This window comes from Natrix helvetica (genome assembly GCF_964273705.1).
Source record: "Natrix helvetica genome assembly, chromosome: 14".
Lineage (NCBI taxonomy): Eukaryota > Metazoa > Chordata > Lepidosauria > Squamata > Natricidae > Natrix > Natrix helvetica.
Genome location: NC_138564.1, coordinates 648,493 through 911,026, shown reverse-complemented (window position 1 = coordinate 911,026; position 262,534 = coordinate 648,493). Strand labels below are relative to the sequence as shown.

Below are 262,534 nucleotides of genomic sequence, written 5' to 3'. Positions count from 1 at the left end.
AAAACCTCTCTTGGCTGAATGGGACACAATCAATGGTTAAAAGTCCCCAACCGAGCAAGCAGGTTTGGGTCATTATCAGCCATTCAGCCGTGCTAGGGGGCAAATGGTCTCTTCCCTCCTTGCAAGGCTTGGCGCTTGTGGCCCTTTGCTGCCTGGTAGCAGGTCAGATCCGAGGGAGGCCTGGCGGCTCTTTTGCAGCTTGGCTTGAGCTGCTTGCTCCTTCGCTCGGCCTGTTTCCCAGCCCCACAGAGGGCCCGAATGTGAACTCCAAAACTAACCGGTCTTAGTTGAGGCTGGTCCTTCTCCTTCATTAAGCACTAATGAGGAGATTAAAATGCCTGGACCATTTGGGCAGAACTGCTAAAAAACAAAGGGAAGAGAAACTCTTCTGTGAATCCCAAATCTCAGCACGTCCATTAAGCCCTAAAGGTTAGTATATAAACCTGGTTTCTGACAAAAGTGACAGACATTGTCACCCCGACAGCCATCCCCAAGACCTCCCACTGCAATTGCCAAATTACTATTTTTAATGTGATTGCCAGGTGACATTAACTCCACGTTCTGAAAGTATTTCACTAGACAATAGTTCTTACTATTCTCCGACTTTCATTTTGTGCACCTCAGTGTTTCCTCCTCCTGCTTTCCTACAAGACTCACCAGTGTGGTGGCTTGGGCTGCCCCCCCCCCAAAGTCCAGGGAAGCAAAGGGTAGTGTGCCGTCGCTTTCCCCACAATGCCACCTGTGGCTGCCTCCATTCTTCTCAAATGTGGCCTTGCCTCCTTGATCTCAAGTCCCATCATGCTGGCCTTGCCGGCTCTCCACTATGCCACAAGCCACAAGCTGACACTTCTGCCCCCACTTTGCCTGCAGTGCCTCCCCCGCCATCCACCAACTTAGGGGCCACAATGCCCCCAGGCCCAGCCACATGTATGATATCCTCCTGCCCTCCACAGCAGCACATCTTCTGAAGGGCCTGCTTAGGGTTTGGGGCAGCTGGAGACCCTCCTTCCCTCTCTCTCTGGGACTGTAAGGTGCCTGAACTGGGAACAGGGCAGACCGAGAGCTTCCAGCACCCAAAAGTCCTCCTCTATCGAGCCCTGGGGGCAGCTTCAGAGGGAGATGCGGGTAGAAGTAAAGGTATAGGCACAGGAACATTTCAGAGGAACCAGTCTCTCCAGCTGAGTCAGCTGGCTGCTCCCATTTTGGGGAAGTCGTCGGGGGGAGAGCCCAGAGTCATAGCTCCCAAGGAGGTCCCACAGGAGGGAAGATCGATGGGCTCCAACTTGGCCACCTTCCAGAAGCATCTGAAGATGGAGCTTTTCCAGAAGCCATTTGGATATCAGTGCCGGTTTTTAAGTTGCATTGGACACTGTTTGTACAGTTGATAAATTTTCTACCATTCATTCTGAGTGCTGATGGCCAAATATGGCTTTTTCAGTCTCGTGCCTCGGTGTGCACATTTTCCAATAAGACAAACCAAGGCTGCTCAGTTTGACTGCAACACCTAGAAAGTTTCTAGGGCTGATCATTAAACCCCCCTCCCCTCCCCTCCAACTAATAAGGACATGGGTGGAATTGTAATTACTAGAAGTCAGTGTCAGTTGTCAAGATGGAAAAACCTATTTTGTGGTCTTCTGCATCTGCCTGGAGGTCAGGCCAGGGAATGGGGGGTGGTGGTGGTCAGGGCCTCTCTCTCTGAAGTGGCAGCTGTGATTGCTTCTCTTCCATTGGGTCACAAGACAAGATAGAGGTCTGGTTGCCCATCACCTTATCTGGGGCTTGCTCTGGTAGAGCCCCCTTGCCAGCCTAGTGCCCTGAGGAGTTCCTTGGTCTACTGAGAGCCTCTGGGAGAGGAAGCAGCAGAAGGAATGGCAGAACCTGGCACAGCCAACTCGCCACAGGAGAACTTGCTGTGGGTCCATTGAACAATTCTATTTAATTATTTAAAGATAACAATTATTTTAATTTTTGCCATTCACTTTTCATTCCATCCCTCCTTTTGCATCCTGTAATGATTCTTTTTCACCATTTCTTTGATATTGGTGTAACTCTTGTCCCATAGCGAGTTGTCCATGGCGAGTTGACTGTGGCAAGTTGTCCTAGGTGCAACAAAGATGTCGTAGCCATCTTTCTGGACAGTTATAGGACAGGCAAGTTGGCCTGCAGTGAGTTGTCATCAGTCCAGTCGGCAGAAGCCACGCCTAGCACGATGGGGTGGGGGCAAACCCATCCCCCAACCAAGCAGGGCTGTGTGCTCTGTCCCTCTTCATCCTGCTTAGTTTTATTTTAATAGAATTTTAAACTTATAATCCTTATTTATTATTTTAATATTTTATAGTGCACTTCAACTGAATGTCAGTAAGCCACCTGGAGTTGCAAGATGGGCAGCGCACAAGTTGCGCCAATAAACAAAGAAGAGATTCCCACCATTGGAAAGGAGGAAAATGGCCAGAGAGCAACTTCTCCTCGACTGGGCTCTGCCTCCACTCCTGACTTTGTGGAGCTTTAATGTGAGGAAGAAGCGAAAGGGAGAAAGAAACATCCAAGCGAGGAAAGGCACAAAACCCTCAAGGCAAGCGGAGGCTGGCCACTCCCCTTCAGCCCTTCCTTGGAGGAGCCCGATTCACTCTTAGACTGGTTGCTCCAATGAGGCTCTGCTAAACCAAAGGGTGTTGCCACCAGAAATCAGGAAAGTGGGGCTGGCTGTCCCCCGTTGGCTGCAAATTTGGAAATTAGTTTTGGGATCATTCCATTCACTTTCTTTGGATTTGATTATAGAATCCTTAAAAGCTGACTTTTCAATTCTGCTGAACAAACAGTGGATGCTGTTGCCAATTCCTATTTATTTACCGCTCAGTCAGAACAGTCATATACAGATCAATGGCAATTTCTGAGGAGCAGAAAAATATTGTTACAGGAGGAGAACAGCAAGAGAAACAAGAAAGGTTGTGGTAGCTTTGCTCTGACACAGGTGACCAGGAGAGCAGAGAACCAACTGCCCAAATGAATTCAGAATGACCTTCTCCTGCATTGCACAGGACAAGAATTCTCGACCAAGAATGCTTTGCCACCTAAGCCAATTTGGCTAACAGGCCCTATGGTGGTGAGGGCACTGGAGAAACAAGCAAGCCATCTTCCCACCCTCTCTCGGGTTTTATGTTGACCTTGCAGAATATCAATTTCTCTCATGATGAAACTCTTCCCAGCAGATCACCCACCAAAAGACTTTGGATTAGAGGACTGGAGGCTAAAACATTTGAAGAACAATGGTAGGTACGTCTGGTTTAATGAAGAGAAGGACTAGGGGAGACGTGATAGCAGTCTTCCGCTATCCGAGGGGCTGCAACAAAGAAGAGGGAGTCCTGCCTTGCCCTTCCTTCAGAAGTGTCCGTGTATATAGTTCATGAACTGGGATAGACATGACAACAGGTCAGCCATTGGGGACTGATTGGAATAGGACATAGTAACAAGGTCAGCCAATGTATAGGCATAGCAACTAAGTTAGCCACGGAGGGCTGTTTGGAAACTGAAACAGTTTGGAGCCAGGGCATGGCTTAGCCCTGCAACTCTGAGTCTGTGCTGAGAACCAAAACTAGTCTAGTCTGCTCTCTGAACTGAAACTGAAAACTGTTCTCTGCCTGTTGGTATTGTATATTTACTTATGTGTTATTATCAGGGGTGGGTTCTGTCTTCTGTTACTGCCAGTTCACTCAGGGACACGCTTTGGGCGTGCATGCTTGATGTGCGCTATGCACCCATGTGCAGTAGTAAAAAATTGCTTCTGTGCATGCGTAGAAGCTAAAAAAGAAGATTGCACTGCCTATGCCACCATCGATAGAACCAGTTCCAGTGCGAACCGGTAGGAACCCACCTCTTGTTATTATGTATATAAAGAGAAGTTATGAATCCTGCTGAATCAATTACCTGTGTGTGCTTTCTGGATTTGATTGCTGCAACAAACTCTGACAAGAAGCAATAAATGGAAACTAATCAAGGGGAGAACTTCATTTTCTTCTTGTGCCATATCCATCATCGGACGATGGCGATCGTGTTGGTGATCCTATTTTTATCAACAGTTGCATGAAAAAGTGCTGCTGGTTTTTATCCAAACCAGTCCCTTAGGTTTTGAAGTTCTTCTTCTGCTTGGAACTAAACCTAGAACTAAAGAGAAATTTCCTGAAACAATTGACCAATGGAACTGCTTGCCTCCAGAAGTTGTGGGTGTTTTTAAGTAGAGATTGGACAGCCATTTATCCAGAATGGTATAGGGTCTCCTATTTGTGCAGGAGGTTGGACTAGAGGACCTCCCAGGTCTCTTCCAATTCTGTTATTCTGTTATTCTGATTATCTTCCACCAACTTACCATCTCGGTGCACCAACTATGAATGCCACCTTCTTTTTCAATATTTCCACAAAAGGGGCTTACAGAATTTCCCTATTAAACTTTTCCCTTGGCGAGATGCCTCTGCTTGCTCCTGCTCTGGGAAAGCAGCAAATTCAGCACTGCAAAGAGTTTCTCAACCTCTATGAGGAGACAAGGTGGGAGATAAGAAGCCACAAGAAGCCCTGCTGGGAAAGATAAGGTGCTCAGCCTTGAGAGGGCCATCTTTGCTGACTCATTAAGAGCCCTGCTGATTCATAACCTCGGAGAGCAGAGAAAGGTTTCTTCACATTAGCATGTGAGCATTTGGGGCTGCAGAGGTGCATCAACACGCTGCATCAAATACCTTGTGAAATGTCCAGCAAACTTGATGACTTTTAAAGAGCAGAATAATCCAGAAAATGTCACCATAGCAAAGGCGATGTCTTTTTAATCCCAGAACTCCAAGATTTATGAAGCAAGGAAGATCCTTCCTTGTCTTGGATGAGAGAAAACAACAACAGAATAAAGAGTTGGGAGGAATCTTGGAGATCTTCTAATCCAACCTCCTACTCAAGCAGGAGAACCTGTATCATGTCAGAACATTTTAGTTATATCAGGCAAGACTATTTGGCAGGCAGCAGGAGAAAGACGGATGGATCAGCAGATCCTCATGATCAGAACATGAGCCACTGCTCCTTCCTTCCTTCCTTCCTTCCTTCCTTCCTTCCTTCCTTCCTTCCTTCCTTCCTTCCTTCCTTCCTTCCAGGTTCGTTTAGGAGCCATCAGTTTTGGAAGGTCACCCCACCAATTCAAGCTTGCCAAGGACCTCAGGGCATCCCTTGGAGGAATGTTCTGTGGCTGCCAGTGACAAAAGATCAATCCCTCCCAAGATGGCTTTCTTCTGCAGAGCTTCCTGCATCCAAACCCTAGAGGTGGGTTGCTCCCAGTTTGGACCAGTTTGGGTGAACCAGTAGTGGTAATTGGGCCTGGGTCGCCAAACCAGTAGTGACAGCTAGCTGGCCACGGCCCCGAACTCACCCTGCCTCGCCTTCGCCATGTGCATCCACAGAACTGCCTCCTCCTGCCTACACACAGGTAAGCATTCGTGCTAGCCCAGCACCCCCCTCCCCGCCAGCCAGCGTCTCCTGAAGCTGCTGCCATTGCAGCTGCGGCGGGGATGGGAGGAGCATGATGGAGAGGGTGGTGGCAGCAGGAGAGGGCAGTGGCAGGAGAGGGCAGTGGCAGGAGAGGGCAGTGGCAGGAGAGGGCAGTGGCAGGAGAGGGCAGTGGCGAGGGAGGAGAGGGCAGCAGTGGGAGGAGAGGGTGGCATCCAAAGTGCTGGAGCAAGAAACCGAAAGAGATGCCTCCCTTGCGCTCCACTCACTCCCCGCTGGAAATGTCCAGGTTTAGTTTGGATCTGGGGCCCCCTGCGGAGTGCAGAGCCAGGATGCCGTGCAGGGCCCTCCCTCCCTCCCTGCTTGCACAGTCTAGTGCCTCCGCCTGCATTTGTTCCTATCTCCCATCCTTTCCTGTGCAGCATCCTGACTCTATGCTCCGCAACCCGCCTAGGCCCTGCTTGGCTGGACACCTCCCGTCACTACCGCTCAACTTACCCATTTCAGGAATTGGATGAAGCCGAGCGGCTCCTCTGCTCTACCCAGAGGCACAAAAACAGAAGGCAAAAGGAGGAACTCAGGGGTGGGGGGCCACGTGTGACTGCAGGGCACAGGTGCAATCCAGACTCTGCGATTTCCCAAGGTCCCCGCTGCACCTGGGGGTGTTTTGGGGGGTTGCAGCCACTTCCTCCTCCCCCCCTTGTCCCGAGCCAGGATCAGGTGAACTTTCCCCCCTCCCTCCCTCCCTGCTTGCACAGTCCAGTGCCTCCACCTGCATTTGTTCTTATCTCCCACCCTTTCCGTTCTTCTCTCCCCTCTAACTTGCCTGCTGGATTTATAAACAAACACAGGTGTGGCCTCCAAGCTGCAAAGTTGAATGCTTTGATTCCTTCTAGGAAACTTATGGCTTTTCCACACCCTAAATCCTCTGGTGGTCTATTTTGGGGAGGTTTTCCCTTCTCTCCCCCACCCCCCCTTCTCTCTGTCAGAGTCCCAAATTTTTTTGCCACCATTTCGGTGGCCGTGGCTTGTTGGTGGGGCCATGTGACTGAGTGTACGTGAGGTACGTCAAGTTGGCCACGCCCACTCAGCCACATGCCCCCACCTAGCCACGCCCACAGAACCGGTAGTAAACAAATTTTAGAACCCACCACTGCCGAACCCTCAGTGGAAATAGCATTCCAAAATAGAAAGAGGGAGGCTAGGAGGATGGCATGCAAGCAGTTGGTCACTGCAACCCTCTCCAAAAGTTCACCACTTTTCTGGCGCATGATTGCATCTCATTCACGGCAGAAGCACCTCGGTTCAATTCCTGCAGCAGTTTAGGAAGAAGAAGACCGGGCACTGTCAAGGATGAATCAGCCATTGTCACGTTAGATTTGGATGTGGGCTCTGCTCCAGGGGATCCAGGAAACAGGAAAAAAAACATCAGCCAGGAAAGGCAGCCTGTGATTCTGGCTTCAGTTTTTTTCCGTTCATTGACTGGGCCACCCGTGTTCCTAAAGTTGGGGGGAAGGGTAATAATATTTCAATATATTTCTCACAATTGTCTCACCTCAACAAAAGTGAAAGATAGCTGACTCCCCAAAACCAAATTCTTAGCCATCTTAAGTATCAGCTGTAAGTCAGATGCTGGACCTCCGTATGAACGATGACTCTGGAAGCCTTCTGCTAGTCTTACAATTTGGCTTTCACGAAGGCAGAAAAACCCCTCCAACCTAATCTACCTCTGTGTGGCATGAGTGTTGATTTTAGAACCACGTGAGAATGGCCTGTGATCAGCAGCTACGAGGGGTTTTGTCAGTTTTTGTTCTCCTCTGAATTTCGGTCACCTGAAATTAGGGAGACCAAAGATCTGGTAATTGAAGCTTTTACTCCTCTCAAGAGTGAGTTGCTTACAATCTGCCCCCCCCCTTTCCCTAAATAATCTTGCATGTTGTCTGCTATTATGCCTGTGATTAATTTAAGCCTTCTAGACGATAATGTTATCGTCCTATCGTTTCCTGGTATTGTCTTTTTGTAACAGATAAGATCTGCCAGTTATTAACCAGTTGCTCATATCTCTTTTATGAATACTTCATTAAGATGTTTAGCTATAATTGGATGTAACCCAGTCAGGTATTTGAGCCAAAAGCCATTGATCATTTCCAGGAAATTCCAATTTTTAATTCTTTTCACTCAATTTTTAATCATTTCTGCTATTATTCTAATATTAATATTATATTAATATTATTAAATATTTTTCTATTTGAGCTTACTAAATTCATCTTTAATCCAGCAGGTGTTTTTTTTATAGACCATTGAGTTTCCCATAGATCTTTCTAAAAAATCTATGTTTCCTTTTTGTTTGACTCTGGAGATTCTCAGTCATCCAGGTCATGGTTGTCTGAATGATGGGAGGAGAACATGAAGATTCAGCATCCCTTTTAACAGGCACATGTTTGATGTTGAAGCCCCCCCCCTCAAATCTCTGTACTGCAATAGTTCAAGGGGGGGATTAAGATATGATAGCATTTTCCTGTATTTGAGGAGCTGTCACAGCAAAGTCAACCTAAAACTAAGCTGGCAGGACTAGCCAACACCCTAGAAGATAGGCTCAAGATTCAGATGTATTTTTTTTTTATTATTAAATTTTTTAAATAAGTTTTAAAATTATTTTCCCCCTTTCCCCCCCTCTTCCCCCAGCCCTACCCCTCTTCCCTCCCTCCCTCCCTCCCTCCCCCCGACCTCCCAGAGCAAAATACAGGGTATAAACATTTAACAACCATACACTAACATCAGCTAACTAATTTTAACATGCTACCATTCTTGTGCTTTAACTCCCCCTTTATTAAACTAACTTTAAATAAATTGTAGCATTCCTTATGCCTTCATTCATAAGCTAACTGAAATTTTTTAGTCCGGTATTTGTTTTGAATATAGTCAAGCCATCTTCTCCAGTCCAGCTTGTACTTCTCATCTGAATGGTCCTTCAGATACGCTGAAATTTTGGCCATCTCTGCTAAGTTTACTACTTTTAACGTCCATTCTTGGATAGGGGGCAACTCTTCCTTCTTCCAATATTGCGCCACCAACAATCTTGCTGCCGTCGTTAGGTTCAAAATCAAATTAGTCTCTATAACAGTACAATCTGAAACTATACCTAACAGGAACAACTGGGGCGTGAACTTTATCCTCTTTTTCAAAATATTTTGAATAACCCACCATATTTTTATCCAAAATGCTTTAACTTTTTTACAAGTCCACCAAATATGGTAATACGTGGCACTAACACAGTCACATCTCCAACATTTAGATTGTAGATTAGGATACATACAGGCTAACTTTTTTGGATCTAAATGCCATCTGTACAGCATCTTGTAAAAATTCTCTCTCAAGTTCTGAGCTTGTGTAAATTTTGCATTTCTTACCCAGATCTCTTCCCATGTTTCCATCATTATTGGTTCTTCAAAATTTTGTGCCCATTTTATCATACAATCTTTAACTGATTCTGTTTCTGAGTCTATTTCTATCAATACATTATACAACCTTTTTATATGCATTTGACCCTGGTCCCTAATTTGTTTTACAAAATTATCCTCATTTTGGATAATACCAGTTTTCTGGTCTTTTTTCCATGTAGCCTGTAACTGTCCGTACTGAAACCAGGTTTGAGTTATCCTTTCCTCTCTTAGTACATTCAAAGATTTTAACTGTGGTACACCTCCATCCATATTAAGAAGTTCTGCATATGTAATTACATCTTGTTTTTGTTCTATACTTATGTTCTCTATAGCGTATCTGGGCACCCCCTCCCCACATAGGTATCTTATCATTTAACCTATTTTGATATTTTTTCCAGACACGCAATAAAGCATTCCTTAAAATATGACTTTTAAAAATCTTATCCACCTTCTTGTCATATATTAGATAAGCATGCCAACCATATACCAGATCATAACCCTCAATATTCAATATTCTATCCTCTGTTAGGTTACTCCAATCGCTAATTGTTGTTAAAACTACTGCTTCATAGTATAATTTTAAGTTGGGCATTTTTAAGCCTCCTCTTTCGCGTATATCTTGCATTATTTTAAGTTTTATTCTCGGTTTCTTCCCTGCCCAAACAAAGTTGTTAATACCTTTCTGCCATTCTTCCAAATTTGCGTCTTTTTTAAGTATTGGTATCATTTGAAAGAAGAATAGAAACTTAGGCAAAACATTCATTTTAACTGCTGCTATCCTTCCCAACAAAGACAATTGTAGTTTTTTCCATTTATTCATTTCTATCTGTATTTTATGCCATAATGGTTTATAATTATACTTATATAATTTCCCATTTGAAGTTGTAATATAAATTCCTAAATATTTAACCTTTTTTTACTATCTCACATCCTGTTACTCTTTCTAATTCTTCTTTTTGGTTTATAGTCATATTTTTAACTATCATCTTTGTCTTCCCTAGATTTACTTTAAACCCAGATACTTGACCATATGGATTAATTATATTCATTAAACCTGTAACTGATTCCCCCGGCTGGGTTAAAGTTACAACCAAATCTGTTGGTGACGTAGAAAAGCAGACGCAGACAGGAGTAAGGTTGTGCTGGGAAGGCCACCCGATGGAAGGCACCCCAAAGGGCACCCACCCAGAGCATTGTTCAGGGCTCCCTTTTATTGTCAAACTTCTCAGAATAGCAAAAGCTCATTGGACAGAGAATCTACTTGGCAACTATTGATTGGTTTACAGATGCATGCTTTCCTCATGGACACCTTATGGACACTTCATGATCACTTCATAGTATAGATAGTGACTCTAGTTAATATTTTGCTGCATGGAATGTGATGTCTACGTGTACATTCCATTGTCTCTTTTTGTAAGCATAAGAGATTAAGCGCCAAAGGATTAAGAGAGGAAGGAATGTGGATTTTGACTGATTTAATCAATGTGGTTTGCCAACTACTGATTAATCAATTAACCCTACACAAATCATCCACAAATGCTCTTACTCTGTATTCATAATGCCTAATCTTAATTCTTTCATCAGACCCACGTATTCTATTCAACAACAATTCCAAGGTTAAAATAAACAATAATGGAGACACCCCTGTCTTGTTCCTTTTTCAATTTTAAAAGATTCTGTTAAACCTCCATTAACTATGATTTGTGCTGTCTGTTTCTGATATATTGCCTTAATAGATTGCATGAAATGCTCTCCGAACTGCATCTTTTGTAATATTTTTATTAAAAATTGCCAATTGACTTGATCGAATGCTTTCTCCGCATCTAAAAATAAAAGCACTGCCAGGACTTGATTATTCTTTCCCAAATATTCCATTATATTGATAATTTGTCTTACATTACTTTTCATTTGTCTCCCCTGTATAAAACCAGACTGATCATTATGAATTGTTTGTTGCACAATTGGCATTAACCTGTTTACCAGTATTTTAGCAAAAAATTTATAATCTGTATTAAGTAATGAAATAGGCCTGTAGTTTTTTGGCTGGGTAGAATCCTGATCTTCTTTTGGAATCAAGGAAATAAAGGCTGTTTTCCAGGATGGTGGAACCCTGCCTTCCATTTGGATTTTATTAAATAATTCCCTAAGAGGTTCCACCATTTCTAGTTGTAACTTTTTATAATAAACTGTTGTCAAATCATCTGTGCCAGGAGCCTTGCCGATTTTTAACTGCTTAATTGCCAGGAAATTTTCCTCTGTAGTTACAAGTTGATTCAATCTTCCCCTTTGCTCATCTGTGACAGTGCTGGGTTCCAACCGGTTCGCACCGGATCGCGCGAACCGGTTCCAGACCGAACCCGGAAGTAACCGAACCCGGAAGTAACCGGCACCGGCCCCGTCGCTCGCCGTTAAGGCTAGCTCGCTCCCCCGCCCATCGCAGCTCGCTCGCTCCCCCGCCCGTCGCAACTCGCTCGCTCCCCCGCCCGTCCGCACTAGTCTAGCCCAGCCCACCGATCACTGATTGGCTGGAGACTCCAGCCTGGAGTCCAGCCAATCAGCGCTCGAGGCGACCTGTTTAAAAACGTGGCGCCAACGGCCAAAAGTCCTCTTTTGAAAAGAGTCTTTCTCTTTTGGAGACTTCTCTTTTCAAAAGAGTCTTTGCAAGTTGCGATAGAGCAAACGGTTATCAGGAGTTTCGTTTCTTCTTCCCTTCGCCTTCCAGGAGTTGCTTCCCTCAGGTAAGCAACTAAGGCGGGGCGGCGGGAGGCGGGCGGGCGGCGGCGGGCGAGTTTTGCGATGAAAGGCCTTTTTCAGGCCCGATAGAAGCCGCGGCCTCGTGCAGGCGCACGAGGCGGCGGGAGGGGGGCAGCTGCACTCGGGAGGCAGGCGGGCGGCGGGGGGGGCGAGCGGCGGCGTGGCAACCTAGTTTTGCTCGGGAGGCAGGCGGGCGGCGGGGGGGCGAGTGGCGGGGGGGCACGCGGCGGAAGGCGGGCAGGCGGCGGAGGCCTAACGCTCGAGCCATGGGCTCGCGTAGGCCACGCGGCCGAGGGCGGGCGGGGCGGCCTAACTTGCGCGAGCCATGGGCTCGCGTAGGCGATCTGGCCGAAGGCGGGCGGGCGGCGCCGGCGCCGGTGGCCTAGTTTTGCGCGGGAAGGCCTTTGGCCTTCCCTCGCAAAAGCCAGGACCTCGCGTGGCCGATCTGGCCGAAGGCGGGCGGGTGGCGGCGGCCGCAGCCTTTCCTCACGAAAACCGCGGCCTCGCATAGGCCACGCGGCCGCGGGCGGGCGGGGCGGCCTAACTTGCGCGAGCCATGGGCTCACGTAGGCGATCTGGCCGAAGGCGGGCGGCGGCAGCGGCCTAGTTTTGCACGGGAAGGCCTTTGGCCTTCCCTCGCAAAAGCCGGGACCTCGCGTGGCCGATCTGGCCGAAGGCGGGTGAGTGGCGGCGGCGGCGGCGGTGGCGGCCGCGGCCTTTCCTCACGAAAGCTGCAGACTTGCGTAGGCCACGCAGCCGCGGGCGGGCGGGGCGGCCTAACTTGCGCGAGCCATGGGCTCGCGTAGGCGATCTGGCCGAAGGCGGGCGGTGGTGGCCTAGTTTTGCGCGGGACCTCGCGTGGCCGATCTGGCCGAAGGCGGGCGAGCGGCGGCGGCGGCCTTTCCTAACGAAAGCCGCGGCTTCGCATACGCCCCGTGGCCAAAAGCCCCCCCCCCCTTCTCCAACGTCGCCTGGCTAGCTAGCTAAGCCTGCCAGGCGATGTCTTTACTAAAATTTACTCTATTTCTTCTCCAGGTGTCTTACCTTTCCTGCTGCCAGCCAGTCTCGCCATCCATCGCATCGGAGTCCGGAGTCTGATCCATCGCATCGGAGTGCTGCTGATTCTGCCTGCTGGTAAGTGACCTGGTTTTTTTTTCTTTTTTTAAAATGTATTTAAAAATATATTTTATTTAAGAATTGTTTTAAAATAGTTTTACTTAAAAGTATTTAGCATAGAATATTTAAAAATGGTCTACTTCAATTTATTGTGTGTGGATCTTTTTTTAAATTGTCTTAGACTATTTAAAAAAAGAATCTTTCCCCAATAAATTAAAGTAAACAATTTAAAAATATTATATACTCAATGCTTTAAAATGTATTGTGCATAGATTTTTTAAAAATAGTTTTATTGCAATTTTTGGTGTATGGACTATTTTTAAAATGGTTCCCTTTTAATTTTATGTGGCAGATCCTTTTTTTAAATTGTCTTAGACTATTTAAAAAAAGAATCTTTCCCCAATAAATTAAAGTAAACAATTTAAAAATATTATATACTCAATGCTTTAAAATGTATTGTGCATAGATTTTTTAAAAATAGTTTTATTGCAATTTTTGGTGAATGGAATATTTTTAAAATGGTTCCCTTTTAATTTTATGTGGCAGATCCTTTTTTTAAATTGTCTTAGACTATTTAAAAAAAGAATCTTTCCCCAATAAATTAAAGTAAACAATTTAAAAATATTATATACTCAATGCTTTAAAATGTATTGTGCATAGATTTTTTAAAAATAGTTTTATTGCAATTTTTGGTGAATGGAATATTTTTAAAATGGTTCCCTTTTAATTGTATGTGGAATAGTTTGAAATGGTTAAAATCTAAAACATTGTTGGTGAAATAACAGTAACAGTATAACTTAAAATAGTTACAGTATAAGTTATTGCTGGTGGAATTATGGTAACAGTATACCTTGGCTGATACACTACCTTGCAGTATAAATTTTTGCTGGTGGAATACTTAACAAAAGATTTTTTTTATTTATAGATTTTTTTTTCTAATTATTTTTTGGGAATTTTTATTTTTTATTGTTTATAAGTTGAAATTACTGTAATAATTTATTTATTTGTTTGGAGTTTTTCCAAATGTTTTCTTTGTGATGCACTATGTTGGAGTTTTTCCAAATGTTTTCTTTGTGATGCACTATGTTGGAGTTTTTCCAAATGTTTTCTTTGTGATGCACTATGTTGGAGTTTTTCCAAATGTTTTCTTTGTGATGCACTATGTTGGAGTTTTTCCAAATGTTTTCTTTGTGATGCACTATGTTGCTTAAAAGTGTTCAGACCAGGTTCATGTGCCTCAAAGTGGCTGCTTTTCTATGGGCAGGCCAGGTGCAAGGCAGATTTAGTGTGTTTCACCCTCCTTGTAAGGTAATTCTGAGGTGGTTGATGGCTCTGTGAGCTTCATGGCACTGTCCTTTATAATTTCCCACAATGTCTTGATAATATTTATTCCAGTGGCTTTGTCTTTCCTGTCCTTAGGGTTAGGGAAAAAATAGCTGGTTTCATTTGCAGTCTTTTTTTTTGGGGGGGGGATATTATTTTTTGGATTTTCCTGGCACTGTCATAGTTTGTATGGGTGTGGGTGTGTAATGCTGCGAGAGTAGGCTTAATTATTGTTTTCTTTCATACTTTTTTCTGTTTCCGTTAATTAGCAATTGCTAAAACAAATCCCATGTGACAAAGTATTCTAAGACTTCTTGATTTTAATTGTCAATTTATTTATTCCTGCACATTGTAATATTTATTCATTTTCATAACTCTGTTTTTCCACTGTTGTGCAAACACAATTCCAGCAGCTGCTAACATGTGTAAAATTAAATATATATTGTACTCCCTTTCAAATAGCCAACAAAATATTTCTGGTTTTAATTCCATATCTTGCTTTACCATTGCTTCTAACCACTAACTTCTGAATAGCTACTTGCATATATTCTTGTTTTTTGGAACTGAGAACTAAATCTACCTATGACATTCATTCTTGAACTGAAGACTATATCTTTCCTGTTTCTCATCCTTCCTGAAAAGACTATACATTGTTGGTTGAAATCAGAGGTCCCTTCTGTTACCTGTAGTCCTCAGCTTACAACCCTCAGTCCAATATTGTTTTATTTCTTTGGCAGGCAGTTAGTATTACTTATCATAATGAAGAGGCAACAGAGTTTGACTGCTTTCTTCTCCAAAAAACCAAGAGTTGAGGAATCAGCTGATCCAAAACAGGCACCACCAGCAGCGCCAGCACCAGCGCCAGCACCACCAGCAGCGCCACCAGCGCCAGCACCAGCGCCAGCACCACCAGCAGCGCCAGCGCCACCAGCAGCACCAGCACCAGCGCCAGCACCACCAGCACGACCACTACCACCAGTTGAGGTCGGCGAAAGCAGCAAGTCCATCGACTCCACTGTAGTTCCACAACTTCCTGATTGCTGGAATTTGCAGCAATACAGTAACTTCAAGGACAAGTATGATGGACTGGCAGTATCCGACAAGAAGCTGGGTTGTGAGTACTGTGCAAAACCCATGTTCTCGTTAGAGCAAGGTATTCATGTTTCCAAAGAGTGGAAACATTTCCAGGTGGCACCAGCAGGGAAAAGCAAGGATGTACAACAAGCATCACTCCGAAAAAAATTAAAGGAACATTTTCAATCAAAAGCCCACCTTATTTGCGTGGAGACCAGTAAGCAACGGGAGCAGGAGGCTTTGACCAAATCCGTGGATAAGTCAACTGAGAAACATTTATCCACTACTTGCACAATATTTACCACCGTTTACGATCTGGCGCAAAGATGTAATCCCTTCTCAGACATCGAAGCGCAAGTAAATTTGCTCAATACAGTTGGAGTGGATGTGGGAGTTGGCTTGCATTCACGGAGATCTGCAGTGAAAATCGTTGAATTCATTGCAAACCAAATCAAGACCACCGTGTTTTCAAGGATTATTGCAAATAATTATTGATGAAGCCTCAACACTTTCAATGAGAGCAGTGCTGATAGTTTTCGTTAAAGTTGAGGATCCAGAGTGCCCAGCAACCATCTTCGTTGAGCTTCTGGAATTACAGAGACAAGATGCAGAGACCATATTTTCTGCAGCAATGGAAAGCTTGCATAGAGTTGGATTTACCACCGGATATCTACGCAAGAATTTAATCGCTTTCTGCTCCGATGGTGCCAACGTTATGCTTGGAAGAAAATCTGGAGTCAGCGCCAGAATAGCTCAAGAGTTCCCAAACATCATCATCTGGCACTGCCTGAACCACCGCCTGCAACTTGTGCTGGATGATGCAATAAGAGAAGTGAAGCAGATCAACCATTTCAAGATCTTCCTGGACAAAGTACACACCACCTTCCACAAATCCTGCAAGAGCCAGAATGAGCTCTTCCAAATCTCTGAACAATTGGGCATAGAAATTGTGAAGATTGGCAGAGTTTTGGGACCAAGATGGGCTGCCTGTAGTTTAAGGGCAACCATGGCTGTGTGGCGTGCTTATCCAGCGCTACATCAATTTTTTCAGGGAAATGAAAGGTTCCCGGGCATGGCTTCCCGTTTTGAAAATTTAAACTTTTTGCAGGATTTGGCCCTGATGATCGACATCCTAACTGAGATTTCTTGGCTGTCAAATACTCTACAGGGGAGAGAGACAAATATCGTCATGGCCCAAAAGTTAGTATTGCGGTCAATCGATTCTTTGGAAAACCTTAGACGGGGTAAGGGCAAATGTGAAAACGAACTTGTGGAATTGCTAAAAACAGAAGCCTTCCAAAACATCAAGTTAGCTCCAAATCACCGATTTGTTGCCCTTCCTCGTGGAATACTTGTGGAAAGCATCATCACCAATTTAAAGAAAAGGCTGATGGATTGCGACCATCTAAGAACAGGTAGCCTATTGCCAACACCAAACAAATTGCACTTTATCACTTATCTGGAGCCAGATTACTGGCACATTGAAGATGTAGTCGTTCCATGGGCTGAGGCAGAGCAAGCATTGGATGCATTTGGCAATATTTTTAATCACAACATTAACATTAACGACTACAGAGATTTCTTGGAAAATGTAAAGAAAAATCCACAGAAGTACAAAGTTCCTGGCAATATCCGGAAAGCTAGAGATATTGTCAGAACAATTGCTGTTAGTTCAGCAGAGGCGGAAAGGGGGTTCTCAAAAATGAACCTCATATGTTCGGAACAAAGAACACGCCTAACTGTACAAAACATAAGTAATCTGATGGTGATAAGTGTTGTTGACATACCTGTTGAGAGATGGGACCCAATTCCGACAGTGAAAGCTTGGCTCAGAGCGCACCACCACACAGCTGATGATCCACGGGTGAAGACGAAGAAAGCTGCAACAGAAGAATCTGGAAGCCTAAGGACACTATGGAGATATCAACAACCAGAAAAGCAATAAAACAAGTAAGTACTTGAGTGTATCTCTTTCATTGTGCTATTCTTATGTAAGGTGCAAGTGCAAGCAATTAAGGTCTTGCTTCCTGTGTCTTTCTTTATGCAGGTATTTCAATACGCTTCCATTGAAAAGGTGGTGTGCAGAAGACGGGCAAGCTGGTCATCTCTCCTCTGTAAGTAGCTGAGTTTATTGCTGGCTGAGTGGTGTGGTCTGTGCTGTGTTCATGCTTGAGATGGTGAAGTGCAAGCAATTAAGGTCTTGCTTTCTGTGTCTTTCTTTATGCAGGTATTTTGGGCTTCTATTGAAAAGGTGGTGTGCAGAAGACGGGCAAGCTGGTCATCTCTCCTCTGTAAGTAGCTGAGTTTATTGCTGGCTGAGTGGTGTGGTCTGTGCTGTGTTCATGCTTGAGATGGTGAAGTGCCAGCAATTAAGGTCTTGCTTCCTGTGTCTTTCTTTATGCAGGTATTTCAATACGCTTCCATTGAAAAGGTGGTGTGCAGAAGACGGGCAAGCTGGTCATCTCTCCTCTGTAAGTAGCTGAGTTTATTGCTGGCTGAGTGGTGTGGTCTGTGCTGTGTTCATGCTTGAGATGGTGAAGTGCAAGCAATTAAGGTCTTGCTTCCTGTGTCTGTCTTTATGCAGGTATTTCAATACGCTTCCATTGAAAAGGTGGTGTGCAGAAGACGGGCAAGCTGGTCATCTCTCCTCTGTAAGTAGCTGAGTTTAATGCTGGCTGAGTGGTGTGGTCTGTGCTGTGTTCATGCTTGAGATGGTGAAGTGCAAGCAATTAAGGTCTTGCTTCCTGTGTCTTTCTTTATGCAGGTATTTTGGGCTTCCATTGAAAAGGTGGTGTGCAGAAGACGGGCAAGCTGGTCATCTCTCCTCTGTAAGTAGCTGAGTTTATTGCTGGCTGAGTGGTGTGGTCTGTGCTGTGTTCATGCTTGAGATGGTGAAGTGCAAGCAATTAAGGTCTTGCTTCCTGTGTCTTTCTTTATGCAGGTATTTCAATACGCTTCCATTGAAAAGGTGGTGTGCAGAAGACGGGCAAGCTGGTCATCTCTCCTCTGTAAGTAGCTGAGTTTATTGCTGGCTGAGTGGTGTGGTCTGTGCTGTGTTCATGCTTGAGATGGTGAAGTGCAAGCAATTAAGGTCTTGCTTCCTGTGTCTGTCTTTATGCAGATATTTCAATACGCTTCCATTGAAAAGGTGGTGTGCAGAAGATGGGCAAGCTGGTCATCTCTCCTCTGTAAGTAGCTGAGTTTAATGCTGGCTGAGTGGTGTGGTCTGTGCTGTGTTCATGCTTGAGATGGTGAAGTGCAAGCAATTAAGGTCTTGCTTCCTGTGCCTTTCTTTATGCAGGTATTTTGGGCTTCCATTGAAAAGGTGGTGTGCAGAAGACGGGCAAGCTGGTCATCTCTCCTCTGTAAGTAGCTGAGTTTATTGCTGGCTGAGTGGTGTGGTCTGTGCTGTGTTCATCCTTGAGATGGTGAAGTGCAAGCAATTAAGGTCTTGCTTCCTGTGTCTTTCTTTATGCAGGTATTTTGGGCTTCCATTGAAAAGGTGGTGTGCAGAAGACGGGCAAGCTGGTCATCTCTCCTCTGTAAGTAGCTGAGTTTATTGCTGGCTGAGTGGTGTGGTCTGTGCTGTGTTCATGCTTGAGATGGTGAAGTGCAAGCAATTAAGGTCTTGCTTCCTGTGTCTTTCTTTATGCAGGTATTTCAATACGCTTCCATTGAAAAGGTGGTGTGCAGAAGACGGGCAAGCTGGTCATCTCTCCTCTGTAAGTAGCTGAGTTTATTGCTGGCTGAGTGGTGTGGTCTGTGCTGTGTTCATGCTTGAGATGGTGAAGTGCAAGCAATTAAGGTCTTGCTTCCTGTGTCTGTCTTTATGCAGGTATTTCAATACGCTTCCATTGAAAAGGTGGTGTGCAGAAGATGGGCAAGCTGGTCATCTCTCCTCTGTAAGTAGCTGAGTTTAATGCTGGCTGAGTGGTGTGGTCTGTGCTGTGTTCATGCTTGAGATGGTGAAGTGCAAGCAATTAAGGTCTTGCTTCCTGTGCCTTTCTTTATGCAGGTATTTTGGGCTTCCATTGAAAAGGTGGTGTGCAGAAGACGGGCAAGCTGGTCATCTCTCCTCTGTAAGTAGCTGAGTTTATTGCTGGCTGAGTGGTGTGGTCTGTGCTGTGTTCATCCTTGAGATGGTGAAGTGCAAGCAATTAAGGTCTTGCTTCCTGTGTCTTTCTTTATGCAGGTATTTTGGGCTTCCATTGAAAAGGTGGTGTGCAGAAGACGGGCAAGCTGGTCATCTCTCCTCTGTAAGTAGCTGAGTTTATTGCTGGCTGAGTGGTGTGGTCTGTGCTGTGTTCATGCTTGAGATGGTGAAGTGCAAGCAATTAAGGTCTTGCTTCCTGTGTCTTTCTTTATGCAGGTATTTTGGGCTTCCATTGAAAAGGTGGTGTGCAGAAGACGGGCAAGCTGGTCATCTCTCCTCTGTAAGTAGCTGAGTTTATTGCTGGCTGAGTGGTGTGGTCTGTGCTGTGTTCATGCTTGAGATGGTGAAGTGCAAGCAATTAAGGTCTTGCTTCCTGTGTCTTTCTTTATGCAGGTATTTTGGGCTTCCATTGAAAAGGTGGTGTGCAGAAGACGGGCAAGCTGGTCATCTCTCCTCTGTAAGTAGCTGAGTTTATTGCTGGCTGAGTGGTGTGGTCTGTGCTGTGTTCATGCTTGAGATGGTGAAGTGCAAGCAATTAAGGTCTTGCTTCCTGTGTCTGTCTTTATGCAGGTATTTTGGGCTTCCATTGAAAAGGTGTTGTGCAGAAGACGGGCAAGCTGGTCATCTCTCCTCTGTAAGTAGCTGAGTTTATTGCTGGCTGAGTGGTGTGGTCTGTGCTGTGTTCATCCTTGAGATGGTGAAGTGCAAGCAATTAAGGTCTTGCATCCTGTGTCTTTCTTTATGCAGGTATTTTGGGCTTCCATTGAAAAGGTGGTGTGCAGAAGATGGGCAAGCTGGTCATCTCTCCTCTGTAAGTAGCTGAGTTTATTGCTGGCTGAGTGGTGTGGTCTGTGCTGTGTTCATGCTTGAGATGGTGAAGTGCAAGCAATTAAGGTCTTGCTTCCTGTGTCTTTCTTTATGCAGGTATTTTGGGCTTCCATTGAAAAGGTGGTGTGCAGAAGACAGGCAAGCTGGTCATCTCTCCTCTGTAAGTAGCTGAGTTTATTGCTGGCTGAGTGGTGTGGTCTGTGCTGTGTTCATGCTTGAGATGGTGAAGTGCAAGCAATTAAGGTCTTGCTTCCTGTGTCTTTCTTTATGCAGGTATTTTGGGCTTCCATTGAAAAGGTGGTGTGCAGAAGACGGGCAAGCTGGTCATCTCTCCTCTGTAAGTAGCTGAGTTTATTGCTGGCTGAGTGGTGTGGTCTGTGCTGTGTTCAGGCTTGAGATGATGAAGTGCAAGCAATTAAGGTCTTGCTTCCTGTGTCTGTCTTTATGCAGGTATTTTGGGCTTCCATTGAAAAGGTGTTGTGCAGAAGACTGGCAAGCTGGTCATCTCTCCTCTGTAAGTAGCTGAGTTTATTGCTGGCTGAGTGGTGTGGTCTGTGCTGTGTTCATCCTTGAGATGGTGAAGTGCAAGCAATTAAGGTCTTGCTTCCTGTGTCTTTCTTTATGCAGGTATTTCAATACGCTTCCATTGAAAAGGTGGTGTGCAGAAGACGGGCAAGCTGGTCATCTCTCCTCTGTAAGTAGCTGAGTTTATTGCTGGCTGAGTGGTGTGGTCTGTGCTGTGTTCATGCTTGAGATGGTGAAGTGCAAGCAATTAAGGTCTTGCTTCCTGTGTCTTTCTTTATGCAGGTATTTTGGGCTTCCATTGAAAAGGTGGTGTGCAGAAGACGGGCAAGCTGGTCATCTCTCCTCTGTAAGTAGCTGAGTTTATTGCTGGCTGAGTGGTGTGGTCTGTGCTGTGTTCATGCTTGAGATGGTGAAGTGCAAGCAATTAAGGTCTTGCTTCCTGTGTCTTTCTTTATGCAGGTATTTCAATACGCTTCCATTGAAAAGGTGGTGTGCAGAAGACGGGCAAGCTGGTCATCTCTCCTCTGTAAGTAGCTGAGTTTATTGCTGGCTGAGTGGTATGGTCTGTGCTGTGTTCATGCTTGAGATGGTGAAGTGCAAGTAATTAAGGTCTTGCTTCCTGTGTCTTTCTTTATGCAGGTATTTTGGGCTTCCATTGAAAAGGTGGTGTGCAGAAGACGGGCAAGCTGGTCATCTCTCCTCTGTAAGTAGCTGAGTTTATTGCTGGCTGAGTGGTGTGGTCTGTGCTGTGTTCATCCTTGAGATGGTGAAGTGCAAGCCCTTCATGCTTCCTGTGTCTGTCATTATGCAGGTTGTTGGAGCAAGGTGGTGCAGAAGACGCAAAAAAGGACAGTAATTTTCCTTTTCTATTCTTTTGTGTGCTTGTTTCATCCTAATGCAGTGCATGCAATTAAGGTCTTGCTTTCTCTGTCTGTCTTTATGCAGGTTGTTGGAGCAAGGTGGTGCAGAAGACGCAAAAAAGGACAGTAATTTTCCTTTTCTATTCTTTTGTGTGCTTGTTTCATCCTAATGCAGTGCATGCAATTAAGGTCTTGCTTTCTCTGTCTGTCTTTATGCAGGTTGTTGGAGCAAGGTGGTGCAGAAGATGCAAAAAAGGACAGTAATTTTCCTTTTCTATTCTTTTGTGTGCTTGTTTCATCCTAATGCAGTGCATGCAATTAAGGTCTTGCTTTCTCTGTCTGTCTTTATGCAGGTTGTTGGAGCAAGGTGGTGCAGAAGACGCAAAAAAGGACAGTAATTTTCCTTTTCTATTCTTTTGTGTGCTTGTTTCATCCCAAACTGGCAATGAAAGAGTTCATTTCTGTGTGTTTTCTTTGTGCAGCCCATTCACTGGAGTCTGTGATACTGAAGACTGGCAAGAACAGTCATCCTCCTTCTGTAAGTAGCTCTTTTATTGTTTTTGTGCTTATTTTAGTCTTATTGTAGTTCACCCATTGTGGCAAAGAATTCAGTGACATCATCTTGACCACTCCCACCAGGTCACATGGTCGGCAAGCCACTCCCACCAGGTCACATGGTCGGCAAGCCACTCCCACCAGGTCACATGGTCGGCAAGCCACTCCCACCAGGTCACATGGTTGGCAAGCCACTCCCACCAGGTCACATGGTCGGCAAGCCACTCCCACCAGGTCACATGGTCGGCAAGCCACTCCCACCAGGTCACATGGTCGGCAAGCCACTCCCACAAAGGAGGCCACACCCACAGAGTAGGTTCCAAAAAAATTTGAAACCCACCACTGATCTGTGAGTATAGGAATTTTCTCTTTCTCCAAATATTTGTCTATGTCTGAACCTTGTATTTTATCACCAGCATACAATCTAGTGTAAAATTCTAAAAAAGTCTTTTTAATCATATCCTGTTGAAAAACTTCTTTACCTTTGTATTCTACTTTCTTTATAATATGAGACTTTTGTTTTTTCCTTAACATGTATGCTAACCATCTACCTGGTTTATAGGCATTGCATCCAGTTTTGGTCACCAAACTATAAAAAAGTTGTTGAGACTCTAGAAACAGTGCAGAGAAGAGCGACCAGGATGATGAGGGGACTGGAGGCTAAAACATACAATGAACGATTGCAGGAACTGGGCATGGCTAGTCTAGTGAAGAGAAGGAGCAGGGGAGACAGGATAGCAGTCTTCCAATATTTGAGGGGCTGCCCCAGAAAGGAGGAAAGGGGTCAAGCTATTCTCCATAGCACCCAAAGGCCAGAAAAGGAAGAATGGATGGAAACTGACCAAGGAGAGATTCAACCTAGAAATAAGGAGGAATTTTTTGACAGTGAGAATAATCAATCAAGAAGCTGCCTTCAGAAGTTGTGGGAGCTTCATCCCTGGAGGCTTTCAAGAAGAGACTGGACTGCCATTTGTCAGAAATAGTGTAGGGTCTCCTGCTTGGGTGGGAGGTTGGACTAGATGACCTACAAGGTCCCTTCCAACTCTCTTAATCTAATCTAATATCCAAAGCACTTGCAGGCAGGACAAAAAGTAACGGATGGACATTTATCAAGGAGAAATCCAACATAGAACTAAGGAGAAATTTCCTGACAGTGAGAACAATTCATCAGTGTGTCAGTTGCCTCTGGGACTTGTGGGTGCTCCATCCCTGGGGGTTTTTAAGAAGAGGCTCCACAGCCATTTTCCCAGAATGGTATCCTGATGCTTTGGTAATGCTTAGGCAGGGGGTTGGACTAGAAAACTTCCAAGGTCCATTTCACCTTTGTTATTCTGTATTCTAGTTCCAGGGAAGCAAATTTATTTGGATTTTAACTTCAGGCTGTGCAGATCTTTCTATAACACTAATCACTCAATCGGTAAGCTGTGGAAAAGGTAGTTGTAGCTTACTGATTTAAATCCCCTCATTTACTCTTCTGGGCTCTTCTAGGCCTAGTAAGTGAGCATCTGGTCCTTGAGGCAGCATAAAAACAGCTCAGCTGCTGGCAGCCCTAAAAGGTAGATTTCAACTCAACCTTCTTGTAAGTAAGTCTGCCTGTCTTTTTCCTCGTATGGCTGTGAAAGTTGGACCATAAGGAAGGCTGAGCACCAAAGAATTGAGGCCTTTGAACTCTGAAGCTGGAGAAGACTCCTGCGAGTCTCTTGGATTGCAAGGCAATCCAACTGGTCAGTTTTAGAGGAAATCAACTCTGACTGCTCTTCAGAAGGCCAGATCCTGAAGAGGAAACTCAAATCCGTTGGCCACCTAATGAGAAGGAAGGACTCACTGGAGAAGAGCCTAATGCTGGGAAATATGGAGGGCAAAAGAAGAAAGGGATGGCAGAGAATAAGGTGGCTGGATGAAGTCACTGAAGCAGTAGGACTCCAGAGGATGGTAGAGGACAGGAAGACCTGGAGGAATGTTGTCCATGGGGTCACAATGGGTTGGACATGACTTTGCAAGTAACAACAACAACCTCTCTCAGTGGTCATGGAGGAGCCAGTTTCATCCTTTTCCAACATTCTCCTGTCCCCCTCCCACTTCTCAATCTTCTTCTACACCTACCTGTGGATGCCTTCTCCATGGTTGCCTCCTTGCCTCTGGGGACCAGTGAGGGGCAGCTTTGATATGGGCCCTTTCAAGGCAGTGGTGGGAAGATTCCCTTCCTGCCTAGCATTAGCATCCAGTGGAAAAGCAGCACTAGGGTGGGGGTGGGGAGGGCAGAATATTGGCATTCCCCAGGTGCTCTGGGAAAGTACCCGATCGCTTAGCTAATTCTCCCAATGAGCTGGAGTTTCATACTGATGACTGGCTAGAAGAGAATGTGTTGATTGCACATAAGAACTTCCTTCCTTCCTTCCTTCCTTCCTTCCTTCCTTCCTTCCTTCCTTCCTTCCCTCCCTCCTTCCTTCCTTCCCAATTCAACAGCTTAGAAAATGCGGTCTCACATAGCCCCCTCCCCTAGCCCCCCCTTGATTTCTTTGTTTTTTAAGGGCTTTTTTGCATTTATATATACTATTATGTATACATTATATATAGTTATCATTCTAGATATTTTTACGTTTTTGTAACATCTTATTGTTATATACTAGGGTGGAAAGTTATGACCCAGCCCTCTCCCAGAAAAATGAAATATCCTAGGAAATATTGAAATGGCAGAATATTATATTTCCCTGGATGTGAAAAGGAAGAAACATGTTTTAAAAAGACAGAGTAGCTCCCTGCAGCTTCCTGCCCCCACTCCCTTTGTCAATGAGCCATTAAAGCCTGAGTTAGTCCACTTTACATAATAAAGGTAGTATCAGCTTTTCACAGAAACTCACCACATGGCATCTGAGAATTCAACCAAACTTGGGATTCAAAACACAGCCTAAAGAGTTGCTCCTGCACAGCCCCATGGGAGTTTGACAACCAATCAGAATACAAGCTCAAGATCAAAGGCCAGAGAGGGCATAAAACCAGGGACTTTCAGCATCTCAGCCCTTCCTTCTCTTCTTCTCCACCAACATTGAAGCATGTGGTCACCTTTTCTGTTCAGGACTCAAGCCGTGTGGTCCTGTCCACCATTAAACCATCTTTCCAAGCAGCCTCCATGTCTCCAGTGTCTTTTCCCCCACTTGGATCCGAACCCAGAAGAAATTTCTCTCGACACTACTCTATATAATACCCCTCAGTTTCCTTGGTCTGCTCATAAACTTGTCATTGAAAAAAACCCCGTTCTTAATGTGTTGATGTCTCAAGACAAAACCGTTCTCCCATTCAGAAACATGCCCTTGTGTGGCCAATCTGAGGACCTTTTCAGCCAGAATGAGGCACATCCATAGCTCCTTTGAGGCCAAGCTGAAGACTTGGCTTCCTCCCAGCCCTCCTGCCTTTGATGCTTAACTGCCCTTGCAGGAGGCCCAGAGAGGCTGCAACCTGCACCGGTGCGCTCTCCCAGTTTTTGCCCCTGTCTGTCAGGGACTCGAAGCTCCTCCTTGCCTTCCCCCTCCCCTCCCCCCCACCCGTTGTCCTTGGTAGTGGTGGCGGCAGCTGCTTCGTTGCCACCAGGAGCTTCCAGGCTGTTTCCTCATCCATGTTCCCTTGGATGGCCGCTGCTGGAACCTGGCTGGATTCCTGCCCTCTTAATCTGCTTCTGGAGAGAGATGAATTGTCTTCTTTTCCTGTCTGCCTTGTCCAGAATGTCTCTGTGCGTGCCTTGTGACTTTCTCTTCTGAAGTTATTTTCACACTGGACACACTGCCAAGACTGATGATCTGTTTAGCATGTGTGGATAAAGAGTGACAAAGCTGACAAAACGTATATCAGTTTTGTGTTCCTGGAACAGCCACCGCACCCCACCCCTGTCCTATTGCACAAGCAATGCATCTGGGAGCAATTGTGCAAGCCTCCCAAATGGTGTCAGAAATCCTGAACTCTTCTGGTAAAACGTCTGACTTATTAGAGCTGCCTGCCAGTGGCTGCCAAAGAAATCTGATTAGCATCTGGCATCATGGCAGCTCCCTGGCTGAAGTGGGGAGAATTCATGACTTATCTTTCTTGAAGACAGAAGAAGATGAAACGAGCAGAGATTCCAACTTAACTTAACTTAACTTTATTCAATTTCTAGACCGCCCCTCTCTCAAAAGAGACTCGGGGCGGTGTACAGTCATATTGAAATAATTGAACAATAAATATACATGGTATAAATACAAAGTAAATAAATTAAATATAGGACTGGAGGAGGTAGTAATGATTCACTGTACAATTTAGTTAAGTTAGATTAAAATTTTAAAAATTATAAAAACATTTACCCTAAAAACTATCCCAAAATAAAATATCCGCCAGGAGGTAAGAGTAGAACTATAAGTGGGCCAGGCCGGCTAATCGGAACAGGTGAGTCTTAAGTTTTTGTCGGAAGGAACGGAAGTCGGTAGTAGTTCTAATATCGGGGGGGAGGTCATTCCAGAGGGTTGGGCCCATCACAGAGAAGGCTCTACTCCTAGGCGCCGCCCGTTGGCATTGCTTGATGGACGGCACCCGGAGGAGTCCCTCCCTGTGAGAGCGAATTGGTCGCAGGGATGTATGTGGTAGGATGCGATCCCGCAGGTAGCTAGGTCCTGTGCCATGGAGCACTTTGAAGATGGTAATCAGCACCTTGAAACGCACCCGAAAAACCACAGGCAGCCAGTGCAGCTCGCACAGGAGAGGTGTTATGTGGGAGTACCTGGTACTCCCCATGATGGCCCGTGCGGCCGCATTCTGAACTAGCAGACAGAAGCACCAAACACCAAAGCAGTTTAGCAGACGCCTTCGGATTTCCCCATTGAGGTAATCCACCCTCCTTTGTTTCCTGCCGGTCTCTCACCCAAGAACAAATAAACCTTCTTGCAGCAACAGGAAACCCTTCAATGAAGGTGCTGATTCAGGAGGCATCTGCTGTCAGAAACAAACCTCCAACCCCCGCATGGGAGGGAGAAGGAGCAGGGCTCCAAACGGAGAGGCCAGCCTCACAATGCCCTCGCATGGATCCCTGCAACGGTGTGTGCGGTTGTGGTTGCCGCACCTCAGAAGGGGATCTGGTAGAGCTAGAGAAGGCCAAGAGGAGCAGAACTAAGGAGACCAAGAGGTGGAGCGGCTTCCCTGGGAGAAAAGGCTGTGGCATTTGGGCTTTTGAGTCGAATGAGAGGAGTGATGGTGGAGGTGTGTCGCTGCAAGGTTTGCGACACACTCAAGTCCGGATTCGCCTGTTTGGGTCTTCAGGGTTCTCCCATGGGAGGGAGAACGAGCCCCGGTCCTCACCGGGAATTTGGAGGGTCCACGCGTGGACGAAAGCCGCAATTCAAGACATCACACAAAGAGTTTTCTCGAGGGAGGCAAGCACGGAATGCTCGGAGAATGTGAAAGCTACATTTCTCCTGACGTGTTCTGCACAAACCCATTTATTGCATAGTTTTACAAAGGCTGGGAGATAGGCACGTACAAGAAAAGTACACTCAGTAATTTTCCCACAAATAACAAGAAAACAGTTATCAAATATTATAACAAGCAAACAGCTATAGTTAAATGTTGCAGTTAGCCAACATCCTATGCAAGCACTTTTTAAGGTCATTTTCTCACGGCCTACTTGCGTTTCAGCTTCAGCAAAGCCTGAACCAATCTACTATTACTGTTATACACTCACATCTCCTCTGTTTTTGTTTTTTAAGAAAGGTCAGTATCCCTCTAAGGCTAGGCATTCCTCTAACGACCCACCCTCCGGTAGGCAGCGAGAAGGACCACTCACCTTATCCGGGAACTGAAGATCACTTTCTGTGTCAAAGTTTAAATCTGAAAATGTCAACAATGGTTGTTTGCAAGTATCATATGAGGAGGGTAGCAAGTTTTGCAGTAAGTTTAAATCTTTTTGAGTAGCACTAACTTCTCGATCTATATCACCAAGACGAATGCGTAAAAAGTGAAGCAATTTTCCCATTATACAAGGGCCAATGGCACAAGCAAGCAAGATTAAAATCAAGGGACCCATGAGTGCTGAAAGCAAAGTTATAAGCCATGGGGTGGGGACGTTTCTACAGTCATAGTAAGGCGGATTGTAAAAGTATTACCTGGGTGACTGTGTCTAGAGTTATCATTTGACCTTCCCCCCCCATTTTTTCCCTGCAAACCATTCAGTGATTGGATCCTGATGGGAAAGGTCCGTGGGATGTCCAGGGCAAATATACAGGCCTGGACCAGTCTTCCAAACACCTCGGGGGGAAGGATCACATTTAGTCTTGTATTTAAACCCATGAGCGCCGACCAGCATTTCAGCAAAGTCAAAGGAAAGCACAGGGAACCAAGGCCACAGAGTTCGATTAGAAATGGAATGAAGGATGTTTCCTTGAAAGTCCAAAATAGTCCAGGTGTAGTTTACAGGACGATGCCGATTGATAGGGCGTTCCTGCAGGGCACGCCGGTGGCGGACATGGGAGATCTCAGAGGGGTGCAAGAGAGAAACATCCATTCCAAAATCTCGTCTTAGTTTTGGAAAATCTAAAGCACACCTATAGGTACCATAGTCCTGAAAAGAAATATTAAGGAGAAAAAGAGAAGTAGAACAAGGAGAAGACACAATATGGGTAATATCAGAAGAGTGGATAGTTCTTCCTTCTTTAAACCAGTACCAGTTAGCCGGATGTATTACTGGATATCGCTGTTTGCAGGTCAGTTCAGCTTTGCCTCCTAGTGGTGCAGCAACTCTGCAGTGAGGCACACGAATGTATGCGCTGAGCCGTTCAAGGAAGGTGGGAGAAGGAAAGGAAGAGTCAGAAAATTTTGAAAATGATGGGTCAGAAAAAAGAGGAAGAAAGAAACAGCTGAGTGAGAGAAAAAGCCGAATCGTCTTCATCCTCGTTGACTGGAGATTCCTCCTTTTTTTATTTTTGGGGGGTCAGGTGACATGGACGGACACAGCGAGCCGGAACCCAGAGGACTCGATCCTGCAATTGTACTGCAGCGTATCCTTTTCCCCAGGTGATGAGTGGAACAGGACCCTTCCAGGCAGGATCAGGTAGATGCCTATAATAGACAAGTGGACGAAAAGAGGGGAGGGGAGGGGAAGAAAAGTGTCGAGAGGCCGCAGTAGAAGCAGGAGATCCAGTCAAGTTGAGAAAATTCAAAGAATATAAACAAACATTCAACACATTCTGTAACGCCGGGAGAGATGGGGGGCTAAGGCCCTTTTTCCCCAAATGTCTGTCCAGAGCTTGCTTCAAGGTACCGTGAGTTCTTTCAACAATTCCTTGAGCTCTGCTATTAAATGGTATGCCAAATTTATGAACGATCGACCAACGGTGGCAAAATTGTGCAAAGGCAGAACTAGTGTAGGCCGGGCCGTTGTCAGTTTTCAATGTTTTTGGAGCTCCCAACGTCACAAAGGTCCGAATACTATGGTTGATAACATTTTTTGAGGCTTCCCCCCTTTGCAAGGTAGCCATAATAAAACCCGAATAGGTATCCACCGAAACATGGATATATTTCCAAGGGGCAAAGGATGAATATTGAGTCACATCCATTTGCCATGTCTCACAGGCCGAGGTACCCCTGGGGTTCACGCCCTGTGGGATAGCAGCAGCCTGGAGACTACAGGTCGGGCATTGTTGAATAATTGCAGTGGCTTCTTGATGTGTAATGCCAAACTGCTTGACAAGTGCTTTTTTGTTCTGATGAAAATAGTCATGGCTTTCCCCAGCCGTCAGAGTTAACAGACAGACTGGTGAAGCATGCTTACAGGCTTCATCTGCCATATGGTTCCCTTCAGAGAGGAAACCAGGTAAATTTTGATGACTTCTGATATGTGCCACAAACAGATGATGGGCGCGGAGGTGTAACAAATCCTGGAGCTGTAAAAAAAGCTTCATTAATGGGGCAGGGGTGGAAGGAGAAATATATGCATCATAGATGCAAGACACCAAATGAAAAACATATAAACTGTCAGTAATGATGTTAAGAGGTTGGTTCGGGAATACTGACAGAGCCAAATTAAAAGCGGACAGCTCCGCCTGCTGGGCAGAGGGCTGTAAGGAAGTTTGGCGAGTCTGCCATTGGTTAGCAGAATCTTGCCATGCACAAGCGCCCACTGATTTTGAGCCATCAGTGAACACAGTAAGAGCCTCCTTGATAGGAGAAGAAGCGACCGGGGTAGTAAAGAGAATAGGAACAGTCTTAAGGACTTGAATTCTTGGATCTGGAGGGAGATGGCAGGAGACATTGCCATTCCAGTCCTCCAGAGCACTTTGCAAAGCATGTGAAGATTGAAACAAAAATTCCCACTGGCTTAATTTAAAAGGTACATAAAGGGAACAAAACTCTATTCCCATCAGTGCCCTAGTGCGGCGCCTCCCCTTTTCAATAAGGAGAGCCATTTGTAGGGCTTTGGTAGTAATAGAAGCCCTAGGGGTGTGAGCCAAATGTAGCCATTCTAAAATGTAAAGTTTAGGTTTTGAGATTAAACATGTAAAAAGCAAATTTTCCATATATGTCCCAAGTAATTAAAGGAATCGGTGTTTTGTCTGGTAAAAATATACCAGAGGGAGAGGCAAACTTGTTTTTTTGTTGAAAATGCCTCTGATAAGTGGTCAGATTAGAAAGTGAAAAAATTCAATTGATTGAAAGTAAATAAACAAGGATTGGGTTTGGTTTTGCAAGGCTGGGAGGCCGAGGCATTTTTCCTCTTTTGATTTATTCAGGGCATGTTAGTGAGTCTAATTAGCTCGCTCTGCAATTCCCTGGCCATGAGAACCGCAGGGCAAGCCAATTGTGTGTGTGTTGGACCACTTGTCACAAAGGTCTGCAAAGACAGTACAGATGTAAACAGGGCCATTGTCTGTTTTCAGTTCAATTGGGCGTCCCAACATTGCAAAGGTACAAATACAGTGGTTGATCACACCCCTTTGCGGGGTGCCATAATAAATCCTGAATAAATATCCATGGAAATATTTCCATGGGGCAAAGAAAAGGTATTGAATCATCCATATGCCAGAGTTCACAAGTCCTCACATACACAAGTCCTCACATATTCATAGCTATGACTTTCTGAAAAAACATATCTCTGACTTTCTTTCACTTACTGAAATCCTTACAAAAACATATCTCTGACTGTCTGAAAAAACATTTCTCTAACTTTCTTTCACTTACTGAAATCCTTTAAAATGCACATTGATTCGGTTCCAAAATGACCTCATCAACTGCCAAGCTTCAACTTGCTTTTCTTCCTCTCATTTGTTTCTGCAACATCTCCAGTCCATTCAACAAAGCACATCTTTTTCAGATGCCTTTTACAACATTCTCTTCCCATCTATATACAAAGTAACCTTTTTCTGGCTCCAATATCTGATCTAAATGTCCGTGTGAAACTGATCTGGATTCTAGCAAAAATGTTACTCATTCTTTCTGACTGCATTTTGTATTTCGTTAGGTTATCTCTGTTAAAATTCTAAAAGGGACAGCAACCGGTGCTACTAACAAACAATTAAACAAACAGAGTGACATCTGTTAAGCATACAAAGTGCGCGCAAACATAAAAACATAAAAGAAAAAAAAAACACAGCTTCAAAAATAAAACAAGCAATTAAGATAGTTTGAATATACTCTGAAATATGCAGGCATCAGATATCACCCTTAACCCCGCCTTGCTGATGCTCGCAGGGAGAGGAGAAAAAAAAATGGTGAAAAGAACACAGCCCCCCCCTTCCTCCTGCCTTCTCACCAGAGGCAAAGAGGGGGGGGGTGAGAGGAAAGGGAAAAAATGTTTTGTTAAAACGACAGGCTCTTTTTTCCTAGGAATACAGGGAGAAAATATTTATCATTCATTCAAAAACACCTTTTTTAGCACCACACACGCTCTGTTTTTTCAGCCAACAAACCTTACATTTCAAGCATCCAATACTAACTACATACACACCCATTCACACTTATAGGTACATTTCTTTTACCACATTAATTTTACACACTATCATTATAAATGCAAAAAACGGTAAGTCAAAGGAAATTAAATGCACAGCGGGGGAGGATTGCAAAAGCAAAAGTCAGGAAAGGGAAAGCGAGAGTTGTATCTTTTTTCCAAGGCAATGTACAATCCATAGACACATAAATCATTTTATACTAGGGTTTTGATCCCTGATGAAAGAGAGGGCGAGATGTTACAGACACTCCCTTGTAAAATAACACTTTCCTTGAGGTTTGCTGCCTTGTAATAAAGCAGCTACTAACAAATTAGTTTTATGAGAAGATGTTCTTATGTCCTGACACACTTTAATCATATCTACCAAATATATTTTAAGGTAAATCAAATTCTTTTTTGATATCACTGGCAGGACTTTCCCATTATTTTTAAAATCAGCCAATTGTTTTAGTTTATTAGTGAGTTTGCCATGATTAAGACAGAAGGCCAATTAATTCCTTGTTTTTCAAATGGGGAAGTGTTTTTCCCCCATTAGAAGAGATTTTAAGGCAGGAGGCAGTTAACTCTCTCATTGCCTTTAGGTGTGAGACCCGATACTGAGAGAGTTTTCCACCTATAATCACGATTATCCAACCGTGTTTCAGGCAGGACGAAATGCACATGTTTGTAGATTCTTTTAAAACACGCAGTTCAATGTTGGTATGGACAGGGGGGCCGGGGACGCCCGGCACAAAGGTAAAAGGATAGGCGACAGGGAGATCGGAGGAGTCAAGGGAAAAGGAATGAGAATGGAGAAGGGAGGAACGTGACCACCCTGGGAGGGAGAGGGGAGGCAAGAGGCAGAAGAAGGAGAAGGAGGAGGAGGGGGGTTGAGGCTTCTGATTCAAGAGAAAGTGTGGATTTGGCAGAAGCAACAAAAGCAGAAAAGGAGCCAGCCCGCGAATCCACATCGGGCAATTCAACAGGAAATTCAGAGGGGGGAGAAGCAAAGGGCTCCGCAGGGGGAGCGGAGGAAGCGACTGAAAGTTTAGGAGCCTCATAGGGAGGTGGAGACACCTTCGGAGTTACGTTCGAAGGGGAAGAGTTAGGAACGGAAGAAGAAAAGGAATTTTCAGAAGGAGGGTTAGGATAGAGAGTTTCTAAAGCAAACATAGGACAGAAAGGAAGCGATAGATTTGCGAGAAAGCGGGTAGACAGTATTGCCATTAATCTTTTGGATACAATTTGCACTTTTCACAAGAGCTAAAAGCTCCTCTCGATGGTGAGCAGAAGCTTTAGAGCACGGGGTGCCCATGACTTACGTGTGCACAGTGGCGCGTCCGGCCGGGTAAGGTCACAGGAGTGAAAGAGAGCACACCGCTAGACAACGATCGTGCCCATGAAGACGCCAAGACAGGACCGGACGAGCCCCCAGATGTCGCTGCAAGGTTTGCGACACACTCAAGTCCGGATTCGCCTGTTTGGGTCTTCAGGGTTCTCCCATGGGAGGGAGAACGAGCCCCGGTCCTCACCGGGAATTTGGAGGGTCCACGCGTGGACGAAAGCCGCAATTCAAGACATCACACAAAGAGTTTTCTCGAGGGAGGCAAGCACGGAATGCTCGGAGAATGTGAAAGCTACATTTCTCCTGACGTGTTCTGCACAAACCCATTTATTGCATAGTTTTACAAAGGCTGGGAGATAGGCACGTACAAGAAAAGTACACTCAGTAATTTTCCCACAAATAACAAGAAAACAGTTATCAAGTATTATAACAAGCAAACAGCTATAGTTAAATGTTGCAGTTAGCCAACATCCTATGCAAGCACTTTTTAAGGTCATTTTCTCACGGCCTACTTGCGTTTCAGCTTCAGCAAAGCCTGAACCAATCTACTATTACTGTTATACACTCACAGAGGTGTACATGGTGTGGATAAAGGGGAGAAATGGGTTCCCTTCCCAGAGGTCAACCAATGACAGGGAAGAAGTAGGACGGACAAGAACATCCTTTTACACAATATGTCATTCAATTTGGAATTCACTACCACAAGATGCCGTGCTGATAATCAGCTTGGCTGGCTTCAAAGAAGCGCCAAGTCAATTCTGGGAAGTCCTGGGGGTCGAGGGTCCTTATCCTTGGAGGCCAAAGGGCTGCCTCTGAAGGCCAACTGCTGGGAGAGGAATGGGCTTCCTAGGGGTGAGCTGCAGGAGAACAAATGGCTGGACTGGATGGGCCAGGGGTCTGATCTAGCAGTCGACATACCAATATGTTCTTAGTTATTGCTGTGCTGGTGTGAGGTCTGACAATCAATCAGAAGTAAATATTTATATTTATGGATCTTCCAACCTGACACCCTCCAAATGCACCAGGAGAGCTGCCGGTGGGGAGAGGGGGTGCAGAAACACATCCAGAAGGGACATAAAATGTTACTTGCAAACTCCCCCATCCATGTCTTTTTCATATATTCGCAGAGTTGCCGGATCATTTACAAAACAAATCTTGATGAAGGAGAAGTTGGATATTTATTTGTCTGTCTGTCTGTTTGTGTAAATTTATTTTAGACCTTCTCACGACCATTTGTCTCTTGTTTGGAAGACCGCAACGCGTTCTGCGTGGGTCTGCACTCACATGTGGCTGGTTCAGAAGATGGCAGAGGGGACACTTGGGCACCCATCTTGTGTGCCCGCTGGCTTCCCAGTGTGATTGCAGATGCTGGGTGTCCTTCAGAGGCCTTTTGGCTCGGGGCTGGCAACCGCCTCTCTTGGTTGCTTCTGGACATCTGGCAGGGCCTGGCGTGGTCCAGCTCCCATCAGCAAAATGGGTTGTCCCATCTCTCCAGCCTTGGGGTGACCCTTCCTGGCTGCTGTTTAAGGAGAGCTTTAAACTTGGGCCAGGGTGGGTGGGCATTTTCCTGGTCTGCGTGGGAGGGAGGGAGGGAGGGAGGGAGGGAGGGAGGGAAGGAAGGGAGGGAGGGGTAGTGTTAAGTTTTTTGAGTTGATTGCAGTTATGTGGGACTGAAAGAGAAGTGGGGGGAGGGGGCTAGCAGAAGTGGGGGGAGGGGGCTAGCAGAGGGGGCCATCTGGGTGTTTCGGACAGCCTCCGTCCTCCACAGGTGCTTCTGCTTCACTAGGCAGCCCCTCCTGCCCTCTGCACCAGAGGGTCTAGTTATCTGCAACCTTTCCCTCCCCAACTCATATTAGGGAGGGGATGGGGGATTGATTCCCCATCCCAGTCTGCAAAACCAGCCATTGCTTTCCTTAGCAGGACCCTCCCCAAAGCTCTCAGTCTTGCTGGCCTCCTTACTGAGATGGATTCGAGCTTTGCTGTTGGCACAGAGCAAACAAACTCTGAGCATGGTTGGGGCCACATTGCAGCATGCAGAAATCATTTCTACAGCTGTCTGGATGGGCTCAGTGAGCTCTATAGTAATCCTCAGCAGGCCACCTTCACCTCCCCCCACACTTGCAGACCGCAGCTGAAAGAGACCAGGCTGCATTCAGATTATTGCAAGCTGGTTTTACAGTGCAAACAAAGATTTCATTCTTCCTAGAATGGGGAAAGTAGGGAAAAGGATGGTTTGTAGTTTGGGGGACGGGGGATCACTTTCCTTCTCTTAGGCTTTTCTCCCATTTTTGCCACAATACAGCATAACAGAGTTGGAAAGGACCTCAGATGTCTCCCAGTTCAACATCCTGCAACATTCTGGACAAATGGCTGTCTAGTCTTTTCTTAAAGGCCTTCAGTATTGGAGCACCCACAACTTCTGAAGGTAAGTTCTTCTACTGAGGAATTGTTCTCTCTGTCAGGGAATTGCCCTTGTTCTAGGTTGGATCTCTCCTTGATCAATTTCCATCCATTACTTCTTGTCCTGCCTTCAGCTGCTTTGGAGAATAGCTTGATCCCCTCTTCTTTGGGACAACCCTTCAAATATTGGAGCACTAATATCATGTCACCTCTACTCCCAGTGGCGTAGCGTGGGGGGTGCAGGGGGGGCCGGCCGCACCGGGCGCAACATCTGGGGGGGGGGCGCGCTCTGGATATATTTCCCTCCTGCTGCGGGCAGAGCCTTACCCGACCTCCCGCTTCGGCAGCCAGTGCATGCAGCCGAACAACATTATGGGCATCGAGAACATTTGTGAGTTGGCCGCTCGGATGCTTTTCAGCGCCGTGGAATGGGCTCGGAACATTCCTTTCTTCCCAGACCTCCAGATCACCGACCAGGTGGCCCTGCTGAGGCTCACCTGGAGTGAGTTGTTTGTCCTCAACGCCGCCCAGTGCTCCATGCCTCTCCACGTTGCCCCGCTCTTGGCAGCCGCCGGCCTCCACGCGTCGCCCATGTCCGCTGCCCGCGTGGTCGCCTTTATGGACCACATACGCATTTTCCAGGAGCAGGTGGAGAAGCTGAAAGCCCTACACGTGGATTCGGCGGAATACAGCTGCTTGAAAGCGATTGTCCTCTTCACCTCAGATAGGTGGGGGGCGGCCTCTGCTGGGGTGGTGGGGCTCTTCCAGCACTTGCTGGGAAGTGGGATTCGGGCCTCAGAAACCAGCCTTCCTTCCGTCCGTCCTCCCCAGCCCATCCCCCTTCCTCTTTCCCTTCTTCTCAATTTTCCTGGAAGAAATGGAAAAAGGCGAAGTGGGGGGGGGCGAGAGAGAGAGCTCTCTGGGGCGTTTTGTTGTCGGCTGAGGGGCAAGAGATTGTGGTTTGACTGGGAGGCACGTCCTGCTGTATCTGTGTCAGCTGTGCAGACCTAAGGTTAAAGTTTGGAAAGTTATCTTCTCTTTCATTAGAAGAGGATTTAAAAAAAAAGAAGTCGAGGAAGTATATATTGGGAAGAGTGGGAGAAGGGGACAAATTGTAGGTACATAGGGTCTACACAAGGCCCCGGTTTTTGTTTTCATGGAGCCCCTCTGAATCGCTGTGAATGAGAAGTGTGTGTGTGTGTGTGTGTGTGTGTGTGTGTGTGTGTGTGTGTGGACATTACTCCCCAGAGTTGTCCCACTGAGCACAGAAAGAGGCAGCCTTTTGTGTCAGTAGGCAGAACATCACAGCTTCATATTTTGAGACCATTGAAAGGCTGCAAGCTGCTCAGTGACAATGGCCAGCTGAATGGGGGGAGGGAGGAATAAACGGGTTAGGGGGCGCAAATTACTTGCCTTGCCCCGGGTGCTGACAACCCACGCTACGCCACTGTCTACTCCTTCTCTTATTTAGATTAGACATACTCAGTTACTGCAACTGTTCAATCACATTTTAGCCTCCAGCCCCTTAATCATCTTTCTTGCTCTTTTCTTCTTTGTAGCGTTTCAGTGTCTGTTTTGTATTTTGGTGACCACAACTGGATGCAGTATTGCAAGTTTGATCTACTGCATTGAGTTCAGTTCTCCATGATACAAAAAAATGTGTGTGGTACATGAATAATGTGGCATCTGAGTATCGTTAGTTTTTTTTTTTTGTATAAAGTTTTATTTTTTCCTTTCATGCACATTCACAAATATACATTCTTATAAATACTCTTAACATTTATCTATTAAGTATTGACATTTTGAACCTTCCTGAAGCTGGGATTGGAGCTGCTGGATAGAAGGGGGGTGAGTCACAGAGACAAAGAAACTGAGGTGGGGGCCTGTGTGCCTAACGGCGCGCGAATCATATATCTATAAACCAAAATAGCAATAATACATTCTGGATTAGTGTGCTTGAGATTGTGATTTTATTTTATTTCAAAATGACCGCCTTAGTTCAATGTAATAGCTGTTTTGCACCTGTCTTTCGCAATACTCTTTTCAAATTTGGATACTGTCCCCTTTATAAACAAATTACTAGTCTACATAGACAGATTACCTATCTAGAATCTGTAATCTGTGCTCTCCAAGCAGAAACTAGGTGTCTACTTCAGCCATTCCACTCTATGGAGAAGCCATGCTATCAGCCCCCTCTGCCACAAAGATCTTGCAGGAGAAGAGCAGTCTGGAAAACCGTGGGATGTGGCAGGTTGAGAGCTGTGAACCATAAACACAAAGCTTTTGCTGTGACCCAGCAAAACAGATATAGTGCCCTTGCTGACCTTAATGGGGACACTAAAGAGATAGGTCAAGGTAGTTGTGATAATGATGACTCAAATAAGCAGGGGATCGTGGTCCAAAATGAAGAACTTTCTTCGGAAAGGCGAAATGGGGAACCAGGTATCATACATCAGTCGCAGAAGAAGAGCAAGGTATACAAAAAGAGAAGCCACCTTCTGGTTGGTGATTCAATTGTAAGGGATGTAAATTTAGGAGAGGATATGGAGGTTTTAAAAGAGGTCAGGTGTCTGCCAGGTGTTACTGCCAGCAGAGATAAGGCGTATTCTTAAGATAGTCAAGAATGTAAGTAAGGACTGTGACGTTGATGCTATTATACATCTTGGCACTAATGATCTGTCCCAGAAAGATGTACTTTCTGTGCAGAATGATTTCCAGAACTTGGGGTATGAACTTAATAGTATAGGTTGTAGGCTTATCTTTTCAGAGGTTTTACCAGTATATAAGGAACAAAAAGGGAAGGGCCAGCGTTTAGCAGAGTTTAATGTGTGGCTAAAGGAATGGTGTAAAAGGGAAGGCTTTGGTTTTATTAGTCATGATGCCTGTAGCTGGTCCAATGAAAAACTGTACAAAAGAGATGGGTTGCACCCATCCAAGAAAGGGACTGAGTTACTTGGCATTAAATTCACAGATTTTCTTGATAAACATTTAAACTGAAGAGCGGGGACAGAGAATTAATAGATACAGAACATTTCTGTCCCCAGCAAATGAAAATTCATAGGGTTATAAGTGCATGTAACATAGATGTGTGTGTGGGTAAGATTATCACTTATCACAAAACCAAGCATTTAATAGTGATTGCCATACCATGTGCATGAATCACACAAGTGGCAAGAAAATAGGGGCAGTCAGGCATAACACAGGTTATGTAGACAGTAAACACAAGGTCAGTCAAAATGGACTCAAATGTCTATACACCAATGCACAGAGTATGAGGAATAAACAGGGCGAATTAGAAATTCAAGTAAAAGAGGGCAGATACGATATTATTACCATTACAGTAACTTGGTGGGATGAAACCGACAAATGGAACATACAGCTAGAAGGATTTAAATTATTTAAAAGAAATAGACCAAATAAAAGAGGAGGTGGAGTTGCACTATATATAAGAAATAATTACGTCTCTTCAGAAATAGAGCACAACAATAATGAAAACTATCTTGAATGCATTTGGGTCAATATTAAAGATTGTGGGGGAAATGACATTGCTATAGGTCTATACTACAGGCCACCGTCCAAGCAGAGGAAGTAGATGAACTTTTTGCTAGACAGCTAACTAAGGTATGTAGGAAGCACACCACAATAGTAATGGGAGATTTTAACTACCCTGACATCAACTGGGAAACAAACTCTGCATCAAGTGGAAGATCCAACAGGTTCCTAACAAACCTAGCAGACAACTTTGTTTTCCAAAAGGTAGAGAAGGGAACAAGGGGATCAGCCATATTGGACTTAATTCTCACTACAGAGAGGAAATGATAGAAGGTGTTGAAGCCATAGGAATCCTGGGGGCAAGTGACCATGCAATATTGGAATTCAACATTATGCAAACACAAGTAGTAGAACAAAGTCAAACTAGAGTCTTGGACTTTAAGAAAGCTAATTTCAATAAACTTAGAGAGAGCTTGGGAAAGATTCCATGGATGAGAATCCTCAAGGGGAAAACAACTCAAGAATCTTGGGAAATTTTGAAAAATGAGATTACAAAAGCCCAGTCTAGCACAATACCAATGAAGAAGAAAAATAACAGCTCCCAAAAGAAACCAGCATGGCTGCATAAAGAACTATCTGACAAACTGAAAGACAAAAAAGGTAAGTATAAAAAGTGGAAGGAGGGGGACATAACTAAGGCAGAATATCAGCAAATAGCCCGAGCCTGTAAAGATGAAGTGAGGAAAGCTAAGGCTCACAATGAAGAAAGGCTTGCCACAAAAGTAAAAATTAACAAAAAAAGCTTCTTCCAACATGTTAAAAACAAGAAAAAGGTTAAGGAAACAATTGGTCCATTGCTAGGAGAAAGTGGCAAGAAGGTGACAAGCAACAGGGAGAAAGCAGAACTATTTAACTCATGTTTTGCATCTGTCTTTACACAAAGGGATAAAACAGTCCAAACTATCAAAAGCAGCACCACAAAAATCAGATTAGGAACACAAATTGAAATTGGGAAGAAAATGGTAAGTGAGCACCTATCTACCCTAGACGAGTTCAAATCAACAGGACCGGATGGATTACACTCCAGGGTTCTGAAGGAACTAGCAGATGAGATCTCAGAACCACTGAGATCCTGGAACACCGGGAAACTACCAGAGGACTGGAATAGAGCTGATGTGATTCTCATCTTCAAAAAAGGGAAAAAATAGATCCAGGAAACTACAGACCTATCAGCCTGACCTCAATACCAGGAAAGATTCTGGAAAAAATAATCAAGCAACGAATTTGCGAACACCTAGAAGCAAACAAAGAAATAGCCAAAAGCCAACATGGATTTGTCAAAAACAGATCATGCCAGACTAATCTTATTGCATTCTTTGATAATGTGACAAAATTAGTGGACCAGAGGAATGCTGTCAATATAGTTTACTTGGACTTCAGTAAGACTTTTGATAAGGTAGACCATACCCTACTACTAGATAAAGTAGAAGAATGTGGGTTAGACAGCATCACCACCAGATGGATTCGTAACTGACTGACCAACCGCACTCAACGTGTAGTCCTCAATGGAACTGCATCTACATTCTACATTTATGCAACAAAAACAGAATGCACAGGTACAGTATAGATGATACCTTGCTCAGTAGTAGTAACTGTGAAAGAGATCTTGGAGTCCTAGTGGACAACCATTTAAATATGAGCCAGCCATGTGCAGCAGCTGCCAAAAAAGCCAACACAGTTCTAGGCTGCATAAATAGAGGAATAGAATCAAGATCAGGTGAAGTGTTAATACCACTTTATAATGCCTTGGTAAGGCCACACTTGGAATACTGCATTCAGTTCTGGTCACCACGATGTAAAAAAGATGTGGAGACTCTAGAAAGAGTGCAGAGAAGAGCAACAAAGATGATTAGAGGACTGGAGATTAGGGGATATGAAGAACAGTTGCAGGAACTGGGTATGTTTAGCTTAAGAGAAAGAAGGACTTATTTTCAGGGAAACAGGGTAACAGTATTAACATATTTCATTTTCTACTAATACATCTCTTCCTTCCCTTCCTCCTTTCCCAACCATTTTCTCTTAACTCATCTCTTGCTCTCTTTGATGTTTCATTTTTCATCAGTTTTCTGTTTGTCCTTCTATCCCCTACTCTTGAATTCTCTTTTCCCCTTTTATATGTATTATATCTTTTCTTCTGGATTTTCCCTATCATTCGTCTATGCATTATTTGAGTAACCCTCCCTAGGATTTCTCTGTTTTGCTTCCCACTGTTTCTTTCTTAATTTCTGAGTTGCTTTTTTGGGGGGATAGGATTTCCCCTTTTCCCTCTCTACTCTTTTTGTGTCTTTATAAATCTCAATAGAGTTATCTAACTGGTTTTTATTTTCAGCTTTTTTTCACCCATGTTAACGTCTTGCCTCTCATTTGTGTTTGTCAGTTCCTCTCCTACTTCCTGTTCTATATATTTCAATGATTTTTCTGATTCTTTAATACATTGTACGTGCATCTTTTAACATTTCGAGTAACACTTCATACTCCCACACTCCATGTTCAAATATAACAAGTTTTTAATGTTTTTATATTTTACCACGCTTAATTAAGTATCTCTTTTATTTCCAAATTTTTCCAGCTCTAGTATCCAATCCCAAAGTAAAGCAGTTCGTTTTAAGGTTTTTAACTTTCTTTATCAGCCATGACAAAATAAAGTCAAACAACAGGAAATGGCCAAACAGTCCTTAGAAAATCTTCTACTTATCTTTCCTGCATTCAAGGTTGAGTTTTTCCGCTGTACTTTTTTTCCAGATGTTGCTGTACTGTCTTTCCTCTAGTAGATGGCTTTTACAATCCCACCGACAGTCAAATCAATTAGTTACATTAATTCTACTCACATAATTATATTATAAATATTAAAATTAAACTTATTGACATATTAGTATTTGCTCCATGTATTTCCTTTAGCATTTAATTATTCAATATTTTAATACCCAATACTAATAACCATAGTAATATTATTTAAGTATACATAATAAAATCATCTTTCAACTTCTGATCTTTACATCTACATATTCATTTTAAAATATTATATAGGAATATGCATAATAATATTTACCCCCTTTCTAGTTTCCACCTTTATTCTAATTTTTAATAGAGCAAATTTTATATTAGGAAGGCAACTCTTGCCCATTTTAGTGTTTCAGTTCTTGTTGATTTTTTGGCATGTTTCCCATACTTCTCCGTTGGGATTTTGTATCTCTATGCATCATTCATATTTGATGTAAATATTTTCTCTGTCTCTACATCTACCTTTCACTGCTTCAATATGCCTATCAGTGCCTCTATCCTCTCTTCAGGAATATCTTCCTGTTAGTCCAGTTCTGTTTCTTGGTCTCTTAATTCATAATCTGCCTGATCAGTTTCAGAAGTTTTTATTATCTCTTTTTGTTTCTTGTCTTCTTGTTTCATTTGTTGTTTTATCTGCTCTGTTCTTTCCTCTGTTTTTTCTCTCCTCTATTTCCTGGGTGTCTTGTTCAGTTTTCATTGTCATTTGAGGAGCTTTTTCTGGTCTCACAACTATATCATGTATCAGATCCTTTATCTCCCTGTGGTTCTTTGTTATAGCTTCATGAATACTTTGAAACATCAATAATATTTCTTTTTGAAATACACTTATTTGTCCCTGTTCAAGCATTTTGCCTTATTTTGACGAGTCAAAAAGTTACTCAGTGATCTACCAAGATCCCAAAATCTCAGTTATCTATAACCAAAAAGCCAATATTGAAACAGTTTACTCAGTCCCAAAATTATTCCTCAGGATTCACAATATTTATAGTTCTTTATAGTCCTCAACAGGTCAGTTTACTTCTTCCAAGTTCTCCAAAAGGTCTTTTCTTTTTCTTCTTTCAGCTCTTAAGTAGTTATCAGACAACATTTATAATCCTAGGTGATCCATCAGATTTCCCCATGTCCTCTTAAACCACATAGTCAACTCCTTAATGTCAATGATAATTCCAGGTATTTGTAATCCACTCTACTTAGAAATCTTCAAAAGTCTCAGAATGTGTCCCTCCTCGACTGTGAAGCAAATAGATGTAAAACAATATGCAAGAAGGCAGTTTTCCAAGTGTTATTTGTTCTCCATTCTCTTTTCTGTTTATTCAATCCTCAGATTATTTCAAGGTTATTCTCAGCCTTGTAAAAATATAGTATATATTATTTCACCAGTAGATGGCACCATTTGCTTACAATTTCAACATTACACAAAATCTAACAGCTGATTTCTGTTCCAATTTTCTTCAAGCAATTCCTTCCAATAATCAACCAAATATTCCCAGCATTTTAAAATGCCTTTTCAAAATATTATCATTAAAATATTCAAGTCCAATCTTTCTATATTTTAAAACTGTGTTCTCTCTTAGGTTTCACTTTTTTCAGGTCTTTATCTCAGTGTTTATTTGCTGCTTTTTCACCACTTCAGAGAGTCTTTCTTTTGGAATTTCTTTTCTTTGGGATTAGATCTCTAGTATAGAAGTTGAAAATCACCTCATCCAGTTCCAGTCCACTGTTCACAAAATGCGCTCCAGCACATTTCTTTCTCCAGTTGTCCCAGCTTCATGGTGGCCATAAGGCCACCTCTCCTCTCTGTTTCGGATGGGAGGGAGCCTCGGATTGAGCAGAAGAGCCGCTGCTCTCTGTGATCTGCAAGGCGCCCCTTCTTTCTTTGTCACCCCTTCAGGGTGACTTTAGCTCCTCCAACAATGAGGATTCCGCATGGGTTCATGGAGCCCCAATACCCACGACAGTCTCACAGCAACGTCAAATCGGACGTGATACAAAAAAGATGCTGAGGCTCTGGAAAAAGTGCAGAGAAGAGCAACAAATATGATTAGTGGGCTGGAGGCTAAAAGATGAAGAATGGTTGAGGGAACTGGATATGTTTTATGAAAAGAAGGACTGGGCTGACATGATAGCAGCCTTCCAAAGATGCCAATCCTTAGTGGTTCACAGACCCTGCAGGTTGGCAGCAAGGACAATTGCCTTTGGTCAGCTTTTTATCAGCAAGCACCTGTGTGCTCTCCAGAAGGGGATGGGCCTTCACTCTGTCGTCATCCAAGGACAAGAATGGAGATCTCACATCATTCATCTACCCCTGTGTGGACTTTTTCCTGGACAAAATCAAGGCTAGTCAGACTTAATTCCAACTGACACTCATCCTGTGATGGATCTGCTGGCATGAAATATCCAGATTCTTTCACCATCAAATCTGGGATGAAATTCCCTCTAATCCAGTGGTGGGTTGCAGGCGGTATGCCCCGGTATGGGCGTACTGGTGTCTCCCGGGAGCACCGGGTACCGTTCCGATACGGTGCTCCGGAGGGCCCACCTGGCCGCCCGCCTTATCTGTATTGGCCCTCCTGGGATTTGTGGAGCTCCAGAGACCAAATTAGTCAGGAATTGTACCCTGGGGGTGAAGCTCTCGTTGAAGCCATTAATCTTGTGCAGCTGCACTCTCGTATTATGACACCCACCCACCTGATGAAGAGAGACTTACATTGAACCGAAAAGGGCCATTCAGGAGGCAAACTGATGTTTCTACAGGGAGAACTGAGTTCTTCCCTGAGTTAACAATTACATGGTTACACCAACATTGTGCAACAAGGGAAAGTGGAGATGTTGCTTGAGTTCACCTTGGAGCTGATCCCTTTCTTAGTAGGAGACCAAAGACATCAGCAAGATGAGCTAATGTCCCTTCGGGGAGAGGGGACGGTCTATAAATCTAATAAAACTTCAAACTTATTCCTCCTCCTGGCTCTTAATCCCATTCCCCAACTCTTGCGTAAAGAAAACAATCATGTCAAGCCATCCAGGACTATCCAGGATCTTTGCCAAACAAAAGCTTGAATATCATCAGCCTCCCATTTGGACATCAATGCCAGAGAGCCTGGCAGATATTTTGCTCTGGCTCTAAAGATGGGACAAGATATGGTCCTTTAAAATAGCACAAGGGGGAGAAACGGAGCTTCCCTCAGCCAGCCGGGCGGGCGGCCTAACTCTACCCCTGAAGGAGCTGCTAACCTCACAGTGGGGCACGAGGTTGGGATCTGGGGTGGAATCTAAGGTTGGGCTCACTGGGCCCTTGCAGTGATACTGGGAAGTCAGTCAACAGCCAGAGGAGAAGCTCTGGAGGTGGGGGGGGGGGGTAAAGGGCAGAATCCAAAGAGATGCTCCTTCTGATCTGGAAAGAAAGAGCAGAGTTGGTCTCCACAGGGGGTGCCTGGCCCTTGGCTGCCAAGGGGCCCATCCACTCCTGCCCCATTGCTAGGATGCTCTTGACCACCCAGGGACACACCTCTCTTTCCTGGGCGGGCAGTCTCCTTCCTCAACAGGTCTTTGGCCTGCAGCCACCTCCCATTTTTATTTTTCACAAAGGATTTCTTGTTAAAAGGGAATTCTGGAGGCTGGATTTGGGGTTTGCTTTGCTCTTTCCATTGGGACCGTTTTAGATTTTTCTTTTTTTTAAAGAACTTAGGTCCATAATGTGCAAAACAACATGTTGTGATAAGAGTTGATCTCAAGAGGCTTAACTTCCAAAAGTCATAGACATCCCAGAGTCAGTAGTGCTGATAGCCAGGACTCTAAACCCTAAAAAGTGGTTTGAAATTTAGTTTTAAAAAATATTTTGGTTAAAGCAAATGGCTCTCATGCCTTTAATGATCCCCCCCCCCCTTTGTTGGCGTAAGAAGTGACTGTGATAGCATCTTCCAAAGGAGCTTAAGGGCTCACGGAGGACTTCAAGCACAGCAGGAAGCTTGCATGGTTCTGGTTTCAGCAGCTGGACCAACTGCAAAGCCCCAGGAAGAACAGGTGGCCTCGCCCATCCTTTGCTGCTCTGGTAGTCCCTCAGTTGGGCAGCTTTCACTGTGGCAGCCCTGAACAGTGGAGAACCCTCAGATGGAGAGGCTGAAGGTGCTGAGAAGCTCATGGCATCAAAGAGGTTGACAGGCAACTCTCAAGAGGAGGAGAGGGAGCAAACATTGAGTGGTCAGGAAAGCTCTAGTTCCGTGTGTGAAGTTCCCAGAATTAATTAATTTACGAGCCTCGAGACAAAGTTCAAAAGAAATCCAATCATTTATTAGGATCGACATTCTGGCGTGAACTCCTGTGGAGCCAAAACTGCTTTCGCTTAATTGCGTTTGAACTTTACCCCTGTATACCCCCCCCCCCTTCTGTCCTGCGTCATAACTCATATTCTCCAACTAGGCTGTAGACATGAGATCCGACTCCGGCCGAAGGCTTGCATGGAATTTCCCCCTTCATGACAGCCTGATAATAGTCATGGCAACGCTTTAGAAGTCGACACCGTGATGGTGAACCTATGGCGCATGGGTACCATCTCTGCGGACATGTGAGCTGTCGCCCACGTCAGTTTTATTGCGCATGCGCACACGCCTCCCACCCGCCAGCTGATTTTTGGATCTTTGCTAGGAGAAGCACATGCATGTGCGGGATGGGAGTGGTCATGCATGCATGCATGGGAGTGGGGGGGAGATGCACATACATGGGGGGGGCACACCCCATTTTTGGTTCCAGGCGGCTTCAGGGAGTCCTATTAGCACCACAATGGTCGCACATGCACACGGGAGGCGGGGGGAGCACGCGGGTCACACAGGCCTGTGCAAGGGGTGGAGCCTGTGGGAGGTTTGTGGGTGTAGCACACGCATGCATTCCTTTCCCCAAATACCTTTCACAGTGCGGTGTGTGATGCTCAGAACTGGGCAAAGAGCTTGATCAATGCAGACTAAAATGGATCTATTACTCATAATTTGAAATTCTGCTGCAGCTCAACACAAGCTTTGGCTTTCTGGCCATTGTGCGACGCTGACTCAGAGGCATTCTGAATTTAAGTGCAGACTGTAAAAAGTTTGGGAAAAGATGGATGGATAGTGCAGAAAACCTCCTGTTTTTGTAAATCCATGCTCTTGGAGTGAGGACTGGCACTTGCTACTGTGGGGAGGAGACACTGCAAATAAAGCAGCAGAACAGAAGCCCACAGTTCTTGCAGCCCACACCTCTTGATGGGCACAAGGGAGAGCAGAAGATAGAAGTTTCTTCAAATGAAATTCCAAGTTCCGGGAGTGTGAGAGCCCAAACGGGCCATGCCAAGGTCAGAGCAGAAGCCAGCTCAGCAGCAATCCTGACTTTTCCCTACACCCCCTAGAGCTAAAGCCTTTCAGGAAAAGCGATTGACACAGCTACTCTATAGAGCCTAGGTCTCATTCTGGCCTCCATGCTGTCAGCGTTCCAAATAGCCTCCAAAATTAAATCAGAGTCCGAGGCAAAGGATTCCTCAAAGTTCCAATTTATGAAGAGAGCCATGTTGGCATATCTGGGAAAACCCGAATCCAAAAGCTTCCCAGTTTTCCCACCCAGTTGAAAGTTCAAGATCCTGCCCCCCCAACACCCACAAGTCCATCCCATGGTCCAATCTTCCACTGCCACAATGACAGATTCCACCCATCCAGTTCCAGCCAGGTGCAGAGATAAAGATGACCATGGCTTTCTAGATAGAATGTTATTATGGCTACATATTACATATCATAAAATCCCCCCTCCCATTTCCCCACAATAGAAAGTAGACAGTAGAAGTGTGACAAGTCCAAAAGAAAAGGTGGCTTGCGGGCATGACAGGCAGCCTCCCCTCGGGAGAAAAGGGTGTCCTGTAAAAAGAATAATGCAGGGGGTTAACATTTACTAACTAACCACCTCTTCTCCCCCCCCTCCTCCCCACCGGCCTTTGTCTTATCTGGAAACTTGTCATGGAGCTGCTTCACTACTTTGTCAGCTTTCACACTCCAACTTTTCACCCACGTAGCTTCAGACAAAGGGTGTACCCCTTCCAATGCACTAAATATTGCAAGTGATACAATCTAGAGTCTCCTATTTTTTTCACTTCGTACGGAGTTTCTCCTTGTATCACCACAGGAGGAGTCAAATAATGGCTGCTCCTGCAACCTCCTTCTCCTTCTGTCACACTAATGGCCCTTGCAAAAAGAGCACAACACAGCAGCAGTCAGGAGGTGACCATACTCTCCACAGCCTGCACCTCAAAACTAATAAGACCTTCCCCAAAATAAGGCCAAGCGCTTATTTTTTGGGGGGGGGCAAAAGAAAATAAGACCTTGCCTTATTTGGGGGGAAACACGGTAGGAGTGCAATCCCCAGTTCTCCCTCCTCTGCATGTTCCTCACCCTTTCCTTACTGCAGGAAGGAGAAAGCAGCATTTGGCCATAAGCCTTCTCTTGAGCATCCCAAGGGGAGCAGGAAGAAGGAGCTGGGAGTCTGCAGAGGAAGGCTCTGGCCAGTGGAAATGAAGCTGCTATGCTGTGGAAGTGAACAGGAAATCAGCCCCCACCCTGACTGGTCTGGGGAAGGAAAGCTGGGAGCCCGTAGACAGGGGAATGACCCAGAGGCCCTCCGTTTCAGCTGTACAAGTAGAGAGGAATAATGACTTCACTTTTCTTTGACACAACCCAGCTTGTAGTCAAAGATCATAGCCAAGTCTTTCTTTCAATCCTAGTTTGGACTGCAATCTCATTCTGCCATATGTGTTGGCCAAACATCCCAGGTTTTTATCATTTGCAACATATAAATAGACCATCCATCTGATTATTAATAAAAATATTGAACAATACTGGCTGAAAGACTAATTCCCATAGAACCCATGGAATAGTTGACTATACTCCAACAATGTAAAATAATTTGTGTTGATTTTGTAAGTGTTGTAAACCCAGCTTACTGTAGTGTGATCCAAAATACTCCTTTTTTTTGTTTGTTTGTTAAGGAAAATGTCATTTGGAACTTTGTCAAAACCTTTGTTGAAATCAAGGGAGAATACATCTTTGTCTACCACAATCAAAGGAGCAAAAATTGTCTCCCGTGATTTGTTTTTGGCCAAGTCAGACTGACTATTTGAAGTTGAGACATTGTTTTCAGTATCCTTACAAATGTCCTGTTTCATTATCTGCTAGAACATCTTTCCTGGAATTGAAGTTTGGCTCAAAGGTCAAGAATTATCAGGATCCTGTTTTTTCAAAGCAAGAAATTTGCCACTTTTGTTCTTCTTCATCCTTTGGCATATCTCCAGTTCTCTAGGACTCCGTGTTTCCAGGTCTTGCAATTTTCTGGAGATTTAGATTGCAATTCTAATACATTAGACTGGGAAAAAGTGAAAGGATTTAGAGATATTTTACAATGGTCAGAAGAAAATTGCAAAATTATTTCTCCAGAAATCGGAGGGTTGGGCAGAGCGAAATTCCATCTTTGCAAGACTGGTGCTAGCTGTGCAAGCTCCTCCAGTGAGGTGCAGTGAAGTAAAGTCCCAAAGCAGCATAAAGAAATGGTGCTGGGAGAATGACCCAAAGGAAGGGGAAGGGATTAAAGAAGTGGAGGGGGTGATTTGGGAGGGATGCTACACACCCTGAGACCGCAACAGTTGAGAGAGGGTGCTTTGCCAAAGAGTCCATCATTGCAAGCAGGGCCGGATTTAGATGAAAAGAGGCCCTAGGCTATTCCACTTATGGGGCCCTTTCACCTCCCATTTTTAAGTTTGCAAATTACATGAGAGATAATAAAATACATCATTGCTGTGATATATATCAATATATTAAATGAAACATGTTGTAATTGGTACTAACCTTTATAAAAAATGTGGCACGGATAATAAATAAAAATAAAAGGCCCCTCTTGATCTTGAGGCCCTAGGCTGAAGCCTAGTTAGCCTATAGGAAAATCCGGCCCTGATTGCAAGTAGCAAACAAGGAGGTTGTTCCTTAGAAATGAAACTGTGAGGAGCAGAAGGCAGAGATGCCCTGGGTATACTGGGAGCAAGTGGTGGGCGAGAGCAAGAGTCTGGAGGCAGAGGAAGTGGGGAGAAACTAGGGATGGAAAAGCCCTCCCTCTAGACACCCCCTCCAAATCCCATAATCATGGCAGGCAAGAATTACAGGGGAGTCATCGGTCTTCGCTCCTGCTTATAAGCACCCTAGAAGCACCTGGATAGCTGCTGTGAAGAACAAAGCACCGGGCTTTGGACTGAACGGCAGCCCATTGTCTCCTTGATAGTGTGGAGAAATTAGTTACTCAGTAGCTGGCAAACCATGCTGAAAACTAACTTCTTCCTCTAATCTCTTCCCTTATCAGAAGGAATGACAGATTTTGCACGTAGGCATAAGCACGTAGCAGGAACAGGAATTCAGTGAGTAAACATGTGAGTCACGTAGCTATACTATGAGTTGTTCATGAGGATAGCATGCTTTTATGTACCAATCAGCTTTTGCCAAATGTATTATGTTGTCCAATGAGCTTTTGCTGTGTGGAGAAGAATTACAATAAATGGGAGCTCCTGGAGTGTTCAGGTGTGCCTTTTCCCATCAACCTTATTCCTGTCTGTTTCCTGATTTCTACGTCACCAACAGATAGAGCCCACTGTGCCTGTTGTTTTGGCAGCAATAGACATTAGACTTGTGAGATTTTTCTTTAAACCAACCAGAATATGCTTCTGTCTCATACAGCCAGCAATGGCTTCCTTTGTGCATTGAAAGTCTTTGCCTACAGAGGGCCACATTGTTCAGCTCATTTCAGAACTTATGGTTGTTAAGCAATGCACAATTGCAACATATTAACTTCCATTAGAGAACAAAATGTACAGATTACAGATGCCAAAGAAGGCTATGTCTCCAACTCATTACAGCTGTTTTTCATTTAATTAATTAATTAATTTATTAAATTTCTAGACCGCCCCCTCTCTCCGAAGGGACTCGTACAGGCATAAATTTAAAACATATCAAACACATAAGTAAAACCAGATTAAACAGCCCCTGTACAATTTATAAAAATTAAAAAACAGACCTTAAAACCAATCTTAAAAAATTTAGAAATAGGACTGAGGTGGGATAGGTGGAATTAGGCCAAGCCGGCTAGCTGAAACAGGTGGGTTTTGAGTTTCTGACGGAAGGAGCGGAGATCCGTAGTCATTCTAATGTCGGGGGGGAGGTCATTCCAGAGGGTCGGGCCCATCACAGAGAAGGCCCTTCCCCTAGGCGTCGTCCGCTGGCAGAGCCTAGTGGATGGCACCCGGAGGAGTCCCTCTCTGTGTGAGCGAATCGGCCGGAGGGATGTATGGGGCAGGATACGATCCCGCAAATAACTAGGTCCTGCGCCATGGAGCACCTTAAAAATGATGGTCAGCACCTTGAAGCGCACCCGAAAAGCCACAGGTAGCCAGTGTAGCCCGCGCAGGAGATTGATTGCAACCACTGGAGAGCTCTGCCAGCTCCTCATGTTCACCATGCACTTTTGGGGGATGTTCTCTCCTTACTGTTGGACCAGAGTGGCATTAAGATAGTGTTGGCATTGTGCCAGGATCTTGAGAAGGGCAAACAGTGCACCATTCTACCGGGGTCCTGCGGCATCTCATCTGGCACTTTCTGTCTTTCCCCCTGCCAGCCTTCTTTCCTTTGTCTGCACCCAATCAGAGCTACATGGTGAAGGGGTGATGGATGGGGCTCTCTTCTTCTGTGATCAGCTGCCAGGCAGCTGGGGAACAACATCAGCAGCTGACTCCTTGTAATAAACCCAATGTTTGACACAGGCTGCTGTAGAGTAGAATAAAATATGAATTAAAATATAAGAATGAAGACGTGGCATGAAAGGGACAGTTAGAAGCTTGCTTAAAGGGAGAGGGAAATGTCATCAGCCTCTAACCACAAGATGTTCCAGCCAACCTCCCTATGTCAAAAGTCCAAAACCACAAGGTTCAAGTAAAGTTCGTTAAAGACACGTAGTCCATATCTGTGTCCCAAGAACAAAAGGAGAAGACCCCCATCTACTTATAAGGCTTTCCCCCCAAAATAACCAATAAGAAATGAGTGAAGTATTTTCGTGTTGCGCTGCTTTTGAGAATGTATAAGAACACGTGCTTCGATAATGAAGGTTGTTCAGAATTTCCAATGCTAGCTACGTGCTAGCTTTCTGAACCTTGCTGCCAAATAAACCTTTCCTGTATCCTGAGAAGTCTAAGCCTATCATTTTCTGCAAAGGCTGCTTGAGCTGTCCATTTTAAAACTGTGTGTGCCCTTCCTTTCCTTCTGGAGCAAAAGACAGCATTTTACATTTAGGTTCGGCATCCAGCTGCATCTCACCCCTTTCAACACCAGAACAGCCACTTTCTGGCAATATTTCAGTAGCAAAGGAGGAATATAGGAACAAGACAGAAGAGTAAGGGATTTCCCTCATAACATGGCAATCACGCTCAAATCTTGTTCAGTGTCTGTGTGTGCTTTTCTGTCATTCCCCTGCTCTCCTCTGAGATTTTGAATGGTATTGCTATGGAGCTATCACAGATATGTCAGTTGTAATGGATCCCCTCTTGCCAGATACCTGTAAAGTGTAAAGGCTCAATTGCAGAAGTGGGGGAAATGCTAGCCTGTTAATTGGTACAAGTAAAAACCCTTTAAAGAATGGTCACTTTCTTTACCTGGCCATCTTGATTTCCCTTCCTTTAAGAGAAGAAGTGTTGCAATTTCACCCCTACCGGTGACACAGACCTGCTGGATATTGGGGAAATGATTCTCTGGAGTGCAAGAGGGAGCAGAGAGAAACCCCAGAACAATAGATTTCCGGTAATTTGTGGGGTGATGGTCTGACACAAGCTTTTAACAAGGAACGTGTCCAAAATTGCCTGTATATTTTATGCTTCTATTTCTTTGCTACAAGATGCCCCCTTTTAATTACTCCAGCCCTGGCCTCTCTCAAAGGCATTGTGGCACTGAAGCTTAGGCAGCCCAAGTTAGGATCTATTCCCTGAATTTGGGAGAAAGACTTTTACACCGTTGCAAAGGTGTTTTTTTTTAACCAATCCAAAATTAAAAATCAAGTAATCCAGGCAAAGCAAGAAGAGTTTATTAATGGGGTTCATTTTACAGGGTAGAGAAACAAATGATACAGACATTTGGTATGCACGATAGGCCAAAAAGCGAATCATTCAGGCACTGAGCAACAGAAAACCCCCATTCCACTCCATAGCCTCTTTCTTCAAGTGTGTTGTCAGTGTATTCAGGGACTTCCGGAACACGCCCCCTACTGTTGCTGAACGGAGACTTTCCCATTTGTAAAAAGGGCTTTGATTAGTTACCAGTGGTTCTCAACCTCCGCGACTTGAAGCCAGCTGGGGGATTCTGGGAGTTGAAGTCCACAGGACTTCAAGTCGCCAAGGTTGATGTAAGATACTCGCTCTAACTGCAGTGGTTTCCACCAAGGTCCTCTCTTCCGGCGGGAACAGAGGTTTAATCCTATTGGTCGAAGGGTCGGAGAGCTCCCTATAAAAGGGCTTCGCTGGATTGTTCTCACTTGATGTACTTAATAAAGAGCGGTTGTTACCGTTGAACCTATGGGTGCCCATCCATGACCCAACTATCCAAACAGTTGAGAAACACTCGAAAGGAAGATGCCCCGAAGTTCAGAAGGAAACGCGGCCGCCTGGCTGAAGCGCCAACAGCTCCCTGAAGGGAAAAGGACCAGGCGGGCGGAGGCCCCTCCCCACACTGGGAAGCCCCCTCCCCTCCAGGCAACGGAAGCGGAGCGCGCGGGAAATGACGTCACCGGGGCGCGCGGGCAGTGACGTTTCTCCAGCACGCCGCAGAGGGCCGGGCGCCGTTCCTCCGCCATGAGGGTCGCGCCGAGCCGCGCCAAGAGCCCCGAGCTGACCGCGCCGCCTTTCCCTCTGCCCAGCTACCTGCTGGTAAGCCCCAAGAGGCCCGGGGAGGCTCGCGGGCCTCTCCTCGCGGAGCCCCGGCCTCTCTTCGGCCGCGCCGCCGGTCCCGCCAGGCTGGCTTTGGTGGTGGTGGGGGCTTATGGAATGCAGGCTGGAGCCGGGAGAGCTGCCCGGGGAAGGAGGCTGTTGCAGGCCGCTCTTGTCGCCCCCAGTTGTGTCTCCGCCAGCCGTTTCGGGCCTGCCCTCCTGGCCAAGAAAGGAATCCTCTGGCGTCTCCTCTCCGAGAAGGGCTCCTTCGCCGCCTCTTCCTCGGGCCGGAGGGAGCCAGTTCCCTCCGCTGCTCTCCCCGCGGCTCGGCGTTTGCTCTTTCCAGCAGAGACCAGTAGCCTCTTTCTCATTCACCCCAGTAGACCCGCCGCCTGGGATCCGCAAAAATATCCTTTAAAAAATCAGACATTAAAAATGAAGCAAGAAGCGCCGTTCCTTCTCCGCCTTAAAAATGCACCCAATAGAATTCATACACATAAAATACTAATAAAACATACATGCAAAATAAAAGTTACCAGCTCATTCATTTCTTCTCTCAAGATATTGACAGCCTCTTTCCTTTTGTTTCTGATGCACCCCCAAAAATACTTTCTCACAAACCTTGGCTAATACAATCCCTACAACTTCTGGTAACCGCCTTGTGTTTTTCTTTTGTTATTCAGGCTGCCTTCTGTTGACATTTAGGTCTAGGATCTTGTAAATGAAGTTGTTAGCAGGAGAGTAGAAAACTTCCTCAAACCTCAGACTTTTGGAATCGGAACTTGAAAGGAAACTTTCCGCTTTCTAGTCCAACCTCCTGCTCAAGCAGGAGACCATATACCATTTGGCAGAATTGGATTCCCAGCAGATGGTAGGAATATTGCAATCTAATTACATTTGGAGAATATTTGTAGCTCAGGGCTGAAATTAGGGGTCCTTGGTGTACTCTGAGCTAGATTGTTCTCATGTAGATGTTTAATTACCCAGGCTAGGTAACACCATCAGTGCTAGTCCCAGAGAGCAAACCTCACTCCCTTTTACCACTGATGATGTTACCTAGTTTGGGTAATGAAACGTCTGCAAGAAAACAGCCAAGCTCAGAGAGAAGGAGTCCTCATACTGGAACACCCCCCCCCCCCATCTCTTTGAAGGCTGATCATCCAAGAAAGGCCTTGCTTTCTATGGGCATTGCAACCCTGCCCCCTTCCCTCTATCTAGTGAAATTGGGGGAGCACTTGCTGATCCAGAATACTTTTCTGGTCTTTGTGAAGTGCAGCCTGTCGCTTCGTGTAAGTAACACTATCCATAGTGAAGATGCAACCATTCTTGGCTGCATTGAGAAGTAATGCAACTATGCAACCAGTTGTTCACTTTCAAGATCTGGTCCTTCATAACATATTATTCACAACTGAAAGGATTGACAAAAACTGTCCTTGCCCTCTCAGTTCCCCCTCCTTGCCCAGGGCCTTGTTGTCTCTAAAGTTCTGTGTGAGTCACCAGGAAGGTTTGAAGAGTTGGGGCAGCCTCTTACATCCTGGATGCAGACTTGAAAGACATGATTTCTCCAGTCAGGTCAGGTCTACAAGCGGTGGCATCATCTTGAGCAGATTTCCCCCCTGAATTATATGCAGCTTTTTATTTGACATCTAGATAAGCTAGCTCAGTGATGGCGACCCTATGGCACGTATGGCCAAGCCTCCGGACGGTCCCTGAAGCCTTCAGAACGCTTAAAACGACCTTCCGAGCAAACCGGAAGTGACTTCCGGTTTGCTCGGAGGGTCGTTTTAAACGCTCCGAAGGCGTCAGGGAAGTCTCTGGACGGTCCCTGAAGCCTTCGGAACACTTAAAACAACCCTCCGAGCAAACCGGAAGTCACTTCTGGTTTGCTCGGAGGGTCGTTTTAAGCGTTCCGAAGGCTTCAGGGAAGCCTCCGGACGGTCCCTGAAGCCTCTGGAGAGCTTCCGGGGGGGGGGGGCTCTTTTCGCCCTCCCCAGTCTCCTATAAAGCCTCTGGAGCCTGGGGAGGGTGAAAAAAGCATGTAAAAATGGGGGGGGGTCGCGCCTGTTGTGCGCGCATGCGCACTGGGGGGGTCACGTGCATTGCATAATGGGTGCGGCACGCCTGCACACGACCCCCCTGCGCTCCCCCCACTTGGGGCACGTGAGCCAAAAAAGGTTCGCCATCGCTGAGCTAGCGTATAAGCACTGCTTCTAGCAAAAGTTGTCTTGGGTCTCTGGCATAATATTAGGTCGCACTTCTTCCTTTACTTTCAGGCAAAGTAAGCAGCACACTTTTCTCTGATGTCAAGTGTTTCTTTTCTACTGTGTAAAAAGGGGAGGCAGTTTATGAATTTGCTGGCTCACAAGGAAAGTGGACATGGGTCTCGGGCAGAGGATTATCAGCAGGAAATGTTGAGGTTTATGGTGCCCCCTGCCCCTTTGCCAAGCTGTAGGTATGACTGCCTTAAATCCGCCCTGATTCTGCTATAAGGAACTAGCAATGGAGGTTTTGTTTAAAAAAAAAAGCCTCAGTTGGAAACCTCAGTTAAGACTTATGTTGTATTCCAACAGCATATTTAGGGCTTGTTTACCAGAGCTTAAGTGTTTTTTTGAAGAAAAGTGGAATTAAAATATAATTCTGTGCAAAATTCTGTTTCAATTAAGAGAAACAGAATTGCTGCTACAGTTCTCAGTTGCAGTTTGCTTGAATGTTGAAATCAATATAGTAATTGTGTTGATATGAATGAAACCTTTACCAAAGATTTTAATAGTTTCATTGCTTTATCTTAGAAAAGTGAATTGAGTCTCCTGCTTCAGCAAGAGGTTGGATTAGAAGACCTCCAAAGTCCCTTCTAGCTCTATTTTGATTGATTGATACTCCTTTCTGTTCGAAACAGGCTAATTTAAAGGCTGACTGTCTGAACAAGCCTTTTGCTCAGAGGTGCCATGATCTCACGACAATCATTGAAGATTTTCCTGCCAAGGTAGGAAACTTGCTCCTAGTCACTGGCTCTGATAATATGTTTTTTCTTCTTTCAAGGGAAAGGGCCCTATTGCTTTCGGACTAAGGCAAGGTATGAATAGGGAGAACTAAAAGGACAGTGGCTGGAAAGTCCAGAGAGGGAATTTAAGAGGAGACCCTTTCATATTTTACCTTGAAATCAACATTTTTAACCAGGCTAATTAGACTGAGAAAGGATTAGAAGGAGAAACAAAACCAGGGCTCTAAATTAAAAAAGTAATGATGAACAGACAGGAATCTCTAAGGATGACCTGCAGTGCTTGTGCCATGTTTGTTTTCCTACTTGAAAAAAAACCAGCATCTTTTTCTAAGAAGCACAAACTTTCAGCAGTTCTGGAAGCCGCAGTGAGTGGCGGTGCTTCAGTCAGCAGGAAAGGGCAATTGTTCATTAGGTGTAAGACTATCATTGTGTGTGGAAAGGAGCTTGGACACCAGAGGCAGAACTGCAGACTAGACAGTGGTCAGGTAAGAGGCAGCTGAATCTGCAGAAGTAGGGGAGGGGGGGCATGGCAGACATCTCAATGATACTGCAAAGAATCAGAAATAAGCTCAAGAGCCTGTGGGCCTAAGTGGCATTTTCATCCACCCTTCCAGGCCATGAAAAAGAACCAGAAAGGGATTTTTTTTAAAAAAAAAAACCTGTTACAATTCTGTAAATCATGGTTCCCTTGAATAGCTGTTGAGGGGGCTTTCCAGAGGGCTGAGGAAATCACAAGGATCCTTCAAGTGATACTAAGGGGAAAGTTTCTGGTAGTGGAAGTAGCGGGAACTTTGAAGAAAATGACCTCCGTGGTGCTTTAGATCTTGCTTGTCAAAACAAATGGGAACAATATAAGCAGGTGAATTGGACTTCAAAAGAGTGGATTTTAGCCAACTCAGAGCAGTAGGATCCTAGGGGAAAAGGGGCCCAGGGGATTCTCAGAGAAGGGGAGAAGAGGGAGGGCAGCAGAAAAAGCCTAGAAAGAGCCTAGTGAAGCTCTGAAGACAAACATGGTCACATGCAGGGAGTCCTCATTGTAATTTCCATCACTAAGCAACGTGGTTGTAAAGCGTGACATGTTGTAACATATCGCTTAGCAACAGCAATCCCAGCAGTCACTGTTGCTGTGAACCAAATCCTGCCTGTCATTAAGTGAGGACCTTGCATGTGTGTGTGATTATAATTATAAAGAAAAATGAAGCCAGAGTTTGAAGCGACTGTCAGGATTTGTCTGCCTTCTGCAATTGCTTTCCTGTCCACTAGCAAGGAGAGCCTGGCTCTCCCCGGCGCAGGAAATGGTTCAGGGTAGCCATCGTTCTTCTTCTGGTTTCAGCGGTGGCTTTTCTGACGGCTTTTCTCTTCCACAAAGGAACTGCATGCCGTCTTCCCTTGGCTGGTGGAGAACATTTTTGGCAGTTTAGATGGCGTCATTTCCGGGTGGAACCTCCGCTGCCTGCAAGGCAGAACAAACTACACCGAGTACAATGTGGCCCTGGATTTCCTGTCCCCCGGGTGAGTGGGCTGTCAGCCCGTGTGCCGCTTGGAGCCCCTTCTGGAGAATTGGGCACTAATTTATGACATCTGACCGAAATCATCCACTGGTTTGATTAGGTGACAATGGTCATTGAAAAGACACAAATGTCCATGTGGAACAGTAACGACATAAAAGGAAAAGTCATTGTGGGAGATCCCCAGGGATCCATTTGGCTTTCTTCTTTCCTTTCTTTGCAGAGGCCCCATGATGAATTTGGTCTACAAGCTCCAAGCGGAGGAATACAGATACGAGTTCCCCGTCTCCCACCTTCCTGTTAGTGTCTGGAAAGGAGGTGATGTTAGAGGGAGGCTGAGCTCAGTACAGCCAGTCCTCGGCTTACTACCCCAATTGAGCCCAAAGTTTCTGTTGCTAAGTGAGGCATTTGTTAAGTGTGTTTTGCCCCACTTTACGACTTTTCCTGCCGCAGATGTTAAGTGGATCACTGCAGTCGTTAAGTTAGTACCACGGTTCTTAAGTGAATCTGGCTTCCCTGTTGACTCTGCTTGTCGGAAGGTCGCAAAACTGGGAAACTGTCGTAAATGTGAGTCAGTTGCCAACTATCTCAATTTGGATCACATGACCATGGGGATGCTGCAAAGGTTGTAAGTGTGAAAAATGGTCATGTGCCACATTTTTCAGTAATGTAACTTTGAATAGTCACTGAATGAACTGTTGTAAGTCGAGGACTAGCTGTACAGAGGTTTGAGCTTGGCAGTCTTGAGTTCTTAATGCCTTGCATGGACTTTCCATTTGTCAGTGAACTTTCTGAGCTGCTCTTCAACTCCCCCCCCCTCACCTACTTATCTCCCATCCCCCTTTTGGCCACCCTGCGCAGTGCCACTGGGCAACAGTGGTGATGCCAGCAGTACTGAAGTAGCAGCCCGGAGCCTTCAGCAGCTTCAGCCAGCCACTGCCCCCCCTGGGCTGCTATTCCAGCGCTGGCACAGCCACCGCTGCTGAAGAGAGAGGCTGTGCAGGGCAGGCCAAAGGGCAGAGATAAGGCAAGTCGGGGAATTCAAGAGGGGGCATCCCCATCCCAAGGCTCGGAGGGACCACACCAGGAACGGTAGGATCAGAGCTGGTCCTCCCCTAACAGCCAGTGCCATAGGATTAATAACAGGAAGTGCTGGGATTGCCGTCATTAAGTGATGGGGTCACATGACCTTGTGCTTTGTGACTGCTTTGCTTAGTAGAAATACTGGCCCCAAGTGCCACCGTTAACTGGAGACTACCAGCCCAACTAAGGGCGATCCTTAGCCTATTTGTTATGCATTTTCATTACGTTGTGTCTTTGGAGGCCTGTGTGTAATTGTTTACCCTTTCAGGGCCCAGTGAAAACTTCAATTCAAGAACGGATTTTACCAGAATGTTCGTTATATCACAACAAAGTCCAGTTCCCTCCCACTGGGGGCCTGAATTTGAACCTGATTCTTAGTATCCTTTGGCCTTGTGAGTGTGGAGCAGTTTCCCTGCACGGCAGTGAGTGAGCAAGGGTGGTGATGGGTTGGAAGGGGCAGCGGCTGCTGCCAGTAAGAGCGGAGGAACCATCTCCTTTCTCCCTGGACGCCTAAACTTTGCTGGCACCACCCGGTTGTGCGCCATGCTTCTCTCGCTGCTGTTTGACCCCGGAGCTTAGCAGCCACTTGGCTCTTGCAAGGATGTAACTTGCAGACAAGAGAGTTGCATGCTGGGACTAGGAAGACAATTGGCAGCTGCTTTTAACCACAAAGCAGGTTCCCTCGAGGTCTTTAAGGGAAAGGGGATTATCCTACAGCAATCTTGCAACTCTTTAGCACTTAATTCTTTCAAAGCTTATAATGTTGATGAGTTGTGACACTTCCTTGATGCTAACTACCTGCCAATGCATTGGGGTGATGGCTGCCTGCTTTTCTGATGAAGGAAGACTGTCCTGGGTTTGCAACAACCGGCAGAGCCCTGTGCTGTTCCCGCTTTAGGGAAGGCCATTGTGTTGCGTTGCCTGCTATGAGGCCACTAGCGCTCTCTCCCCTCCGGATAGGCGGAGAGCCTTGCCCCTCCCCTGCTTTCATGGGGAAGGGAGTTCTTTGGGTGGGTACAACTTGCAAGCCACAAACTTTCCTGCGGGTCAAGGTGTGGCAAGCAAGATCAGCTCTCTTGGAGGTTCCTCCTGCTACTTAAGTTGCGTGTGAATCTTTTGATCTGAAGGACTGTGTAAAACTGGGGTCCGTCAAATAAAATAGCAGCTGCCTGCTTTTTTTATTATTATTATTATTCACACTTATAGACCGCCCCCTCTCCCGGAGAGGACTCGGGGCGGTGCCTTCTTGCTTGGAGGAAGTTGCTCCTTTGACTCCCTCCTGCCAGATCCGTATGAATATTACATGTTCTGCTTTGCCATCAGCCTCCTTACCCAGAGGGTGAGTACATGTCGGCCTTCCTTGATAAGGCTGCTCTTCTTCTTGGTAGAAGAAAGGAGGGGAGAGGAAGCCGGACCACCGTTGATTTACCTGGGGGGGGGGGGCTTTTAAGCCACTTCATTATTACATCAGCTCTATTTAAGCCAGTAGGTCTCCCCAACACCCCGTCTGCAGCCAGGTACTGGTCTGCGGCCTCTTGGAAACTGGGTTGCGCACGCAAAACCATTCCCTCTCCCCCGCCTCACCCCGCCAGTCTGCGGAGCTGGAAAGGTTGGGGGCTACTGTTCTAAAGTGCCGGAAATATTGCACCCACTCAGGTCTGTGATTGTTTCATGGCTCAGCCAAACCCTCTGTGGTGTTTCCAGTTTGAATCAATTCTTCTGCTCATCAAAGGGAAGTTTGCATTCTGGTTAATCTGCAGGAGTCCATCACTCTCAGCACTGGCCTGTGGTTTCCCAAAGTTGCCATTGGGTGATTTTTTGTGAATACCGGGTGGGGTTATAAACACGTGCGTGCAGTGGGTCGTTTTACATGGCGATGAAATAGTGGTTTGTTGCTCCAGGTGGAAAGTTACCTGCCCGATCCTAGGTGTCGAGGAGTTAAAGCGTTTTGGCCTCCTGTAGGTTGGACTGTGGAAGCCCAAGACGACTCTTTCTCTTTGTGCTTCAGGGCATCTCCAGCACCTGCCCCATCAGCATGTCGAACAGCGCTTACTTCATCCTGGTGGACCGGTACCTGAAGTGGTTCTTGCCCATAGAAGGGAGTGTCCCTCCCATCCCTTCCTCGGAGCCTGGCGGGGTGGTCTCTTCACCTGCTCCCCGGTAGGTGCTTGCTGTCCTGCTGGTTTCAGCTGTAGAACAGGCAGTTCTGGGGGTGAGGGGGGGGGATATGTGGAAGGAGCTTGCAGATTAGGACTTCACTCTGCAAAGAAAAGGCCTCCAGGGGCTTTCAGAATGCTAGTAGGAATTTCCAAGCTGGGATGCTGACAGTTGGCCAAAGGCCACAAGGGCACCAAGTGTGCTGTGTGTGTCTGCCATCTTCAGTTACCAATAAAGTAATAAAGATGGGATTAAGTGGCAGCAACAGGAACAGTGCTACAAAATGCCGTTTCTGAAATAGTTCCTGTTTTTATTTTCTGCAAATAGGAATAAATACATTGACTAAAATGTATTCAAGGAACAATGGAGATTTAGCAGCACAGTGAACACACCCTTTGGCCTTTTTCAATAGTGCCGACTAGAATATTTAGCAAATAATTCCTAAAAATGGGAGCCAAAGTCAGTGTATTCTTCAGTGGGTAAAACTGGAGGGGAATCGGCTGCTCTGTTGCGTGTCAGAAGAGCCGTTCCCGATCGGGCTGGGGACCTGCTTGCTTGCTCTGGCCTTGAATTTCCTCCCGCTGGTGTGTCTGGATGCTCTCTGGACCTGCCTTCTCCTTTTCAAAGCTCTCCCACAATGCCTTTCACCTCCTACGGGATGCATCCCACCAGTCTTCTGAAAAGGCACGTCGCTCACCAGACTTCGGTGAACGCAGACCCTGCTTCCCAAGAGATCTGGAGGTCAGAAACGTTGCTTCAGGTGGGTGGCCTCAAGAGTGGCAGTGGGGCTCTTTTCCTGGCCCAGGAGTGCAGGGGGAGCTGCCCTCTCATAGCGGCTGCGCCTGGGGCCACAGGGTCCCTGCAGCTGGTTACACGGCCTTTCTTTTAGAGCTGAGGGCCCCTTTGCTCTTCTTGGGGAGTTGATCCTAGTCGTACCGGCCCCACAAATTGAAACACAGCTATCCTTCATTCTATATATTTTGGGCGGGTATGATTCGGCTTATTAGGGCCGATAATTGGGGCAAATAATACTTACATTGGGGGGGGGAAGCCAAACAAAAAACACGTTAGTGGCAAGTGTTGCCTACTTGCATAAGAGCTGAAGTGTGCCTTAAATTGTATGATTAATAAGGAATGGAACAAACAAGCATAGGCTTGGGAAGATGGGGAATGATCTGGCAGATCGGTCCCTCTTTGTCCCTCCCTGGGGTGGCTTGTTTTGGGGTTCCCTTTGGCCCCTGATTGAGTCCCTTCTTCCTCAGGTCTTTGTGGAGATGTGGCTCCACCACTATTCGCTGGAGATGTATCAGAAGATGCAGTCCCCCCACATCAAGGTAAGCAGAGGGACAGGGCTTCCTTTGGGGGGTGGGAGGGAAGGAGCTGCCAGACCTGGGCAGAGTCAGGGGATGGAGGGAGCTCTTCTCTGCAGGGGAGTGAGGAACGGCGCCCCCTTCATAAGGCAGAGATTTTGCTGGAATTAGGAAATGATTTGGTAAGGCTGGGTGGCACGGATTGCTCAAAGGAAGGGCTTCGGCTGCTGTAACCACTGGAGTTCACTGCCAGACCCACTTCAAAAGGGGCCCTACAGAGTCATGGGCAAGGAGACCCTTCTGACTACCAGCAGCCATCCCAGGGCCAAGAGGCCGGGAGAGCAGGTGGTCTCTGGCAGTCATGCCTTTCCTCCTGCTTGACCGTGGGGAAGGGTGCCAACCGTGGGTATCTGACAGGGCTGCAGGCCTCCAGGTTGACGCGTGGGCCTCCTTTCGCCTCCTTGGACCTTGCAGAGACATTAGCAGCAGGAAGTGCAGGCAAGGCCACTCTGGTTCCTGCTCAGCCTTTTTATGCAACCTGAACCCAGGGCTAGAGAGAGGCCGGTGGAAAAGACCCACTGGTGCCGAGCCGATGTTTGGAAAACTGCAAAGAGAGTTGGAAATTGCAAGCTGAGATGATGCAGGAATTGGACAGCGTGGCATTTCTATAATCTTTCTGTTAAATTTGAGTTAAAATAGGACTACTCAGTGAAAGCCTGGCGAATGGAATTGCCTCCAAGTTTCCTGAAATAGAAGAACATTTGCTAATAAGAAACAGAATCTTCCTTGCACTTTGGGGTTCAGCAGGATCAGCTCTTGTAATAACCCAGAGGGCTCCACATTCTTATCCATAGCCTGCAATGGAGGCTGAGAGAATGAGTCTCTCTTGATCCATATAACAGCAACAAAGAGCAGCTGTTCTAAAGATCTCAGGAAGTTCCCATCAAACACGTTGAAATACTCCCAGAAATACAGAATTATTCAGAGCCTTGTTCCTTGTTCCTCAGTCCTAGGCTTTCCCAGCCAGCAACTCCTGTTGTGTGTGCTGTCATGCTAAGACTCCTCTGGAGTTGGGGGGTCATTAAGTGGAGGAAAGGGCTTGTTCGGGACTGAAGCTGTGCAGGGTCAAAGGGGGTTTGTCCCAGTAAAACCCCTCAACAGTTGTGCCCCGCTAGGTGCATCCCCTCTCCTTGCCTACTGAAAGAGGGGGAGGGAGATGGCTTGGCTGGAGGAATCAGAGCTGCCCGGGAGGCTTTGAGGTTTGCAGCACTGCTCTGCAAGGCTGGGGCCCTTATGGCCCTGTCTAAGAAAACAGGAGCCTTTGAAAGATCTGCTCTCTTCAGTGCCTGGGTGCCTGCACAGTCCGCTTACTTCTAGTTAGTGGCTTCAGCTGATTGCTGCAACGGGTTGTTTTGCTTGTTCTTCGTTAGGCTTTTGTGCTGCCCCAGTTTCTGTCCCCCACTGCCTGCCGTGACTGGTGGCCCTGCTGCTCTGGGAGGCTTGCATCACTGAGACAATCTGCCAGCTCAGAATCCCAGAGAGATCCACTTCTTTTCTATGTAGTTGCACAGTTAACTGAAGTAAGGCTTCACATGATTGTAGATGCATTTTCTCCTGCAAGAAGTCCTTGGAGGGATCCAGTGATTTTCCCAATCCCATCAAGAAACCCACCCTCGTTTGTGACCTCCAGAGATCTCCTTCCTTCCTTTGTAACGGTTCTGCCTCCTACCTGTTTTGAATATTCAGAGGCTAGAAGCAAGCCAGGATTAACTTCCAGGCAAATTGAATATGGTTAGGGCTGGTTATGATAGGAACATGGGTGTGTCCGAGTTTTCCTTTACAGGCACAGTTGCCACAGTGCTCTGGCTTTGTAATGGTTGACTCCATGGGACTCATCCCTTGTCTTTCATCCCACCTGCCTGAGTCCATTCTCACTTTTGTTTCTTTGCTTCTTTCTCATCTCCCTCCCCTCCCTTCTTCTGTTGTCTCTCAGCTGGAGGTTCTCCACTACCGGCTCTCTTTATCCAGCATCCATCCTGTCCAATCCAGCCACCAGGCCCTCCATACATACCAAGTATTTCCACCTTTTCATTTCATTTCATTTTCTTCGTAAAACACCTGCTGAAATGGAGGCCCCTAAAACCTGCAAGGCAGAAAGGAGGCAAATAACTCTCCCCTTTCCCCACGGCAGCAGCAATAACTGGGGGTCGCTCCCCAGAGACTCTCGGGAACATGAGATGGTGTCCAGGGTCTGCAGCCTCCACTGCACTGGTAGTTGCTGCTGGGGTGCCAGATTAAAGGCCAGAAGAATTAGGGTGGCATGGAGGCAGCCCAGCCACAGCAAGACGTCTCTGGAATCGCCACAGCTTAGGAGAAGCTCAGAGCAAGAAATGGGCCCTGCGGCCTTTGTTTGGCTGAAGGCGCCACATGCCCCCTCCCCTCGATGCTCCAGGGAAGAGAAGGCGAGCAAGAGATGTTTCCACGGAGGGATACCAGTTCACTTCTAGCCAAAGCCAGCTGCCCGCGGCTAACAATCCTACCCCATCCTAATTGGTGTGATTCTGAGGAAGAAGCCCTGTGAATGCACAGACGGTCCTGCTGGGATCAGATTCTCTGCATCCTTTAGTTCTTCCTTTGTAACGTCTGTGGTTCTCTTGAGAAAGAGCATTTTATCTACCACTCGGTGCCATGAACTCTGATTTATGGCTTGTACTAGAGTGGGCTCCGTCCCCTCACCTCCCACGGTTTTCAAGCCATGTTGCTGTTTTACACTAAGCCAAAACCAAACCAAATTCATTTTGCCCCAGCCTGGTAGGTGAGCCCAGCCGTTCTGAGTGCCGGATACCTTTTATTCTTTATGCCGGAGTCCCTGCGGCTCAGAGGTAGGGAGAGCAGCCCTCCTTGTGATGTGCCCCAATTGATAGTAGCAAGCTAGCAGTGATGGTAATAGCAGGTAGACTTAAATACCGCTTCACAGTTCTTTACAGGCCTCTCTAAGCAGTTTACAGAGTCAGCATATTTCCCTCAATAATCTAGATCCTCATTTTTCTGAACCTGGAAGGCTGGAAAGCTGATCCAAACCATTTAGGGTCTGTTCTGTGTGACTGAGTCACAGAGATGGTTAGCTAGCTGAAGTCAAAGAGCCCTAATTACGGGGTTTGATAACATTTTACATCTTGATTGTATATTTAAAAGAAAAGGTCTACCTCAAACTCCCCACGTGTTAGGGTGTGACTATATGATAGCAGGAATCCATAAGCCTGAACCTACCCAGAGGTCCCTTGTTCTCCTGCGTGAACTATTCAAAACCCCAAACTCCTTTGCAAAGTCCTGTGAATTCCTCACATGGTAAATTTCCCCTCCCAAAATTTAGTTTGTAGGTACAAAACTTTGATCCAGGAGAAGGTATCCAAATGAATTCAGTCGGTTGGCTTTTGCTAATTGGCTGAATTCCAAGGCCCCAAGGAGAGGCCGGGAGGGTGGGGGGTCCTTTGCGTGAGGTACCTTGAGCCCTCTTCCTCCTGGTCATTGGCTTTCAAGCTCAAAGAGAAGGTGGGTGAGAGCCAAGAGGAGACGTAGAAGACCCCTTCATTGTATTTGCTCTACAGAGACTGTACTTGATTCTTCCCGGTGACCCTCCTTGTCTGTTCATCCACTGGGGCTTGTGTGTCCAGGAAGCAGAGAGAGCTGGCCAAATCCACTCTCCCTTGGCCAAACATTGCTCCCTCCTTAGTAGCAACCATTTTGTTTTCTTTCTGGGCTCAAGTTCTTGGAATCAGTTAGCCCCAGATGAGGTTCATGTATGTGTGTGCACGCATGTTCTTGGTTCGGGTGCATTTTCTGTGCTTCTTCTGGACTTCCTTTGTGGTGGGGACCTAACTTTATTTTCCTCTTCTTCCTCCTCCTCCTCCTCCTCCTCCGTTTTTGTTTCCTGCTGTTGCTTTCAATCTAGGAGTCTTTCAAGCCCACCGAGGAGCACGTCTTGGTTATCCGGTTGCTTCTGAAGCATCTACACGCCTTCAGCAACAGCGTAAAATCAGAGCCGATTTCTCCTTCGGGGCATTCCCACACCGCCAGTCCACTAGAGGAATTCAAAAGGTCTGTACTGAACAGAGAGAATAAAACCTGGGTTTGTTGGGAGATTGGCTAGAACAAAGTTTTCAGGAAAAAAATCACTTTGAAAATATAAATTTACTGCAAGCTGAACCTACAAATTAACAACAACAACAACCACAACAAAAATAATAATAGCAGCTCATCAAACAGAATAGAGCTGGAAGGGACCTTGGAGGTCTTCTATTTCAACCTCCTATACCATTCGGACAAATGGCTGTCCAATCTGTTCTTAGAAACCTCCAGATTTAACCGATTTACAGAGTTGGAAGGGACCTTATAGGTCATCTAGTCCAAACCCCCCCCCCCCCCCCCGCTCAAGCAGGAGACCTTACACCATTTCTGACAAATGGCAGTCCAGTCTCTTCTTGAAAGTCTCAAGTGATGAAGCCCCCACAGCTTCCGAGGGCAACTTCTGTTCCATGGGTTGATTATTCTCACTGTCAGAAAGTTCCTCCTTATTTCTAGGTTGAATCTCTCCTTGGTCAGTTTCTTAGATGCTTGATTAGCTCTTAGGTCCTTGATTAGAACTTGAACTGTTAAGTTTTTACCCGCCCCAGACTGTGAATCAAATTGAAGATTAAATTAATAACTAATAGTAATAATAATAATAAAAATAAAAATTAACTAGGAACAAAATATATTTTAAGAAGGTACTTGGTTGATACCTAGGACTCTGGCAGCAACTCGTATCAACCATTAGCACCAGTCAATGGTATTTGTGACATCTTTAAATGTTCACTTGACTGAGTTTCATGCTTAAGGAATAAAATAAATAATCCTGCCTTCCTGATACTAAAGGGAAGTTGGAGTCCTGTGGCTGGGCCTGGACTGCTATCCGGTGGGGTCCCTATGGTTATGGGATTACCGCCTTCGGATCAGTAGTGGCTTAGCCTCGGTGAACCAACGCAGGCACCTACCATCACCAGTGATAAGAAGAAGAAAAACAGCGAAATTCCACACTGGATCCGTTGTCGGCTGGGTCAACAAGGGCTGCATCAGATCCTCTGGTCCTGGACATCTGTCAAAAAATGGGCTACAGGGCTCAGTTGTTATTACTGCGGAACCAGGACATGCAACTGTAAAGTGACTGGAACAAAAGCACAGAACCTGGACAACCGAAGAAAATCAAGAAATCATCAGGCAGAACCAACAGCCTGGGGATTTCAAAAAAGAATGATGCAACTGTGGAAGGAAAATCACCTGGAAAGTGACAAACACGATTAATGGATCAAAGATGTTTCATTATCCATAATAAAGTTTTTACAGACAGGGAAATGCAACATCTAGAAACGTTGGCTAAAAAGAAAACAAGTAATGGTGAACAGGCTGAAGAAATTCTTCCAACACCTGAACAGGTTGAGCAACCAGTGGAAGAAACCAACATGCAGGATGAAGATCCTCCTGTGCAACAACCCGAAAGTGATCTAGCGAAAATGCTGAAAGAAAAGATTGAAAACCACATCAAAGAAAACAGAAAAAAAAGACTGCCTGCCATTCAGGAAGTGCCTAGCAAAGGAGTGAAAGATCTACTAACTGCTGTGAACAACATTTTAACTTCCATCCCATCCAGCAGACTATATGAAACCAACCAACTAATGAAGGAATCAGCTGACGTCGCAACGGATAACGGAAATCATGAAAGAACTAAAACAACGTGTAATAGCAACAACAAAGAAAATAGAAAGATACGAAGGACGAATAAAACAATATCGTGAAAATGTCCCGTTCAGAAGAAAGCAACACCTCTTCTACCGGTCACTTGCTGAAAATCAAGTCCCAACTAATGTTCACCCATGTAAAAAAAAAAAAACTTTGATGTTTTGGAAAGTACTGTGGGAAAGCCCAGTGGAACACAATACAATTGCCTCCTGGATCAAAGATATTAAAAAACAAGCAACACAAAACAGAATGAAGAATATTGTAATAACAATAGATATGGTTGCAAAACAAGCAAAGACAGTCAAGAACTGGAGCACACCTGGCCTGGAGGAACTGCATGGATACTGGCTAAAACACCTGACCAGCCTCCATCCCTGCATGGCCACTCAATTTGATGAAATGCCTCAAAATGCAACAAGTGAAGAATACTTGATAGCTGGTCGAACATACTTGATAATGAAAGATAATGAAAGGGCACAAAACCAAGCAACTATCGCCCAATTACTTGCCTGCCAACAATGTTCAAACTTTTTACAAGGATACTGGCAAATTCAGTATTCAATCATCAGATGGAAAACAGTTTGTATCCAATAGAACAAAAAGGAAATTATAAAAAATCAAGAGAAACAAAAGATCAGCTGCTCATTGACAAAATGGTACTAAAAATTGCAAAATGAAAAACAAATTTAAATATGGTGTGGATTGATTAAAAGAAGGCATTTGACTCATTACCCCACAGCTGGATTAACACCTCTTTGGAAAACTTTGGAATCAGCAAAAACATTTGTACATTTTTGAAAGCAAATATGCAAAAATGGAAAACAGTTTTAACAGCAAATGGGGAGAACATTGATCAACACCAGAAAAGGAATCTTCCAGGGGGACTCACTTTCACCACTACCGTTCAGCATCGCATTAATTCCACTGACAATAATCCTACGAAACACACAACTGGGATACAAAGTCTCAAGTCAACAAGATCAACCAACCATACATGGATGACTTAAAAATGTATGTGAAAAGCCCCACTGAATCAATACTCAACACAGTTCAACTGTTCAGCAGCAACATCAAAATGAACTTTGGACTTGAAAAATGTGCTATATTATCCATGCAGCAATGAAAAATGGAAAAAATAGAAGGAATAGAACAGGGCAATGGAAGGATACTGAAAGCATTATCAGCGGATGATGGTTATAAATAGCTAGGGATATTGGCAGCAGATACAATACAATACAATAGTAGAGTTGGAAGGGACCTTGGAGGTCTTCTAGCCCAACCCCCTGCCTAGGCAGGAAATCCTATACCATTTCAGGCAAATGGCTATCCAACATCTTCTTAAAGACTTCCAGTGTTGGGGCATTCACAACTTCTGGAGGCAACTTCTGTTCCACTGATTAATTGTTCTAACTGTCAGGAAATTTCTCCTCGGTTCTAAGTTGCTTCTCTCCTTGATTAGTTTCCACCCATTGCTTCTTGTTCTACCCTCAGGTGCCTTGGAAAATAATTTGACTCCCTCTTCTTTGTGGCAACCCCTGAGATATTGGAACACTGCTATCATGTCTCCCCTAGTCCTTCTTTCTCTTAAGATAACATCTTGAATGGAAAAGTCAAAAGAGTCAACGCAAAAGGAATACATCAGGAGGGTCTGCAAAATATTAAAATCAAAGCTGAATGCTGGAAACATTAACATTAAAGCCATTAATACACGGGCAGTTCCAGTGATACGCTACTCATCTGGAACATTTACTGGACTTTGGGTGAACTGGAAAACTTGGACTGGAAAGCGTGCATATTGAATATGTACCATGCTTTACATCCATGAATAACATCGACAGGTTGTACCTGCCAAGAAATATAGGGGGTAGAGGGCTGTTGCAAATCCATCAAACTGTAGAAGAAAAATGAAGTTTAAATAATTGTGAATTAAAGTACAGAAAAGTTGCTGAAGGCTATGAAAACGGAGAACATTATAAAAACAACAGAAACAAAGGCAGAATATAAGGAAAAAACATCTGGATGACAGATTAAATGGATGGAAAACCAAAGCTTTGCATGGACAGCACTTGAAAAACATTGAAGGGAAATGTGATGACAACTTGACATGGACATGGCTTAAGATGGGAACCCTCAAGAAAGAAACGGAAGGTTTAATACTGACTGCTCAAGAACAAGCACTGCAAACTAATGCCATGAAAGTGAAGATACAAAAATCCACTGACAACCCAAACTGTTGACTTTGCAACAACAAAGTCGAAACTGTTTCATATTTAATATGTGAATGCAGCAAAATCGCACAAACTGATTACAAAGCTAGATATGACCGAGTTGCTAAATTAATCCACTGGTCATTATATAACAAATAAGATTTACCGTATTTTTCGAAGTATAAGACGCACCAAGATTTTGAAGAGGCAAATTTTTTTAAAAAGTTTTTGCACTCTGCAGACCTCCCAAAAATGGCCCTTTTTTTAAAAAAAAAAAAGAACATGGATAGCCTTTAGGAGGCTTGTAGAGTGCTCCTGGGGGGTGGGGCCTCCCAAAACAAGCAAACAATGGCCTGTTTCTCACGAAAACAGGCCCAGTTTTTTTTCCAAACTTTAGGAGGCTTATAGAGTGCTTCGTTTTTTGCTCATTTCTGTCCTCCCCGGCCCCCAGGAGCTCTCTGAAAGCCTCCTAAAGGCTATGCACGGCCATTTTGGTGAAGTGGGTGGGGTTTCAGAAGGCAAAAAATTATTCAGTGTATAAGACACACACAGATTTTTAGCCTCTTTTTTGAGGGAAAAAGGTGCGTCTTATACTCTGAAAAATACGGTACCTGTATCCAAAAAGTCATGGGAACATAAACTGGAAAAGGTTATTGAAAACGAGAACGGATCGTCATTTGGAACACAACACGTCAGATATCACAGTTGTTGAAAACTGAAATGTACAATTTATTGATTTCGTGGTACCAGGAGATGCTAAGAGTCGAAGAAAAAGAACTAGAAAAAATCATTAAACTACCATTGAAACTACGTAATTATGATAAAACATTTAACAGTGACACCCATTGTCATCAGGGCACTTGGTACCATGTCCAAGAATTTTATAAAACCAATCAAGAAATCGCAGCTTCCTGCAATAACACCAGCAGAAGTGCAAAAAACTCTGCTTCTAGGAACATCGTACATCTTAAGAAGGTCCTTGGTTGACACCTAGGATGCTGACAGCAACCCGTATCAACCATCAGACCCAATCAATGGTATTTGTGATGTGTTTTTGAATGTTCAGTTGACTGAGTTTCATGTTTAATGAATAAAGTATATAATGATGATGATGATATATTATTATAAATAAGAAGCTGGATGTACTTCTTCTAATGTCTGGGACGCTCTTGGGTGCCACAGAAAATGGAGACAGATTGGAGGAAAGATTTTCAGGGATTATGGAAGCTAACCAAAAATTAGAAATTATTGGGTGTATTTTGTCTGAAGCATTTAAGGTGTGTGCGTGTGTGTGTGTGTGTGTGTCCTTTATAAGAAATTGAAGATCTCTGACTGAAATCAAACTGCCTTGGCATACAGCTTGGTTGATGGTTTGTTGTTAAAATGAACTCTGGGCTGAGGAAATTCCAGGCTCTTGAAACTGTGAAGGAACCCTCCTCCTGCTGCCCTCTTGAGTCAATAGTCTAAAGTAGCAGCTCCCCCATTCAGTATTCATCAAAACTCACTTCTGCTCTTTGAAGAGAAGAAAAAGGTCACCTCCAAACTTGTAAAGCTCTCTTTTCCAACTTTTCTTCCCCTCTGAAATCTTCAGCATAAACCAAAAGGTTAAGTTTTGGGTGTGTTAGTTTTCTAGGAACTGTAGAACTGAAGCTTTCAATTAGCCTCTTTAAAATACTTGCTCGGATGGCTTGCCAGGAAGTCAGGGTTGGGAGGAGGCACGGAGGCACTGCAGTAACCCCAGTTGCCTGTCCAGCTGCTGCTGGAATTCCTCTGGCAAAAAAGGCCCTGCACCTTTTGGGGTGGTTGGTGCCTTGTCAAACTGCCTTAAGGAGATTGTATCTAACATTTAATCAGAATCTTCCTTCCTCCGGTTGGGATCACCCTTTCATGGGTGGTACTTTGCTGTTACAACAGGCCGTACGCTTCCTATGTGCGGTGTCAGTTAGGGCACTTGTAGAAAGCTGGCAGTTGAAGTGTAGCTGCCTCCTCTGCATCACCTTTCATGGGGGCAAAGGGCTTTTTTCCTTATAGGGAGCGGATGGCTAACTTTGTGGTGTGTCTTTGCAGGATTGTGATCCCTCGGTTTGTTCAGCAGAAACTCTACATATTTCTTCAGCACAGCTTTGGTCACTGGCCTCTGGATGCATCTTTCAGAGCTGTAGGTACCGTTTGAATGTTGGTTGTGGTCATATTTATCCTTTCAGGCTGAGGATTTGAATTTCAGGGCATTGATGGAATTAGTGCTGCTAATTTCTAGGAAGTCTTGGAAGTTCTGCTCTGCCTTGTGAAGCAGGATCAGGTTGCACAGCCTCAGTCAGTAAAATAATAGTGGTGCTTAAAAAAAACCCAAGATTATTAAAAATATCACTCTTAGCTTCTACAGTAAATTATCCTATATAATACTAACAATAACCAGTAGTACAGTTACTGATATTTATCACATAAAGAGAAACTATTAAAATACATATCAGCTGATTATTCATTAAAATAATACGTGATCTACTGTATATGCCATAAATATAATTGAAAAGGCCAAAAGAGGGAAAATAGCAAGTTTTGTATTGGAAATTAGGATGAGGGAATGAGAGAAATGACTCTTGAAAGTGCAGCTACAGTGAACAAAAGAAAGAAGAAACCCGAGGAAATGCAATAACTATCATGGCATATAACATTTGCAACCCAGATTGAAACCGTTAATTAAATCTTGGCCCTACGTAAGGGCAGTGTGAAGTCTTTCCTTCACATTACTAGAGTGTCCCTTAGGTGGCATAGTAAGTCCAAATTTATTAACAGATAGATAAATTCCAATGTTGGAAATATAATTGAACAAGATTTTGACATATTCAAATGATTTTCAGGAGCCAGGTTTACTACGATGAGGTAATCATATAACACGAGGCAGTTGTGAGAATAACTCTGAGGGAGAGGAGAAAGAGAGTAGGCAGATAAGAGGAATCTCAGGCCAAAGCATGAAAGCAGCTCACTGCTTCGTTCACTTTGTTCTCTTTAGGGTGAGGGCAGTGGAGAAAGGGAGCAAAGTCCAGGATCCTGTTACTGTGGGTCTAGGACAACACGGATGGCACACTCGCTGCGGGATAAGAGTTCCATTAATATAGAAGAAATGATGGAATAGAATCATTAAAAGAGGAGGGACAAAATGAAATGTGAATGACAAAACTTAAAATAATCTTTTTAATTATTTAAAATAATTAAATTGCATTGAATTGTCTCATGGTGAGTTTGCCACAGTGAGTTTTCCTAGTCCATTAAGCCTCCATGTAATAAAAATAGTTTCAGTGTTCATAACTTTTGGTGTCCATATCTGATTTCCCTTGTAGCTTCACCCACTTTGTGCGCTGGATGTAGGTGTCCCTAACTGTGACTTTGCAACATGGTTGATGAAGAAAGCTTTAAGTGCAGACATAGATTGAAACACCCCATTTGTTCCTGCAGGTTCTGGAGATGTGGTTAAGTTACTTACAGCCTTGGAGATATGCACCGGAGAAGCAGCTGCCGAGCGCAGAGGTCCCACCTCGTAGTGCATCAGAGAAATGGTGCGTCCTGGGCTGGGCCCTTGGAGCCCCCGCAGATCTGGCCAGCTGCCTTTGCTCCCAGCATAAGGCGGATTGGGTAGAGGGGGGGGGCGTGCAGGGGCCGGCCCTCCAGCGGCTGCCTGGGTGAGCTCGCTCAAGGTGGCTGTGGAGGCAGCAACGGGTGTGGCTGCGCTGTCTTTGAGTCACAGCAGGAGGATATGGGGGGGGATCGGTGCTTTTCTGGCCTCCCTTCTCTCCAGCCGTTGCTGCTCCCGTGGGGGCGTTGGGGCCCATGGAGACGTCCCTGAGTAGTGTGAGGGTCTTTCTGCAGCCCTACTCAGCTTTTCAGGTGCCCAGTCTTCCCTGCAGGGCCAGGAAGGGCCACACCTGGCTTTGCTGGAGCTGATTGTCCTGGGTGCCTGGGAGCTGGACAGGAAAGCAACTGACCACCACGCTCTCCACTGGCTGTTTTCTTAAAGGGAGCCTTTTGTCCAGGAGAACCTGCTGCTCTACACAAAGCTCTTTGTCAGCTTTCTGAACCGAGCTCTCCGCACAGACCTGGTTAGTCCCAAGAATGCCTTGATGGTGTTCAGGGTGGCCAAGGTTTTTGCTCAGCCCCACCTGACTGAGATGATCCAGAGAGGTAAGATACGTCCCCCCCCCCACCTTCTCTGCAGCTGCAACCAGGGCAGCGCCAGGAGAGAGCACTTGCGGGCTCTGATAAACGCTACCCCAGAGTCCACCTGAGCTGCAGGCCGGACATGCCAGAGCTTGAGCCCCTGCCAGCTCCTGGGGGCTTGGAAGCAGCTCCTTTCCATGGTGACCAAAGGGGGCTTTCCCAGGCCTGAGGCCAGCCGGCCATTCCCATCTCTCTGCAGCAGAGCAGCTCTTCCTGGAGGCCGATCTGAGCCTTCCCCACCGCCAGCACCGCCTCTTCCTGACTCCCTCGCTTGGAGGCAGCTTCCTGTCAGGCCGGGCTCCCACCATCACGGACGCCTCCTTTAAAGTGAAAAGCCACGTCTACAGCCTCGAAGGGCAGGACGCCCAGTACAGGCAGATGTTTGGGACAGAAGTCAGAAATCTGGTAGGTTGGTTGATGCTGCTGAGTGGACGGGGAAGCCCCTCCCTCAATAGAATTGTGGCCCTTTGGCATAAAAGCTGGGCACCAAAGCCCCCCCCCTCCCCCCCTGGCCAGGCACAGGGCCAGATTAACTTGGTGAGCCTCTCGTCCGCTAAGACAAGCCCACCCTACTCCTGCTGGCAGAAGAAGCCTGCCAAGACCCCATCGGTCAAGGAACTCCGACTGACGGGATCGAAGAGAAGAGCCTTCTCTGCCGCACTGCTGGCCCTCTGGGACGCCCTCCCCTCCCCAGGGGAGGTTTGCTGGCTGTCCTTCCGCAGGAGCCCGAAGGCCTGACTCTGCTCGTTGGCCTGGAGAGGCAACAGGGGAGTCCATCACTGGAGGAGGCTGCTGACCCCACCTCCCCCTCTGCCCATCTTCTTGAATTTAATAATATTGTACCAGTGTCAATTTTTATTGTTTTATTCCTTTGCTATTGTTATTTTTTTCTTTTTTCCCATTTTATTGTTGTGAGCTGCCCAGAGTAGCCCCCTGGTGGGACCGGAGACAAATAGATTTTAATAATTATATAATTATTATTATTTCTTTTATTCATTAAACATGAAAATCAAGTCAAGTGAACATTTAAAGATCTGTCATAAATGCCATTGACTGGTGCTAATGGTTGATATGGGTTACTGCCAACATCCTAGGGATCAACCAAGGACCTTCTTAAAATATAAGATGTTCCTAGTAGCAGAGTTTTTGCAGTTGTGCTGGTGTTATTGCAGGAAGCTGCAATTTGTTTATGTGTTTTGTAAAATTTTTGGACATGGTTCCAAGTGCCCTGATGACAATGGGGTTAATTGCTTCATCCATCCATAGCCGTGTCGTTTCGATGGCCAGGTCGCAGTATTTTGTGATTTTTTTCTAGTTCTTTTTCTTCGACTCTGCATCTCCTGGTACAGCAATATGAATAAACTGTATGCTTTGGCCCTCTACAACCGTGACATCTGATGTGTTGTGTTCCAAATTTTCTTTGTGCTCCCATGACCTTTTGGATACAGGTAGGGCGTATTTTTTACATAATGACCAGTGGATTAATTTAGCTCGGTCGTGTCTAGCTTTGTACTCAGTTTTGCTGCATTTACATATTAAATGTGAAAAAGTTTTGACTTTGTTGTTGCAAAGTTATTATTATTGTTGTTGTTATTATTATGTGGTTAATCTTTGGTGAGATTCACAGCCTTTGGAGCTGGTTGGCAGCTCAACAGCTCGAGTCCTAACCAAGGACCTAGGAACTGTTAAGGTAACGTCGGAGGGTGTAAGTTGTTCCAAGTAGGGTGGTTTTTTGTAGAGTCAGAATGTTCAAGTCCAATAAATTTAGAATTTCCAAATAGCGAGGAAGCCCTTTAGGTATTGCTCCAAGGGCTCCAATTACAATTGGGACAACACACGATTTCTTTTTCCACAGTCACTCAACCTCAATTTGCAAGTCCCGGTACTTTGTGATTTTCTCTTGCTGTTTATCTTCTATTTGTGCATCACCAGGTATTGCAATGTCACTGAACCATACTTTTTTTCCCAACTATTGTTATGTCAGGTGTGTTGTAGGCCAAGTGGCTGTCAGTCTGGATTCTGAAGTCCCCCAAGATCTTTTTCATTTTCTAGAACCTTCTCAACCTGATGTTCCCAGTGGTTTTTTTTTTGTTTTTCAAAATTATTATTATTGTTGTTGTTGTTATTATTATTATTATTTGATACCTAGGATGCTGGCAGCAACTTATATCAACCATTAGCACCAGTCAGTGGTATTTGTGATGCATTTTTGAATGTTCAGTTGGCTGCGTTTCCTGTTTAATGAATAAAGTATATATAATAATAATAATAATAATAATAATAATAATAATAATAATAATAATAATAATAATAATAATAGGTGCAGACATACAGAAATCAGTCGCATCCTGGTTTCCTCCCTATCCGAAGGGGGTTCCTTGCTCTTTGCTTGTCTTCTGAGCTACCCTGACTCTGGCGTTCTCCTGTCCAGGTGCTGCGCCTGGCTCAGCTGATCGGCCAGGCGCAGCAATCGGCCAGGTCCCTCTCGGACCGTTCAGCGGAGGCCGGCCCCGGCCACTCCTTCCTCTCCTGGTTCTGGTTTGGCTCGAGTGACTTGAACGGCTCCTACCTGGGGAACGACATGGACGAAATGGGGCAAGAGAGTATACGAAAAACGGACGAATACTTGGAGAAAGCCCTGGAATATTTATGTCAGATATTTCGGGTAGGAATCAGCGTTCTTTAGGCTCTTTCCTAAAGATCCCCCGTCTGCTTCGCCTCCCTGAGCTCCTGGGCCTTCCTTGGTCTGTCCTGGGAGGGGGAGGGCTGCCCCCTCTCTGCGGGTGAGGGGCTGCTAAAGCATCCCAGCAGAGTGAAGCCTCCCTTGGGCTGCTCTTTGTTTTCCTTGCAGCTTTTTCAGTTTAATTAACAAGGGATTTTGAGAAGGGACTCCATTAAAGCTCCATCCTTCTGAGGTGGGTAAAATGAGGAGCCAGGTGTGAGAACAATGACATCTTGCGTTCAGAGGCCTCCCACATTTGCTCGTGTAACAATGCAATTCACGTGTAATAGATCGGGGTGTCCTCTTTTGGTTATTGCCAGTTGAACGAAGCCCAGCTGAGCCAGCTGATCCTGAACAGGGGAGGGGCTCCAGAGGAGAACGGGAAGAAGTTGCTGCCAGACTGCATTGAGGATGAAGATGGGCTAACGCTCACACCTCTTGGGAGATACCAGGTAGGCCAATGACCTGCTCAGGAAGTTGCGCAAAGCAGCGGTGCATGTAAGAATGTAAGCAGGGCTCTGATAGGTTGACCCTGGCACATTCGGTCCAGCAGGCTGTTCTCCCAGTGGTCCATCACCTGCAGAGGGATCGACAGCCTTACCAGGTAGACCAGGCAGAAAAAACCACCAGGTTCGTTAATTCTACTTGATTGTAAGGTTACATTAACAGAACGTTGCAAGTGAGAAAGTGCAGTTCCCCTCCCCCCCCCTCCTCTGTTTGATCTGTCCTGCTTCTTCCAGGATTCCCTGTCATTGGTTGACCTCTGGGAAGGGAACCCGTTTCTCCCCTTTATCCACACCATGTACACCTCCACCATCTCTCCTCTCATTCGACTCAAAAGCCCAAATGCCACAGCCTTTTCTCCCAGGGAAGCCGCTCCACCTCTTGGCCTCCTTAGTTCTGCTCCACTTGGCCTTCTCTAGCTCTACCAGATCCCCTTCTGAGGTGCGGCAACCACAACCGCACACACCGTTGCAGGGATCCATGCGAGGGCATTGTGAGGCTGGCCTCTCCGTTAGCAGCCCTGCTCCTTCTCCCTCCCATGCGGGGGTTGGGGGTCTTTTTCTGACAGCAGATGCCCCCTGAATCAGCACCTTCATTGAAGGGTTTCCCGTTGCTCTGAGATCTCATCGCTCGCTCCGAGCTGTGATCCCATCGGTTTGGATGACTAGCTGGGGTTTTGGGTGCATGAACCGCTTTACACTTGTCTATGTTGACTTCCACTTTCCAACATGCAGAGATCCCGCTAAAGCTCTTCATGGTCCTTTATCGTCTTTACCACCCCAAACAATTTAGCTTCATCAGCAAACTTGGCCTAATAATGTGTGAATAGGTTAAAAGAGGCCATTCAGAATGTCCCTTTGTCCTTCTCGGTTTGCTAGTCACCAGCTACTTGCTTACCTGCCCTTACCTTCCATGGCTGTTGAGCTTCCTGGGGGGTCTTTGATGAGAATCTTTTTTAAGGGCTTTTTGAAAATTTCAGTCCGTGATGCCTAGTAGCTCATCACCCTTATCCACATGTTTTCTGATACCCTCAGAAACTCCTAGTAGTTTAGTTAGACAGTGAAGGTATTCTTCAGCAAGGTCCACAAATGGAATGTGGCCAGGGTGGTCCTAGGCGGCATTAACAGGGATGGAATCAAGATCATGTGAAGTGTTCGTACCGGTTTATCAGGCCTTGGTAAGGCCACACTTGGATACGGCATCCAGTTTTGGTCACCACAATATAAAAAAGATGCTAAGACTCTGGAAAGAATGCAGAGAAGAGCAACAAAGAAGGCTAAAGCACAGGAAGAACAGTTGCAGGAATTGGCTACGTATGGTCTAGTAGTGAAAAGAAGGACTAGGGGTGACAGGTTGTACTGTTCGATATTTGAGGGGATGCCCGAAAGAAAAGGGGGTCAGTCTATTTTCTAAAGCACCAGAAGGCAGGACAAGAAACCATCTGTGCTAAGGAGGAATTTCCCGACAGTGAGAGCCAGTGGAGCAGGCATTGCCTTCAGAAGTTGTGGGTGCTCAATCCCTGGGGCAGTCATTTGTCTGAAACGGGGTAGGATCTCCTGCTTGGAGCTTGGAACTAAAAGACCTCCAAGGTCCCTTTTCCAACTTGACTCTTCTGTATTTAGTAATGATATTGATTATAGCAATTTCTCTTATGTTCTTGGAAGAGATTTTAAGCAAGCAGGCCTAAAAATGTTTGTGTCTCCCCATAAGCCAATTCTTAAACATTCGAGTCCTTTTCTGGTCTTCAGTTGCAGAGGCAGGTTGTGCATGGTGGTTAGGAAGTGCACAATCGTGGCTTTCAACCGCTTAATAACTCTCAGTGGATGCCATCAGAGCCTCGTGAGGTGTTGATATTCAGTTTGTCACTGAAGCCAAGCACGTTTCCTCTTGTTGCCCTCTGCGGCTCAGTTGCTCCGATTCCATCCCTGAGGGAGTCACGTTTCCTTTGTTCCAAAATGTTTTATGTGCCTGGTAAAATTAATACGTTTATTAGTAACTATGTAGATGGTTTGTTGCGTTGAAAGGGCTCAAGAACAAACTTAAGGAGAAAACAACATACATTTTGACATCGCATGGGAAACAAATTATTCAGAAAATAGTGTTTTCCAGCATGTCAGGCAGAAATTTGTCTACCACCAGAACTACCAGGATCCCAAAATCAGATGAGAGAATGCTTGAATATACTTGATTTAAACATTCTGGTTGAGACATAAATAAAGATTTGTCTCAAATCAGTGTACAATCCACACACTCTACCTCTGATGGCAAACCTATAGCACACATGTCCAAAGTGGCACACGGAGCCATGTTGCCTGGCACGTGTGGCATTGCCCACTCCTCTTCCGGGTTTCTAGTGTACCCACGCATGTGACGATCAGCTGACCTCCATGTGGGTGGCAGTGCTGGAAGCCAGGAGAGCTGGTCCTCCATTTTCCACTTCCGGCCAGCTGATCGTTGCACGCGCCAGAAATTGGAAGACTGGCTGGCCGGCGCTAATGCACATGCTGGAAACTGGAAGTTCATTTTCCGGTGCAAGCATGTCCCCTGGGCAGCTCCTCTCCCGGGTTGCGGCCTAGACGAGTGCGCATCTCCCTTTTCAGCACTTGGTGCCAAAAAGCTTTGCCGTCATTGATCTATACAATAATCAGAGCTCAGTAACATCTTGGGACCAAATATTTTCACAGTTCTGCTGCTACAGACATCTGTGCACACCTGAAACACCGTTGAAGGGTGAGGAAAGCAGGGAATAGTTTAAAACAAAATCCCTCTGAATTGCGGAGAGCAATTCCTTTGCTGGAAGAGAAGATCTAGGTGGGCCCAAAGGAAGGATCATTGACAGTAACTATTAACTATAAAGCAACCTCAAATCTCCAAAATAGCTGGAAGCCAGGAGAGCTGGTCCTCCATTTTCCACTTCCGGCCAGCTGATCGTTGCATGCGCCAGAAAATGCCATTTGATGTAGGGCTATTTTGGAGATTTGAGGTTGCTTTATAGGAAGGTTTGTCATTCTTTAAAAAAATAATTTCACGGGAAAACTTGTCTGAGGAAGATGTGATTAATTTACACAGTTGTCAAGCTCAGCTGGGAGGCCGAGTGGCAGCAGCACTCCCACAGGTTCTCTCTGAGATGGACGATGGGTCCCCAACAGCTGTCTTTGTGACTCGGTCTCAAGATCCAGGGTTTTCCTTCTCGCACTAGATCATCAACGGCCTGCGCAAGTTCCAGATAGAGTACCAGGGCGATCCAGAGCTTCAGCCAATCAGAAGTTACGAAAGCACCACCCTGGTCCGGCTGCTTTTCCGTCTGTCTTTGGCCATTAATGAACGCGTAAGTGGACCTCCCAGGCCATCGAGCGGCCCTTCTTCCCTTTGCCTTTGCATTCCACGCACCTCCAGACTGGCCTCTTCCCAACCACCAGGGTCGATATAGCGGAGTAGATCTACGTGAGGCTGGCATCTCATTGTGAGGACTAGAAGCCCTTGGCGTGTTGGACAAGGCCATGGGGGACTCTTTTGGCTAAGGGGTTTGCTGTGGCAGCAAATTCTGTAATCAGCCATCCCTGAGCGAGGGGGTTGTCTGCCCATTTGGCTTTTGCACTAAGGGTTCGATCTCATTTCCCCCATCTTGATTTGATTTCATCTTGGTCCCTTTCAGTTTGGAAGTCAGATGGAGAGGCTCTGTGCCAGAGAAGATTTCCTTGGCGGTTTCTGCCGCTATCATCTTACCAACCCGTCTCTGGTGGCCAATTCCCAGCGCAGTACATGCACCAAGTGGCATTCGGGGCGGATTCAGCAGCCGAGAGTCAGCTTGAGGTTTCTGGCCAGCTACAGGACTCTCTTCTCCATCCTGATAGTTTACTTCATGGCCTCCTGGTTCTGCCTTGGGCCAGCGGCCTGCACCTTCCTCCTCCTCTTGCTGTACCTTTTCTTTGCCTGCGTGATGACTGTCTTGACTGAGAGAAGGCAGTTCCATTGACAGCAGAAGTTGCCCAAGTTAGCCCCGTCTTCAGCTGGGGGTAGACTCTCCTGGGGGCTGAAGGTCTTTTAAATCACTCACCCGCAGAGGGTGTAATTCTGTGCCTGGTCAGCTGTTGCAGTGTATACATTCTATTTTGATAAAAGCTTTTTTTTAAATAAGAAAACACCGTGATCTTGGAAGACTCCTGGTGGCATGGGGAAGTCAAAAGAAGCAGGGGCCCTGAGCCTCCGTGGTGTCCCCAGTGTGGCAGGGCTGCTTGGGCTGTGCCAGCTTCTGCAGCCGGGCCCCCCTCCAGTGCCCACGGCAGCCAGCTGTTGTGTCCGTGTCCTCACAGCCTTGCAGCTCAGCAGGCGTCATTTTGCCCTTTGAGGACCCCTTCACTTGCACAAGGGGTGCTGTGGCTGGCAGTAGAAGCATGGGGGTACTTTGCTGAATGGGGTGGGGTCCGGCTGTCGGCTGTCCCAACGTGGTCAGTTAGGAAAGATCGTAGGCCCATAAGACGTGAAGCTGGATTTGAGGTTTCCATGCCCCCCTCCACCCCCCACCCCCATCGAGAAGCTTACAGTTAGCGGCTAACAGATTGTTTTGGGAAACAGTCCCTTGTCCTGGCAGCTGCCAGTGCTTCTCATGAGACAGCCTGAGGCTTGATTTCATTTCTTCCTGGTATCTCCTGGCAACCCTCGCTCTCATACACCCAATGCCCTCCGCCCCCTTTCAAGGGCAGGCTGCCAACAGCAGCAAACACCATGTAGTGAGGTGTAACGGCACCCTCGTTCCTCATAAGGGGCTGAACGAAGAGAAAATAGTGACTGAAAAAGTGGCAAACCGTGGTGATCATGAAGAAGGATGTTTTTTTACATAAATTCTAGGCTTCTGTTTGTAGAACAAGCATAGAAACACAAGACTATTTTTTAAAAGTCTTTAAGGCCAGCGGGCAGGGTGTGGCAACAGCATTCATCACCACATACCCAGAGAAATGAAGGCTTGATTGCCTGGTGAGGCTAAGGGGAGGAACAGGTCTCAAGTAATTCTACCTGGAGCAGGTCATCCAAAGAGCTAAGCAGGAGGGGCCAGGGAGGCTCCGCAGAAGCAACCAATTGCAAGCCTTGGAGAGAGGCAACTGCGGAGTTGGCCTTCACCTGTCCGTGCCTGGCCACAAATCTCCATGAAGGTGGGCTGGTCCAGCCATGAAAGGAGGTTGCAGTTGAACGTCTGCCTGCAAGAGGCCAAGAAGGAGCAGCGTCTCAGGACAATGGAGCTGCCCTTCCCTGGGAGGACAACCTGAGCCAGGGCTGGACCCTGAGGCCCTCTGGGCAGCCCTTTTCAGCTTCGAGGGCTCTGCCCAAGACCCCCTTGACCAGGGCTGCACCCGGGCAGGGAGTCCTGCCAGAGGTTTTGGGAGCAGGGAAAGGCCAGCGGGGGGGCCAGGAGTCTTGGCCCAATTGGCAGAGGGGGAAGAGGCTCTTTGGGGGGGGGCGCTCTCTTCCCCAGCCTCCGCGGGCCGCCCAGAGCAGAGGACAGGCGCCCGAGAGTCCCGGGGCCAATGATCCTCCTCCCGGGGACGGCGGGGCGCCGGACTCCCCTGCTGGGCGAGGCGGTTCCGAGGCCGGCAGCGGCTGGGAGGCCCCGCCCCTCCCCGCAGACCCCCGCGCGCGCCCCCGGTCTCCTTGGCGACGGGGACGCGGCGGCGGTCGGGCGAGGCAGCGAGCAAGGCTCGAGCGGCGCCTGTGGGCTTCGCGCGATGCGCCCCGGGCGGTGGTAGCGCATGCAGGGCTCGGGCTTCCCGCCGCTCGGCCACCTGCCGCACTGGCCGCGCGCGGGGCAGGCGGAGCGGCCCGGCCGGCCCTTCGCGCCCGGTGGCCCCGGCCCGACCGACGCCCCGTCGCCGCACACGCCGCCCTCGAGGCGGGCGGGCCCCGAGCTGGAGCGCAGCCTGCAGTTCCTGCAGCAGCAACACGGCGAGACGCTCCGGCAGCTGCACCAGGAGATCGAGCGGCTGAAGCGGCGCAACCAGGGTGCGGGAGGGGGGAGAGGGGGGAGGGGAGGGGCTGCCCTGGCCCCGCCCCCGCCCTGACCCCGCCCCCGCCTCTCTCCCTGCAGATCTGCAGTACCGGCTCATCATGCAGCCGCTACTCCAGCAGGCAGGTAGGCGGGCGGCAGGGCGGCAGGGCGGGCGTCCGGGGTCCGGGGCCGGCAGGGCGTTGCGGAGCTTCCCTCGCCTCTCCCGCTCTCGCCAGGCTTCCTCTCCGCGGACAGCGAAGGCGCCTCTGCTGGCAGGGCCAAGGCGAAGCAGGCCGGCGGCGGCGGCCGCAGGGAGTCGGAGGGGCGGCTGGAAGGTAGGCGCGGCGGTTACCCGGGAGGGGCCCGTTTAGTCGGGGGCGGCCGGCAGGTGAGCCGGGAAGTAGCTGACCCCCTCGGAGCAGTCCCGGGAGGCCGGCCGATCCTCTGCCGGGGGCGCCCGCGGCTCAGGCTGCTCCCTCCCTGGCTGGTCGCTCAGCCGGACGCCGCGGAACAGCCTCGCCTCCGATGGGGCTGCCCACCTCTCGGCCTTCCTCAGGAGGTGCCGCCCTGGAGCTCGGGTCCGTCGGATGCCGGGGCCTGCCCGGAGCACGGCCGGCCTTCGCGCCCGGAGCTGGGCCGCTCGGAGTCCGCAGGGGGCTTGGTGCCTTCGGCCTGCCGGTCCCGCCGGAGACCGCAGGGGGCTTGGTGCGGGACGGCCTCGGCCGGCGCCCCTGGCCGGCTTTGCGAGCGGCCGCCACGGCGTCTCGTCCTCTTCTTTTGCAGATGCGGAGCCGAAGGGCGGCGAGGACGAGGCTCCGGCCGAAGAGGAGGATGCCCCGGAGGAGAGCCCCGAGTGGGAGAGGGACGCCGAAGGACTCACGGCGGAGCCCCAGGAGGCGGCAGCCCCGGCCAGGTGGGAGAGCCGGCCCAGCCGCCGCATCGCTCCGGGCCCCGTGAGCAGCGGAAGGGGGGGGAGGCTCGGGTCGCCGGCCAGGAGCCCTTGAGACCCCCGCGACCCTTCCTGGCACCAGGGAAGGGGCCCCGCTGCCCGCCTGGAGCCTTGGGGGCGGCTTTGCACTGAGCCGGATGGGCGTCTGGTTCTTCTGGCTTTGTCCGTGTGAACCGAGGCTTCTGTGCCAGCCTCCACTAGGCTGCTGGCCGGGAGATGCAGCCGAGAGCGGCCCCGCAGAAAAGGAGCTCCGGCGGCTTTCGGCTCTAGGGGAGGGGGAGGAGGCAGTGGCCGGCTGGGAACTCCAGGCGGGACTTTTTCTTTATGCCTTTTTTGATTGTGAAAAAAAGAGAGAAATACGCACAATATTAGAAAGAAGAAACAAAGAGAAAAGCATCTATTCCCGTATCTATTCAGTGAATGGAAGTCATCGTTCATCATAATCATCCATAGCTAATCCAACACATTCAGAAATCACCAATAACATCAACTCTGCAGACTGTTAAGTTAGCTGGAGCAACATACAAGGCTTGAATGAAAAGGATTGCCTCTACTGCCATTATTAGCTTAATCAGGAATATTTGAATAGTAAAAAGGAAAATTAGCTTTTTTCCTTGCATTTAGTTCTCTATATACCTCCGTTCACTACACATTTCTGCCCTTGATGGTCATGTTTTTTAAAAGCATCCCAAAGGAACTCCAGCCTTTGTTTCTTCAATCAGCCTCTGTTTGTTCTCTCAAGTCCGGAAAGGTTTCCTTCCCTTTTGAGATCAGCTGGAAGTCTTGTGGTGTCACTTCTGAGCTGTGTGGTGGATGGAGGAATCCTTCGAGATGCAAATTTGTGTCTGGGGTGGCTCACCAAGCGTGAAGCATTCTGTGGCATAAAATTTTCCTTTGCAAACGCTGTTTAACCATTATTTCAAAGTTTTGAGCCCCAGAGTTTACACCCCTGAGCTGATAGAGGTGTCAGATTCAGGGAATGTATGTGATCAACACCACCTGTCTTCTCAAAAGTATATAATTCTGATTTCCCCCCCCCCCTTACATGAAGCTTCGTGATGAAATTCCATGGACTTGCATTTTGTTTGTGGGTCCTAACAATGATCCTTTGTTTTGTTAGCTGTTACGATGCTATGAAGAATTTCCTCACCTTCATTTTTATAATGTGACAGTTGCTCACTTCAAGCTTTCGTTTCTGTCATCTACATGTGAGCAATTCAAATGCACAAACCTCCCCAATACGGAAGAACATTAGTAACGTAACCTGTAAATTCCCATAAAATCCCAAGCTTGAGAGCAGATTCCTGTTGAATGATTTTCTGAATTAGTTCATTACCTTTTCTCATGTGGAACTGATAAGGTGCTGTCAGAGATGATCTACTTCCTTCTTTTTCAAGCCCGTATATCCAGCTTTACTGCTTTGGATCAGAGGGGAAGAGGATTCATGTCCTGCATTCAGGTCTGTGACAACTCCACGGCCATCTCGCCAGAATGACAATTCGCTGCATGACAAGAGTTACACTAATATCAAAGAACTGATGGAATAGAACCATTAAAGAAAGGAGGCAAAAGGAGGGACAGAATGAAATGGGAATGGCAAAAATTAAAATATTTTAAATTTATTTTACATAATTAAATTGTTAAAAATATCCTGCAGCAAGTTTTCCCAAGGCAAATTGGCCATGGTAAGTTGGCTGTGGCAAATTGTCCCATTCCCCCTGCATCCAGTGATGAATTTTAGCTGGAAGAGCTCCGACATCCAATTCTGGCACAATGCTTAAACTCACTGCAGGCTTCCATTCCAAAGATTGGAGCAACCATTCTTTTCTCCCAACAAGGGAAGAATTGCCTGGAGATAAGCCTTGCTTTATATATTGAGTAAAATGCATGGAATATTACACAGAAATGGAGTAACTACAGGATAAAAAGGATTGAATTCCATGGATTTCTGACAACTTGAAAAATTGCTTTTTTATGTGAACACGATGGAGCTAAACAAGATACCTTTTGTCCAAGTAGACATCAACTTTCTACTAAAGTCTTTGCTACTTTTTCCACTGTCCAGACAAAATAGGAATTCTCATTTTTTATTTCATTCAACCATTAAAACCGCCATATCTCCCTCAGACACTTCTGAAGAGTAATTGTAGGTTGCCAAGGGATTTAATTGACACTTGATTATGCTTTTTGAAGGATGAAATGATGCATGTTCCAATCAAAGTGCCCGGAGATGCTGTAATGGCTAATGTGGGGCAAGCATTTGTCCTTTGCAGCAGAAAATCCCCCAATGTCTTCTATCTAGATCATTCGTATTGGTTACCTAAATTTGATTAGATTTTTAATTTGAGCCCTCTTTTCTGGTAATGCAAGAAAACTGAAATAATTGTACTCATTTTAAGCTTCTGTTTTTTTGTATTGTGGGGATGTTATTAACATTTAGTTTCCATTGTTTCGACACATATTGCTGTTCTGCTGTTCACATTTGTAAAGACTTGAGCTTTTTGTGAGAAAGGAAGTCTACCTTTTGGAGTCCTGACTTTGAGTGCCCCCTGGAGGCTGTGTTGGACACTTGCCAGAGCTAATCCTGCCCTATCTGTCATTGCAGAGACGCTGCTGTCTGCGACCGGAGGACGTCACCAATGTCTGTGCTTCATCTGCCAGCAAGCCAGAGCAGGGTTGGAGACGTGAAAATCCCCTCTGCGTCCTCCAACCCCTTCTTGGTGAACGTACTGCCTTCCTACATGCGGAAGCCCCCCAGCCTGGAGGAATGTGAGGTGGTGATTCGCCAGCTGTGGAATATTAATCACATGCAGATGCAAGAGGTGAGGCCTTTGCTCACTGGTGCGGCCAGAGATGCGCTGGGCAGGAGGGCCCCGCGAGAGCCATTTCCTCTTTTCTTCCTGCAGCTGATGTACTTGAGATCATGCCTGGATGATATACACAAGACCAAAAGAATTCCTGAAGATTACATGTTAGCTGGTCAACTTGGGTAAGCGGACTTCGGAGACGAAGGTTGAAGGGTCCAGCGCACACCCTTTTCTGGCCCCAAGGGAGAGCCTGAAGTCAGCCTTGTGCAGCTACTCCCGGGGGGCTGATTAGTGAATGTCAATTGCCTTCTCAAGTTTTAGAAAACACTCCTCCTCCGACACAAGTCTCGGATCCTAAGGAGACCCCTGTGGTCTCTCACTGGCCAGAGGTTTTTTCCCAGGGTCCTGAATTCGGCACTGAAGGAAACGGGATCTCTTCTCAAGCAAGAAGGCAGATGCCGCATCTACTTGCCCTGTAACTGATTCTGCTCTGCTTCACAGTCCCAGAGAACCGACCTGACTGAGAAAGGCCTTGGCAGATGGACTGGCCAATTCAACCTTCCCTGGTCCTAGTCCAGGGAAATCCACGGCCAAGGAGAGGCTGGAACTGGATCCGCCGCTCTCGTCCAGCCTCTTCACCACTGTTCATCCTGCCTGGCCCTTGTATTGGGGGCTGAGCAGACTAGAGACCCCTTGGGAGCTCCAATGGTTAGGGCTAGGGATCCCCCTGGATCATGCTGGCTCTCTTGCGGTAATTTCCATTGGCCTTTGGAAAAATACGGCCACTGAATTCTCTTCGTGGGAGTTCTTTGTTGAGATCAGGATGAAGAGTCAAAGATTGGGCTCTGCCCACTTTAATGCCAAGTTCAGGGAAGGGCACACACACACAACACATGGGCTTCTTTGGGAAGTACACTCAATGATTGTTAGCTATTCTTGTTAGATAGTTGAGGGAAGAAGATGCCTCCCCCCAGCCCACCTGAGCCTCCCATGGTCTCTTTTGCTGGCTCTTTGGACAAGAGCCAAGGCCGACCACGGGCCCCATTCAGCTAGCTGGATGGAACTCTCTGCTAAGCGGCCAGGCAAGAGGTCTCTCTTTGGGAACTAATCCGAGCCCTTTCATTTAGGAGCCAGGAGAACACCAAGTTGCCCAGAGTGAGGAACGCCCCAAGGAAATGGTAAGCAGCCCCCTTTTAATAGCCCCCCTTTATTAGGGTTATGGTTAAAATTCTCCACTGCAGGCTGAAATATCTCAATTCAGCAACCAAAATACTTCCAATTCTGGTCTTGTAGAAAAATACCAAACGTAAGCAATTAAGATAATAGAAAAACATCCAAATCTGTTTTGATTACAACTGGGCAAGACGAGACACACTGCTTTACTTTCTGCCTCTTAGGAATATTAATTCGGAACTTAAAAAAAACTTCAGACCTTAAAGTAATGGAGAAAATTAGAAACGGAGCTGGGTTGCTTGTTTGGAAGTGTGTACCTGTAGGCTTAGTCTGCACAGCTGAAAGCAGCTTTTGACCAAGTCTCTCTCTTTCCTGGCCCAATCAGCATGTTTTAAAACATGTTAATGCTGACATCAACCCAGTATTCTTGATGCAACCCCAATACAATACCAATATCGTTGTATTTAAGTACAATGGCAATAAAGATTATACCTACATAATAAAAATGTATTTTTGAGCATTTTCCCTTTGTTGGCTGAGAGAGGCCAAGAGAATAGCTGCTTTTGCTTGAAAATGAGTCCTTTACAAGCCCTTGAAGTCTCCTCTCAGCCATCAACAGGCCCACTTTGTTTTCCAGCCGGATCCTGACCCCGCTGCCTGCTGCCGAAAGAGCTGTGCTGCCCGCCCTGAAGCAGACGCTGGGGAACGCTTTTGCCGAGAGGCAGAAGCGGGCACAAGCCGTTCAGAGGAACAGGCTGCACAGGACCGCCTTGTAGCCAGGAGACTCCCCACAGCCGCCTCTGCAGCCGGCTGTCTTCGGGAGCCCCACACGGAGCCCCTCGGCTGCTTCCGAGGCCTTTTCCCCTCACCTGATTTTTGTTAGACTTTGTATGTACACCGACTTTCATGCTCGCTGCACTACAGATAGCCACAGCTCTAGTGCTTAATTGCTAAGGCTGCTTTTCCTTCCAAAGAAAGCGGTCTCCTCCGGCTTCAGTAGCACAATTGGAGGCCCAGCACAGGCGAGCCTGCTTAGATCAAAGGGATTTGTGAAGATGTAAACGTGGGTTGGCAAAAAAAGGCTGGGTGTTAAATACTGTAACAATAGATTTATTACAATAAAACAAATGCAATGATTTGTGTCTGAAAGATTGCGCCTGTTGTACTACAATTAATCAGCATCTTGCAAAGTAATTCCTTGAAAATCTTCAACATGACAGAGTGCTCAGAGACTGACAGAAGGGGCAGCATCCCAGAGGCTGTCTTAGCAAAGCCAACGTTCGGAAAGGAGGACAATCCCATTCCTGAAGCTGAAATGCCAAGAGACGTCAGCTGGAGTGCTGAAAGCAGGCTCTGCCTGAACTGGCGCTCCCGATCCTTGGCAGAGCCCTGCCAGCCCCCACTTGATGCCTTGGGAGAAGCGGAGCGCGGTGGCTCCTCCTGCTGACCGGGGGGGGCGGGGCGGGGGGCAGGGCTGACACTGGACCAGCTGTCCATCTTTCCACGAGGGACCGAATTGGCTTTCCCAAGCTCTTCTTGACAAAAGGCCTTTTTAACCCTGCCCTGAAAACTGGAAATTCCCATGGACATCCAGAGTCTGGCCAGCCGCCAAAGGTAGAAGCAGCGCAAGCAGGAATGCCAGGTCCAAGCCCACAAAGGCTCTTGCTTCTGGTGCCCGGCTGGCGAGACTGGCTGGTCAAGCGGCAGATAAGCAGGCCTGCCGGATGCTCTGGGCCCAGGTGTTGAGAAGGGCGGTGACAGAGTGCTTGTCCGGCAGCTGCAACAATTTGGACATCATGTAGCGATACACCGACTGCAGGAAAGGGTTTGCTTCTGCAAAGGGAGACAAGAAGAAATAATAATTTAATAATAATTTTATTTGATTAGCCGCAACCCTCTCCCGAAGGACTCGGGGCGGCGTACAATCAAACGGATAAAAAATACACATAAGACAAACATATATACAAAAGAACAAAGACATATACATATGTGCATGGAGGAGGATTGACTTAAGTGAAAGACAATTAAAAATACAATTTAAAATCCCCTAATAAAATTACCAAATTAAAAAACCCATCAGGAGCGTTACGAAGTTATGGTCGAGCCAGGCCAGCTATTTGGAAAAGGTGGGTCTTGAGCTTGACACGGAAGGAGCGGAGGTCAGTAGTAGTCCTAATATCCGGGGGGAGGTCATTCCACAGGGCTGGGCCCGCCACAGAGAAGGCTCTGCTCCTAGGCGCCGCCCCATGGCACTGTCTGGTAGACGGCACCTGGAGAAGTCCCTCTCTGTGCGAGCGGATGGGTCGTAGGGACCAGGGGGCTGGACTAGAAGACCTCCAAGGTCCCAGCTCCATTCCATTCCAATCCCTACTCCTATTAAGAAGCACAACAACTGTGTGCGTTGCAGTGCCCTGAATAATCAGGGGTGGAAACTCAGAAAGGCTGTTCTTCCTTCTTTAAAAACGAAGCATTAATCTGTGGAAGCAATTTCTTCGCCCAACCTGCTCTCTGCCCCACTCAGATTCCTCCTCCCCTCCTGCCTCGTATGGATTCTGAAAGGTCTTTGGCTCAGCAATGTGATTCCAAGATTTTCCCCCACCAGCTTAGGGTGTAGCCAGAACGGGGCTTCGAAGCACAAAACCAGCCGGAGGGCCAGCCGCCAACGCCCTACCGTATTGATGAGGGTTGTCAATCCAGAGGGGGCTCTGGTCCGGGTAGTCGGCTGGGACACTGAGCTGCAGCGGGGGGACGCTTGGAAGGTTCTTGTCATCTGAAATCAGAGGTGCCACGTGTGGTTTTTTGGGGGGGAAAGCTTTTTTGCACATCAACCCTCCTTTCTTACTCCACTGTCCCCAAGTCGTCCCCTGCAACCTCAGCTGCCGCCTCTCAGAGGGTCAGACCCTGCAGTGGGCCCACCCCACAGCTGCCTCTGCCACTCACCTATCTTGCATATGAGGTGGACTGTGCCATTGTTGCTGCAGTGGGCGGGATCCAGGTTCACAAGGAACTTGGGGTTTAGTCTTGCCACCTCCCCTTGCAGAACGTTTGGGATGCTCTGCCTCTCGTCGTCTTCGTACTTCCGCTTCCGAGGGGAAGGCACCGGAGTCCTGGGCAAAGAGAGGCCCAACCCAATGTTTATGGCTGCATCCGGATGTACAGCTAGTCCTTGACTTGCAACAGTTCAGGAGGGCCCAGATTGTGGGGGACAATATGCTGACTGGGTAAACCTTCGAGGGCCGAGAGAGGCTATCAAGCCCCCTGAAGTGGCAGAGAGGCCGAAGGGCTCTTGCTGACCTTTCAAAGTTACAATAGCACTGAAAAAAGGTGACTTGTGACCGCTTTTACAACTTGCAGCACTCGCAGCATCACCACAATCATGTGATCAAAATCTGGCCGCTTGGTGACTGGCTCACATTTATGACGGTCACAGTGTGCCAGGGTCCCGTGATCCCATTTTGCGACCTTCCAGCAATCAAAGTCAATGGGGAACCCAGATTCACTTAACATCCGACTATGTTAATAACTTAGCTACTGCAATGATTCACTCAACAACTGTGGCTAGAAAGGTCATAAAATGGAACAAAACTCACTTAACAGCTGTCTCACCTAGCAATGGGAATTTTGTGCTCAATCGTGGTTGTAAGTCAAGGACTATCTGTAAATGTAAAAAGCAAACTTGATTTTTATTTTCCTTATTTTTAACGAAGGGCCGCCAAGTCCCGGGAGCTGAACAGGACACGTTTTTAGGTCACGTTTATGCAAAACGTGGCAAATTCCGAAGGATTCCCAAAGGCCTTTCCCGAAACCTTCCCTCCGCTGGCATTTGCTCGCTTTGCCCCAAAGGGTTGGAAAAGGAGACCTACGTGATTGGGGGCCCATGGATGGCGGTCACAGCTGGCATGAAGGTTCGATACAGGGAATGATTGAAGACTGGTGAGCGGATGTTGGCAAGGACAGCGTCCAGCAACGGTTGGCACAAATACTGCTGCTTTGTGGGAGGCACTGCAGGGGGAGGAGGGGTGGGCTGGCATACAACAGAGACACCAATTACCTGCACAGAAACCTTTGCTCTACCTGCTCAGGTCCTACACTTGGCAAAAGGGCAAAAGGAAAATGGCAACTGAAAAGCCAAACCTGTTTCTTGACCCTCTTACTAGAAAGATTAAAGTTCTGATCCTCTCTGGTCTTTCCCACCCACATCAACACAAGAGAGAGGAGCTGGGATCAGAAGGGGAATCTGTCCAATCAGGTGGTTTTCCACCGGCTGCCTCAGCCCCAACCTTCCCTCCTCTGCTTGGCTCCGGGCTGACCGATCCTTCCCCGCACCCCACTGTCTCCTGCACCATCAATTTGGACTCTGCACAGCCACCATGTTGTCACCTGCAACTTCAGGGCCTGACCGAGAGGAATGGAGAGGCTGCCATCTTATGCAATATTAGAAAGAGGAGGAAATTCTCCTCACTTCACTTACCACGGCCATGTCGTTCTTGAGCTTCTCCAGAGCAATTTCACATTTCTGCAAGGTTTTCAGAGGACATCTAAGTAGGAAAGAAGGGACTCTCAGACTTCCCTCTTGGGGAAAAGGAGGCCGCACAGGCTCACACATTCCCCGAATCTGCTTGGCCAAGGCCACAACCAGGATGTTTGGCTGGCTGGGGAAGTGAATGTGGCCCCCATTTTAAAGTAGGATAAAATGTGAATTAAAATGTAAAAGTAAGACGTGGCAGAGGGAGAGATAAAAACCTGCTTGTAAGACATGTACAAAAAGAGGAAAATGTCAAAAGCCCTAAACTTCAGAGCCCAGTAAAAGTTCCAGTAAAAGTTCTTATGTCAAAAGCCCCAAAACCACAGAGTTCAGCTAAAGTTCGTACAGAGACACGTAGTCAGTACCTATGGCCCAGGACAAGTAAGGAGAAGTAAGACAATATCTACTTATAAGGCTTCTTTCCTCAAGGTAACCAGTAAGAAATGAGTTAAGTGTTTCCATGTTACGCTGCTTTTGAGAATGTATAAGAATTGTCTTCTTCGATGACAAGCGTTGTTCAGAACTTGCAATCCTAGCCTTTGACTAGTTTTCTGAACCTGGCTGCTAATAAACTTCTCCTTGATCCCGAGACGTCTAAGCCCTGTCATTTTCTGCAACCGTTTCTCATGGGGCTGAGAAGAACGAAAGCTGCAATGGGGCTGCCAGTCACTGAGAACACCTGACCGGTCGTAGCCATGAGGGGCAGGTGGAAAGCCGGGCAGCACAGCAGAGCTCCTGTGCTCCGTTGCAAGGGAGGATCCCCACGGCAGCAGAGACTCACAGAGGGAAATGTGCAACCGCCAATAATTTACCGCTTCTTAGGATCCGTCAGAATGTCCAGCAGGCTCTTCATCTTGCTCAGGTCCTTCTTCCTGTCTGAATGGGAAAAGGCAAGAATGCCCAAACTGTCAGAAGAAAACAACGGGGACCTTGACTATTGAGTACCAGAGGTGGGATTCAGCAGGTTCTGACCAGCTCTGGAGAACCAGTAGCGGAAATTTTGAGTAGTTCGGAGAACCAGTAAATACCACCTCTGGCTGCCCCCCCCCCCATCTATTCTCTGCCTCCCGAGTCCCAGCTGATTGGGAGGAAGTGGGGATTTTGCAGTAACCTTCTCTTGCCACGTCCACCAAGCCACGCCCACAGAACCGGTGGTAAAAAAATGTTGAATCCGGCCACTGCCTTGCAGAAAGAAAACGTAGAACCGTTGCCCCAAACACAACAGGGTCAGAAAAAACAGCAGCCAAAACACAATCCCATCATCGAAGGCCTGGCTTCAAAGAGAGAACCCACCAGCTCCAGCACCACAAACGTCCAGAGCTTCACTGGGACTGAGGAGATCTCCCTTGCGGCCGGCCAAGATGGTGAAGAAGGCAAATTTAATATCCACGTTTGCGAGGGAACAACTGCAAGAGGGCTGTTGTAATAAAATTGTAAAAGATTGTGACAAAGAAAAAGGGACAAGGGGGTGGCTGAACAGCAGTCCACAGCAGCTGAGGTGAAGCAGCTTCCAGGTCAGAAAAAGCAAGCTAGACAGCTGCCTAATTTATGACTCTTCCGGTGGCAGGTGGCAGAAAAGGGGGCCCCCAGCTCCCTGCCATGCAGAGGCCAAGACGGCTGCAAGAGGCGGATGGCTCCTTCATGGGACCTCGTGCACGTTCATCTCTGCAGGTCTCCAAGTAACTACAGTCCAGCTGCTTCCTCTTCACCCCCCAAGCTGAACAATAGGAGACGGCTGAATGCAGGCCTGATTCTGCAAGATCCCCGAGTAAGGATCTGTGGCCTCCGACCACCAATAGATGCTCTCAATAGACCCAGGGACCCGTTGGGACTTTTCCAGTATTTCTGTGGCTATAAATGGACAGGGATTTTGGGATTTGCACATTTAGCAAACAAGGAAAAAAATGCATGTTTTAGATTCAGGTCTGACGAAGTTACATTTAAAATGACAAAATTTATAAAGTCTAAATTTGAGACTTTGGCAAAGCAAAATGACAAAGTGAATAAAATTATTGATAATGCTAAGCCACGTGAATGACAGGATGAACTTTTTAGAAAATAGTGGAAACCACTTCTGCACTTTTCGCTTGAAACTGAAATAAATAAAACTTTAATTTTGGGATTTGATTATTAAAACTGTTTACAGATTACAGAAATACTGTGTACTACTGAATTTTAAAACAAAAGGTTACTGCTTTTTAAAATTTTAACTGTATTGAAGAAAGTCAGAACTTATTCTATTTTCTTTTCTTTATTCTTTGCACTCTCCATTTTCTTCCTTTCATTTTTTTTTCTTTTGTAGAAATTCAATAAAGTGTGTATATGTGAAGAGAAGGGGGAGGGAGGGAGGGAGGGAGGGAGAGAAAGTTCACACAACACAAATCCAAACAAAAAAAGGACTCAGACCTTCATTTTTGTCAATCTTGTTGATCATCCTGCGCAGAGGCTCGATGTATTTGGAGAGCTGCTTCAGCTTCTCCAAGTACTGCTGCTCCTCAGACTGGCTGGAGCTGGCTGGGCTCATGACAGAGCCGGGGTTGCCTTGGGGGACAAAAAGCAGCATGATCAAGGGGGGGGGGGGGGTTGGCTTAGCACAGCTCCCCCCCCCTTAGCCTCAGGTGTTGAGGATTCAGGAGCAGGAGGAAGGGGCTGACCTCATCCTGAAAGAGCCGCGCTTGCAGGCCAGGGCTCCCCATCACACAATGCCCAAGGAGAGGCACCCGGTAGAGAACTAAAGTGAGCCTCATTTGCTTTCAGTCGAAGTAAGGTATTAAATAAGATTAGTCTCCTGCCACTAGGTAACACTTTCCTCCCTGTGCCACGTCCAAGGACAGAAGCAACCTAGAACTAAGGAGAAATTTCCTTAACAGCAAGAACAATTAATCAGTGGAATTAATCTCCGGAATGGGAGAGGGCAGGGATGGTTAACCTTTTCAGCACATGCCTGCACTCACCAGAACCCGGAGGAGAGCAGCCGGACGGTGCGCATGCACGCAGAGGAACCCCGAAGAGCCGCTGGAGGTGGCGCACGTGCCCACAGAGAGGGCTCTCTGTGCTACCTCTGGCACATGTGCCGTATGTTCGCCATCACAGATATGGGGTGACCCCCCCCCGCCCCCTCCAACTCGTCCTTCTGTTATTCAACTCCCAAAGTCACGGGGCTCCTTCTCTGGGCTGGCCAGGTGAAAACATAACCAAAGGCCCCCCTGCCAAGAAACCTCCTCCTGGAGGAATCCTCCGTGGAAAGTCTTGCTTCAGAAGGAGCCTCAAGCGATGGACGTTACCTGGGGTGTTGAGCGGCCCTGGAGATGGGACGCTGAAGTTCTGTGGTGTGCGGGCAGCTGCCGGGCTCTGGGAAGGCTGTGGAGACGGACTGGGCAGGAAGCTGCTGGGAGATGGGGCTGGGCCAGAACTGGAAGAGGAGGAGGAAGAGGAAGGTTCACGCCCAGAGCAGAGACAGGCCAGCGGCTGCTGCTTTCCTCAAGAGAGAGCGGCCCTCACCTGACGTTGGAGTTGGGCTGGGAGTTGGGCTGCCCAGACTGAGGAGAAGGCTGTGGCTGAGGCGGGGGAGGCATTGGCTGGGGTGTCTGGGCCTGCTGGACGGGAGACGGAGAAGACATCATGCTGATACTGCTCTGGCTGACCTGGAAGAGAAATTCCGTCTCTGGCAAGAGAGGCCTGGGCAGGGCAGGCAGCCTTTGAGTCCCACGCGCAGACCACCGGGGGGGGGGGGGTCTAAGGAGCCCCTTTTTACTTTGGGTCTTTGTGGCAGAGATCCACAGGCAGGGGCCACCTCAGCAGAGCCCCAACTTTACCTCAGCTGCAGAAAAGCTGAAAATCCTCGCAGAGGGAGGAAGTTGGTCAATGTATGTCTCCTATGATCCCCCTTGCACTTCCCGGGCTCTCCCAGTAATTAACCCAAGGAGGACTGGGAGAAACTGGCATCAGAAAATGGGCAGCCTTCAGTCAGCTGACTGACCTGCCAATTCACAAACTGCCATTCATCGAGTGCAGAATTAGCCTCCGCCGAAGGGTCCCAAATCCTGCCCCCTTTTTAAAGGTCCCCTCATAATCCACGACTGAAGAAGGTTAATTGACAACTAAAGGGGCCTCCGGGACAAGACCAGCCAGCCAGAGAAAGCCCACCAACCCCTCTTTCTACCAGAAGCGGCCGGCCAGGGCTCAGCTCTCCACTAATCAAGAGCCTCCAGCCTGGACTTACAAAACTTGCCAATCTTAACCCTCCTCTCTCAGGAAAGTGACCCAGGACTTGGCGGCAGATTGTTTTGAGCGCAAAGTATGTTCCAATGAGAAGCTTCCTCGTTGAGGCCTCCCGGCTGCCTTTACGGGAAGCAACTTTCATGAGCAAAAGCCAAGGAGCCGCCCCTGAAGAGACCCGTCCTCCATCCTCACCACGCAACAACGCCGGGAGTCGGGAGCTGCTCCGGGGAGGGAAAACTCTCAAAGAGGAGGAGAGAAGGGGATTTACTGCAGCTTCTTCTCAGCCCAGAAGGACAGAAAGCGCACTTGCCAGAGGAGGCATGGAGGGCCGGCCAGGCAGAACATTCGGCAGGTAGAGCCGATGGGGGGCCCCAGCGCCTGCCAAGAGAGCCAGAGGAAGAGAAATGCCACGGGGGGAGCCACTGTCAACCAGGAGTCTCTTCTTGCCGCACAGAGCCCTGGCTGACACACGGGGTCTGCGTGGAGACAGGGACTCAACGCATCTGTTTCAGGTTGATCCACTGCCAGGTAAGTCAAATGCCAGATTTAGTCTGCATTTGCAGACTAAAAACGGCTTTCAAGGCCTGTCTCCATCTTGCCAGCAAAAGAGGACTAAGCCTGAAGGTGAGCTCCCCTCCCTAGCCTTGTACCGCCTTGGGGCCACTTTCACCACCTGTCTGGGGCTCTGAAGCTTAATCTCCGCCTGGTAGAATGGGAAAAACCAGAGGAAGGGAGAAGCGCTGCTGCTGGGGGAGGGGGGGGTGCAAGGGCAGACCAGCCAGATCTAGCCAACGAGGTAACTGGTCGCAACCTGATGGCTACCCGAGTGAGGGCGGAGGGAGGGGCCAGGGTCTCGGCACTGGCACGATAAGAAGGCAGGAGAAGCAGAAGGGGGGAGGGGGGTCAATGAAGGCAGCCTGGGGAAGCCCCCCCAAGGGCTCTGGGGAGAAACGGGCCCAGAAACAGCCCAATTGACAAAGTCCTTCCCGGCTTTCTGGTGGCCTCATTCGCAGGAGACCCAGGAGGGAGGAGACAGAGGAGAGGAAGCCAAGTCGGAAGCTGCTCTTGGCTGATCCTCCTGGGGCCTCCCCCCCACCCCCACCCCCCCAGAGATCAGCTACAGCTTCTGCCAAGATCTCAACTGTACAGCAGAAAGTCTGCCAAAAGGATGAAAACCTGAGAAAATTACTTTTTTAGCTCTAGGAGCCTGAAATGTGCAAAATTCTCTTGTTTTCATCTGGAAACAAGTCGGCTCCGGGCGGCACCTGCCCTCAGTCTGATGTGCTCCCCCCCCCCCCCCCGAGTGCAGGCCGAGGGTGGGAGTTGGCCAATGGCAGCCAATCAGCCCTCGCACAAACCCCCAAGCCACAACCCACAACCCGCTCCACCAAGTACCTGAGGCATTTGTGGTCCACCCAAAGGCATGGTGCTGGGAGGCGTGGCAGAGACAGCGGTGGTGGGCGGGAACCGTGGTCTTATTGGCATCCCACCTCGGGCCATACTTGCGGTGATCATCTTGGGAGGACAGAGGGACAGACAAAAGTAATCGCAACACGAGAAATGCAGCACATTGGCAGGATAAGCAGCACATGCAGCCTCTGGGGAGCTGGAAGCCAAGCGCACTCGTCCCAGGAAGGGCCCTGGCAGCAACCGGCCTATGGAAGCAGCCTCCTCCGGCTATGGCTAATGCAGTGGGAGGGGGGCAGCTGCAATCCTGTTGCAGGAGAGGGGTACACCACTGCCCAGGTGGGACGGGCAGGGGGTTCACATCTAGTGGAAGCCTGGGGGCCATTGCGTTTGCCTCCTTCTAGAAAGGGGTCACAGGCCTGGAGTGGGGCACAAGCTGGGGTTGGATGGGCGTCCCCCACAGCTCAGTCGCTCCCTGTGGCCGGATCAGTGCCTGACGGGCACTCAACTAAGCAAGCCCAAAGGCACGGGGGGGTCGGCACCAATTGGCCGGCCTCTTTGGGGAGCCTCTGCAGGGGCCACAGCACCCATTTCGGGAGGTCGGGGCTGGCAGCAGCCACTGCAGAACAGGCGCATGCAGGCGTCACAGCCGAAGGGGAAAGGGGCATCCAACGAGGGGGTCACGGTTAGTTCATGGCAACAAGGAAGCTCCGTTCCCAGCCTGCGCTGGGAGGAGCCGCTCAGCAGCAGCCCTGGGCAGGAGACAGGGAGCGCATGCACACAGGCAGCCTCCACCGCATGCAGGGGAAGGCCAGGAGGAGGAGAAGCACAACCGCAACCAACAAGCAGCAACACCACTTCCCAAGCAAAGGCGGAGGGAGGGGGAGGGGGGGAGACAAGGGGGACAGTGGCAGGTAGACTCCCTCCAGGCATCCCTCCACATTTGGAGCCACCCGGGAGGCTAGCAATGCTGAGAACGCCGTGGCTCAACCAAGTGGACCGCCTCAGCCTTGCCTCCTGCCACACCGCCAAAGGGAAGCCAGCAGGAGCCAGAAGGGAGGCCTGACCCTGAGCACCACCACCACCACCGTCAGCACCACCAGCAGCCCCCGCGAGCAGCAGCCTCCCCCAAGCCGGAGGCTCTGGCAAGGCAGCAGCCCCACAGCTTCCACGGAGGGAGGCAAGCCCTCAAGTCTGCCCTCAAGCATCCGTGGCGCATGAGCCGCAATGGGGGCTGCTCAATGCCAGGCCAGGCAGAGCCAGGGGGCCTTGGCCCTCCAGCCGGGCTCAGGGGAGGGGAGGCCTGCGCTTCTTCCTTGCAGAGGAACGAGGGGCTCAGATGCTGCCTCTGAGCAGGGAAGCTGAGGGACGCAGGCCCTACTTCAGGCCCCTCCCCAATGGACCAGCCAACCGGACTGAAAGAGCAGGAGAGACGATGCCCGGAGCGTGTTGGGCAGGGCCTCTCCAGCTCTTCTGTAAGGCAGGCAGGGCTTTCAGGGCTGCTTCTCCCCAGGTGCCCCTTCCTGGCTTCAGCCACCAGGTGTGCGCAGGGCCAGGAGCCCATCACCGGCCTCGCCTCAAGCGGCTCTTCTCTGCCCCACAGATCCCACATAGGCACGTAGTAAGAATCACCTCTGGGGAGGTGTGGAATTATCGAAAGGGAGACGGGCCAAAGTTGCAAAGACACATCATCCCCTAGGAAAGAGACTGACGCTCCACAGCCGCCCCCGGTTGCTTTGGAAGGAGAAAGCGGCAGCCAAGGCCAGAAGCCCCCCTGCAGATGCTCGGCTCCCCCACTTCTGGCCAGGCAGCTGCTGAGGGACAATAAAGTGAGACACCCCCAATAGATTCATCCGAGGCAAGTGAAGAAGCCGCCCCTCCTTCCCCCGCTCTCAAAGCTGCCCCCGAGGGCCTTCTGGTCAGGGCGGAGGCCATTTCGGAGCCAACTGGGCACACTGGAGTTTCCAGCAGATTTGGGGCTCCCTCTCAAGAGGGGGTTGCTGGGTGTAGCTTTCTACCCCTCCAGCTTCTGCCCTTCTCTCCTCCCGAGATGTGTCCAAGGGCTGGTGTGTGTGTGTGTTGTGTGCGCTGTTGTTGTCCCCCTTTCCTTCCCTAAGCTTGCCAAAGAGGCTTTCTCTAAAAAGGCCAAGTATGAAAGCAGGTAAAAGAAGGGAGAGGGGGAGGGGAGGCCGCCAGCGCAGTGCCTGTGGGCAGCCCTTGCCCTCCTTTTAGTGTCTCCCCCTCCTTGGTGGCCTGGGGAGCCCCTCCTTATGGCCACCGGTTATTTGTGGAGCTGCAGCTGTTGGCAGCTGGGGCTCTTCCACTCCCAGCCTTCCCCCACCAAGGCTCTTGTGGCCTCTAACCAAATGGCCTTCCTTGGGAAGGGGAAACACATGGAAGAAGCTCAGGGAGGGTCACAGCTCCATGGCACAAGTTCCCAGGAAGGGCCACAGGACGTGGAAAGCCATGCAGAGATGCCAGTGCTGGAGAACGGGGTTGCTTGCAAAAAAGGTTTCCCAAAGTGCCCGGGACAAATCCAAAGAACCCAAGCCGGATGGGGGAGCAGCGCCAGCCCTTCGGCTCCCAGAAGCCTCTCCTTTCATTTCGTTAGGATTTTGCATTATCCTTCATCCCATCTACAAAGTTTGAGACGCAAGCGGCCCCTCGGCCTCTGCCAAGCTCCTTCCTTCGAGACCCTTCCTCACTCTGCAAAAGCAACCGTCAGCCACTACGCGCTCCTTGCTTTCTCAGAGCCCTTCCCGACTCTCTGAGCTCCCCGTCCCCCAGCAGAGGAGAGCCCAGGCCCCCCTGAGCCCTCTGGGCCTGATGCTCTGGATCCAGGGAAGGCTCCCTTCTCAGGTGGCCTCTCTCTCACGTGCTGCTGCTGCTGCACAGGCTGAAAGTCCAGGTGGGGGTTTCTGAGGGGGAGGAGGGACACACGTTTGATATGACAAGCCCAGAAAAGAAGAGCCAAGGAAAGCAGGAGAGAAACCGTCCAAGAGAGAGAGAGAGAGGGGGGGGGGAGGGAGGGAGGGAGGGAGAGAGAGAGAGAGAGGGGGGGGGAGGGAGGGAGGGAGGGAGAGAGAGAGAGAGAGAGAGGGGGGGGAGGGAGGGAGGGAGGGAGAGAGAGAGAGAGAGAGAGGGAGAGAGAGAGAGAGAGAGAGAGAGAGAAAGAGAGAGACCTTGGCCACTTGTGGCGCAGCAGCCATTTCTGGGCTCCTGGGCCTTCCTGGCCCTCGTGACCTGGAAGGGCTGCGGGTGCTGGGACTCTGGCAGCTTGAGGAGGACCGAGGTGAGGGACCCCCAGCCGGGACTGTTGTGCGACTGGGTGGAGCTGAGCTGGCCCCTCCCTTCTGAAGGTGGTTCCTGGGGGAGTGTAGGCAGTGGAGGGAGGGGCCGGAGAGGACGTCGGGTGGGGCGAGGGGTCCAAGCTAAAGGCCCCAAAGGTTGCCCTTTGTCTCCCTGAGGCCGATGCAGAACAGCTGGCAGAGCTGGGAGTCTCTGCATGTCCCAGACCTTGGAGCGAGGGGGGCAAAGACACCCCCAGGAGGCTCTTCCTTTGATCACCCAGGGGCCCACCCAAGCCAGAGCCCAGGAGAGGCAGAGGCAGGTGGTCATCAACTTACGACCATTCATTGAGGGACTCCTTGAAGTTACAACGGCACTTAGAAGTGACCTATGACCACTTTCCACCGTTACAACCTTTGCGGCATCCCTCTGTCATGGGATCAAGATTTGGGGGCTTGGCAAGCGGCCTGCATTTACGACCGTCGCTCTGTCCCAGATCCCCCTGTGCAGCCTTCCCAGCTGGCTTCAGTCAACGGGGGGAGACGGATTTGCTTAATGAAAGAATGATTCATTTAACAACTGCAGTGATTCGCTTAATGACTGTGACAAAGACGATTGTAAAATGAGGTGCAATTCATTTAACCCCCTGCCTTGCGCAGCAATGGAAATGTTGGGCTCAATTGTGGTCGTAAGTCAAGGACTACCTGCAGCCCTCAACCCAGCAGGGGACCTCGCATCTCCCCATTCCAATCTGCTCATTTAAAGGCACTGAAAGAGCAACTGGCCCCTTCGTCTTCCTCCCATGTCTTTCTCAGCCTCTGCAACTTTAAGAGCTGGGAACTTCATCTCCCAGAATTCCCCAGCCAGCATGGCTTCAGGTTGCCAAGGTTTTAGGTTAAATCCCCAACGGGAGCCCCTCGACTTCTTTTTTTTAAGGGAGGGATTTCTGCAGAGCTCTGAAAATCCCAGCACTCTCCTCCTCCTCCCCTGCTCTCCACTCTGCGCAAGAGGGGCCCAGCCCTCCCCAAGGCCCTCCCCTGCTTGGCCCCCTCCTCAAACTACCCCCGCCTGGCCTTCCACACTTCCTGAGAAAAGCAGAGGGGCCTCCCTTGAAGAGGCGGAGGTAACAGTTTATGTCGAGGCCCCGTGGCCAGGACGCTGGGAAGGAGAGAGAGCCTCCCCAGGGACCCCTCCTCCTCCTCCTCCTCCTCCTCCTCCTTGGAGCCTCTCAGGTCAAACTCCACCCGAGGAAAGGATTTCCGGGATTGGCTCTCTTGCCAGCCCTGGGGCCACATCTGCCGTGGGCCAAGGCCTTCAAGAGCCCCTCCCGGAAGAGCTCCGAGTGAGCCAGGAAGGGATCAGTTCCAGGAATATCTTCCTGCCTCCAGCATGGAGATTCTTAGTTGTCTTTTCCTGGAAGAACAGCTGGCAATGAGGCAGCATGCTGGAAATGAGTCGCCAGCCTAGCACAAAAGGGCCACGATTAGTGCCACGTGCAGCTGGCTCTGGAAGAAGGCGGCCCCTCAAATCCAGGTTATCCAGAAGAAAGAAGGGGGAGAAGCATCCAACCAAAGCTTCTGGTAGGAGGAAGGGCGCTCCCACTCAGGAACAGGGAGAAAGGGGCCACCAAACCTCTTTCGGAAAAATCCAGGAAGCCCCTCTAAAGCGGCCTGGGGGCCTTGCCAAGCACAGGGCAACAGCGCCCGGTTCCCCCACTGCAGCAGGCCAAAACTGCACTCCAAAGGAGGGCAGAAGGGAACTGAAGTGGCCTCCTCCTCCTCTCCACAGGACTAGGAAAGGGAGCAGCTTACCTGGCTGGATGCTCCCATCTGGGCAGCCTGGGCCTGCTGTTGTTGCTGCTGCTGCTGCTGCTGCTGCTGCTGCTGTTGCTGTTGCTGCTGCTGCTGTTGCTGCTGCTGGTGCTGCTGTTGCTGCTGCTGCTGCTGGTGTTGCTGCTGCTGGTGCTGCTGGTGCTGCTGGTGTTGAAAAGCTCTGGCCTTAAGGAACAGAACCAAGAGTGGATCCCACAGTGCTCAATCTCATGGCCGTCTCTCCAACGTGCAGGGACTCCCGGCTGCCACTTTCCCATCTGTGGCGAGACACAGCCTGATTCCCGGGGAGCCTGGCAGCTGCTTCCAAGGCCCAGCTGAAGGATTTCTTTGGGGATCCCACAGAGGGAGCCTGGATGGGGAGCATGCTGGCTCCATGCACAGAAATGCCAAGGCTGCCAGGAGAAGCCTAGCAGGGCCTCCTCTGGTCTGCTAGGCTTCAAAACACTGAGAATTGCCCAGGTTTGTGAACTGCACACCCAGAAACTGTTGCCCACAAACATGAATCTGTTATTAAAGCGCAGGGATACCATTTCACACCCATTACCTTTCAAAGAAAAAAAAATTAAAAGGCAGGAGATAGAAAAAAAAAGAAAATTCAGTTACATCAGCACTAGTTACTGAATTCCACAATACTCTCTATCTTGCAAAGCAATCTTGGTTTTACTATATATTACCTGATAATTTTACTGTTCAAATGTCTCATCTCTCCAGCAAAACCAATTTTCTTTTTGTTCGTTTTGTTCCTCATTATTTCTCTATCTATGATCAAACTATCCCAATATGCTTTTACTTCATTCGGTCACTTTTGCTTTTCACCAGCATTTGCATTTCTTCATTTACTCACTTAGAAAAAAATTTGTCATCTGTTTTTTGTTTTATGCACACATTCAACTGTTTGCTCCATTTTCCCTGACAAACACATTTATCCCACTCTTCGATACATTAATTTTCATATTTTTTATTCCTTGTTGTATTTGCTGAAAACCAGGTTTTAACTAACAAGCTATACATTTTTGTCCCTCTACACTTCTATCCCCACAAGCATTTTATGTATCTTTAATCCCCAATATATTCTTCTAAGCAAGGGAACATCATCTCAGTGCTAAACGTTGCCAGGCATCTCATCTACATTTTCATACATTTTATTTTTCATCAACTGCCACTTTTAATTACAATCAGCAAAACTCCACAAGAATGTGGAGTTTCCCATTCTTGCAAAATTTTCTGAATTCAAATCTATTCATTTATCATGCTTTAACATCCCTCACAATTGTTCAACAGCTTCATTTTTACCCTTCCTTTTCATCATTTTAAAACCCTTAACATTATATCATTATCCAACTCCTGAAATCAACAGCATTTCCTTACAACTTCTAAAAAATTATCCCCAGCTACAGTATCTCTGACCTGAGCTGCGTGCAAATAATCTCATAAGTTTCATGCTTTTCTGTTGAAGACTTCTTTCTTAGCCTTTTTTCTTAGTTTTATAATTATTTTTTATTTCCATCAAAACTGTTCTGCATTTTCGCTACCCCTGTTAATCTTAACCATTTCCCTATTTTCTTTGACCATTCTATGTTACTTGAGAGGCAACTAGGAAAACGGACACAGGCCATCAGAGGCAGCCATCCTGAGCCCTTACCTGAATGGCTTTGAGTTGCTGGGGCAGGATGGCCATGGACATGACCTGCCCAGGGATCTGTCCCGGAACAGTCTGGGCCTGGGAGACCATGGGCTGAGGTGGAAGCGACTGGGATGGGGCCTGGCCCACCTGCTGCTGCATTGATTGCGGGGGTGGCGGCTGAGGTGGAGGTTGTGGCGCTGGCTGCTGCTGCTGCTGCTGTTGCTGCTGCTGCTGCTGCTGCTGCTGCTGGGCCTGAGCGGCCTGAACAGCCTGCTGTTGCAGCTGTTGCTGCATCTGAGCAATTCGCTGCAGTTGCTGCTGCTGTTGCTGCTGCTGCTGCATCTAAAGTCAGAAGTGCAAGAAAGTGTTATCAGGAAGACGGCAAGAGCAGCAAAAAGGCCCCGGGGAGGTTCTGCTCCCCGCGTGCTGCAAAGACAGAGGCTGCACCAAAGTCCACCTGGGTCCCTTTTTCTGCTCTCAGGAGCGGCTCCAAAGAGCTCGTTGTGAAAGCACCGAGGGGCCCAGTCAGGCTGATGGCCTCAGGGGAGCCAGCCCAGCCCCTTCCCACGAGGCCCACAGGGGCCACCAGAGCCATCCTGTCTCCAGCTGCTGGGCAAGAGAGAGAGGGTCACGTTGGAGCTTTGGCTCTCACCTGCTGCTGGCTTTGTTGATGGATCTGCAACTTGAGCATTTGCTGCTGCTGCTGCTGCTGTGCCACCTGCATTTGCTGCTGTGCAACTGCTGCTGCTTGCTGCTGCTGCACCTGGAACTGCTGCTGCTGCATTGCTGACTGCTGGGCCTGGAACTGCTGCTGCTGCTGCTGCAGGGCGGCCTGCTGCTGCTGCTGCTGCTGCTGGAACTGCTGTTGCTGTTGCTGCTGCTGCTGCTGCTGCTGCTGTGCAGCCATCTGCTGCAGCTGGAGCTGGGCTGAAGAGACAATCACGAGGGGCCACATGCTGAAAGCACCTCAAGACAGGCTTTGGGGGGGGGGAATCTCTGACTCTGCACAAGGGGGACCCCCCTGGACCTCACAGCCTTTGGGCTTCCAAGAGGCAGGGAAAGGGCTTGGCGAGAGAAGCAAAGCTTCGATGTTGATGGACAAAGCGACAGCCAGAGGGAGACCTGTTATCAGGTCCTTGGACTTCACAAGAAGTAGTACAGTTACACTGGCATGCTCAGAACGACCGTTGACTTACCTGAACGGTCCTTCTATGTGCGCTGCGAAGGGAATCCAAGCATGGGTTAACTTTGTCCATTAGCCTAGAGACTGAGTTATGCAAATGAGATGACCACGCCTCCTCTGCCTGGAAGGGTCAGTTTTGTACGAAGGTCAGCCGTGTGAAGATGTGTATCAATTGTCAGTCACGACTATAGTCAGACAGGTATCAATAAGTCACATCCAGAGTAGAGTCAGTCAAAGAGTCAGAGTCCAAGAGCGCCCGGACCAGCCGAAGCTGCGGGTGGGTTTGGATTCCCTTCGCAGCGCACATAGAAGGACCGTTCAGGTAAGTCAATGGTCGTTCTCCTGTGCGCTGCTTGGGGAATCCAAGCATGGGACATGCCAGAGCAGTGAAATTAAGGGCGGGAGCCAGGCTGGTCAGGGCCCGCAGAAGGAGCGAGCACTTGCTGAAACACACGCCGCCCAAAGGATGCCTCGGCCGAGGCGTATGAGTCAACTTTGTAATGTCAAATAAAAGGTGATGGCGACGACCAGGTAGCCGCCCTGCAAATGTCCTCCACTGAGGCTTGAGTAGCCCAGGCCGCTGTTGTAGCCGCACTCCTGGTGGAGTGGGGAGTGATGCGCCTGGGGACTGGCCGGGATTGGGTGTCGTAAGCGAGCGCAATGCATGCCTTTAGCCAAAGTCCTATGGTGTGGGATGACGCTTTCTGTCCCATGGAGGAAGGTTGGAACGAGACAAAAAATGCCTCTGACTTCCGGAAGGCAGCCGTGCGCTTCACATAGCACCGGAGAGTTCTCCGGACGTCCAGATGATGCCACTGGCGCTCCTGCGGATGGGAAGGATGCGGGCAGAAGTCCGGGAGAATAAGTTCTTGCGCCCTGTGAAACCAGGTGTTGACCTTAGGCAAGAAGGCCAGATCTAGGCGAAGAACAACTCTGTTGGGATGAAATATGCACAGGTCAGATCGTATTGACAGAGCTGCCAGCTCGGATACCCTCCTGGCAGACGTGATAGCCACCAGAAAGGCAGTCTTAAGTGTCAGTAACCAGAGGCTGATGGTGCAGATGGGCTCAAAGGGTGAAGATGTGAGTGCCTTGAGCACCAGAGGAAGATCCCAGGTAGGGTAGCGGTGAACAGTCTGAGGCCTGATGTTAGCTGCACCCTTCAGAAATGACTTGACCCGTGCGTGCTGAGTCAATGGGCGGGCACGGGCGCCACTAAGCACAGTGGACAGGGCTGCGACTTGACGACGAAGGGTGTTGGGTGCCAAGCCCTTGTCAAGGCCCATTTGCAGGAATTCAAGCACCTGTGGCACAGACGCCTTGACTGGGTCTATAGGAGTACGGCGGCACCACCTGCAAAAGGCCTGCCAGGTGGCCTCGTAGATACGAGTCGTGGATGGCCGACGGGCCGCTTGGATGGTGTTTATTACCTCGTCGGAGAAGTGGAGTCCAGTCAGAATAGCCCGCTCACGTGCCACACAGCTAATTGCAGCAGCTGGGGGTTCGGATGGACGAGAGCCCCCTGGTTCAGCTGGATCTGGCTGTCCGGGATTCTCCAGGGGCGGCCGATCGACAGATGGACGAGATCGGCGTACCAGGGGCGTCGAGGCCACATTGGAGCCACGAGCAGGACTTCCGCTTGTTCCGTCAGTATCTTTTGGATGACTAACGGAAGGATCGGTAGAGGTGGGAAGGCATAAAGGAGGCCGGCCGGCCGGCCAAGGACTGCGGAGAGCATCCGTGCCTTCCACCCCCGGGGTCTGAAATCTGGTGTAAAATCGTGGTGTCTGCGCATTGCTGGGCTGCGCAAACCTCTGGTTTGCCTAATCGGCGAGAGAGTTCCTGGAAGAGGGCGGGATGAAGACGCCGCTCTGTCTGATCCACGGTGGCTCGGCTCAGCCAATCCGCCTGTATGTTGGAGGCCCCCGAGATGTGCTCTGCTCGCAGTGACAACAGTCTGGCTTCCGCCCAGTGGAGTATTCTCTCTGCCTCCAACATGAGAGCCTTGGATCGGGTGCCTCCCTGGTGATTGATATGGGCCTTGGAGGCTACATTGTCTGTTAGAACCAGTATGTGGCGGTTCGAAACTATGTCCCTGAACTCGAGGAGGACCAGCCGTATGGCCCGCAGCTCTAGCCAATTGATGCTGTTTCTTAGCTCCTGGCTCGACCATCAGCCCTGGGCGACCCAGTCCAGGGCATGGGCCCCCCACCCGAATAGGCTGGCATCCGTTGTTACTTGGATGCGGTCCGGTTCCTTGAATGGACTCCCTTTGAGAAGTTTGGAGGAAGTCCACCACCGAAGAGACCTGAGTGGTTTGGGTGGCAAGCGAACCTTGGTCTGAGAGTGGCTGGTGTGGGCCCTCTGGAAGGGGAGCAGGAACCACTGGAGTGGGCGAGAATGGAACCGGGCCCAGGGAATAACGTCGATGCATGAAATCATCTTCCCGAGTAGTTGGGAGAGGGTGGCCAGTGGTACGAGTCTTTGTGATAATATGCGACTCACCAGGGCGTGAATGCTGCGACGCCTTTCCTGAGACAGGAACACCTCGCACGTCCTCGAATTGATGACCGTGCCCAGATGAAGCAACGACATGGTTGGCTGCAGGTGGCTTTTGGCAAGGTTCAGGACAAACCCGTGGTTCTGTAGTGTGTCCATTGTGACCTCCAGGTCCTGGAGCGCCTGGGCATGAGTCGGTGAGAGAAGAAGAATATCGTCCAGGTAACAGTTGACCCGTATGGGAACTGTGCGGAGCGAGGCCGCCACGACCACGAGGAGCTTGGTGAATGTTCGAGGGGCCGATGATAGGCCGAAGGGCAGGGCCCGATACTGGAAATGGCAGCCGGCGAAGTGAAAGCGTAGGAACCTCCTGTGCGCCTGATGGATTGGTACATGGAGGTACGCTTCTTTGATATCGACTGAAGTCATCAAGTCGCCCTGGCAGATAGATGCTAAGATGCTCTTGAGGGATTGCATCTTGAACTTTTGGTACTTTATGAATAGATTGAGCCGTTTCAAATCAAGGATGGCCCGCCATCCTCCCGAGCTTTTGGGCACTAGGAATAAGATGGAATAGAAGCCTAGGCCCTCCTGCCCCTTTGGAACCATTTCTATGGCCTTGATGGATAAGAGATGTTGTATCTCTGCGTCCATGAGGCGCCTTTTCTCCTGGCACCTGAGGACAGGGCATCTGATAAATCACCTCGGGGGAAAGGAAAGGAACTCTAGAGTGAGGCCCTGCTTCACGATTTGAAGGGCCCAGGCGTTGGATGTGGTCTCCGCCCATTGATGAGCGAAGGCCAGAAGCTGTCCGCCTATGGCCCCCTCCCTGTGAGAGTCACCGGTACCTCCGAAAGGACCGGTTACCGGCCCCACGAAATGGCCGCCTTGTCTGGGATTGCGACTGGTTTTGTTGGCGACCTCTATCCCTAGCCCCAAAACGGTCCTGGCTCCTGTCCTGTGGTTGATTGAAATTTCTGGTATACTGGGGGACATAGGGGGCAGTGGTGAACCCCGAGTCTCCTGCACGAAATGTCTGGCGCCTATTATAGGGCTGCTGCCTTCTGTCAGTGCACCTGCTGGTGGAAGGGAGAACCTTACGCTTGTCCCTTGTCTCAATGAGGATTGGGTCGAGGGCTGGTCCAAACAAGGCCTCACCCTTGAATGGCGTGGAGGCAAGACGCCACTTGGAGTGTACGTCCGCTTGCCAATGGCGAAGCCACAGCAGGCGATGAGAGGCTACATTTGAGACTACAGCTCGAGATGCAAATTTTGCTGCATTAAGTGTAGCATCCGCTGAGAATTCCAGGGCCACCATTAACTTGGTAAATTCCTGGTGTAGTCGCATGTCCTCAGGGACAAGCCTACCCTGCAATTGTCTGAGCCAGACTAAGGATGTCCTATTGAAAAAGGACGCCGCAGTACCAGCGCGTAAGGCCCAGGCTTGGTGAGTCTTGCGAATGACTAACTTGGCCTTGCGGTCCTCTGCTTTCAACCCTTCGGAAATCTCCGATGGTATTAAGGCTGGAGAGGCTAGGGCTGCAATGGGTGCGTCTACAGTGGGGAATTGGAGGATCTTTTCCAGTTCTGGGGTGGAATTATACAACTTCTTGTCCCCATTGCTAGGTGGTGCAACCGCAGTTGGCTGTGCCCACTGCTTTTGAATAATATCACTGAATAGTTTGGGAAAGGGAATGACATCCTGCTCTGAAACCTGTTCTGCAAACAGGCGTTCAGTAGCATCCAATCCCACTGCTGTACTGGCTTGGGTGGCAGCCCCACCCATGTTAGTGGTGGCCTTTGCCTTGAATAATAGAGATTTAAACAGAGTTGGACGGAATAACCCAGAAGAAGAGAGTTGGTCCTGTGCCAAACCTTCATCATCAGATAACTCTATATCTAGAACTTCTCCTTCTGATCTTTAAAGCGCTTCATGGCACAGGGCCTAGTTACATGCAGGATCGCATCCTGCCCCACACATCCCTACGACCAATTCGCTCACACAGAGAGGGACTTCTCCGGGTGCCGTCCGCCAAACAGTGTCGGGGGGCGACATCCAGGAGCAGAGCCTTCTCTGTGATGGGCCCAGCCCTGTGGAATGACCTCCCCCGTGACATCAGGATTATTTCCGATCTCCGCTCCTTCCGTGTACAGTTGAAGACCCACCTCTTTCAATCATCCGGCCTGGCTCAACCGTAATCTTCTCATATTCCTCCTGACTGTCTTTTTTAAATTTTAAATTTTTATTGTATATTGGACTTTTTATTTGTTAATGGTTTTAATTTGTCTTAATGTTTTAATCTATTACCTCCTCCGTGCATGTATGTCTTTTGTATATATGTATGTTTATATATGTCTTGGTGTACGCCGCCCCGAGTCCTGCCCGGAAAGGGAGCGGCTAATAAATCCAAATTTATTATTATTATTATTTATTTATTATTATTATTCCTCCACCAAGGCCGATTCCTCACTGTATTCTGAGGGTAAAGGCGAGGGGGGGTCAACCTGGGGGTCAGAAAGATCCCTAGGTGCTATTGGAAGTCTAGGAGTCTTGGTTCTGCGATGCAGTTCTGCATCCACTCCCTTGGAAATAGCTTCAGAAATCATACGATATAGATCTGGGGGAAAGCCCAGTTCCTGACCCTCCACAGGCCTGAGGCCTGCGGCAATGGGGGTAAAGGTGGCAGAAGGCCCTGCACTGGGTAGCTCATGGGCCGAAGCCATTCTTATTTCTGAGAGACCCGGAGGGGATTGGGCCCCTAATTCCCCCTCTTCGGATATCTGTGCTTGGGGTAAAGGAAGATCCGGAGACCAACCCTGATTCCCAGGAGGATGCAGGGGGGAGTGCGGGGCAGGCCGCTGAGGAGCTAGCACAGGAGGCGAGCTACTGGCCACTCTAGGGGCCTTGGCCGCTGATTTAGGCCTGTCCTTGCGCCTATAGGCCCTGTCTGGAGCCGCAGATGAGGCCCGGGAATTATGGGTGGAGGCCCTGGTCGTGGCCCTACCCGCCCTCGAGGGATTATCTGCCTCAACTCGTGGCTGGGCATTGGTGGTTTCTACAATACCTCCCGGAACAGCAGATTCTGCCATAATAAAGCCGGATGAAATGAAATGGCTCAATCTCCTCACAATAGCTCTTAGCGAACGAGAACAGTAGCACTGAAAAGCAGCTGCAACGATCAATCTCTAGCCAAGCGAACTAGGCAAGTGAGGGAATCAGGAGAGAGCAGTTGATGCAGCGTCGCTAATTAGGCGGGAAGCGAAGCTCCGCCTTTCTTTCTCCTCGCAAAACGCGCGAAGGAGACAACCAAGATGGCGCCCGCTATTTAGGCGGGACTTTTAAAATTGCAGCTTGAGCTGCAGCTCACCGCAGAGAAAAGCGCAATGCAACGATTCCACGGCTTCCAGCAACGATGGGTCCGGGAGACAGACCTCGCTCCGCAGGGCGGGTCGCTCCCTCAACAACGCGGCGCGGAGCGGCGAACCGACCCAGGGCGCGTGAATCCGGCTAATGGGGCAGCGAACTGCCCCCAATCGCAGCAGAAAGGTAAAGAGCAGTGCGTTCCCAGTGCTGTTAATCATGGCCGGCAGGCTTCAAAAGCCGAGCGACCCGATGGCACCTGACAGCGGAGCTGCCGCTCGCGCGTCCCGTTCCAATGTACTTGATTACTAGTCCAAATTAATGAAAAATCCAGGCATGGAGGAATCCAATAATCCTGATTAACTTGTCAATTAGTCTAGAGATAATCAGATATACGTCTCTTCAGGCTGGACTGAGTTAAAAAACTGACCCTTCCAGGCAGAGGAGGCGTGGTCATCTAATTTGCATAACTCAGTCTCTAGGCTAATGGACAAAGTTAACCCATGCTTGGATTCCCCAAGCAGCGCACAGGAGAAGCTTTGCTTTCAACGGTGCTCACAGGGGGAGTAAATAAATATTCTTTATCGACAGAACCTGTGCCTATGTTCAGAGAGGGGGACGCTGAAACAGCCCCTTGGGTGCTCCTGGAATGCCCCAGTATCCCTGGAAGAGGAAGCTAATCTCTCACCTAATGGTAATTTAGTCTCTCCAATCCCAATTATGTGCTTCCTACTATATGAGCAGAACCTCTCTAGAAAACTGCAGTTAGAAATCACGGGATTTGAAATAACCTACATACAGCATTTAGCAGCAGCACACGGCTTCACATTGCTTTACAAGCCTCAATGGTTTACAGAGTCAGCATATCTGAACCTGAACAATCTGGGTCTACATTGAGCAGTGAGATAGCCCTGCAGTACTGCCTTGTAATCACATGCCTTGACTTTCCACATCCTTTCCATTTTCTCCTTCAGGCCTTGGTCCTTCTTCCCGAGGTTGCTGCCTCTTGGCACTACATCTATCACCACCGTGTCTTCTGGTCTACTAGCAGGCTAGTACTTGGATCTGGTAGTCCCACAGGGCCTTGGCCTTCTTGTTCTACACAATCTAGTCCACTAGTCCAGCTACTTGGTTTTGCCTCCCCCAGTGTTCCTGCCTGCCTCTCACTCCCTGCCATTGTGCGTTGCCTCTCCCTGAGGACTTTCTGCATCTGGACTGCATCTTGGGTCCCGTCTTCTGTGGTGGATCCCTGGACTTGTACATTTTGTGAGGCATCGCTTCAAGATGGCACAGCTGACAGCAGCCTTGGTGAAATGCTCTCTAATAGTTTTATTGTTTTTCTATTATTCTCTGTGATTCACTTTGTATGTCATATTCAAGAGATCAAGCAATATTTTCTTAATGGGCAGCTTTCTGTGACTATATTGAAATTGCAGAAACATCCGGGCAAAAGAAAGTAGAGGGTCTCTGCTTTTATATCAACAACTGATAGTGTAAAAATGTAACCACACTAAAGAAATTCTGTGATGTGTGATGTGGACTTAAGAGATATTAATTATCAATTGCAACCCGTTTTATTCTCCATGACAGTTTTCCACATTTATTCTACTTGCAACGTACATTCCTCCACCACGTGTTGCATAAGCAATGCATTAAAACCTCTAGCTGACCAGATTAGGTGGGCTCAAGAGATACCCGACTCGCTCCACATTGTAATGGGAGATTTCAACAGTTCTAACTTAAGTCCAGAACCTTTCAGCATGTCAACTGTCTTACTGGAGGCAATGGGAGATCGGAGGAGTCTTCCTTGGTGACAGTGGCTGATTGGGCCACGTGATGGACATGTGGGTGCTGGGGAAGGGTTTTGAACTTTCAGCTGGGTGGGGAAAACCTGGAAGCTTTCAGATTCGGGGTTTCCCAGATGTGCCAACATGGCTCTTCTAATAAATTGGAATCCTTTGCCTCTGACTTTTATTTTATGGAGGATGCTATTTGGAACTCTGACAGACTGCACCGACTGGAACATTTTCGGAGATACCTCTGCAGACTTGGACAAGCCCACAGATACTGTAACACCATATATCAGTTTTTGTGAAGACCTATATGTGCTTGCCAGAAACCTGCAAACACACAGTAACAAGCCTTGGTTCAGAGCTAAATACAAGCCGCCACGTTGTGCCAAAGAGGAAACCCACAGGAAAGAAGACAGAATGTCTTGCAGAGATGTCAAAGACAGAAATGTCTTCACAAAGGAGACCAGAAGAAAGAAGCTACTCTGAAAGGCTGAGGAATCAGCTCTCAACAAATAAATCAGCAAGTATGGGGGGGGGGGGGGGGATATCACTGGTTACAGCAAACCTCCTTTCCATGCTGAAGGGAACAAACAACTGGGAGATGACCTGAATGTGTTTTACTGTAGAATAGAGTAGAGTGGAGTGGAGTGGAGTAGAATTCTTTATTGGCCAAGTGTGATTGGACAAACAAGGAATTTGTTTTTGGTGCAGAAGCTCTCAGTGTACATAAAGAAAAATAAAATAAAATGCATTCATCAAGAATCATAAGATGCAACACTTAGTGATAGTCATAGGTTACTAATAAGCAATCAAATCATACTAGGAAACAAATAAAACAATATAAATTGTAAAGATACAAGCAACATGATTATAGTCATAAGTGGGAAGAGATAGATCCTAGGAAGGAAGAGAAGAATAATACAGTCTTGGTAAATTATTTGACAGTGTTGTGAGATTGCATCTCAAAAGATCCCTCTGTTAAAGTACTGGTTTACAGATGATACAACAGTGATTGGTCTCATTCGAGACAACAACGAATCTGCATACAGACAGGAAGTTGAACAACTAGCCTTGTTGTGCGGTCGGAACAATCTTGAACACACTCAAAACTGTAGAAATCGGAGAAGCCCCCCTATTCTACCACCTTCTACAATACTAGACAACACAGTATGAACAGTAGAGACCTTCAAGTTTCTAGGTTCTATAATATCTCAAGACTTTAAATGGACACACAACATTAGAGCCATCATTAAAAAGGCACAACAAAGAATGTTCTTCCTGCACCAACTCAGAAAACTCAAACTGCCCAAGGAACTGCTGATAACAGATCTACAGAGGAATTATTGAGTCTGTCATTTGTACCTCTATAACTGCCTGGGGTTTGGGATTGCAACCAAACAGGACAGACACAGACTTCAACGGACAGTTAGGACTGCAGAAAGAACCACTGAAACCAGCCTGCCTTCCACTGAGAACCTGCATACTGCAAGAGCCAAAAAGAGGACTGTGAAAGTATCTACAGACCCTTCACATCCTGGACATAAACTGTTTAAACTTCTTCCCTCAAGACAACACTATAGGCACTGCACACCAAAACAATCAGTGTGTGTGAATCAGCAAGCTTATACACAACATAGTATACAGAGGTGGGTTCCTACCGGTTCGGCCAAACCAGTAGTGGTATGCTGGCCTGGGCCACGACCCCGAATCGGTTCCCTCGGTCACCACCAATGTTCCAAGCTGCGTGGCCGCGCACTTGACAAGAAAATGCCGCGCAGCAGTTTCCAATTGCCGCGCAGTGATTTTTAATGTCACAGCGTGCTAGGATCGCACGTGTGGCACCGCCCCACTTTGGACGGGGAGCTGCCGTGGGTCCCTCCTTCCTTTGGGATGGAAGCGGCTTTCCGAGCTTCGCCCCTCCCCTCTCCTCCCGATCGCTGCCCACCACCCCTTGGCGAAAGCCTCACCTTTCCTCAGAGGAGCTGGCTGGCCAGCCCAAGCGCGCAAGCCAAACGCCCGCAGACGCGCCTAGCCCGGACGGTCGATCCCCCTCCCCTGTTCCTTGAGTGGGTGTGGAAAGCGCAGCTCCCTCCCCAGCGAAAGCCATGCAATATTTAGTATGTTGAGATCTCTCCAAGCCCCCGAGGGCCTTTCCCTCCCACTCCCCTCTGCCCAGCGAAAAAAATTCAGGTGCTCAGGCATGAAAGTGTGCTGCTCAAACACTATACTTTTCTGGGCACACTGAAAAAGAAATTAGAGGGAACATTGGTCGCCACTGCCATCTCAAGTGTCAGTCGTAGTGCAATTAATGCCGCGGCTGGCCCCTACTTCCTCCGCCATTATGACAGCTGCACCGCCACTTTTGGTGCTTCTTTTCCTGTCCGCTATAAAGCCTGCTGTCAAACTACACGCACTGTTGTAATAGGCGGATGGCACTGTCACTAAAAAAAACCACTAGAAGAATGAAACCTAAAGCTCCTAACTGACCAGTCTGTGGTGGCTAGTTGTCACTAGAGCCACAGCTCCCTAGTCCAGGCCAGTTGGTGGCTAGCTTCAAAAAGTGGCCTCAGGCTCTTTCGGCAAAAGTTGCTTTTGCAAAGGAAAAAGGGCGCGAAGTCTTTGACAGCGTTTTAATGGCTGCCTGAATTGAGCATGAGACTCAATGGCCGCTTGTTCGTTGGCAACTAGCGGGGAATGAGGGGCTGGACAATAATGCTGCTAGATGTTGGTGGCTAGCTGGCCCCCAGGAGCGTTATGCTCTCAGTGCTGCAGTCCTTCTAAATGATTTCTAAACAGCGTGAAGCGGCAGAGCGGCTTGCTTATTCCCCGAGTAGAATGTGGAAGCTCTGGTGACAAAACAAGGAGCGCTGACTCCCCCAAACGCTCGATGTCACAGGCCAGCAGGCTAATCCTGCTGCACCGTCACAGCCCCTGGCAGCGAGGGCCAAAGCCCTTTCCTGGCATTGGACTGCCAGCATGTTTTTTGGCTGGAAAAGGGGGCAGAGAGAAACAGTCCTGTTGCCAAGGTACGCAACAAGGGGGAAAAGAAATCCCAACTTCCTTAACCAGAGAAAAGTGAAAATAAAACCGTATTGTGAATTTGCGCTTAATCTTGTAAAAACCTTCTAAGCCAGAGCAGCAGTGTTTGTCAGCTGGAGATAATGGCACAACTTCAACAGCAGAAAGAAATTTTAAGCCTGCAAAAGATATTGTTAGAAATTCAGAAATTATCAAATACATTTGAGAGAACGGAGAAGAAGTTGGAAAACCTAGAGCATCTAACAGTAAAATATGATGAAGAAGTTGGAGATGTTTATCAAGTGGAAAAAGTGGAGGTTAGCGTCCTAAAAACCAAAGAGGAAAATGACCATAAAGAAATTAAATCCGCTGATATCTATGGTGATTGGTTTGTGTCTGGAAATGGAAAGAGTGGAACACTGAAGGGGGAGTTAAATGGAGAGGAACTCTACCCCAGATGGCAAGGTACAGAAGAAGAAAAAACAAAATAATTTATGGATTTAAAGAGAGAAATTTTATTAGCAACATCATTGATAACACCTGTCAGGCCTGTAGTTCTGTTCCTTTTGGGATCTTTGGCCTGCCACACTTTTTATTAATTTCTTATGCTGTTTCATTAGTGTAGTAGTTGGGAGGGGGGATAGAAAGGAGTAGGACTGTGGAATGTATTGTTATGGATTTTCTTAGAAGCTCAAGGTCGTCTTTTGTCTCCGCACCTCGACACCTGGCCGGAAGCAGAGGGGTGTACATGCCAGCGTGGAAGATGAAGATTGGACCATGTGATGAATTATGGGGTGTGGGGATAGATGATGAACTTTCAACTGGGTGAACCCACTGTCAGCGTTCCAAATATCATGCAGAATTAAATCATTGTCCAAGGCAAAGTAGTCCTTAAAACTCCAATTTAATAAGACAGGCATGTTGGCATTATGCTGTTGAAATTTCAACTCTAAGGTACATCCGGTGAATTTCCCAAGTTAAAAGTTCATCATCTATCCCCACACCCCATAATTCATCACATGGTCCAATCTTCATCTTCCACGCTGGCATGTACACCCTTCTTCTTCCGGCCAGGTGTCGAGGTGGGAGACAAAAGACGACCTTGAGCTTCTAAGAAATCCATAACAATACATTCCACAATCCTACTCCTTTCTATTCCCTCCTCCCAACTACTATACCAATGAAACAGCATAATATATATGTTTTAATTATGTGGCAGGCCAAAGATCCTAAAAGGAACAGAATTACAGGCCTGACAGGCGGCCTCTCCTCAAAAGAAAAACGTTTCCTGAAAAGAGAGTAACATAAATGTTAACTATTAAAATTTAACCACCTCTTCCTCCCCCAGGGGGACCCTTTGGCTTATCAGGGAATTTCTCATGGAATTGCTTCACTAATTTATCTGCTTTCAGATCCCAACTTTTCACCCACGTAGCTTCTGACAAAGGGTATCCCTTCCAATGCACTAAATATTGTAAACGACCTCTATACAGCCTGGAATCTAATATTTTTTTCACTTCATAATGTGTTTCCCCTTCTACCACTACGGGAGGAGGTGGAGTTTGGGTGGATGGTCTCGTGCTAGACTCCCTTACCGGCTTCAATAAGCTACAATGGAATACCGGGTAAATTTTCCCTAAGAGTCTAGGTAGGCTGAGTCGAACTGTAACTGGGTTAATTATCTTTTCTATTGGGAAAGGACCTAGAAATTTTGGACCTAATTTCTTACTAGGCATCTTTAATCTTATGTATTTAGTAGACAAAAAAACTTTGTCCCCCACTCGAAAGGGGGGTTGTAGGGAACGATGTTTATCAGCTTGCTTCTTGTATGCTTCTGCCGCATCTGTTAGTGCCTTTTTGGTATTCTCCCATCCCTTCTTTAGTGCCTCCAGCCATTCATTCAGGGACATGGATGAGGGAGGTTCCTTAGTAGTTCAGGCATGGGAACGAATTCCATGCCACTGGTAATCTGGAAAGGAGTTAATCCGGTACTGCTGTGAACCGTATTATTATATGCTACTTCAGCGAAAGGTAGCAAGTCCGACCAATTGTCTTGCTAATAGTCCACATAACACCGGATGTACTGTTCCACCATCGCATTGGCCCTCTCTGCTGCCCCATTTGTGCTGGGATGAAATGCTGAGCTGAGTCCCTGCGTGGACCCGATCGATTTTAGGAATTCTCTCCAGAACTTGGCGGTGAATTGAACTCCGCGATCTGAAATGATCCTTTTTGGAACTCCATGTAGGCGATAAATGTGTTTCACAAACATTTTCGCTAATTTCTTTGCGGATGGTAGGCTTGAACAAGCGATAAAGTGTGCTTGCTTGGAAAACAAATCAATAACTGTCCAGATTACTTTATTACCACTGCTATCTGGAAGTTCGACAATGAAGTCCATTGCTATCTCTTCCCATGGTCGGCTAGGGTTGGCCACTTGTTGTAGTAGTCCAGGGGGCTTTCCCGGACGGGTTTTCATTGTTGCACAAGTAGCACAGCTTTTTACATAATCTTCCACCTCCGACCTCATCTTTGGCCACCAAAATTGACGTCTAGCGAGGTGGAGAGTTTTCAGGAATCCGAAATGACCTCCTAGTTTCGCATCATGACTCCGCTGTAGCACTTGCAATCTCATTTCTGCAGGGACGTACAGTTTGGATCCCTTCCAGGCTACGCCATCATTAATCGTTAGGATGTCTTTGTTGTTGTTGAACCATGGGTCTGTCTGGAGGGCTGCTTTCAGTTCGGTTCTCAGTTTATCTTGGCTTCGACTGGTGACTTGAGCTGCCTTTTGGTGAGAAGAAGATATGATGGGGTGGAAAATTTCTTCCTTCTTACTGTCAAACTGGGGTTTTCTCGACAGTGCATCTGCTAACAAGTTCTTCCCTGCGGGGATGTGTTTAATTTCAAATTTGAACCTTTGGAAATATTGGGCCCAACGGACCTGTTTGGGGGATAACTTTCGATGGGCAAGGAGAGTTTCGAGGTTTTTATGATCAGTCCATACCTCGAACGGTATATCCCCCCCTTCCAGGAGATGCCTCCAGGTGAGCATGCTCCACCTGATCGCGAATGCCTCCTTCTCCCAAATGGGCCACCTTCTTTCCGTAGTGGTGAGTTTTTTGGAGATGTAAGCGCATGGTAAGAGGTGGCCTTCCTTATTCTTTTGTAGTAGCACCGCGGCTATCGCGACATCACTGGCATCCGTTTGGATTATGAAAGGTCGCTCTGGATCGGGGTGTTGCAATATAGGTTCTTGGGCAAAGAGCCGTTTTAATTTCTCAAAAGCCTTTTGACAGTCAATTGTCCATCTTAATGGTTGGTTTGCTTTTGGTTTAGTAGGGGAAGGCCCCGTTCTTAATAGGTCAGTCAATGGTAGGGCAATTTCAGCAAAGGTTGGAATAAACTGCCTATAAAAGTTTGCAAATCCAAGGAAGCTTTGTAATTGTTTGCGAGTGCTTGGAGGTTTCCAATCTAACACCGCTTTCACTTTTTCTGGGTCCATTTCTACTCCTTCATTGGAGATACGATATCCCAGATAATCTAGCGAGGTCTTGTGGAATTCACACTTTGACAATTTTGCATAAAGTTTGGCAGCTAGAAGTTTTTTCAGGACTTGCCGTACCAGTTTCACATGTTCTTCCATGGTCTCAGAGAAGATCAAGATGTCATCTAAATAAACGAGTACTCCGCGGTACAGGTGGTCGTGTAGCACTTCATTTATGTACTGCATGAATACTGCGGGTGCTCCTTGTAGTCCGAAAGGCATGACTTTATATTGGAAGCTGCCTAAGGGAGTATTAAAAGCGGTCTTCCACTCATCCCCTTTCCGGATTCGTATACGGTAATACGCCTCTCTCAAATCCAGCTTGGTGAAAATCTTGCCCTTAGCCAAGTGGTTCAACATATCTTTCATGAGAGGGAGGGGATAGGTATTCTTTTCGCATACCGCATTCAAAGCTCGTAAGTCCACACAGAGGCGAACCCCCCCATCTTTCTTTTCCTTGAAGAGCACTGGGGCCGCTACTTTTGATTTTGCTGGTTCAATAAACCCTCTTTTCAAATTGGTGTCGATGTACTTCCTCAATTCTATCATCTCTTTAGGCGTCATAGAGTACATTTTGGGCTTTGGTAAGGTTACCCCAGGTTTGAACTCTATGGCACAATCTGTGGCGCGGTGAGGTGGAAGGTAGTTTCCGTCTTCCTCACTGAACACCTCCGCCAGATCCCAATAGATCTTTGGGACTCGTTGGATTCCCGGAAGTTTAGTGTCTGCTGCGGTTGCTGCAGGTTCTGGATGGGTTGGGCTGTTAGGTTCCAATGTTCCTGGGTGGCCCTTTGGTTCCACTGGTGGTAACGGCCCAAGTCCAATAGTCACCTTTCTAACGCCATCCTCCCACTTTATGGTAGGTTCCCACTTGTCCAACCATGCAAGCCCTAGGATAACTGACTCCTGCATTCCAGGGGCCACGATGAATCTGAGGAACTCATAGTGGCGGCCTATCACCAGTTTTACTAACTCAGTGATCTTTGTAGCCGGAGCTCCCCCAATTAGGGTTCCATCCACTTGCTCAAACGGAATGGGTTGTTTCAGGGGTCTGGTGCGTATACCTAGTTGCTCCACTATTGACATGCTGATTAAGCATCGGGTGCAGCCGGTATCTATAATCACCCCAACTTCCCCTTCTACCCCCTTTTTCGGTATTTGGAGTTTGGCTTTTATTTGGAAGGGGCGGATAGGTGCACTCACCATTGGGTCGTCTTCTGGGTTTCCTTCCTCTTCCTCCTCTGAAGTGTCCCGGGCGTTTTCAGTGGCTCCGCTCTCTGCCCCTGCTGGCTGTTGTGCCAGACGACTTTTTTCTGGTGGTTTTCTGGGGGGGGGGTTTCTTGACTGTGCTGGCAGGTGGTTGGCGTGGTTGTGGAACTGGGGCTGGAGCCCAGCATGTAGATGCCCGGTGGCCAAGCTGACCACAACGGTAGCACTTTATTTTGGGGCCCCAGGAACGAGGGGTTGGCGGGAGCTTTTCAGTTTGCTGCCTCTGCGTTCGGTGGGCTAACGGTTTTTTTTCAGGGGTTCTGGTACCAGGCTTTGGATAGGTGTTAATCTCGTGGTCCAGTATGATTGCAGTGGTGTACCATTCTTGGATACGATCTGGGGTCCCCCTTACGGCACAAGCTTGTTTCAGTTTGGGATCTAAGGCCTTTTTGAACGTATAGACCAATAGTCTCTCTGGCCAGTAACGTAGTCTTCCAGCTATTCTCCGGAATTCCCAAACTAATTCTTTGACCGGCCGACCCCCCTGTCGTAATTCCTGGATCTGGTCTTCAGCATCTACCTGTTGGGCCACATCGTAAAATCGGGCCCGCATCAGTTGGATGAACCCCGTTATGTCATCTAACTCAGGAGCTGCTTCTTCATGGAGTTCCGCTATCCATTGTGCTGCCTCTCCTTCATTCATCCCCTCTGCTATTTCTTGGATCAGTTCTCGATCCGTCAGGTATTGTGGGCCTACTTGGTCAACGTACGCCAACACTCGATTCATAAAGTAAGCTAGTTTGTCTCGGCTGCCATCATAGGTTGCACGGAACCGGGGGGGTGTGGGAGGAGGAGGGGGTGCTGGTGGTTGAACCGGAGCAACCTGTTGGCCTGCTGCTTGGGGTGGTAAGCTTCTTTGTGGGGCCACACCCATCGGTTGGGCAAAAGCCTGCTGAGGCATTGGTGGGGGGGCTGGGCCCTGTGGTGGTCCCATTCCCTGGCTCTGCCTCTGAGCAGCTATTTGGGGTGGCGCCATTGGTTGGGAAGGGGCAGGCGTCCACTGGCATTGAGCCCATCCATGACCCGGGAAGAAAGCCCAACCTGAATTGGCTTGATTGATGGGTCCAGAGCCATCGCTTTGCAGAGGGGGGGAGGTGAAAGTGTTCCAGGCCCCTTTCGGCTGGTTAAGTTTTACTTCCCAATTTTTTTTTCCTCCAGGAGGGGGGGGTGCTGATTCGCTGATGGCTGTGTGGAAAGACCCAAGGTCTCCGCTCCACTGCGCAGCAGTTTCTCTGCTGGGAAAGGATAATGTGGGCTTTGCTAGGCTCCACCCGGGTGGTTCTGGGGGCCCCAGGGGTTTTTGTTCACTCACATTTAGGCGTCGGAATTGGTCCGGAAGGCCCATCAAAGACTGGCTGCGTGATAGCGACTGAGATCTCCATTCATTTGCTCTTCTCCCCATGCTCCAGCCGTCTGTCAGAGTTCCCTTGGGGGGCCCCCCTCCTTCCAGCAGGCATTCCTGAGAAGCAATAAATCCCGAAACTTCCTCCCGCAGATCAAACTCCGTCTGTGAGGGAAATCTTGGTTTCGGTTCCTTTCGCCGGGCGCCCTGCTGAAGCTCCCTTTGCTTCGCCTCTGCCTGTTGAACTATTTCTTTAGAAGGTGCATAGATGGTTTCGACAAAAATAAGCGATCCATCATCCTTAGCTTTCTCTGCTGCATTCTTTCCTTCCTCCATCTTCACTGAAATTTCGTCCTGCCCAGGGTTGGGTCAGAGCTGGGATTCAGTACCCCGATGAAAGAAAAAATTTTTAAGGGAGAGTTGAAATAATGTCAGCGTTCCAAATATCATGCAGAATTAAATCATTGTCCAAGGCAAAGTAGTCCTTAAAACTCCAATTTAATAAGACAGGCATGTTGGCATTATGCTGTTGAAATTTCAACTCTAAGGTACATCCGGTGAATTTCCCAAGTTAAAAGTTCATCATCTATCCCCACACCCCATAATTCATCACATGGTCCAATCTTCATCTTCCACGCTGGCATGTACACCCTTCTTCTTCCGGCCAGGTGTCGAGGTGCGGAGACAAAAGACGACCTTGAGCTTCTAAGAAATCCATAACAATACATTCCACAATCCTACTCCTTTCTATTTCCTCCTCCCAACTACTATACCAATGAAACAGCATAATATATATGTTTTAATTATGTGGCAGGCCAAAGATCCTAAAAGGAACAGAATTACAGGCCTGACACCCACAGGATGTACATTAGAGTTGAAATTTCACAGCATAATGCCAACATGTCTGTCTTATTAAATTGGAGTTTTAAGGATAACTTTGCTTTGGACAATGATTTAATTCTGCATGATATTTGGAACGCTGACAACACCACTGACAATTAAAGATAAGCTGATTAAGGAAAGAGAAGAAGGGCATCAAAATTACATGAGAGACTTAATAAGCAATGAGTTGCTAAGAGGAGTCCATACAAATTTGATTAAGGAGATGATTAGAGGACTGATACCACAAATGGCAGAAGGCACGAGACTGTTTTGCTACTGGAAAGATACAGGTTGATAGATGGAAGTGCATAATTTAAAACTAGTTAAACTTAAGTGAAATTTAGTGACAATAGATATAGTCAAATAAACCCAAACCCAACTGAGTTCCTAAGTAAGAGCATTGTTAAGTGAGTTTCACCACATTTTACTCAATCCATGACACCTCCTGGCTCTAACAGTTATGTGCAGGCTAGGGAAGAACATCTGAAGGCGTATGTAATGTTCTAATATACAGAAGTTATAGTTAAATGTGTAGCAGAAAGTGGACTCCGAGTGTGTTTTTCCAAATGCAGTAAGTGAGGTTGAATGTGTATAGTTTTAGAAGAGCTCAATGTGTGTGTGTGTATATATATACATACACATACAGTATATATAGTAGATAATGTATATTTTTGGGGTGCATATACACACTCTGTATTATGCAATATGTATGTTCACATATGGCATATATACATAGGATTAAATAGTACATTTTGGATGTTCAAAAGTAATAAATAAATAGACAAATTGTATCTTGTTGAGACATTTTGAGGTGAGGAGAGGCCAGGCAAGGTGCCTCTTAACGTGAGTGACGTCAAGATGACCACACCCAATCAGTCATATGACCAACCAGCTATACCCACTCAATCACATGACCAACCAGCTACGCCCACCCAGTCACATGACCAACTAGTCACATGACCATGATGCTATGCCCGCCCAGTCACATGACCAACAAGCAACACCCGCCATCACATGACCAAGTCACGCCCACAGAACCGGCAGTAAAAATTTTTGAAACCCACTCCTGATAGTATGTGTATGTACTGTATATAGGCCTATGTGTATGTCCACCCTAAATAAATGGCACCCTAGTACTTTGCTTAATCTATTTAAGCCAATAATTTCCCAGTTTCCCTCGTATTTAGAACAGACTGAACATCTCTATTGATCTGGAAAGAGACAGAAGTTGTAACTGTCAGGCCTGTAGTTATATTCTTTTCAGGATCTTTGGCCTGCCACACTTTCTTATAATTTTCTATGCTGTTTCAATAGTGTAGTAGTTGGGGGGGGGGAATAGAAAGTAGTAGGATTGTAGAATGGATTGTTGACATTCTTTTATAGAAGCCAAGGTCATCTTTTGTCTCCGCACCTCGACACCTGACCGGAAGCAGAGGGGTGTAGATGCCAGCATGGAAGATGATAATTGGAACATGTGATGGATTATGGGGTGTGGGGATAGATCATGAACTTTCAACTGGGTGAACCCACAGGATGTAAATTCAGAGTTGGGATTTTCCATAGAGGTGCTAACATGCCTGTAGAATAAATTGGACCTTTAAGGATGTTTTGCCTTGGACAATGATTTATTTCTGCATGGTATTTAGAACCCTAACATTATTCCAACTCTCCCCTTTAAAATAATTCACTAGCACTCTCCCCCTCTCAAGGGGGAAGGGCTGGTGATGGAAGAGCTGGTGATGGGGGTCGCGGCATTCCCAACGCTGACCGGGACAGCGTAAATATCAGCGAAGGATTAATGAGAAGCTTTTGGTGATAAGAAGATGAGTGCGGAACTTCAAAGGCAATGGAATGCGGCTTCCAGTTTAATTGCATCTGCAGGAATGCATGTGGAGAGACGACAAGACAAAGGAAGGTCTCAGACCACACTTCTTCAGCAAAACGTGAGTGCATGCTTCCCCTCCTTCCCCCCAGCTTGGAAGCAAGGCTTGGAGAAAAAAAAGAAAAAAACCCCTAGAACGGAGGCTTGGGCTCCTTCCAGACGGCAATAAATGAAATGGCTTATTACCCTGCAACTAACTGGGAGAAAGATTCCCTTTCAAAATGGGAATTTCAAAGGAGGCAGGAAGAAGGGATTTTGCCAGCATCTTTCACTTGCAAGACACCACAAATGGGGCTGCAACCAGTAAACGAAGCAAAACCAGATTGGGCTTTCTTCCCAGGATTTGGATGGAAGAGATGCTACTGGCCACCTCCTTTGCCATCAGCATGGGGAAATGCTCCAAGCCAGCAGAGGGCACCTACTTGGCCCATAACTCTTCCAAGCCAGCAGAGGGCACCAACTTGGCCCATAACTCCTCCTAGCCAGCAGGAGGGTCCTTGGCACATAAAACCCCCTAGCCAGCCATCATTGGTTGAGCTGCAACCTGTGAAGCAGGCGACCCCGGGAAGGGTCTTAACCCCAGGTCATGGGTGTGAGGGATGCCAGTGGGCACCTGCCCTCCCTCAGCAGATGGCACCATGGCAGAAAGCTGGGCAGTGGCCAACTGAGGGATTGACCTCCCCACCAGTTCCAGTCTTCCCTGCAAGGCCCAAAAAGGTTCTTACCAGACCTTCCTACAGAGAAGAAATCTCCATGGAAGAAGGGATTACCAGAGGCCTGCAGTGTGGATGGCGGGAAAATGTGCGCCTGCAAGGCCCCAAGTGGTTCTTAACCCACCTTCCTACAGAGTAGCAATCACCAACATGGAAGAAGGGATTACCAAAGCCAGGCCTGCAAGATGGGAAGCGGGACAAGGTGCATCTGCAAATGCCCAAAAGGTTCTTACCCCACTTTCCTACAGAGAAGCAATCTCCACCATGGAAGAAGGGTTTACCAAGGGGGAAGCTGCAAGTTGGAGAGCAAGGCAGTGTGATGAAACGGTTCCTGAGTTTAGAGATGTAACTAGGTTCCATTCCTCGTGGGACCCAATTAAATGCCACCATTGTTGTCAAGGTGGCCACAGAGCGTCAGAGTGCTTGGCTCCAGCCCCAATGCCACAAACGTGCACACCAACCACCACGGCGGTGAAGAGAGGGTCCCAGATGCCACCACAGAAGAGTCATCTGGGCCAACAACCTCTGGAAGAGGATCCCCAACTTATGGTGACAAAGAGTCCTACCAAGGGGGAGGCCTCGGAGGAGGGAATTGACGAAGAACAAATGTGTGTACCAATTGTCATGGTGGTAAAGAGAGGGCCCCAGATGCCAGCACAGAAAAGTCATCTGGGCAAACGACCTCTGGAAAAGGATCCCCAACTTAAAGTGACAAAGAGTCCTACCAAGGGGGAGGCCTCGGAGAAGGAAATTGCCAAAGAACAAATGTGTGTACCAATTGCCACGGTGGTAAAGAGAGGGCCCCAGATGCCACCACAGAAAAGTCATCTGGGCCAACAGCCTCTGGAAGAGGATCCCCAACTTAAGGTGACAAAGTGTCCTACCAAGGGGGAGGCCTCGGAAGAGGAAAAGGGCAAACAATCTCCGGAGGAGGATCCCCAACTGAAGGTGACAAAGAGTCCAACTAAGGGGAAGGCCTCGGAGGGGGAAATGCCCAACCGACCTCTGGAAGAGGATGCCCAACTTCAGGTGGCGAAGAGTCCTACCAAGGGGGAGGCCTCGGAGGAGGAATAAGGCCAGCCGTGGATGATTGAATCCAAGAGCCCAGAACCTACAGCACCTGCAGCAGAGAGCCCTAAATGGCCATGGGAAGAGGTCGCAATGGACTTCATCGTGGAACTCCCAGACAGCAGTGGGCATAAAGTAATTTGGACTGTTATTGATTTGTTTTCTAAGCAGGCACACTTCATTGCTTGCTCAGGATTGCCATCCGCAAATGAATTAGCGGAAATGTTTGTGAAACACATTTATCGCCTGCACGGAGTACCCAAGAGGATCATTTCAGACCGCGGAGTCCAGTTCACAGCCAAGTTCTGGAGAGAGGTCCTGAGATCCATTGGGTCCACACAAGAACTGAGCTCAGAGATTCATCCCAGCATGAACGGCGCAGCAGAGGGAGCCAATGCGGTGGTGGAACAATACATCAGGTGTTTTGTGGACTATCAGCACGACACTGGTCGGACTTGCTACCCTTCACCGAAGTGGCGTACAACGATGCGGTCCACAGCAGCACTGGATTAGCAGGTTTCCAGATTACCAGTGGCATGGGAGTTGTTGCCATGCCTGAGCTGCCTAGAGAACCTCCTTCCTTCATGTCTTTGAGTGAATGGATGGACATGCTAAAGAAAGGATGGGAGAATACGAAGAAGGCTCTAGCAGTTGCGGCAGAAGCCTACCAGAAGCAAGATGATCAACATCGCTCGCTCCAAAACCCCTACCGTGTGGAGGACAATGTTTTTGTATCTACCAAATACATAAGATTAGAAATGCCTAGCAAGGAATTGGGTCCAAAATTTCTAGGTCCATTCCCAATAGTGAAGATAGTTAACCCAGTTACAGTTCAACTCAGTCTACCCAGACGTCTAGGGGAAATTGACACAGAATTTCATTGTAGCTTGTTGAAATCAGTAATTGGGTCTAACAGAAGAGCATCCACCCAAGCTCAATCTCCTCCTGTAGTGATAGAAGGGGAAACACAAACTGAGGTGGAAAAAATTGTAGATTTCAGGCTGAATAGGGGTCGCTTACAGTACTTAGTGCATTGGAAGGGTTACCCTTGGTCTGAAGCTATTTAGGTGAACAGTGGGAACCTAAAAGTGGAGAATTTAGTAAAGCAATTCAATGGGAAGTTTCCCGAAAAGTCAAAGGGTTCCCCTGGGTGGAGAAGAGGTGGTTAATTTTGTTATGTTAACTTTTATGTTATTCTCTTTGCAGGAAACGTTTTTCTTTTGAGGAGAGGCCGCCTGTCAGGCCTGTAGTTATGTTCTTTTCAGGATCTTTGGCCTGCCACACTTTCTTATAATTTTCTATGCTGTTTCAATAGTGTAGTAGTTGGGAGGGGGGAATAGAAAGGAGTAGGATTGTAGAATGGATTGTTGACATTCTTTTATAGAAGCCAAGGTCATCTTTTGTCTCCGCACCTCGACACCTGACCGGAAGCAGAGGGGTGTAGATGCCAGCATGGAAGATGATAATTGGAACATGTGATGGATTTGTGGGTGTGGGGATAGATCATGAACTTTCAACTGGGTGGAATTTCAGGATGTAATTCAGAGTTGGAATTTTTCCATAGAGGTGCTAACATGCCTGTAGAATAAATTGGACCTTTAAGGATATTTTGCCTTGGACAATGATTTATTTCTGCATGGTATTTAGAACCCTAACAGTAACAAAGGTGACCTAATTAACTTTCTCCTTTGAAAATTTATTTGAACTCATCTTCCTTTTCAGATGATGTGTAAGCAATAACATGACATCATATCAATGCTTTTGGAGTCCTATAATGAAGAGAGGGACAACTTTGTGTTTAAAAAGACCCTCCTGCCTTTCTCTACAGAAGTGAAGTGTTTGTAGTTCCGGGGGACCCCCCCCCCAATCCCAACCCCATCAGAGGGAGCCTCCCCAAGGCCAAGGGTCTGCCTCAAATACTTACTTGGCTGGCTGGTGGCAGGGATGTTGGGGATGCCGTGAGAGGCCATCCCGGCAGGTCCAGGAGGCTGCTGCCCTGGGAGATTCATTGGCTGTCCCATGGGGGGCCCAAGCCCACTCATCCCGGCCAGGGAGGCTCCCTGAGGACGGGAAGCCATCCCCATGGCCCCTGGTCCTGCTGGAGGACCCCCCGTCAGGCTCTGCAGCGCATTCATTGGGTCTGGGGGGAAAAGAACAGAAACGTGCACCTGCTCTGCTCTGCCAACTCAGCTGAAGATGCAGCCGCTCCCCCCCTCCCCCCCCTGGTCTTCCATGAAGCAGAGTTCTGATTCTGGCAACCCCGGAAGAGCTCGAAGGGGTGTCAGAATGCGTTTTTCAGAGCCCATTTCCTCTTTCCATCCAGCAGCCTCGGGCACCCCAGGAGACCTACCCCTCCAGGCTGGCCATGGCAGAAAGGCCCCGGAAGCATCACTACAAAGGAAGGGGACAAAGAAAAGGGGCTCCTTACCATTGACGGAGGCCAGAGACTTCTTGTTGTCTAGGAAACAAAAAAGATAACAGTTGCACACACACAGATTTAGCGAACATCCTGAGTGGGCCAACAGGGCTTCTGCTGGGGAACATGGGTCTTTCCTTTAAGGCAGGAGACCTTTTAAATCAATAGCTGAAAATGCAGAAGTGGGGGGCTGGAGCTCCTAAAATCTTGGGCTCTTCCTCCAATGGGCTTCAATGGATTCATTTTCCAGGGGAGGGGGAATTAGCCCACCGAAACGAGTTGAGTGATTACATTACCACTATTATTATTATTACATAGGAACCTCAAAGGTTAAAGGAGAGAATACACCTTCCCATCACAGCTATGGAAGCCCTTCAAAGGGAGGACCTGGGAGACTGGGCCTGGCTTCCTCATCCCTCATCCCCATCTCCTTGCTTCCTTCCTTCCTTTCCTTCCCCCACTCCCCTCCCTAGAGCTTACAAAATTATCCTAGACCAGGCCCAGCTGCAGTGCTTTCTCAGCTGTTGGGACCCTGGCTCCAAATTCCAATTGGGGAAGGGTTGGGTGCGGGCTAAGACTTGGTGTGAGCTCCCCACTCTGGCTCCTTCCCAGCCAGGAAAAATGTCCACAGAAACACAAAGGGCTACTTACGAATATCTCGGAAATGGATGATGAGTCTTGCCACGAGAGAGAGATATTCATCCTGGAATTAGATAATTAGGAAAATGTGCCATGGAAGGCAGCAGGGAGGCAGGCGAGGGCTCACGGGACTTCTTGCCCCATCAGGCTGGGCCTGCAGGCCTTTGTGGAGCAGGGGAGAAAGGCCCCATGGGTAGGAGGGTGGCCCAAGCAGGAGCAGCCACCAGCGGAGCCAAAGGGCCTGGTGGGCTCCAGGGGTCTCTCCTTGGATCCAGTGGGACCTGGCTGTTGCTCTCCTATCTCTTCAATCCATGGGGCTCAGAAACTCACGGTCACGCCTTCCCAAAACCCTCCTGCACTGCGTGCCATTCAGTCCTGGACATCTCTGACCACAGAACCGGGAGGAGCGGATCACCAATTCGCTCCAGGTTACAGTGATGGAGGGGAAGCTGGCTGAGCCAGGGGGCACCGTCCCTGCTCTGACCCTTCGGCTTCCCATCCACTTGCAGTCTCCCTGCTTCTAGTCTGGCACCTTCACCACTAGGACTTGCTTCCTTTTGGCCTGGGGTAGGGAGGAGGACCTCCTTTAAGGCGGCCTTCCAACATACAAGCAGAGGCTCCTTTTCAGAAACTCAAATCCCACCCTGCACAGATCTCCTCCTCCCCCTCCCCCTCCTCATCCATGGCCCCCGGCTGAGAGCAGGAGCCCCGGCAGGCAGGGAAGAGCCACGGCTGATGCCCCCCAGAGGGAACCCCTGTGCTGGGGCCACCTCGGCTGCAGGACCACCGGCCAGTCAGCTTCTCCTTGCAGGGGGCTCCCTCCCACCTGTCCCCTCCAGCAAGGAAAGGAGCTGCTTACCCGTGTTTTGGCCTTCATGAAAACATGGTTTTCCATTTCTTTGCTGGTCTTACTGTGAGCAACGCCAGCTTTTCTCATGGCATCTTCACTGCAAGAAACAAGAGTCTGCTCAGGTTTACTGTCCAATATTTAGAGTAAGGCTCTTGGGTTTCTTTCTAAATTTTCTTTTAATACAAACATTTCATCATGCATTAAACAGTGTGTCGTCTGGGTACAATTTTTTTGTGTCATAACAGTTAAAGCTTATCACCATATTCATTATTTATATCTATTTTTATTTTAGTACTGTCTATTATTGTAACCTTTCTCTTGTGACTGGGCCTGGGCCTCCACCTGCTTCTCTTCATGGCTGCTATAAAGAAAACCTTTGGAAAACAGCTGTGGATTTTGTTCAGTAGGTTTTCCCCCCCAGCCATAATGAACTCCTGGGAAGATTGGTGGCCAAAGCCACTTCGCTGCCTGTCAGGGCTTGGATCTCTTTCCTTTTTTTAAATACTTTTTTATTTTATTTTTATATATACATCAACATCAATCCATTAACAGTGTGGCATCCGGGAAGTTAAAAACTTTGGAACAACTGTTGGAAGAAGGAATTGTTTTAAATTGGTTACATTACATACAGCTTCAGAAGAGATGGGAAGAAGATCGAAGGGTCGGTTTTATGGACAAAGAAGTGGATCTGATTAAGCAGATAAAAGAGACTGGCCCAAAACAAGTTAAAAGAATATATAATGTACTGTTAGAAAGAGACTCAGAAAGTGAATTGGTTAAGGATTGTATGATTAAATGGGCTCAGAATTTTGGTGAAGTGGTTATGTTGGAAACGTGGGAAAAAATATGGGTTCAGAATGTTAAATTTACACAGTCACAGAATTTAAGGGAGAACTTTTATAAAATGTTTTACAGGTGGTATTTAGATCCTAAAAAATTATCATGCATGTACCCAAATGTTCAACCAAAATGTTGGAGATGCGGGTGTCTAGATGCTACCTTTTTTCATGTATGGTGGACCTGCAATAAGGTTAAGGCTTTTTGGATAAAAATATGGTGGGTCATGCAAAATGTACTGAAAAAAAGAATACAATTTACTCCGCAAATGTTTCTACTGGGCATAGCTAAGGATCTTACTAAAGGGGAAACAAAATTGGTTCTGTATATGGTCACAGCAGCTAGGCTGCTGATTGCGCAACATTGGAAGAAAGATTTTTTACCGACAGTTGGTCAATGGACTCAGAAAGTGGCGGGGTTCGCCGAAATGGCAAAAATTTCAGCTTTTTTAAAAGATCAGAAGCAGGAGAATTATACACAGGAATGGGCAAAATGGATTGATTATATACAGAATAAATACCAGACTAGGAGGTATTATGTAGCCTTTAGGTAAGAATGTTTAGACTGATAGATGATCAGAGTAAACAATACATGGAATGCTTGGAATCACTAGAGTGGTGTATAGTGGAAGTCAGTGGGGGGGGGGTTGAGTGGGAGGTGGGGGTGGGTTAGGGTGGAGGGTGGGGCAATATATATGTATAAATATACTAGAAGATGGGATTAATGAAATATTATTTTAAGAGAAATTTATATTATGATTTATATATGTTAAATTAGTTTAGAAGAAGGGATTGATGGGCTATTATTATTCTAAGAGAAATTTATATTGTGATTGCTGGGAAGAGAGGGGGTATAATATGTGAATGAGTAATTTACTTTTAGACAGGGGGAGAGGAGGGGGTAAAATAATTGGTATAATATTTGAATTTCCTTTTTTTAGGGGGGGCTGGGGGGAGGGGAGGGGGTATAGTATCTGTATGGGATTTATACTGTATGGTGGGGGGGTTAAAAGGGGAAAATATGATTGTATAAAACTTTTTCAATAAAAAAAAACAGTGTGGCATCCGGGTATCATTCATTTTGATATAAAAACAATACTAATATCAATAATATTTGTTACATTAAGCAAGCTTACATACTCCTTAGTATTAATACTCCAATTTGTATTACGATATAAATCTGCATTATTTAATTATTCAATATTTCAGTGTATTATGCTAATGCCTACATTGTTTAAGCATGCATTTCTTTCAACCTCTAAGCTTTCCATTTAATTCTTTAATTTAATCAGGCCATCCTTACTAATGCTAGTATAATATACATATTGTATTTAATTCCCTTTACTCCATCTTGACAACAATCACCATATTAAACATACATATTAAATAAATCCATCTTTCAACCTCTAATCTTCTATTTATTACTTTTATAATATGTATATATTTATTTCTACTTCTATTCTAACTTTTAATCAGGCCCCCATTATATTAAAGAAAGAAGGGGGCAAAAAAACCAAGAAATAACATTTCCTTTCTATCCATCATCTCTTCCCCTTTTTAATATTTCAGTTCTTATTTGGTTTTTTGGCATACCTCCCATACTCCTCTCTTGGATCTTGGTCTCGATCTACCTCTGCATTTTAACTGTTTAGTCTAAGTATTCCTCCCATCTCTATCCTCTTACCCTGCCAAGCCTCCAGAGTAACTGCCCAAACCCCCCTCTCTTTTTCAATGGTATCTTCCCATTCCATTTTTAAATCTCTTAAGATTTAAGATAATTCCCCACTAATGATGTCATTAAACATTATGGTCTTTATGATCTTCTCTTTTTGTTTTACTTGTTGATTTATCTGTTCTGTCTTTTCCTCCATTCTTTCCGTTGTCTCTCCTGGGCATCTTGGTCTTTATTCATTGTCCCTTGTAGAACATTTTCTATTTTCCCATCTATGCTTTGCATTAAATTGTTTATCTCCATAAAGTTCTTTGTCATAAAGTCCTTAATGCTTTTGGATCTGAACCAAGGCGGCTCTTTCCTGAATGGATGCCGGGGCTTCTCCTGCACCAGCCCCGTTCGCTTCCCAGGTAGCACAGCCCACGTTCCGGACTCCATCTGGTCGCCATGCAGAAGGATGCTTCCTTGCCTAAAAGCCACAAGAGGCTGGGACATGCCAGGAACTGCAGCTGCACAGGCTCACTTGGACCAAGACGCCACAGCACTTACCATTGTTCACTGAGATAAAGTCTCCTCTGGCAGGAGGAATTCTGGGTCAGGGCATCTCAATGTTTCGGATTGGGGAGGGTGGATCAGAGGAAACCCCCTCCCCCCAAAGCTGAGGATACTGGACTCCTCAAGTTAAGAGTTCCAAGAGTGAGAGACATAAACATAGGCCAATTAACCCAGGAACAGAAAGGCCTGTACAACTACGCACAATCCATTCAACCCAATGGCGGGCTCATGGACATCCTGGCGTGAAAACTTCCAAGGCTTCTGGAAGGTCTGAGGGGGAAGAACATTCCAGAAGACATGCCTCCCTCGTGCCAGAACACCACACAGCCCACCTACTTATGTCTTGTTGGACAGGCAGACTCAACTGAAAACAGGCAATCCTGCAAAGAGGATGGCTCTATGTCATGCAGATGGCAACCAGCATGTTGGACTCCATCTGGAAGCCCACCAGTAACCACTTCCGCTCACACCACCGTACTCTGAATGAGCTGTGTTTTCTGGATAGTCTCCAAGGGCGCCTTCATCCATTGTTAACATCTGTTCTCTTCTATTGGTACATGTCATAATTCATAAAGGAAGTTGACTAACCCATGAGTGGCCATGAGTAGGGTACCATGATCCAAGAAAAGGAACAATTAGTACACAGATAGAGCTGTGCAAAGCCTTTCTTGGCCATAGCTGCTATCTGCTTCCTCAAGCAGCAGCTACCATTCCAGGAAGAAAACCAAACTGCACACGGCAACATGGGGAAATGCAACTCCATTTAAAAATGAGATTAATACATTCCTGGAACTAGGTGGTCTTGCTCCAGTTCAGCTTCAATTTCTTTCTTTCCATCCAGCCTCTAGAAACTGAGACAACATACTGACCTCACTCTGTTTGGTCCAGACGGATACCATGATTGATGATATCTAAGGCTGCTAAGAGATCTGAATTTGATGTGAATTTGGAGTCGGTCAAACCACAATAGTTGCACCATCCCTATTCTGCCTCCATTACAAATGCAATCTATTTATTTATTTATTTGTTAAATGTAATTGCCACCTATCTCGCCATGGGGCTACTCTTGGCAGCTTACAACAATAAAATGGAGGAAACGAAAAAAGTATAAACAGAAAATAGAATAAAAGAAAGAAAAAGAACACAACAAGAATACATCAACATGATAACCAAAAGATGGATGGGTGGAAAGCAGAAGTGGGGAGGGGAGGGGGAGTCTGGCATAGATCCAGCAGCCAAATGGCAGAACCAGGTCTTCAGGCTCTGAATGCCATCTCCATCTCCATGCTACAAACAACTCCACGCTACAACCAGGATTGAAACTGGACTGAAAAAAGACAGCTAATCCACTTCTTCCAGGGCCCTCTAGAGCTACAATGTGAATGCCTAATGCTCAACAACCTTCCCCCAAAAGGGGAAACTGGAGATTGGATGGATATTAATACTGTTGGCTCCAGAGATGTTTTTAAGGTGCACTTCTCCATCAAAAGACCATCCCCTTACTAAAAAACTAATTTACCACCAACTGGACCCCACCATATCCTACTTCCCAAGAGGCCTTAACCCAGTCAGGAGGGGCACAGATCTAGCATACATTCACAGTCACATGCATCTGTTCCTCAAGAGTTAGAGACTCCAACTCTTCCCAGAAAACAAGCAACAGCCAGCCTTGATTAACCAGACTGGAACTGCTGCAGGTTTCCCTATAGTTACCAGGCACTCCTCTCAAAGATCCTGCCCCCTGTAGCATCAGGCCATCCTGCTTCTACACCCTTTTTACATCTCTAGCTGACTCCAAGACGCCTCAAAAATGTGCCAGTCTGGAACAGGGGTAGGAACCTTTTAGATTCTTCAAGGAATTGGCAGGAATGACATCTTAGATAAGACTTAAGAATCAAAACTGGTGTCTTAAATAAGTAAGGAATACATTTTACTCTTGCCCCATACATCCCTACGACCAATCCGCTCGCACAGAGAGGGACTTCTCCGGGTGCCGTCCGCTAAACAGTGTCGGGGGGCGACACCCAGGAGCAGGGCCTTCTCTGTGATGGGCCCAGCCCTTTGGAATGACCTCCCCGTTGACATCAGGATTACTTCCGATCTCCGCTCCTTCTGTGTAAAGCTCAAGACCCACCTTTTTCAATTATCTGGCCTGGCTCAACCGTAGTCTCATTCTACTCCTCCTGACAGTCTTTTTTAAATTTGTAATTTTTAATTTGGGGTATTTTAATTGTTAATTTTTAGTACTACTATTGTATGTATTTTAAGACTTACCTCCTCCGTGTATGTGTACGTGTATGTGTATGTGTATGCTTATGTATATATGTATGTGCTTTTATTGTACGCCGCCCCGAGTCCCTTGTGGAGAGGGAGCGGCTAACAAATTAAATTTATTTTTATTATTATTATTATTATTATTATTATTATTATTATTATTATTAGTATTATTAGTATTATTATTATTATTATTCCACCTGCTTTCCAGCATTTTGGAGCCATTCAATACAGGAAATAGGAACTCTGGTGGTTGTATTGGGAGGATAACAGATATCCCTGTCCAACAATGGTCAGCATCATGCCTGAAAGAGAGCCTGTCCATGTTGTTGGAATCCTGTGAAGCTATAGCTGTTCTTGGCAGACAAGTAGGTCATGGCCAAGAAGACCTCTGGAAGCTTGAAGAACAAGCAATCCACTTGAGAAGCCCCTCTAATTTGTGATGATGGTGTCAGTAATTGTCTCTCTCTCTCCCAATTTCTCCTTAAAACCACATGAACTTGTGCATTGAAGGGAAAGTTCATTAATCTGGTGAATTAAAGGCATTTCCATTGTAAAGTTGTTGCTGCAACTGATCATTTGGCTCTGAGAATATCAACCAGAGCCAAGAAAGAGGCTTCGTTATTAGCTGCATTCCTCATCACTCATAAAAGAGAGGAAAGGAATGGGGGCCGATTTACTAAAAATCATGCCATGCCAACTAAAGGCTTTGAAGCTAATCCAGTAATCCATCTTCAGGCATTAAGTGCAAAGAAAGAAAAAATTGGGGAATCGATAGTAAGCCCAGAAAATGTTTGCTAATGACAAAGTCTTGAATAACTGTTTTAGCTTTCTAGAATCCCAAGTAAGCAGAGAACATCTGCATGTCACCGGTATTGGAGCTATTCTTGCTCTTTGGGGAGAGTAAATCAGAAAGTTTTAGAGCTCTCTTTGCATTGCTGGCTGATTTAATTGAAATTGAGCACATTAACAGAATGCTCTGACATAAATATCGATACCTGCTTTAGTGTCATAGTGAAGCCATCAGACTAGAAATGGAGAGATGGTGAGTTCTAGTCCTGCCTGGGCCAGTCACTTTCTCTCTGTCCTACAAAGGAGGCAATGGCAAACCCCTTCTGAAAAACCTTGCCAAGAAAACGGCAAGGATGAATCCAGGCCGTCTCACAGAATCAGACACGGTGCACCGGAAGGGGGGGAACCATAAGTATCAGAGGCTGGAATCCCTTTGATTGCTGCCACGGCTGTTTGCTACTACAAAATAAAATATTCTGTGTTGATTCTGACAAGATCCAGTGAACTCTGTTAGAACGGGGGTCCCAGCAACGGAAGCATAAAATACCAATTCCTACCAAAGATGTAGCACAAATGTGCTTTTCTTTTATGTGCTGCATCAACTTCCAAGGGGAATTTTTTAAAATTGTTTCATTGTTGTAGCCCTTTTTGTGTTTTGAGGGGAATGTAAAAAATACCAGATGTGATTTATAAACATTAACTGGAGTCCTGACGCCTAACTCCTCCTTAGAATTGCCAGCTGAATAAGAAGCATTTGGGAGTCAAAATCATATCATCTACAAATAAATTTAAGTGCTTCTATTACGGCTAGGTTAAAAGATAGCGGTGACAAAAGAGGCATCTCCTTGGTGCTGCTTAAAATAGTAAAGGGATATGAATCATAGCTGCTTAATCATATCTGAGTTTGGCCTATAAATATCTTCAATCCTCTTTAATTTAATATTAGTTTTACAAATAGTATTCCCAGGGAACCAAAAGCTTTAGGTAGATCTAAGGAACAAATGACCAGGACAGTTTAATTTGACTAAATTGTAAAATAAGAATTTCTTGGGGGTTTCTACGGGAGGAGGAGGGAATCTTTGGGTTACCAGGGGAGATTCTGCTCCTGTCCTAAAAACATCGTTTCCGAGCGAGATTTCGCAACAGGCCTTCACCTGAGTTTGAGGGAGGGGCGGGCGACCTTGTCAGGTATCCTGGCAGGCCTGCCTGCAAGACGGGCCAAACCTCCCCTGCCGCCACTCCCCACCTGCCCGGGGCCCTCCCTGCTCTGCGCTGCCTCCCACAGGGCCCCGGCAGGCAGCTCTTGCCCAGCTTCGGCCTCAAGCCGCTCAGCCGCCGCCTCCGCGCCCCGAACCCGCCCCGGGCCGCCCTTCCCTCGGCCCAGAGGTCGGGCCACGCGGGGCTCCCCCGAGCAGCTCCGCGGGCCCCGCCACTCACATCTGGCTGACCAGCTTCTGCCGGAAGTTGGCGCTGCGCCACTCGCTCTCCTCCATCCCGCCGCCGCTGCCGCCGCCGCCACGGGCGCCCGAGCCAGAGTGCCTCCGCAGAGCCGCCGGAAGTGGGCGGGCGCGCGGCACGCCGGGAAGTGGAGTTCCGCAACCGCGCTTCCTGCTTCCCGCACGGCCGACTGGGGGGAGGGGGGGCGGAGCCTGTGCGGCGCTCGGCTGGGCGGGCTCGCGGAGCCCCGTCTCCGGCCAGGTAGGAGCGGCGAGGCCGGTGGGTTGGCGGCCGCGGGGGATGGCGGCCGTGGGCGAGGCCGGCCTGTGCAAAAAGCCTCTGGCCGGGGCAGGCCCGCCAGTGGGGCCGGAGAGAGGCGGCGCTTGTCGCTGGGGGCGGATCCCCCGGGAGGCTGGCGGAGCCGCCAAAGCCCCCGCGGCCCTTCCGCCGAGCGCGGGTCCGCCTTCTCAGTGGCTGTCAGTTCTTGTAGCAGCTCATCTTCCCTCGCAGATTCAGACTCCGACGGGGACACGACGGGCTGTCACAGAACGGGGACCAGGTCTCTCTCTCTCTCTTTCTCTTTCTCTTTCTCTTTCTCTCTCTCTCTCTCTCTCTCTCTCTCTTTCTCTTTCTCTCTCTCTCTCTCTCTCTCTCTCTCTCCTGCTTTGAACAGGCCAAAGGGGGGGGGGGGGGTTTCCATTGACTGAAGTTGAAAGCAGCCGAATGTCATCCCCGTAAAAGGTTCCATCATCTTTTTTCTTTTCTTGTTTTCTTTTGCATATAGGAACCTGCAATTTGTGTTCAGGGTAATGGGCAAGGAAGGTTTTGAATGAGGAAATCAGCCTAAGCGAAACCAGTTGCTCCTCAGGGAAGCCCTCGGATTCCCAAGGAGGTTCTGCCCAGGATGGCGGGTCGGCAGGAGGAGACGGAGCGCCTCAAGATCCCCCTGGAGCCTTTCACCCAGAAGTGCTCCAGCAGGACCTACCATAGCGCTGGGCACTCCCAGAGCCTGCTGAGTGGCCTGGGGGCTCTCCGGGACGGCGGCATCCTCTTCGACGTTGTTCTGCATGTAGAGGGGAAGAGCATTGAGGCTCATCGCATCCTCCTAGCTGCATCCTGTGATTACTTCAGGTCTGTGCCTGTAATAAAACTAACCTCTGAAATGGCTGAAAATGAGCAACGGAAAATTTGAAACTGGCAAACTCTGACTTTTATATGCTGCATCTAATTTAATCATTAGATTTAATCAAATGTAATCAAACCAAATTTAGCATTTGTCTTCCCGCTTCTTACCTGTAATGCTCTTTCTGCCTGTTTAAGGAGTATTTGCAAAAGGTGGGTGTTGCTTTTGTGTCTTCCTTTACAAAATTCTGCAATGGAATCGGTCAAAGGGAACATGAAGAAGCCCATTCTCTTTCAGGGCAGGATGCTGACATGGCTGCTCAGCTCATCATTAGAAGCTTTACCTAGAAAGAACCTCAAGTAATTAAATCAGTGTTTTCTCTTACATAAACAGCTCTCACAATGGGCATCTAAAGTTGCTGTGTGCTTTCCTGAAGTTATTTGTAGCATATTCCCTGGAGGAAACAGCATTTGCTCCCTTCCTTCTCCAGTTGTGTGGGCTGTAATTGTGCCTCTCTTTAATCTGTAGCTTGGGCAGCGTGGCAGCTTAGTGATTAAAGATGCTGAGGTTGTCAATTGGAAAGCTGGCATCCTGGGTTCGAGACCCAAGTGCTGCACTATGGAGTACGCTCCTGTTACCTACCCCAGTTCTTGCCCATCTAGCAGTTCAAACGCACACAAATGCAAGTAGATAAATACCATAGGTGCCATTTTGATGGGATGGTACCAGCATTCCATGCCCCTCACTGTGTGGTCATGCTGGTCACATGACCATGGAAATCCCTTCAGATAATGCTGGCTCCCTTGGGCAAGAAATGGAGATGAACATCACCTCCCAGATCTGGATATGACTGGATAGGGGAAACCTTTATCTTTACCTTTTCATCTGTAGACTAAATACGCTCCCTTCCTCCCATGACTGAGTCTCCAGGTCTTCTCTCCCCACCACAATCCTGGCAGTTCTTCTCTTATGCGAGGGGTGAGATTCCAGATTCTGGAGAACCTCACCTGCACAAAATAGAGCCAAGCTTTTCTTTCCTGTAACCAGAGCATTGGGCATCTGTTAATGCAACCTGGCTTTGAATTGAGCTCCTGGTTCAGGTTCTCTTTGTCTTTGTACTAAGGCCACGGATCCTGTTCCTCTATGCCCTGTCTCGATCATCCTGATCTCGCTTTGCTATCGCTTAGCAAAGGTGATGGCTCAGAGAGAAGTCCCAGACGTGGCAGGCTAGTTGTGTGCAGAGGAGATGGAACCCGGCCTGACGTATCATCCCATACATGCCCGAGTGGGCCATAAGAGTTGGGTCCTCCTGTCAGCACATCTCGCCCTGCCACCTCTGTAGGAAATAAGGCAGCACAAGGATGAAACTGCATGATGGGATGTTGTCCATGGGATGTTTTCATTGGGAGAAGTAACTGAAAGAAGATCTTTCCTTTTGTAGGGGAATGTTTGCTGGGGGACTCAGAGAAATGGAACAGGAAGAAATTCATATTCAGGGCATATCTTATAATGCCATGTGTAAAATCCTGAACTTCATATATACTTCGGATCTGGAACTTGGCCTAAACAATGTGCAAGAAATTCTAGCGGCGTCCTGTCAGCTACAGGTGAGCTTTGGCAGCTCTAAAAGAGGTGAGATGTGTTGGGGAAGAAGGACAGCTTCTTCATTTGTTAAGAGAGATCAGATAGTTTCTGAAACATAGCACACTTCTCAAGAAGGGCACTATGAACCCTAGATAATTGAGACCGCTAGGGATCTGTCTGACATAAGAGCTAGTAGTGTGATAAAAGTTGCTTTAAAATTTGTGGAACTTTGAAATTCCTTTACATGATAAAGTAATAAAAAAGACCCCCAAATCCCCTGGATGGTAGTGAAATCTGGTTATATATCTTGAGGTTACCCTATCTCTATTTGTAGCCCATTTTACAGCCCTTCCACCCCCTCCCATTTTGGATCTTGCTGATTTCCTACATGGCAAAAGAAAAAGTGTCCCAGCCTCCCAAAGGTCACCCTTTCCTGCTCTTCAGGAGGGCGAACAAGCAGGGCATCCACAGTGGATCTCAGCCTGTGGGCAGAGAACGCCATGCTTTTGGCATGTAAGCATGCCTTCAGTTGAGCATGAACCCAGGTTGGCAGCTGGTAAAAATGCTGTGCTACGTCCGGAGATGCCGCCCCTTCTCCAGAGATGCCCAGTGCTGAAAAAGCCCAAGCTGTGTCCGTAGGTCAAAGGCTTTGTAATCATCCAGCTAGGAGAGCTGGGCTCCTCTAGAGCTCTTGGGGCCTGTAGTGGATCAGGGGGGCCTGGATGGTAAAACAGAAGCAGCGCAGAGGCTCCGTAAGGATTGCCAGAAGAATGCCTTGAAGTCAGAAGGGCTCCTAGACCCGAGGAAGAGTGGCTCATGGAGGGATGGGGCAGGGAGTCGCATGATTTCAGGCTGAAGGCGATAATGGTGGGACCATTCTCAGGGAAGATGCTTGTAGGGCCTTTTCTAGCTCCCTGGGTTCAGCCCTGGAGCAAGTCAACAGATCCTCGGCTCTAAATACCAGGTCATTTTGCAACAAGGCCTCCCTCATCCAGGACCTTATCATAGATGAGAGAGTCAATTTGACATGCCTGAATGAACTGGGATGGACACTCCCCTCTTAGAAGATGCTTCTACCTGGGTTTCAGGTGTGACATCAGCAGCAACTCCTGGCAGCAGTGAATTATTATTGTCTTATGGCAGTCCAAGGCCCCATCATTTACTGGGTCTGAGATCCCACTTGTGAACTTGGGCTCCAGGGACCCAAATGAGATTGTGGCTACTGCAGCAGCCTCTCTGCGGCACAGCAGCTTCCCTTCCTCATTGGTGGCAGAGGTTCCCAGTCTTGCGATGCTGAGAGACTTTGCATCCCTTGGCAGCTCAGGCATTCATGGCCACCTTGGATGTGATTCATCTCCTTCCATTGTTGAACTGAGCGGCGATAGAAATAAAAGAAATAAAGTTAATATTGACCTCTTGTCCTGGTCAGACCATTCTCTGACTGCTCTGGATCCCTTTGGTGTGGCTTCACACGTTAGGGAGGTGATCCTACTCAGCCGGCCTTCTCCAGCCCCTGGAAGACTCCGCTGGGTTTCAGAGGGAGTTCCCTGAGGCTCTGCTGCAGAATTCAACCTGAGGCCTTAGTCGCTACCTAGAATGAGAAGGTGACACCTCTGGGCCTCTCCCTGTTTAAGGACCGCATAGGGTTCACTGGTTTTCAAAAGAGCTTTTGGAAACGAAACAAAAGAGACACCCAGAGCACCACTGGAGATAGATGAGGGAATCTGGCCTAACATCTATAAGAGTCTACATTAAGGATGGCATTGTAGTAATAAAGGTAACAAGGTAATTATTTTTCCACTCTTATTCCATCGGCTGAGGGCTAGCCAACAGCTCTAGTTAAGGTGACCTGATCTGAAGTAGGAAAAAAAGGTGAGAGGAACATCTGCAGAACTGCTGGGAGGATTAGTCAAAGTCCTTGATGAATAATCCCTTGGCCCCAATTACACAGGTTCTCTTGGGCTGACTGAGGCCCAATCTGAGCAAAGCGTGAAGTCTCAAGGAGGTGAATGGGGTCCTCAGAATTGTGTGGCTGTCAGTTAATTAGAGCCATCTCCCCCATGGTTGGTCAGGGCCTCCTGGGAGACAATGAATGGTAGAACCCAAGCAGTGAGGATTTTATTCTTGGGCGAGGGGTGTTAAAGAAGCAGTGGTCCATCTCTCCCTCAAAAAACGCATCACTGGACCAACGGTGCTAGAAAGTCACGCAGGGTCCTAGCGGTACCAGATTATCTGGATCCCCCAGCCAGTGCCCGGGTGTGGCATTAACCATACTCCACCTATCAATGTCATGAAAGGAATCATGAATCCCTTCTGGAGGTTTTTTACACCTGGACCAACTTGGGGTGCTGGGAGTGGGGCAGTTGTGCACCAGTTGTGCCTGTTTGGGGGATAAAAAGTTCCACATTTGGGCTGTTGCAACCCACCGTCCATGAATCTGCCTATAAAGAGCATTCAGAAGCTACAGCTGGCCTAGAATGTGGCGGTATAAATGGTCATGGGTGGGCTTTGGTGTGCACTGCTAGTGCATGAGCTGCACTGGAGGCCACGTGCAAGCCAAGCTGCTGGCGTTCAGCCCTTCATGCCATCCAGTATGTTCTGACGGAATGGGCATGCTTCTGATCCTGTCAATCAAATGACACCACTTTAGAGCCAGCAATTGTCAGGCTAGAAACCAGGCTTCTAACCCTACCTCAGGCACAAAGCCAGCTGGGGGACCTGGGGCTGCCCTTGTCCCTCTCAGCCTGAGGAAGCCACTTGCCCTTTTCCCAAGAGCAGAGCCAGGAAGTGAGGTGAGCCTGCTGTCCGTTCTTGCTTCTTTCCCTTTATTACATTGTATGAACGTTTTCCTGGGTCACTGGGTGATCTTAATCCTTGTTACCAACTCAAGAGTTGCCTGGCAACTGATAACACAAAATTGTTTCAAAAGCAAGAGATGCCACCCAACAAGGCAATTCTTCCCCATATTTCAGACTAGTTGACTTCCCAGCAGTATTCAGAATCTGCATTACGTTTGCATTTGTTTTCTCATGTAAATTTAGTGTTGGATATTTGGTGTGTTTATTATCCGAGCTTTTGGTAATAATCTTGCAATGTGTTTAGGGTTAAAATAGATATCAGAGAATTGGCCCCATGGGAACCTGCTCTTGGATTGGATCCAAGAAGCTCTCCTCCCGTTCTGTTCTTGCTGATCCCTATTGCGTGGCCCTGAACGCTTGAAATGTCTGCTTCTTGGGGAAAAAGAATTAATCGTCTTTTTCTTGCATGAATGTTCCATAGCTCATAAAGGTTTGTCATTAGTCTGATCTCAACCCATCAAACAGATGATTTTGCAATAGGGAGACTTATACAGATTAAGTTTATTTTGATCCAATCTATGAATTTATGAGATATGTGCAATTATAATGATTAGGTATATTATTTTGAAGACCCAGAATTGCTCCTTCTCATATCACTTTCGTGCTTTTCTCCTTTGTAGATCTCTGAGATCATCAAGTTCTGCTGTGATTTCCTCATGCTTTGGGTGGATGATGAGAATATTGTGGACATGTATAGACTGGCTGATCTCTTTGATTTGTGTTACCTGACAGAGAAGCTGGATTCCTACTTTCTGAAAAACTTTGTTACCCTCTCAAAGACAGAGACATACCGCCAACTTCCCCTGGAGAAGGTCTATGCCCTCCTCAACAGTAATCTCTTGGAGGTGAACTCTGAGAATGAGGTCTACGAAGGGGCCCTCCTTTACCATTACACGCCAGAACAGCTGGAGACAGATCAGGTTTCACTGACGGAGTCTCCTAAGCTGCTGGAGACAGTCCGCTTTCCTCTGATTGAGTTCCAAATTCTGCAGAGACTTCACAACAAGTTAAGCTCCTGTCCCTTAAAGGAGACGGTAGCTAATGCTCTAATCTACCATAAGAACGAGTGCCTACAGCCGGTGCTTCAGAACATGCATACACAATTGAGGTCTGAGTTCCACTGTGTGGTAGGCTTTGGGGGCATGCATTCAACCCCGTCTACTGCCCTCACCAACCAAGCCCGGTATTTGAACCCACTTTTGGGAGAATGGAGGCATTTCACAACAGCCTTGTCTCCAAGAATGTCCAACCAGGGAATAGTTGTTCTCCACAATTTTGTATATCTGATTGGCGGAGATAACAATGTCCGAGGTTTTCGAGCAGAATCCAGATGTTGGAGGTAAGAGAATCCCTTTCAGAAATGCATAAATATTCCCAGTGCTGCGGTGTCTTCAGCTTCGTGCAAAATAGGCCCAGGGCCCTCTCAACTATCCCAGAGCTGCCTTAAGGCATGGTTCAGTTACTTTAGCTGGCTTCTCCAATACGTCTTTTCAGGTGGGGAAGATGATCTTGGTAATGGAAAGATTGCAAGCATAACTGTTTTGGTACTGCGCTGTTTGAAGAGAACAAAATATAGGGCGGCTGTTGTGGAACAGAAATGATTTGGAAGGAGCCGCTGATGGTGTCTAACCAGACTGGGGCGGCAGCAGAAGAGAACACAAAGACAACGTGCCACTGTCAGTTGCTCAGGGGGAGACAGTTGTGATTTGCATAGCCAGAGTCCAAGAAACGCTGGTGGCCCCCATAAGTCTCATAGTGAGAGGGCGGAGATCAGAGATGTGCTCGAGACCCCACTCCTGTAACCTCTTGGAGAGCTGTCCGTCTTGTTTCTTTGAAAGGTATGACCCAAGACACAACAAGTGGCTCCAGATCCAGCCTTTGCAGCAAGAGCACGCGGATCTCTGTGTCTGTGTGGTGGGCGGGGCGATCTATGCAGTGGCTGGACGCAACTATCGGCAGGACCTTCGGGAGGTGGAAAAATACGACCCCAAAACCAACAGCTGGGAATACGTGGCTCCTCTCCAGAAGGAGGTAAGCAGGGAGGGGCAGACAAAGGGTGGCAGGCAGGTCTTTGGCCTGAAGGGGCCTCGGAGATGATGACGCACCTAGTTAAGCTGGCGGGGAACACCAAGGCAGTTTGGTGGGAGTCGTGGCCAAAAAGCTCTCCAAAGCCGGCCCTTGGATGGAATGCCCCACTAAAAGTGGCTGTGTCTCTGATCTAAAGAAGGCCCTCGCTAGGGGTATCGGAGGGGGGGAGGGAAGGGAAAGCTTTGGACTCCCCAGCCCTGCCCACCATGGAACTTCAGGTCTTACCCTATTAGTAGAGGACCAATTCGGGATGCAAAAGCAATCTGAGGGTGTTTGCCTCTCGGAGGTTAAGTGCTGACACTCAGCCCCAGGACAATTTGCCTGGCCAAATGCAAAACGACTTCTGTGCTCTTTGTGGAGGGTTTTGATTCTTTGCCCTTTGCCGGCTCTCGGAGGGCTTAGAATAGAGCCGTGATAGCGAACCTATGGCACACAGAGCCATTTCTCCTGGCAAGCGGAGCCATCACCAGTTGTTCTTCCAGGTTCGGGCGTAGTAGCCAGCTGGTCTTAAGGCACATTGGTGTGCCAGAAAGCAGAAGTGGAGCTGCCCGATGCGCATGTGCATGTCAGGAAAATGATCTTTTTGTTTCCAGGGTGCACATGGAACAGGAAGAGCAACAGCTGAGCGTGCCAAAAGATGCCAAGAGAGCCTCCAGGCTGTGGCTCATCTGTGGTCCAAAGTGCCCGGCTGGCTCGGGTACCCCAGAAAAGCAGCGGCAGCTGCAGCCACAGGGGGAAGGACGGGAGCGGCCGGCAGGACCCTGCAGCCACTCCCACACCAGCCAGAAGCGGCACTGGGACAGCTGCCGGGGGCGAAGGGGTGGCAGTGGCAAGGTCGGATTTCCTCCCTCCCCACCTGAGCGAGCTACTTGCACAGCTCCAGCCCGCAGCTCTGATGAGGCCCCACGGTCTGGAGTGCCTGGCTGGCTCGGGCGCCGCAGAAGAGCAGCAACTGTAGCCACAGGGGGAAGGATAGGAGCAACCGGGCAGCCACCATAGCTGCTCCCACGTCAGCGAGCCAGGCCCTCAGTGGCGTCTTTATGCGGTTAGGTCGCCGCCTCACCAGCAGCTTCTCCGCTAGCATCCCGGCTGGAAGCAGAAGCGCAACAGCCGCTGTTGGGGAAGGGATGAAGGGGTGACAGTCGCCCGTTCTCGCCACCGCCAGCCCTTCACCCCAGGTAACCACGACTGTTGCGCTGCTGCTTCCAGCCGGGACACTGGAGGAGCTGCTGGCACGGAGGCAAGCTACCTGCATAAAGACGCCGCCAAGAGCCTGGCAGAATATATCCCGTCTGGAAGCGGCAGAGCTCCAGACCGCACATCCTCATCAGAGCCGTGGGCTGGAGCCGCGCAAGAAGCCTGCTCGGACGGGGGGAGGGAGGGAAGCCTGGGACCACCCGTCCTCGCCATCGCCACCCCTTTGCCCCCGGTAGCGGTGGCTGTTGCGCTGTTGCTTTCAGCTGGGATATATTCTGCCAGGCCCTTGGCGGCGTCCTGGTACCAGAGGCGAAGGAGTGGCAGGGGCGAAGCGCAACAACCTCTGTTGGGGAAGGGACAAAGGGGTGATGGTCGCCCGTTCTCGCCACCGCCAGCCCTTTGCCCCAGGTAACCACGACTGTTGCGGTGCTGCTTCCAGCCGGGACACTGGAGGAGCTGCTGGCAGGGAGTCAAGCTACCTGCATAAAGATGCCGCCGAAGGCCTGGCAGAATATATCCTGGCTGGAAGTCGCAGTGCTCCAGACCGCGGATCCTCATCAGAGCCGCAGGCTGGAGCCGTGCAAGTACTCCACTCGGGTGGGAAGGGAGGGAAGCCCTTGCCACCGCTGCCTCCTCAGCCCTGGCGGCTGTCACAGTGCCGCTTCTGGCTGGGATGCTGGAGCAGCCAGAAGAAGCGCCATGGGGGAGGTGGGCGGGGCAGTCACTGATTGCAGATGCTTCTGGTGCATCGGATGAAACAGGCTCTCTCTGCTACTTCTTGCTTTCTGTCCCATTGATACAGGTCTATGCCCATGCAGGAGCAGAACTGGAAGGCAAGATCTACATCACTTGCGGGAGGCGAGGAGAAGAGTACCTAAAAGAGCTGCAGTGCTATGATCCGGCCACCAATCGCTGGGACATCTTAAGTGAGAGTCCCATCAGGAGAGCCTGGCACGGGATGGCTGCGCTGTTGGGAAGGCTCTATGTGATTGGAGGCAGTAACAATGACTCTGGCCACAGAAGAGACGTTCACGAGGTGAGGCAGCCTTTGGCTCCGTTAATGGCGTTTTTATTGCACGCTGCTGATATTTAGAAGACTTGTGTAGCTTAACCACCCAATACAAAAGACTTGCATACATTACTTGAAACTATTAACCAAATAAATTATCACCCAGTCCCCATCGGATCCAGTCATTCCCCAAATGCCCTTTTAAGAAAGGCCTCCCTCCCACAGGGAACCTTCCTAAGCAAAGATGCCATGTCTGAAGAACACAGGTTCTGGCTTCAGATATAAAAGAAACAGAAATGGAGGTAGTAGACTTCCGGTTTGCTCGGAGGGTGGTTTTAAGCGTTCCGAAGGCTTCCCTGAAGCCTCCGGACGGTCCCTGAAGTCTCCGGAGGGCCTCCGGGGGGGCGGAGGAGGCTCTTTTCGCCCTCCCCAGGCTCCTATAAAGCCTCTGGAGCCTGGGGAAGGCAAAAAAATGGGGGGGTCGCACGTTGCATTATGTGTGCAGCACACCCACACACGACCCCCCTGCGCTCCCCCCACTTGTGGCACGCAAGCCAAAAAAGGTTCGCCATCACTGGTATAGGGCTTCCTGCTTGGGCAGGGGTTGGACTAGAAGACCCCACAGTCCCTTCCAGCTCTATTCTTATTGATGTTTAATGATATCAAAAGCCGCTGAGACCAAGTTGACTGAAGGCTGTCAAGATGAACTTGTGAGTTCATCTTGGAATGAGCACTTTTTAGGTAAGTGTTTAGAGCCCCTTAAGATAGCTTAAGCCAGTATTTCTCAACTTTGGTCCCTTGAGGATAGGTGGAATTCAGTTTCCAGAACTCCCCAGCCAGCCATCAAGCGTTCAGGTTTGAGGAACAGCCTCTCCCCTCTGCACGGGAAAAAATCTATGAAAGGAGAAAAGGAGGGGGGAAGGAGGGGGGTAAATTGGGAGTTTGGCAGTCAGGCACAAGACACTCCCGGCCCCCCAACTGCTCCAGAGCAAATAGGATCATCTGTTATGTCGGGTCAAATATTTGGGACAAGCCTACAGTCAACGCAGAGGCCAAGCATTATGTAGCTTTCCCAATCCCAGTGTATGGAAATTGGTTATCTGGTGCCAAAACCTCCAGCGCCAGTCCAAAGACCAGAGTGGTGCCCAATGAAAGTCGTGTTTACACTTTTCTGTAGCCCAGAGTAAAGCAAATTGCTGGCTGTCAGAAGTTTGGCAACTTTGAGGGTGTTTCCAGTAACCCCCACCCCAAGAGTGCTTATTCTCAAGCTCAGGGAGCTGTTCCCAAAGGCTCTTCCTATCCTAAAATGACCGCTCTTTTCATGTTGTTTTCTACCAGGTTGCTTGTTATACCCCAAGCAGTTCTCAGTGGACAACCGTCCGTCCTCTTCATGCCGGGCACGGTGAGCCTGGCATTGCTGTCCTGGGCCACAGGATCTACGTCTTGGGAGGGAGATCTCATAACCGTGGGATCTGCATGGACTATGTCCACATCTACGATGCTGAGAGAGACTGTTGGGAAGAGGGTCCCCAGTTGGAAGATGACATTTCTGGGATGGCGGCCTGCATCCTTACTTTGCCAAGGGCGATTCTCACAGACGGCGAAATGGGTGTGTCTGACGGACAGCGCAAGGGAGTCCAGGATTACTCAGGTGTGTCTGCTGAGGTCCTGAGAATACTAGATTGGGAGGAATTTGAGCGCATGAATAATTAGATGTTATTTTGGGATCGGCTTTTCTGATTTGGGCTGCCATCGGAACTCTACCAACCTAGAGGAAGCCTGATGCCATTTAGTAGTAATTGAGCAGAGCCAAAGCCACCGCAAGAAGCCTTTTAAGGTGCAGTTCATTCAACTGATGGAAGGTTCTTTGATGAGAATCGAAGCATCTTTTTCCTTAAGGAAAAAACAGCGTCCAGTTGCCTTTTGCAAAAGCACTTTTGAGACAACCGTGACCTGGATGACTGAGAATATCTCCATAGATGTATAGCTCATTGCTTGGCCAGTGGAAAACCTCCAGAAAAAATACAGTATATGTCAGTGAATCTTCAAATTATTTGCTGACTAGAACAAACCTCAGAAATTTAACAGTAAAACAGATTGCATCAAATTAACTAGCTACTAAAAGCTGACATGCTACTTAATTCATCACAGAATCTGCGTTAAAGATTGTTTGGCATAATATTTTGGCTTTGGCCCCCTGGGACTCCACGTTTTCCTTCTCTCGGAACCACTCATGATAATCACTGCATTTCATACAGATGGGAAGAAAAGCAGCCTGTTATTTTTTTCCCATATTTATTTTATTTATTTAAAAAATGCTGCATTAGGTTTCCAGTGCACCAAAGCAACCTTTCCTCTGGACTAGCAAGAAGAGGAAGCTACCAGGATAAGACAAAGGATCCTAAAAAGTCGATTCTGGCACCTTGGAAGAGAAATTGACGTCTCGGCAGGAGGTTTCTCGGACATTTCCTTTGCCTCTCAGTGAAAACCGGCTTTGTAAAGAATCATTCCTTCTTTTCAGTCATTTCTCCCTCAGAATCTGTTTGGAGGGTTCCAGAAAGTAACAGCTCAGCTCTCATGCCACCTCCCTCCCTCCCTCCTTTCTTTCCATCCTCCGTCCCTCCCTCCCTGGGGGAACTTAACCTCGGTTGCTCTTCTTCCTCCTAATAAAGGCCGTTGCTGGTTGACGATTCCAAATGCAGCCCCGGCGCCTCTTTTGTGAACATGCCCAGGTTCAAATTCTCCTCTGGCGCCGGACCATAAAGCCACCTGGGCGAAAGGAAGGCGGGCGGGCGGCGTCCCCGAGGTCAAGACGGCGGCCTCAGGCTCCCAGCGCCGCAGTCCCGTGCCCGCCCGGGAGCCGCTTCCGAGGCTTCCATCTCCTTGGCCGGAGCCGTCGGCCTTACGGGCTCCTCCCCGCCCGGCAGCCGCTCGCGGGACCGGAACAGGGCCCGGGAAAGCCCCCCCCCCCGCCTCCTCCAGGCGCAGGGCGGGGCCTTGCGCGAAAGCCCCGCCTTCCCTCGTTGCAAGGAGCCTCTCCGGGCGGAAGTTCCGGCCGCCCCCGAGGAAGAGGCTGGGCGCGGCTGCGCAGAGAGCGTATCGCGCGCCGCCTCCTCCTCCCCCCCGCTCCGCTGCGGCGCCATTTTGGCGCGGGCTCCGGCGGGCGCGGCGGCAAGGCCGGAGCAGCGGCGCGAGAGCCCCGCCCGCCATGATGTCGTCGCCGCCCCCACCGCCGCCCTCGTCCTCGTCGGGGCGCCGCTTCGACGCGTCGGACCGGGCGGCGTGGTACGCGGGCCCGCTATCGCGGGCGGAGGCGCAGGGCCGGCTGCAGGGCCAGCGGCACGGGACCTTCCTGGTGCGCGACTCGTCCACCTGCCCCGGCGACTACGTGCTGTCGGTGTCGGAGAACGCGCGCGTCTCGCACTACATCATCAACTCGCTGCCCGGGCGGCGCTTCAAGATCGGCGACCAGGAGTTCGAGCACCTGCCGGCCCTGCTGGACTTCTACAAGGTCCACTACCTGGACACCACCACCCTGCTGGAGCCCGCGCCCAGGTCAGCCGGCCCTCCGCCCGCGGGTGGGGTCGCCGAGTGGGAAGGGGGGCAGGCTGCTCTTCCTCGCTTCGGCCTTCAGCGGGTGGATTTAAAAAGGCTCCTCCCGAGAGCAGCTCTTCAGGGAAATGGGCCCATCAAAGCCTCCCCCACACCCACCCACCCACCCTTCAGGCCCTGGGGCTCCCCGAGTCGGGCCCGCCTTTAACTGAATGCATTTGATGGGGAAGGACTCTGGGCAGCCCACAAAGAGAATAAAAGGCCCTACAGTTCAAAAAGACAAAGTCAGAAAAATACCAATAATGTAAAGACCAAATAAAGATCAAGAGGGCAGATTTGGCCAAGCCCCTAAAATCCCCCCCCCCCTCAGCAAAGCTCCTTCCACCGTCCCAGGGGGCCAGAGGGCAAAAGAAACTCCGGGGACATTTTTGTAACCAGGAGTATAAAACTACTGAAGGTTCCCTATGGGGGCCCAAGTAGAAAAGCCCATTCTGAGGATTTCGCTCCAAGGCAGCAAAGGAAAACTTTCCCCCCTGGACCTCCCATTGTCCACCAATGGCTTAAACTCTCTTTGATTGGGGACTGTCTCCCTCGGACACCTTGAGGTGTTGGGTCGGTCTCAGGCTGCCAGCTGGCACACTTGCATTCCAGGTTTCCCTCCCAAACCTCCCTTACATTCCAGGGCCTCCCCCCCCCCCCCTTACAGTTGTCTGGCTGCAATTGTCTGGTTGCAGGCAGGCCTTCGGAGAGAGTCACCCATGACAACCAGGGAGAAGAGCCAACCTTTATAGCCCTCCAGAATGTCATGAGGGTGAGGTGGAATTTCATTCCAGGTGGTGGGCTGTAAAACAGAAGACATGCCCTGAGCCCCAAAAGGTGGTAATGTTGTTCAATGTCATCAGCCTTGTTGACTCACATTAGCCGAGTACAAACCAGCACTGTGTCATGTAGGGCTTTATTGGTGACAACCAGCACCTTGAATTGCACTCGGAAGGAAACGGGTGGCCAGTGTAACGGTGTCACGTGTGCATATGAAGGCATGTCCATTATTGCTCGCATCACCAGATGCTGGACTACGTGAAGCTTCCAAGTGTCTTCAAGGGCAGCCCCATGTAAGCACTTCAGAATAGTTGAGCAATCGGGTGACAAAACAACAAAAGATAATGTTATGAGGATGTCATTGTTTCATAAGAGATTGAGTAATTCCCATGTTGCCTTCAGGTATCCACTGATGGGTTCTGGTCCTGGCTCTGGTGTATCAGCTGCAGAGGAAAATGTGGAATATGTTCGGACTCTTTATGACTTTCCTGGTAACGATGCGGAGGATCTACCATTTAAAAAGGGGGAGATACTCGTCATTGTAGAAAAACCCGAAGACCAGTGGTGGAGTGCCAGAAACAAAGACGGGCGCATTGGGATGATCCCTGTTCCTTATGTTGAGAAGCTTGTGAGATCCTCACCTCATGGGAAGCATGGGGGCAGGAATTCCAATAGCTATGGGATTCCCGAGCCCGCTCATGCCTATGCTCAGCCTCAGACCTCGAGCCCTCTTCCCAGTGCCACCCATACTCCTGGGGCTGTCATCAACCCCTTGCCTTCGACCCAGAATGGACCAGTCTATGCCAAAGCCATTCAAAAGAGGGTTCCCTGTGCTTATGACAAGACTGCCTTGGCATTAGAGGTAAGCCGTTCAGCTGGAGCAGGTTCCATGCAGCTTAGTTCAGTTCCCTCATCCGGTTGGAAGGGCCTGTCTCAAACAGGGCTTTAGCTTGTTCTCTCTGCTTTCTGGTTTTCATGAACTGGTAAATAATTGAATGTTCTGATCCCACCTCCCACGGTCACTCTTAAATATGGAGCCTCTGGTAAAACTCTGTGTCTCTTTGTGATCAGGCTTAGTGATTAGGCTTGGCGTGGGGGATGCAGCTGACATATTCAGGTTTTGCAATCCATGGAGGCCTTTTAGCTGTTAGTGAATCTGCTTCTCTACTGCATAATATTAAAATTCTTTGAATGTTAATGAAAGGATGACTGTTCACATTCTAAATATTTAAGCAAAGTAGCCTTGTTTATACTCTATGTTCGTTCCATGTTCATTCTGTCTGCTGAACCGGAGGTGTAGGTCCTAGGCCGCTGTCTGCAACCTGCAGCTCCGAGGCCGCATGCGGCCCTTAGGACCCTCTGCTGTGGCTCCCTGTCAGGTGATCCCACCACTGGCTGGCCCCACCCCTACCCTCCCAATCACTCCTTGCCTGAGAAGGTAAGGGCAATGGCAGGGGATGGAGAAGCGGCCGGGGCTGATTCTCTGGCACCTCACTCTTGCTGGAGCTTCTTCCGGCTCTTGTTGGTGCGGGATGTGACTCAGTCGCTTGGGGAGACGCGAAACTTGGTCTCCACCCCGAGATACTAGCTCAACCCGGTTACGACTGACGCCAGCTTTGTTAACACAAGGGCTTGCAGGGTGGGAAAGGGATCCGGGAGGCGGGGACGATGAAAAGGGGGGTGGGCCCACAGAGTCCAGCCGCAGCTTTAAAAGTTGCACAGGGGACTTTTCACCACCCAGAGGACGCTTTTCAATGAAAGCTGGCGGCAGCACAACTCCACTGCAGGAGTATAGAAGCTCAGGGAAGCGGAAAAGGGGCTGAACCTTGCACGCCCACCCCAGGTGTCAGGCTTCGAGGAAGCCGGAGAGCCCTCGCCAATGATGCTCACCGGTCTCCCCCCTCTGTTTCTGTGTGTGTGTGTATCTCTTGTGTGTCTCCTCCCTCGGAATGATGAGGCTGGGCCAACCCGGCAAGCTCTCCTTGGGTCTCTTTGCTACTCCTTTTCTTTCTTTTGGCAGCTTTTTGGAAAGCTGGGCTGGGTGAGGAACAAGCACAATTTTGGTCTGAAGTGATCTCCTACTGTGGCAGAACTTATAGCCTAAGCTTTCTTTCACAGTTGTATTCCTTAATCCTTCCTATTTCTTCTTGAAAAATACAGTAAAAGCCCCAGGCACTTATCCTCTTTCTGTAATTCTTTGGTTAGGTTACCCAGTTGTTTTTGTCATGTGCTTTTCCTGATACCTGATCACTGTTGCTGTGGCCTCTTTAATTTCTCATTGAACAAAGGCCAATATTTTGAGCTTTAAACATTTCCTCCTGATTGGGCAATTATAGAAAATGCTTTTTTTATGGTCCACTTCAAAAATCTCAAGATATTTTTGCTTTTGTTTCCCTTTTTTCTTCCTTTATCTAAGGCAGTGGTAGTCAACCTGGTCCCTACCGCCCACTAGTGGGCGTTCCAGCTTTCATGGTGGGCAGCAGGGGTTTGCTGTAACTCTGCTTTATAAATTTTATAAAGTAAAGTTAGTTCCCTACTTTATAAATCACCATTACTGTGGAACCGGTGGGTGGTTAGAAAATTTTACTACTAAAGGAGATACAAAAGTGGGCAGTAGGTATAAAAAGGTTGACTGACCCTGATCTAAGGTATTATTAAACTCTGTTGTTTTCAGTTGATTGATATAGGTAGAATTTGGCCTTTAGTATCTGCATCTTAGACAATATTTTGTTCTCTTATGTTTGAAGAGATTTAAAGATTTCTTCAGAATGTCCTTACTTTTTATGAGTAAAGAATTGCAAGCAGTATGCAGCACCACAGTATCCTGAGGTTGTATTGCCAACATTCAGAAGAAAAAAACATCTATTTAATCAATATAAATATATAGCTGCCCAACTTGCAATGACTACTTTTCAGAGAGGCGGGTAGCAATGATAGCAGTTTGCCTCCCAAGAGGCTTCCTGTTCCCATTCCTTCTCTAATGCTCAGGAAAAGGGACAGCCCAAATGTCAGTCAGTCTCTTGCGGTAGGAGTTAATCCTCTACCGTGGGGCGTATTGAAACCCTCCAAACAATTAACTGTATCCCCGATACTGCAATTGAATTTAGAAGTGAAGAAAAGAGTTGGATAATGAAAATATTATTTTCCAAATGATATTTTGGAGCCTACAGGAGATGGCCCCTAGGTTAGGGTGTTTTGATATTCAAATTCAGTTTTTAAAAAATTAAAGGTCAAAAGTGGTGTTTTTCCCTTTATAATTGACAAGGTAGGTGGTACTATTCATACTTAAATTGTTCTTCTAGCGCCTAGCTATATTTTTCAAGCGATGTCCCTCTCTGCTTCTACATCGTCATATCATAGCCAGAGCATCCTCTGCTCATTTGGTGCTGCTCATGATAGTGATTGCTAGGAAGCCACAGGGGAGGGGCTGAGCCGCTTCCCAAAGATGCACAATTGTTCCCAGTTGTGTGGGGTGGGGTGCTGGGCTAGATCAGGGCCTGACCCCACCAGGCTCCTCCTGTGCCTTGGTAGCATCTGGAAGCCTGAAAGTTTGGATGGGACTGATGAGCCAAGGTGGTGCCGTGGTTGGAGTGCAGCACTGCAGGCTACTTCAGCTGACTGCTAGCTGCAGTTCAGCAGTTCAAATCTCACCGGCTCAAGGTTGACTCAGCCTTCCGGGGTCAGGAGGCCCCAGATTGTTGGGGGCAAGAGGCTGACTCTGTAAAACGCTTAGAGAGGGCTGTAAAAGCACTATGAAGCGGTATACAAGTCTAAGTGCTATTGCGATGAGCTGGCATTTAATAGATGATGGGCTGTGCATTAAAGGAAGTTGAATGGAGTAAATGGAGAAAGAGAAAGGGAGATCGAAAGGAAGGGTGGGAGCACCTGGGATAAGCGGCAGCCAAATCAGGGCGTTGTTGCCCCATGAAGCAATTCCTGACAACGGAGGACCCTTCAACTCTCCCTCATGGGAATTTCCTTGGCCCACCTTGGGTTCATCTGGGGATGTTTTGAAGAGGTGGGATTCAGTCACTGTCAATGGCTTATGGGTGGAGACTTTGGGCGTTGGTTTGGTTTGTCATGAGAAGCTAAACACAGACTGACTTGGTACTAATTTAATGAGATAGGAACCCCCTCCCCCACAAAGAAACCTTAAGGCCATCGACTGCTGAGCAGGAGGCTGACGAAGAACCTCGGATGACAGCAGTGGCAAACCACTTCCTGCCCAGAACAGCACCCAGGTGTCTCTGTGACGTTTTGCTCAGTTTCAGGGATATTTTGCATTCCTTGGCTTAGGTGATGCTGAATTGGGGGGGGGGGGTGTCCATGGAGGCCAGGCCTGGTTTGTTGGCACCTACCTATTGCTGAGTCTTCTAACAGCTTTGAGGCTGCTCATTGGAGCATCTTCAAGTTTCTCAGAGGTTACAAGTCAGTTCCCTTATTTCTTCTGTGAAATTCAGTGAGCTGCGAGGGGTGGTAACATATCAGTTCGGCCTCAAAGGGTTGCCGATGAGAATGGATTTCTGATGTTTATAAGGCTTGGCAGACTCTTGGGATAAAATCGGAGGAAGTCTATGAATTCTGCCTTAGGTTCCAGAATAAATCTTTCTCCTTATGGATAGCAATGCCTTAATGAGGGCTAGGACTTCCCCCCCAAAAAAAACCTGATGTGCAGACAAAGGACCAGAGAGCCTTTGTCCATTCAGCCTGGTTTCTCAAGACTACCTTGGCCCTGCCTCCCGAGCCCCTCGCAGCTCACATGCCCCTTTGGCACGGGAGGGAGGTGGTTGGCCCCTTGATCTTCACAGCACATTCCTCCTCCCCCAGAGACAGCTGGTTTGGCAGAGAGAGGCAGGCTGACACTGTAGCCCCCTCCCTCCCCCTCTTAGTCCAGCCTTCTTCTTCTTTTTTAAAGCAGGCCATCAGTTAACAAAGCGGCCTTACCTGGCCTGGAAGTGCCTCCGTGGTCCATCTGCCCCTTTCTCCTGCCCTGCCTGGGAACGCTCTCCCAAAGTCGCATTAGCCTTTGTGCTCCAGCCAACACAGACATCCTTGAGAGGCCTCCCTGCCAGCCTTGTGTGTCACTGAAGGGGTGGGACAGTTTCTTTCCCAAAGAGAAAGAGATGGAAGCAAGCGATCCCTTGGCTTGGGGACAATCCCTTCTGCATTGGAAAGAGCAGCTGCGTGGAGGGGCTCTCCTGCTGCCAAAACTTCCACAGACCTCTGTCCAAATCTTGCACCAGGAGGAAGCAAGAAGTGTTTATCGCTGCTTATTACTGTCATATTTGTGAATGGTTGCTATCCAAGGCAATTGCTAAATGAGACGTGGCTGTTAGATGTAAAACTGCAACTCCCGGTTATAGACACACATGCGCTCTGTTCATATTGGAGTTGAATGCCACGTGGGTGTTACCTGCCGCTGCAAAAGGATTTAAATTTAACCCACGTTAATCAAGCTGAATCCTAAAAATCAAGATGCACCATCGGGGATGATGGGGATCTCTGCCCCTTTTCAATTCTAGACTTCTGTTCCCCATCCTGGAAACCAATTGGTAAATATATTATTTATACCATTTACTTTCACAACATCCTTTTGTGGGGGGGGGGGGGAGAACCTTTGACCCATGTATCTATCCAGCTTTTGTAAGCCGTCTGTCTGGTCTTCTGTTTTGCTCTGTCTACTGGCATAAATGGAATTGCTTGTCCAAATGGACTGTTTGATTGTATAATTTTAAAGAGGAATTCTCCCATTTTCTGTGACTAAAGAAAATCTCAACGTTCAACCTTTTAGCATTAAAAATGAAACATTTCCATTTTCTGACACTTTTGCTGTACTGCATTTTAGTCTCATGATACATTAGAATGTTATCTAATTATATCATTTTAAATAATTTAATTCAAAGACTGATAAAATAGACTTATCCTCTCCTGCATGCTTGCAGATTTTACTCAACATATTAAGGGTAAACATTATCAGATTACCAGATGACCTCTTTGCCCAACTTGCATTTCTTTTGACTATGCAAAACATGATCTGTGGATTCCCCCCCCTCCCCCTAATGTGGTGGTAGCTTTCTTACATAAACTTAATGGAAGTAAATCTTGGTGAAAGAAGAAAAAAAGTCCCTATAAATTCTTTATATAAATGCAAATCTTATAGTGGAAGGACATTTTAGTATACTGGTGAAGGCACTAGTCCCGCTTTCCACACAAAGCCAGCTGAGAGACCTTGGCCCAGTCAATCTCTCTCAGCCTTAGGAAAGAATCAATGGCAAACCACTTCCAAATCTTGCCAAGAAAACCACTGGGCCATGCCCAGGCAGTCACCAGGATGACTCAAAAGCAACTTTTTCGGAGGGTCTCTGAAGGACTTTGATTTTCCAAAGATGGACCATTTTCAGGTTTTCATTTTTTGCATATATATCATTTGAATTGATTCATAGTAGGAGAAGGAGACTTCATTTTGTTGGCTTGAAGGCAGGAGAGCTGCTCGCAAGGAATGAAGCAATCCATCATCATCATCATCATCCACCATGAGAGCTTCTCCGGTTAGCTTCTCTTTGATCTCAGCTTGAGTGGACCAGGGAGGTTGCGTCTGCGGAGTGAACGGTGGAATGGAGACCTAACAGATCCTCCTTGTCATAACAGAGTCCTCTTCCAGCAGGCAGAGCTGGGATGGCCCTGCTAACTGCTGTGTGATTGTTCTGTAACTGGCTGCTATATACTTGCTTTTTCCTCACTAGCACAGAGACCTTTTATTGCTGTTTATTACCGGTAGTCTTTTTAATCCACTGGGTACCACCCAAAGCCAGTGGAGGGCCCAGGAAAGGGCTTGAAATTAATTATAAATAAAAGATTGATTCCCATTGATGTTTTAGTAAACAAAGGGATCCTTGCTACCTGCACTTAATGGCATAATGACATGAAATTAATTTCCTACAATCTAGTAATGCAAAAAAAACTTGCGTATATCTGATATCTCAGAATATATAATGAAGATTGATTGCAGTCCACTCGTTGGGAAAGCATGTTAACTCCTGAAGGGCCAAAATCACTGGGTTGTTTATACGACTCAATACTGTATGTGCAAGACACAAAATCTTCTTGGTTGTGTTGTTGGTGTTTGGACCTAACTAAGACAGCAAGGTTTTATGGATTAAAAGAATTACTGATAGTCCTTGGTTTATAATTGGGCCTAGAATTTCTGTTGCTAAGCAAGGTAGTTAAGGAAGTTGCACCTCATTTTTTTTTGCCATGATTGTTAAGAAAATCACTCTGGTCGTTAAGCGAATCTGGCTTCCCGTATTGATTTCGTTAGTTGGAAGTCACGAACGCCCATCACACAACCCTGGGATGCTACAATCATTATACGCACCTTCTGGTTGCTAAGCGCCTGCACTTTGGTCATGTGACTTCAGGGATGTTGCAGGACCAGCTGTCGGCCACCTTTCGGGTGCTTTGTGAAGCAAATGGTAGTCAGTCCAAGGCTCCCCGTACGGAGAAGGGGAAGGAGGAATCCTCCGGTTAAAGCAATGACTGACACAGCACCTTGGTCAACCTTCTGCAAATTCTTTTTTAATAATAAAGGCACACGAAAAAACAGATCTTTTCCCAAATAACAATTTTCCAGGCTTTCTCATTTTTTTAATCTTATTAATTTATAGTAAAACATTTTATAATTTATATTAAAAGATTTCATTGTTTACACTAGCTCAAAAATCCAAATGTATAAGAATGGAGGCCGAAAGAGACCTGGGAAGGCATCACAGGCATAGAGCCGGATTAGTCAGGGGGACAAAAGAAAGGATCACTACAAAGGGTGCTACCAGGCACCTGATTTGACTAGAGGAGAGAGGAAGCTTGGTGAAAATGGCAACCTTATAAACAACATGGAAAGAGAACATATTTTCGTCTTTCATATGTGATGTTAGAATTTGAGTTCATCCATTGAAGGACAGAGAGAGATTTAGGTCCCCAGAAGCAGTTTGACATCATCAGACCCTGGAATTGGCTGCCAGCCAGTTTGGGCAATTTCAGAAGAGGAGAAGGTTTGTGGAGAAAGCCATTCTACTTGCTACTGAGGCCATTGACCTCCTGGCTCGAAGATGGCCTGCTTCAAGTAGGGGGGTGCCTGGGACAGCTCAGATGATGAGTTTCCCAAAGGCACTGAAGACCGGCTGAGGTCCTGATCTGAGGAGCATTGCCTTTTTGAGGGTCGGGGGTGTGGGGGGGTTGTATGCAGATCACTTGAAGGAATGTAAGAATGTTCTTGAAATGCAATTCTTGTAGGAAGAAATAACTTGAATATCCCGCGTGTCTATGCAGTTGTATTTATTTTTTTCTTTTTTGCAGGTTGGTGACATTGTGAAGGTCACAAAGATGAATATTAATGGTCAGTGGGAAGGAGAAGTCCATGGAAGAAAAGGGCTCTTCCCTTTCACACACGTCAAAATAATCGACCCTCAGAATCCCGATGAAAATGAATGATCTGCTGGCCCATCTCTGCATTGCTGCTTCCTTTTGGCACATCCTATGGATTGCCAGTCGCTCATCTTTCCAACTTGCAGTGATTTAACAGCCCGACCATGTCTCTCTTGGGAATGCACCTGGTAGTCCGGTCTTTGCAGTTTCTCCTAGGTGGTTTTCTGACTGTGAGCTGATTGTGGTGCTATCTAGGCAGGGGGGGGGGGGGGGGATCAAGACATCCAGCTGAAATGGATATTTTACTCAGAAAGAGAATTCAAAACAATTTTGTCTAAATCCAAATAATAATAAAAATGCATTTTTATGAGGCATGGAAGATGAGAGCACATAATCATGTTAAACAATTATGTCCTTAGGGAATTATTGATGCGTCTGTGCTACAAAGAAGGGTTTTTTTGAGTCAGCCATTGATTTAGAATAAATTGTAGCAAACTCTTGAAAACTACATTTCCTCATTGTCATCTTTATAACCATGTATAATTGATTCATTTGCCATATACCTGCCTAAACCTCTGTTTGATTCAGATTTATTTAGATCTGAAATGATACTTCAGGCACTAAATACAACTTTTTAGAAGAACCTTATGCAAGCTATGATGAAACTACATTTATTCCTTTAAAATCCTTTTTTTAAGCAAAAACAAAGCATTGATAAATCAGTTACAGAGAATGCAACAATAACTCAAAAGATACTCTTGGGCCTTTTGTTTTCTGCATGGAGGCGCAGGAGTACAAAGTCATGGCAAAATCATTTCTCTGCGCTAAGTTTAAACACAATGAAATATGATAATGAAGAAACTTGAATGTTGGTTATAGCATGTGAAGACCTTGACTCCCTGAGTGATGTTTTTGAAAGTTCACTGGTGCTGGTCTCTTGAGCGGCTGGACCTCAGGAGTGACACGTCTAACTTAGTATTCAAGTGCCTTAATCAGAGGCTGACAGGTGCTGAAGGGGATGGCGATTGGAGCAGTTTGGTCTAGAGAAAAACCTTTTCGGATCAGCAGCAGTGCTGGGCTGATGATCTGGGGAAAGCACTGTGAATGAGACTTGCCTGGATACTTCGTACTGGACCATAATGTGGCTGTTCTATTAAGTGCCTGGGCACATTTGAATGACTCTCATACTACTGAGCTTTGTGTTAGGAATATTTAAGCTGTACTAAACATCCGTCTGCCATACAATAATTCTGCCGCACAGCTGGCCTAATACTCTGAACTATTCTTCAGGACAGTACCTAAGCCCTGCGTGAAGGTTTTACCTCAATGAGCTGCAGGGTGAGCAAGGACACCTGGAGTTGAGCTAGTTGTGATTCTGCTGGGCTACCTGTGGAATAGCCAACACTTTCCCTTTTCTTTGGCTAGCTCCCCCCTCGGTTGCTTTCTTGCTAAACGGAGGTTGAGATTTGATAGACAACTGCAATTAAGTCTCCAGCAAGAGAAGCCGGCAGTCAGTGGCCTTCGCACCCATCAAGAGTAGACTTGGAACAGCTTTGATCACAGCTGGGAAAGGCAGTTCAGGCGCAGCATACTAAAGTAATGGTACATTTCAATGGCATCCAGATGTTGGCTCCTTTACTGCTTTTTTCTCTGTCTTGTTCTTTCCTACCTAGAGAAGTTGGATGTGCTCCTGATTGTGAATGTTACAAAAGATGAACTGTCCTTGCTGTTTGCTTAGGACTATTCAGAAACATTCAGAGAGCCTCCCGTGGAAACCAGCTACGCTCTGCCTAATTTTGAGGATTTTTTCTGCCTGTGCTTTTTCATGTAAGGCATTGAAAACCTTGAAGTGGAATCCTTGTCAGGTGACTCAGAAATTAGTTTGCTCTTTGAGCAGGAGGGTGCAAACTGGGCCCATTGGGCTGCGGAAGGTCTTCCGTTTCTTCATTGCAACAATTGATGCCTCAGGCTAGCAAGGAAGTCCTAAGAGCTCTCCCTCGCCAAGAAAGTCTGGATCAAGGAAGGTCTTGCAGGTTGTCTTCCTCAGGAGTGAAAAGCATTTGTTCTGATATTTCATATGTGTTTTCATTTTACTTTGCTGGTGGGAGGGGGGAATAAGAGATGAAATATTGTAGAATGAGAATATTTGAACACTGGTTTGGCTGCCCCGCCAGGGATAATTTTTCCTGGTGTCTCTCTCCATCTGAATGTGACGGCTGGTTGCCATTCTGTGGCGGGAAAGGGTAGCCTGAAGTTCACACACCTTTTAAGTCAGTGAAGCATCATTTGAATTCTGGGCCGTTTGGGGGGGAGGCTCCCCGGGAGGAGCTGGGGGATGCCTAGCTGAAATAGGCAGTATGATGATATGTGGGAAAGGCCTCGGGGTGAGTGTGTGTGAGATGCGGACTAGGGACAGGATAACCCACTGAATAACCCAGCTGCACAGTGGGTGGAGCAAGAGGTTCAGGAGGGCTCTCCTCGCTAATTTATAAGTCTGTAAAGGAGACAGTGGAATATTTGTACTTTCAGACTTGCAAGATTCTATTAACGTAGCTTTACAAGGTTTTTAGTCCCAAACCCAAAGATGACACAGTGAAATCCTATTGACTCCAATCCTTTATTAGTCCACTTCTAATGGCAGAATCCTGCCAAACTAAAGCTATGACTTTCTACCTTAATGGGGTGGATGGACTAGAAGACCTCCAAGGCCCCTTCCAACTGTTTATCCTAAGAGATTCTTGGGGTGGATACCCTGAACCACTTCCTTACTCCCTGGCAAAGCTCTGCTTCCCCAGGTGCATATTCCACCACAGGTAGAATAAGCTTATTTGGTCCTGTTTCCTGTCTGGTCTACCAATATCTAGCTTGCAATCTTCCTTCCATCTCTCTAATCAGCCCAAGAAATCAGGGAGATTCCCTCCGGAGCCTCTTGCCTCTGTTCCCTGGGCTGCCCCTCCTCCCTGGGCCTCCTCAAGGTCTTTCTCGCACACCACTGCAGGCTGACAGTCCACGTCTTTGGGCCGAAGGAGGTGGACTGGGGGCCTTGCTCACCAGGGACCGACTCCTGAGATTTGTGGGCTTTGAGTCCCGAGAGTTTGTCAAGGGTTTTTATTTTATGCTACAAATTAACAGTATTAAGTATATTTTTAGAACACATGAAATGTGTTAAAATTAGTGCCTTTTTGTTTTCTTAATATAATTCACTACCGGTCCCACATCGAGCAAAGGAGTTCTGTGCCCTGTTTGTATTACTTTCAATAAAAACATGCATCCTGTTTGCAGAACTCTTGTCCCGTTTCTTTCCTCGGCAACTTTGTCATCCAGCCCTGAGTAAAAGGTTAAAAAAGCGAGGTGTTTTTTTTTTAGTGCCTTGAACAGCAGACCTCTCCCTACTGGCCGCTTCTCCCTGATGGGCAGGGGGCTCTAAGGCAGAGGTCCCCACCCACTGCCTCCCTCCCTCCTCCCCTCTCCAGCCTTGGTGCAATCCAGGCAATTTAACTTATATATGGGTTGAATCAGTTTTTGTCCTGAGCTCATCCCAAGGTACCACAGAAATGCAGGCAGAGCATTTGAAACAGTATTTTATGACCTCCCATCGCCAGAGAATAGTTGGACAGAACAAATAGAGGAACACACAAAGGTGTGCCAGACCAAAACAGGAGAACAGCCCATTACAGATTGACAAAACGGCTACCCCCTTCCAGAACGTAGCATTCTGAGAGGCCTTGAAATGTTGCTTCCTGTAGGCCGTGAGTGGCCGGCATGAAGGAAAGCCACACTTTGTGGGGACTCGGATCTTGTGTTCCAAACAAGTGGCCAGGAAAAAGACTCGGATTTTTTCAGCTGCCAAGAGCAGAGAAGAGAACGAACCCAATATGCCACTCAATTCTCAACAGAACTGTTGCCCTTTGCTTATAGCCTTGAAGTGAGTGGCAAGTCACCCCAAAACATGGGGCCTCGTGTAAGGGGAGGGGTTGTGCTCCAGCGTTCAACTGTCCAGTGATTACCCAATAATCCTCCGGTGAGACGTGTTAGGCTTTGTGGGCCTTGTCACCTTTGCAGAAGGTATCTTTGGGGTGCCTCCTGCCCATATTCAGCACCCCTGGGGAAAGGGGCCTTCTCACCAACATGCATGAGGGAACAGAGGGCATTGGCTCCAGTCTGGCCTGCCCCCAGCAGCAGATCCTGAGCTCCCTGCAGGGAAGGCGGCATAGCTTCCAGCCCTGTATTCACTGGCTGGGGGAAGCACCCACTGGCTGAAGCTTTGGTCTGGAGCATAAGGCGCACAGGTTAGCCCCTGGGATTTGGGTTTGCCAGCTGGCTCTTGGGCATGTCCAGTCACCCCAGTGTTGTCCTGCCAGAGTGGAAGGAGCGGAGTGGCAGCCAAACTTCCATGAGGCTTGGGCTCTTGCTCGGGAGCCATGGGAAAGTCCAGCTGATGGGGCCTGGCCCAGAATTCATTGAAGGTGCTCAAGTCCTTGAAAGGGGCTGGCAGAGATACTGCACCAGCTGCAGGAAACCTGAGGGATGGAGAGAGAGAGTTTTGCATTTGTTTGAAGAAGCAGCCAATTGGTTGTCATGGCAGGGGAGGGGAGAAATGACTGATAGCTGTTGCAGCTCAGTCTTTTACCAAAATTAAAATCATCCCTTCAGTTGCTCCACTGAAGTTTCTTGGTTTCCTTCAGTTCCACAACGGACATTTAACCTTTTGATGTTATGCTTTAATATTAGCTGTCTATCCACATAAAGATGGCTTGGCAAGAAACTTAATTATTAAAATCCTGGAGACATAATAGTTATGTCAACAACAAACCTGAAATTCCGAAATTCTGGGTCAAAACTTTGGACAGGAGGGGAAAGTGGATTAATGAAGTAGATTCTTTGCTCTCAAGGCAACTGATCAGAAGAACTCTCTTCCTGGGACAATTCTTGTTTTTCCAAATACATTTTGTAAAAATACATTTGACAGAAAAAATTGAAATATTCTGAACACAAAATTTCATACTGGGAATAGTATTGAGTGTTTCACGTCTAGATAAAATCCACAATTGGAACATACCAACCTATTTGGCCCCAAAGCAAAGCAAAAGCAGCGATGTCAGGTCCCCCTCAGGGACGCTGCCATTCTGCTGGGGGAGGGGGGGCTATCTCTGCATGCTTTTACTTTTTCTATAACGGGGGGGGGGATTCAGGGTGGGGGGGGGCTATTGGAGACAAAAAGGACTTCCTCCCAGGCAGTTCTAGGCTGCCACCAAGGTCCCTGCATCCTGGGGATGGTCAAGTTAACTGCTCAGAAGTCTCCAAAGCCCTTGGTGGCTCTGCATTGATTCCCCGTGGACTGGTGGAGGGGGATGGGATTTTGAATGGGGAAAATTAGTTAAGCGCTTTGTGCGGGAACTTCGGATTCCGCCTGATTTATCTGAAAACACTTTCAGTAAAAGTTCTTCTTTCAAGAGTCATGTTTTCCTGAGGGGCTTGCTGAGGCAGCTCCTTACAAGCAGGATGGGCCATTCCATGTTGTTTAGGTCCAATGTTCCACAATTGTCAGCCTTACAAGATAGACCAAATAGGAAACATAATCAGGTGAACTAAAGGCTACTTTATTATGGAGCTACATTAGCAGAATCTTGCAAATCTCTTAAGTACATCTCTCCCCCCCCCCCCTATTTTTTACAGCTTAAGAAACTAGGGAAGGTCCCTTCTGAGCCTGCCAGCTTGCCCACTGTCCAGCTGTGGGCTCAGCTGCTTTTTGTCTGGCAGTTCTCTTCCTTGGCTGCATCTTGTACCCTGTCTCCCAAAGGAACTCCCACTTATCATTCCTACAATTGGCTTGCACTTTTTTAAAAACAGCCATCCATGGAGACCTGGAGAATGTGTTAGCCAATTAAAAACCAGGCACAGCTCCATCTTTATTGCCATTGGCTTAAGTTCATGGAAGGAAGGTTGAATGTAAGAGAATCAGTTGAGGTACGTTCAAAGATTTAGAACAATCATTTCGGATTTAAGAAAAAGCTGCCCGCCAAAATATATTTTCCATTTCTTATGCAGTTCTAAACTTGTCCAAATAAGCAATGAACAATTTTAATTGTGCCGGATAATCACGTTTAGAGCCAGTGAGAAAGGAAAGGCATATTCAGATGACGGGATTCTAGGCTGCAAGGATCTTTTTAAGGAATCCCCACTAGCTTGAATTAACCTCGGATATTTACTACCAGTAGCAACTAGTACTGTTGGGAAAAATAGCAAGTATCTTGTTACTATAACTGTAGTAACTTTTTTGCATTAGAAACTAAAAGTTTGAAAGCATTTCCTATCTGCCTCAAGCAGATGATAGACAAGTATGACTCAAACTTGCAAATCAGGTGTTGAAAAATCTCCTCTATCCAAGAAAGCCACGTGATTAGTGAAGCTGAAAATGTGTTACACAGGAACGCCAGTGGCAACAAACAAGGAAAGCCCTTTCTTGGGTTTGAATGACCAATATTGGCATCCCCGAAGTCAAGAAGGATCAGGAGTGAAGGGGAGGTCAAAGAAATCTCCCAAAGTGAAAAGAGAAGTGGCTGTTTAAAAGGACTCCTGTTTATCCTTGGTTCAAAAGCACAAATCCAGCAAAGAAGGGGGCCTGGGCATTCTAGGAATGGCTCAGCTTCCAACCTCTTTCTCTCTGAAAGCTCTCTAATCTGATGGGCTCCCTGAGATCATCCAAATGACCAGGTTAGAAAGCCAAGCTGAACATAATGAGTGCACTTTAACTGAAGCCAGGTCTTTCCTTAACAAAGAGGAGCAAGCAAGCCCAAAGGGCACCAAGGATCCCACAAAGAAGGAAGAAATGTGGAGGTTGCAGCTGGGCATCGCAGGGGGGGCAACAGTACCAGGGTGGGGGGAGTCTTTCAGCTGCAGTTGCCTGCCAGGCGAGTTGAGCCAGCAGCAATGTGGCTGCTAAGAACAGAAAAGCCATTTTTAGCCTGTGTGATGAGATAGGAAGGCTCCCAAATCCTGGGAGTTTGCCGTAGTTCTTTGCCCCTGAATCCAGGAGAACGGGGGAGGGGCTGGAGAGCAAGTCTTGCAAGGTTAACTGAGAGATTTGGGGGCGGGATCTGAGAGGGAGGGAGGGAGATTAGGTGCACTCTTCAGGTAACAAAAAGGCTGCTGTGTACTTACATTAGCAAGGACTGCTGCATGTGTAATAAGGGGAAACCCAAGTCTCCTCTGCTTCCATTCAACCAAAACCAGCATCAACCAAAGATCCATGACGGATCCTTGAGCTCCAAATCTAAAAACCACCCGGTGACCACTAAGAAGATTGTTACCTGGCAGTTATAAAGAGCATGAAGCAAAAATAATGTAACAGATTGTCTAGTTTGATGGAGAGATCTGGTGATGTATGTGGGGAAGGGAAGATCTGGGTGTAATTATGAATGAAAGGGCTAAACGGCATGTCAGAAAGCATGAATCTGGTGACTTCTTGTTGATGCACATGAAAGATATAAATATGCTTGACGTGGCCAGCTACCTGATAAGACACAACTCTGACTGGAATCAGACTCTTCTTTCAATCAAACCAAAATCAAGCAAAAACAAAGAAATACAAGAAAGCCAGGCACGTGGCCCAGCACCCCCACACAACCCTTAGTGCCACTTTTGTCCTGTCCCAACGCCTGGGCAAAGAAAAACGGGGAGCTTTGAATTGTGGTGCTGGAAGGAAGTATTGGGAAGACCTCGGCCCAGAAGAAAAGCCGTTCACACAGCGCCAGGTGAAGTGAAAGGTGAAGGCAGAAATGATGACACTCAAGTTTAAATATGGGGAGGATTTGGTAACTAAAGCTCAAATATATTGGATATATAATGAGAAGGCAAGAGACATTGGAAAATGCCGCGTGGGAAAAAAAATCAACATTTTTCATTTTTGCATTTGGCAAAATGTCAATCACAATCACTGTCAACACAAGTTTTCAAGACATCAAGGAAGCTATGGCTGCAAAAGACCATCCTCCTATAGCCCTTCCCTGACCAGAAGCACCGTGGGAGACAGGGCATATTCTCCAAAGGGTCCTTTCTGCTCAAGCATTGGCCCAGGAGTGTGTGGGCTACCCCCCCCCCACTCAAGCCATGCTATACAGGAGATCCCTTGAGGGGGGAGGTTTCCCTGGGGAGGGGGGAGGCCAGTGAGCAGCTAATTGCCCCATCAGCCTCCTTTTAGAGACCTTCTAACAGCAGTGACAGAATCACTACATGACTGGATCCCCTGAAGAGAAAGAGAAGCTTTGGTTGATCACTGAATGACTTCTAGCAGTTCAGCATTTTTTCTGATATAGAAACATGAATTGGAAAACAGGAACATGAAAAAAATAGAACAAAAATGGGAACAAAAGTCAAAAGCAGTGAAGAAGTCATTTTTGGTTTGAAAAGAGGAAGAACTTCATTCATCTCTGATCTGCAGAAGAAATCCTTGGCCTCAGAATTTGTAACTTGGTCTGCTTTCTCACAAGACTGATGTAGTTCTAGATTGTGGCCTACAAAGTTCTCAAAATCACAAGGTAAAGTCCAACTGGGCCCCTCTTCTGATCCCCTCCCTCCAGGTCCCTCCTAGCCGACCCCAACCTTAACCCAGCTCCTCCGGCACTCATTGGGTAGAGAATGGAGCTCAGGGTTAGGATCATGTCATGGCTAGGTGGGGCTCCTTGTTAGAGGATGTGATGACATCAGTTGAGTGTCCTGGTTTTAAATGAGCTCATTTGGGCTTACTTGTTAATCTCAGCTATCTATTAAAGTGAACTAATATTAATGTACCATTGACAGGGGTGGGATTCAGGTTTTTTTTACTACTGGTTCTGTATGCGTGGCTTGGCGGGAATGGCATGGCAGGGAGGGGGTGTCATGTGACTGAGTGGGCATGGCCAACACAATGTGAGTGACAGAACCAGCAGAAAAGGCGGCTCCTGCGGCCTGTGCCTTTATGGTCCCCACTCCCCACTCCCGCATCAGAGTACCTTAAAGAGTCTGGCTGCCTTCCAAGCAACTGCGCTGCGACGCCGTCCCTCCAGTGCAGCAGGCCGTTCTCCTGGCTGTGTCTGGCAATAGGGTGTGGCTGCACACGCACAGGCAGGCAATGGGGTGTGCGTGGGCGGCTGGCACAAAGAGCAGGGCAGCGATAGCAGTCACGAGACTACAGCGCAAGCAGAAGAGTCGCATTTCCTCCACGCTTGGGGGCTGAGAGGGGTTCGCTCCTCAGGTGCTGCCAGAGCCCCCAGCCAGTAGCCCCCCCCCAGAGCTGCGACCCCCGAAGCCCAGTGCCCTGCCCTCCCCCATGGAGGCTATTTCAGGTAAGGCACCTCTTACCTGTGTGCTTGCAAGGAAAGGGAGGCAGGGGACGGCTGTTCCTGCTGCTCCTCTGATGCCCCCTGGGCAGGGATCTCTGGGGGGTTGCTGGGACCGGAAAGCCAAGCGCCCCCGCGGGTGGTGAGGCTTTCCTTGGCTTTCCCCTGTGCGTGGCTCCCCTCGGCGGCACCTGCCAAAGCACAGGAAGAGCAAGGACCAAGTCCCGGTGCCCAGGAAGGGTGTGGGGGGGGGGGGTTGGGGACTGTGAGATGCCCCCCACCCTCTTTGGGCCTTCCCTAAAAGCCCCTGCTGTAAGATGCCCCCCACCCACCCCAGCCAAAAGTCAGGGGAGAGTAAGTCCTTCACTTCCTGGGGTCTCATCCCCTTCTAGTTCCCTGCTGCAATTGCCCTCCCCCCCCCCTTCCCCCAAAATCTGGCTACCAGGCAAAGGTGAGCCAAAGTGGCCTTCTGGCTGCTCAAAGGCCACTTCTGGCTGCCCAGTTTCTCCCTGGCATGGAAATGCCAGCCCTGACCTGACTCCTATCACAGGTAAGCCCAATTCTGGCCATTTTGTAAGGGGCTAAGCAACGAGCGTCTTAAAGGAGAGGCTACTTAAATGCTGTATTTGAACAGCCACTTCTAACTAATGAGAAATAATTAATGGCCAAATTTGTAGCAAGTGTGTTTTCCAAACTGGAGAGAGGTTCAGCATTCACGTTTTAAGTTCCTGGATTGTCTCCCGTGTGCCCCCAAATTACCTTCCCCTGCAGGAAGCGGAGGTGCTGCCATCTTGGCTACTTTGGCTGCATTTCTTCCCTGACCTGTCCTTTCCCTGGGGAAGCGAGGAAGAGGAGCGGTTGGCAGACTCTCTGGAGCACCTCAAGGATGGGGGGGCTGGTCTAGACACACTTAGGCCAGAACACCCCCCCCCCCATCTCCCTGCAAGCCCTTCAAAAGGCCACTCGCGGGAGGGAGGGAGGGAGGGAGGGAGAGAGACCCACTCATGCTGCCCCCATGAAGCAAGGCCCTGCCCCACCTCCAGCTTCTGGGCAAAGCACCACTGCACTCAACTGGCTGGTGCTCAGAGGGACAAGTCGGCTTACCGATGACGGGCCTTCTTCCCATGTTCTCTGAAGCCTTTAGCAAACGGATTGTTGTAGATTTTCAGTTTTGTGATCTTCGGAGAAAGAGAGGCAGTCAGCACCTGCACTAAATACTTTATTGGCATCTATTATCCTGTCTGGTGTTTTGCCAACAAATGCTACAAAACCAGGTGCCTGCAAGGCTTCCTTTCTTTGCCTGGTACCCCATAGGGTGGGTTAAAGGGCTTGGCTTAGACAGCCATGGGGTGGAAGACGGTGCCAGAGAGCTGCTGCTGGGTCCCCTGCTGCCTTCCTGATCTCTTCATGGCTGCCAGCTATGAAATGCCCATCAGCAGGAGCAGGAGGAGAGAAGAAGAGGGAGCTGATCACATTTCACGCCCCCAAGGCTGGACTTGGTTTCAGATGCAGGCCCACCAGTGGACTAGCAGCAGCCCCAGGCAAGTGGCTCCTGTGGGGACCAAGCCTAGAGATCCTCCCTCCCTCCCAAGGCCCGACCTGGCCTTCATAGACAGCCTTCGGTAGAGATAGAGATCACTGCACCTGTCCATTCTGATAGGCGGTCACGGAGATGAAGACGGTCTCTGGGAAGCTGAAGGAATGGAAGAGGCTGCAACGGGTGCTGAAGAGGCTGCCTGCCTGCATGACATGAAAACGCGGCTTATAGCGCTGCATGGAGTGAAGGATGACCTGGGAGAGGAGAGACAACTCAGAAAGGGTCTCCTGACTTGAGTTGTGGACTTTGTGGGATGCCAAACTTTGTCCTCACCAGTGGCCACCAGGAACCGATTGCTATTTGCTAGAATCACAATCATGGATCCCTTTTAAAAAAGGCCTTTGCCACCCTGGGAAGACAACCCCCCCCACCTGTGTTCAACCCAAGGAAGTTGATTCAGGAAGAGCTTTGCCCAAGACCTGGACCTTTCGGGGAGACGGGGGCACTTTCTCTGGGACCCGAGAGCCCATCAGCTGCATGAGGTGCTGAGCTGCAAGGATTCCCAGGTGAGGCTGGGGGCAAAAGAGTTTGTGCACTGGGCGAAGAAAGCAGCAAAGGGATTCCAGGGAAAAGGCACCAAGACCATCCGAGATCCTCCACCAAGTTCTTCTCCGCATTTCTCCCTCAGGACAGAGCAGAACAGGGTTGTTCCACCCCTTCAAGGACGGGGCCAGCTTGACCTTCCATCTGGTTGAGAGGAAGAGGAAGAAGGAACAGGGTGGGCAGTGGGGGAAGGAGCCAGTAGGAAATGACTTCTCCCATGGGAGTGGGGGAGAAAGAATCCTTAAGCATGCCACCCGGGGGGCAGTGATACTGGAAGCGTCAGGAATCCCTGGCCAATGCAGTTCAGGAGAAAGAGGCAAGAAAGAGAGGAATCGCCGGAGAAGCTTTGAACTCAAAAGGCATAATGTCCAAGAGATGAAAAGCTCACATCCAAAATAGCAACCAATGTGTCCAGACAATTGGAGACAGTGCTACCCAGAGATGGTATTCAGCTGGTTCACACTGGTTGGGCGAACTGGTAGCAGAAATTTGACCTGGTTTGCTAAGCCGATAACGACTTCTGGCTGGCCCCACTCGGTCACCCGGTCGCTGCTCGCCTTGCCCATCCCAGCCTTATGTTGCTTTTGCCACGTGGCACAGCTAATTGCCTCACCAATTGTCTCCACGCCTCGCCTGTTCTGATCAGTTCACGAAAGGTAAGCATGCTACCCACTGGCCCTTCGCCTTGGGTCGGGGGCTGGGGCCAGGGATGCGCCATTCCCTGAGGCCCCGGAGCCTCCGCCCACTCGCCGTTCACCTTGGCCAGGTCGGGGAACACGCCATTCCCCGGCTGCAGCCTTTCTGGGGCCTCCTCCTACACGCTGCCCACTCTCCCTTCGCCAGGCGTCGCCCTATTTCTTCTCTTTCAAAAGCCCCGTCCAGCCCTTACTCAATCTCCCCACAGGCTTCCCTTAATCGCCACTGGGCTCCCCACCAGCCCGCATCTCGCCTCCCTTGTCGCAAGATACCTGCAGCCACCGCCTCTTTTTTCCGATGCAAGACGCCTCCCAGCCACTTTGCCAGCTGGAACTGCAGGCTTCTCACACGGAAAATGACCGGCCTCCGCTTCTCAAACATGCTGAAAAAGAGCTTCAGTCCCACCACCGTAGCTGGCCTGTTCTTTGTGCCGGCTGAACATGTGCACAGATGGGATTCAACCAGTTCTCACCAGTTCGCCCGTACCGTTAATTGATTGCTTATGCAGTTTGAAGAACCGGTTAAAAGTAAAAGAGAGGGTTTTTCCCCCTGTCTCTCCCTTCAGTTAATAGCTCCACTTAACCAGTTACAGCTGGAATGCAGCTGATACATGTTGAATCAAATCAATAAACAACAGAAACTAACAGGATTAGGGCAGGGAAACCCATCAATCACCCATCTAGGGATGGGATTAATCTCTTCCCTTCAGGAAGAAGGACAAGATTACAAACATTTTCATTATAAAGAGTATTAAGTAACACTTCTGTGATCAGCTGATACTCCCTGGAGTTTCCCAAGACCTTTTATAGCTGCTGCAGTGTTGGGCTACTTCTTGTTTGTTCCTGGGGGGGGGGGGGGAGACACAGGCGGGTACAATGATGCATCTTGATCATAAAGGCCATGAATTTAATGCATGTGTGGTCCAGTATTGCTTCTGCTGTGAAGGACCCAATTTAGAACATAGAAAACACAGAATAGTAGAGTTGAAAGGGTTAATGGCTTTTGGCAACACACCCATGCTTTCAATTAGCTTGAGCAGCTGCTCTTAGTTTCCCTCTCAGCTGCTGCTTTTGTTTTGGGGTTGACTCTTTTTTTTTAAGGGGAATGGGCTGTTTTAAGTTTTCTGCATTTAAGTTTTATGACACCAAGCTGGCAGGAATAGCCAACACTCCAGAAGACAGGCTTAAGATACAGAAGGATCTTGACAAACTTGAACATTGGGCACTATCTAATAAAATGAAATTCAATGGTGAAAAGAGTAAGGTTCTACATTTAGGCAACAAAATGGAATGCACAGGTACAGTATAGATGATAACTTGCTCAGTAGTAGTAACTGTGAAAGGGATCTTGGAGTCCTAGTGGACAACCATTTAAATATGAGCCAGCAGTTGTGCAGCAGCTGCCAAAAAAGCCAACACAGTTCTAGGCTGCATCAACAGAGGGATAGAATCAAGATCACGTGAAGGGTTAATACCACTTTATAATGCCTTGGTAAGGCCACACTTGGAATCCTGCATTCAGTTTTGGTCACCACGATGTAGAAAAGATGTGGAGACTCTAGAAAGAGTGCAGAGAAGAGCAACAAAGAAGGACTAGGGGAGAGATGATAGCAGTGTTCAAATATCTCAGGGGTTGCCACAAAGAAGAGGGAGTCAAACTATTTTCCAAGGCACCTGAGGGTAGAACAAGAAGCAATGGGTGGAAACTAACCAAGGAGAGAAGCAACTTAGAACTGAGGAGAAACTTCCTAACAGTTAGAACAATTAATCAGTGGAACAGCTTGCCTCCCGAAGTTGTGAATGCCCCAACACTGGAAGTCTTTAAGAAGATGTTGGATAGCCATTTGTCTGAAACGGTATAGGGTTTCCTGCCTAGGCAGGAGGTTGGACTAGAAGACCTCCAAGGTCCCGTCCAACTCTGCTATTGTACTGTATTGTATTGTATTGCATTGTTTTAGTGGTGCCTGGCCCTGTCCTTTTGGGGTGTTCTTCCCTCACTCTTTTTGAAAGCTTCTAGTGATGGAGCAGCCACAACCTCTGAAGGCAAGCTATTCCATTGGTTGATTGATCTCACCCTTAGGAAATTTCTCCTTAATCCTAGGTTGCTTCTCTCTTTGGTTAGCTGTGGCTTGGTGGGTGTCATGTGACTGGGTGGGTGTGGCCAACTCAACATCAAACACATTGAGTTGGCCACGCCCTCAGTCACATCCCCCCCCCGGCCAAGCCATGCCCGCCAAGCCATGCTCACAGAACGAAGCAAAGACCAGCTGGTTGGTGCACATGCGTGCGTCAGAAACCAGAAGATCATCTTCCCGGCATGCACATGTATGCTGAGTGGCTGCTCTTGTAGTTCCCAGCATGTACTTGTCTGTGCGCACGCACTCCTGTTTTGGCACTCAGTGCCAAAAGGTTCACCAACACTGCCCTATAAGGAAGGCAACCCAAGAAAAGCATTGCCCACTAGACCACCGTGACCCTTAGAATCCAAAGACCCAAGGCAGAAGAAACAGCCCGGGGGCTGCCCTAGAAAAAGAATGGGCTTTCAAGCAGATGCCCTGGCATAGGACGCAGGCAGCTGGGTCCCCGAAGGGCAGAGGAGCGGCCACTGCATCCAGCCAGAAGACGAAGAGAAGAGGCCGTAGTGGGCAATTCACTCCCATGAACTGAAGGAAATGGTGCCAATGGAAGCACTGGTTTCTGAAGGTGCTGTTGGCCAGGACCCCACCTCAGGGATGCCACAAAAGCTTTCAGGAACACTCAATCACTCCCTCTGAAGTTAATTACTGTTAACACAGTAGCTCCACGGATGCTATAGATCAAGAAACGATCCTCAAAACCCACAAGACAAATGAAATGTTGGGCGGCATCAACAGAAGTAGAGTATTCTCCATTCACTTTTCCCGCATGGTCCCCTCTACTGTGTCCATCATACTCTATGAAGGGCCGGCGTCTTTTTTGCATGCCGCCTGCAAGAGACAGAATAATGAGTAAGGCTGAAAGGAGGAAGAGGCCACCCGAGCATCAGGAGAAAATCCCTAAGAAGAATGGCAGCTCTTCAGCAACAGACAAGGTGATGGGTTTGTCTTTACAGGATGCGAGTTGAACCACCTGTCCCAAAGGCTTTAACATGGGAACTCGTTAATAATCAAGACATTATTATTTTATCGGCAGATATAGGCCGCTCAACGGTGGTGATGAACATCAGAGACCATGAAATGAAGGCATTTGCTCTGCTCAACAGAACAAATGTTTAAGAGCAGTGGTGGCCGTAACAATCTTTTAGATAAATAAATGCAGAGAAAGAAAAGCTAAAACTGTTATAGGAGAAGGACCCAAAGACTACTCTATAGTTCTTGCAAGAGAGACTTCAATCTGGCATTTGCATGACGACTGTTGCAAGAGTGGCCTTAATGGTGCATCATAATTGAGCATCTTCCAAAGAGGCTCCAATGATTAGGAGGAGCGAGGGCTGTCTGACATTAGGGATGCAACTCTGAGAAGCAAAGGCAGCCTAGGGAAGGGACATGCAAAGCATGCGAAAACAGAAAATCGGTCAGGGTAGAGAGGACTTGGGATTGTCAGGGAAGATACGCCCATGTTGCCCATGCTGGCCTTGTTCTTTTCAGCAAAGTCCTCTCGAACCCATTGCCTAGAGCTTCACATTTTTGTGCCCTCCCAGGCCAGCCCTGTTATGCATTGACAGACATGTGCGATTTGCAGGCCACTTAGATGGTTTGCAGTTAAAAAGTAAGCAAATGGCAAAAGACGCCTACGTGTCCCTGCTGGTCCAAGGTGTTGTTTGTCAGCTTGAGCTTCTGGAAGGAAATGGGCTCCTTCATCCAGTGGCTGCCCAGGGCAGGAGAGTCTGGGTGGACATACGTCCGGCATGGGGGCTGTGGCTCGGCTTTCCCTGCAATCTCCCACTTGTCCTTGTTCCACTGGGGAGAGGGAGGAGGAACAAAACGTCATCACGTGGCCTGCCTCCTCGTGGCCAGCTCCTCCACCAGGAGCAACCTCCTTCTTCAAACCAGGTACTCCCCATCATCCCCAGCTCAGCTGGCCCTGCCTTGAGATACGATTCCGGTAAATAAGAGGGAAGGGTCCCAAGGCAGAGATGCAACCTGTCAGCAGAGAAGAGCCATCAGCTACTAAAGCATTACAAAGGGGGGCTCTGGGCGCGAGAGAGACCAGGACTGTACCCAGCTCTCCTGGGAACCAAGGCAAAATACATCCCCCCCCCCCCGCTGCACAAGAAGTCACAGCCCTGATGGTACAGCAAAGAGGTCAGAAGACCTTTTCAGAAGCTGCAAGCTTTTGATGAATCTCCTCTGGTGAGATAGATGGCTACATAAAGTTGATAAATATATTTAAAAAATAAAGTAACCACCCCTTTAAGGAAGTTGTACACCTGCATAATGAGTCCATGCTTTTTTTGTTTTTGTTTTGCTGATTGCAGGAACTCTCTAGATTTTCCAAAGTATAATCTGACACGCTGCAGAATTAAACTCCAGAGAGACTGTATTGTGGAGTCCCAGTCCTTTCTGGACATGTCCAGAAGGCTGAGCTGAAGTGCCGGCATTGGTCACCAATATAGGTGCTATCTTCTGTCTGACCAATCTGCTGGGTGGGCTTTTGGAGTGGAGGGTCCTCAGTAGGCAGATGGCAGGTGGATTTTGTACCCTGTTCCCACCCTTCTAACGTCCGGGAAGCAATCAGTCCTGCAAAACATTCCTAATTTCACTCGGCTAGAGGACAAGATGAAGTGAAAGCTGGACAAGATGGAGGAGAAAAATGGGCTGAGGGATTGAGGCAGAGCCTGTTCCGGAAGGACTTTGCTCCACAAGAGCAGGGAATGCTTTGTGATTCATAGCTGAGGGTTTTTGGGCAGGGAGGGGGGAAGAAACACATCAGGTCTGGTGCCCCCCTCCCTGAGGAGGCTGAGCTGGCTTTCCATGGCTTGGTTCCCCTCCCACAGCGAAGAAGAGGGAGATGGTAAATATGCCCCCCTTTCACATTCTTTTAATGGCTTCCGTTTTATTCTGTACTCCTTCTTGCCACCTGCCTCGAGAGAGGAGGCGTCATTTCCGTAAACAAGCTTCCCACCCACCCACCCCCACCCCCTGGCCTCCATCCCAGCCATTCTCCAGTTCCAGCTGCCAGCCAAGGGTGGAGGCAAAGCCCAGAGCTCCTTCATGCTCAGCATCTCACCTGCTGGGACTTGTTTACCTTGTACCTGAAGTTGTCCATTGTCACGAAATCTACCAGCATGAGATATTTGGCGTATGGGATCAAGCCAGTGACTTTGATCTTGAATTGTGGAAACATCCGTCTGCAGAAAAGGAAGGGATCCTTAGGAGATCTAAAATGGTCCCTCTGGGAGGATTTCAATAGCTCTCCTGCTCTCCTGCCTCGGATGGAACTCCAACATCCTTCATTGTCCTTTCTGTGCCATTTCCCCCCATCCCAGAAAAGGCCACGATGGCTCTGGGCCGACTAGACCAGCGACAATCCCGGCAGCAGCGTTGCTCACTTGCAGAGTTTCCTATTTGCGGGGGGGGGGAGGGAGGGGGGACTTGGTATTTATTTCTAAATAAGGTTCTGGGCTTCAAAAGATATGCTGAAAATTAGAGAGGAAAGTCCCTTTTGGAATTGCCGCCAGGACCCTCCCAAGGCCCAAAGGCTTCCAGAGTCTCGGGGGGCCCAAAGAAGCCCCAATGAGCTTTGAGGCCATGCTGGATGGGGTGACACCAGGTTGGGTTCCTGAGAGTTCCTGTCTGGCTCCTCAGAAAAGACGGTGGGGAAAAGAGAGCAAGTCCAGTGAGTCTCTTCTTTGGATCGTCCACTCGTGGCCCGAGGGAGAAACCTTCTCAGGGTTCTTTTTCTTTTGCTTTGGGGACCTTAATCTTGTATGACTGATATTAAATAAGTTTCGCTCGTAGAATCTTTTTTATGGGGTTGAAATTTCCTCTGATTTTTACACAGTTTTGGGGAGATTGGTCAGCCAAGATATCTATTGCTACTAAAGGTAGAGGTGGAGTTTCTATCTTCTATAAAAAGCCCCTAAATCTAAAAAATATTCCAGTTACACATGAACCCGTTCTTCCTGAGACCATCGTCTGCAAGCTGTCCATTTATTGACTACAACTAAAAGAACCCTTTTCCAACACTGACCACAGCATGATTGACTTTTGCCTCAATATACACCCTTACAAAAATCATCATAATGATGGGATTCCCAATTATAACTCTAAAAAAGCCAATTATCATCTCATAGACGCTGACCTCTCATCTCTTGATTGGCTCATTCTAAGTGAATAGACTGTGCCAATCATTCGGCTGTAATGTTGCCGAAGACCATTCTAACATTTTTCTGCTCAAAAGAGTCATTAAGGTATATGTACCACTAATAACCCCCAAAACCAGGAAAAAACAAATTACCCATAACAATAAGGAAGCTGCAATCCCCCCTCCCCAAATCTCTTTGGTGAAAAAACGAAACTGACTACGTAGCTAACTTTAAAAGCTGCTACAAAAACTTTTGCCACCAGATAAAGACTGAATGCACCAATTACCACATCAAACAAGAGGAAAACCTTCTGCACACCAAATCCAACCGTGCCTTCTATAATTTTGTAAACAACCAACTTAAAGACTCGAGATCCATCCCTAACAGTAGAGACTGTAATGATGGAGCCATTAAAGCCAACACCTCTCTAACACATTCTTTGGTTCAGTCTTTGTATACAGCCATGGCTCATGGCCAACATTTCCCAGTTGCACCACAAATAATTACAATGATCTAACACAAATCGGTTTTACAGAAGATAACACTGAAAAGGCCCTGTGCAGCCTAAAGCCATCTCTTATCTATTGGAACTTCTTAAAAAAGCTTTCCACGGCCATAGCAGAATCTCTAAGCAGAATCTCTGAGGAATCTTTCAGGACCAGCTCCTTGCCCAACCTATGGTCTCTAGCCACAGTCATCCCTATCTTCAAAAAGGGAGAGAGACCCCAGCCTACTTGAAAATTACACACCAATCTCTTTATGTTGCACCACCTGCAAAGTCATGGAATCAATCACAAACCAATCCATTACCCTCCGCTTAGAAATAAACAATCCACTCCGTAACAAACAATTTTGTTTCAGAAAAAAATTATCCTGTAATCTGCAACTCCTACGCTGCAAAAACATATGGACTACACAACTCAGTCAAGGCAATAGATGCAATTTACATAGACTTCTGTAAAGGCTTTGATTGAATGGTACACGACAAACTACTTCTAAAGGCTGGCTGTCAGTCGCTCCAAATAACACACGATTTTAAAAGGCTTTGCTCACCGCCCAGTTTTGGTGATAATCATCTCTGTCCCTGTGTGGTGAAATTTGGCCCAAAGATCTGGCTCTTCAAGAGTGACGGTCACGGAGCTGCGAGGAGGGATGGAGGAGGCCTCCAATGGGGCAAGTTGAGCCTGGAAGTCTTCAAAGGAACAACAGAACCAGAGCAATCCCTAGTGATGGTGGTCCAGCTCAAAAGCAGCAGCCCCCAACCCCCCCCCTGCCACTTTCCCTCCCGTGTAGATGCTGTCTGTGGTACAGTCTCTGAACTTTGGCAGCTTGAAGGTGTGTGGGCTTCAATTCCCAGCATCCCCAGCCAGCATGGGATTTGAAATCCACAACATTTTCAAATTTCCAAGGCTGAGAAATGTTGCTGTGGAATAACCTCCATCCCCAATTGGGCAATGTGGTTGGGGCAGGAATAATGTTGCCCCCCCCCCCCACGGCTTACAACAGTCCTAGCGGAGAAAGAGGCGACCCTACCCGATCCCACCTGCATCTTGGCAAGCCCGGCTGAAACCCGGGGATCCGGGCGGGGACGGTCCGGACCCCGGAAAGCCCCGACCAGACGCGGACGCGGCTCCCCCTCCTCGCGCAGCTCGGACGCCCAAACCTTCGGCTTTATGAAGGCGGGGCGGGGACGGGGCGGACCCCCGCGAGACCCCCCGGCTTGGCCCCAAGGGGCGCGGGGGGGGCGCGCGCAAGCGGAGTAGGCCGATCCAGACGCCTCGCAGAGTCCCGGGGGCGGGAGGAGCCCGTCGAAGCCCAAGAGGGCCGGTCCGAGAGCCAGGAGGAGCCGCCCGTCTCGGGGCCGAGGCTCCGGCAGGCGCGGCGTCGGGGCTTCTTGCCCAGCCGCACCTCGCCCGAAGCCCCCGACGGAGAAGGAGGAGTCGTTTGCCAGCCCCGCCGAGGCCCGCGGCTCCGATCTCCCGGTTCCTCGTGGGAGCCCGGCCGAGGAAGGGGCCGTTCCGGCGGCGTCCGGAGCTTACCCCTCGGAGCTCTGGGACGGCTCGGCGCAAAGCCTGCAGCGCAGGGACCAGAGGCTGCCTGAGGAGGGGGTTCCCGCGGCTCCCGTAGCCGTCCAGCTGGGCGCTTCAAACCCCCTCCCTTTCCCGGGAGAGCCGCCGGCGAGGGTCCCGGGCTGTGCGCTGGAGAAGGGCGGAGAGAGTCAGGCCGGAGTCGGGTAGCCCCGCACTGGAGCGCGGCTGGATGGGTCTCGGCGGGGCGGGCGGCGCTCCTGCGGCCTCCGGGTCCTGCGGGAGGCGCGGCTGCTGCGCTACGTCCGGCCTGAGAGTGCGAGAGGTAGCTTGCCGTCCGGGTCCGCCGGCTCTTCCCTCGGGGGCTCTGCGGGGCTCCTCCGCCGCCTCCCGCCTGGTTCGCCCGCGGCTGCCGTCCGGACTCTGCAGCTTCCTCGAGCCCTTGACCTGCTCCGGCTGCCGTCGCGGGAGCCCCCCGAAGCCTCCTGCGCCCCCGGAAATCTTGCCCTGCCGGCTGTCAGCAGCCGCAAAGGCGGCCCCGTCGGGGAAACCCGAGCAGAGGCGCGAAAGCCTCAGCCGCGTCCCTCGGGGGAAGCGGCTTCCCAGGGCCGGTTGTTCTGCCTGCCCCGGTTGGGAAAAGGGGCGGCCGGGACCAGCGCTCCCGTTGCTCTCAGCGAAACGCTTCAAATCCCCTCGGAGAGTCGTCCCGGCGCCTGCTTCCCACCCGGAGGGAGGGGCTGCCCTCTTATTTTATTTTTTTATAATTTCTTTATTTTTGAATAAACACAAACAGACAAAACACAACAAAGACCACAAAAATATCTTCCATTACAAATTGTAAAGAGTGTGTCAATTGGAAAACCACATAATGGCATTCCCTTATCTATTTTCAATATCATCCAGCAACATTACGTCTTTATGACACTTTCTAAATAAAAATTAATTATGTTTAATAACAAAATTTCTAGACCTCCTTTCTTAATCACTATTTACAATTTATATCCAATTTCCCTTTTATCATGTCAATACAAATATTACATTATTATCATTATCAATCATTTATTTAACAATATCCGTCATCTTTTTTTTATCTTAGTTTAACAAAATTTGACTTACTCTTTTTTTAATATTATAAGCTTTTATACATAACAGAGTTTCTAAACTTCCTTTCATGATCACCATTTAGAATTTATACCAAATTTCCTCTTATCAAACCAATACATATCTGTACATTGTTATCATTATCAATTATTTATCTAACTATATCCATTATCACTTCATTTTTAACATAATGCTCTAATTTTAACTAAATTTGACTAATATTTTGTTATTAGTTTTCATATCTCAACCTGTGTCTTTCCAGTAATAGTGCAGTCTTATGTCTTTTGCCATTTGTGGAATTAGTGTTCTGGTTATTTCATGAATCAAATTTGTGTGGACTTCTCTTCACAACTTGTTGCTTTTTACCTACCTTGTAAAATCTCGAGACCATCCATCAGCTTCTTTAATCAACTTATCTTTGGTTATCAGTAGTGCTTTTGTCAAAGTTTCTCTCCTTGAATCCATCAGTTCTTCTCTTTTTTCTTCTTCTATGCCTTGAAATCTGAAGTAAAGCACCTTTTCATCTATCTTCCCTTTCCTTGTTCCACTCTTTCAATATCCAACCACACTCAGTTCACTGTCAATATCCACAATTATCTTGCCTCTTTGTTCATTTTTCCCTTGGGTTTTTAGGACCAATGCTCTTCTCCTTATCTCTTCTGTAAACAAGTTGAAGCCTTTGAAGTGCAAAGTCAAAATGATCAAAGAGAAAAAAGAGAAAGCAATATTTCCAGGACTCAACCTCCAACCTCCAAGTGGCAGTGTAACTTCTTTTCCCTCTGATATTACTACTGTGAAGGTTCCAAGAGTTGCCCTAATTAATTTACAAGCCCCGGGACGAAATTCAAAGTAAAACCATTCATTTATTAGGACTAACATCTTAGCACAGACTTCTGTGTAGCTGAAACTAAATCACATTTAATGGCGTCTGACCTTTATCCCTGTGCCCCCTCCCCTCTGGCTGAGGTCATCAATCACATTCTCCAACAGGACGTTATGGCAGGGTTATGGACATGCACATTCACATCCCAGTACAGAAATATAAGACTTTTACTCTTGCCAAAAGTATGCATGGAATTTCCCTTCCCTTCTCAAGGTGATAGTAGTCATGGAAACGCCTTAGGCGTTGACATCCGGCTCCCCTCACTTTCTGAAAGCAACCTGTATAAAACAAAGCAATTTGAGTACAGGTGTATAACTTAGGGATGTGTCCCTCCCCCAGGCTTGCTTGGATTTTCTGCATGGAATTTTGCTATGAGGCGATCAGCCTGGATATTTCTACTTTTCACCCAAGATGCCTCTGATAATGGGTAGCCTTCCACTAAATTAAGTATTGGAGTTGTCTCCTGTGCCACCTTGAATCAAGGATATGCTGAACTTCATAATAGGTTTGGCCCCCTATGACCATAGGGTCCAGGGACTCCCAGGATAGTGGTCTCAGAGTGGATCCAATCACGGGTTTTAAGAGGCTGCTATGGAATGCTGGGTGTATCTTCCCCAACAATCGAGGCAGTTTCAATTGCACTGTGACTGGGTTGATAATCTTTACTATGGGGAATGGTCCCATAAACTTTGGCCCCAGTTTCTTGCTAGGCAGTTTTAATCTCAAATATTTTGTTGAGAGATAAACCTTCTCTCCCACCCGGAATGGCCGTTGCGGAGCCCGGTGTTTTTCTGCCTGTTTCTTATAGGTTTGTGCCACTTTAGCCAGTGTCTTTTTGACATTTTTCCAGGTCGCTTTCAGCATTGACATCCAGTCAGCCAAGCTGACTGAGGAGGGGGGAATCCCTTGGATATTCAGGCATTGGGATGAAGTCCATACCACTCACTATTTTGAATGGCGTGAGTCCTGTGCTACTGTGGAAAGCATTATTGTACGCGACCTCAGCAAAAGATAAAAGGTCTGCCCAATTGGACTGCTGATAGTTCACATAACACCTCAGGTACTGCTTTACCATGGCATTCAGTCTCTCTGCTGCCCCATTGATGCTCGGATGAAAAGCTGAACTAAGACCCTGAGATGATCCAATGGACCGCAGCAACTCCCTCCAGAACTTAGCCGTGAACTGGACCCCTCTGTCTGAAATAATTCTTCGAGGTACTCCATGCAGTCGGTTGATATGCTTCACGAACAGTTTAGCCAGCTTGTGAGCCGAGGGTAGTCCGCTACAGGGTATGAAGTGTGCCTGTTTGGAGAACAGGTCTATTACAGCCCAAATCACTGTGTATCCCACACTTTTTGGCAACTCTACTATAAAGTCCATTGTGATCTCCTCCCACGGCCTCGTTGGCTCTCTACTGTTTGCAGTAGTCCAGGGGTTTTTCCTGGTCGTCTCTTCATTGTGGCGCAAATGGTACAACTTTTCACGTAACTATCTACATCTTTCTTCATGCCAGGCCACCAGAATTGCCTCTGAGCTAAGTGTAAAGTCTTTAGGAACCCAAAGTGGCCTGCTGGTTTGGCATCATGACTCCTCTGGAGAGCTAGGGTACGTAGAGATTCTGGGACGTAGAGTTTTGTCCCCTTCCATGCAAGGTCGTCTCTCTTTGTCAAGATGTGTTGGTTGGTTTGGAACCAGGGGTCTGCTAGCAGTTCAGTTTTGAGCCTCGTGGTTAGGTCGCTTGCAAGTTGGTCTTGTCACAAAATTGCCGTCTGGTGGTCACTTGGGCAGCGGTTTGGGTAGAGGGAATGATGGCGTCCACTACGTGCTCCCGTTCACATTTGTACTGAGGCATGTGGGAGAGAGCGTCAGCTAGAAAGTTCCTCCCACCTGGAATGTGCTTTAAGACAAAATCAAAACGGTTGAAGTATTGAGCCCATCGGACTTGTTTAGGTGATATTTTCCATGGGGTCCTAAGCGCCTCCAGATTTTTGTGATCAGTCCAGACTTTGAATGGTTTCTGGCTCCCTTCCAACAGGTGTCTCCAGGTTAGCAGTGCCCATCTCACTGTGAAAGCCTCCTTTTCCCATGTGGCCCATTGTCTCTCTGTGTCTGTGAGCTTGCAGGAGGTGTAGGCGCAGGGTTGTAAGCTTCCTTGATTGTTACTTTGGAGTAGCACCCCTCCCACTGCCACATCGCTGGTGTCTGCCTGGATCACGAAAGTTTGCTCGGGGTCAGGATGCTTCAGCACTGGCTCCTTTGCAAACATTTCTTTTAGTGTCTCGAACACCTCTTGGCAGGTTAGGTCCCATGGTAGGGGTTGTCCCGGACGAGGTTTCGTTCCTGGGCTCCCTGTCTTCAGGAGGTCTCTCAGGGGTTTGGCAATCTTCACAAAGGGGGATGAATTGCCTGTAGAAGTTCGCAAACCCTAGGAAGCTTTGTAGCTGTCTGCAGGTGCCAGAAGGATGCCAGCTTAGGATGGCTTGCACTTTTGCTGGGTCCATCTCTATTCCCTCATTTGACACTCGGTAACCCAGGTAGTCTAACCATGCACAGTGGAATTCGCATTTTGATATATTGACGTACAGGTTGGCTGCCAGAAGTTTCTCCAGTATTTGGCGGACCAGGGGTATGTCCATGGTCTCCATGTAGATAAGGATGTCATCTAGGTAGACGAGGACCCCCTTGTAGAGGTGCTCGTGCAGCACCTCATTTATTAACTGCATGAATACTGTTGGGGACCCCTGCAATCCAAAAGGCATCACTTTGAATTGAAAGCTCCCTAGGGGGCAGTTGAACGCTGTTTTCCACTCATCTCCCTCTCTGATTCGTACTTGGTAGTATGCTTCTCTGAGGTCTAGTTTGGTGAAGACATTTCCCTTGGCCAGATGAGATAGCATATCCTTCATGAGGGGGAGAGGGTATAGGTTGTGTATGCACACCCCGTTTATCCCTTGAAAGTCCACACACAGCCTCATGGTGCCATCTTTTTTTTCTTTGAAGAGGACTGGTGCTGCGGCTTGTGGTTTGGCTGGCTCAATGAACCCCTTTGCTAGGTTTTTGCATTTCCCGGGGCGTCATGTCATACAGTTTGGGCTTGGGTAGTTTTGCCCCGGGGATGATTTCGATGGCACAGTCTGTCTCCCAGTGGGGAGGCAGAACATCACACTTGGCCTCACTGAATACTTCTGTGAGGTCCTGATATTCTATCGGAATCAGTTCGGCCTCTGGGGTTTTGTCGGCTGTGGTTGCCAGTTGTTCCCGTGGGCTTTCTTGAGGGGTTTCCAGCATGGGTGGTGTTTCTGCTTGCTGGTGTGGGAGGAGTTGGGGGCCCCTTGATATCCTAAGTCTTTGGGCCCTTTGCCACCAGATGGTCGGTCCCCACTTGTCTAGCCAGGAAAGTCCCAGTATGACTGTGTCTGTCATTTTGGGGGCTATTATGAATCGAATTACTCCCCAGTGATCCGCTAGTTCTAGCCTCACTGGTTCAGTCAGGTGGGTGGCATAGGCTCCTCCCATTAGGGACCCATTGACCTACTCGAACCGGATCGGGTGGGCCACTCTTTTTGCTCTGATCCCCAGTTTCAGGACTGTGGTTAGGTTGATCAAGCACCTTGTGCAGCCTGAGTCTATTAGGGCTTGAAAATCCCCCTGGTTTCCTGTTTTTGGGGCTCTGAGGTGTATTGGAAAAAGGAAAGGGTGAATTGATTCACTGACCATTGGGTCATTTTCTCCCTCGTCCTCACTGTCATATGATTCGGGCAACTGGTTGTCACTGCCTGGGGTTCCATCACTTTCGCCTGAGGGGAAAGGGGCCTTTGCAGCCTGGAGGGCTTTCCCGGACGTGTTGGTGGTCCGTTTGGACCCTCGTTCTGGTCGTGCCCTAGGCGGTGGGTCTGGCCTTGGTTTTGGGGCTGGGGCTGGGCATGCAGCTGCCATGTGGCCCATCCCCCCACATCTGTAGCATTTCAGCAGACTTTGAGGGAGGGCTGGTCTCAGAGCCTGCTGTGGTGTTGTGGTTCCCTGCCGGCTAGGTGGTTTCAGGTCGGATTGACCTCTCTCTTGTGTATCCAGTTGCTTTGTCATGTCATTGGTGCGCAGCCCACTGTTGACTTTTGTTGCTACTCGGAACCACTCAGAGAGTTGATTTGGGATGTCGCAGTATGCAGTTACCTGGGTAATTTGCTTGTCCAGGCTTGTTCTGAAAAAATGCACCAACAGCCACTCTGGTAAAGGAGGTAGCCTTCCTATGACCCTCCTAAATTCACGGATGTGCTCTTTGATGGGGCGGCCCCTCTGCTTTAGGTTGCTGAGTTCCTCTTCTGCATATGGGTCCTCCTCCTCCACCTCCTCAAACCTGGCCTCCAGCAGTTGCAGGAAGTCATCTATGTCTTGCAGTTGGGGGGCTCTCCTCTTGTGGAGGGCTGCTAGCCATTCCCTTGCATCTCCCTCTAGACCTTCTGCGATGGCATTCACCATGGCTCTGGGGGATGGGTAGAGGTGCCCATAGCATTCTAGGTGGATATCAGCTGAATCAAGGAATAGGGCTAGCTGGTCTGAGTCTCCGTCAAACTTTCCCCTGAATTGGGATGAGTCATCCAGCCCTAATCCCCTATGCTTGTTCATTACTGGGCAATTTGCACAACTTGGCCTCCTTTGCCCTGAATGGGAACTGCAGGCTGGAGAGAACATAAACCGCTCCCCCCCACCTCCCATTAAAATGCAAGCAGGCCTCCTCATTAATTGCACCCAGTGATTACTTTAGCTTTGCTTTATTGCTTCACTTAAGGGAGCTGTAACAAACCATGGACCCATTTAAAGAGATTGTTACTTCACCTAAGGGCACCTGTACAGAAGCCCTTAACTGGCATCCTCCCTAAGGTGTGGAGCTCTCCTGAGCTTGGCTGGGTGCAGGAGGGAGCCCCTCCCCAATTCCCCACATATGGCCCCTGCCCAGAGCAGGCCAGCTGATCCAAAGGGAACATGTTAAAAATGAAGTGATAATGGATATAGTTAGATAAATAATTGATAATGATAACAATGTACACATATGTATTGGTTTGATAAGAGGAAATTTGATATAAATTCTAAATGGTGATCATGAAAGGAAGTTTAGAAACTCTGTTATGTATAAAAGCTTATAATATTAAAAAAAAGATAAATAAATAAATCCCTTCTTCCCTCGGAAGAATTCCAAGAAAGCATGAACCAAATTGCTGGCACCTTGGTCCAGGACCAGATAAATTCCTTGGCAGCCGTAGTGTTACAGAACCGGCGTGCCATAGATCTTTTAACTGCTGAAAAGGGTGGGCTATGTGTATTCCTGGGAGAGGATTGTTGTTTCTATATGAATAGATCAGGAGCATTTCGGGGGGCGGGCCAAGAACCACGAGATCGAGCTTCCTCTATTGGTCAAAAAGTACAAGGAACAGATGTGTGGCTCTCTTGGCTACCGGGAACAGGTTGGATCAAGCAAATGCTATTTCTTTTATTATGTGGAATCGCAAGTTTAGCCTTCCTCCCTTGCATAATACCCTTGCTAAAACAACTCGTTATGAGGTCTGTAAAGAAAACACGGGCTGAAGAGGAATTAATGTTAATGGAAAGCCTAATCCCACATACCCTTGAGGAAGATGATATTCAAATTGCACTCTTAGAAATAGAGAAAGTGATTTTGGAAGATAAGCCCTAAGATGTGTATTGCTTGTATCCTTGCTTTTTCGCTATTCTGTATCCTGCATGCTTATATTGTTAATCTAACAGGCTAGACTCAATTGTGGGTATTAATAGAGTCTAGAAGGGGGGAAATAAAGTAGAATAAAATATGGATTAAAATATAAGAATGAAGGAGTGGCATAAAAGGGACAGTTAGAAGCTTGCTTAAAGGGACAGGGAAATGTCATCAGCCTCTAACCACAAGATGTTCCAGCAAATGTCCCCTATGTCAAAAGTCCAAAACTACAAGGTTCAATTAAAGTTCATTAATGGCACATAGTCCATACCTGTAACAAAAGAAGAAGTAAGACCCCCATCTCCTTATAAGGCTTTTTCCTCAAGGTAACCAATAAGAAATGAGTTAAGTGTTTCCGTGTTACACAGTCTTTGAGAATGTATAAGAATGCGTGCTTCGATAAGGAAGGTCGTTTAGAAATTCGCAACGTTAGCCATGGGCTAACTTTCTGAACCTGGCAGCCAAATAAATTCCTCCTGTATACTGAGAAGTCTAAAGTCTGTCATTTTATGCAACAATATGATTTACAATGATAATCAATGTACTAATGTATATTGGGTTGAAAACTACTGATTTTATGTATAACTGAAAGTGGTGATGCACAAATGTTTGTAACCAAACGACATGCTAAATAGATACGTAATTGATGATATTTTTAATGTTATATGTATGTTTTTGCTTGTTTTAAAATAAAAAAACTTAAGAAAACTTTGATTTTAAAAAGTTAATGGACTAAAGGTCTAGATAAATTTGAACTAAGATTTTGGGAATAATTAAAAAGTATCTTTCTTGTAGGAATGCCTTTGTTCTGATATTTTTTAAAGCACTATATTAAGATGTTAAAGATTGGATTTCAAAAGGAACTAAATACTTCTATTAAAGATGAAGAACACGTGCATTTGATTGTTATAGAATGGCACAAATTGAATGCATGAGCTGAAAGGGACCTTGGAGGTCTTCTAGTGCAGCCCCCTGCTCAAGCAGGAGACTCTACCCTAAGTGGCTGTCTAGAGTGTGGATGGAGGTTGAGCCAGCTTTCAAACTGCCTGAGTGGCAGCTCAACTGGGCAATTTCTGGAGGAAGGAAAATCAGCCCTATGAATCTGACTTCCCCATTGATTTTGCTTGTCAGAAGGTCAGAAGGTCGCAAGAGGGGACCAAGTGACCAGGGGATGCTGCAACCCTTAAAAATAGCAGCCAGTTGCCAAGTGTCCACATTTTGATCATGTGACCATGGGTGAAACGGTTGCTTGAAGGTTGTTTTTTCAGTGCCGTTGTAATTTCAAATGGTCACTGAATGGTTGCAGATCGAGGGCTGCCTGTATAAGGAGGGAAGGGAAACTGCTGTCCGAATTCCATGATTCAGTTTATACCAATAAATGGAGTTCCGGTCATCTTGAGGATGTGGCCAAACTCAAAGGGCTGCCGAGGAGGAAAGAAAATTGTCAACTGGCCCATTTTGGACACAAGCTTCCTGGTCTTCCAGCAATGTCCAAACATAAACCAACAAAGAAGTGGGTGAAGTGGAGGAGGGGCTCATGCAGGGCATCAAGAATGGTCCTACATCTCTGTCAGTTGACCCACCCTGACCGGTGAACTCATCAATGGTCGAATGAGGCTGCTTCCTGTCACTTGAGTCGTAAGAGAAAACTGCCAGTGTCTTTGTCAATTGCACCTCTTTCCCAGATATTCCAGGTCAAGTCATGCTGTAGCAAGTGGTCCCAGAGGGCAGTGCTGTAAATATCCTGTAATGGATGCAAGAGGGATCTGGAGTTGGCAAAATGACCCTCTCCTCCCTCCCTCCCTCCCTCCGTCCCTCACACTGGGAAGGAACCAGGAAGCCACCCTTGTCATCAGAAGCAGCCTGCAATGCTCTCATGGGGGACCAGGAACATTTCCTTCTCCTAGTATCAATCAGCAAAACAGACAGAATGGCTGGTCTTGGGAAAGACCACTGAAGGCATCATAGTAACTGATTTAGCTGTCCATTTAATGCCAGAAAGGCATGTTGTGAAATTCTGGTCAAAGGATGTCTCCCTTGGCTGACAAAGAGTGGACAGTGACCAGTGACAGAAATGGAGAAGGTGCTGCCCAGAGAAGCCTCCACAGACTGACAGGACTTTGGCAAATGCTGGACTCACTGCATTATTACCAAGATCGTGACTGATGCGTGATCATTCATGTGCTCAATCTTCTGTTGGAGAAGCCAGAGAAGCCAGTTCCAATCCTGCAACCAACGAATGGATTTAGGCCGCCTGCAGGGGTTTAATTTAAGCCCTTGGTTTAGTTTACTGAGTCCATTAATCCTGTGGGTTTCTCCCCTCCCTACTTTTACTAATATAATGGGGTTATTGAAATGTGTGTGTGTCCTGCTTAAGCAAGCTTTTAAAATTGAGTGTGCCATATTACCAAGGCCAAACATGAAGATACTTTTTCCAAAGTTACATGGACAGAGAAATGGCAAGATCTTGCAGACCAAATACTTCTCTTTTTAGGCGGAATTTCCATTCTCCCTTCTGATCAAAGTTTCAGTGAGTAAACAAGTGGGTATCTTGTGAATCTTCTAAGATCTGGGGGCTTGGTCTCTTCATCTTGTTTCCAGCAATTGGGGCAGAGCCTATGAGCTGGAAGGGCAAGCCAATTCTACTCCATTGTGAGGAGGTGAAGTAGAAATGGCTGCATGGAGGTCAAACTGGGGCTGGGAAGAGAAGGAAGATGAGAAGAAGATGAGAATCGCTGTGGGAAAAATCTCTCCTTCCCGGTGGCTGTCCTCCCTCCCCGAGTGCTTAGTTTTTCAATTTGTTTTTTTTTAATTTTAAATAGCAAAATGAACTAATGTGTGTAAGAAAACAGCTTTTAATTTGCTCAATACTATCGATGTGGTGCATATTGATAGCCTGTCTCCCTTTAATGTGAGTTTTCTTAAGAGGTACTTAGCCCAGGAGATAATTCCCTGGCATCCAATTGAGCCTTTTCATGCTCAGGTCTCTCTAATTGCCCACATAACCCTTTGGAGCACAGAAGTATTTACAGGGAGCCAAAGTGAAACAAGATCTCATTCCTTTGCTTAACAACCATGCAAATATTCTAACACGGGTCCTATTAGAAATGTTCCTAGGGCACTTATCGGGCCACCTTTAACATGATATTATATGTGGTTATTTTACTATTGCTTACTCAGGAGAAACAGCTCCCAAAATAAAAGAATTAGGAATCTAGATCCCATGACAAGACCTATAAAATGTAGCCTCAATCCATGCTGGCTTGCTTGTTTATCCAGGATAAACCTCCCAGAAAATCTGTTTGGAAAATTTTCAATTTCAATTTCAATTTTATTTGATTTCTAGACCGCCCCCTCTCCCCGAAGGGACTCAGGGCGGTGTACAGGTACCACATTAAAAAAAACCATATACATAATAAATACCCTTAAAACCAAATTAAACGTTAAGCCCTGTACAAATTGATAAAAATTAAAACACGACTAAAACCAACCCATAGAATTTAAAAATACAAGCTTGAGGTGGGTAAGCTGGGATTAGGCCAGGCCGGCTAAATTGAACAGGTGGGTTTTAAGCTTCTTACGGAAGGAGCGGAGGTCTGTAGTTGTTCTGATATCAGGGGGAAAGTCATTCCAGAGGGTCGGGCCCATCACAGAGAAGGCCCTACTCCTGGGCGTCGCCCGCTGGCACAGCCTAGTGGACGGCACCCGGAGGAGTCCCTCTCTGTGTGAGCGGATCGGCCGAAGGGATGTATGGGGCAGGATGCGATCCCGCAAATATCTAGGTCCTGTGCCATGGAGCGCTTTGAAGATGATAATCAACACCTTGAAACGCACCCGAAAAGCCACAGGTAGCCAGTGCAGCCCGCGCACTGACCAAGAAGGAGGCTCAGCAGAAGCACCTCACTGAGGACTATGAGCATAGGGTTTCCAAGCAGAGGGAAGACTGTAGGAGTGCAAGGCCAGGTGCCGGCGCATGGAGGCTCAGCAGGCTGAGATGGTCAGCCAGTTCCAGCCATGATGCAGTCCCACTGGAACAAGTGGCACTTCTCTCCAGCCTTCGCCCAAAGCCTCGCAGCAGGAAGCCGAAGCAGACCCCAAGTTCGAATGTCTCCCCCTCCCGACCTGCACAAAAAGATCCTGAAGGGGGAGACTCTCTGCACCAACACAAATGTTGATTGCATGTATCCATCCGAGGGGGCCGCAATTTGAGGACCCCTAATTTAGTGCAATATAAAAAATGCAAATAATTTTTGTGCAGACCATCAAAATTTTCTGGCAGACTATCAATGGTCCACGGACCATCAATTGGCCACCATTGCCTTAGAAGACAGGCTTGAGATCCAGAAGGCTCTCAACAGACTTGAAGCCTGGTCCCTATGCAACAAAATGCAATTCAGTGGTGAGAAAAGCAAGGCTTTAAATTTAGGCAAGAAAAACCAAATGTATAGCAATGTATAGAAGGGATGGTATCTGCCCAAACAGTAGTAACTGTGAGAGGGATTTAGGGATCCTAGTGCGCAGTCACTTAAGTATGAGCCAGCAGTGCGCTGCAGCTGCCAAAAACCCAACACATTCTTAGGTTGCATCAACAGAGTGACAGTATCAAAATTACGTAAAGTGATAGTGTCGCTTTGCACTGGTAGAACCACACTTGGAATATTGCATCCAGTTCTGGTCACAATCCAAAAGAGATTCTGAGACCGTAGAAAGCCTGCAGAAAAGAGCAACAAAGATGATTAGGGGACTAAGGATAAAAGCACACAATTAATAGTTTCAGGAACTGGGTATGTCTAACAAAGAGAAGGACTAGGAGTGACACAGTAGCTGTCTTAAGGAATTTGAGGGGCTCCTACAGAGAAGAGGTAGTCAATTTGTTCTCCAGACCACCAAGAGCAGGACAAGAAGTAATGGCTGGAAGATCATAAAGAGAGATCCAACCAACAAAGGAGAACTTTTCTGGGAGAAAGAACAATTAATCAGTGGAACAGCTTGTGGATACTCTCATCATGGAAAGTTTTCAGTAAGAGATTGGACAATCATTTTTCTGGAATGGTGTAATGGACAAGCAGGGAGTTAGACTAGAACAAGGGTGTCAAACTCAAGACCTGGGGCCAGATTCAGCCTACAGGGTGCTTAGCTCTGGCCCACGGGGCAGCCCTGCAAACAGCAAAGGACTGGCCTGCAATGCCTCTGCCAGGGAAAAGGGAGCTTAGGGTGGGGTGGGGGTGGGGACTCATGCACCTCACCAAGCTCGTTTTTTGCTGGCAGAGGGTTGCAGGAGGTCATAGCAGCTGAAAATGAAACTTGGGAGCCTGTTTTCTCTGGCAGAGCACCCAGGCCACCACAGGTGCCTCCGATACGAGTGACATCAAGCTGCCCACGCTTACCCTGGCCACACCCACTCTGGCCTCCTGAGGTCAAACACAACCCTGATGTGGCCCTCACAGTTTGACACTCCTGGACTAGAAGACCTTCACCATCCCTTCCAATCTTGTTTTCCTATTTAGCCACTCTGTGAAGGCTGAGCATTTCGAGAGATGGCACCCCAACTGTGGAATACTTTGTTAATTTACCTTTTTAGTGATTGTGAGGTATTCAGGTCTTTCCATTAAAAGGAAGCATGTCAAAATTTGCACAATAAAAATCAGAATAGACTAGATGATTTCCTAAGTTTTGAAGCATGGCTCTTAGTCCTACCTCAGGTTTGATGACTTCAAATTCATCTATATTGTGATAGACTTTAATTTTGCTAATTAAATGGCTAACACCAACAGTAGCTTGGCCTTGGGAAATTGTAATTACTTTTAAGAAGCATCACAAAATTTATTTTAAAAAATTACAAAGTAAATTAAGTGAATGTATATTAAATGATACAACCATTTCTGTGGGAAATCATTTCAAGAGTATTGTTCTTTAAGTCAAAAGTAAACTTTCCTCAGTTTAAATTCTATTTAATAATATTTTTCCTAATATAAAATCAGTATTTTTTCTTCATTTTTGGATTTTGGGTTTTGAAGAATGTTTCAACTCAAAATTGAAAAGAAATCTAAGACCAGAGGAGCTTCTCTGCCTGGGCAACCAACCATCAAAATCAAGATTTTTTATACACTGTGTGCACAATTATTAGGCAAGTGAGTATTTTAACCATATCATCATTTTTATGCATATTTTCCACCCCAAAGCTGTATAAACTTGAATGCTTGGTGGATATAAGCAGATCAGATGATGTGTATTTGTGTAATGAGGCAGGGTATGGCCCAAGGCGATCAACAGCTTATATCAAGGTGTGCATAATTATTAAGCAGCTTCTTTTCCTCAGGCAAAATTGGTCAAAAAAGAGATTTAACTGACTCTGAAAAGTCAAAAATGATAAAAAGTCTTTCAGAGGGATGCAGCATTCTTGAAATTGCTAAGATGTTGAGGGCGTGATCACAGAACCATCAAGTGTTTTGTTGCAAATAGTCAACAGGGTCACAAGAAACATGTTGGGGGGGAAAAACACACCTTAAAACTGCCAAAGATTTGGGAAGAATCAAACATGAAGCTACCAGGAACCCGTTCTCCTCCAGTGCTGCCATATTCTACAACTGCAACCTACCTGCAGTGCCCAGAAGTACAAGGTGTTCAGTGCTCAGGGACACGGCCACCACGGTTTAGAAAACAAACAATTCCTGAATGTAGCTAATTTAAAAACTGCAAAGGAAATTTGTCTGAGATTGAGGTGTGCGTGTGAATGCATCAGCATGCAATATTGTGCAATTATCAAGACAATTATACAGAGCCTATTTGCAAACAAAAGAGTCTGTGGAAAAGCATTTATGGAACAGCATGGCATACATATTCCTGAATCTCAGAAAGGTGCTGTTGGTGTTAAATAGTCTTGATGAAACATGGGACATTGTTTCAGCTGTTTTTGAGTGCAAACCAGTACAGGACCTGAGAATGGTCTTAAAGACTGTTTGATTTCAGAAGAAAAACAAATGCCATTTTTCTTGGTGTCTGGGTTTAGACTAAATCAAAACAAAACGAAAATGATGGTTAAAAACATGACAGAGACTCAAAGAAAGAGACTTGTAAGTTTAGCTGGTTTTGAAATAGTTTCTAAAGTTAAATATTTAGGAATACAAATTTCAGAATCAAATACAAAACTTTTCTCAAATAACTATGAAGTGTTGTGGCAAAAGATACAGAAAGATCTTGAAGCGTGGAAAAAGTTACAATTGTCTTTGCTTGGAAGGATCTCAGCAATTAAAATGAACATTCTACCTAGATTTATCTTTCTATTCCAGATGATTCCGGTGCTTAAGTCAGATAAAACCTTGTTAAATTGGCAAACAACATTAAATAAATTTGTTTGGAAGGAGAAAAAACCGAGAGTAAAGATGAAGATTATGCAAGATACACGTGAAAGAGGCGGCCTCAGACTCCCAAACCTTCGATTATATTATGAAGCTGCGGTATTAACGCATGTAGCAGATTGGTTTGGGAAAACAAAAATGGAATTGCTGAATATAGAAGGCCATGATCTTGTTCTGGGATGGCATGCATATCTTTTTTATGAAGACAGGGTAGATAAAGTGTTTAACAACCATGTTCTCCGAAGTGCCTTGATGAGAATATGGAAGAAGCACCGGCCCAATTGGGATTATAAAATACCGCTTTGGTTGGATCTTGCAGACACCATGGGGATTATGAATATTAAGTCACTCGGGGGTTGTTTATATAAAGATGTGCTTATTGCTGATGGGGGCGAATGGAAGTTAAAAACTTTGGAACAGCTGTTGGAAGAAGGAATTACTTTAAATTGGTTACATTACATACAGTTACAGAAGAGATGGGAAGAAGATCGCAGGGTCGGTTTTATGGATAAAGAAGTGGAACTGATTAAGCAGATAAAAGAGACTGGTCCAAAACAAGTTAAAAGAATATATAATGTACTGTTAGAAAGAGACTCAGAAAGTGAATTGGTTAAGGATTGTATGATTAAATGGGCTCAGAACTTTGGTGAAGTGGTTATGTTGGAAACGTGGGAAAAAATATGGGTTCAGAATGTTAAATTTACACAGTCACAGAATTTAAGGGAGAACTTTTATAAAATGTTTTACAGATGGTATTTAGATCCTAAAAATTATCATGCATGTACCCAAATGTTCAACCAAAATGTTGGAGATGCGGGTGTCTAGATGCTACCTTTTTTCATGTATGGTGGACTTGTAACAAGGTGAAAGCTTTTTGGATAAAAATATGGTGGGTTATGCAGAATGTATTTAAGAAAAGAATACAATTCACTCCGCAAATGTTTTTATTGGGTATAGCTAAGGATTTCACCAAAGGGGAAACAAAATTGGCCTTGCATATGGTCACAGCAGCTAGGTTGTTGATTGCGCAACATTGGAAAAAAGATTTTTTACCGACAATTGATCAATGGATTCAGAAGGTGGCGGGGTTCGCTGAAATGGCAAAAATTTCAGCTTTCTTAAAAGCTCAGAAACAGGAGGATTACACACAGGAATGGGCAAAATGGATTGATTATATACAGAATAAATACCAGACTAGGAGTTATTATCTAGCCTTTAGGTAAGAATGTTTAGACCGATAGATGATCAGAGTAAATAGTATATGGGATGTTTGGAGTGGTATACAGCGGAAGTCAGGGGGGTGGGTTTGTGTGGGAGGTGGGGGAGGGTTAGGGTGGAGGGTGGGGCAATATATATGTATGAATAAATTAGAAGATGGGATTAATGAAACATTGTTATGCTAGGAGAAATTTATATTAAGAGTTATAGATGTTAAATTAGCTTAGAAAATGGGATCAATGTGTTATTATTAATCTAAGAGAAATTTATATTGTGTTTGTTGGGAGGAGAGGGGTTACGAGTAATCTATTTTAAGATGGGGGGAGAGGAGGGGGCAAAGTATTTGGTATAATATTTGAAAGTGAATTTTTGTGGGGGGGTTGGGGGGTATAGCATTTGTATGAGATTTATATTGTATGGCGGGGGGGGGTGAAAAGGGGGAAAATTGTTTGTACAAAACTCTTTTAATAAAAAAAAAATGCCATTTTTGAAAAAGCCATGAGAAGAAATTCCTGAGGTGGGGGTCCAAAGAACAGAGAGAGAACATCAACATACAGAATATCTGCAGACACCAGAATAAAAGAAAACACCAGATTACAGCCCAGCAAAGAGTTTCTAAAATGCAAGAAACAGGACAGCAACAATGAAGGTGTTTCATATGTGGTAATAAGACTCATCTAAAGAAAGACTGTTTGCAAGGAAGAAAGACACCAGAGAGAGAAGCTGCTGTTGCAAAGGTTAGCTATTGTAATAGCAGAGACAAATGGTTAATAGACAGTGGGGCCAGCAGGGGTGAAATGCTCCTGGTTTGGGACGGTTTACCCAAACAGGTAGTTAAAAAATGCTAAAAAAAAGTCCCGACAATCGCGCAGTGCAGTTGATTGTCGCACAGCTAATCATCAGACCTTTTTTTTAAACAAAACTTTTTAAAGCATGTTTTTACTATCTATTCACCTGAACCTGAAAAATGCTAAAAAGAATTTTTAAAAGTTTTGACGATCAGCTGTGCGACAATCAGTTGTGCCTACGATTGTCAGAACTTTTTTTTTACTTTTTTTAGCATTTTTTTTTACTAAAACAATTTTTAACCTATTTTGTTGTATTTAAGTACAATGACAATAAAGATTATACTATACCAGTTTGGGCGAATAGGTCAGAAGGTTAGAGTCATTGGAAAAGGCAGTGTGGTGATTCCATGTCTGAAGGAAAAATTTAGCAACAGAGGGCATTCTGTGTGCCTGAAATGGAGCATAATTTACCGAGTGTCTCTAGTCTAGACCAAAAAGGGTTTGAGACCGCATTTGTAAATGGGAAGTGTCTCATAAAGAGAAATGGGAATTTGCACAGAGCATAAAGCAGGATAATCTTTGTGTTGCAGGGACAAAAGGTTCAATGTGCCCAAACATTTGAAAATGTAGCACAATGTGATTCGGGTGTTCATGAATCTCTTGCATTGGATTGCTACAAACTCTAACAGAGCTCCATTCGACTCAGATGCCAGCAAGGTGGAGGTAGGGTGCTGGTATGGGCTGGTTTTATGAAAGATGTGCTAGTTGGACCTTTTTGGGTTGAAGACAGACTCAAAATCAATTCCCAAACCTACTGACAGTTTTTAGAAGAGACTTTCTTCAAAGAGTGGTAGAGGAAAAAGTCTGCATCTTTCAAGGCCATGACTTGTATGCAGGACAATGCTCCATCACATGCATCAAAGTAGCTAGCCAGTAAAGGCCTTAAAGATGAAAGAATAATGACATGCCCCAATTCCGGATCTGTTCACCAGCCCCTCCAATGCTCAACTCCCCAAATTTTTCACAAGATTCCACACACCAGGAGTGGAGGGAACAGACGCTCTTCGCTGCCCATGGCCCAGGGGTCTCCTCTATGCTTTTCCCCCAGTGCCTCCCCAGGGTTGTCCGCAGGATCATCGAGGACAGAGTGGAGGTCATACTCTTGGCCCCACACTGGCCGAGGCGTCCTTGGTTTGCCGACCTCCAGACGTCAGTGGAGAGGCCCTGGAGGATTCCAGCAGACAAGGTTGTCCTCTGCCAGGGAGCTCTACAACACCCGGAGCCACAATGGCTCCAGCTGGCCGCCTGGCAGTTGAGCGGCTAGTGCTAAGAGGGGATCAGGCCACGAGGGAAAGGAGATTATTCTCTGCAGTTGAGCGGCTAGTGCTAAGGGGGGATCGGCCACGAGGGAAAGGAGATTATTCTCTGCCCACATCCCCAGGTCATTAGCCCCTAGCATGAGATCCCCCGATCTGTTTCCCCCTTGCCTGCTGACGTGGGCCTTGGCCCTCGATATATCGGTGAAATTCCAGTAGAGCCAATCTAATGGCCCTGAGCTCTAGCCAGTTAATGTTCCTGCTTGCCTCTTCCTGCGTCCACTGACCCTGGGTCATATGTGCATTCATGTGTGCCCCTCAGCTGTATAGACTGGCATCAGTGGTGATGGTGATTTGGTGCCTGACCCTGAAATGACATCCTTCGTCTATGGCTGGGGTGTGCCACCAATTAAGGGATTGCTGGACCTCCTTGGTAAGGTGTACCCATCTCAACGACGTGCTGACTCTCTTCTGGAAAGGCAGCAAGAACCATTGGAGATCCCTCGTGTGTAGCCTAGCCCAGGGTACTATGGAAATGGTCGAGACCATCTTCCCGAGGAGTTTAGTGTCGCCAGCGAAACTTCCCGACTGCTGACCACCTCCGCTACCAGTTGCCTAAGGCTCCTCAGATAGGAAGACCTGTCCAGCTCTGGAATCTATCCAAGCCCCAAGATGGAGAATCCTGGTGGTAGGTATGAAATGGCTCTTAGCCTCGTTAATGGAAAACCCATGGGTCCGCAACACCTGTGTCGTGATGTGGAGGTCTGCCCCGTCCTGTCCGGGGAAGTGGACTGTACCAGTATGTCATCAAGGTATAGTTGAACTCTGACAGGCACTGTGCATAAGTGAGCCACCAAGGCGGCCAAACCTTAGTAAAGACACGGGGGAGCAGAAGAAAGGCCAAAAGTGTATTGGTAATGGCAAGAACCATAACAAAAACGTAGAAACTGGCGATGCTCCTGCAGAATGGGGATGTGTACGTACGCTTCCGTGAGGTCAATGGAAGTAAGGTAATCATCCTCCCTCACGCCCTCTAAGATGGTCTGCAAGGAGTGCATCTTAAACGTTTCTATGCAATAAACCTATTCAACCGCTTCAAGTCAAGGATGGCCCTCCATCCTCCAGAAGCCTTGGGAATGACAAATAACAAGGAATAAAACCCCTGGTGGGTCTGGTCATCGGGTACCCTCTGGATGGGTTCAATATCAAGGCGTTGAATAGTTTCCGCCATGAACAACCGCTTTTGGGGATTAGCAGAAATAGGGCACTGGAGGAAGGACCTGGGTGGGTGGGAGACAAATTCCAGGGTCAGACCGAACCTGACCGTGGCTCTAACCCAGGCATTAGAGGTCGTGGCCTCCCACTGGTCGGCGAAGTGCCGTATCCACCCCCCCAATGGGAGTCCGAACCTGTGACTGTATATATTCAGACTCAGTCCAATCAGAGCACGGACAGTGTCAACCCATGCATGGATGCTATCTCCACCCTTATTGAGAAGTCCTATGACTGTTATTGAAAGGAAGGTTGGCTATATTGGTCACTTTCAAAAATGTCAGAAATATTTGCACATTTTGAGTTGTTATTCTCACTTTTTCAGATGCAAATAAGTGAGATGGGCAAATTTTCATTTAGTTGCATAATCATTCTGCACACTAATAGTTGCCCAATAATTGTGCATATATTCTCCCAAGAAAGCCAAAACCTCACTTTTACTTTCTTAAATACTGTTTGAGGTTTATTAATATTTTGCATTGAGCAAGAGCAGTGAGGTTGTTCAATAATGAAATTAATCCCCCAAAATACAACTTGCCTAATAATTGTGAACAGAGTGTAATTGCTCCTGTAGAGCAGGTAATGACCCCAAATCAAGGTGGAATGAGAAAAAGGTGGACTCTACAGCAGAGTGAGTGAGAGCGAGAGAGAGAGATTCCAAGATTTCAACTTGTGGATAGAATGGAGGCACAGGGGAGACTTTATGCTTTGGCTTTATTAGAAAAATGTGTATTTATACAAAGCTCTGTATTGCACCCTTTATACAACGGCTGCCCCAACAGACTGAAACCCAGCCTGATAAACTCTACGTAGGCTTAAGTGATACACATCCTGGTTCCTGTGCAGGATTTGCATTAATTATGCTACAAATTACAACACTCGGTAGAAAAATTCTTGGTCTTCTTTATTGTCTCCCATATAAATGCGACCAATCTTGCCACAGGAACTTAAAAAACAAAGCATGTACACTTTTTGTGTCATTCCGTAAAAAAACAGACATTATCAAAATGGTACCGAAAACCATTCCATTCCTCGGTCAGTGATGCCCCAACCGACTGATGCCTCTTCATGCAAACGGCCCGCAGCGGCAGAGCTCGGCTGCGGGGGCTCCTTTCATGGGAGCATAGCTGCTTCTTGGCCCTGCTCAGCCGTGGCTGAAGGTTCCTTCCCCCAGCCAGGGTGTCTGGAGCGGAAGCAGGAGAAGGAGCAGCATGCCAAGGGATGCAAGAGCTGGCCCAGGGGAAAGAAGGAGAGTCGGGGGACAATGCTAGCCTGGGGTCGAAGCAGCAGTGGCAAAGACAGAGGCAAGGCAAGCAAACGGGGGCTCCCTGGGCAGTGGGCAGGCAGGGCGGGCCTCTCTCTGTCCATCACACCCTGCACCCCCCAGGAGCAGCCCAGATGCTTCAGATGTCCATGCAGTCATTGTCCTCCTCCTCCTCCTCCTCCTCCTCCTCCGAGTCGCTCTCCAGAGAAGACTCTTGGCTGGAGGTCTCCACCACCTCTAGGGCAGGTTGGCAGAGGCTCTCCTTCTTCACGTTGGCTGCTGACTGGGCTGAAAGAATCGCAGACTGTTCAGGAAGAAGAAATGGTGGGGGTCAGTTACTAGTCCAATTCCCCCCCCCCATCAGAAACAGGCCAACCACAGCCCACCTGGTGGGATTAGCCCCAGCCCCAGAGCAGGAATGGGAGCTCTTCTGTATGGTGGGCTGTCACCCCATGGTTTGGAAGGAGGGGACCGTTCTCTGGCACTTCCCGCTCCACCACTCTTTCATTGGGGGAACCCCCTCCCCCAATGACGTAATGTACCTTGAGCTTCTGCTTGGTCTCTTCCGAGATGCTGCCCTTTGGGGACAGGAGGGTGGGTGTTGGTGGAGTGACGGTGATCTCAGGCGGGAATTTGGAGACGGATGAAGGGATGAAGAGCTTTGGCACGCTAGGCAAGGTGCGGGACTTCACTTGGCTGCTGCTGCTGCTGGCTTTGCTGATCTGCTGCCTCCCCAGGGGATGCCCGTCCGCTGTGAGTTCTGTCTTGGAACTGGATGCTAAGACACCCCCCCCAGTAGAAACAGAAATGAGCCCCATGGCCTTTGAAGGCACGGGGGGGGGGGGCACCTTGGAGTGACTGGCCGCAAAGTATTCTGGAGGGCTTTTTCAGCCTCCTTTAGAGGCCGGGAGGGCAGAGGGCAACAACAATGGGGATATCCAGTAGATCCTTCCCACACCCCAAATGGAGTTGAGCAAGGGTCAAGGCTTTCCTCACCTGGACCCCACATCTGTCCTGCTGACTCCAACTCCACCTTCCAGGGTGGTAGACCGGAAGAGGGGTTGATGGTAGCCATTTTCATCTGCTGGCAGCGGGGGGATTCTTGCTGCAATCCCGCCAAGAGTGGCTCCGATCTGCTCGCCTCTTCTTTGTCTGTGCAGAGAGAGACCCAGCAGGGTAAAGGTTACTCTTGCAGGTGTAAACTACCCCTCCCCTGGAAACCCCGAGGAGGGATTTCTCCAGGCTCATCGGAAGCTCTCAGGGAACATTCCTGAAGCTGACCTTTCTGCAGATCAAGCGTGTGTGACCATTAGCACAGAGGTTAGGCTACTGGGGTTACTGGAGAGAACTGGTTTCTGTTGCTATGCAAGTCAACGGAAGTGGGGCCACCACGTATGGGGGGATTTCAGCATTTCATGCCCGAATGGCTATCACCTTTTCTCTGTCCTGGGAGATGAGGAGACGCTACTTGTCGGCATTCACATACCACAGGTAAAGCATCCGGAGAGAATTGGAAACCAGTCATGCCCATGAAGGTGGTAGAGCAGAACGAGGTGCCAACGGGTGGGAAGGGAAATCCCAGCGCCATTCTAGGAAGTTCTGCTGCAACCCTTTTTTTACTTGGATCCACAGAAGATACAGCCCCATTATCTTCCTGGAAATGGAGGAACCCAATGTCCTGCTCTACGCAGTTCTCTTCACAAGAACTCCAGAAATCAGCCTTGCACGTGATCATCGGCCTCAGAGGCAGAATCACAGATGCACAACAGAAAAGAGACATCATACCTCCCAATACTTTTCTGCTTTATTGGGGAAACATCAGGCAGGCAACAGAACTCAGCCCCAGCAGCCCATTCTCCTCCTACTGCCAACCGCTCTTGCCATGGCTGATAGCAGAGAATGGCATCCATCTGCTGGTGCCTCCCACTGGCCTCTTCCCTCTAATTCCTCAATTCCTCCTAAAAGGAATCTGGCAGATGAGAAACGTCTCCATGCCTCAGGCTTACCGTCTCCTGGCTTCAGGTTCAAGACCTTCTCATCCAAGAACCAGGTCGCACAATCCATCTTTTTATTTAATTTTCAATTCAGAGTACAGCTGGAAGGTACCTTACTGGTCTTCTAGCAGGAGACCCTATACCATTTCAAACAAGTAACTGTCTAATCCCTAAAAACGTCAATGATTAACCATTCCACTGGTTAATTTTTCTCTCTGTTAGGATGTTTCTCCTTAGTTCTAGGTTGGTTCTCTCCTAGATTAGTTTCCATCCATTGTTTCTTGCCTTCTGGTGCTTTAGAAAATAAATTGACCCTCTCTTCTTTGTGGCAGCCCCTCAAATACTGGAAGAGTGCTATGTCATCCCTCGTATTCCTTTTCTCTACACTGGCCAAACCCAAATCCTGCAACCGTCCTTCATATCTTTTAGTTTCCAGGCCTTTAATAATTTTAGTTGCTCTTCTCTGCATTCAACATCGTTTTATGCTTCACTGAAAGACTGAGGATTTCAGCTGGAGAGCACTAAGCAGCGCTTGGCCTTTTGTGAAAAACGGAAATGTAAAAATCCAAAATGGCAGCTAACTGGACTGCATCAAATAAAGCTAAAATTAGGCACGAAAACTCAGGTTCAAGCTTTGGAACAAAACTTGGGCTCAGTTCTCATGCTGAAATTATTTGAAATGCAGTCCTTATGTGCAATTTGCAGAGGCTGTTATTAAGGGATCATCCTAATTTCAGAGGGATCTTAAAGGACTTCCAGGAAACTTTGAAAAGGGCACCAAGTGGACAGATTCATGCACACAGGACGCCAGGCTGAATTTAGTCAGGTGAGGCCCACAGTGCTTAGAGCTGGAGAGAATCCAGGGCCTCATGTTTACTTGCTACATAGCAGCTCTTTGTGGTTTTTCTCCCGTAGGTTATGTGGTCCATGTGTTCCTGCAACCTGGAGGATCCATCGCTACATGCCAGAAATCTCTTTACCAAACGCCCAACGGACCCCAGTCCTCCAGTGGTCAGCTACTATAACGTGGCCGATGTGCTTCTCTGGGGCTGTTAAACCAAAGACACTTGGCATTTCAGGGGGTGTAAAATATGTCTCAGGAAGATGAGCCCGGGGCAGGAGGATACAATCCCTCGATCAACAACACTGTGTTGATGATAGGTGATCTGATCTTGGCACTGGACCTCATGATGGAGGACGCCCAAGCTGTGGACAGTTAGAGTGGGTGGGCAGGCAGTGGGCAAATTCCGGGCAGAATTTATTTAAGTAGACAAGGAACCAGGAATTTCACTGAATTCTCTATGCCCCCTTTGTGTTGTGACCAGAGCTCCAACCTATTAGTGACATACTAAACGAGAGATACCCAGCCAGACCAGGATCTTGCAACTCTCTCTTGCTGTGAGGAGGATGAGGAGCTGTTTGTCTTCTGCTCTTCGATGGCCACAGTGAGGTATTTAGAACTTGCAAGGAAGGCCAGACTCAGGATAGGCACAGGGCACCAGAAAGCAGCAGGAACTGAAGGGTCAGTGCTTTGGAAGCAGCACTCCTTTCAAAGAGGCTTCGATTGCAGGCCTGAAAGGGGGGGGGGGCAGGGAAAAGGAATGTGGATCTTCCAAGAGAGCCTGCATGAAGTGTGTGTGTGTGTGTGTGTATGTGTGTTGTGTGAGAGAGAGGGGGGGGGAGGGAAGGAGGGAGAAAGAAAGATGCATTCTCCTCCAGCTACTACTGTGTTTCTGAATCAGTTTCTTGTCCCCCACTTGCCAGGGAGAGAGGCTCTCCACCCCTGGGGCCCATCAGCCCTTCCAGGCCAGCTTTTAAAAAAGCCCAGAAGAGCTATTTATGCTCTTAAGCTTTCCTCCTACATAGATTTATTGCTGTGCTTGGAATTAAGATGGGTTTTAGTATACCCAGTGCAAAGGGATGCTTTGACTACTTCAAGCAAGTCAATTCTGAAAAGGAAGTCCCATGGCTGCCGAAAGCAGCTGCCACCAACCACAGGAAGAGATTGAGCAAGGAGACCGCAGACCAAGCAGTCAGGAAGCACGTCTTTACAAGAGAAAAACTCACCAGGCTTGAGACTGGACGTAGGAGGCATCTCCTTGATGTTCTCCACCCCTGCCGGTTCCTGTGGTGGCACAAGGAGACCACCGGTGGAGGAAGAAGAGGAAGAGGAGGAGGAGGAGGAGGGTGAGGCTGCTTTGGGCTTGCTCTGCTGGTCTGCCAGTCTGGGCAGAGCTTCTGCAACTGAGGAGGTGGCGTCCACAGCAGTCCCCATGGGGGGCGTCAAAGACTTAGGGGCAGCAGCAAAGAAGTGGTCCCTACTATCTCTGGGGTGCTTTGGGGTGGCTGGAGCATCTCCAACTGACTAGAAAAGAGAGAAAAAGGAAAGGTAGGACAATGGGTGGGTGGGAATTCGTAACTGCATGCAGGGCCCAACTCCACCCCATTGGCAAATTCTACTGAATGCATTTCTTAACTGCCCCCCCCTCCCAGCTGCACTCTTGATCCTAAAGGCCTCTATGGGTCAGGCTAGGGAACCTTTCAAAATCCAGGCACAGAGCTTGCCTTTTCCTAAACAATGTATTTTGGGAGATGTGGCTATGAACCGAAATCTCTCTAGAAAGAAATGCAACCAAAAAAGAGAGCAGCTTTCTTGGGGAGGAGACATGTCAGGACCAAGGCATCCTGAGCCACAGAAGCAGTCCGAAAGGGCCACCTTCCATGAAGCATGGCCAGGACACTTCCCAGAGCTGCTAACCGCATAGCCACCTCTCTCCCTGACACTTTCGGAGCACCAATAAAAATATTCTGGAAAAGAAAAAAAGAGAATTAATGAATGGGCTAGACATTCAGATTACAAAGAAAGTAAAATATCTAGGGATTCAATTAACAGCAAGATGTGCAACGATAAAGGAAGCTAATTATCATAAGTTGATACAACAAATTAAGGTAGATTTCGAAAAATGGAAAAACTTGCAACCTTCGTTAATAGGAGAGTAGCTACAGTCAAAATGAATATACTACCAAGGCTATTATATTTATTTCAAACAATTCCAATAAGGCTGGGGAAAAATACTTTGAAGACCTGAATAAACTAATTATAAAATATATCTGGCAAGGGGAAAAAAGCAAGAATTAAGTGAAAACTATTACAGGATGCAAGAATGAGAGGCGGCTTTGGACTATCAAATTGGGAACTATATTACCAGGGAGCGGTGTTAATGTGGATGAAAGAATGGATTGTATTGAGAAATACAAGATTATTGACATTGGAAGGACATGACTTGCAATTGAGTTGGCATGCCTTTTTATGGTAAGGGAAAAATAAGATACACGGGTACTTTCAAACACATTATATAAGAAATACTTTACTGTTTATTTGGGAGAAAGTTAGAGAACAACACTATTTAAAGATACCAGTCTGGCTTTCAACGATGGAAGCGTTAACACATCCAAATATTATGAATAGGGAAAACATTGTGAGATATAAAGATATACTGACTGAAAAAGGGGAGCTTAAGACTAAAGAAGATCTAGAAAAACAAGGGATCAATATGGATTGGTATACACAATTGCAAACACAATCTAGGTATGACAAAGATGCCAAATTATATGGTTTTTATATGGAATTGACAGAATTAGATATTAACAGGAACAGAAGAGAGGATGATAAAAAACCTGTATAGCTTACCTACTGAGTATTAAATTAGAAGAACAAGTGAAAGAAACAATGATAGCTTGGGCTAAAAACTTTGGGTATGATAGAACTGTAATGGCAAACCTGTGGCATATCTGAGGGCACGTGAGGCATTGCCCACACGTGTGGGATGGCCAGCTGATTTTCAGCCCTCCGGAGGGAGTGGGGAGGCCGTTTTCACCCTCCCCAGGTTTCAGGAAAGCCTTCTGAAGCCTGTGGATGGCAAAAAACGTGCCCAACGGAAAGAAACTTTTGGTAGGCCTGTTGGGCCATTTTTGTGTCCTCCCCAGGCTTTAGGAGGCTTTCCTGGGGAGGGTGAAAAACAGCCCAAGGGGCTCATCGGAAGTTCAGAAACAAACTTCTGGTAGGCCCAATAGGCTTACGTTTTTCACCCTTCCCAGGCTCCAGGAAAGGCTCTGGTAAAATTTCAATTGGCCCAGAAAACAAATTCGTAACAAAAATCTACAAATATTTATTAGAAGTAACATTTGAAGAAGAAAAAGTTAAAGGTTGCATGATAGGCCAAAAACTTTGGTTACAACATAGATCTAGTGGATTGGGAAAGAATTTGGAACACAAATTATAAACTAACACGATCAGCAGCACTTAAAGAAAATATGTACAAAATGTTTTATTGTTGGCATTTACCACCAACAAGATTGGCTAAAATGTAACCAAACATGAATCTGTAAAAAAGTACAAGGGACTTTTTATCATATATGGTGGACCTGCCCAGAAACACAAAAATATTGGACAAAAATTTGGAAATGGGTGCAAGAAATTACAGGAGAACAGATAAAATACAAACCCGAAATCTTTCTGCTGGGAATAATCAAAGGGAAATATACAAAAAAATTAAGTACATATTAACACATCTGCTAACCGCAGCTAGAATAGCATTTGCCCAATACTGGAAACAAATAATACCCCCTTGGACGAATTAGTGATACAAAAAACTTTGGATTGTGCAGAGATGGACAAATTAACACTGAAATTAAAAGATAAAGAAGAATCTGAATATTATGAAATTTGGAACAATTGCTACAAATGGCTGCAAAACAAGAATAAAATTAATTAAGCTGAAAAACAATATATATAAATATATATAGAACTGCGTATAAAGGTGTGTAAATATAGAAGTGAAATATTATATAGACGTACAGGTATGATGACATAATAATGTTGATATAATGACTGTAAGGTGTTGTAGAAGGGAAATTTTAAAAAAATCTGCTAAAAAAAAAAAGAATGTGCAGAAATGAACAGATTGACCCTGGTATCAAAGAGACAAACCGATTATTATACAATTTGGGAATCTTTTAACCGATGGTTAGAGAATAGACATAGGAATTAATACTAAAATAAGTTATCTAAAGTATAGAAAATGTATTAATAGTCAATATAACTAATAGATTACAATGGGATTGTTATAATATTAGATGCTTAAGGTATTGGAAATTAAGCTAAAATGAGATTAAATTATGAATAAGATTGTATATTTGAATGTTGGCACAAAATATGTATACCCAAGTGACACACTGGTTAATGGAAAATTGATTGTTTATATAAAAATAAAGTAAAATAAATATTCCATTGTTTTTCTCAGGAAAGCCTTGGGGGAGTGGGGAGGAAAAGCGGCTTCTTTCAAGAGGGTGCTTTAGAAATAAGAAACCTACATAAAGAAATAAAGGGCAGAGAAACACAAATGTAACCTGGCCTTAGACTGAGGCCAGGGACGAGACAAGACCCAATCAGAATCTCTGCATTTCTGTCCCCCAGGCTGAAGCAGAGGCAGCCGCACAGCCAGTCCAAAAATCCAACAAACTTACTTTGTTCTCCACCAAAACACCCCAAACACGGAGTCATGGACCATGCAAATAAGCAGCTGTTCAGTGCATGGAGCTATTTGTAGACTGGATGCTCTGCATCTTTTGCTGGACCCCCCTGGAGAGCGTTCAGGGCTCCGTCCGAGAGGGGAAGAGGCTCATGCGCTGCCCTGCCTCTGGCCACATCGCAGCAGAGCAAGCCAACTGTGGCGTAGAGGGAAGGGACGATCTGAAGCGCAGCAGAGCCCCTCGAAGGGCTGGCGGGACCAGGCACGGCTCTCCCCTCCTTCACTGGGCTCCCAGCGGCAGCCATAGAGCACCTCTCACACTGGCTCTCCCACAGAGGCCAGCCAGGCACTTACCTGTTTTTGGGCAGAAGCACCAATGTGCACTTGGCAAAATTTGACGGCCTGTTCTAGAGCTGCCGCTTCATCAACCTGCGGGCAGAAATCACATTAGGGAGCCAAAGTGGTCAGAGGTGGCTTCCTAAGAGACATTCAGCCAGCCCAGTTTGGGAAGGCCCTGCTCGAAATTACCCCAGAACAAGTCTCACCTCCCCCACCCCTTGATGAACCTCTGTCCTAAGAAGGGCTCGGCAGGCTAGCTGGGGGGCAGGGGGCTTCTATTGACAGAAAGGATGGGCTTGCCTCTGAGACAATCCCTCTGGGAACAGACGGTCCTTTTCATTGCTGGCTATGTTGCTTCCTTTTTGAAATGGTTTTTGTTTCAGTAGGGACAGTGCGTGCTCATTTTATTTAAGGACAATTTGGGTCATTGATTTTTAAACGTAAGCTTTTGCGAAGTACCCTGGGGTGAAATTAGTAAGAATTTGCAGAGTGGGCCTTTGCTGCTTCTCTTGGTCAATGGGCGAGGTTTCCCTCTTCTCACCCATCCCTGAATGCCAAGAGGGAAATGAGCCCAGCTGTGGGTGCCATTGCAAACCAGCACCGTATTAGCCTTTGACTCACTTGCTTAATGAGCATGTAGGTCTCAGACATGATCTTCTCAATTTTGCCTAAATCGTAGGTCATGACCTTCTGCCCTTGCTGCCACACGCGGTAGGCATCCAGAAGGAGGGTCTTCCCAGACTCCGTGTCCCCGGCCAGCTTCCTCTTCCGGTTGGGCTTCTGGCTGGTCTCCTCTGTGGGGCCGGCCTGGCCTGGGGCCTTTCCTGCCTCCAGCTGCTGGTGCTTGGAGCTGATGCTTAAGTCCTCCAGAGACAGTTCTGCCGTGGTCCGGCTCTCGGGGGCTTTGTCCTTGCAGACCTTGCCAGAGGGCACCTGGGCTGGCTCAGGATACAGAGAGGAGGCCTCCATTGTTTCAGGCTCAGCAGCAAAGTGGTCGCACTCCATGGGCTCGGCAGGACCCGACGGAGACACCTCTTTGTTTTTTTTTTCTGGCTTGCCTTCGCCTGGCTCCATGGCAGAGAGAGGCTGGTTCTGGCCCTCTTCTTGGGCCACATCCTCAGTGCCATAAGATGCCCCCTCCCCACCAGGCAAGGCTGCCTTTGGGGGCAGGGTTTCCTGACCATCCTCCGCACTTGCCTTGTGAAAGACATCAGTAGTCATTCTTGGCTCCAAAATGTCACAGCCCTGGCTGCTTTGATCTTCTGAGACCTTCAAGGCAAAGAGAGTTAGCTGGTTAAATTTCCATGAGAGTCTGCAATGTGGGTGGCGTGGGAAGACTTACCTCGGTGAGCTCATGCAACATGTCCTCTAGCACCATCACGGTGAGAACAAAGGCCCGCTGGGCAAGAACCTGGCGATCCGCATCCCGCAAGTATTTCCTGTAGTAGGGAAAGGAGGAGCCGTACAGGTTAGATGCAAAAACTGCCCATCATTTCAAGGAAATCCAAGCCTCCCGCCACACTGCACCATCCTGTTCTCCCAGGCCCGCCTTACAGGGCAGTGGCTACTCAGATTCAGTCGTGCGTGGAGTAAAACTTTCCATAATTGTCTCTCCGGTGAGACTTTCCATCCTTAGCCACAGGCCCACTTATGGGGTTGCCTGACTGAAGTTAAAACCACACGACTCTAAATGGCAACAGAGCCTGGAAGTCTAAAAGCCTTGAAGGAACAATTTCTGGCCTCCTCTCATCTGAAGAACAGGATGGCCAATGGAGGATCATTCATGTTCCCCTTTCTGGAACTGGCATTGTCAGAATTTTATGATGAAACTTTGCCCTGACTACAGGACATGATCCCTTGACAGGGCTCCATTTCTATACTTAAAAAAAATCTTTATGCTATCAACTTGCAAAGGCTGCTAACACACACTTTCCTCTGATCCAACTGCCCCACTTTTCCCCAAAGAAAGTTTCAGTCCAGCCAGTGTCATTTATTCAAAATTCTTTTGACAACTTGGAGAAAGTGCCAGTAGCGTCAAGAGTCTCACATGAACCCTGTCTGACAAACCATCGCCGAGACCCTTTTTGGATCAGAACCCCACCTGGAGGGGGGGGGCGAAGTAGGGGCAGGGTCTCATCAGACCCTGGGGGAGGCAACAGGTCCCTCGGAGATTTGCCCTCTGAATTGGAGTAAGGGCAGCAGCATGGAAACATGGCTGCACAAGAAGCTGACTTCCAGCCAAAGCAACTGAGGGTGAGGAAGAGATGAAAGACCAGTAAGAAAATTCATCTAACCCACAGCCATAAATCAAAACTTGGAAAAGGCAAAGAATCTTGAGCATAAATAATATTGATGGTCAGATCGGGATTTTTGTAAAAAGAAAGAAAGAAAGAAAGAAAGAAAGAAAGAAAGAAAGAAAGAAAGAAAGAAAGAAAGAGAAAATGGAGGGTTGAAACACTACCCCCCCCCAAAGCCATTTGTTTGAAACAATTCAGACAGAAAGGGAGAAAGCAGAGAAGTGACAAACCCACTCAAATACTAACTCTAAATTTGGTTTTCGACTTGAAAAGATTGTGTTTTTAAAGGAGTCTAAGAACATCAAGTTTTGCTTCGTTCGAGTGTCTTTTAACTAACATTATCTTAAGCAACCCCAATTAATGAGGGATGGAATGCAACAAGGGAGAAAGATCAAGAAAAAAGCACTATCTCCTCACTGACAACTGATAACCTAATCTTGCCTGTGTGGGAAATTCTAATTAACCAACCACCATAAATCAGAACTTGGAAAAGCAGGAGACGAAGAAGAAACATACCTGAGTTTTGGCTGTATGCAAGCTTGTTCCAATTAATATATTTTGAGCAGCTATAACCAATGAGAGGTGAAAAGTAGCAAGGAAAAAAAATAACAAAATCAAGAACTGGGAAATACAAAGTTTTTTTCCTCCTTTTGTTTCTGCAAACGATTAAGATGGCTCCATCTTCTCTTCCATTTTCACAGTAGTGGAATTAACTAAATTTAAGGTGCACCAGAATCTCGAAATAAGATTTGTATAACTAACTGCAATTTTGGAACAGGACATTAAGGAAGAACAAAAGACCAAGATGGCTCCCGTCTCTCTTCCCCACAGCAGCTGAAGTAGATAAATTCAAGGTGGACCAGAACTCTGAAATAAGAACTGTATAACTAACTAAATCAAACCTAAATAGAATTCTGAACCCAGAGGAGCAGGTATTTAAACAAGAAGGCAAAGAAGAAGGGGGGAAAGATAATGAAGGGGTAGAAACGGTGGGAAATAAAAAGCAGACAAACAACTCCATTGGGCTGGCAGTGATATAGGGAAAATTGTAAAAGGGGGGTGTCCCAACAAAAGGGAATAAAAAGCAGATAAAAGATGTTTAGGAGGTTGACAGTGGCATAAGGAAAATTGAAGTAGGGCGTTATGCCCCAACAAAGAGAAATATAAAAGATGGCTTGGGGAAAATTAAAGAGGGTGGACGTGTCAAAACAAAGAAAAGGGAGAAGGCAAGAAAAGAGAAGTGGGACAAAAGACTTACTAGGAAAAAATCAAACAATTAGAAATTGTTATATGGAGAACTATAAAGCTGAGATATGTGCTTTACTCCTAAACATGACAATAAAACCAAGTTGTTAACTGTTTGAATATGATAATGGAAAGAGAATTAAATAAAGGTTAAAATATATGGAATATGGACAAATATGAAACTGTTATGGGGAGATTGTAAAGCAGAGGTCTGTGACTCACTTTTATACATAATTAAACTGAGTTGCTAATTGATAGAATATGACAATAGGAGGACAATTAAGCATGGGTTAAAATATATGAAACAGGGACATATATAGAACTTTTAAGATGATGAACAAAGTGAGATGTGTACCGCTTGTTATTCTATATAGTAGATTAAGGGAATTGTAATGAACATTTGAACAGTAAGGATTGCCATTCATAGGCAATTAAGGATAACCTAATCCAAGATATGGAAAAATTGGAGAGGGAACATGAAATATACTTACAATGGGAAACTATTGAGATTTAAAGACAGAATCACAAATTGGGGGCGTGTAAGGATGTATAATTATATAATGATGAGAATAGCTGGGAATTGTAACCAGGTCTACATCTCAACCAAAATTAGGCTGGTGTGTGTGTGTGTGTGTTTAAAAGCACAATGACTATATATGTATACTTTTTTGTTCTATTTTTTTTTAAAGGAGGAAGATATATGTTAAAATTAAATATATATATTGAAAAGGAATTATAAATACCATCAACATAAAATGGAGCTTGCTCAGAAGCTGAAATACATCAAGTAAATGAGATGAAGAGTGGGAAATAGAGGAGAGGGAGGGAAGAAGAGAGGGATAGGAGAGAGGGCAGGGGGGGTGGGAAGAAGAGAGAAAGGAGGAGTGGAAAGGGGAGAGAAGAGGAGAGAGGAAGGGGAAGTAGAGAAGAGAAGGATGTCAAGAGGTAAGAAAGGAGGTAAGAAAGGAGGTAGGGAGGGGGAGGAGAGAGGGAGAAGAAAATGATGGATAAAGCACAAATATGGTGTATGGAGAGCAGAAGAGCCAATAATTGTTTTTGAGAGTTGATGGTAAGACGAATTGATGCAAACATTTAATAATACAATATGATGTTTGCTATGTTATAGTATACATGTTGTTATGAAAATGAAAAAAAAAAACTTTATATATACAGTGTGGCAAAAAAGTATTTAGTCAGCCACCAATTGTGCAAGTTCTCCCACTTAAAAAGATGAGAGAGGCCTGTAATTGTCATCATAGGTAGACCTCAACTATGAGAGACAAAATGAGAAAACAAATCCAGACAATCACATTGGCTGATTTGGAACGAATTTATTTGCAAATTATGGTGGAAAATAAGTATTTGGTCAATATCAAAAGTTCATCTCAATACTTCGTTATATATCCTTTGTTGGCAATGACAGAGGTCAAACGTTTCGTGTGAGTCTTCACAAGGTTGGCACACACTGTTGCTGGTATGTTGGCCCATTCCTCCATGCAGATCTCCTCTAGAGCAGTGATGTTTTGGTGGCTTTTTAAGTGGGAGAACTTGCACAATTGGTGGCTGACTAAATACTTTTTTGCCCCAGTGTGTGTGTGTGTGTGTGTGTGTGTCTATACACACACACACACACACACACACAACTCCTTAATCAGAGGGAGAAACAAGATAACTGGGTGAAACACAAAAGCCTTTGGGTGTACCAGGCTCTGATCTCTGGGTTTGTTTGGGGTTTTTGGGGGCTTCTTTGGGGTTCCTAGCCAAAAAGATCGACTTGCAGCTCAGGAAGGCAGAGGTGAGACAAGGAAAGCCATCCTTGGTTTTGTAAATGCTACCAAGAAGGGCTTCCCTTCCCTTCCTGTGGGGGTAAGCCCTCTGGGACTAGGGAGGCCATTTGCCCAAGGAGAAACACCCCCTCCCCCATCAACAAAGCCCGGGGAGTTCCCCTCTTCCCCCACTCACTTTCCCTGGTCAGGGGTCCTCTGCAGCATAGAGGAGATTTTCAGCAAGGTGGGGTAATCTTTGAGCTGGGACAGCACCTTCAGCAGCAGAACAATGGAGCGGTTCATATGAGAGGCGAAGCTACCAGGACGGTCAATTTCATCCACAGGGATGCGCCATATTCCCTGCACAGAAAGCAAGAGGAGACAGTCACTAAGGGGGCATGCTCTTCCCCCTTTGCCTCCTGCCTCTTGGCTTCCCCATCCAGTCTCTAGCTGCGGCTCAGGCGGCCGCTGAGAAAACATGGTCACTGCTAATTGTCTTACCCAGCACAAGGCCTGGGTGCTTGCAGAAAGCCTGGTTTGAACTCAGCTACTCAAGCTTAAAGAGATAAAGGCAGGGAACTTCTCTGAGTATTTGGGTTATCCTGGCTAACTGTGGCCAGTTGTGGAAGAAACAGCTAAGAGAGACTACCAGCTAAGCAGCTGCTACCAATCCCGGGGAAGACCAGGGCCAGGCCTGCCTAAAGCTAATTCAGGGGACCTAACGGAGGGACTGGTCCTGCATCCAGAGTGGGAAATGGGCAGCGGAGGATCCAAAGGAGGCCGGGCGTCCTTCAGAGGCTCCCGGGAGGCTTTGGAAGGGCCGCGGTTGCCTTTGAGGGTCTCTTAAGGGCCAGGAGACGATTCAGCTCCAAGCATGGAAAGGGCTCGGTCTCCTGGAGCGCCCCCAGCCCTCTCTCCACCCCCGGGGCCCCTTCGTCCTGCGGGCCACTCGACTTCCGGGCACTGAAATCCGGCGTGGCCGTGAAAAAGGCTCGGGGAGGCCCGAGTGGGGGTCGCCGAGAAGCGCCCGCCGCTCGGAATTCGAAGCGGAGCAGCCCAGGAAGGAAGCGAGCGCGGCGGGGGCGAGGCCGGCCTATTGGTCCTTCAGCTGCCGCCGCCGCCAAGCCCCCTCCCCTCCCGGCCGCTCACCATTTCGGAGGGAGGCGAAGGGCGCCCCGCGAAGAGCGGCCGGGCGAGGGGCTGTTGGGGCACCGCCTCCACTACTGCGGCCGTTTCCGGGCAGCGCCCGTGCGTGGCTCCGCGGCCTCGCCCTGACTCGCCCCGCGCCGCCCTTTGCCGGACTGTGGCCGCCTCTTTCCGCGCCCGGCTCGGCCCGCGAACTAGGCTCCCCGGCCCGCCCAGGCCCCTCCTGCGCACCGCCTACCTCCCGGCGGAGCCGCCAAGACCCGCCGCGCTGCCCCCGCAGGAGCCGAAGGAGAGCGGCGCTGCGCTCCGTCTGCCCGCCGCTGCAACGCCACCGCGTCCTCCCGCTCCGCCTGGAGCGCCCCGGGGAGCCGGCGCCTTCCCGAAGCCCCCGGTGCGCCTCCCGCCCCCGCGGCACCTGCTTCCCTTCAGTGGAGCCTTTCCCCGCTGCCCTTCGAGCTCTTCCTCGGGAGGAAGGCAGGAGGCCAGCACGGAGAGCCTCACTTGACTGAGGCCGACCCAGGGGCAGCTGCAGTCGGGCCGCCCTCGCTACCAGTTTCTCGCCCCAAACCGAGCCCAGAGACCCCACAGCGCACAAGCGCCGCGGGCGGGACTCGAGGGGAGAAGCTGCCCCTCATCTCGCCGACCCAAGAGCGCGTTCAGGCAGGGAAGAGGCGCTTCCAGAGGAGCGAGCGGCCAGGCTCCTCCAGCCCCAAAGCTTCTTGGCGTGCAATCCTAAGGGAGCGCCGGGAGGAAGCTCCCACTCAGAGAGAGGGGCTGAGCAGGGGCTCCTCTGCAGACACATCTCCCCCCCCCCCCCGCATTCCTGGACTTACAAGCTAAGGCCCTGACCCTATTATACCCCCTTATATCTGGAGTTTGTTCTGAGGGGTCCCAAAGGCCTCTCAGAGAGAGACGGGGGCCACCGTCGTGAAAGAAGACGGGATGCACCTCTTGATCCTGAAGGGAAACGTGACGCATCATCTGGATGCTGATGGGACTCGGTCACACCCCGCTAGCCCAGACTGGGGGCCTGTGGAAATCCTAAGAGGGTGCCTGAAGGTTGCTGGAGTCAGGACAGGGAGAAGTGAGCCAGAGGGGAGCGCTCTTCGTCCATAAGCACTTGGGACCCAGGCTTGGTGCTTCCCTTGGGCAAGCCACTCTGCCAGTGGGGAGCGTCCAACTGGACACCGGACTCCTGTCTGAGCAGCAGAGGGGGAGGGGAACATTGCTCATCTTTGGCCAAAGCGCTGGCTATGCCCTCGTTTGGACAGGGAGCCCCGGTGATCTCCATTCATCCCCTTATCACCAGGCAACTGCAGGGTTTAAGTTGCTACTCACACAAAAAAAGTAAAGTCACTTTCCAAGACTGGGAAGCAGCTATAATAACTGGTGGAGTAAAGCCATCAAAAGCCCTGGAGAGCTTTTTCTTTTGCAGTTCAATTGAGAGAGAACAATTAATCAGTGGAACAACTTCCTTTCAGAAGTTGTTAGCACTGCTCATCCAACTTACATCTGTGACAGTATCCCCATATGGTCGTGTGATTACGATTTGGGAACTACTGGTAGTATAGGTGGCACCTGGCTCAACAGTAACTGTGAGAGGGATCTTGGGAGTCCTAGTGGACAATCACTTAAATACGAGCCAGCAGTATGTGGCAGCAGCCAAAAAAAGCCAGTGCAATGATAGGCTGCATCAACAGAGGGATAGAATCAAGATCACGTGAAGTATTAATACCACTTTATAAGGCCTTGGTAAGACCATACTTGGAATTCTGAATTCAGTTTTGGTCACCATGATTTTAAAAAGATGTCGAGACTCTGGAAAGAGTGCAGAGAAGGCTCCTGTGTGGCTTTCCGGTGTTCTAACACGTATTGTAGAAATACAATTACGCATTTCCATACATTTTGTTTCCTGGAAAATATCATTATCCTTATGCTCCATTCTCACATTTTGTAACCAGGACCAATTGAGAAGTAAGCAAGAAAGCTTCCCAGTTTTTGGCATTTTCCGGACGCATCTGCAGCTCCCCTTCCATGCGACTGAAAAGTCGCCCTGTCTATACTAACACCCTGTCTATACTCATCTAAAGGGCAAAGGTCCACGAGAGGGTATAAACCCTAAAGAGTCCCAAAGGGTAAAAGTGGAAATGCAGCTCCTGCCTCTCGCTGGTCTGTGTAACCGGACAGAAACCTCCTGTGCCACAAAGTCACAAAGCCACAACTCTCCTCCCACAATGGCATTTTTAGGAACCAGCCAATTCAGGTCAACTGCTCTCAAGGCCATGACTTGGAGGGCATCCTCTTTGCTCTCCATGGAAGGGGCTGAAATGCTTCCAAATTCCTGCCATTAATTCATTTGTAGTAGGGAGGTATGAAATGCCTTGTTCTGGGGGACACAAACACAGGTGCTGCTCTGCTCAGCCACGTCACAGGCTGGACAAAACTGCTCAAGGCTCTCCCCAGAGCTGCACGTGGGGCTCTCCAGGATGGAGCGGTCTTGCTGGGTCCTGGCCTGCCTGCCTAGAATCTTCCCTGAGGCAAATGAAACCAGCAACTGGGGAGAGCCAGAGGAAGCCCCCTGTTTGCAGCCCAGGCAGCCCACTTACGTTGAAGAAGTTGGTCTTGTTCCTCTCGCAGAAGAGACCCTGTGCTGGCATGTGCCTCAGCTGCTGCCAGGGGAAACTGCTGCCTAGCAGCACATCGCGCGCCCACGGCAGATTCTATATAGGACAGAGTGCAAGAAAAGAACAAATTGGTTGGCAGGAAGGAGAAGCTGCTGCAGCCCCTCTTTCCACCCCTCCCTCCTTCAAAACTCTCCAAGGTGCCACCTCTCGATTCCCGTTTCCGGGCAAAGCTGAAAGGCCAGGTGGGGGGATGGGAACGGTAAAGGGGGCTCCCGGGGACAAAATTCAGTCTTCAGAACCATAGATCTCATTCCTCATTGAGAGAGCTGGGTAGAGCACAGCCTCCATCACCTCCAGGTGTCCCAAAGACACACTCCGCACCCTCAGTCCTGCTTCTGGCTGCTAAGAGGAAGGCGGGTTTTCATCCCTCCCACAACAAACGTCTTCCCTCCCTGTTATCTGGTACAGAAGGTCCCTGCTTGGAAGGCCAGACGTGGGGGCAGGGGTAACGTGGGGAAGCTGCTTCATATTCTGTGATGGGCCCAGCCTCTCTTGTGGTGCATGTGCCAGGCTGGGCACTACCTTCTTTTGTGCCCTGGAGAGTACAGAGGGACGCAAGGTGTCCACAGCTCTCTCTTCTTGGCCCAATAATGGTTTTAGTTAAGGTGGCCAGCAATAGGGATGGGGGAGTCAGTATGTGGGACTCTTTACAGAAAGAGCAACTCTGCACGGGTGCTAAGCCTCCTGTTGCTGGGAAGGCACCTCACCCAGGCGGTCTGAATCTTCATGCTTGAGATGGTCAGGCTCACCCTTGATTTACTGGGTTAGCTCTCTTTCCATACATTGCTACCTAAGTATGAGACTCCTGGTACATTTTAAAATTAAAACCCATCTTTTATTCAAGAGCAAGGCAACCCTGATTGGAAAAAGCTTTTCCTTACCCGCTGAAAGGAAGAAAAACATCCAAATAAACTGATGAAGCTTTGTCAAACATCGGCTGGTATGTATGTCAGAAGCAAAGCCAGGCTTCCCAGGCATCTTTTATAACTATTTCCCTTTGAGATTAGATTTCTAGTCCTTAAAAGGCAATTGCAAGTTAATAATCATCCACTAGCAGACTCCCAGAGGCCTGGGAGCAGGAAGTTGGCAGGGGGGCTTTGCTGGCTCCCCTCCACTGGCACAACTGCCCTGCACGTTGCTGCCCTTCACAGACTCCACAAGACCCCCCCCCCCCACTTTGTTTTGGAGCTGAATCCAACTCTGTTACCAAGGTTCCCTCTGCAGGTGGAGCCCTCCAAGGTCCTTGTATATGTCCATGGGTCCTGGCCTGTTCTCCTGTGCGCTGCTTGGAGAATCCAAGCATGGGTTAACTTTGTCCATTAGCCTAGAGACTGGGTTATGAAATTGTTGGCCATGCCTCCTGTAACTGGATCCCATCTTAACAGAAACAAGAGATAAACGCAAGGTTCTCCCATCTACCAATAGGCGTTATGATAGAAAGCACCAGCCTTATTTCAGGAGGCAGCCCTTTCGGGCCAGATTCTGGGTTCACAGAAGCACCTTATGTTCCCTAGTATAATAGGCCATACACACAGGGGCAGGACAGGTCTTAGGACCGGTCAGGGGTCCGGGACAGGAATAGACAACAGAACCAGCAGCAGTCACAGGCCCGGTGGCCATTTCGTGGCGCCAACAACCGGTCTTTTCGCCGGTATAGGTGACTCCCAAAGGGATGGGCCTATTGGCGGGCAGTTGTCAGCCTTCGCAAGCCAATAGGCAGAAACTACCTCAGACGCTTGGGTTGTGCAGACCGTGAGGCTAAGCCTCACGCTAGAGTTTCTCTCCACCCCCCCGAGACGTTTCATTAAGTGCCCCGTCCCCAGGTGTCAGGTAAAACAAGGTCTCATGAACCAGGAGATCCAACACCTGTTATCCATCGATGCCATAGAACTAGTGCCCCAGGGACAGGAAAGGCTAGGGTTCTACTCAATCTTGTTCCTAATCCCCAAGTCCTCAGGAGAATGGAGAGCCATTTTAGAGATTTAGCCATTTAAAGAGATTGAATCTGTACATCAAATACCAAAGATTCAAGATGCAGTCCCTCAAGAGCGTACCGACCTGCATCAGACAAGGCCACCTGATCACATCATAAAGGAAGCCAATCTACATGTGCCCATACATATGCACACAGGAAATTCCTGAGGTTCCACTTTGCAGGCCGCCATTTTCAATACAAGGCTCTGCCATTCGGCCTCTCATGGGCCCCGCGCACCTTTACCAAAGTATTGGCAGCCATAGCTGCATATCTACGCTCCCTACTGGTCAGAGTAAATTGTTATCTCGACAATGTCTTGATTCTCTCCTCATCGAGCCCCCAGGCAGTTCAAGATCTTCAAACGACTATCGACACTCTGTAGAGCCACTCTGTACGGGTTTGTGCTGAATTTTCTGAAAAGCCACCTTCAGCCAACAATGAGACTTCTACATCTTGGGACTCTAATAGACTCTGTCACATGCGAGGTGGCATTATCTCCGGAGCGGCGCAGCAGCATCCTGTTGCTGATGAGTCACATTCAAAGTCAGAGACTAATACCGCTAGCTGGGCTTTCCCAGCTTCTGGGAAAAATGATTTGGTGCAAAGACATTGTCCCCTGGTTGCGTTTCCATGCTCGTCCCCTCCAGTGGTTCCTTCTCCCGTTCCAGAGGGCACAAACCAGCCACTCTCAGGTCAAGGTGCGAATTTCACCCAAGGTGTACACATCACTCCAATGGTGAAAGGCCTCCAATCTGAGCCCGGGGTCCCTCTTCAAGGAGCCGGACCGGTTTGTGGCAACGACCGATGCAAGCCTGTACGGATGGGGGGCGCACTCACTCGACCAGGTGGCCCAGGGTCGTTGGACTCCACAGGAGCTCAGGAACAGCATCAACTGGCTGGAGCTACGTGCCATCCATTTGGCACTTCTTGACTTTCAGGAACTTGGTCAGGGCCAGCCATGTGCTGGTCCTCACTGACAATGTGGCCTCCAAGGCGCACGTCAACCGCCAGGGAGGCATATGGTCCAAGTCACTGATGTTGGAAGCGGAAAGACTCCACTGTTGGGCGGAGAGACATCTTCTACTAATACGAGCGGAACATATCTCGGGGACCGCAAAAGTCCAAGCGGACTGGCTGAGTAGGGAAACGGTGGATCAGACAGAGTGGAGTCTATCCCTGGCCCTGTTCCAGGAGCTATCCCTCAGATTTGGCCACCCAGACGTGGACCTCTTTGCGCAACCCCACAACACTCACCTCCCGCGCTTCTTTGTGAGATTCCAAGTACCGGGGGCGGACGGCATAGATGCACTGCGCAGCCCCTGGCCCTACTTTATGCGTTTCCGCCTCTTCCACTAATCCCGCATGTCATTCGGAAAATACTGGTGGACAAGCCTGGATTTGCTACTTCTGCCCCAACGTCTGCAACGTCTAGCCCAGCTACACGGTCAAAGATAACAGAACTGATGCAACCCAAGACTACAGAGATAGACTTTCAACAAATGCTTCAACAAATTCTACAGGGCCAGGAGGAAATTAAGAAACAGTTAAGGGAAATGAAAGATGAAATTAAACAGAACCAAGCCCAAATCTTTAAGAACTCACAGAGACTGGACCTTGTGGAGGGTGGGGTGGCGGAGGCGAGGGGGGGGGGTAGAGGCTTTACAGAAGGGGAACAAAGAACTTGACATCCAACAAATGAGAGACATTGAGAGAATGTCCTTTTATCTTAGATTTCAAAATGTAATAGAAGCAGATGGGGAAAACATAAGGGACATTATGACTAATATTCTAGCTGAATACATACACAAAGATAAACAGCAGATGGAATGGGAGATAGACCTAGCTTATAGAGTGAATTCAGCATATGCCAGAACACATAATGTACCCAGGGAGGTTCACATTAAATTCCTTAGGAAAACCACAAGAGATGAAATTCTGGGTGTGCAAAGGGGGCAAACATTGACATACTGTGACAGGGAGATAACCATTCTAAAGCAGATTCCCAAAAAAATTAGGGAAAAAAGGAAAAATTATTCGCAATTGGCGAATAAATTATACCAGAAGGGGGTGTGGTTTAGATGGTTGATGCCTGAAGGTATGCTGATATTTTGGGAGGAGACAAGAATCAGAATTAATACACCCATAGAGGCACAGGCCTTTATGGAAAAAAATAAAGCCAACCTAGAAAAAACAGAAGACACCACAACGGTCACGCAGGACACGGGAGGGGCCGGAGCTCTGCCAGCGGGGGGTGAAGGGGCAACACCAAGAAAGCTCAGATCACAAAAATAAATAAGAAAACCACAATGTTATAAACAGACCGAAAGTAAAAACGAATTTATAACTAGACTATATATTATAATTATATAAATTGATTGAAAATTATTCTTTCTAGAATTAAGATGCTGACTTTTTATGATTATGTATTAAGATTTGATATTTTGATGTAATCTAGGAGTTTGGAGGGAGGGGGCGTCTGCCGCATTTGCAACTGCCAAAATTTGTAATTCCACCTACCCTTTTCCACATAAATGTTTTTAAAAAAACCAATAAAACTTTTTGAAAAAAAAAAAAAAGGAAAATACTGGTGGAACGGGTAGAGGTCTGCTAGTCGTCCTGATATGGCCACGGCGTCCCTGGTACGCCGACCTACTAAATCTGTCTATCTCTCACCCTTGGAGAATACCGAACGATCAGATCTCTCTCTCCCAGGGGCGCTATATTATCCGAGCCCCCAAGACTTACAATTAGCCGTGTGGCACTTGAAAGGGAGACCTTGATCAAACAAAAGTTTTCGGCTAAGGTCATAAAAACGATCCAGGCGGCTTGACGTCTGTCCACAACACGAATCTACGAGGCCACCTGGAGAGCCTTCTGCGAGTGGGCCCGCAGAGCCAACATTGATCCCGTCGCCCTTTGTCAGATATTATAAATTAGATGTGTTTGGGCGGCGGGTCCTTCAGAGGGTTCTAACGGCATCTCAGACCCCTGACCAACCTGGCTCCTGCCCTTGAACTCTATTGCTTTGGGATTCTCCAAGCAGCACATAGGAAAACGTCGCCCCGAGTCCCTTTGCGGAGAGGGGGCGACTGATAAATCGAAATAAATAAATAAATAAAATAAATAAATAAATAAATAAATAAAATAAAATAAATAAATAAATAAATAAATAAAACGACCATTGACTTACCTGAATGGTCCTTCTATGTGTGCTGTGGGGAGAATCCACCCCACCCTCGCTTCAGCTGGTCCAGGGAGATTCGGGATGTGAGACCTTTCTTGATTTGTCAGACTATTTCATTTGTCGGACTACCTCATTTGCATTCTGAATTGATAACAAAATCTACATCCCTTAATTCGGCTGAGCCTTCATACAAAACTGAACCCTTCCAGTCACAGGAGGCATGGCCAACAATTTCATAACTCAGTCTCTAGGCTAATGGACAAAGTTAACCCATGCTTGGATTCTCCTCGCAGCGCACATAGAAGGACCGTTCAGGTAAGTCAACGGTCGTTTTCTCCTTCTGTGAAAGGCTAATTGTTTTGGCCTTTTCTCCCCACCCTTACATTTGCAGACACCCCCCTCCCCCCCGCTACCTTATGGGTGGGGCTGCAGGCATAGAGGCAGGCCAGACGGTAGAGACTCTTGTAGTGCTGGGGGAAGCGGCTGAGGCAGAGATGGAAGGCAGCAATGCAGTGCTCGGTCAGAAAAGTGCGCTGCTCCTCCAGGTCTGTGGGGAGGCCCTGGGCAAACTGGCTGGTGCAGAGGAGCTCCGTTGGTCTCTTCGGGTCCCCCTGGGAGAGGGGGGGAGCAGAGAACTTGCAAGGTCCCTGGGGAGGGGGCTTCTGCTCCGCAGCACGGCAGGCGTCAGGGCTGCCCAGAGGGTCTTCCGGCTTCCCTACAGGGGCCAAAAATCGGCAACATCACCCTCCCTTTGATCCAGCTCACCCAAATCCCCAACCGCCCTGTAGGTAGGCAGAAGGAGAGCTGAGAGGCACCCCCAGCCCCAGCTTTGCCTTTTCACTTCTGGCAGTAGAAGCCCAGGAAGGAGCCTCAGGCTTTCCTTCCCTGGCATGAGGCCCGAAGGCTACAGCCTTGCTCAACTTACCCCTCTCCTCTGTGGGTACCAGGCTCTCTTTCCCAAGTGCTGTGGCATCCGAGCAGGAAGCCAAGGGCCTCCCCTCGGGAAAAGTCTTCTTGTTGCTGTCCGGGAGGCTGGCAAGCTCCATAAAGGTGTCCTGGGTGGAATTGGAGTCGGAAAGCCCCACCGCCATGCTGTCCTGACTCCTGTCTACACAGGAGAAACAGGGAGACAAATGAGACAGGGCTTTGACAGCAACCCCCCTCCCTTTCCCGACAGCGGCTTCTGTCACCCCCCCCCCACCTCCATTTCAGTATTTGGTTTCTAGTAAGCACAAAGTGCAACACATCCACTCATTTGTTTCACCATGCAGGTTCTCCTCTTACAGCCCACTAACATTCCTTCCTTTTGTATATCAATTTAAAATATTCAGTGGAAGTAATTGTAGCTGCAGGGATATTTTAAAGCTCTTAGCGTTCAGGTGACTATGGCAATCTGTTGCAACAAAGCCAAAGGCCTTGGCTCCTTAAATATGGAAGCAGCTATTGCATTACAAGCGTTTGGGGAAGATGCTCCTTTTTATCAGATATCTTATCCTCAATTAGTAAACTAAATAAAGACATGCACAGTATAGCAAGCAATGAGAGTGACATTTAATACTTACAAGGAAATGATTATAATGAAAGGGTAAATTGAGAACTCATCTGAGGATGGCTGAGAAGCTACAGAATGGGGGGGGGGGGAATCGTCCTGACAAACCAGAGAAATTGTAAATGCTGACATTCAGAAGCAAAAGACAACCTGGGTGTGCTAAACTGGCTCTGGAAAAGCTGAGCCCACCAAGCAGACCTCTTCTCCCTCCACCACGCCACCCTCAATAAGCAGTTGTAACCCAAAATGTCTAACAAATCTTCCTAGCATTTTAATGAATAATTCTTAGTTTTCAAAGGGCTAAAGAAGGTCTAAGATTAGGTTCCCCTCCCACAAAGAATAGTGAAAACACAAACATCTGCAAGGCTGCCCAGTTATTGGCAATCAGGTACGAACAAGCAGATCCATACCGGAAGAGTTCAGTTAGCTGGTTTCCTGCTCATCCCTCTAACATTGGAGAAGACTGACAGTTTGCACGTGGGTAAGACTAGGTAAGGTTCAAGCATTCAAGGAGGGCCAGACTTCGTCCTCTTGTGCCTATGTAGGGACTTCAGACTAATTCCCCATTTGACTCTTCCTCCTGGTCTGGCTACCCTCCCTCCTACATTGCCTGACAAAAATCTCCCAAAAGAATCTTAAATGCAGGATAGTAAGAAGGAAGCAATACTGATGCTTGTCAATGATGACATAAGGGGAAATTTTGCAGCAACAGCTGACTGCAAGCTACTTTTTATTCTTTTTTTGGCAAGGTTCTTCAGGGAAACGATCATTTTTAGTTGTGGCTGGACCAAACACACACATAGTGTTCATACACAGATATGAACAGGAGTATTTTCCCCATAAATTATCTTTCTTGGTGAAAATTCATTCGGTCTGTTCTGACACTAGGAAACTAAAGATTGGCTGTGTTTGCCCAGAAAGTATTAGGGAATGGGAGGAGGGTCCCAGGGCAGGATGTCTCCTTGCAAGGGCCAGAGGCAGCAATTCTCTAGGAAACTCACCTACACACCTGTAATTCAGCCCTGAACATAGGCAGGAAACATCCTAAGTCATTTTTCATCTTTAGGGAAAGCAACTTTTATTCTGAATTCTGGCTCCTTGATTTAGCTCCTATCAATCTTTTAGTAATTGGAGGGGCAGGTATCAATACCCAACCTAAGCCACTTGAGATGGCCTCAAGGGGGGCATGGAAAGTGTTCTTATGCAGAACCTGCCCTCCAGCGAAGGGCCCGGGACTTCTATGGCCAATATGGGCGCTTCTTCTGCAAGATTGGAGGATGGTGTTTTGGAAATTAACTGCTATATTGAAACAGATATATAGATGTTTGGCTGGATTTAGACTTGTCCAACCTTTTTAGGAATGGAGGGGGAAATTAGACAGAAAGGCTGCCTGGAACGCTTGGAGGGAGGGGTGAAAAAGCAATCCAACCCCAGAGGAGAAACCCAATCCAGTCCAACACAGGATAGAGCCCATATTAAGGGACGAAATCTTACTTTTTAGTCACAATCACATTCACAATTCATCAAATTGCTGCCACAAGAATTAAAAACTAGGGGAAATGGATTTGGCAGCCGGTTGTAAGACAAAATAACACTTCTGCTCAGAATTAAATGGCAGATTTCGGCAGACCTCAACTTATTCTGTCATTTTTGACAACTGCTGATCCAGTTATGATGTATATCTTTTATTTCCTATGAGTCAGGAAAGTGGAAGTGATGAAGCTAATTGTCTGCTTTGGCTCTGCCATTTCTTGCTTGATCAGAGGAGGAAAGGGTCATTAAGAAACAGGGAAATTGTAAGTGGTCAGCTGGTTCTGGTGGAGCTGTGTGGTGAAAAGCACTTCCTATAAGAAGGAATCCTCTACTACCCTCTAAAGCCAGTTGCTCCCTCCAGCTCCTCAGAGTGCAGTGCCAGGAAATGAAACCCAGGGGAAAGGCTTCATCCCTCTGAAATTTGCATACAAACAGAAAGCTTTGTATATAGACATTAGGAAATATTACAAAAGCGTTCATCGAAGCATCAAAGAATGAAAGCAGAGAAATTTATATTAACATAAGATAGCAACTACAATCTTTAGGAGAAGTTGTTGAGATAGTATCAGGTCCCTAGAAAATTAGGAAACCAAGAGGTGACATGGCCGAGCACCATGGGATCAACATCATCTACTCCTAAATCATGGGTCAGATAGAAAAGATCACTAAATATAGAAGTTGCTTTTTCTGCCTAGTCAATTTGAATGTTACTGGGTTCACAGGCCTATCACTATACCAGCAAGGTGGACCCTGGCACTAGATTAGAGACCCACCAATCCTATAGGTTGGTGCCTGCAAAGTGTTGGTATTTTTGCACATCCTCCCTGTGTGTGGGCTGATTTCCAAGGATTCCCTTTAAGGATCTCTCTTCATCCTGCAGGGAAAATGCCCAAACGTTTTAGAGTCCCAGAGGACAGTTATTTAAGAGGACAGTCTTCCATCTGTTTAAAATATATACATTGCCAGTTGTACTGAACAATGTTATATGAGCCTCATATTGTGGCAGAAATCCCCAAGTCCTCCCTGCGGTGAAACTGTGTGAGCAACATGGAAATGCCATGAGAAGGGCACCATGGAATGACTTCCTGCAGAGGAAAGCTCCTGTACACAGGATCATTTATTGAATGCTTTGTTATGTGTTTGATTTTATTTATGATGTCTTTTCTGTCAGTGGCTATAATACAGTTTTGACATGATGTCAGTTTGGGGGCAGGCATTGCCTCCCCCAATGGAGCAAAGACAAATAGCTGTTCCGGCCCTGCCCGGCCCCCTGATTCAGCCATGGTGGGCTCTTTCCAGGTGAAGAATGGGACAAAAGCATCTGACTGCCCAACAGAAAAAGATAGTCAAAATACTCAGGCTTTAGGCCATCCTGATCTGGACCCATCGGTCTCAGTTCTTCAATTTTGGGGCACCAAGACTGAATGTCTAATTTTGACTCAGCTTCAAGGTTTCCTGAAGCAGATTGCCACACCCATTTTCAATACAATGGCAGGCCCGCTTCGGAAATGAGTCAGGCATGGTCATCTTAGGGCAGCGTTTCTCAACCATGGCAATTTGAAGATGGGTGGACTTCAACTCCCAGAATCCCCATGCTAGCAAAGCCCATTTTCAAACTGCCAAAGTTGAGAAAGGCCGCCTTAGGGGATGCTCTGCAGTGAGGGGGATGGTATTAGTTCTGCAAATGGACTTGTCTGTTACCCACAAACAGTCTTTTTTCCAGAAAATGTAATTAACTTATGCATATTCAAAACAGCTGCTCAGGAAAAGAATAAACAGAAATGGATTCAGCAGAAAAGCGAGAGGAGGCCCAAGTCTACCCAGCCATCGTCAAGCCAATGCAGGTTGCAGCAGCTGAACCTAGAAGGCTGTTGCCACTGTGGGCTTTTCCAACATTTGCACAGCCAAATCATCAGTTGCAGCTGCGATGTCCAAGCAAGCCGTGATGGGCAACAAGCAGGTACGAAAAGTCTATGAATCATTTTTAACAGGGTTAGGGCAACACAGGCAATATTGGCTACAAAAGCATTAATATACAAAAACAGCAGAAAGGAACAAAAACAGCCATGATTGAGAGAACAAAGGCACAGAGTGACAAGAATGACACTGGCTTCCCTTCCACCCCTTTAAGGCCCAGGGAAGCAGGATCCTGCTGGCTGATGAAGGCAGCTGGACAGCATAGCAGCCGGGGGAAAGCGGGCAAATGTTAGGTGTGGCCGTGGTTAACCAATTTCAATTTAGACACTTCCCATTCCTTTCTACGGAACGGACTACGCTGATCAAAGACAGGCCCAAGATATGCCTTTCTTTAGCATTTAACACGTTCAATCAGAGGTGCTTTCTCTAGTTGTCTTGTCTCATTCTGCCGAAATAACAGGCAGGCTTTCTTTCATGCTCTCTGGCTGCATCACTGAAAATCCAATGCAAATGCGGCCAAGTCAAGCTGCTTCTGTCCGCAGGAGTCCATTTCCGACCTTAACCATGGGGCTGGGCTGGCAAGACAGTGATTTCCCTAAAGCCCTACGGTTGGTCTGAGTCACAATCAGAATGAGGGAGAGAAGCCAAATCTTGTGGACATCGCCATAAAGAACAGACTGGTCTGAGAATCAGAGCCTCTCCATGTTCCAACCAGGGGGGGGGGGGGGGCATTGCAGAGGCAACAGTAAGAGGGATCCCCCCCCTTTTGCAGGCCTCCCTATTCTCCTTAAGGATTTAAAGGCACTGAAATGATTCTTGGCATTACCAGATGATTCTGCCCATCCCTCTGAACGTTTCAGCCTCATTTTCTGAAGCTCTTAAGCTGATGTATCACATTTGATCTGTTTAGTTGAAAACCGTTAACTGAAATCCTGACGCCATAGAAATGGCTTAAGGCACTTATATTTATTAGTAAGCCATTAGGCCTGCTAGGAACCCACTGCTGAGGGGACTGGCTTACAGGGCAATGGACAGTAACGCCATGAAACAACCAAGTCCACTTTTTCAGCTGGCTGATGGCCATGGGAGTTGAGGGCCATTTAATTGAGGCAGAAAGTTCCTTGCTGAGGGTGACCAGACGGAGCTCAAGACCTCTGACTCAGGTGAAGCCGTGGGGTGCTGAGTCCTGTCTACAGCCCGTCCTGGGTTGGATAAGACAAGAAACAGGCTTTCGTTCTGTCTTCTGGCTGCACACAAACCCCATTTGGACTGCAGGCTACGTGTGGTCAGTCCTTAGTGGGCTTTCTCTGACTTCCAGGAGCACATTTCCATCCTTCATTTCTATGGAGTCCCTGGCACACTTTCATCTCTCTCTCAGCGCAACCTACACCATAAAACTTTCATGGGGGAAAATGAGAGGAGTGCTCTGTATATCTTGGTGAACTACAGCACAAAATACAGTAGATGAATCTAACTGTAATGTTCTCGAGACCAGACCTCCCCACCCCAGGCCTCTCTGCTCCTATAAAGGCCCAGCTGAGAGAAACAGCCTCAGGCACCCCTCACGGGGCCCAGGGCTCCTAATGATCTTCTACAACTGCATTTTATCTTTTATGGCCAACTGAAACATGGCTTGGTTATCAGGATTTCTCTTGACTCCCTGTCTCCCAACTGTGGCAGTTTCACCCCTGAGACTTCTCCTCTGGCCCTGCTCGGAGGGTTCCCCGAGGGCACCCCTGGAAAACTCTGCCTTGAGTTAAAGCGGTCACTCATTTGTCGTTCCGCCTAGCATGAGCCACTGGGATTTAAGGAGTTATAGCCCATCCTTTCAAATAGTGCAATAGAGACAGATCATGTTCCAGAAGAGAAGGCTTCTCAGAAAAAGAGTTTTATGGGGCGACCATGGAGAAAGGAATGAGAAAATAAGTAGACGGTGGCAAAAGTGCCAAGAAAACAATGCTGAAGCTCCTCGCAAAGGGAAGCGGAGCAGGGGATGCATTATAGTGAATGGGCCCAGGTCCACCAAGGTCAAATGTCCAGCTCTCTGGGCCAAATTATTCCAAAAGGCTGAGATGGGATCGGTCACCCAGATCCTCATGGGGAATATTTGCAAGAAGGTTCCTAAATCCTCCATCTCTCATTAGTATCGTCTCCAGTTATGATGAACGCCAAGAATGAACAATTTGGAAGCAATCTCTGCAACCAAAGACAGGAAGGGAGCCTGCTTCTTGATTGACAGGAAAGGCTACATCTGCATGCTGAGCCTTAAGCCCTGCTTGGCCTACAGAGGTCAGGAAACAGCCTGGCGGTGGTGAGGCTGTTTTTGCATTCTCCAGATAAGGAAAGCAGCGGAATCCACCCAAAATCCAACTGAAGCCCCACAAAGAAAGCAGGCGGATGTTAAGCAGAGGCTACTTCCCGTCTACTCTTTTGGAGCATTTTGGAAGACTGGAGAGCAGCTCTGTGGCAGACTCCTCCTACGCTCCCTTCCATCTTCCTGGCAGAGATGGCAGAGTTTTCTGTGACAGAGGCGGACCCTTGCAAGGCTACCTGGTGGATCAGGGCCCATCCCAATAGGCAACCACTTCCCATCCAGCTGCAGCAGAACAACCCATTTGATGTGGTACTAAGCTGGCCCGTGAGAAGAAAGGGACGGTGTGGACTGGGTGCCCATGCCGTGACACCCGGGAATCCTGGGAGTTGAAGTCCTATCCTCTGCGGGGCGCTCAGGACGAGGAAAGAGGTTGGGACTTTTGAAGGGCCTGGGACCTCAGGAAAGCGCATTGACTAGACCCACCTGTGGTTTAGGCCAGAGGGGAGGTGGTGGCAAACTGAAGGGGTTAATGAATGACAATATTGCCCGTGTTACCCTGGACCCCTCGCCCACCTGGAAGCCGCCAATTGAGCCCACCCGCCCGCCAGGAGTCCAGCACCTCCAAGTGCCGACAGTATTGAGAACAGGGACTGTACCATCCGGTGTTGCCTGCTGATGGCTTTTTTTACATTTGACGTAATCGTGGTCAACTGGAGTGGCTGTGTAGGGTGGGGAAGTCAGACCTGGACCAGAGGAAGAGAGCAGGGAAGTCCCGGGGCCTGGCAGAGTTCCTGCAGAAGAATGCGAGTCCTCGTCTGCCATGCAAAGCTTTTCCCTGGGGGAAGAAGAGGAGGAGACCATGAAGAGCGGAAAGGCCCTCAATAGCTCTGGGGGCGGGGGTGAGCATGCACTCTGGGCCTGGCACAGGACCACCGTCACCACTGGACAGGTTGACAGAACCCGATGCAAACATCCGGATTCTCCCTTCTTAATGCTCTTTCTCGTTTCCACATCCTACAAGGCTACTCCCCTTCCCTCCTGCTGCCCACAGGTCCCTCTGACTGCCCCGCACCCACTTTCTGGCTTCTGCCAAGGAAATGCACCCAAATGTTTATAGCCCTCGCCCACCCCACCCCCAACCCACACAATCAATCATCACTCATCGGCTACTTCCTCCTTCTTCATTTCCCTCAGCCAAAGACCAGGACTGGCAGCTTCTTCAGGTGCCCTTCTAACTAACGCAGAGTTTGGAAATTTTGGGGGTGGCAGACACCAGGCAGCTACATTTGTGATGTTGCTGATGCCATTGCAGGAGGTCTGCCTAGGCGGCTATTGGGGGGAAAGTGCTACTTTCTTGTAACTCAATGCCCTTTTCCTAATTCAAAATGCAGGTAGTTCTCAATTTAGGACGACAGTTGAGCCCAAAATATCTGTTGCTAAGCAAGACAGTTAAGTGAATTTTGCTCCAGTTTATGGCCTTTCTTGCCAGAGTTGTTAAGTGAATCACTGCAGTTAAGTCAGTCACACGCTGGAGCATTGAAGGGTTGTGCAGTTGTGGTGAACTGGGCGTGGATTGCTCACTCCTTCGTGAGGCCACCTGTGCTGTGATTGGTTGCCGTGGGTGTGGAGGGGGGGTTCCCTTTCCCACCGCCTTTTTTCCTCAGCTGCTCCTGATGTTCCTGCTGTGCTGATTGACTTGATGATGCTCTTGTTTGATGTAAATATATTTATATAAAACTATAAGTTCATGTCAGGGTCCATGACTTTATTTGGACACTGGCTACGCAATTCCCTGACACGGTTGTTAAGTGAACCTTGCTTCCCCACTGACTTTGCTTGTCAGAATGCCCCAAAGGCCATCAGGTGAACCTGACACCTGGCAACCATCATAAATACGTGTGCGTTGACGTGAGGATGCTGCAATGGGCGTAAGTGTGAGAAAGGGCAGCAGGTCACTTTTCTCAGGGCTGTTATAAGTTCAAATGGCCCATAAAGGAACCATTGTTAAGTCAAGGACTGCAACCCTAATAAACCATGCTGAAAATTACATCAGTTGTTTTTGGACTGACTTATTACAATCAATATGTAATTTATGTTCTGCTGAGTTACTTTTGCAGCCTTTCCTCTGGAGATGTAAATTAATCCACGTTTGTTTTTATGCAAGCTATTTTTATATTTTCCAATTCTAAATTCTCAAGGAACGCCACCATTCATTTTAATAATTGGTCTGAAAAGAATGGAAAAGAACCTTTCTGTCTTCCTATGTGGTGGAGATCTGGCACCAAAAATGGGCCCCGAGGTGATTGTCGTTGATAAAAGTAGCAAAACTCTGCCAGTTTCTGGATCACCTGAACCCTGATTTACCCAGACTGGAAAAGGGGCATAAGGATGGCAGCTGCTGCTTAGCATCTGTTTGCCCAGCTGGGCAGAGCAGAGCACAAGGCATTTCTGTAAGACTCCTGAACTGGGTGACAACAGGGTGAGAAAGCAAAATCAACTTTCTGCCCAAAATACACCTTAAAATGTTTTTTTTAAAAAAACCAAAACAGGAGTTTTACATTTGAATTTTTTTTGTCTTTGGGGGAGCAAAACAGCCAGGGATAGGCAGAACCTTCTTTGCTCAGCCTTAGCCCCCTAGTGAGGCTCTCCAGCACTCAGAGAAAGCACGTCCTGTTGTCAAGTGAGGAATTTTCATGAGGTCCCAATAGGAATCTCTGACCCAGCAAGGCTTCAAAAGTGATCAGCCACAGCCTAGCCCCCCCCCCCCCCCCCATGGTTTTTACAGCTGAAGAAGAGCTGCTCCTGCTCTCCCAGCTCTGCCCCACACAGCCCAGTCTCCAGCACTTGGAGCGGGGAACTGGGCAGGCCCTCCGCCCTTCCCTCCCATGATTCCCTGCCTCAGACGGGCTGCCTGGATCCTCATTCGGGGACCCCCAGCCTGTGCCTCTTGGGGATGGCTCTGCAAAGCAAATTCCCGAGAGGCTTTTCCTGATACAGAGGATGGTTCTTCTTATGTCAAGCCGGCTGTCCAGAAGCCTGGGAAGAGTCCAGCAGAGCTTTTCATTTAGCGTCCGTCCTTTCCGAGTATAAAGTATAAATTGGGCAATTCAAAATGTCAGAATGTCCAAATGCTGTCATATATGTCTGCAAAGGTTTGCTTTTAGCACCATCACTGCTACCCGGCCCTAGACAGCTGTGCCCATTTCCCTCCCCGGGGGCTGAAGCCAGCAAAAAAAGGAACTCACTTTTCAGAGAGCTTGGGGGTGCTTTTTTCCTCTCCCCTGGCAAAGGAGCCCTCAGCAGCTTCCTTCATAAAAGTCACCAGCAGCTCAGCGTCTGCTCCCGAGTCAGGCTTTCCCACCAGTTTCAGGATTGACGCGTGGAGCCGAAAGTAGACCTACCGGAAAGAAACTTACTGTGGCCAAAGTTTCTCCTTTGAATCCAGCTGTCTTACAAAATCCATACACAAGAGAGAATGAAAGGCAAGGCAAGCCAGAGCCACCCTAAAGGAATCGGGAGTCAGCCTTTTTGGCAGTGCCCATCTGGTGGGACCATGCAAGGCAGTTGAAGCCCTTTGAGTTGCTGGACAGAGAGGCCCCCCGTGCCTTTTGTGGTGCCCAGCATGGCAGTTGGGCTCTTATTGCTCTTGAAGAGGCAGTCTAATAAAGCCAATGCGTAAAGTCCCAAACAAACAACCGGCCACCCTGTGCAGAGGGACCTGCCTGCACGGTAGCTGAGGAAGCCACCAGACGTCAGATGGACTTTGATTTTCATTCAGCTCAAAGCAGCTTCTTTCCTCTTCCTCTCAGTTGGGGAAGGATGATTGTATTGAGGAAGATTCAGAAAATCCCATCACCCCAGTGATCAGGGGAGAAACATGTCAAGACCACAACAGACAGAAAAGATGTCCTGTTGCAGATGAGACATGCCGCCCTGGCCCGCGTTAGGCCTTCTCTCAAAGCCTCTTGTGCTGCTCTTCAAATGCCGCACACCTGCTCGTGATGCTTCAGAGCTTGAGCCCTTTGCGAGCATCGCAACAAGGCTGTGCCTGCTGTTCTTCAAACTGTAGAGATGAGTAGCCCTCCTACTCTATCACCTTTTACTATATCCGATAGCACACTATGAATAGTAGAATTCTTCAAGTTTCTGGGTTCTATAATCTCCCAGGATTTGAAATGGACACTACCAGTAAAAGGCACAACAAAGAATGTTCTTCCTGCTCAGAAAACTCAGACTCCCCAAGGATCTGCTGATACAATTCTACAGAGGAATTATTGAGCCTGTCATTTTGTACCTCAATAACTGTCTGGTTTGGCTCAGCAATCAAACAGGACAGGTACAGACCAACTGATACCATACTTAGGACTTCAGAAAGAACAACTGCAACCAGTCTGATTTCTGTTGAGGACTTGTATATTGCGAGGGTCAGGAGGTGGGCTGAGAAAGGATTTACAGACCCATCAAATATCTTGGACATAACCTGCTTCCACTCCTCCCTTTGGGACACCACTACAGTGTATGGCATTCTAAAACATACACAGGGAATTTTTTCCTTGTGCCATCACGCTGCTGAACACCTAATTCCCACAGTGCTCTTCCCCCGACAGTGCTGTCTTATGTTATGGACTTACCCATGTTGTATGATTGTAGCATTATTATTATTATCCCTCTCGTCTTCTCTTCTACCCCCTTACTGGTATTATTATTAGAAGTATTATTACTCTGTTGTTTTGCAACGTACTGTACAGTGGCAGCTTCTGCACTGGAAACAAATTACTTGCATGTCTAATCACACTTGGCCAAATAAAGTATCCCATCCCATCCCATTTGGAAAATGGCATGAGCACGACCAGCAGCTGCCTTGCCTGAGGCCAGGCTGGGCACAACTCATCAGCAGCAGGAGGAAGACGGTGGAGGTCAACTGGGTGAAGCAAGGTCTACAGAGGGCAGGGCAGGGACGAGTGGATACGTGGCTGGCCTTTTTGCTGGAGTGGCTGCTTTCCGCGTAGGGCCTGAGGTGGTGGTGCTGGGTCTGAAACAGGCCCAGGGATGGTGTGGCTGAGACTTCTACTTCAGCACATAGCAATAGCACCTACATAGCGCTTACCAGCCCTCTCTAAGCGGTTTACAGAGTCAGCCTCTTGCCCCCAACAATCTCGGTCATCGTTTTATTGACCTCAGAAGGCTGGAAGGCTGAGTTAACCTGGAGCCGGTGAGAATCAAACTGCCGAACTGCAGGCAGCCTGCAGTACTGCATTCTAACGACTGTGCCACCCGTGCCCTGTTGCAGAGGGTGGCCGAAAAGGCTGAGATGGAGGGAGGGAGGGAGGGAGGGGGGAAAGGTAGGGGGAGGGAAGTGCCTCAGGGGTTGTAGTGCAAGTGGCCTGATTTGATCACACGATCGGGGGGGGGGGGGGGGCTGATATAACTTCAGGGCCAAGTGTTAAGCACTGCCATAGCTTTGAATGACCTTGGAACAAATGGCCGTTAAGCGAGGACTACTTGTATTACATTAGTCAGATGATTTTGAGAATGGCACCCGTGCCTTCTTCCCAAAGTGGCTGAGTCCCACCCAGCTCACTCTCTTTGGGGTCACTTTTAGAGTGTTGGGGTGCATCTGCCAAACAGGATTCCATCCTCTCCTTTGACATGAAAGCTGGCTGGGTGACCTTTGGCCAATCAGGCTCACTCAGCCAAAGGAGGTGCTGCTCGTCGTGACCAAAGTAGGAGAAGGGAGGAGCATTGGGTACGTCTGTCCCTTTGATTTACATATTAAAAAACCATCCAGCCAAAGGGGCTCAGCATTAAATGAAAGGAATGGCAGGCAGGCTCCTCTTCCATCTCCCTCACCCCCAGTTAGGACTAGAAGGGGCTGGAAGTAGGAACCGGATTGGAGAGATGCACAGGAACACGGCCTTTCTCAAAATCTCAGGTTTCAGAGTTTCCTGAAGATGACACAGTCCAGGATAGACATCAAGACCCTTGGCTGTTGTAGCCCCAGGGGAAGAGAGGCTCAAAGTCGGCCAGCCTCCTCCATCAGGCTGATGCAACTTGCAAGGCCCTGATCAACTGAAGGCCAAAGAGGAAGAGCAGCTGGAGGTTTCACCTTGCTGCGAAGGTGGCTCTGGCCCAGCCAGAGGGATCACTTAGGGGTCAGCAGCGTGACTGGTGGGTCTGGGCCTTGCCTTACCTCCAGGGCCTCCATGGCAAGCTCGGGGGGGTTATGATAGTGTATCTTCTTGGGGTACCGTGCTGCCTCTTCGTGCAAGAAGTGACCCGCCTGCTTGTAGTGAAAGAGATAGACCCCCGGGGGCTGCTTCTGCTTCTCCGCAATCTTCCCCAGCATGTAGTGGATCAGCCACTCCTCTTCGTCTCCGTCACCCTCACAGCGGGAAGCCGACGTGAAGCAGTGCTTGGCCGTTTCCAACATGCCATTGCGCCGCTCTTCCATCTGAAAGAGGAAGCTAGCTCAGCAATGAATCACGAGCAGGGTGGCGAGCCCCTCGTGCCATGACAGCCATCCCCACCTGCTGCACCACCTCTGAGGGCAGCTCCAGTTTCCACTGCTTCAGCTGCCGGGAGGCAAACGAGTGCAGAGCGTAGGAAATGGTGCCGTACTCTATCCAGAGCGAGAGGTTGGAGCCATCGATCTCAAGGGCTCGTTTGAAGCAGCTCAGCACTGGGGTGGATTGCTTCCAGATGAGGCCGTCGCTCTTCAGTTCGTTGGAGTTCAGCTTATCCTGAATGCGGCTGGCCCGGGCGAGGGCCATGCCTGCCCACGAGTCAAATCTGAAAGAGAACACACAACCGCAGTCCCACTTTGCATTTGCAAGAACCCAGGAGGGCCGACCACTGAGCTCCCGCAAGGCCCTTGGCTTTTCAACCTAGTCTGCTCAAGGGAACTGTCAGTGGGCGGCCATACAGACTCAGGGACCTTGGCCAAATGAGGAGTCAAAGAGCCTTGGGGGTTTATTCTAGCTTCTGATAACACCTAGCAGAAGTGGCTGCTTTCTCAGCGAAGCTTTGTAAAAACAGCATTGAATTAGTTGGCTAATTGCCTGACCTTCCATAGTAGAGAGCATCTCTTCCTTCTCTGTTGGCGAGGCAGCCTGCTATTGCTAACTTTTAAACTATTTTTTCCTTCTGGCCCCAGAGCAATCCTAAGCATGTATATAGAGGTCCGGATTACGATACAAACTTAATCTATGTGTGCACCAGTCTATTATTTTAAACCTTACACATTTAAGAGGTTGTGTATGTGTGTCACACAGATTAATGGTTGTTCTCTCTTCAGTTTGGCTAGCAACTGTGGTCTGCTACCTTTCCTCTAGCAGAAGACCTGAGCACCTGTAACTCTCTATGTGCCCTGCATGCTGGTCTGCAATTGTCCTTTCGTGTTGTTACTCCTATCTTCAGATAGAGCCAAACAATTCTCTTCAGCGCTGCAAACACGGTCCAATTTAACACAGCTTTGCCAGCCCTTCCTTGTCCTTCATTAAAGCCAGCAGCCCATCTTTACTAGCAGTTTGCTGTCCAAATCCTTTTTAGCTGCAATGCCCCACTAATACTATCTATGTTCCTATGAGAACTAAGCCTTTGAGAATTTAAACCAATGCCTAAGCTCTCTATCAGCAAAGGGAATATAAACTGTTTTGTTTCAGTGTCCAATCAACCTGAGAAGCTTGTTGTTGTGAAGCTAAAAATAAAAGGAGATCCAACTGAAGTACTAATTTTATAAACAAAAACATTATGTAGAATCAAAGAGCTGAAAGGGGCAATTTACACCCAACCTTCTGCTCAGTCCAGGATCCAAATTAAAGCATCTGGTATCATCCGCTTTCTAGTTAAAAGGGAGCATTTTCAGGCAGCTGAAAGAACTTCTCAAGGCTACAGTTCTAGAAATCAGTCCCAAACCACAGAGTCCTAGGCGAATGCTCTTCCTGGATCACTTTCTTATTTTTTTCTTTTATGAATTTACCATCCTCTGTTGGCTCTAGGAATCCTCCATGGTTTCCATGACAAAATATAACAATGGGGTTGATTTTGGAAGATATGTATTGTATCAAATATCAAAACAGTATAACAGATGTAAAAATAACACAGTCAACATCCATCCATGTTTCGATCTGTGCTCATATCAGGCATTTTCATGCTCCTTTCACATCAAGGGCAAAACAGATCAAAAAGGAGATGCCTCTCTCCACGGTGGAGGGGGAGGGGAGGCAGCCCTTCTTCCCGGCATCGGCATCACCTGCTTCCCACTGAAGGGCTTTGCCCAGGAGAGACGCTGCTGCCAGGATCAACAACAGCTGCAGCAGCCATTTTCTGGAGGCCCAGGTGCCCATAGAACGTAGACCCAAAGGAAGGCAATGCAAGCACTATCCTGCAGCCAGGCAAAGGCTCCCCTCTGAACAGACGGTCATCACCTGACCTGTTTGGGCAGATGCAGATGTCATGCATGTAGAACTTGATGGCCTTGGACTGTTCCTTATTCTTGAAGTGGTAGTCAGCCAGGAGGTAGTATAGCTCGGTCACCACTGGAGGAGAGAAGTCGGCACCGTCCGGGAGGGATGGCACCTGGCAACACAGAGAAACACCACATCTGTTTTGGTTCAGGGATTGGGGAAGCTTCCGGACTGCTAAGCAGTTGGGGAAACCCTCCTAGCTTCCAGGCTGGCCTTCGGGAGACTAGCAAAGGCAAAGGTATTCGCAAAAGGTATCTGGAGGTCCAGAAAGGGCCAAAAGAAGATAAAGTGAAGAGACAACTGTTGTCTAAGCGTTGGCTGACGCCTCCAGTGCATCAGTGGGCATTTCTGCCTTTAGACTCTTGTATAATCTTCAGGAGCTCTTGGCAGTTTACCCCAATAAAATCATACGAAATCCAAGACAACATTGCATTAAACATTGCACTGTAGAAATAGGAATGGCATTTCCGAAATGGTCTCCAGAAAAGCTGTTTTAGCTAGTTTCTGGGAAGCCATCAGGTGAGGCACTAACATGACCTCAGCCACTTTTAATCAATTTGTTGAAAATGGCTGCACAGAATAAACAAACAGATGGCTAAACAAGAGGGCTAAATTATAAGGAGGCAGATTTTGAATGGTAAGACATGTTTAACAATGGAATAGACTTCCTCAGATGATGGAAGACCCCTTAAGCAGAAGCTGAATGCCAGGGATAATGTTATAGTGGATCCCTTTCTTGGGCAAGGGGCTGGATTGAATCAAGATCCCTTCCAATCCTTACAACCTATAATTCTATGAAATTGAAATATGTACAAAGAATAGTAACATCAACCATCTGAAGATAGAAAACCAAAAGAAATTAATTGAACTGGGTATATTTAGTCTTGAGAAAAGGGAGCTGAGATGACAATAAGTTAACATACTTTCAAACACCCTGAACTGCATTTCATAGAAGAAAGTCAGAATGCAGGACGTGGGATAACAGATAACAGATGTTGGAAAGTGGATTCCAACTGAATCTCAGAAGAAGCTGTAAAATCGGATGGATAGTGGGGCAATGTTGGCTTTCTTAAAGCAGGGACTATGGAGTTTTCGAACAAAGATGCTTAGACCCAACAGAAGAGAATCTCTGAGTTCAGGGTTTAATTGGTGCTCTTTGAGCCTCTGTCAACTGGCAGACATTTCATGAACCCAGCAGGACCAGCAGTGATCAGAGTTTAATCTCATTCTTTGTAGGACCTGCTTACCATAAGTGCTCGAAAATGAGAGCTGTTTCTCTCTGCACCCAAAGCCTTCCTGTCTTTCTCATGCAATAGCCCCAGCCAGCTCTCTTCTGAAGTCTCAAAATAAAGCACTTGTAACTCCTATGACGCATTCCCAGAAGCAAAATAATTCGTACCTTGCTCAAGGTCCCTTCAATGTAACTCGACACTTCTTCCAATCTCAGCATAGGCTTATCTGTTTGAGGGACAATCGTGGCCATCTTCTTCAGAAGGTTGGCTAGGTCAGCAGAGACAGTACTGGTTTTATAGCTGTCAAATTCAGGAAGGGTCTTGGGCTTAAAATATTCAAACATGAATAGGGAATCTTCCCAGATCAATTCCACCTTGGAAAAAAAGAGATTTTAAATATGCATTGATCAAACCAATGCATGAAGTGAGAATTACCCAAGAAGCTCCTCCTTCTTCCATTAGTTTCCGCAAAGCCTGGACAAGCATCTGTTGAGAATAGATCACTTTGGGTTCCTGCACTGAGCACCAGGTTGACGGTTGGATTTCATAACCTGTATGATTTCTTAGCTTGTAGGATTCTGAGGAACTGCTGTGACCTTTCAAGGCCCTTAACAGACAGAGCTGCTCTAAGCTTACTTTTATTGACAATATCATTAGCCTTTTCCCACTATTTGTGATTAAACCTTTTTGGTTACATTTTGAGACACAATTTAGGAAAAAAGATGGGCATCAGGCAGGTGTCCCAGAAACCTGTGGCTGACCACTGTCAGAAATAGGACGACGCTGGAGGGATCCCTGGCCAAGAGGCCTCTCTGCTCCTGAGCACCAGACAGCCTCACCTGCTGGGTAGAATGCTCTTCCAAGTACCGGGCTTTGCTCTTTTTGCTTGGGAAGCCGTACAGGCAGTAAAAACACTGCTCCAGGGCGGTCTCCAGCTCCTCTTTATAAGGGTGGGTGTCTTCTGTGGTGGAGGCTAAAAGCTCTTTTTGCAGAACCCGCACCTGGAACAGAAACAAATGTTTAGGTTAAGGAATGTACGGTTAAAGTAAGCAAAGATCTCATTTGGGTGTTCAGGGAGGTAGGATGCTTTCACAAATATGAAGCACACATAGCCACAGCGAGGGGTGCAAATGGGTTAGGGTTACGGCTAGCAAAGGCCAAGAGTGGGAAAGGAGAACAATTTTAACAAGGAAGAAATGGCAGCCAGCAGAAGCTCTGGGGGGAAAAGAGGAGGGAATGGGAACTGTGCAGGGCTGTCCGATTCTCTGCAGAAGGAGGCTCTCCCTGCCCTGAAGGGGCTATGCTAGGCCCCCTTCTTAAGAGGATGGGATCTTGCTAGACTCCACCCTCCCCTTTACGGAGGGGATGCTTAGACTGCAGCTCCTGAAGACCCTGAAGAAAGTGGATCAGCCAGTCCTGCTTCAGTTGGGCTTCAAGCTATGGTTCAGGGCAGAGAAGGCACTGGTTGTGTTTGTTGATGAACAATGGCGGAGCTGGCATGGCGGTGGCACATCCATCTTGTGAACCTTCACCTCTCAACGGCTTTCAGTACCACTGGGCAGAGGGTCCTATTAGCTGGTTTCGGCTATTGGGAGTAGGTGGCAAGATTTAGCCGTGCTTCTCCTCCTTTCTCCATGGCCAGCTCCAATGGGTCTTGACAGGGTGTTGTGCCAGGTGGGGAGGAATGAGAGCAGTTAATGGAAACTCAAGTGGCAGATGCATACAATGTCCTAACCCCTACTGGTGGGAAAAGCCAGGTCCACTTAAAGAGCAGCAGGATCATGCTCTATGGGCCGTGGGAGGAGTCCTATTCCAGAGGGTAGACATGGGGACAGAGAAGGCCCCTCTTCTGGGTCCTATAAATATCACTGCTTGATAGATGGGATCCAAAGCATATCAGTCACCTTGGATCTTATGGAATGGGCAAAGACAGTTGGAAAAAGGTCCCACAAGTAGCTACTTAAGATAATGGTTGCAACAAAACTGTGCAAAGTCTTTCTGCGAGTCCAGTATAATGTCCATCTGGGGAGGGGCAGCTGTCCTGCTGCCCAGCTGGCTCCCTTTCTGATCTGATCTCAGAGTTGATGAGGGAATTCATTAGGAAAATACAGGAAGTTGATGGCCTCCGAGGCTTCTCCTCACTAATCTCTGGCTCACCAGGTGCAGGGAAACGCATACTAGATCTCATTGTTGCCTCTGAGCAATAGTGATCTGGATACAGAGATGTCATTGGTTGTCGTTTAATCACTTCCTAATCCAGTTGCCATTGACTGTGAACCAAGACCTTCACAGGGCTGTCAGGCCTATTAGAAGGGTCCGTCCAGGCTTCAGAGACTCTCCAAAAGCTGGGGCATTGCAGCAACTGGGTAGTCAGTCTCACAGACTGTCTGGTTGTCAGGTGTCAGCAGGAACAGTTCTTATACTTCCTGACGTATCCCTTTAACAGATTAACAGAATTGGAAGGGACTTTGTAAGTCATCTAGTCCAACCCCCCGCCCAAGCAGGAGACCTTACGCCATTCCTGACAAATGGCAGTCCAATCTCTTCTTGAAAGCCTCCAGGGACGAAGCTCCCACAACTTCTGAAGGCAACATCTGTTCCATTGGTGGGATGTTCTGTCAGAAAAGGAACGTTGGCTCTACCTGAACGTTCTTCTCAGCGTGGCGCAGGAGGGTCCAGGAATGGGTTGTTCAATCCTTACTTGCCCAAGAGACTGAGTCAGAATTGAAGCCACGCCTCCAGCTTCCCCTGCTGACATCCAATTCCGACAAGGCGCAGCTCCAACTAGAGAAACAAAAGAAGAGCAGGCCCTGCCCACAGCATTAATAGCCCCCGGGGACACGGACCTAACCAAACAACAAACTAGGGTGAGACCTGGAACGTCCTGTGCCACACTGAGAAGAACGTTCAGGTAGGACCAACGTTCCTTCTCCAGCTGATGGCGCAGGAGGGTCCAGGAATGGGACATACCAAAGCGCCAGTCCCTAGGGTGGGAACTCACTGGTCCGTGGCACCCGAGGGAGCATGTACTCTCTGCAGCACCCAACGACCAAATGATGCCTCTGCAGATGCCGAAGGATCCAATCTATAATGCTTAATAAAAGGTGAAGGGGAAACCCACGTCTCAGCTCTACAAATATCCCCAATTGAGGCCTGAGTGTTCCAAGCGGCCATAGTGGCCGCACTCCTAGTCGATTGAGCCGTCATCCCCTGTGATACTGGCTTACCTCTCGCCTCATAGGCCCAGGCAATACAAGCCCACAACCAGCGTCCAATAGTAGAGCGGGACATCCGTGACCCCATGGCAGAAGGCTGGAAAGAAACAAACAACGCCTCCGTCTTCCTGGAGGGCGCCGTTCTCTTTATGTAAATATGGAGAGCTCTCCGCACGTGCAGCTTGTGTCACAATTTCTCCTTCCTGTGAGTGGGGTTAGGGCAGAAATCCGGGAGAATTAACTCCTGGGCCCTATGAAAATAGGAATTTATCTTGGGGATAAAAGCGGGATCAAGCCTCAGCATGACCATGTTAGGCTGGAAAATACAAAGGTCCTCTCTGACAGAGAGGGCACCCAGTTCTGAGATCCTCCTAGCTGACGTGATGGTGACTAAGAAGACCACCTTTATATAATTATAATAATTTAATAATAAAAATTTATTAAATTTCTAGACCGCCCCCTCTCCCCGGAGGGACTCGGGGTGGTGTACAGGAATAAATTTAAAACATACAAACAATCATACACATAGGTAAAAATCAAATTAAACAGCCCCTGTACTATTTATAAAAATTAAAAAGCAGACCCTAAAACCAATCTTAAAAAATTTAAAAATAGAACTGAGGTGGGATAGGTGGAATTAGGCCAAGCCGGCTAGCTGGAATAGGTGGGTTTTAAGTTTCTGACGGAAGGAGCGGAGATCCGTAGTCATTCTAATGTCGGGGGGGAGGTCATTCCAGAGGGTCGGGCCCATCACAGAGAAGGCCCTTCACCTAGGCGTCGCCTGTTGGCACAGCCTAGTGGATGGCACCCGGAGGAGTCCCTCTCTGTGTGAGCGAATCGGCCGAAGGGATGTATGGGGCAGGATACGATCCCGCAAATAACTAGGTCCTGTGCCATGGAACGCCTTAAAAATGATGGTCAACACCTTGAAGCGCACTCGAAAAGCCACAGGCAGCCAGTATAGCCCTCGCAGGAGAGGTGTTATGTGGGAGTAGCTAGAGACTCCCGAGACTGCCCGCGCGGCCGCATTCTGAACCAGCTGCAGCCTTCGGGTGCATCTCAAGGGGAGCCCCATGTAGAGAGCATTACAGTAGTCTAGCTGGGACGTCACAAGCGCATGAGTGACTGTGCGAAGGGCGCTCCGGTCCAATAGGGGACGCAATTGGCGCACCAGGCGAACCTGGTGGAACACCCCCCTGGCCACGGCTGTCACATGGTCATCCATGGACAGCCGGGTATCCAGAAGGACGTCCAAATTGCGTACCCGATCAACGGGGGCCAGACGTTCGCCCCCAATGGCCAGTGATGGAGTAAGCTGGTTGAACCGGGGCGCCGGTAGCCACAGCGACTCAGTCTTGGACGGGTTGAGCTTGAGTCTGTTACTTATGGGTAAGGAACTGCAAGGAAATGGTCCTCAGTGGTTCAAAGGGGAGATCCACTAGGGCCAGGAGGACCGTGGACAAATCCCAAGATGGGAACCTGTGAACTACCGGGGGCTGGAGGTTAGCCGTCCCCCATAGAAACCTCATCACCACTGGATGACGGCTCAGGCTCTCCTGGCCGTCCAAGACTAGGACAGTTGACAGGGCCAAGACTCATCTCCGAAGCGTGTTATGGGCCAACCCCCTCTCCAGCCCATCCTGGAGGAATTCCAAGGTATTAGGGAGGGACGTTTGGGGTCCACACGCGCCTTATGGCACCAAGTACAAAAAGTGGACCACGTGGCGTTGTAAATCCTGGTCGTGGCTGGGTGTCTGGAGGCCACGATGGTTCGTATCACCCACGAGGAGAACCTTGCCTCTCTCAAGATCTCAAATCTCTCAAATATCAGGCGGTCAACTGGAGCCATTGAGGCTCTGGATGGACCAGGACCCCCTGGCGAAGGGAGATCTTCTCCTGCGGGATCCTCCAGAGTTTGACAATGGACAGACCTAAGAGGCCCGCGAACCAAGGTCTGCGTGGCCAGTATGGGGCGGCCATGATTACCTCCGCCCCTTCCTTCACTATCTTCCCCAACACCCCTGGGATCAGTGGAAGTGGGGGAAATGTGTAAGGCAGACCTCGAGACCACCTGCTGCATAAGGCACTGCTCCCCTCCGCTCCCTGAGTCAGGAACCATGTGAAAAACCTGGGGAGCTGGACATCTTCCGGGGACGCGAAGAGGTCCACCACTGGCCGTCCGAATCTCCTGCAAATCTCTTCAAACAGTTCCGGGTCCAACTACCACTCTGGTCCACCATGGCCCTGCTGAGCCAGTCCGCTTGGTGATTGGCGTCTCCAGATATGTGCCCCACCTTGATGGAGAACAGGTGCCTCTCCGCCCAATGGCCCAGGGGTTGAGATTCCATCCAGAAGGCTCTGGAGTGAGTCCCTCCTTGCCTGTTTGCCTTCGTGGCCACGTTGTCCGTCAGAAGTAGGATTGTCTTTGCTCTACAAGGGCCTGAAAGTGTCGAAGGGCCAGATGAGCCGCACGCAGTTCCAGCCAGTATATGTTATGTGTAAGTTCCAGAGGGGACCAGCGACCCTGGGCCAGCTGTGTCCCCAGCAATGCCGCCCCAACCATAAAGGCTCGCGTCCGTGTTCAGAGTAAGTCTTTCTGGCTAGTGCTGGGGAAACCCACCACCTTAGGGAGAGTCTCACATGGGAGGGTACTCGAACCTGAAAGGAAGAGGTGCTGTGCTTGCTCCTTTAGTACGGGAGCAAGAACCACTGGAGAGTTCTAGCATGAAGCCTCGCCCAAGGAACAAGATCTATACAGGAAATCATCTTCCCCAACAACTGAGACAAGGTGACTATGGGCAAACGCCGTTCTCTCTGCACCTCATTGAGTAGCTTCACTAGATTAGCCCTGTGATCCTGGGACAGGAATACCATGCCGTAGGAGGAATCTATGATCGCTCCCAAATGCAACAGTCTGGTAGAAGATCGCATGTGGCTCTTCTGGAAGTTTATGGAGAACCCATACCTCTGCAGGGTCTCCACTGTCAGGCCAAGATCCTGAAGGGACCGCTCTGCCGACTCCGCCTGGAGGAGGATATCATCTAAATAACACTGAAGTCTGATGGGAACCGTTCTGAGGTGAGCTGCTAGGGCTGCCAGGACCTTCGTGAAAGTCCTGGGAGCCGAAGCAAGGCCGAAAGGAAGAGCCCTATACTGGTAATGGCTACCAGCGTAGGAAAACCTAAGAAACTTCCTGTGCTCAGGGAGAATTGATACATGAAGTTAAGCTTCCATCAAATCAATGGAAGTTAGGTAGTCACCTTCCCCGATATCTTCCAGAATGGAACGAAGGGAGGCCTCCTTAAACTGTTTGTATACTAGGTAGCGGTTCAACCTTTTAAGGTCAAGAATCGCCCTCCATCCCCCAGAGGACTTTGGAACCACAAAGAGGTTGGAATAAAACCCCTTGGCCCGGTCCTCCTGAGGAACCACCTCTACCGCCTGGATCTCCACCAGGTGATCGATTGCCTGGCGCACGAGCTGTCTCTTAAGTGCGCACTTGGAGGATGTAAACGTATGAAAGGAATCGGAGGGACGGATAGGAATTCCAGTCGCAGGCCAAACTTCACTGTATTAAGGACCCAGAGATCCGAGATAATACTCTCCCATCGGTCGGCAAACAAGGCCAATGGATCACCAATGGGAGCCGTCCAAACCCGCTCATTTATTCCGGCGGAAGGGGGGTCCTGCCCCCTGTCCTGATGTGGCTGAAAGTTTCTAGGCTGATAATGATAGTCTGTGTCAGTACCCCTATAGGGTGCCCTACGTATATATGGTGTGTACTTGTGTTCCTGCTTCTTAGTCGTGGCAGGCAAAGCCTTACGTTTGTCCTTATCCTCAATGAGGATTGGGTCCAGAACCTCGCCAAACAGCTTTTTTCCCGCCAGCTTCCACTTCGCTTTGGCCTCCGCCTGCCAGTTTTGGAGCCACACCATCCGCCTAGCTGAAATAGAGGAAGAAAGAGCCCTGGAGGCAAACTAAGTGGCATTCAAGGTCGCAACTGCTGAAAACTGAGTCGCAGCCATGACCTTGCTGATGTCCTGAAGCAGCCTCACATCAGGCACTGGGACACGCTCCTGCATTTGCTCAAGCCACATCAGCGTGACACGATTGAAGAAGGAGGCAGAGGAAGCAGCCTTAATCGCCCGTGTTGCCGCCAGGAAGGTCTTACGCAACGCCAGTTCAGTCCTCTTATCTTCTGCCTTCAGGTTGTCGGCCACATCACTCGCCACCATGGGAGTTGGGGATGCCAGAACGGCTACAGGAGCGTCCACCTCCGGAACCTGTAATGCCTGGGAGAAATCAGGCTCCATATTATAGAATTGTCTGTCATTCCCACCCGGGGTGGGGAAAGTACCTGGCTTGGCCCCCTGCTTCTGAATGACATCCAGAAACAGTTTCGGTGCAGGGATCTCCTCTTTCTCAGGTTCTACAAAGAAATCCTTTTTCTTTGGCGCTGCCTTGGAAGTCGAAGCCTCGGCCACGGCCTCCTTCTCCTTCTGTTTGTCATCCTCCGTCTTAGCGACTGCAGTGCTCCTGGCTTTAAATAGCAATGAACGGAACAAATTAGGAGGAAACAAACTGGCAAAGGCAGGAGAATCCAGTGCCAAACCTTCATCATCAGAAAGCTCCGTCTCCTTTTGCTCCTCCTCTTCCTGGAGCGAAACCTCTTTCTGCGTCCTGTCTGGGCAAGCAACCAGATCCTGGATAAGTCTGCGCTTGGCCTCCATCAGTTCTGCGTCTGCCTGGTCAGAGCAGCGACCCTGGAGGGCTACGCCATGTGCAATGGCTGGATGAATAAGAGATTGAATGTTATCAGGCAAGTCCTCAAATTCACCAATGTCATGACTGGGCCCAGGGGCCTGGATGCCAGCAGGTGCCTGTGCCATGGTTAAGGAACAGGCGTAATGCGTGGAAGCGGATGGTACTCGCCTTCCTCGTCCTCAACCTCCGAAAGTGGGGGTGAGATGGAACTGGCCCTTGGGGATCCAGAGATCCTTGAAGGGGAAGGGGATGGAGAAAGTGGAGCCACCCTTAGGAGGGGGGGGAACCTCACGGAAGACAAAGGGGACTTCTCCCCATCCCCTGAACACCTTTGCCTGGAGGGAGCTTGCTTCACCAGTGGAGGAGGATCCTGGGGGGAACCCTTCCTCTTCTTGGAGCTCTTCGAAGGAGCTGCCGAATTCGCCCCAGAGCTACTTTCACCGAGGGAATCAGCCATGGCACTATAGCGATCTCTTTGCCCCAAGGCCTCACTCTGCCCAGTTCAGTAACCAGCACAATAATCTGTGACTGTTCTCACCAGAGCCGGCAGTCGCAATGAGCCTCGTGGTAGTAAAAAATGGGAAACAAAATGGCACTGACTATGTGACCCATTGGAGGTTCAAACAAAATGGCCACCGCCTCATGGCCACTAACAAAATGGCCACCACCACGACTGGCCTTCCCAAAATGGTCACTGCCCAAGAAGCTCTCCCAAAAATGGCCGTCCCCAGGGCCCCATACTCACGAGGGAGAAACCTTCGGGGGAAACAAATGGTGCCGTTGAGCAAACGGCCCCGAGAACGTCTGGTCAGCCGCGCAGCTCTCCACAAGTCCAGCTGATCACGCCCTCCTGTCATCTTTGCAGCTATGTGGGAACGCCAGCGCACCACACACGCACTCCCACCAGCAGCCTCAATGTCCGCCCGCTGCAGCCCCTGAGAACCAGCAGCAACGCAGGGAAACCTCCCTGGCCCCTCACTAGCCAGTAATCGGAATCAAGCAGAATGGAGCCGCAATAGACTCTGATGGCCGGCAGAGCCGGCTGCTTGCTTGCGAGGAACCTGGGAACCTCCAGCAGGATCCAGCCCGCACAATTCACTACTCTAACACAAGCAGGTGGGAAAGAAAACTTGTGAGCCAAGTTCAAACACCTTCCTTCCGATAGTAACATTAAAGATAAGCGAAAGAAATAAAGAAAAACTACTGTAAATCAAACTATTCTAAGGAAGAAACCAATTTTCACTCACAGCAAAAAAATGTACATCTCTTTTCGGGCAAGACTGAATCGGAATTGGATGTCAGCAGGGGAAGCTGGAGGCGTGGCTTCAATTCTGACTCAGTCTCTTGGGCAAATAAGGATTGAACAACCCATTCCTGGACCCTCCTCTGCCATCAGCTGGAGAATGTCCCCTTATTTCTAATTGAATCTCTCCTTGTTCAGTTTCCATCCATTATTCCTTGTCTGGCCTTTGGGTGCCTTGGAAAATAGCTTGACCCCCTCAAATATTGGACTACTGCTATCCTGTCTCCCCTGGTCCTTCTCTTCCCTAGACTAACCATGTGGAGTACTTGCAATCGTTCATTATATGTTTTAGCCTCCAGTCCCTTAATCATCCTGATTGCTCTTCTCTGCACTTTTTTGGGGGGGGAAAAGATTTTTATTTTTTATTTTTGGTTAAACAGACAAAGACAACACAGAAAAAAAAATCATCTTTTGTTACATATTGTAGAAGTGTGTCGATTGGTTACAAATAACTTTCATGCATCTCTTCCACAGTCATTACTTACAGTTCATATCACATTGTATATTTTAAATCAAAAATCTTTAAATATCTTACAATTAACATCCCACAATTCCCATTTGACTATAATTGTTTTAACGTCCTTTTGCATGAAATAATCCAAAATTAAAAACACAGCCATATATATATATATATATATATATATATATATATATATAATATATATATATAAAATATAACATAAATACATACCTATTTCCCTGGCTCAGCTGATAAGGAAGAGAACCCGTGGCTTAGTGGTTAAGACTCCTGCCTAAGATATATACAGCCCAGGTTCTAATCCCAGTAAGGGTATGGCTAGCTGATGAGAGCTAATTAGCTCGAAATAGATCTATCCTAGTCTCCCTTTATTTATTTATCAGTACAATTACAACACACACACACACACACACACACACACATATATATATACACACATACACACATACATTGTTAAGTATATCCCTTGTCATTTCATTGTTATTATTATAATTGTTATTTTTTAATAGAAATTCATTCACTAATTATATCGTTTCCTCTCTTCAAACCAACACGTGTGTACCTTGTTATCATTATCAATTATTTAACATATCACTCTAAAGATTACTAAATTACTAATCACTAATCATATTGTAGAAATGTGTCGATTGGTTACAAATAACTTTCATGCATCTCTTCCAGTCATTGCTTATAATTCAAATCACATTATGTATTTTAAATCAAAAATCTTTATATATCTTACTATCAACATATCACGTTTCTCATTTGACTGTGGTTGTTTTAACATCCCTTTGCATGAAATAGTCCATAATTAAAAACAGAACGACTGTTGTGGCCCAGCAGCGGCCGGCTGAGCTGTTGGTGGACTCTGACAGCGATAACCATTATGAGACTGCTCTGGAGGATGAAGAAGACTCTGGAGGGTGTTTGGAGTCAGAGCAGGGACGAGAGAGGCCTGTTGGCCACCAGGTGGCATCTGAGTCAGGGAGCAGTGAGGAGGAACAGAGGGAGGTTGTCCCTGATATGCGTGTGAGTAGAGCTGAGAAGAGAAGGGAGCAGCTGTGGTGAAGATGTCATAGAAGGAAATAGGGACAGCTGGCTACTGTTGTGACCCCTCCCAAAGAGCTTATAGGTGGAGCGACGGGAGGGGAATCTGCAGTCCACTTTACTGGCCGTTGAGAAAGCATTCCGTAAGTCTAATCTTGGTTTCTTGAAGTTAGCATTCTAGGCTCCTAGCCAAGGGGTGGCTTTATCTCCTTATTTAGTTGTGGCAGATAGCCAAGCCTGTGCCTGCATATTCATTAGAATCACGGGACAGAACAGTTTATTTCCTGCCTTAAAACAAAAGCTGTAAATACCATCACCAAGGAGCAGCTACGTGCCGAAAACGCGCAGCTTTCACAACAGGTGGCTATGTTGGCTGCCCAGGTGGCACAGCTCCAAGCTCACCCTGCTCCACCCCCACCTCGGAGGAAATGCAGTGCCTGATAGGTTCGATGGCAACCAAACCATGTTTCCAGCTTTCTTGGGACAATGCCAGCTTGAGAGCAGAGGATTTTCCCACTGACTGAGATAAAGTAGGGTTTATGATTAGCTTACTCTCTGGCTCCGCAGCTCGTTGGGTGACGCCACTGCTGGTCCAGGCTAGCCCTTTGCTGGATGACTTCAGGGGGTTCTGTGACCACCTCTGGTTAATGTATGAGGACCCCATTAAGATGGAGATGGCTACCCGAACCCTAACCCTTGCCTTCCGACATAGCAGATTTTGCAGACGTGTTCAGTGAACAAGAAGCAGACCAATTGCCACAGCACCGGCCATATGATTGTCCCATCAATTTGATTCCAGATGCGCTGCTCTCTGTGGGTCGTTTGGATTCGATATCAGACCCGGAGTTGGACACACTGCAGAACTTTTTGGATAAAAACCTAGTTCGGGGTTTATCAGGCCCTCGTCTTCGCCATTGTCTGATCCGGTCTTGTTCGTCAAAAAGAAGACCGGAGATTTGAGACTCTGTTGTGACTATCGTAGGCTCAATGCTATTACAGTGCGCAATCGATATCCTCTGCCCCTTATTCCTGAACTGTTGGAGCGGCTCAGAGAGGCTAAGCCTTAGCCGCTAAGGTGTTTACCAAATTGGATCTCCGTAGAGTCTACAATCTTGTCCGGATCCGACCCGGGGATGAATGGCATTCGGCACCAGGTACGGGCATTTTGAGTACACGGTCATGCCTTCTGGGCTGACCAATGCCCCTGCCATCTTCCAACATTTTATGAACAACGTCTTCTGGGACCTTTTGGACCAGTTTGTCGTCATTTATCTCGATGACATCTAATTTACTTGTCCTCCCAGGAGAGCCATCGGCAGCACCTATGCCTGGTCCTATAACGGCTCCATGAGAATTGCTTGTATGTGAAACTGGAGAAGTGCCAGTTTTGGCAGTCCACCATTGAGTTCCTGGGACATTGTGTCTCTCCCGAAGGCATTGCGATGGAGCTGGGCAAGGTGGAGTCTTTGTGTAGTTGGCAACCTCCTTGGCAAGTGAAGGATGTCCAGCGACTCCTCGGGTTTGCCAAGTACTATCAGACCTTTATCCCTGGCTTTGCTTCCCTGACTGCGCCCCTCCCTCGGCTCCTGCAGAAAAAAGTTCCGTTTCACTGAGGGGATACCTCCGGCGGTACCCTTTCCCCTTGCACTTATTACTCACGGAAACTCAATTCTTCCGAGCGCAATTATACCATTTGGGAGAAAGAATTACAAGCCATTAAGGTGGCGTTTGAGGCCTGGAGGCATCAACTAGAGGGGGCCAAGCATCAGATTGAAGTCCAGACGGACCATAGGAATTTGGAATTTCTGAAGACCACCCAGAAATTGAACCAGCGCCAGATCCGGTGGTCCCTTTTCTTTGCACGGTTCAATTTCTGTGTGACGTACATCTCCAGTGCACACAACCAAAGGGCGGATGCCCTATCAAGGAAACCCGAGTATTCATGTACCAAAGACCCAATTGCACCCCGGACAGTTTTGCCCATAGAGTCCTTCTCCATGGTTCATGAGCATGTAGACTTACGGCCTCAGCTACGGAAGCGCAGTGGCATGACGATTGGGTGGAACAACGGAAGGCAGAGGTGGGGTCTACCTCCCCATGGACATTCACCAATGAACTCTTGCGGTCCCGAGACAGACTCTATGTGCCAGCGGGGCCCCTTTGGGGACTTATTCTATCCCAGTGCCATGATAATTCTGTGATGGGGCACTTTGGCTTCTTCAAGACCTTGAACCTGGTCTCCTGTACTTTCTGGTGGCCCCGATTACAACATGACGTACAATCTTACGTCACAACTTGTGTACGGTGTCGGCAGGACAAGTCAGCGACGGGAGCCCCCCCCAGGGCTGCTCCAGCCATTGCCTACCACAGAGAGACCCTGGGGGGGCATTTCTATGGACTTCCTGACAGACCTGCCTCTATCTTCTGGATTTACCACGGTGTTCGTGGTGGTAGACATGCTGACGAAGATGGCGCATTTTATCCCGTGTCGGAGATTACCGACAGCCTGCGCCACCGCTTGCATGTTTATCCAACATGTTTTCAGGCTACACAGCCTACCTGACAGGGTCGTTTCGGACAAAGGAACGCAATTCACAGCCCAGTTTTGGAAAGGGCTGATGACGGCCTTGGATGTCAAGATCTGCTGGTCCTCAGCGCACCATCCTGAAACCGATGGAGGGACAGAGAAAGTGATCGGAATCTTGGAGCAGTACCTGCGTTGTTTTGTGAACCAGCAGCAAAATGATTGGGCAGACTACCTGGCAATAGCAGTGTTTGTGTTCAATAACTCACAGCACACATCCACGCAGGTAACGGCCTTCTTGGCCAATGTGGGGTATCATCCTCGGTTCTTTCCCCTCACACCCATAGAATCACCGGTCCCCGCAGCTAAGGACTTCCTGTCGGAACTACAGGCAGTCCATCAAGTGGTGCGGCGATATCTGGGTAAAGCCAAGGAGGACTATGAGAGTCGCGGACAGGTCTTGGTGTGTGACGCCGGCATTGAGTGTGGGCGATCGAGTATGGCTGTCCCCTAGACACCTTCCGTCAAACCGGCTGGTCAAGAAGTTAGACCACCGTTACCTTGGCTCGTTTCCTGTTGAAGCAGTCATCAATCCGGTCGCCTATCGCCTGACTTTACCACGTTCAATGCGAGTCCATCCAGTCTTTCACTGATCTCTTCTTGCTCCTGAACGGCCGGCTTGCCCTCTTCGCCAACCCGATCATCCCCAGGCAGAACTCCGTGCTGATGAGGAGCCGGCCGAGTACGAAGTTGCCAGGATCCGAGATTGCCGATGGCTGAAAGGACGGTTCCAATATCTGGTGGAATGGAAAGGCCGAGACCCAGAAGATGTTACCTGGGAGGATGCGACTTCCGTGCATGCACTTGCTTTGGTGCAGGCCTTCCATGAACAATTCCCAGCTAAGCCTGAGCGTCAGACCAGGGGGAAGGGCCCTGCGGTGAGGGATAGTGTTGTGGCCCAGCAGCGGCCGACTGAACTGTTGGTGGACTCTGACAGCGATAACCATTATGAGACTGCTCTGGAGGATGAAGAAGACTCTGGGGGGTGTTTGGAGTCAGAGCAGGGACTAGAGAGGCCTGTTGGCCACCAGGTGGCATCTGAGTCAGGCAGCAGTGAGGAGGAACAGAGGGAGGTTGTCCCTGATACGCGTGTGCGTAGAGCTGAGAAGAGAAGGGAGCAGCTGTGGTGAAGACGTCATAGAAGGAAATAGGGATAGCTGGCTACTGTTGTGGTCCCTCCCAAAGAGCTTATAGGTGGAGCGACAGGAGTGGAATCTTTGCAGGAAACAACAGTCCACTTTACTAGCCGTTTAGAAAGCATTTTGTAAGTCTAATCTTGGTTTCTTGAAGATAGCGTTCAAGGCTCCTTGCTTGCTGGGCTATTGGTCCCTGTTTCTGTCCCTATAATATTGTCTGTCTCCCTGTCTAGGATATCTGGAGCAGGGACACCTCTGCTGCTGGTAGTCCTAGTCTGGGGGCCGATAAGCAGGCCGCCTCTGGTAGGGTGTTCACATTGCTCCGAATGCTTCGACTTAGTAGGAATAATCTTACGTTTGTTTTTGTCCTTCACTAAGATAGGATCAAGGGAGGCTCCAAACAGCTTATCTCCGGAATATTCAGCTGCCACCAGGTTCAACTTGGACCGGGAATCCGCCTGCCAGCCACGCAGCCAGAGGAGCTTTCTGGATGCCACCGACATGGAAAGCGCTCTTGAAGCATATTTGACCACATCCAGTGTGGCATCCGCCGAAAACTGGGTAGCTGCTGTAAGCTTCTTGATATCCTGCAAGAGACATACCTCCCAAGACGAACTCTCTCATGCATAAGAGTCAGCCAAAGAAGAGTGGACTTATTGAAGAAGGAGGCAGCAGCCGCTGCCTTGATTGCCCACATGGCCACTTGGAAGGTCTTGCGCATGGTCAGTTCAGCCCTCCTATCCTCCGCCTTGAGGTGTTGGCGATGTTGCCCATCACGAGGGATGAAGAGGACGCCAGAGCCGCCATGGGTGCATCCACCGTCGGAATCTGTAAAGCCTGGGAGAAACTGGGATCAAGGTTATAAAAATGACAATCATTCCCCCCTGGAGTGGTAAAGGTCCCAGGCTTCGCCCATTGGGACTTGAGCACCTAGCACATTGGTGGAGTTGGAATCTCTTCCTTCTCCTCCAACGGCTTGTGGAACGGGCCCTTTGGCTTGCTACCCGAAGCTGGGGTGGTTGGGGTCTCAGCAGCAGCAGGAGCACCCCCCCCAGGTCAGCAATGGCCTTGGCCTTGTGAAGAACGGAACCAAATTGAGAGGAGGGGAAAAGACCTGTGACCACTGAGGCCTCTGGAACAGGATCCTCAACTTCAGAAAAGTCAACCTCCTTCTGACCCTCCACATCTAAGCCCTCACTGGCCGTAGAAGGGGAACCCGGTCGTTGCTCCTGAGCAGTCGAGGTTCCGGTTTGGTTTGGATGACCACTTGGGGTCCCACGAGAGGAATTTCGCCTAGAAGAGCTGGATTTCTGCTGCAACCTGCAGCAATGCCCTGAGTAACAGCCTGGGCAATGATATGCTGAAAACTCTCTGGTAGATCTGGGAATACTGGGGAAAGAGTAGGAGGCCCCAATTCGGGTGATTGAGGGGCAAGCTGGGATCTGCACACTCCAGCAGCATGCTGGCCAAACGGATCCCCCTGCCAGGCCCCTGGGCGCTCAGGGGTGAGATGGAGAATCCTCCCCTGGATGATCCCCAAGATATAGGAGGGTGACTGCGCTACAGGTGTAAGCCTACTGGGGTGAACGAGATCTAGAGGGCGAAGGGCTGACATTATCCCTAGTCCTCCTTGAGGAAGCCCTGGTTCTTTTCCTGGAGGACTTCAATGTGATCTTCCTGCCCAAGGCCCACTCTTCAGCAGCTGAAGCGCCTCTGAAAGTCCCCTCATCGGGATCGGAAGCCTCAGGGGATTCCAGAGCAGCCGCCCCTGATCGCCTTGTGGCTTCCGCCATTTTGTTCCAGCTTCCTTGACACTGCACAGCACTACTCACAGCTCCAAGGATCACCTCTGGCCTCCTACTCACCCCGCACAGCTTGCTAGGCCGCTGCTGAGAGGCTGCGACGAGGCCCGTGCCTCTGTGCACGTGGTCCCAAAATGGCACCGCTGATCCGTGGCTCAAAAAACCGCTTACAAGAACAGCAGGAGGCCGTTCCCCGGTTCACAGGAGAGCTTTGGCTCTTCCGTGCCCCTCCAGCACTCACAGTGGCTCTAGTCAGTGCCGCAGCGACTATAAGGGAACTCCAATGTCGCGCTCCAGCCACATGCATCTTCCCGGAAGTCGGCACCACAAGATGGCGGCTGCCGACCATGCAGCCTGATGCCTCAAAGAGCTCTGCCTCAGAAGCACCTGCAGCGAACCAGCAGAGCTCCAACAACCGCACGATGGAATGGGGTTGCAGTGCCTCAACGCGCCTCCTGGCGCGTGGCTTAAAAGCCTTCCCCAACGACCACCAGTGGTCTTGGAGGCTCAAACGCCCCTAGCAAAGCTCAGCTCTTGCCCAGCACACACACACACTCAGGGAAGACAAAAGGGAGAAGATGGGGAAGTCAAGGATGGAAAATTTTCACAAAAAAATCCAATCGCAGGAGCCAGCAAAAACAGTCCAAGACCTTACTAGACTGAGATTAAACTGGTGCCATGCAGAGGAAGTAGAGGAGAGTGGCCTCAACTTTAACCTCAGTCTCTAGGCAGATTGGACGTGACCATCAGTGACTCCTCCCACAGGTCACTTTGGAGAACCAAGGAATATTTGCAAGAACTTGGGAAAAAGAGTTGGAATATCCTATAAACCAATGGAATAGAATGTTAAGGAATGTCATTTCTGATGGTCTCAATAAGAGATTAATTCAACAGAAGAATTCTTTTTATTTATTTTGGATTATTCTAAAGATGTTTAGAAAAGGTTGGATGTCAAGCACCTGTAAACAGGGGGAGAGATCAGCTTACATTTTTTGAACAATGCAAGATGCAGGACAATTACGTCATTTTATCAAGGGTGGAGATCAAAAGTGATCAATACTAAAAGAAATTGACATTTTTACTCACATAAAATTTAAGCAGAGCGCCATCTGAGTTGCAGCACCAGGATCTCCTTCCAAGGTATTCATGGGCCGTGTTCAGCAGCATAAGGGAAGGTGGCAGCATAGGCGTGTCTTGAATTGGAGATACTGAGAATAAGATGAGAAACAAGTAGAACTCTCATCAACTTTAGAAAGATGGGTGACAAACTTCAGACAGCAGCAGTTTCTCATTGTAATAGAGTATTTTAGGCATCTTTCTGCTCCAACAAAGTTTTTCAAAGCAAGGAACAAATCAGTCAGCCCAAAGGAATCACTCAGAATAGTCTATCAAATTGCTTGATCACCTCACCCTCCTCAGTACGCAGCTGCTGCATTTTGCACTAATAGCACCAATTTGGAGGTAATGAGGGCATCAGTAACTGTCAACAGAGATTCTGGTTCCAAGAAGGGCCATCCTGAAACTGAATAAACCCGTCCCCAGTCATGCACCTGCTGATTTTGAAGGAGCTGAGAAACCAAGTTGGGGATCTCCTCCTTAAGGCAGATCCTCAAGATCAAGGAGGGGAATCAGACAATTACACTGTGGTTACCAGTCAAGCAGCCAGTCAATCATGCTAGGGTTCAGCCTCAATTTGCTATGTTCCATTAGACCTTGTGACTTCCAGGTATCAGATAAAGGAATTATGCGGTCAGCATGGATTTGTCAAAAACAAAAGTTAGAGAATGACTTTACTTCATTTTTGATCAGACAGCTTCCTTAATGGATGGTGGCAATACAGTAGATTCTGGTTCCCAAGCTGAATGCTGCAGGCTCCTGTACTGCAGTACCTTCGGCACTGTGGCACATTTTGGGAATTGTGGGGTGACAGGCAAAATTACTGAGACAATAAGAGTGCTGAGATCTGTTTGGGAACCTCGGCTGTAAACCTGATGCACCTTGTCGCTAGAAAACCATTGGATCACGTGCCTGATGACATTCTGACACGCTCAGATCACTACACCTGAGAGTCTTGAAGGCGTTTGTAGATGCCACCTTGCATCTCCTTTGGGGCCCTTTGAAGAGTGCAAGCATCAGGCCAGAGGACTGCAGAAGGATGCGAAGCAGGAAAAAGAGAACCCGAAGAAAAGGAATGCCAGGACTTACCTCCTTCCTGTGTATTCTGCAGCTTCTCGTGTTGACAGTAAAGGGGCTGGATGTTTTCTTCTTCATGCTGAATGATCCGATGAAGAATAATCCAGGGAAGCACCGAGGACACAAACGGCTCTTTGGGTTCCTCCTGGACTACCATGCTGGAATCAATAATCTAATCGCCAAAGAAAAAAACACAGCAAATAAAAAGCCACAAAGATAATCAAGAGTCAGTCCTCTAGTTCAGATATTTGAGACTCAGGTGCAACAAGAAGAGAGCGTCACTAAAAACATCAGGGCAACACTTTGTTACTTGTCAGAACGCTCATCCCCTCTCCCCAAAGATGTACGATCTCACGTGCTGTCATGGGACGGACACCTAAACGCTGTAGGAGCTCCAGGCAGGGCC

At 47.9% G+C, this 262,534-nt stretch overlaps 8 protein-coding genes across 18 annotated transcripts in view; 5 read left to right on the top strand and 3 right to left on the bottom strand.

Moving 5' to 3' along the window:
• Positions 1–34,313: 34,313 nt before the first annotated feature.
• Positions 34,314–44,127, top strand: LOC309399052 (COUP transcription factor 2-like; the record flags this gene model as incomplete). Its single annotated transcript, XM_081966519.1, has 3 exons — positions 34,314–34,339; positions 36,013–36,519; positions 44,016–44,127. 3 exons carry the CDS (start codon positions 34,314–34,316, stop codon positions 44,125–44,127), a joined length of 645 nt encoding a protein of 214 aa, XP_081822645.1.
• Positions 44,128–53,946: 9,819 nt separating this feature from the next.
• SMPD4 (sphingomyelin phosphodiesterase 4) lies at positions 53,947–82,698 on the top strand. Of its 3 annotated transcripts, XM_081966391.1 has the most exons (19): positions 53,947–54,077; positions 56,974–57,060; positions 58,448–58,590; positions 58,810–58,885; positions 59,938–60,046; positions 60,956–61,008; positions 61,678–61,829; positions 62,454–62,586; positions 63,089–63,160; positions 65,130–65,210; positions 67,089–67,234; positions 73,186–73,276; positions 74,572–74,672; positions 75,131–75,294; positions 75,530–75,735; positions 77,762–77,995; positions 78,373–78,504; positions 81,756–81,884; positions 82,212–82,698. In XM_081966391.1, the coding sequence occupies exons 1-19, from the start codon at positions 54,003–54,005 to the stop codon at positions 82,530–82,532; spliced, it is 2,505 nt and encodes an 834-aa protein (XP_081822517.1). In that variant the 5' UTR covers positions 53,947–54,002; the 3' UTR covers positions 82,533–82,698. The 3 variants fall into 3 exon arrangements, with proteins under 3 accessions (XP_081822517.1, XP_081822518.1, XP_081822519.1); XM_081966392.1 differs by lacking the exon at positions 65,130–65,210; XM_081966393.1 differs by lacking the exon at positions 82,212–82,698 and having other exon boundaries at positions 81,626–81,764.
• A 1,513-nt stretch (positions 82,699–84,211) lies between these two features.
• Positions 84,212–90,593, top strand: LOC309398901 (coiled-coil domain-containing protein 74B-like). 2 transcript variants are annotated; one of them, XR_014176462.1, is made up of 8 exons: positions 84,212–84,550; positions 84,636–84,680; positions 84,773–84,871; positions 85,320–85,449; positions 88,091–88,307; positions 88,392–88,474; positions 88,694–89,470; positions 90,103–90,198. XR_014176462.1 is itself a non-coding variant. In XM_081966191.1 (8 exons), exons 1-8 carry the CDS (start codon positions 84,301–84,303, stop codon positions 90,239–90,241), a joined length of 1,014 nt encoding a protein of 337 aa, XP_081822317.1. In that variant the 5' UTR covers positions 84,215–84,300; the 3' UTR covers positions 90,242–90,593. The 2 variants fall into 2 exon arrangements, 1 of the variants encoding a protein (XP_081822317.1); XM_081966191.1 differs by having other exon boundaries at positions 84,215–84,550; positions 89,420–89,470; positions 90,103–90,593.
• On the bottom strand, positions 90,560–140,570 carry MED15 (mediator complex subunit 15). 4 transcript variants are annotated; one of them, XM_081966178.1, is made up of 18 exons: positions 140,391–140,570; positions 132,834–132,921; positions 131,987–132,038; positions 131,348–131,377; positions 130,844–131,059; positions 107,015–107,289; positions 106,381–106,704; positions 104,718–104,903; positions 99,607–99,726; positions 97,492–97,586; positions 97,275–97,402; positions 96,397–96,531; positions 94,803–94,866; positions 93,937–94,003; positions 93,329–93,489; positions 92,406–92,572; positions 92,137–92,235; positions 90,560–91,298 (listed from the first exon to the last, which is right to left on the bottom strand). In XM_081966178.1, the coding sequence occupies exons 1-18, from the start codon at positions 140,444–140,446 to the stop codon at positions 91,162–91,164; spliced, it is 2,400 nt and encodes a 799-aa protein (XP_081822304.1). In that variant the 5' UTR covers positions 140,447–140,570; the 3' UTR covers positions 90,560–91,161. The 4 variants fall into 4 exon arrangements, with proteins under 4 accessions (XP_081822304.1, XP_081822302.1, XP_081822303.1 ...); XM_081966176.1 differs by having other exon boundaries at positions 97,492–97,634; positions 140,391–140,568; XM_081966177.1 differs by having other exon boundaries at positions 97,492–97,634; positions 106,381–106,698; positions 140,391–140,568.
• Positions 140,571–141,213: 643 nt separating this feature from the next.
• Positions 141,214–152,946, top strand: KLHL22 (kelch like family member 22). 2 transcript variants are annotated; one of them, XM_081966181.1, is made up of 7 exons: positions 141,214–141,521; positions 142,955–143,120; positions 146,576–147,294; positions 147,794–147,986; positions 150,043–150,276; positions 151,588–151,900; positions 152,577–152,946. In XM_081966181.1, the coding sequence occupies exons 1-7, from the start codon at positions 141,295–141,297 to the stop codon at positions 152,612–152,614; spliced, it is 1,890 nt and encodes a 629-aa protein (XP_081822307.1). In that variant the 5' UTR covers positions 141,214–141,294; the 3' UTR covers positions 152,615–152,946. The 2 variants fall into 2 exon arrangements, with proteins under 2 accessions (XP_081822307.1, XP_081822306.1); XM_081966180.1 differs by having other exon boundaries at positions 141,217–141,521; positions 151,588–152,946.
• On the top strand, positions 152,946–163,549 carry LOC309398897 (crk-like protein; the record flags this gene model as incomplete). Its single annotated transcript, XM_081966185.1, is given in 5 exon segments — positions 152,946–153,266; positions 153,268–153,339; positions 153,341–153,804; positions 155,023–155,482; positions 162,973–163,549. Coding segments are annotated over 5 exon segments (1,452 nt in total). The 3' UTR covers positions 163,108–163,549.
• Positions 163,550–165,789: 2,240 nt separating this feature from the next.
• Positions 165,790–183,104, bottom strand: LOC309398898 (T-box-containing protein TBX6L-like). Of its 2 annotated transcripts, XM_081966186.1 has the most exons (10): positions 183,013–183,104; positions 182,533–182,671; positions 180,420–180,522; positions 178,967–179,131; positions 174,003–174,149; positions 173,463–173,536; positions 173,118–173,191; positions 172,381–172,549; positions 172,032–172,169; positions 165,790–167,561 (listed from the first exon to the last, which is right to left on the bottom strand). In XM_081966186.1, exons 1-10 carry the CDS (start codon positions 183,026–183,028, stop codon positions 167,162–167,164), a joined length of 1,425 nt encoding a protein of 474 aa, XP_081822312.1. In that variant the 5' UTR covers positions 183,029–183,104; the 3' UTR covers positions 165,790–167,161. The 2 variants fall into 2 exon arrangements, with proteins under 2 accessions (XP_081822312.1, XP_081822313.1); XM_081966187.1 differs by lacking the exon at positions 172,032–172,169.
• A 20,762-nt stretch (positions 183,105–203,866) lies between these two features.
• The window catches only part of CABIN1 (calcineurin binding protein 1), a 150,684-nt gene continuing 92,016 nt past the window's right edge, over positions 203,867–262,534 (bottom strand). The window contains exons 17-36 of one of the 3 annotated variants that reach the window (XM_081966173.1): positions 262,141–262,300; positions 261,022–261,143; positions 244,446–244,607; positions 243,774–243,980; positions 242,341–242,486; positions 240,437–240,698; positions 240,100–240,360; positions 237,155–237,306; positions 234,566–234,744; positions 227,522–227,704; positions 227,010–227,311; positions 221,360–221,473; positions 217,804–217,967; positions 213,642–213,738; positions 212,921–213,568; positions 212,315–212,389; positions 208,497–208,794; positions 205,432–205,587; positions 204,978–205,213; positions 203,867–204,739 (exon numbers count right to left, since the gene is read on the bottom strand). In XM_081966173.1, coding sequence (XP_081822299.1) covers positions 204,575–204,739; positions 204,978–205,213; positions 205,432–205,587; positions 208,497–208,794; positions 212,315–212,389; positions 212,921–213,568; positions 213,642–213,738; positions 217,804–217,967; positions 221,360–221,473; positions 227,010–227,311; positions 227,522–227,704; positions 234,566–234,744; positions 237,155–237,306; positions 240,100–240,360; positions 240,437–240,698; positions 242,341–242,486; positions 243,774–243,980; positions 244,446–244,607; positions 261,022–261,143; positions 262,141–262,300 — 4,089 coding nt within the window. In that variant the 3' untranslated portion in view covers positions 203,867–204,574. The remainder of the gene's footprint in view (positions 204,740–204,977; positions 205,214–205,431; positions 205,588–208,496; positions 208,795–212,314; positions 212,390–212,920; positions 213,569–213,641; positions 213,739–217,803; positions 217,968–221,359; positions 221,474–227,009; positions 227,312–227,521; positions 227,705–234,565; positions 234,745–237,154; positions 237,307–240,099; positions 240,361–240,436; positions 240,699–242,340; positions 242,487–243,773; positions 243,981–244,445; positions 244,608–261,021; positions 261,144–262,140; positions 262,301–262,534) is intronic. The other 2 variants (XM_081966175.1, XM_081966174.1) reach the window with 2 other exon arrangements.

Coding starts and splice junctions, on each gene's coding strand:
- MED15 (XM_081966176.1), bottom strand. CDS start 140,446: ATGGAGGAGAGCGAGTGGCGCAGCGCCAACTTCCGGCAGAAGCTGGTC. Junction 132,922..140,390: donor CAGAAGCTGGTCAGCCAGAT/GTGAGTGGCGGG, acceptor TGTTTCTTGCAG/TGAAGATGCCATGAGAAAAG. Junction 96,532..97,274: donor AGGGCCGCTCAACACCCCAG/GTAACGTCCATC, acceptor TTGTCCCCCAAG/GCAACCCCGGCTCTGTCATG.
- LOC309398898 (XM_081966186.1), bottom strand. Junction 179,132..180,419: donor TGGACAACTTCAGGTACAAG/GTAAACAAGTCC, acceptor CCCTCTCCCCAG/TGGAACAAGGACAAGTGGGA. Junction 172,170..172,380: donor CTTTCCTTGCAAGCACACAG/GTAAGAGGTGCC, acceptor TCTTTGTGCCAG/CCGCCCACGCACACCCCATT.
- LOC309398901 (XM_081966191.1), top strand. CDS start 84,301: ATGCAGGGCTCGGGCTTCCCGCCGCTCGGCCACCTGCCGCACTGGCCG. Junction 84,681..84,772: donor GCCGCTACTCCAGCAGGCAG/GTAGGCGGGCGG, acceptor CGCTCTCGCCAG/GCTTCCTCTCCGCGGACAGC. Junction 85,450..88,090: donor GAGGCGGCAGCCCCGGCCAG/GTGGGAGAGCCG, acceptor CTGTCATTGCAG/AGACGCTGCTGTCTGCGACC.
- SMPD4 (XM_081966391.1), top strand. CDS start 54,003: ATGAGGGTCGCGCCGAGCCGCGCCAAGAGCCCCGAGCTGACCGCGCCG. Junction 58,886..59,937: donor TCCCCGTCTCCCACCTTCCT/GTTAGTGTCTGG, acceptor TTACCCTTTCAG/GGCCCAGTGAAAACTTCAAT. Junction 81,885..82,211: donor CTTTGGCCATTAATGAACGC/GTAAGTGGACCT, acceptor GGTCCCTTTCAG/TTTGGAAGTCAGATGGAGAG.
- KLHL22 (XM_081966180.1), top strand. CDS start 141,295: ATGGCGGGTCGGCAGGAGGAGACGGAGCGCCTCAAGATCCCCCTGGAG. Junction 143,121..146,575: donor CGGCGTCCTGTCAGCTACAG/GTGAGCTTTGGC, acceptor TCTCCTTTGTAG/ATCTCTGAGATCATCAAGTT. Junction 147,295..147,793: donor GCAGAATCCAGATGTTGGAG/GTAAGAGAATCC, acceptor TTTCTTTGAAAG/GTATGACCCAAGACACAACA.